Source organism: Denticeps clupeoides, chromosome 17 (assembly GCF_900700375.1).
Source record: "Denticeps clupeoides chromosome 17, fDenClu1.1, whole genome shotgun sequence".
Taxonomy (NCBI): domain Eukaryota; kingdom Metazoa; phylum Chordata; class Actinopteri; order Clupeiformes; family Denticipitidae; genus Denticeps; species Denticeps clupeoides.
In genome coordinates this window covers 16,488,369-16,776,726 of record NC_041723.1, presented here as the reverse complement: position 1 = coordinate 16,776,726, position 288,358 = coordinate 16,488,369, and the positions used below count along the sequence as shown (strand labels likewise).

General features: G+C 45.0%; 4 protein-coding genes and 3 long non-coding RNA genes across 9 annotated transcripts; 2 read left to right on the top strand and 5 right to left on the bottom strand.

The window, feature by feature from the left end:
- Positions 1–5,298: 5,298 nt before the first annotated feature.
- Positions 5,299–11,071, bottom strand: LOC114767275 (uncharacterized). 2 transcript variants are annotated; one of them, XR_003742913.1, is made up of 4 exons: positions 10,995–11,071; positions 7,927–8,076; positions 6,072–6,162; positions 5,299–5,501 (listed from the first exon to the last, which is right to left on the bottom strand). It is a non-coding gene; the product is annotated as an uncharacterized LOC114767275 (long non-coding RNA). The 2 variants fall into 2 exon arrangements; XR_003742912.1 differs by having other exon boundaries at positions 10,979–11,046.
- A 179-nt stretch (positions 11,072–11,250) lies between these two features.
- On the top strand, positions 11,251–12,401 carry foxb1a (forkhead box B1a). Its single transcript, XM_028958809.1, has one exon. The coding sequence runs from the start codon at positions 11,385–11,387 to the stop codon at positions 12,288–12,290; it is 906 nt and encodes a 301-aa protein (XP_028814642.1). The 5' UTR covers positions 11,251–11,384; the 3' UTR covers positions 12,291–12,401.
- Positions 12,402–48,142: 35,741 nt separating this feature from the next.
- Positions 48,143–50,573, bottom strand: LOC114767241 (uncharacterized). The gene is made up of 2 exons (XR_003742906.1): positions 48,945–50,573; positions 48,143–48,695 (listed from the first exon to the last, which is right to left on the bottom strand). It is a non-coding gene; the product is annotated as an uncharacterized LOC114767241 (long non-coding RNA).
- A 299-nt stretch (positions 50,574–50,872) lies between these two features.
- On the bottom strand, positions 50,873–56,506 carry anxa2a (annexin A2a). The gene is made up of 13 exons (XM_028958108.1): positions 56,405–56,506; positions 55,403–55,458; positions 55,182–55,275; positions 54,250–54,344; positions 53,918–54,031; positions 53,707–53,797; positions 53,554–53,633; positions 53,408–53,467; positions 53,193–53,286; positions 52,655–52,750; positions 52,025–52,083; positions 51,653–51,775; positions 50,873–51,420 (listed from the first exon to the last, which is right to left on the bottom strand). Exons 2-13 carry the CDS (start codon positions 55,448–55,450, stop codon positions 51,361–51,363), a joined length of 1,014 nt encoding a protein of 337 aa, XP_028813941.1. The 5' UTR covers positions 55,451–55,458; positions 56,405–56,506; the 3' UTR covers positions 50,873–51,360.
- A 201-nt stretch (positions 56,507–56,707) lies between these two features.
- On the bottom strand, positions 56,708–69,078 carry ice2 (interactor of little elongator complex ELL subunit 2). The gene is made up of 15 exons (XM_028958360.1): positions 68,975–69,078; positions 68,477–68,578; positions 68,106–68,403; positions 67,908–68,027; positions 67,025–67,159; positions 66,823–66,939; positions 66,463–66,619; positions 66,191–66,375; positions 65,101–66,034; positions 64,160–64,329; positions 63,611–63,740; positions 60,491–60,575; positions 60,107–60,157; positions 59,464–59,713; positions 56,708–57,034 (listed from the first exon to the last, which is right to left on the bottom strand). Exons 1-15 carry the CDS (start codon positions 68,980–68,982, stop codon positions 56,804–56,806), a joined length of 2,973 nt encoding a protein of 990 aa, XP_028814193.1. The 5' UTR covers positions 68,983–69,078; the 3' UTR covers positions 56,708–56,803.
- A 6,744-nt stretch (positions 69,079–75,822) lies between these two features.
- On the bottom strand, positions 75,823–259,702 carry roraa (RAR-related orphan receptor A, paralog a). 2 transcript variants are annotated; one of them, XM_028958158.1, is made up of 11 exons: positions 259,374–259,702; positions 133,314–133,343; positions 83,008–83,093; positions 81,410–81,551; positions 79,205–79,600; positions 78,629–78,750; positions 78,102–78,234; positions 77,456–77,563; positions 76,734–76,844; positions 76,353–76,465; positions 75,823–76,106 (listed from the first exon to the last, which is right to left on the bottom strand). In XM_028958158.1, exons 1-11 carry the CDS (start codon positions 259,525–259,527, stop codon positions 75,942–75,944), a joined length of 1,560 nt encoding a protein of 519 aa, XP_028813991.1. In that variant the 5' UTR covers positions 259,528–259,702; the 3' UTR covers positions 75,823–75,941. The 2 variants fall into 2 exon arrangements, with proteins under 2 accessions (XP_028813991.1, XP_028813992.1); XM_028958159.1 differs by lacking the exons at positions 133,314–133,343; positions 259,374–259,702 and adding an exon at positions 115,277–115,416.
- On the top strand, positions 139,238–141,925 carry LOC114766864 (uncharacterized). Its single transcript, XR_003742867.1, has 2 exons — positions 139,238–140,801; positions 141,781–141,925. It is a non-coding gene; the product is annotated as an uncharacterized LOC114766864 (long non-coding RNA).
- Positions 259,703–288,358: the final 28,656 nt, after the last annotated feature.

Genomic DNA, 288,358 nt, shown 5'->3' with positions numbered 1-288,358 from the left:
TCACTTTTACTTTTCACGTCAGAAGAGCAGCCCAAAAACATAATGTTTCCACTCCAATGCTTCACAGTTGGTATGGTGTTCTTATGATGCAACTCAGCATATTTTCCCCTTCAAATACGAGTTCTATTTTGGTCTCATCTGACCACATGACATTCTCCCAATCCTCCTCTGGATCATCCAGATCTTCTCTGGCAAACTTTAGGTGGGTCTGGACATGTGCTGTCTTAACAAAGGGGATGTTTTAAGTGCTGAAGGATTTTAATCCATGACGATGTAGTGTGTTACTAATGCCCTGTTCAGCATCACATTACATGTACCAATCAAATTCCCAATACTGGAAAAAATGTAAGGCACTATTTTCCACCTTGCATTAAACATATCAATCTACATTAAGCATGGAGCTTGTTCACTTGTGTAAGGCATCATCGCGATTTACATAAATACATACATAAAGCAAGAACAAACCTTTTTTTAACCTAAAGTTTTTGATGATGTGTCACAGTCTTTAAAGTTGCTGGAGTCAATTTCCTCATTCTGGATTATTTAATCCCATGACTGTCCTTATACACAGACTGTCATTATACATCTCAGGTTATTAAAATATTCTTTGTTTTTGTTTTACCTTGACTTTACATAGTAAAATTACAATCAACATAATTATCATTTAGGACCACAGAGGTGCAAGTCAAAATGATGGTTTTACTGTTGGCAAACACTGCCTCAGATATATCTTTCTTAATATTAAACTTTAAAGAATAAATTCAGAAAGATGTTGGTGTTTTCAAAAGAGAATGCTTTAAAAAAGAAATTATATTGTGATACAAAATGATGGTGTAATGTTAAACGAGTCATTTAGGCATGTGTTGAACATGCCTATATGCTCCTCTGATTTAGCATTCCATGCTCTCACCAGCTTTATCTCTTAAAAGTGCAGTCATATGCTTTCTGGTGTCATGACTTTTCCAGTCATCTTCCCATTATCTCACACTATTTCATGCCTTTAAGTGAATGTCCATGAAGTCCATTACTATAAAATCCAGGCTAAAGGTCTCATTAAGCCATAACTTTTTCCCCCCCACCAGCCTGCTATATGACAGGCTTTTAGGCAGTACTGCCAGTCGGTGTTTTTAAAACATTCTTTATCTGCCTCAGAATTTCACTGATGAATGTAGAATATGGGCATAAGCCTGTAATGATATGATACAGTGTTGTCTTGTCTCCATGAAGAGCAACACTGTTATACAAGTTCCTGTATATTCAGCCTTGATGAAGATTTATCTTCAACGACGCTTTCGCTTCGCTGCATTCAGGCAGGCCTTTTGGAGTTGATGCATGACGTGTGATTGACTCAACACTTATTTGTGTTCGCGAGCCAATTGCCTGGCACAATAGATCACTCTTTTTTTTTATGGCACTAACCTAGTAATGAATCTCCGCTGTAAGAGCTTGTGGATGATTCAATTTACCCACATTCAGAGTGCCTTGCATTATACTAATCATTTCAGTAATTGGCTCATTCTCGCTCCTTGAGAAACCCACCCTCTCATTTTGGTAATTAGTTCTCATTTGGTTAATAGCCAGTTTAATTGACTTAATTAGATCAATTAACCAAAGTTACTCAAGTGTTTTCAATTTCTTTTTTTTTTGTTGAACTGTACGCCAAATGTCTCGCTGTGGAACCATGCAGATTCACAGCAGTTTTTTGGCCGGCAACGTTTTGGCAGTTTCCTCTGCTGAATCGAGTTCTTTATTCCCCAGATGGCACGCACTAGTTGACTAAGGGTTAATTAGGTTGTATTGCTTGTCCACACGGATGACTGCGCAATTTTAAGCCAAACACTGATTACTGTGGACTCAGGTCTATTTATTTATATATCATCTGTAAATAATTTAAATTGACATTATTAGTTAATTGACATTTTTTTTACATTTGTGTGCATGTAAATACATTTATATGCATTTATGTGTTCATATGTAATTGCATAAATAAAGTACTTTTCACTAAATGTAAAAGGTTTTAATGTATAAATGATTGCAACACAATCATTTTGGTTTCATACGTCCAAGATATCAAATTCAAATCCCGGCACAGAGTTTGCATGCACTCCACGTCCAGGGGCTAATTTTTAAAAGAATATTTAATGTCCCAATCCTGGTGCCACTTTTCCTCAACCGTAAACACCACCATACAGGTAAACTGTTTCCTATGAGTATTCAGGAAATTATTACAATTTCTTTTGTGCCTTGCTCTGTTGCTAAGGCAACAGGTTTTTGAAAGTCAATTATTTGGGATTGTAATGGTTTCGGTTCAGATGAGGGAATTGGACATTTCCCTAACTATCAGAGTTAGGCTCTTAAATCTGTGACTGTGCCTGTTTCTGGCAGACAGGTTTTTTTTTCCTCTATCCAGTGGCACTTGACATTTCCCAGATCTGCTTGTTGGGTTTCTGGCTGATAACCTGAGCGGCACGCGTGTCTGCTGCATCACATATCTGGCACCTGTATGGATATACAATGCAAATGCTATTAACTTTCAATATCTTTTATGCATAACTACCTCTGATAGAAATTTGGTGCTTTAACATTTAGAATAAAATCACAGATGATATCTGAACTGCAATGATCATGTAATTTGTCTTCTTTTTTACTTCATTGAAAAAATACATAAAAAATATATTGCATAATCCTTCTGGTTACTTTAATAAAAAAAAGTATTAACTTGGCTAAATATTCTTGGAACTTGGATTTGGCATGTTTTTCATATCTTAATCAATAGTATAACCAGTCATTAATTCAAATATTCATAAAAGTGAAAAATAATTTTATTGCACATCCAAACATGCATATTATTTTTAGCACATACTTGTGTCATGTGCAGATAAAAAAAATCTATTGTTTCGGTTAAACCTGACATTGCAGTTACCAAAGTGAAGGCATGTATGCAATCTCATTTAAAGGCCATTCATGGAACCTCACAATTCAAATTCATTATACTGTTTGCAATTAGAGGAAGAGACTATATGTTATTATTATATTTAAAAGAAAGTAAATCCATTGAACCATAACCTGTAAATGTATTGCACATAAACCGTAAATAGAGGAGCTGTTGACCTTTAAAATTGTCTACTCTGAAATGGTAGCTCAATGTCTCAGCTATCTTAATTCTCTCTGCAATGCTGAGGATGGTTGGCATCACTAAACTGTTAAAATACTGCTCATCTTAATTCTGGTTCAGCAAATGAACACTGAAATATGCTGTGTTGAGAGTTAAAGCAACTCCGGAGCAGCTCCGGACCCTCTTCTCCACTCGGTGGATGCAGTGATGAATGGCTGCTGCTTCTATTATTCATCCCATCCGGGCTGAGAGCTTCGTCTCAGGTCCTAATCAAGTACCTTTCAAGTAGGTTTAATTCACACTATGAAAAATTGCTTGCCGGTGTGCAGGATAAGAGACCAGCCGGACTCTGCGGCTGTGAAATCGTGTTCATCCAAATGCATGTTTGTTGAGGAGTGAGTGACACTGATGTCCTCGAGTGCACTCATAATGACACTTATTTCTGTTTTGTTTTTTTTTATGTTTCTTATAATAAAACCGTTAATCTTAAAAAGTTCAGCATGCACTTAACCACAAAATGTTGTCATTTTAAATGATTCATTTTACATTTAAATCTCTTTCTAAAATCAATAACCAATGGAGACCACTTGATCAACACTTACCCTGTTTTCATATGGCAATACAATAGACAAATTTCCCCAACATTATACATGCATTAGAGGGTCCCTCTCTTCCAGTTAAGGAGCCCGCTCTCTTCGTTAAGGAAAAAGCACCACAGGATGCCACTGGAATAATTAAGTGCTTGTGCATGTGTTGGCTTCAATGCGCATTCAGTATTAGGATACTTTAACGCGAGCCCAAATATTCCGGATTGACAAATTCCTGTGCGAGGCGACTCCCACTGCCCTTTGATTATCCATGGATTAATAGGACCTTTATACCTTCCTGCCAGTGCCCCTGTTTCCAATCCAGGTTAGCCGTCTTATTATTAAACAAATGAATTAGTGCCTGGAAATGTGTCATGCATATTACCTTACACCAGGGGGCACGCCGGGCTGGTCAACTCCCGAGGAGCTCGGCGGCGGCGGCTGCCATGCTCAGCTGACTGTACGTGGTGGCGTGGCCCTATTAAAGGCCCCTTGATTTACTGCGGGCCTATCGGTGCTCAACAGTGGAAATGCTGCTAATTTAAAAACAATATAAATCAGGCTCAATTAAAGTATTTGAATATCCGTGACAGGGCATCGCTGCTTAAAGCGATAGGCCCTTGTAAACATACGATCATGAGCGCTGGCTGAGGCTGAGGTAGAGGCCGGGGAGTCTGCGATTTATAAAAGCGCTGTGGGTGCTGTGTTGAGTAGTGGCTTCAGCTGATGCACTCGCCTTTCCTGTTGTCACAGTTTCAGTCTGTTGAGTAGTATTTTAACCATCCAGGACATAGAGACCCCTCAGAAGTGCCTGGCTCATTATTGGCCACATTGCCCTGTGGTCACACTAAACAATGTCTCGCATTATAATTAATAAAATGCTCTTCTTGTTTATCAATGTGGTGGTAAATACTCATTTATGCTGTGATGTGGGCACATGGCTACTGGACCCCATCCTGAGAGACTAGTGGTGTCCCAGATGCATTAGATGAAATGATAGAGAGAATACCACCCCCAATCAGGTCCCAGTTGGCTAAGTGCCTTCTGCTCATTATCAAGGTCTAGATGAACGCAAGGCCTTATAAAAGCTGTGCCTCCCAACCACTTAGGATCATATTAAAAGGTTTTTCATCAGATGGATGTCTTACTATTTACTAAATTGCCCGGGAAGAATTACAGTGACACCATACATGGGCGCCTTTCTGCTCACCATCAAGGAAAACATGAAGGGATGACTCCGCTGACTTCAATTAAGGAATCGGGAGCGCCTTGTATAATGACCTGGTGTAATCCCTCATGATTAAAATAGCAAAGCATACATTATGTATGTAATCTCGACATGTTGTTTTCGCCTCCTGTTTCCTCTGGTTTAAGGGTTTAAAGGTTTGTAAAGGAGTGTAAAGGTTTGGAACAGCAGCAGGGCGTATTTTTGCATAATGTTTGTAAAATCAGTAATATCAGTTATTAATTTTTTTTATTTGTAAATCACAGCTCTTTATTAACACAGTTCACATTGAAGGACCAGCATATTGCAGAAACAACATTTATTAATACATAATACATTTGTTAAAACATTTGTTGCATTTGGTTGTAGAATAGTGTATTTAGCATAAAATTTGCATAACGTTGTGGACTGTCTATCAAGCATTTCCATGCATGGAGGCACTTAGCTAATCTCTTGGCAAATTTGCTTTAGTGTCGTATTGTGCGCTGACAGCCATGTTTGCAGCGCCGGGGAGGTAAGCTCTTCCGTGTGCTTACAGTGTCTTTTTTATGGGTGGTCACACATCATAGACAAGCTGAAAAAGCAAACACGGGGGCTAAAGGTCAAAAGTTAAGTACACACTTTTGACCCCGCTGTTTGTCGGGGTGTTACAGTTCATTTCATTTGACTAGACGTATTGATCCACGGTGATCACGGCTGGGCTTGCAGTAAGCCCAGGTACTTTGACATCTGTGTTTCCCATCTCATGTCATGATTTCTGTTTCCAAAGCCCCCCTTTGAACTCAATGAATGTTAGGGTCCGTGGATCAATTTAATCTCCTCCCCACCACATCCATTACAACCCAGTTCAAGGACCTCTGCATTATTTTTCATCTTAAAGAGGAATTCAGACTGCTAATTCATAACACTTCATACATTTACATGTTGGATTCGCGTCATGCAATAAACCTTTAGTATTTAATAGACACCATTGTAACTGAATTCAATATTTTTTTTTATACTGACCTATATATTTTACTGATAAAAGTGGATAATTAGTATTAATATCACTGATCACCTCTGAGCTCAATTAGAAGATCTTTTTCCTATATAAACACGTGACAGATGTCCCTTATGGTGCCACTGCATCCCACACGCATCTTACCCGAGGCTGAAGAGCAGGCACCGTGTTGTTCCAGGACCCAGATTTTGTCATCTGTCACCAAACCTAAGGAGAGCAAGCGCTGGTTCCATGCCTGTAATGAATTATACAAGGGGGTCAGAGATCCCCATTTCTAGTCACACTTGGCAGCACAAACATTGGCCCCAGGTATCACACTCATCAGTCCCACTGTTACTCCCCATATGGACCCAATGAACTGGTGAGAATGGAGGGAGCCCCCCCACACACCTCCCAAAATCCTTTTTTTTTTTGCATTAGGGGCGCTGTAATCCCCCCCATCCGACCCAACCGCCCAGTCCAAATTCTCTATTCTGTTGTACAATTTTTAACCAGAGGCGGATGCCATTCATCTTAGCCATGCCTGGCAGCCAGCTGCGAGTCGGTCTGTAGCTACAGTCCACCAAAACACCAGATGCGACTGTGGAGCACAGGTGGGATTTGAAGAGACTCTCCTGCTCCCTCAACCCTCACACACACATACGCACTCACAGATAGACACCCAGATATGTATAGCATCCGAAAGCAGGCGTCTGGACGCAGTGTGTGAAATGTCTTTTGTGCTCAGGAACTGTCCGCAGTGCTGAAATGGACCTTTGAATTTTATAGGAAACCCTTTGAGATTGTGGCCAATTTGTTTGGATAAATGGAGTGCCATTTGAATATGATGGTAAATTATTATAATTTCAAATGAAATAAAATGACCACTTCATGGAATACCAAAACAGACAAAAGTTTAAAGGCCCTTTATTTCTTTTGCTTAAAAGCGTTCATTTTTACATAATCAAGGCAACATACAGTAGATGCAAATTGGCAGTAATGAACAACATAATTTCCTCAATTTTTTTATTTGTGGTTAAATCATATTTGTGTTTAAATGTACATGTTCACATTCGTATGAAAGAAGATTACATTTTGAACCGTTCTAGAAACAGTGATCTTGTTTCACAATGGCTGTCCCCACCTCATGGCCAAGCAATGCAATTGCTTCACTTAATTAAAATGAGATTATCTCAGTATAAACCATGCTTAGGCATTAAGCACATCTGTGGCGTTCATCGCCCGAGTAAGTTTAAAGTCGCTGTGTAAGCCAATTCAACCAAAATTTATCATTTTTATTTTTGCTCTGTAAAACTGACAGATTAAATATTTTGCTCATTCTGGTGTCCTTTCCTCTGTGTGTCCTTTCATTTTTTCCGTGCACTACAATCAGACAATACAATCAGGACAAATGGATCTTGACCAGACTTTTTCCTCGCCGTCCCAACCTCGGCTGAATAGAGACATCGCTTACAGCTGATGTGCTGTATAATGAATGCCTAATTTATGTAATTAGTCCATTAACTATAATCCCAGCATATGTTGAGAATGCCCTGAAGGTGCTGTTCTCCCAGGTACTTATTTTCATGTCACAGAGATGCAGCTAATTAATTTTACATGCATATTAATCTGGGGCTCAGTTTAGCGGGCGCCCTTAATATTTATCTTTGGGTGACCTTTGTCTGAAATGAAATGATGGTGTTAACGGCGATATACCAATAACGTTCTATGCAGTTAAAGAAATTTAAAATATGAAGAAGCACATACATACACATAAATTCCATCATCTTATCTTATCCTATTTTACATACACGAGAGGTATTTTTTGTGTGCACTTATGTTATATTATGTTTTTTAAACGTTAATGATTAATGTTCTGATTAAAGAACTAAAATGAGAGACTCATGCTGGATAATGGTGTTAAACTAGACAATGAAAAAAGCGTCATAATGAGAGCCCTCTGTCTGCTAATTAATTGACGTTCTCTTGAATATTCATATGCTTTATCACAAATACATACCTAATTGTGCCGTAAAGCGTCTCAGGGGACAGGATGTCAGCACAGACATCACGTTGGCTGGATTCAGTAGGGGAACAGAAGTAGCCAACCTGCCTGCATCACCCCATTTAGTGAAGCAGCCCCATCCCCGGCATTCAGGTCCTCTGCCATCTGCACGATTAAAAGTTGCTGTCAAAAAGAATCATTCCACAATAATAACAACAGCAGCAATCAATAATAATAGTAATAATAATAATAGTTCCAACCTTTCCTATATTTAATTACATATGTATACAAATGTTTGCATTAACAATGTCAATTAGACCGCCAGCGATTGCAATTTGTTTATTCATTAGTTCTTTGGTAAACCTACATTGCCTGCAGACAGAGCGGCTAATAATGGTGCGAAATAGACGCGGAGTTTGCGGAGAGCTCAGCAGGGCTCAGGGCTCTACAGCGTGGTGACGTCAGCAGACACGCTCAGCGGCTGACCTCTGACCTGCGGCATTAAAGCGGACCGCTCGAGTGTTCGAATTATTACGGGTTTTTTTTTTTTTTTCTCGGAGCTGGAGTTGCGTGCGTCGTTCAGGTTCTCAAACGCGTCATCTCAAATACCGATACATTTGTTTTAATTTTTCCGAACATCGTGACTTACTGTACCGCGTTGTCATGGTTACGTGGTATCCTACGTCACAATAAACTATGATAACATTGTTAGCCATTTTAGTTTATATTAGTTTTTATTAATATTAGAACTCCGGTGTAAATGCTCATTACCCGTTCATGAATATAGATAAAATATTCTGGTAGCTGTACCATTAGATAGCTAAAAAAGTAGCTTCAACTTATTATTGCTTTTCAATAATAACAATAACAATTGTGCAAACATTTTATACATTCTACGTCACAATTTATCATACAAAAATACTGGAATGAATATTCCTTTGTTGCCAGATTTAGTTCCTATTTAAGTAATTAGTTATTAAGTTAGTTACCCTAAAGGAATTCGCCATATATGCTATATTAGCTTGTTCAATAAACATCTTATGTGAGTTTTTGCTATATAATGGTAATTCAAACGTTTATTAACCATTGATATACTTACCCATTTAAAAGGCCAAAAGTTTCTTTGAATAAAAAAAGCTTTATTTCCCACTGACCTTCACTTTTTCTTTTCTTTTTTGACATTTACATTTTTTTTATATTATTTGCGGTGGCCTGGGTGGCAGCACATCGCAGGTTGGACAATATTGTTTGGCCATCATTCGCCGCTTTGGCCTGAATGGAATCGATCCCCTTTTAACAACATTCGTTTCCCATTGTGCGGAGGTGGCGCGGCGGAGGGCAGACGTGTGAAAGTGGCTGTTTGATTCTCTTTTTCATCCCCATGACCTCAGCTTTTGTGCGCCATCGCCCTGGGAATGTCACGCCTCACTACTCGACTTTGAGATGCTTCAGAAAGTGCCTTTGTTTTTCACCCTCTTTTTTTCCTCCAAGACACACAAAATTGTCGTGGCTCTCCCCGCTGTAAAAGATACTTAAGACCGGGACCCGGTTCACAAGTGCAATGCAATTTGGCTTAGCCCAACCTTTGTTCTGCTTGTACAAATGACCGAACACACGCACACACACACACACACACATTATACAGTTCATCTACTGCCGCCTGAACTCGGGAGTTTATCCATTCAGGATCACGGTGGCATTTTCAGAGTGACACTGGGGCATTCAAACACACACACACACACACACACACACACACACACACACACACACAGACCCTAAAAAATGTATAAATAAATCTGCGTGGACAAACACGCATGCTCGCCCCCTCCGCGATTGGTTAAGCGCTCCGTCCTGCGTGACAGCCGGCCGGGGACAGGGGACCGGACCGCGGGGTGAGATGGGTGGTCCCCCGTCCCGGGTTGATACTGGGCCTTTTGTGGCCGTAATTAACTGTGAAAACAGCAGAGGAGTTCCAGGATCGCCCATTAACCAACTTCTCCATCCACGATCCACGCGTCACGTGACGGTAGCGGCGGCATCCCATTCGCGCACTTTTCCGTCGGTTATGACAAAAATGATTTAAAAACATGAAGATAATATAAAACCGGGTTCTTTGCGTGTTTTTCTCCCCCTTGTGCAGAGGAATCGACATTGTGCGTCGCTTCTTATCGGCCGTATTGTCGAATCCATTCTTAATCCGTCAGGGTGCCGAGGACCGCATTGTGGATTTATGGAGGGAAATTTGCATAAATTATGAGCAAATCCCCGAGTGTGTGTGGTCCCCCGTATTGCGAAGCCACCAAGCGGAAAGGTGGCCCTCAGTGAGCCTCGGAAAAAGAAGGAGAAGAAGAAGAAGAAGAAGAAGGAGAGAAAAAAGGCGTCTGAATGGCCTTTGCTTGAAATAGTCTTCCATTTGCTTTTCACATTCATATAATTGACTTATGGATATTTTATACAGTTTTCACAAGGTCACCCTAAAGGCTTTATTTGCATTTCTGAAGTACTCCTTCAATTTGCTTTACATAAACACAAAAGATCTTCGCTTTATGAAGTTTCATTTTAAGGCAACTTTTCTTGTTGTTGTTTGCTTTGGAATTTGCCAATTTGCGACTATACTCGTATATAAACATTAGATTAAAAAAAAAATTCCCGTTACTTGTGATGAATAGCAGGAGTCTGTAATAAAAATGCGCGCGGTGCGTGGGGAGCGGTCTCGAGTGGCCCGCTTCATTCTGAGAGATGTGCGCGCGCATAATTTGTCATCTCGGCCGATGTCCGGACGAATAAACACGTCGCCACGTACGTTTCAGAACAAGCTGCGTAACGCACGCCGGGTTCCGTTACGTCTAAAGCGATTAACGTCATTTTCAGAGTTGTACATTACACGCGCAACGTGTAAAATATGAGTGGGCAACTTTCACTCTGCAACCGTCGACGGCAATAAAAAATATGTTTTAATAGTAAGAATTCATAATAATTATATGTAAATAAATGTATATCGCACCCCCCCCCATCCACCCACGGTTTCGCGCGCCATTTCCACGCGTGACGCGGGCCCGGCGCATACCTCCACGCGCTCTTACCGGCGCTCCAGTTCCGGTCCCCGGCGCGCTCCTCCGCCCTTCAGATGGAAATGATTCCTATTGGCCCGAGGTGTCCCATGTAAAGTAGGTGGAAATGAAACCGGATTATGCCCCCACCCCGCCCACTCCACTCCCTCCTCCCCCCTCCCGGGGCAATTGTCATGTGATGGCAAAGAAGTGGCCCATTAATGAAGCGCCTCTGCGGGGGGGCTTTTCTGCCGCTGTCACCGCGGAGCGCCATCAGACATGGAGGAGGCGGACACTTAGCTCGCCGCGCACAGGACGGAGGAGACGAGACGAGACGCTCCACGAACTTCCGACCAGTAAGCCCGCCAACTCCGGCCCGACTCGTCCCCTTTTCCCTCCACCGGTCTTCCCCGCGGAAGGGAGATGCCTCGGCCGGGCAGAAACACGTACAGCGACCAGAAGCCGCCCTACTCCTACATCTCCCTCACCGCCATGGCCATCCAGAGCTGCCCGGAGAAGATGCTCCCGCTCAGCGAGATCTACAAGTTCATCATGGACCGCTTCCCCTACTACCGCGAGAACACGCAGCGCTGGCAGAACTCGCTGCGCCACAACCTCTCCTTCAACGACTGCTTCATCAAGATCCCGCGGCGGCCCGACCAGCCCGGCAAGGGCAGCTTCTGGGCGCTGCACCCCAACTGCGGCGACATGTTCGAGAACGGCAGCTTCCTGCGGCGCAGGAAGCGCTTCAAGGTGCTCGGCGCGGAGCACCTGGCGCCCAGCAAGCCGCCGGACGCGGCGCACTACCTGCAGCAGCACGCCAAGCTGCGCCTCAGCGCCCTGGCGGCCACGGGCGCCCACCTGCCCCAGGTGCCCGGATACAACCTGGGCGTGACGCAGCCGGCCACCTTCAAGCACCCGTTCGCCATCGAGAACATCATCGCCCGCGAGTACAAGGTGCCGGGCGGCCTGGCCTTCTCCGCCGTGCCGCCCATGGCGGCCGGGTACCCGCTGCACAACCAGCTGGCCGGCGCCTGGCCGCACGTCTACAACGGCGGCGTGATCGACGCCATGGGCGGCGCGGACTACGGCGCGTACGGCGTGCCCATCAAGTCGCTGTGCCACGGGCCGCAGACCCTGCCCGCCATCCCCGTGCCCATCAAGGCCACGCCGGCCGCGCTGGCCCCGCACCTGCCCGCCTTCCTGTCGAACTCGCCGCAGTCGCTGAGCCCCACGTCGCCGCAGACGGCGACCAGCCAGAGCAGCCCCGCCACGCCGAGCGACGCGCTGACGAACCCGGCGAGCCTGCAGTCGGTGGCGGTGCACTGACTTCCAGGCGACGCGCGGACGCACGCACGCACGCACGCATACACTCACACGCACGCACACGCACGCACACACTCTCTCTCTCTCTCACACACACACACACACACACACATATTATTCTGCTATATAATTTTCTTTTTTTTAAAATCATGTTCTAGAGTTATCTGTCAGCCCTTCTTTTTTTTTTTTTGCCGCGTCTGTTCGGACGAAGAGGCCGTTTTCGTGGCGCAGATGGCAGCGCGTGTCACTGATCAATTATTAGCAACCGGACAGATTTACGCATCGCATAAAAATTGAACAATGAACAAGCCGCTGTTTGTGGATCTCTGGTAGTTGGATCTCTGGTATTGCAATTTTCACATCATATAAAAAAAAAAAACACTGCGTCAGACCTGAAATATGGAAATATGGGGTTCTCGTTATGAACGCGAGGTAAATATTGTGAATATCTACAAATAAGTGATATTGAAATGTGTAAAAGAAAAAAAACGCACTTTTAAAAATTTAGACGGTTTAGATTCTCTCTATTTTGCAGGATGTTTTATTTCTTTTTCTTTAGTTTAAGTGTTTTTTATGTGGAGCATTTAATTTAAAGCTGTGGTGACCACGTGTATTACATGACGTAAATTTGTACAATTTCCATCGTTTTTACTGTGTGAAGCATGCTCTCTCGAAATTTGTGTTGTTTTGCTGCAAGCATGCGTGCTTTAAAAAAATGTGTGCAACAAAAAAAAAAGGTTAAATTATAAACTTGGTCATCAGAATATTTTTTCATTAAAATGATGTAAATCGTACATATTTGCCTTCTTATTTGCGGGTTTTTTTTTTTGTGCGTTGATCACTTCGAGCGCGCGCATATGTATACATATTTAGCGGGTTTTTTCTAGTAGTATTATGACTACTACGATCTCTTTAATTATTCATATGTCCTTTTATATGATCACAATTGGTTTATTGTTATATGTGTTTTTCTTTAAATAATATCAATTACGACATCGGAATTAAGTTTTTACCTTTTAAAAATGCATATAGTACTGTAGACACTTGTAACGTGAAAACCGGCCTTTTACTAAATAATGTAATGACCTGCGTGATCCAGGCACGAGATGATATCCCCGAAATTCAGAGTGGACAGCAACAGGGGGGTATCAGGGGGTATCCCCTAATTTTGTAATTTAATTCGGATTTAATCTGTGATTAGGATGCGCGGAGCTGCCGAACTGAAATTGCCGAACAATTTCGCTAAAAAATACATTTAATCAATTACACAAAACCGGTAAAAAAAAAAAAAAAAAAACACACAAAAAAAACAACGTTAAGTGAATTTTACTTTGAAAAATGTGAAAGGTACACTGTAATATAGAGCGAGAAAACAGATGAACCGAGGGAAAGAAATAAGGCGAATCGAATAAAGTAGGCGTAAGTAAAGTGTTTCCGCGTTTAATGGATTTTTATTGGATTGGATTTTGTGCAGGCGCAGCAGCGTCAGGTGCATTGTCCGCCTTTCCGTTCATCGCGGCCTTTTAAGCAAATACATTCCCGTTCCGTCAACTTTCTGCAGTTGAGTAGATCAAATAAAGGCTCTCCGGCCACTTCATTCAGCCTCATTCACCTCAATAGAAAGTGCAAAGAATTGCAAAGTGAGACTGGGCCACCGATGTAGATTTAGCCTTTTTTTCCACGAGACAAAAAGGCGGATTTTTCACAAACACATTGCTGACTGGGGGGCTAGGAAACGGCCTGTGAGACCCCCTTTTCCCATTTAAAGCCGACCCTCCCCCTTTCGACGCCTGTTTGCACAACACCGCAAGTTTTTTTTTTTTTTTTTTGACATTTTGTATATTTTGGGATCTTGTTTACTCGCCGGTATTAACTGCGTGCATAAGATATTTTAACGTTTTATCTCGACTCTTATACGTATACGAAGGATATTTAAAAATAAGACGGACTCAACTCCGAAAGTATTAAAATTCGTTCGAAATAACTTTTTTCTCGATCCGTAAAGTATATATGTATAACATATATTTGAAATATATACATATATACATCTATATATATATATATATATATATATATATATGTATATATATATATTTTAAAATTATATATATTTTATGTAGACATTTTGGAAATGTGCAACAGTTGTTTGCGTTTGGAAGAACGCCAGAACGCTGCTCTGTCTCGCTCTCTTTTTTGGGTTTATTTCTTTCTTTTTCAATCACACGTCGCAAATTTCAATATCATTTATTTTCAAACAGACTGAAAAAAAATGCATCTTTTGGCAAACGACTCACTAATGAAACGCTAATTAACGTTTTTTTTTGTTTGTTTTTTTTTTGTTTTTTTATAAGAGATGCATTTGCACTGTCATGAACCCTGTTGTGTAACCAAAAACAACAGGGACAACCTTCAAGTTCTTTCCTCCTCTTTTCCCTGTGAAGGTCATCTCAAACAGGGGTAAAATATAGAGCATGCCATTGCAAAACCACAATGTGCTATTTTAATTAAAAGAATTCATTAAAGTGGAAGCCCAAGGTAATTAGCATGCATAATATATGATTTGCTTAATGCATTTCTGCAGTGGCCCCAGTAATAAACCTGACTTAACCTGAAGTAGGGAGATGAAATGGACATATAGGCCTGTTATTTATAAGCTTGTTTATTGTGCAGTGATAATTCAGTGGGAGGCCGGGAAATGTTTGACAGAACTGCGCTTTGCTACTTGGCTTTTACTGAACTCGGATGACTACATTTGTTTTTCGGATTGCGTGAACTGACGGTGCCTCGTAGGCCTCGCACCGCAGCAATTCATATCATTTCCTTTTTGAAATGAAAAAGACTCTGTCCAGAAGCAACATCTGGTGCGTTAAATATCCAGACAGAATCCCACAGATGTTTCCAGCCCTATCAGTGGTGTGTGTGTGTGCGTGTGTGTGAGTGTGAGGAATGCAGAGTTCCAGGTCTTACCTTGGTTCTTATCAGTGCCCAGTTCCTCCTGCCACTCACTGACAGAATGGGGCCAGTAACTGACAAGGCCCACAGTCGGAACGTTTTTGCCGATATTATGAGCTGTCAACGTCCTGTTTGTAAAGGCATAAAAAAAAAAACATACGCTAAATAAAAGTTGCATCAGATTTATTTAGGAAATATGACAAAGTGCTGAGTTTGTGATGTTTTTAGGTTTTGCCGGTGGCTATTTTTCTCTGGTTTAATAAAACTACTATAAGAAAACAAATATTTTGATGCTGTCGTGTGTTGGTAAAATAAGGCAGGTTTGCTGTCTAGTCGGACAAAATGGATCTTTTCCGCATTGTCTTTAAAGAATTATTTCCAGTAAGTAAATCAGAAGCACCGTTCTCAGGAAGGGCTGACCCATCGCTGATGGACCCATCCGGCCCGGCCCGGCCGCCGCCGCCGCCGCCGCGTGTCAGGTAGTGGCCAGGCGAGGCCGCGGAGGCGCCGGGGTGGGAGGAAGCGCGGGCCGGACTCCGCCAAAACACCCACGTGTGCATGAAATTCGAATGTCAACATCCGATTCATGCCGGCGGTCAGTGGCTGTGAAACAAATTATGTCAGTGGGAGGCGGAGGGAGTATCCCTCCGGGGAGGGTCGGGAGCAGCAGCGTGGCTGATGGATGCTCCCGATGGACCAACTAGCTGTGACATTTTATAACAAAATTCCAACTCCAAATCCCAGAATTAAAGGCCGATATTGACATGCTGTGAATGACTTTTTGACTATAAATGGGTAAAAAGGCCTTTGGGTTCGCTGTTCAAATATTTGTCCGGCTTTGTTCACCCTCCATCTGCCTTTTCATACCCAAATACTTTGATGTGAAATTTCGAGCAAAGCCAAATGACTCTGTGTCATCTCAGATTATGTGTAGAAGAATGGCTCCCTTTTGTGTCCCTCATTGTCCGCCGGTTGTCCTGCTGTGACAGCTGTGTGTTGCATATTCCCCCTGCTTGTGTAAATTAGCTTTAACATAGCGGGGGCTGTAAAATAGGGGCTAATTGTTATTCGAGATTGGGATGCGTATTGTCACAGGGAAGTGATGACAGTAACTGTTAGCCGGGCTCTTGGTGTTAAAAGGCCTGCGCTTCCAGCCAGACGCGCCTTGCCGGGCGTAATCTGCGTGAGCGAGGTTTCTGGCGAAGTACTTTCATGCGTCACGCTCCACGCAGAGAGTATTTTTTGTTGTTGTTGTTGTCTCTATTTGCACTGGTCGGGGTTCAGCCGGCGCGCTCCTGCGCATTTCGCGACAGGCCCGGGCACGACCGACACTCGCCCGTCTATCTCGGCGCCGTGCCGGCACCAGTCCTGTCAGTCTCGAACCCTGTCTGAAGCCGCCACCAAACCAGCTGCCGCTTCACCGGCACAACACGCCAACGGCCCCGGACGGGTGGCTGCAACGTTCAATGCGACATTCTCCAAATTTCCCGGCCGATAAACAAGTTTTTTGTACCCGTCCAGGCGCCTCCCGCCCGCTCGTGGCTGGAAAGTAAATACCTGCAAGTCTTACGTGTTGAGTAACTGCCGAATTACGTGGGGCTGGTCTGCTAAGTGGACCACGTCAAGTGTCCGCCGCTGCTTACCCTATCTGAATGGGAGCTGCTTTAATGGCGACATAAACAACTCCCTTTAATGAAGGTACTTAGCAGATTTGACACCGGGGTGTTTGGGCGCTAAAGGATTTTTAGCTGTAAGGCGTTAAATATGTTAGAACAGTAACGGCCTCTGTGGATTTTAGTACCCGGCCGTTTCCCCTCGCAGAGGTGCCGCGACGAGCTGATTTATCGCCCGTCCCCGGCATCTTATCTCTCCCTCATCAGCCATAAACTAACACTTGCGCTGCACTTCAAAGACGGCCACGGCAGGCAAAGGTGAGAGAATGAGCCCGAGGTGGCGGCCGGTTAGCTGGTCCGACCGGTGGCGGACTGATAATGAAACTGGCTACAAAAAAGCGGGAAGGTCAGAGGTCACCGGTGCGAATGCGACAGGAACGCAGGTGGGAAACGTCCCATTTCGCCGCCATTCAAGTGATGATGGCATCCAGCTAAGCCGCCGAAACCACTGATCTCAGCGGACGCAGAAATACACAAAGCTTTATTTAAATGATACAGAGGAAGCTAACGGTTGTCCATTATGGGATGTTCTGACATGCAGATTGATGCTTTCCCTTGTCGAATAACAAGCCCCCAATTGTTCCGCTAATGTAATTTGATCTGTCTTTGATCCAATCGCATGTTGGCACAATCAGTGTGAAAATTCTCATCAGGCCCATGATCCAGTACTTTGTCTTTTGTTATTGTGATAATCTCTCGCATTTAAATTCGACTTTGTTCTTTTGTGGCGCATTGTCGGGCGGCACAATGCGAGGTTAATTAGCAGCTGCTGCTGCTCCCCGGATTCCTTCACTGCTAATCACATCTGAAGTGTCCTCTCCACTCGAGAAACATGGCGGCCGGCACTTGGCGGGGCTCTCTTCAAACGCGGCCGGGGTCCCGTCACCAAGCACCAAACAGCATAACAAACGTCCCGTGATTAAAGCCATCGGCACGCACACGCCTCTGGGAGCGCGATGGCCGTCACGTCACTCATCACGTCACCCGCCAAGTCACCCGCGTCACGTCGCGTCATGATTCCCAGTCAAATTGTGGTTTTAATATCATCTATTCATTTGTTTGATCCAGTTTAAGAGGACTTAGGAAGACTGTCACAGCTGCAACACACTTCTAATGCAGGACAAACAAGCCCATCAGTGTGTCTTACAATTATATTTACAATCAGTTAACATTTTTCTATGGATATTTAGACATATTTCAACAGTTGATATGTTGCTGTGACTGGAACACGCTGCACTTTTAATAACTTCATCTTGTGGGTTTGTACTTGTTAAAAAAGGGAACCTCAACAAGCTTAAACATGAACAGCTCAGCTGTCAGGCACTTTTATTTGACTGAGGAAGAAGAATCACAGATCAGATCGTAATGTTTTATGAAGTGTTTGTTTTAGAGGAATTAACCTTGACAGCCAATTTGAGGGTAGTTTCTAATTTCATATACTTACAACGGGATTGTTTTATAGTGTTTTGTTCAGCTTTAGACGTCTTTACATGCAGCCATGTGCAGGCGTCCTCTTTTATGAGATCAGTGAAAGTGAAGTGATTGTCATTGCGAAACACTGCAGCACAGCACACGGTCACACAGCGAAATGTGTCCCTTCGGGACTCGAACCGGCAACCTTCTGATTACAGGTCCATTTCCTGACCCACTAAGCCACCACTGCCCCTGATCTTCAATTCATTTTTATGCATATGTTCATGATTGTTATTATATCTGAAAAAGACATTTTGGTTAAAATAGAATTCAACAGTTCAAGCCACAAAGTGGTGAAAGCTCCTCTTAAACCCCACAGTACAAGTCACAACAGCAATAACAAACGTTTTAAAACAATAAGAGTGAAGTGAAAGTGACGTCATTGTGATACACTGCACACGTGCACACAAATGTGCCCCAATATGTGCCAAAATATCAAATGTCAGAGCCAAACATCACCAAGTTCAAGCATTGTTATTTAATTGCAGCTATTAACATGTTCAGTTAGTTGTGTAGCGAGGTTGAAACATGAATACATTCTTCCTATTGTTTAAAACGTTCATGCTAGTGGATTGGATTTTTTCCAGAGCAGAATATATTTGAATGCTATGAAGTTTTCAGTGTTGCTCTCTGTCTGAACAAAAATACATGAGAAGTTGAATGTAAACAAAGATATCCCACCCAGAGCACATGAAAAACATCCCAACATGCCTGAACAGAGCAGCGGGACTGGGGACAGTCAGATGCCATCACATGGTCTGGTTCCCTCGCTGCTCTTGTCCCATAAAAGTGAGGCGGGGAAAAAATATTGCAATATTGACCTCCTTTAGTTAAAGATTTTCAGATTCCCTGGTGATCTAATTTATGTTAAGTCACAAGCCCTTCCCCATGGCTGTTTTGATGCCAGTGAGTTGGTGCCAGTGACAGGGTCCCCAGTGTAATTATTCTCGGCGGGAAGTGCAGCTCGCTCAAACCATCTGTGAGCGCAAGGGCCAGTTCCAGAAGAAAAGAGACGCAGTCCCTTCAGTCCAGTCTCTGTTGTGAAGCCAGTTAATTAACTAAAAACGGGGAAGTCAACAGACAAGCAGATCAGTGCCAGGCCACAGATAGCTCATAACGTGAGATCTGCCATGACAAAATACTGTAAAAACAAGACATTCTGTTTTGAATGTTAATGTTCTTGGAGTTAAACATATGTGCAGATTTTCAAGTGGCAACTGAACAAGACCCTTGTCCTGTTAAGGGAATAATGGTGCCATGATGGAGTATTTTTTTTTTCCCTTGCTTGATGAAAGAACAAATATGTCTTTAAAAATGTAATATTGTAGCTAGATTTCAGAATTCTAATCCTAACTGGCAGGCATAGTTAAAAAAAAGTCTCATGATATTATATATATATGTGCATTTATATTTATGGAATTGATCAGGCACCATTATCCAGAGTGATAATCAGTAGTGAGAGGGACAGTCCCCTTGGAGACACTCAGGGTTAAGTGTCTTCCTCAGGGACACAATGGTAGTAAGTGGGGTTTGAACCTGAGACCTTCTGGATCACAGGTGAGTTTTAACTACAATATGCTACAATATGCAGCTCAATAATGGTCCAATGAGGCCAAATGAAGGCTCAGTTGGACTCAGTAACCAAGAAAAGATGCTCATGAACTGCAGAAATGTCTGGTTTTTACAACAGAAAGTCAATCAGATTATTTTGTATTTACATTCATGGCATTTATCAGACGCCCTTATCCAGAGCTACTAACAATCAATAGTTACAGGGACAGTCCCCCTGGAGCAACTATGGGTTGAGTGTCTTGCTCATGGACACTAAGCGAGGTTTGAACCTGGGTCTTCCGGTTCATATACTATAACACTACCATCTCTGCAAAACACACACACAAACACACACACACACACACACACACACACACACACACTTTCACACACTGTCATTCAATGTATCTAAAAGTAAACATCCAATCAGAAGTTCCTCCATGGGCTCCATTGCCCTATATGCAGATAGATGTTCTGATGTGTGTTCGGGCACCTTACTATAACAACTACATACTTCTTTTAACCTTGAGCACCCATGACCTTGTCCACCAGTTGTCCCTCCTTGGAACACCTTTGCTCGGTGCTAACCACTGCAAACAGGGAACACTCCATAAATCCTGCTGTTTAGGAGCCAGATCCTTACATTATCTCCAGTCTACAGCTGCCATTATTCACTGACTGAGTCAGAGTGGTGGTAGTTGCCTAGTGGGTAACACACTCGCCTATGAACCAGAAGACCCAGGTTCAAACCCCATTGTGTCCCTGAGCAAGAGACACAACCTTGAGTGTCTCCAGGGGGACTGTCCCTGTAACTACTGATTGTAGGTCAGCCTGGATAAGGGCGTCTGGTAAATGTCGTAAATGTCAGTGGTTTTAATGTTGTGGCGGTTTGGTTATTTTAAAGGGTGGGTTGTGACTCTCAGACTCCTAGTGAAGTGCATACAGCTCGGCTTTGTCGTTGTCGAGCGCTGTTGAGCCTGCCGTTGCAGATTTTTTCTTCTGCCACTCAGGGGACGTGTGTGTGTGTGTGTGTGTGTGTGTGTGTGTGTGTGTTAGTTACAGTGTGTGCGCCTCGGCTGAAAGGGGATGCTAATGAGCTGGTAAATAAACAAGCTGAGAAATGGCTGCGTTCTTGGTGAATCCTGCAGCGTGGAGTGTGCAGTTTCAGAAGTTGGGATTTTCTCAGAGGAGTCGTTTCCCCTCTAATTGTGAAATGTAGGTCATTTAATTAATTCAAGTGTGCACAGAGTGATGAAACGTGCTGAAATAAATAGCTCATGGTGGCTAATAAGCCTTTAAAAAGGATTCCACGCTTGCCGGTTTTTGTCAGCAGCAAACGAACCTGCAGCCGCTTGGCGTGATATTATACGAAGCGTTCTCTCCCGCGGCCTGCCTCCACCGCAGCTCCGCAGGGTCACTCTGATTCCATCTCACTCACCCGTCCAAACCATTAACACAAACAAAGGGTTTTGGAGTCTATTCAATTTAAACACGTCCCCAGGGCCGTGGCCCAGCCCCGCCCTTGATTTTTACGACTCTTAACCTGGACGTGCTTGTCCTCGCGGCCCTCGCCTTCAGTGGTCCGTCATTAAGAGGTAGTTAAGCAGCGTCCCCGGGTTCGGCGCTGCTAACAGGTGCACCGGGGCAGGGAGGGGCTGTTGTCACTGGCAGCCATTAGCCGGCAGGAGTGGGCGTGCGAGAAGAAAGCGGCTCTGATTCATCGGCGGCTCCCAGGACGGGCGGCGGAGTGAATGCCTCCACTGCAGCCGCTCCCCACGGTGAATTGTCATCCAACAGAGGGAGGAAATGGCTGCGGTGTCGCCAGCCAACTCCTGAAGACCACCAGAGTAAATAAGCATCTCAATGACAAACAGAGGAATGCGCAGGCCCCTGCGCGTCGGAGCGGGCGACCGTCCGCTAATTTCTTTTCTCAGGCTTCGTTAGGTCTCACCATGGCAGGGGGCTGGTCAGTCCCGGACCCACTGGAAGGTCAGCACGAAGCATCAGAAGGAATCCCGTATGGAATCCCACCAACATAATGCCAACTTCCCAAGAGTGTGTGTCACAGCTGATACAAGAAATGACAAACATGCTATTTCATTTTTTCAGTTTTAATCTGTTGTTGTTGTAAACTAACGTATAAATTTTAGTGAACTTGATTCTTAAGAAGCTTTAAGATATTATTCATGCGGTGAAGGTGAACACTCTCGTGTTGTACGTAATGTCCAGTTTTTACATACCAGGTTACATAGACGTTCTGGTTATTTTAGGCAGCTTTGGAATAAACTCAGATTCCTCGGCGGTGACGTATTTGTTCTTGTAAGTGAGAAGACGAGTTGCCACAGTAACTTTGTCTCGTCACCTCTCCCTGACTGTTAAAAGTCCCTCTTGTCGCAGGCGTGGAGAGGCCGCCATGTGGTTTGATGGAGGGCTCTTGAACACGCACCAGAGCGCTTGGCTGCCCCCCCTCCAGCACCTAGTCTGGGTTGGGGGGGGGGGGGGGGGGGGGGGGGGGGGTGGTTTGCTGGCCGGTCAGTGGGGGCTGTAAAGCGCTTGTCTTATTGGCCACAAATCACCCCTGAAAGCAGGCATGCATCTTCAAAGGGTGGGCTGCCCTCCATGATATACGGCCCCTGCCGAGAACAAGTTAGCCACGGCCACTGTCCCCTGCACCTGGGCCATTATCAGGCGGCCGGGATCATCCTGCCTACACAACACATTCAAATGTACAAGTAGCAGATTAGGCTGACTCAATCTTCTTTTGCACCGAGGGAGAGAGGGAGAGAAAGAAAGAAAGGGGAAGAAAACCCCTCCGACTTCAAAAAGAGCCCTCTCCCTCTGTCCTCTGAGAGAGTGAAAGGGGACAGGAGATGAAAACAGGGCCTTGTGTATTCAGAGTACCGGCCTAATTCAGAACTGATTCCTCTAATGCACTCATGAAACACTTTTAATTGTTTTAGTTTGCATTCAAAAGGCGTGTTTGCAGCTTTTAATTGGGAGGGTGCTTTGAAATAATTGAAATGTGTGACTTGTGGGGCCAACTTAAACAGTTTTAATGTGCTTTGCTGGTAGGCGCAAGCTCCCCTTTTATTTCCTGACTCTGACGGTGAGGCATTTTGAAGGAGGGCTGGCAATCTGTCTCTCTCACACAAAAACAGTAAAGGAAACCAGCCTTCGGACTTATTACGTTTTGGCAGTCCCGTGTCTTTGTTCTTTTCAAGACAATCTTGAGAGCCGCGAGGAGCGTAAAGTAAATACGAATTTTTTTAAAATCGTTTTCTTATAACTGTTTTTTAAAAAATATATATGTATATTTTATTGCAGACGGATTAGATTTAGGTACGTGTACCTAAATAGACTGTATTATTCTCCACCTCGCCACTAATGATGTTTAGCATACTTTAAAACAAGTTACGACTCATGCCATTGCATTTGGCTCATAATTCAAATAAATTGCAGCTCTGTTAAAGATACTCCTTCGCTCCACCCCACCCGCCTTACCCCAGCTCCGTCACGTTAGCTATTGTGCCACTCGCTTCGTTACGAATTCTTCCCTCCCGTTTCAAAATCTGGCTAAAAATAGGCAGACGGGAAATATGTACGCTTCCGCGCCGTGTTAACAATATAATCCCTCGCCGAGAGAGAGAGTTTTGTGTTTGAGAGTGAATGGAGGCCTTGAGAGGAAGAAAAAAAAAAAAAGTCTTGTGTCTCTCGTTTTTTTTCAACCCCCTTCCCCCTCCAAAGCCACTCTCTATCTTTTCCCACCCCTCGGAAAAAGATCCTTTGCTTGTCTGAACTTCAGTGTCGACATGTCTTCAGCCTCTGCGGCTTTGAGCGAGTGAGAATCGGGCCGGGCTGACGGAGGCACAGTGCTGCCGGTTGACAGGTTTTTTGTGCTGCGCTCCAACAGCCAGTCTGCTCCCATCACACGCCCTGTAGGCTGGAGATGTGACAGTGTGTGTGTGTGTGTGTGTGTGTGTGTGTGTGTGTGTGTGTGGACCGTCTGCAGGTATCTCAGGAACGCTGCCGTCTGCAGATGAGCGTGAAGAAAACATTCTGCTGTGTTATCTGAAAGAGATATTAAGGCTCGAATCCTTGGTCTCTCATTGGTTGCTGGAAACGTTTTTGATTTTCTCCTGACCTTTACTGTTCTCTTCTGAATGGCTTCTCTATTGAGAAAAGTCGGTCGGTTGCAAGCCCTTGTATTTTTAGTTCATGTTTTGAACTTAATCCTGAACCGTTCCTAGTGGTTCGCTCTCATTCTCTCTTGAATCATTTTAATCCCGAGGAGGCTCAAGATCTGGCTGTCATTTGATCTGCCAGCGCCAGCACTCGGGAGCTTTAAATAAAACCAGCGTAGCGTGAATATCATTCTCTAGATGTATGGGCCCGGGGCTGGTGAATGTTCAGTCTGGAGACGGGGGGCTTTAGAGGCGGCCTTCGAAATGCCTGGCGACGGCCCGGTTACCCCACAGTGAAAGGACCACCCACCCTGGGCTGAGAGGGGATTTGAAGGCTCTCGGTACGTTGCTTCAGTCTCCCTTTTTCAGACTTTTCTATTCTGCGGTTCATCCAATTGTACCTTCCTTATTGCTGCCACTGTGCATCATGCAGCTAAAGCAGGGACTGTCAGACTTTTTGGGCAGGCAGAAATCTGTGTATGCTCGCATGTGATGGAGGATTTGCAAACATTGGAGGCACAGGTTACGTAATGTCAAGTGGCAAGATGACCAAAGAAAAAAGAACTGGATCCATGTCATCTGGTCGTCATTATATTAATCCAGTGCAAGACATTAAAACTCTGGGGCAGAACTGCAACTACACACACACACACATACATACACACGAACACACACTCGTCATCTAATAGTAATAGCACTTTTTATTATCAATTGTAATGCATTTATATTAACAGACATATGCACACATATGTCATCTAATAGTAATTATTCTTAATAATTTTATAATAACATTTACTACATATATGTGTGCCTGTACAATATTATAAATATACATGAATGATACATCCTTTACATATATTTAGAAAGTAATTATATATTGTGACACATTCAAGGCAAAAATGACTGAATTTGTTTTTCTTTAAAAAAAAAATTAATTCATAAGATTCAATAAAATCATATTATTAGACTAATAATTATCCAAAGAAAGTGAAAGTGTTAGTCAAATAAAATATTGATGTTTAATTAAATATTTAAAATGTGTCAAACATTATAGCGCGTTTAGACATGCATTTGTGTTTAGCGTAATATAAACCGCCACCCATATATTTCATGCCTTGCTGTATAGCAGTCAGCCCCAGCTCTGTGTTCCAGGTTCCACAGGGCCTGGTGGTTTTCTGCACCTTCTTTGCTGTGTTCTCTTTGGTTGTTTATCTCTATGTGCTCCATGTTCTTCTCTGGGTCCTCTTCTCCTTGAGTCCTAGGCTCCTGTTCTCCGCAGGTTCCCTGTGAGGTCTTGTATGTTTGGATTTCCTGCTCTGGCGCTCCACCCCAACATGTTCATTCCCAACTCCCCGTCTTCATTTACAACCAGTTTTTATCAACTTTTCTCACAAAGCACAACAAAACAGGGGGAGGGGAGGACTCTTCCCCAATCGGGGGGGCCACCCTGTCACCAACATTGTCCTTGAACCTCTAGTGGTCTCTGTCCCCAGTGCAGTATACAAACAATCATTTCCATATGCAGGGGAAAGGGTCATGGCGCTAACAGAGGGAGGAATGCGTACGGGGGCAAATATTGTTCAGCAATGACACAGAAGTAATTTGGGGCTCAGTGAGTGATTCTATTGGGGCCTTTTGTCGCCTCAAAATGTTTGACCCAGAGGTCTCTGTCAGTCCTCTTACTAATGGCCGCCAGAGAAGAGTGACAGTCTCAGAAAGTACAACATCTCACGACTAATAGCAGGCCTCAAGAGGCTTAGGCATAAATATTTAAGCACCCCTTCCATGTCCAGAATACTAGGGGGTCTCCATGGTGCATTTATGCATAATGGCGGATGAAGGGCGAATATGAGAGGGGGTTTGGCCCTCGCCGTTTGCTGTTCATTGCCGAGTGCTGTACTTTTTATTGTCCTGCAATAGTGTTTTGCCATCTTTTAGTGTTTATGAGGTTTAGTGTTTTGTCAGATGTGTGTGCTGCTTTGTCAGGCTTACTTGTTTACCAGTAAAATACATCCCCCTCAATACCGTACACTATTGGATGAGCATCAGCACGGGACATTTCGATTTTAAAGTTAGCCTCCAAGGCCTATGATCTCATTTAACATGTCATTCGGCCAAGATTTTTTTTTTTTACACTCCGAAGAAAAGTGGACCCCATTTGGGACAGCCTCGTAGGTCCCCATTTCTCAAAGTAAACTTAATTAAATATGTGGGTTGTTGAGGTGGCTTGACGTGCCATGAATGATCGTCTTCGCGAACAAAGCCGTTACACAAGCCATCGAATTATCTCTGTCAAACTTTGGCGTAATCTGAACTGATCCTCTTAAAAATATTTAAATGAAGTCATTTGCACATCAATGGGGTCCATGGCAACCCAGTGTATATTCTTCTTCAGGGTGCCTCTTTAACATTCGCCTTTAGAAAAGCACATCTCTTCCGTCATGTTGACAAACAACAAAACAAACACTCTCCAGTGAAAGGGCTCAAGGATTTTTTTTTTTTTTGATCGAGAAATGCAAAATGCACATCATTTTATAAATTATAAGAAGAAACACAGACATATTTTTTTTATGGAGGAGGGGAACATTGATTTGGTTTTCAATATTGCGATATGGCTTATTATGGGGCCTGGTTGTGTAGTTGTTGTCGCCGCCTCCTTTGCAGAATAGGTCTGGGTGCTTCGGTGTGTGTTGGGGAGACAGCTTTCCTCGCCCCCTAGTGGCAGGAATACAGCACTGCACTTAATGACACACTTGGCACTTGGTGAAGGGGGTAGGAAAATCCATCTGTTTCATCCGAGGCAGACAAACCGGACGGTTTTCTGCTGGGGACGCCCCTCTCAGTCGAGCAGCTCAGACCCCGTAACTCGCGGTCAGTTGAGACATGCTGGAATAGCACAGCACTAGCAACCAAAAAAATAAATAAAAAATAGATACGGATGTGTTTGTGAAAATAATAGCATTTCCCCATTTACTTCATCTCCATACTGGGAAAACTGTTATGTATTAATATAGCTTGTGGCCTAATTGGGTTCTGGAGAGCGGATTAATTAATTTGTGGCTAATAGGCACAAACATGAAAAAACAAACTTCTTTACTTTTTAGCGCCGACCGAGCATCGAATTTTAAAGTAACTAATGTAAATTATGCAGATCGTGTTGATTATGCTGGCAAGAGAGAGTTGTGGAGGAGGCATATGAAAGGACTGCTTCTTCTGGCACATAATCAATTGAACATTTCCATAATTAAATCACGCTTTCTTAAATTATGCTCTGTTTGACTTGTTTCAGTGTAGTGATTTTCCCCTCTTTGTTTATGCAGATACTTTTACTTTCATCTGCTCCACCATGTTTTTCCTGAGTCGTTCTTTGCATTATTGACACAGTGGGTCTCTGTAATTGAATTGACAGTAATAAAAAAAAAAAAGTGGGTTGGGGTCCTGCCTCACCTTCCAGCCGGAGTACGGCCTGGTCTGGCCCGGTAACCGGGCATCAGTCGCAGAGCCTCAGCCGCCATCAGCAGAAAATGTGCTACAATCAGCAAAACAGCAATTAACAAATGGAAAGAGAATGTCACCTTGCCATTTCACACACAGCCGTCCTGCTTTTAAAAAAGAGCCTGGACTGAAGCACCTGAGCGGGACTTTCCGAGTTTACCGCCTGCAGGGCTGACGAGTCAAAGTCAGAAAGCGTCCGATCCTTTACCGTCTCCTTTCAAGACATACATGTTGCTTTTGGGTTTCCACGGTCCATGATGTGGAGCCCGAAACAGCATGTTTGTCCAGGGCACATGCCTTACCTTGCCTGGGCTGAGGGCGCGGGCGTGGTCGTAAATCAGCGGGGCGCCTCGCGAGCGATAATTCTCCAAAGTTAAACAGCCATAAAAGCCCGCGGAACTCTGACCTTCACAATCTAACTAAGCAAGAAAAGCCAATGATGTGTACCGGGGCCCAGTGGCGCCGTCCACATAATGATAAACTACACCGCTGAACGGCTAAAAAATAACTGTATGTCTTCGCTGACATATATAGGGCCGCCATTTCAATACGATGCCAATTTATTTTGCACTAAAATATTTTACTGTTGGCTATAAAGCATATGCCACCGGGAGCGGTAAGGACGAGCCGGTCTTGGCGGCGGGGGGCATTGTTCTCTCCGGATGGGGAGTCTGTGGAGCCCTTTGTAATAACCTGGCGCGGGGTGTGCTGTGAAGGTTGCCATCAAAACGCATAAGCCCCCTCTGACATTCAGAACGGCGCCATTCATTACCGCCGCTATACAGTGTCGACTAACACTACTTTTTCAGCGGCTAGGTGCAGACGGAGATTATGGATTTTAATTTTTTTATTTTTTATGGCTCCCCTGTTGCCAGCCCATTTAATCGAAGATGACACTGTAACTTAAAAGTAAAAAGACTGCAATCTGAACCCATCACATTCACTGAAATCCCTTACATGCTTTCAAAATAGCACAAATGTACTTTTGCATAGTTTTCCAATTTTACTGTGCCTCTCCGACCAGCATCCATAAAAATTTAATAAGTTGCATGATTTCATTATACATCCTGGCTGCTTAAAAAAAACGAAGAAAGAATATAAAGCTGGTTGAGCACCGAAAGTTTAGCGCCGATGCGCCTCCTTTTACGGACCTCGGCCCAGCCACGTTGGCAGGAGGTCGTTTACAATCCCATAACATATTCAAGCAGTGAGGGGAAGTAATCCAGCGCCGCATCTTCTGCCACGCTTGCCCTTCACACTTGTCATGGCAGCATCATAACAAGCATTTATAACAGCCCAGCCCGGGGAGCGGGAGGCCTGCAACATGCAGAGGAGGAGATTCCAGTTCGGTGGACCAGGCCTGGGGCTCCCTCCCTTACCCGGAACCTTAAACGGGCCGAGTCCCCCCTTCGTTTAAAAATCCCAGACAGTAGCCGCAGTAGATAAAGCAACGGCAGGAAGGAAAAAGCATGACGGTGAGTGTTTTTTTTTTTTTTTTTATTCCCTTCTTTGTCACTGTTATGGGGATTACTGATTTATGTGTAGATTCTCTCGCCCATTATTCATAGTGATTCTTATAAGAACAGCTCTGTCAGCACTGTTTGCTAAATTAATTAATGAGGAATGGCTTTAATCCTTTTAATGGCAATCTTTAATCTAACGGAACATTGCTGTTTGCTTAATGTGGTTGTATGTTTGTATTTGTTCACGCTTTTTTAGGTGGAAAAATGCTCAACAACAACACAGACACACGTGCAATACTGAGACTCCTTATGAAACTATGAGCATTGTCTCCAAGGGACACCCATCAACCCCCTAATTCTGCACATGTGGCCCGTAGAACAAGTCCCAGTTCTGAACCGCACTCCCCCGCCCCTCGACAGCATGAGCAGTGATAATATTTAGCGAACCACGTCTCCACTGTAAACTCAGAGGAGAGCTCTTCCCAGGTATGCAATTAATCATAATTAAGCGAGGTGTGACAGGAGCTTAGAGACCCCCTGCCATACCCGGGTATCCCCCACCCCACCCCGAAAACACCATCTCGTTCCTGTGTGATAAGCCGGATCATATCGTTAGCTGGGCCAAGTGTGAATATGTATTTAAATTCAATGAGAGCGCCCATTGCTCCATTTTTTTAGGGGAATGGGGGTCATGGAGTCATTTGACCTTAACAGCGAGGGGCCGAAAGGCCGTAGGGACAGGAACTTTTCTGCTTTCCTGTAAGCCCCCCATGTACCGATCCACTGCGGCGTGTTTCACGGGGCTAAATACCGTTTAATTTTACCCACCGTCCCTTATTCATCTTCTGGCCCGTGATTTATGGAGTTTGCGCTCACTGTCATCTGTACGCCGGTCCCCCGCCTTTCTGTAATATGGAAATTCTGCCCAACCCCCACCCACCTCATGGGAGCACAACTGTGTTTTCATGATGTCCCACCTGCCCAATATGGACCTTGCGTCCCTATTTATAAGTTAAGTGGACCAACAATTACTCTCTCGCAGGGTACAAGTGTGCTGTACATAGTAGGTCAATGACAAAATAACGACCCAATTTAACACCTCGTGTTTAGCCTGAGCATTTTGCTCATCGGTTACGTCACCACACTTTCTACACCTTATTAACGAGAACCCTTCAGCCCACACACACACGCAGCCAATTGCATCTTAGTGATAAAAAGTCATCTACAACAACGGAGAGAAACTAGATTGCAATGCATGCTGGGAAACAGTAGGCGGGTCCTGTAGTTCCTAACGGAAATGGATGCACTTTGTAGAGATGCTGTTGAATTTATTTGCGAGCGTGTGTGTGAAGTTCAGAAGCAAGATGAATTTGCCGGTGCATGGTTACCCGGTGCCGCTCTCTCTGGGGAGCGCCGGCACCGTAAACCATCCCCACGTTGCAGGTAGACACAGTAAACAGGGCTAAAATAAACACAGCAGATGATGTGTCTTTAAATCCTATTAATCTTCATTGTCAAAGTCTCACCAAACCACACACACTCCCAGTCTCTCAGCCACTTTGTTTACACTCTGTTCCGAACAGGAGAAAATGTCACAAACACAGAGTCACCATATTAGTTTGCTGCAGGTTGAATTGATGGCGTCTGGTGGGTTTCTTCGTTCTCCCCTGCACACGACACCAGAAATTAAAACCCGCCCGCATTAAAATGCTGTACGTACAGGCAGTTGACCCTCAGGAGCGATTGCACATTTAATAAATTGGGGCATGGGTGGTAATCAATTCTGCCTTGTATTTTCTTTGGAGCGGAGGCCGCGGGGAGGAGTGTACAAATAATGAAAGGTAAACACATTTTTCAGACGCGTCTGGAAATGACTTGCCTACACGACAGGATTTGGGGAGGCCGGTTGGCGGCGTGGAGCCCTCAAATGAAAATGTTCTGTTACTGTGCAGATCACGGTGGTGCTGGAGACCACAGACAGTTCATTAATGAAGAACGCATATTATTTCCATTCACAAAGCAAACTATAAAATGGCTCACAGCTTATAAATTGCTGCACTTTTTCCATAGAAGGAAAAATTCACAAAAAAAAAGAAGTTTATATTTACAGCATTTACCAGACGCCCTTATCCAGAGCGACTTACAATCAGTAGTTACAGGGACAGTCCCCCACTGGAGACACTCAGGGTTAAGTGTCTTGCTCAGGGACACAATGGTAGTAAGCGGGGTTTGAACCTGGGTCTTCTGGTTCATAGGCGAGTGTGTTACCCACTAGGCTACTACCACCAGTGACAAAAAGTTGTCACTTTATTTTGTTCACGGAAATCATTTTGTGCACCAAACAGTTAAATCGGTTTTATATGAAGGGCAGGAAATTGCTCTGGTACTAATAAGAACCTTTCATAAGCCTCCTCCACTACTCCCTCTTGCCGGCGTAATCAACACTGGCACTTTCAGGCTAAAAGCAAAAATGTATTGCATGTCTGTGCGCATTGGATTGAGTAGTCGTTACACATCGTGCTAGCAGTACAAAAGCCTTTCAGTCAGTTTAGATCTTCATTTTGCATTTGTGCTAAATGATTCTTTTTCACAGTGAACTGGCACGACACCGCATGTTCCGTGTTCTGTAGCAGAAGCTATAGAAGTCGTTTAATTTACATAAGAAACCATATTTTCTGAGTGGCAGAAAATGTCAAAAAAAGCTTCAGACCCTTGAATGGCCCAGACATCTGGAGCTTGTTAATGCCTGTACTGGTTAGTGTGATTTATATTTCACAGGGAAAACAGCTTATCACATTTTAGTGGGGGACGCAGCAGGTCTGGAGAGAGATGAAAACTGGTAAATCTGCATGTAAGGAACTTGTTCACACCTGTAGCGGTTGAGGGCAACCCGCCGATTGAACAGACCTGATGGATGGCTATGTTAGAGGTGACAGAAGGGTGAGGATCTTCTCGCTCGAAATCCTGAAGCAACAGCCAGAAAGAAAGGCCCAATGGTGATGGATGTCTCAGACGCTCCTTTCATTTACCTTCTCTGTCTTGGCGAGGTGATGAGCTTGGATGAGACGGGAAGCCATGCGCAGCAGCTGCTAACTGCAGCCTAAAGCGCAACACTGGGCTCCCCGCTTTGTGGCAAGGGGCACATGCAGTGGTCCCACGGGTTAAATTATTCAGTCAGTTTAACTTTTTAGCAGTCTGAGACCCGCAAGGCGCCGCCCAGGACTCCATTCAGACCCCTGGATATGACGACGCACACATGTTCCAATTACGGATGCTGCTGTTCGACAAAGTGGCCGACTTCCTGCTCTTGTGGCCAAGCCTCTTCACACTGTGATCTCTAACATTCCCTCTGCTGAATTAGAAGGTTCTAGATGATGCTGTTTTGCACCTAGCGTGCAGGAAAGTGATCGCAGGGATCTACAGCGACGTCCCACATGGCAAACAGCCCAATTCTGTTTAATTTCATAAATAATTTCAGTCATCAGGGACTGACATTGTTTTAGGCTTTAAAAATGTTGTTTACTGATGCCACATGTTACAGGGACAAACACTGCTGTTGGTACACAGTAGAGCCCTTCAGGACTTTTCTGAAAAGAGTCGCCCCGGGGCGCTGCCTGGCAAAGAAATGAAAGGCTTTTTAGGTGTGTGTGTGTGTGTGTGTGTATGTGTGTGTGTGTGTGTGTGTGTATATGAGAGAGAGTTAGTGTTCGTCCAGAATGGCTGGGAGTGTTTTGGGTCCCAGTTGAAAGATGAACATCTTCCCAGAATGCTTTCTTGCATACATAATGAGACATGCCTCATCAGACGATCAGGAAAATTAATCAATTCTGCAAATATGTCTTTCCCAGCTTAATCACACCTGTTCGGCCTCATGATAGTACTTATTAAGTTTTTTTTTTTAATACTGCATAATTCAACTTTTGTGATAAATTAAGGTTATAGTATTGTCAAAGAACACCATTTCGTATTTCATGTACTCTATAATATAATATAATAAACATTGCATACTAAACATTGCATAATTTATAAATCTCAAGACAACGAAGCACCTTTGTGTGGCTTTAGATTGTGGAAAATGTGTAACACTATTAAGACTTGTTTTAATTTCCATTCCAAATGCATAATTAATTTTTATTATTAACATTAATTATCTATTGATTTTAACTAAAGTGCTTCACAACATATGATATGATATAACCACCCTAAAAGCAATAATAAAGTTATAGTCAATATGTTTTAGTAGGATTCATGGGTCCTCATAATGATATTATAGGCAAAGTTGATTACAGTCCTTGACGGAATACTGGTTTTACTTCAGAAGATGTTTAATGCGTAAAAATGATGCTTAGAATGTGAAAACCCACAGCGGTTAATGGCCTCTTTACTCTGAAAGCAAGCAGGAAAACATCTGCAGCAGCACCATCAGCCGACCTGGAGTCCCCACATGGCAGGAGGGGTATGTGGGGGTTGCTGCCTCGTGTAATGGACACCTGGACGCCGTCCCATTTCTTTTAGTGCTTTAGAGGATTGAACATACCCCACGACATCACATTAGAGGCATGTTAGCCCGGTTAATGCCCTTCCTGTACACGCAACTGCTGTGCATCATCACACGCTTGTTAAGCAGGAGCCCCCTGGTGACTGATGCTTGCAACTGCACTTCCTAAAGTCCCCTCTGGAGCAAAGATGCACAAAACACAGAGGTACATTACAATCAGAACAACCCCAGAATGCCAGAGGAGGTGAAAAGTGGGCAAATTTAAAGGCTACATTCTCTACTGAACTCTACTGAGGGAAAAAAGTAAAAGTGGTATGTTTGTTTCTCTTGTGGGTAATTTTTGCAGAGAGGAATAAAGAAGGCTGCATACGCGAGAGGTTGCCGTCTCTTTGTGTTTCGCCCGGAGACGAGGCTGGCTGGCATAAGCGCTGGGTAGGCTGATGGGGAGGGGGCGTGCTGGGACTGTGGTCCAGGGCGCGTCGCCCACTCATAAATCTGACTTGCGGACGCGGGTACCACTTCCGTCCATCTCTGTCCTCACGTCTCTCCACACTAATAAACAAGTCCAGTGAATTGCACCCCCCCCCCCATTCATCCCAGCAAAACAGCATCCCTCCCAATCAGCATGGTGCCAATTAGCATGTTTCAAGCAAACACATGTCCCACCCCCTTTCGTCTCTGATTAAAGTGCATATTGATGGTATAAATTACAGAGGACAAAAGATTGTTGGGTGTTTGTATGTAAATGTTTAATTAACCCGTGGCAAGATCGCTGAGCTGCTTTCCAGGCGAGGTATTAATCTACGGGTAGCGCCACTAACCTGGCCACGCAACGCAAAGAAGTGTCTCCGTGTGCCGTGCTAATTGGAAATAGTGGCGTGCCTGTCCCTCTCCGTATTAGCACAGCCAGTAACTCAGTGGCTAATGGCGCCACTGCACACCGTTGTGTTCTCCATGGCCGTTCTGAGGACAATAACTCTGCCAGCGAGGTGGAAATTAAGTCAAGTTTTATTTTCCCGTCCCTTCTTTCAGGCCTTTAATGGATCATTTAATGAAGGCTAATTTGCCCCTGAAACGTTCCTCTTGGTGGAACGTTCCTGCTTTTTGTCATGTGCTGTGGTGTATTTGTTTTATTAATACATCTGACTGCTTTAATGATGTGGACAGGAGTTGCTTATTTTGGAGCAGAGTGCTTATGGACGATCGGAGAGCAGATTTTTAATTATGTTTGGCCTTTGCCTGTTCTAGTCTATTTAAACCATATTTTTAATCAAATAAGATAATTTTTTAGTGTGAGATTGTAAGAGTTGAAGACTGTCAGACTTGAAATTTGAAGGCTAACGATTCAGTTGCCCACGCCAGCGCGTGTCTGTGGGTCCTACAGTCCCCCCCAGATCACCGCGGACCCCTCCCTCCCCGGGGGAGCTGCTGCTGCTCTGCCTGCGAGGTACGGGCTCCTGGTTTAATCACCGGGCGCGGTGGCTGCGTGCAGAGAGACGGCAATTACAGCTCTCGCACCGGCCGTCCCCCCGCCACTGTCACATGCACCCTTGAGCGGTGGCACGGGGAGGCCACACCACACTCCCAGCAGCCCTGGCTTTGAATCGGGTGACAGAGACCCCCTCCAGATATAGCGGTGATGTACAGAGAACGCTGCATATATATGTTTAATTATTAACACACTGGAAAAACAGTATTGTTTTCATTCGAATTTTGAATATTAGCCTTCTGATGAAAACAAGGCCTTTCTTTTGAAAAGTCAGGCCTCCATTTTTAATTATATTAAAATGATTTTGGATATTTAAGTATATCTAATTATATATATTTTAGTTATATGTCTGTCTGTGATATATATGACGAGTATATTTGTATTGATTTCTGTCTGCATATTATCTGCGTATGAGGAATTAATCCCAAGTGCGAATACCGACCTACAGTCTGTCGCATGAAATATTTGCTGTCTCGTAGTTAACAGACAAACATTCTTTTCTTCGCTCATGCAGTTTTAATGGCGTTAAATACGAAGGAGTCGTCGCGGCTGCGCCTGCGCAGACGGCAACATTAAAACCACCTCTGCTGAACACGGATGGACAGACAATTAATAAATAATCAAACAAACAAACATGACTAGTGTTGAGTAAACACAAGCAAATTATTTTTATGCGTAAAATAATATATTTGTATTAGTCAAGGGGTTGTACTAACATATAGAAATATATCTAGAGAGAGATCTTTTTGTTGTTTTATTTTTTGTATTTGAATTCATCATCTGTAATCTAAGCGATAAATAAATGAATAAAAGGCGCGTTATCCGGGCCTGCTGGTGTCTGGAGGAGGGTGGCGGCGCCCCGGGGTGACATCCTCCCGACACCGTCCCGGAAGTGCGACATCACGCTGTCAAGACTTTCCTCTCCTCACGTCGCTTCAGACTTCTGTCTCTTTTTTTATTATTATTTTATTTTTCTCAAAAGTCCTCCCTCGAGCCCCGCGTCGCCGTCGCCGGGTGGGCGTGTCCCGGGTCGCGGGGGAAAGTGACAGGCTGTCTAATTGGGCCTAATCAAGAGAGTGACAGTCGCGATCAGAGGCGAGGCGACAGTGACCGCCAGAGATAGGTACCGCCGCGGGCCGCGTCTTCACTTCACTTTGGTCAAGAGCTGCCAAAAAAAAAAAAGAAAAGAAAAAGGGAAAAAAGAAGAGAGGAGGAATGAAAGAAGAGAGAGAGAGAGAGAGAGAGAGAGAGAGAGCGGCGCGCTACAATATTCTTTTTTATTAGATTTCACTCACAGCGGCGCCTTTGAATTACTGAGGAATCTTTGTTAAGCGCGGGAAGGGGAAAGAATGAAAAATGGATGAGAAAGCGCGGCAGACAGGGGCGAGGAGAATGGGGCTCCGCGCTGGAACCAACATTTGCGAAAGTTCCATCTCCTTAAGCAATTATTAGCGGTGATGGTTTGACATGCTCAGGAGTTGTCAACAACTGGCTTTAAACAAAGTACAAAGCGGGAATAAACAGAGCCCGCGGCGAAATTAACTCCATGAATTATATATGGCCGCCTATTACCGTGGCGAAGGGTGATACCAGGAGACCTCCTCCTCACACAACACTTCCGCGCGTGGAAGAGGAAGTAAAGTAAAGTAAAGTGAAGTGATTGTCACATGTGATACACAGCACACGGTGCACACAGTGAAATTTGTCCTCTGCATTTAACCCATCACCCTGAGTGAGCAGTGGGCAGCCATGACCGGCGCCCGGGGAGCAGTGTGTGGGGACGGTGCTTTTGCTCAGTGGCACCTCAGTGGCACCTTGGCGGATCGGGAATCGAACCGGCAACCTTCTGATTACAGGGCCGCTTCCTTAACCGCTAGGCCACCACTGCCCCTAGAGGAAGAGGAGGCGCCGACTTGATCCAGCAGCTCTGACCCCTGACCCCGCCATAATACAGGGGTTATAGGTGCAGCGCCTTGTGCACACAATACACTGTCCGTTAGATTATCGGTCCATTTATTTATTTAAATTCATTTAATATGACGATCAATTGTGTAAAATGAACCATGCAATTTGGCCTTGTTTTTTTTTTTGAAGTAGATAACTTGATTTTACCAATTCTGGGTTTCTGGGATTTTATTCTGCGCAAATGTTACAACTATGTTTTTAATTTAACAAGATAATGTAATTTAAGGGCAGTTATCAGTTATAATGTACACATATTATACACCATGTTTGCATGGTGCAAGTGTAGGTGTGTGTGTTTGCCCATTTCCATTCAGCTTTTCATTTATTCTCTCCAGTTCTGGCAACTTCTACCCGACTCGGTGTCCTTCTCACTGCAGTGTGACTGCAGCTCATAATTCATTATGCGCCCGGGATATTGTGGCTGTTCTTCTGGCCACTGCTCTTTTTTTCTGCTCCTCGCTGCGAACCTCGGCTCCGTCTCACGGCTCACTGAGGCAGAACAGGAGGACATAAAGGCGTTCTCCCACCTCGGCTTCGTCTCTTTTACATTCGCCAGTTGAGGTCTTAGGTGCCTTGTCGTCGGGGAACAAAGGCCTCGTCTCACTTGTTTCGAGCTGTATGCTCATCTGAATGGGGATTTCCTTCCAACCTGGCGCTTTGCTGATCGATCCTCAGAGGGTCCAGCTTTATTAGCAGGTTCCCCTCTCCCAGGGCCGAAGAAAAGAGAAAGTACACACCTTCAGAGTATTTTCCTTTGTGCGCTCTCCGAGGAGCACACTCGGTGACCCAAGTCAGCGCAGAACCGGGAGGAGGCCGGTTCCCACAAGCCACTCCAGCGGAACCGTGTAAAGACCTGCTGGTCAACATTGATTAAAGGCGAGTCGCCGTCCCGTCCCGCTGACAGGGGACCGGTGTCTGCGGGAGTTTGCATCACGGCAGGACGAGCGTGACGTGACTGGCTTCGGCCGAGCTGGAGCGCTTCCGGCCACGTGAGACCTGTGATACTTTCCTCGCTCGGTCTCCCCGTAGACCAACACCATGGGCGTCTTTGGACAGGCGGAGCGTGGATTCCTCAGACGTTCAATTAGAAGGAAGACAGGACCGGAAACCGAAGAACAGAGCGAGGAACGGATTGTCCCAGTCGGCATATGGCAGCAGGGGTTTTACATAATTCAAAAGTTAAAACTTCTACACGGCCTTGTTCCCCCTTCGTCGTCCTCTTCTTCTCCCGAACATGCTGGAGCAGACGTCTCACACTGGTAGTTCACGCCTATGTTCTGGGAGGCTTTTTTTCCTCTGCCAGACGTCGTAGTCTTTGTGCCGCGCATCTTTTCACATAAAAAAAAGGCAGTAAATACAGTGTCTCCCACCCTCCTTCACACACACAAAAAAAAACGCACACATTTACTCACAAGGTATTAAAGCGGCATCAGACGGGATCTGACGGGATCTGAGGCCCGAGCGCGTGATTGGCAGGAGTAAGTAATTACCGGAGCGGGTTCTGAAGCCCGCGCCCACGCCCGTCATTAAAGAACATTTAACCAATATATATTCAGCATCGCTCTTCTGTTTAGTTTCTCGTCTTTTGAGTCCCCCCCCCCCCCTTTCAAAAGTGGCGGCGCCTCGTCTGCGCGCGCCTCCACGCCGAGATTCAGGTGACTTGAAACGACACGTTTTTTTTATTATTATTATTTATTTCGGTGCACAACCCCCCAAAGCTGTTTTGGTAGCAAAACACACTAAAATATCTGCAGTTTGTTTTGAATTGAAAGTTCTCATAAATGAAAATAAACAGCGAAGGTTAAAAAGTGGGAACAATATGCAGCTGGATCTGAATAACTGAATAACTCAACGTGAATGTGTTTTATTATTTTATTTTTTTTGGGGGGGGGGTTCGCCTATAAATAATTCACTCCGCCGTGTGTCATATTGTGACAAAGTCCAGCATCTTTCATCACCACGCACGCCGCGCCTCTTTCTTCTTCCCTGACACTGGATTAGAGTGTAAAGGCGAGCTGTATAATGAGGTAAAGAAGGTGGCCGTGGATTAAAGGAATGCACTCGGCAGCATCACAATCCGGGCGTGGCATTAGCACCTTGTTCCGGGCCCTCGTAATTGTCCAACGTGCCTCCGAGACATGCAGGCGGCAGGGTTGAACTCCAGAGGGCCTGTCTGCCTCTTGCAGGCTTGCAGCGGGGGTACGGTAGTGTGGGGCCGGGGCGGGCGTTTACCATCAAACCCAACGCCTTGTTCCATAATCCATGAGGGAGCGACAGTAATGCGTTAACGGCCGGCCTGCCGGTGAGAGAGCAGGTGATCACCGCCACATCCTGTGCGCCGTAATTAGCCAAACATGTCTGGCAGCAGGCGGCCATGACGCTCTCTGCCAGCCTGACGTGGGGAAAACACACGACCCTCCCTCGTTTTTTTTTTTTTTTTTTTTTTTTATCTGCCTACAAAGTTTTTTTTTCATGCTGCTCCTCTATTTGATTGATTATTCAAAAACAAAATTCTAGAGCCGTGGAACAGAAGTCAAACAAGCCGGGGAGAGAGGGAGTGGAGAGGAGAGGAGTGGAGTGGAGTGGATGTTTTTTGAAGAGTAGCCACGGGCGAACACAGCCTCCCGCTTTAATATCCTGGTTTAATCTCGCTCCCCTGTTTTTTAATGATGAGCTTCCGATGCCGGAGTTAACTTCGCACCCCAGTCAGAGAGGGCCACTCGCAGCCCTTTGAAATAAGAAGTAAGCATATATTTATTTTTATAGTTTAAAGGACTGAAGGCCTTTTCAGAACTACAAATTCGGCTTGTGAATTAAATACCAGGCCGCCGGTGCAGAGTTATGGCTAATAATGCCCCAAAACAACTCGGGCTCGATTTATAAAACATCACATGTCTAAAGTTTGAACTAAAGTTACTTACATCATGCATGTTATAATTTAATACACATGTGTAGCAATATATTAGACTTAAATATATTAAATATTGTGGTTATAAAATCTTACACACACCCACTAAAAGAGAGTTTTTGTGACGAGATGAAAATGCAGACAAGTCATTTCAAAACTGTGACATAAGCTGTGCAACTGAGAAACAAACCAAACACACAAAAACATACAATGAGCTTGAACGCCCTCCTACTAATACGTTGTACTATTCTTTTGATCTAATTCCAGCCACCGATTAAATAAACCCCAGACGAGCTTCAGCCGTCCTGGTAGTATTTTCCTCCAAAAACCACGAGAAAGCTGACAGATCATCAAAGGGCTGTCATGGTTGAAAGGTGTCAGTCGGTAGAAGAGAGCAGCAATAAAGCTGGAATATATAGATTAGAGCAGTTAAGACAGTCTGAAGACCGTGGCCTTGGCAATTGGCGGACATCCTTCCCAGATGAAAACTGGTCAGGGAGGCTGGCCAGAGACCTGTAGCAACACTGAACGTTTGGCCACAATTCCAACAAATGCCAACACAGTGGTGGCAGGATCATGCGTTTGATAAAAGGCTGAAGCTGAAGAGGAATTTTACTCTTCGGCACAACAATACATAGAAATCAGCAAAAGAATGGCTTCACCAGACCCAAATCCAAGCTAGAAAGTGCAGGGTGACCTGAAGGTGACAGTGTGCACACAGGATGTGCACACAGCTTATTGCTCTTGATTTTTTTCCCTTAACAGATTTGCTTGCTTTACAGTAAGATGTATCGGGGTCTCATTTTAACCGGGGTGTGTACACTCCTCAAATCCACTGTATGCGTGGCCCTCACACCTCCATCTGCGCTGACGTCCTTGTGAAATTGTGAAGATGAAATATTTATATTAAATGTCTAAACTTTCCTCATCAGAAGGAGAGACGAAAATGAGGAGGAACTGTCACCACGGCTGTCGGTTTTATCATAATCACTGCCGATACCTGAATATCAAAGGCGGCCTTTTGATATCCCGTGTCCCGTTCCTGGCCGACGAGGCCTGCCCCGCCCCGAGAACATATCTATAATAAAGGAGGCTTTTGTGAGGAAAGCGTCTCTGTCAATTAGCAGGAGGAGCCTTCGCCTTCGCGACCCGTAGCCCCGGGCCCCGTCTAAAGGCACCTGAACCTCCTCCGTCTCCCGAAAACTCCGAGGCCGGCAGCACATGAAAGGGCGGCCGGTGGATTCCTGGAGAACCGGCGGTGATTAAACCTCGGGGAGGGGGCTAGGTAGGCAGGCGCCTATGAACATTTTTAAAGAGCCGCTCCTCTGACTCCGCCGGCATCATTTGCAATTGTTATGGAGGAGAAGAAAGTGAGAAGATGAGAGGAGGCGCGAGGCGAGAGAACCAGCGCCATCCAACGTAATGGGTGTCATTGTCCGAAATTACAATTCAGAAAAGATCACAGTCTTCGTTCATAAATGAATGTAATGCTGGTGGAACACACGGCGAACATAATTGGCCGTGCTTCATGTGAGTTCTCACATTTAAAACCGCGCTGAAGGATGTGAATCCAAGGTCAAGGCCTCAATGATGACTGACAAGCGCGTCGGCTCCACCCTGGAACCTCCAGACAGCCTTGCAGGAAGGATCCGCAGCGCGTCTTTTTAATGGCTTCCTGACTGTTTTAATAGATTCGTGTTAGAAGAAGCCCCTCCAGTCGTGCACAAACACAAACAGAATCAAGAGAACATGCAAATCAGCGAGCAGAAGTCAGGAACACAGGGGTTTGTTGGTGGTGTGTAAAAGTTGTGGGAACATAATGAGTGCGTGGTCCTATTTGAATGTGTGTGTGTGTGTGTGTGTGTGTGTGTTAAGGGTACATCCAGCTCAGAATGCTGTTATTTACAAAGGGTCTTAATTAACAGGCTTTTAAAATCCCCGCCGTGGTTGTATTTGGAATGCTGACAGATGAAGTAGTTTAGCTGTGCACACCGCTCAAGGACCATGTTCTCGCTCGCCCTGCTCCGGTTCCGCTGCAAATGTAGCATCTTCCTCCGGTTCCGGCAGCACGACAGCTCGTGCGCTGTTTGCACCATGTACGTGTGTGTGTGTGTGTGTGTGTGTGTGAGGAGGGATTTTATGTGTGTGTGTGAGGAGGGAGTTTATAACTGCTGCAGGTATTTAGAAACTTCATAATAAATTCATACCGATATAATATGGAGGGGTGAGTGACATTTAACTTTGACCTGAAAAACCTGATTTGACCTGTATAGATCTGTTTCAACAGATCTATACATTTACAGGCCTCTCTAGAACACAGCGGAAGACTCACAACTCGGAACCAAGACACGTGAGGTTGTGTAGTAACAAAAGAAACCGAAGAAGAAAAAAGGCCCTTCAAATGAGCAATGATGCCGAGCTGAACATTTCACACTATTGGTTTCTCTCAGCCACCTTAAGCCAGACAATGAGGAGGAACTCTTGTTGGTTGCTTGTCCTTCACTCACATTAAAGATCGTCCCATTAAGCTGTTTGTGGTGGTGTCAAGATAAAGGTAACTTTTATCAGCATTTAACAGACACCTTATATCCAGAGCGCCTTACAATCAATCAGTAGTGACAGCCACCACCCTATGTGATTAAACTCGTAATTTATTTGCTGTGTTAGATTCTCCAGAAGCTCCACAGAGTGGTTGTGTCCTAACTTTTGATTGGGAGTGCGTGTGTCGTATTTCAGTGGAAATCGTTTTCATTTTGTTCTCGTTCCTGAATGTGGAACTGGTCGGAAATTTGTTAAATAAGAATTCTGCTTTTTTTCACGCCGCTACGTCCTGCCTGTCAGACGCCAGTTGGTTGGTCTGTAATGAAAACATGTGTTTTGTTGCTGCTTCACACGCCTTGCTGAGAACCTGCCACGCCGGGCTTCCCGTCTCCCTGTCCACAAGCCTCGCTTTGATCCGTCTCACCTTCTGACTTCCTCCTGGAGCGAGCAGCTCTCTGCAGATCTCAGAGGCTAATCAGGCTTCCTGTCTTACTCTCTGTGTGTGTGTGTGTGTGTGTGTGTGTGTGTGTGTGTGTAGCTTGGACCTGGCTAGGCTGAGAGAACCAAGCAACCCTCCGGTCCTTTCAGAGACAGACATAAATATTTTTCCAATAAAGCAAAGTGTCAAGTTCCTCAGTTTGGTTTCTATATTCAGCTTTCCATACATGCATGTAGGTATATTTTATAGATTTAGAGATATTTTTTATAGATATATTATAGAATTTGTTGAATTTGTGGATATTGGTTATTTCGATAGGTCAGTGTGAGCAGTAACAGGTGAGCAGTACAAATTGAACCAGTTAGATATTAGTAGTGAACTGGTTCATAAAATAATTGCAGTGGAATGCAGTATTTCTTGGCTCCCAAGGGGGAAAGAAAAGAAAGAAAGCTTTGTGTTTGTCAGGCAAGAATAAAAGATCCCATATCCAACGGCAACAGGCCAGAAATAAAAAAAAAAAGACAAATCTTTCCTCTTGTTTCATGCGAGAGCTGTAGGCTACAAGTTCTTATTTCCATAGACAAGACCCCTGCAGGGAGGCCAGCCGGCTCAGACCCAACGTTACCCACAGGGAGAGTGACCCAGGGTGGGGAGAGAGACCCCCACTGTCCACCCCAACACCCCCACCAAACCCAAATACAGTAGGAAGAAGCAGCAGGAAAAAGAGAAAACATCACTGATTCCACCCCCCGCCCCCCCCATCTCTCCTCCGTACCTCGCTCTGATATTTCCTTCATCAAAGCCGGGAAGTTTCTCCAGTGCCCTAGGGTTAATTAACATGAACCAAACAGTGAGTGATCAGAGAGAATAGAAAATCTCCAAAGGTTAAGTGTCACATGGGAAACGTGTTGTCAGCAATGTCTCTCTCTCTCTCTCTCTCTCTCTCTTTATTTCTTTCCTTTTTTATCCTCTCTCTTTCTCTTTTGCTTTTCAAAGTCTAATGAAAGAGCAGACGCCGGCGCCGAGGGAGGAGAAAAGTGAGAGGATTTACAGATACCTTCTCAAAACTTTACGTTTTTCACTGTCAGAGAGAAAAGGCTTCACGTTTTTTTGGGGGCCTTGAAAAAACCTTTACATTTTCACAATGTGACACGTTGAGGGATTCTGATGGGAGGGGGGAGTCAGAACCAAGTTTTCTGATAGAAAACTTTTCACCTCACGATGGGGAAAAAAAAACAACAGAGCGGCGCTTTCTCGTCATTTCCACCACCAAACACCAGATCAACTTCATTTGTCCCCGTCACTGCGAGGTTCATTTCTTCAGCACTCTATTAGAACCGGAACATCCCTCTTAAAGACGCAGATCATCGCACGCCGTGTCACACAGGTACGACTGGGACGTGCTTCTCCTCTCCTCTAATTAATCCACGCCGCTCTTTTCCCTGCCAGTCTTCAGGCTGACATTTGGTTCATGCTTGAGTGCGTCCCTGGCCGATTTCCATCTCTTGCATGAAGGTGAGGCTGTGTGTGTGTGTGTGTTTACGCCTGAGAAGTCCAGCACACTGCCTGACAAGGACACCAGGCGTCAGGGCTGCCTCCCAGAGAATGGATTATGATGGTGTGACAATTGTGGATTAAAGCCACTTCCAGCCGACCCCAGTGCATTCACAGGTTAGGGGTTCAGTGCCAAACGTTGAAATTCACACACGCACAGACATGAGGGGACGCCGGGCCACCACCACAGTGGAAGGTGACACTGCTCCTGCCTTTTTCTCATTTCGTGGGGTCTGAGATTTGTACAGCAGTTTTGCTAACAGCGTGAATAAACTTGACCTGAACCCGTTGTTCAAATATAATTCAACAATCACGGTTTAGTTGTTAGTTTGCTAAAAAGACAGGGGAATTGCACCAAACTCTCGGTCCAAGTCCATCCACTTCATTCTATACAAGTTAACTTTCAAGCTACAGGCCCAACCAAGCACTAACTGTGTAAATTCATCAGCCATCAGGTAAATCATCACTTTAAAAAAAGGTTGATTCATTTTACATGCTTTGACTATGGCATATTTCAAGGTTTTATTCTTTTTTTCTCCTATTTCTGAATATTCAAATTAACCACAACCATTGTCCAGCACAACATGGATTGTGTTTCTTCTACATTGTTTAAATTCATGTTGTGATTTGTTCTTTTTCTTCTTTGTCTGTACTTTATGAATGAAAAATACTAATTAAACCTCAACTGTAACTTCAACTGTGTGATCAGGGCTGCTGGTCAGAATGGCGGCTCTGTGGCTCGGACTCCCGGTTCTTTCCATCAGCCTGCCGCTAAAAATCACTTACAGCCATGGGGAGAAGTGGGCCCAGCTCCAGCTGCCATGTTTAACAGAGCAGATGTAATGTTGTAATGCTGGTGCTAACCAGTACTCAGAACATGATGGTGTGTGTGTGTGTGTGTGTGTGTGTGTGTGTGTGTGCCCACCATGCACTGAGCTAGTGGATCGTACAAAACAAACCAGCAGACGGCTGCTGGCTGGAGTCGATGATTAGAGCCGCTTCACAACCACTCATGATTAGGCCAGCTGGCTGAGAGCCACGGAGCCCCGCCCACCAGCGGCGCAGACCACTGACTTCAGCAATAATGCATTAAGCCTTTACATTACACCCCATTACTTATATCAGCAGATTGGTCAGTTTTCTTTATTATTTGCATAATCATTTGCAGAACTTCTACTTATTTTTCCTGATAAATAATCTTTTATCTATATTGTTTTACTAAATAGTTCATTTAAATTATTATTAAACAATGTAAATACTTTTTTAGTCATTAAATAAAGTAATTATTATTGTTATTATAATACATACATTTTTAAAGCATCAGAAAATCTGATGAAATTGTAATATTTCACATGAACACACAGAATGTGTTGTGAATTGCTGGTAATTCTTGAAATTCATCAACTGGGTTCTCCAGCAGTGTGATCACTGCTGGGATTGTGTGTGTGTGTATGTGTGGATGTGATGGTGTGATTAAGGAGGTGCAGTGCATGCTGCTGGTTTTCTGGCTGTGGGCTGGATGGGGGTGGGTGGGGTTGATGCCATGGGCCACATCTTCACTAGCCTCAGTCTGCAGAGATGAAGGTGGTGCTTGCAGCAGAAATCAGCGTCCAGAGGAGGCCCAGGGCATGGAAAATTGCTGAAGAGACATATTCACGGGAATAAGTTGACAGTTGAAGTGCTCAGAGCTTCTAAACAAGCTTCTAAATCTGTAGAGAAAATTGCTGCTCGGGAAAAACAGGAATTTCCAGGAATGAGCCTATAAAATGAAATATAAAATGCATCCTTCTAATTCATTCGTGTTTGTATAATGCATTGACACAGTAATGTGCGTTTGTGCAGCAGGATTTGTATCTGAGGGCATCTTCAGAATGTCGGGGATTGGGTGGTGATGATGATGATGATAATGATGATGATGAGTGATGGTGAGCTGGTGTCTACAGACATGACAGGGCGGAGGAGCGCATGGTGGAGTGTTTCAGCCTCATGAAAGGAAGTGCTCCGTGGCAGCACCAAAAGCCTGGGGAGCCCGGCGGAGCGGCGGTCGTTAAGACGGGCCATCCTTCGCCACCGCGCCAGTGCTGCCTCCAGGGCGGAGTTGAGAGGCAGGGGGCCGTGTTTACCATACCCAGGATCCTCAGCGCTGCTAATGAGCCAGGATCTTTGGCAGCGAGCAGCCGGGGTTGGATAGAGAGGGACGCGTTTGGTGAGGGATCCTTCAGTAAAGATGAAATAATAATAATTAAGGAAAAATTAATCAAACTCTGGCGCTGTTTGCTGACTCTCTGTTCTTCAGCGGGGGGAACAGGTCTTCCAGTCTAGCCTGTAGGAGATTTCATTTTCCTGCACGCTGGCGAGCCACAGGGCTCCAGGATGGGGCACAAACACCAGTCACACACACACACACAGGACCTTCCTGGCCTAGTCCATAATTAAACAGCCTCTGGTACAGCGTGCATGCCATCAGGCTGCCCGCTGGCATTGGCAGAGTAAGCAGAATGAAAAGAAAGGGAAGCGAGAGGAAATCTGTCAATCCTTGCAGTCACATTTTATCAGTTTGTTCCATCCAACAGCTGCACATTTCAAATTTTAATCTTGTGAGGGTCTGTGGGAACTCAGCTCGGCCTCTGGAAACTGGTACAGATGACGGAACTTCTGTTCTGATCTTCAAATTCCTTTAGAACATAATAGATGAAAAATAAATACTTTGTAAAATGCTACCTCACTAAAAATATTGTGGTAGAATTAGTGTCTTGTCATTATTGATTCAGATGGCATTTTTTTAAATGAACCCTTCCAACATGTTCATATTTCCTTCCCTAGCCACACGTTTTACATAAATGAACTGCAGTCATTTGTTTTATTAGAAAAGTAGAGATTCCTTTTGACTTTCTTTTTTGTAACCCATTTTTGTCTGCCAAGAACTGCGATACCACTTCAGGCCACTAGATTATGGAATACACCGCCAGTGCCCCATACAAATATAAACCGGTATCACATAATGTTTGAGTCTCATTACTTAAATACAAATATATATTTTTAAAAATTGATAATATAATGAAAATAGGTAATATTTTCATAATATATATGATAATATTACCTATTATTTTTATACATCTATAGTTCTGAATATTTAGGTAAATAAATAAACAATATAAAAAACTTATTTTTTTCTTATCTATGTAGGAGAAAATGTAATGAAATTATTAAATTTTTGTCCAAATGGTAACTCAAGATCTGATTCTCTGATGACATTTCCGACCACGTTAAACAGTGTTCGTAAGGCTAATTGTATTCTTTTTGAATGAATCGCTTGTATTCCAATTAAACTCTGTATTTTGATTTGCCTCGTCCATTCTTCAGTTTATTGCGGAAGTCCTGCTCTGTCCCAGGGTGTGCTCTGGATGTGGCTTTCATGGGGCTGAAGACCAATCACAGTGATTAAGTGGCAGCGTTTGTGGCGCTGAATTATGTCATTTCAATCACAGGGAGTGAGGGACAGAGAGTTCCCCTTGGACTCGCTGGAGGTCCTCACATGCTGGCCTTGAACAGAACAGCATGTTGTACATCCACATAAAAAGGAGAAAAATATGGGAGGTGTTCTCCCTCTTTATGATGCAGAAATTAATCTGTCACTGCACCTAAACATAAATCTCCAATCTGCTTCGCAAAATACTGTTTTATCCTCCTTTACACTGTATTTTATATTTTATTGCCAATAAACATAAAACATCACAAAGGGGTAATGTTCTCATCAATATTATTACAAAATGATAATAAATTTGAAGGCTTATAAAGTTTTGAAGGAATTTCTCTGGCGCCATGTTGAGGAAGCACGCTGTGTAGCAGCTTTATGTGCCGTTGTAACGCATTTCCTTGAAATAAAATCATTTCAGCAGTCGCATGGTTGCCCGGAAATGGGAGTCAGGCCTCTTGGTTGAGGTGGAAGGGGGGCTGGGTTGCATCTTATATCCTGGTTTTTCTGCTGCTGCTATAATATTTTCCTTTGTTAAAACCTCTGGCACTGCAGAAATGAAGAGTGAGGACCAACACGTCTTCCTGATTCTTCTTGCAGCCTCTGTTCCGTCTGGGTTCCGGGGCCTTTTGGGGCTCCATTAGAACTGCACTGTCAACTCTTTGGCGGATCCCTCATCCTGAGAGACCACAGACTGCACAGCACATGTATACAGCATAGAAGCTTGTTTCTGGTATGCAAATCATCCTTGCTGGAGGTAAAATTAACATTTTTAATTAAAAAAAATTAGCACCAAACAAACACGGCAAAACACACTAATGATTAAAACAACCAAATAAAGCCTCTTCTCCAGTAATGGGAGGCGGGATTTGGGGTAGAAAAATATTTTTTTAAAGTTTCTTAGGTTCATCCATATTGGATCATTTATTCTGTATAATTTAAACAGCACTTCCATGCAGACAGTGCAACTTATACACGCTGGTTTTAATTAGATTCTTACTCCTTCCTTTAATTTGTATGTCATCCATGGATACACAAACTTCAGAGACTGCAATTATTTCCTTGGCCAAGCAGAGTTGACTTCAGCATGAACGCAAATAAGGTCTGAAATTAATCCGGGTTCCGAGGATACATGCCTAAAAAAGGGAAAGCAGTGTCATTTAATTTGCAAAGTATTAAACTTTTTTTCCTACTTTTAATTAGAGGATAAGGTGTGGTCAAACATTTAAAAACCATAAAGTAAAAAAAAATATATAAAAATATTAAAAGCCAGGTCTCAATTTAGATGTGGGTCTAACTGTGATCCAGTGGTGTTTTAGCGCCCTCTAGCGACATTTCTCTAGTGGACCATGTTCTCACATCAACATTACAAGTCACAAATAGGCAAACTCCTACTGTTCCCAAATAACTAAAGCATTGATATCCTATTGCTGAGTACTTTTATTTTCCTCTCACAGGTTTATGGTCGTTTTTGTTGCTATTTTTACTTTATTGGGTGAGTGTTCTTTTAAAGCAATGATTTTGGTTTAATTTTGATTGTCAAGGATTTTGCATGACAATGTATTTGTATGAATGTAGTTGGTGATATGGACCTCATATCTTGAACCGCTGATGGCCATTTAACTGACTGCCATATTATACAGTGCATCTGGAAAGTTTTCTCAGCGCATCACTTTTTTCCATTTTTTTTTTACGTTAACAGTCTTATTGCAAATGGACCAATTGCATTTTCCTTCAGAATTCTACACACAACACCCCATAATGACAATATGAAATGGTTACTTCAGGATTTGGCAAATGTATTAAAAAATAAAACTAGGAAATCAAATGTACATAAGTATTCACCTTTGGCAGCAATTACTGCCTGAACATTTAGAGATGTTCAATTGGATTCAAGTCTGCGGTCATCTGTCCCTCTATCCTGACTAGTCTCCCAGTTCCTGCAGCTGAAAAATATTCCCATCCCACCATCATGTGTCACTGTAGGGATGGTATTTGGCGATGAGTGGTGCCTGGTTTCCTTCAAATGTGACATCTTGGCATTCACACCAAAGACCACAGAAATGAGTTTGTCATGGGCTTAGAGTCCTTCAGGTGCCTTTTAGCAAACTCCAGGCATACTGCCATATGCCTTGTACTAAGGAGTGGCTTCCATCTGGCCTCTTTACCATAAAGGCCTGATCGGTGGATTGCTTCAGGGATGGCTCTACTTCTAGAAGGTTCTCCTCTCTCCACAGAGTACCTCTGGTGCTCTGACAGAGTGACCATCAGGTTCTTGGTCACTTGGTACTAAACCCTTCTCCCTCGATCACTCAGTTTAGGTGGCCGGCCAGCACTAAGAAGAGTTCTGGTGATTTAGAACTTCTCCCAATTATGGATGATGGAGGCCACTGTGCTCATTGGGACCTTCAAAGCAGCAGATATTTTTCTGTAACCTTCCCCAGATTTGTGCCTCAAGACAATCCTGTCTCGGAGGTCTATAGACAATTTCTTTGTTCAAGCTGACATGAACAGTCAGCTGTGGGACCTTATATAGACAGGTATGTGTCCTCACACACACGAGTCTTTCCAAATCACATCCAATCAACAGTTTTTCCACAGGTGGACTCCAACTAAGATGCAGAAACATCTCAAGGATGATCAGAGGAAATAGGCACCTGAGCTCAGGTTTGAGCTTCATGGCTGTGAATACTTATGAACATGTGATTTCTCAGTTTTTGTTTTTTTTTTTTTTTTTTTTGGACAAAACCTCAAATAAACTTTTTTTCACATTGTCATTGTGGGGTGTTGTGTGTAGAATTCTGACGAAAATGTATGTAATCCATTTTGGAATAAGTGATGCACTGTAAATACTTTCTGGATGCACTGTAAAAGATTATTATATGAGCCACTCAAAGTGAAGAAAACACGTTGGAGAAACCCCACAGAGCTGTTTGTCATAACTTTAATTCCATTAAAGTACGTTTAGAAAAGTAACTGACGACCCCACTGTCTTCGCCTGTTCATATAGAGTGGAAGGGGCGTAAAGAGGACTTAGTTGAAGCCAGGCTACTGAACTGCTAGAAAAGAATTCAAACATATGAGATATGTGCCAGCAGGCAATTCTTCAGCACTGCATCAGAGCGGGCTGAAGCAGGCAGAATTGACGTAAAAGCAGCAGGCTCATTGAACATCTCAGCTCGGTACGCCTACAGGCTTAAATGAAACAAAAGTTGAGAATTTAACAGAATTAGTGTATTGTTGCCCTCCGCATGGAGGACTTATCGAGTGTCCAGTTAATGGAGAACCTAAAGCTGCTTGTGTTTGGGATTCTGAAGATGATGTCTGCTTTATCTTCTCCTTCTTCATTGGTGCCTCTGGAGCATATTTGGAGCAGGGAGCTGAGGTCTGCTGGGATACGCCAGGTCTGGGTGGCTCTAGTCATCTCCTCCACACAGGCTCAGCAGCACCATCTGGTAGTCACCCTTTGAGTGTTCCTAGAGGAAGGCAATAGTTGGGCATGTTACTGGGGACACATTTTAATATTGTAGAGCATCATGAACACCATCCATGCGGTTATAACTGAATGCAGATGGTGATGTAAGAGCTGCTGGGTAGAGCCTGTTGTTCTTCTCGTTTGTATGAATTTCTGAAGACCCAGAAGACCTCGCTGTGACACTGGCTAACGTCCACCCACAGCCAGGCAGCGTCCATTACGCAGATACTCACAGCAATGGTCTGGTACAAGGACTTCCCGTGCTGCCTCTTAAACTCGGACCGGATCTTCTTGAGATCCACCTCACAGCGTGACACCATGATCCTCGTCACCACCTTCTCCTTGATTCCTTTGTTCTGATCACAGCCAAGGAGGGTGGAGGGGAGGGTAGAAATCGGGAGGGAAAGAAAGAACAAAGCCTTTTAACGACTTCTGCGCCACATGATGCAAGCGCAGTGTAAACTGTCTGCAATACAAGTATCTGTGCTGCTGAGCAAACTTTACTTTTGGTTACTTCTCACAAACTAAAAGAAATAACAATGAAAAAAAAACTAGAAAGGAACTGGAAAGTTTTGCTGGAGAACAGGGGAAGTTTTTCCACTAACCTTCATGGCGTCTTGGAGTCTGTTGGCGAAGTAAAGCTGTTTGTTTTCGAAACACTGAACTGAGGGAGAGATTGAGGGGGATTTAGGGTAAAACTGTGGGATTGTTCATGAAGCAGATCTCTGGGACGAGCTCCAGTCCTTTAAACACTACAGGGTGTCATTCCCTGTTTAAATGTACAGCATTTACCAGACGCCCTTATTCAGAGCAAATTACAATCAGTAGTTACAGGGACAGTCCCCCCTGGAGACACAAAGACACAATGGTAGTAAGTGGGGTTTGAACCTGGGACTTTGTGATATGGTAGTAGCGGTAGTAGCCTATAAACCAGAAGACCCAGGTTCAAATCCCACTTTCTACCATTGTGTCCCTGAGCAAGACACTTAATCCTAAGTTGCTCCAGGGGGGGACTGTCCCTATAACTACTGATTGTAAGTCGCTCTGGATAAGGGCGTCTGGTAAATGCTCTAAATGTAAATGTAAATATGATATTTTGATTTATAGGAAGGTATCTTTCCCACTAGGCTACAACCCTACGACCTCTGTGTTGTAATGGTTTTGGATTACATATACTGATTAGAGCTACATGTATCCCTGGGCGGATTCCTGCTGTAAACCCGGGGAAGTCTTACCCAGGGTGAGGAAGGATTTCTCCAGGTCTCCCTTCACCTCCTTCCGGATGCTCTCCTGCATGTCGTAGGGACTGTAGCTCTTGTATCGCTCGAACACTGGCAGGAATACAGCAAAATAGGCAGTCAGACTTGAGAATGCTAACAACCTCAAACCTTGAATGCAAATGCAGACCTTTCTTTTGTCCGTTCTCTCAGGCAATCTCTGATTCCGATTGGCCAAAGAGAACTTGGACCATGTGGTCAGTGGTTCTCAAACCTTTGGCCTACCAAAAGTTTGGCCTACCCAAGTATGTCCAGGTCCATTATTTAGCCTAGTTTATTAAACTAGTTGTACACCGGGGCTTATTTCATTCCTAATATGAACATGCTCAACTGAGAATTCTGCAAGGATGACACTGCTATAGATGGTGTAAGGGAAGTTAGAGTCGGTTCCAGTGACTTTTGACTTAAATTCGTCTGTTGATGTGCACACTCTAGTTCTGTCTGTTATGTCAGCACATTTTATGATCCTGACTATGGAGTTTCTACATCTCTGTACCCTTCTGAAGGTGAGGGACGCTCCTCTCAGACATGATGGAGATCCATGTCTTCACGTCAGTTCCTTTCCTCTTCACTCCAGCATCATAAAGGGCCTGGAAAAAAAGACAACCCAGAATACAGTGACGCTCAGTATGGTGTGTGGCTGTGGGTTTTATTTACGTCGTTGGAACTTTATTATCCCGGAGAGACAAAAAGTAACAGTTCTGTACTCACTCTGGCATCCTCATCGATCTTCTCATAATCCACCACACTGCTGGGCTCATCCCTCTTGGTCTGATCAGGGAGAAAAAGCAAACGGGGGTCAAGTTTGGTCAAAGGGAGTCCATCGTTCTTCATGGGGCCACATTACTGGACTTTACCTCCACCAGAGCCAGCAAGAGCTTGGCGAAGTCCCCTGAGGTGTCCCCAGACACGTCCTTCTCTAGATCCTTCTTGAACACTGCAATGGAGAAGATTTGGTGAATATTCGCCTCATTGGTTTGTGAGAGATGGGCGATTAGAACTGATCTTACGTTCTCTGTAGACTTTTTTAATCTCCTGCAGCTCTGTGCTGCTGCGAGAGCATAGGATTTCAATGAGCGTTTCTTCATCTGTTCCCAGGCCCTGTCACAAAATGGTGCTCATGCATGTCAGGGATCATCTGATACGCTACAAGTCTGGATATGAACTGATGAGGCTGTTTATTGCTGAAATTTAGAGGCTGGTGAAATGCACAATTCTTACCTTTATGGACCCCCGGATCTCTGAGGCGTCGTACTGTGATGTGCTCTTCATCAGACCCAAGATGACAGCCTCCAGAGAGCCAGACAGAGCTGCCTTCAGGGCTGAGATCATGTCCTGCACAGAAACAATTTAAAGTTCTCAAAGGTTCTATGCTACTGATATAGAGGTTCCATCTTACAATTACAGTATTCACTCATTTCATTAGAAGTGAAAATAAGGTCTAAATTTAATGAGGCCTGATGCTCATGAAAATTTCCATATAAATGTGTTCATAAATTCATCAGCCATGACAGTCTATCTATTATGGGACTTAATTTTCTGCATATGTGTACCTTTTTAGCCCTCCTCTCATAAGCAAATGCAATCTCCCGTCTTTGTTCGTAAGTGCGTTTGGTCAGGATGTCAATGATGGTTTGTTCATCCACCCCTGCAATGAAGAAAAAAAAATCTCATTTGAGTCTCAATCTCGATTTGAGACTCTTGATTTTGGTCAATCCTCTGTCGCCCTCTCCTGGTTGACTATGAAAATTTTAAGATAAATCTACAGCTATGAGAAAGCTGTGGTTTGCCTGCCAAGCGTTTCAGCGTATTATAATATTCTAATAAAAAATGACTCAGTCTGTCAGTCTCATAAATGCTGTAAAATGTGTGTGTGTATATATATATATATATATATATATATATATATATATATATATATATAAGCTACACACACACACACACACATATAATGATAATATAATAGTGATAATACACACACACACACACACACACATATATATATATTACATTTTACAGCATTCATGAGACGCCCTTCTCTCTCTCATATATATATATATATATTATATATATACACATACATACATACATACAAACACACACACACACACACACACTACTTCATTAGTCATCATGAATTCATTATGAAAAATGTCCATAATTCAACACTAAAAACTAAAACTTTGTCTGTGTGTCCACCGTTCCAGTGTGCAGGATGTCATGTGACTCCGCAACCACTGGACTATTACAGAGATGCAAAATGCAGCCATACAGCCAGTCATTAAGGCGTTGCCTGGGGAACATTGCCTCTGTGGTTTAAGGGTTCCCAGACAGGAAAATGACTCACTTGCACCAGTGCACTGAAACCAGTCCAATAATGGAAAAAAAAAAAAAAAAGTCCTGTTCCTGTCCAGGGGATGTTCCTGTCCTGGGGAACTCAACAAAAGAGCTTCCAGATCTATGTGCTGATGCTCCCTCCACTCACCCTTTGTTTTTATTGCGGTCTCAATTCTTGCAGCATCTTTATCGGGGTCGAAGTCAGGGTAGGGCAGCACCGTGGGGTAAGTGGATTCACCAGACTGAGGAGCCAAACAGTAACAATGCCGTTTTTATTTCCATTCCGCAATATCTGCCCTCTCCATAAATCTCTTTTTACTGCAACATAATGAGCAAAAAACATCACCAGCCTGAAGATACAGGGCTTACCCCGAAACTCAAGGTGAGCTGACCCAGGAATTCCGATACCAGTGCCATTTCAGAATCTTAAAAAAAGGAAAGAAAGAATGAAAGATTAATAAAAAAAATACCCAAATATATCTTGGTATGAATTAGAATATGATTATAAAATTGCTGTAAAACCCTCCTGACCAGCCAATCATAGCAGGCCGTTATGCAATCAGGTTAAAGGAGGCAAAGGTCACTGTGGGCACAACCACAAGGATCAGAGGAGCTTCTTCTGTTGATTGCGTTGCCAGAACAACAGTGATTCATCGCTGCTTAGCGACTGCTTGTGACTCGGCAAGTCATGAGTCAGGGCGCCACGGTCTCCCAAAGAGTCCACCAACTTCAACACGAGGCAAGGATTTTTATTTCTTTTGCCACCTTATAAAGTGTGGAAAATGACTCCCTGACCACAAAACATCCAGGCTTAATAAATAAGTAAAAATCCACGCTTAATAAATAAGAAGAAATAAAGACAGCAAAAAATAATAATAAAATGTTGGATGTGAAGTTTCACAGAAAGCATTGACCGCATGCTGCAGTCATCCAGCTGGACCTCAGCCGTCTATAACATTATCAGAAGAAAAGCAAAGACCAAAGACACGCCTTGAGGGGAAAAAAAAAAAAAGACCCGATATGGAACAGAATCTGAGGAATGCAGAGCAGAAGCCTTGTGCAACGTCCCCATGTTCAGCCTCACACCCACAGGGCAGGCATCTTAAAACACAGCGAGAACTTTCTGAGCACTTTTATAAAAGTTGATTTCAGAGACGCGCACCCCCACCTCCCCACCCAGAATGGCTACGTGGATCTTCAGAGGAATGTTAACACCCCACCAGCAGCACCGCTGTAAAAATCTCGCCTCGGGACGAGCAAGATGCAACATTTTGGACTCGTGTGCAATCCCGTGAAGTGAAACACGCACACGGCTGATCAGTTGGAAAGATGAAGAGTTGCAGGAGTGAGGAAGCAGGCGAGGTTTCTTACCTGAAGGAGCGTGGACTGTGAGGGTGAAGCACGTTGCAGCTTCTGCTACACCCAGACGAATGGGTGTGGTGTTTATATAGCAGCCCACTGCCAGTGGGGACAAGGTGCCGCCCCCACCAGCAAGCGTGCCCCACCCACTTCCACTGTGTGACACTCAAACTCAACTCTGCACCGGACCACAGACTCTCGCATCAGATTTTTGGAAAGTTCTGCTTGTGCCAAACCATCTTACACTTTCTTTCAGGCTTCAGTAATAGTTGCCATTAATCCACACAGAAGACAGTTTTTTTTCTTCTATTTATTAAATAAGTTATTTAGAAAATGTACAATAACTATGTTGAACAGTATTTATAACTTTTTAAATGTTAACAAAATAACTGAAACACTTTCAGTTTCATCTCATTGGTTCTTGCTGCTTCTGGTCCCCTGATTCTGATTGGCTGACTGCTCAGCCGCCTTCTCTTTTTTCTTAGCTTCCCATACTTCCTTCCGTTTCAGCCGTTTGCCTTTGTTTTTCTTCTTCTTCTTGCCTGGTTGGTTCTGGTTGTGCTGGGCCGGGCCTGGCCGCTGCGCGGCTCCTCTTCCACGGCCTCTTCCAGCACCGCGGCCGCCAGCCTTCACGCCTCCAGCCTGCAGGGGTGGGAGGGAGAATCACAGTAAGTCACAGTGTCTGCGTGGACTACAGGAAGTAATGGGGAAAAGAACCAACATTATTCCAAGCTTGCATCAGGATAAAAGCTAAGATGGCTGCCGGTTGTCTTATTCATCATATTCAGAAAGAGAGACCTCAAATTATGGCTGTAGAGGACTGTCCAATGGCACTTATATTCACTAATTAATGACAATATATCAACAATGTCCCCACCGCAAGATCAGTGTTGGCCATCCCTGACTGCTGCTCATGACGGCCCTCTGGCTGACACCAGGACAGAGTTAAAAGTGATTGTTATTGACATTGTGAAACACTGCAGCACAGCACACGGTGACAGAATGAAATCTGTCGTCTGTATTTAACCAATCACCCTTGGTGAGCAGTGGGCAGCCATGAAAGGCACCAAGAGAGCAGTGTGTGGGGGCGGAGTCCGTTTATTTTCCCCATAGGCCACCACTGCCACGGTTGGCAGCCCTCACCCAGCAGCCCTCTGGCTGACACCAGGACAGAGTTTCGAGTACAATGAAAACCGGGTGTGTCCGCAATCCTCTAGACGAGTATCAGCAGAGACCCAGAGAGGGGCTTGGGCCAAGTTAGCTGAAGAATGTTCCAGATTCAACACACCCAGCAGCTTTACAACGGGCAGTGGATGGCACTGCTTATCTCTGAGACAATGAGGCTGAACACACGGCTTAAAAAAAAAAAAAAAAAAAAAAAAAAAAAAAAAAATTATATTTATATATATATATATATATATATATTTATATATATATATATATATATATATATATAACCTATATATATACACCTTCTCATTCAATGTGTTTTCTTTATTTTTAGGACCATGTACATTGGTAGATTCTCAATTAAAGCATCAAAACTATGAATGAACACATGTGGAGTTATGTACTTAACAGAAAGTGGAGACCTGGCCTCCACAGTCACCGGACCTGAACCCAATCCAGATGGTTTTGGGGTGAGCTGGACCGCAGAGTGAAGGCAACAAGTGCTAAACACCTCTGGGAACTCCTTCAAGACTGTTGGAAAACAATTTCAGGCGAAGACCTCTTGAAGCTCATCGAGAGAATGCCAAGAGTGTGCAAAGCAGTAATCAGAGAAAAGGGCGGCTGTTTTAACACACTCGCCTATGAACCAAAAGACCCAGGTTCAAACCCCACTTATTACCATTGTGTCCCTGGGCAAGACACTTAACCCTAAGTTGCTCCAGGGGGACTGTCCCTGTAACTACTGATTGTAAGTCGCTCTGGATAAGGGCGTCTGATAAATGCTGAAAATGTAAATGTGAGAAGGTGTGTCCTAAATTTTGGCCTGTACTGTATATATTTTATTATATTACCGTGATTAATTCGTAAATGGTGACTCATGGGTAATGACACATGCCCCACCCTCCAGTCACCAAGAGAGTCTGAAATAAATGGAGCAGGGAGAGAATAGGTGACTCTCTCCTGCACTGTTTGCTCAGGACAGTGATGATTAAGGGTGTCTAATCTGGAGTGAGCGGCGGCGGTGGGGGGCTGTTTACCTTGGCTGGGAGTGACAAGACGGCTAGGAGCTGTGAAGAGGCGTGTCCTGCACAAAGCAACCTTTAGACAGTGGCTTTTTTTCTGGATATCGCTAGGACACCGGCGGAATGTTTGCGAAACATGATGAAGGGAATTTCACTTCTTAATCAAACAATCTTCTGTACACGTTTATTTTCCGTGTGTTTGCATAATGCGTAATAATGAACAAAACTAAGATCTAATGAACACCGGCTTAACTAAACAAACAATCTAAAGATTTAGGTGGTGGTAGCCTAGTAGGTAACACAGTCGCCTATGAACCAGAAGACCCAGGTTCAAATCCTGCTTAGGTTCAAGTCCCTGAGCAAGACACTTAACCCTAAGATGCTCCAGGCGGGGACTGTCCCTGTAACTACTGATTGTAAGTCTTCAGTACTGCCTCCAGTACTGCTCGCCTGGTCACTCAATCTTCCCCTCCATCTCTCCTCCATTCATCTAGACTCTTCTCTGTCTTGGCCCCTCGGTGGTGGAATGAACTTCCCCTCGAGGTCAGAACAGCTCAGTCACTGAGTATTTTCAAATGACAGCTAAAGACCTTCCTCTTTAGAGAATATTTAGATTAACTTGTAACTTTCTTATTGTCGAACTTGTGCACAGAATCTACAACAGAGTGAATAAAAAGATTGTATTCATAGTTGGGGTCCTAATGAACTAGAACTGATCACTTCATCGATGGTAACTTGAAAGCACGTTGTAAGTCGCTCTGGATAAGGGCGTCTGATAAATGCTGTAAACGTAAAGATGAAGTTTTCTCCTATTGGTCCATATTGACTTGGGGACTTTTGTGGACACAAGAAGTGAAGTTGATGCTGATGGGCCAGTACCTGCTTCCACTGTTGCTGATCTCGTGGTGGGAAAGTGCATGGCAGCCTGCAGAACTTGACATGGAAGGGCAGGACGTGGCCGGGGTCCACCGGCACCCAGGGGACGGTGTTTTGAGCTGTGGGTGGCTGGGCGTAGGCCAGCTGGAGGTCGTATGTACTCCTTCCCGCTGACTTGCCATCGCTGGCTTTAAGGATGCTCACATGACCATCTCTGGCTTTGTGGCTGAGCAGGTACCGTCCCTCCGGTAACCTACAGGCAGAAAACAGAACTGATCATCAGTACCGTACCATGTGACCATGCTTTCCCCTCCAGTCGTGGACATTCATGCCATTTATGGAAAGTAGGAGAGGCAGTGGCTTGTGAAACACCATGACAGATAACACCAGGAGATGCTTGTGAAACCCTGCCATATCTCATACAACTTATGTCTGCGTGTTCCAGCACAGACCCTCAACTGCCTGCCTTGCCTGAGCAGGATGACACACCCTCAGTACAGCAGCCAGTCGTCAAGCACCATTCCAGCCACGCTCACACAGGGAGCTCCCACACAAAATGTCTTTTCACACACTGCAAGTCGAGCGACGAACGTTTGGAAATCGCAGAATCGGCGTTTGTGAGAGGGGAAGGTTTGAATGAACTCACCCTGTGAGCTTCTTCAGAACATGCTGCAGGATATTAAGCAATCTGGTCGGCCTGTATGTTCAAAAGACACACGTTCAGTTCTTTCTTGGATGTTTGTAATCAAGACATCAAGACACCACTCAATAAGACTAGTACAAGTGTGCAGTCTACGTTTCAGTCAGCAGTCTGAATCAGGACTTGTGCATTAGTGGGACAGAGATACCTGCAAGTCTCAGCTATGACACTGGTGCTCTATTCCTCGTGTTTGAAATTGATTAGCCTAAACTCTTTTTAGGTTATGAACCTTTTGTTCAATGTAGAAGACACAAAAACTGTACTCAACATTAATGTTACTACAAATACCGGCGTGACTAGCTGGTCATTTGCTGGTCATCGGACACTTACTGGAAGTCACAGGAAAGGTTCTGCATCCAATCGCTTTGCAGCTCTTGTAGCTGAGCCAGTTTTGATGTGAGCGCATTGATGCGGGCTGAAACGAGAGAGCAGATGCATAATTAGGCAATGATTTAAAGGTCCCACAACATGATTTTTTATTTTTTTTTTTTTTTTGCTTTTATATAGTTTTTTTTTCCGTAATTCAGCCTTGGTTCAGAATTACACTTTGATCCAGTCCCACAATGGGATTTCCCCAGGACACGCCGTTTCGGTGTCTGTAGCTTTAAATGCTAAGGAGGAGGAGAGCGGCCAATAGAAGTGATGAGGCATTCGCAGAAATTACGTCATCAACACCATTCACCAACCACAATGTTGGGTGCAGTGTCAACATTTTCCCAGAAAAAATAAAATGAAGTCACTGGATCTTCAGAGTATGGTGTAACAGACCAACAAAAAAAAAATATATATATATATATTTTTTTTTAACATCAAATCATCTGGCAACTGCGATGCTTCGCATGTTTGGAAGCCATGACGGTCAGTGGAGATAATGTTTTATAGGCGGGGCGGGAAATTCTCTGGCTTGACTAAGCATGAGAAACAGGGGGTAACATTTCCCCTTATGATGTCATAAGGGGACAAATTACAGATCAGACCGTCTGAGCTGACGCTTCTTTGAATGGCGAAGCAGAATGGCCAAAGCACTCTTTACACCTATCACCATTTCAATCCACTGCAGGACTATAGACAGGATAGGGGAACTCGTATTAATGTTCTCACAATTAAACAGTATCACAAAGTGAAATTTTCATGATAGGGGACCTTTAACAACGATTAACATGACTTCATCAACCTGCATATTAAACAAATTAAAGTAGGTAGGGATCAGTTGCCATTAGACGCGTCAGCATCTGAGATGATGAGCAAACAGATACGCTGCACCTGTTGGGTCTTGTTCCATGAGCTCATCCACAGTGATAAATTATCGCTGTGCAATTACGCAGCGTCCACAGCAGCATCTGCATTAGAACCCAGCCTAACAACCCCAAACACTTGATTCACTGAACATATAATACAAATAAGGCTTCAGGCATGCATTAGGCAAGACCCCTGCTCAGTGTCGTTGTTCAGGAAACGTGGAGTGGAGATAAGGCCAGGTTCAGCAGACTTCCTGGAACACACTCTGCCCTGCAGGATCAGGTCCAGCTGCAACGCCCTGACGTCGCGGTGGGTGTTGGTGTGTGAACTGCAGCAGGCACATGTGATTAGGGGTCTGCCTGTATGTTTGGGTGCGGCAGCAGAGCAAGAAAAAGAGAAGGATTCAGTCACAAATCCTAAGTGGCTGATAGAAAGGAGAAGACATCCCTTGAACACACACACACACACACACACACACATTCTTCTGCTAATAATACAAGGCATGAGTGGTATTCACAAGTCAGAAAAAAAAAAAAACAGAAACACCCACAGAGTGCAAAGTCCTGGAAAAGTACCGAGAGTGATTTCTCGGCAGGGTGCATGCTCTGAATTTCTGATCACTCCCCGCAACACGCATGGCATGCTGGGTAACTGCCTTTAGCCAGTCTATCAGATGAATGCCCAGTAAAACAATACTTTGTCTTAAGACAGCAAGCACATAAACAAATTAAACTGAATTAACAAATTAAAGAAGTTACTGAGCATCAGAAACATCCATTATTAACTACTCAGTGTATATATTTACGCGCATGTTCAGGCATCAGTTCTGGAACTATACTAAATACAATTTGATAAAAGGAACTTATCAAATGAAAACAACAGTTAAAGTATTACAATAAACTTGCAATGACTACATCGGTAGCCACGGCAACCAAAACACAAAACAGGCAGATGGGAATTGGCGTCATGCTGGAGGCATTTAAAGGTTTGTGGGAGTTTTCCCAAATGGCCTTCGCGGTCCTCTCTGCAAAACAGAGGGAAACGGCTTCTGCTGAAACCTGAATACCGCATTAATAAAACGCTAAAATGCACATCACTCTGCTGCTATAAAACTGTGGAAGCCCCGGTGACGCAGACACTGATTAATTGTGTCACCGTGTCAGGGTGACTGCTGCGGATGTGGGCGTGGTTCAGCAATAGGAAGTGGAACCAATTCCATGTCTGTATAAACTGTATATACGGATGTATTACAGAGTGCAGTACATGATAGGATAGCAACGAATCGAGCAGAAGTATCAGCCCGTTCTGCAGTTTAGAGGTTATCCAGGGTGGAAGTTTGGTCCCACCCTCAGATTATAATATTTTTAATCTACAAATATATGCAATAAACACTTGAAGTACTCAAATGTAACTGACTTGTTTCTTTTGTCTTATCGCAGAAGCACATCTTTTCATTTTGTGTTCTATGTTTAAAGACACAATTTGAATTGACAGCATATGATTGCCTATACAACTGATGGTTTCATGTGTAATTGACTAAAAGCAAGTTTTCCTCAAAAAAATAAAAATCAAGGTTATGACCAAATCATTGCTCCCCAGCTATATGTCCAGTCTCTGGTCATCTCCAAACTGGATTACTGTGACTCTCGCTTCTGGCTGGTTTTCCTCTTGGCGCTACTCGACCTTTCCAACTGATCCAGAACGCTGCAACACGACTTGTTTTCAGCCTTCCCAAATTCTCCCACACCACACCACTGCTGCGTTCCCTCCACCGGCTTCCTGTAGCTTTAAAATACTACAAAGCCAAGGAAGGGTCACCAGCAGCCTCCTACCTCAGGTCTCTCATCACTCCTCGTTCTGCACCTCGATCTCTCTGATCCTCCAGCACTGCTCCACAGCCCCACCATCCCTCAAGGTACTAGGAAAGCATTCATCGAGACTCTTCTCTGTCTTTGCTTCTAGATGTTCTAATGGCTGAGTCACTAAAGATCTTCAAATTCAATCTTTTCTTTAGGAAATACGTAGGTTAAAAAGAGCTATTACGTAAATAAAATGGGTGTGTTTTGAGTTATTAAGCTGGTGGCATTTACAGATCCGGTCCTAATTAACCAAATGAGGGATTTCAAGGACACTTATGTAAGTCACTCGGGATCAGACCTCCTGCCAAAAGCTTTTCCAGAGCGCCAGAATGTACATAATGTGCTGACTTACCCAAATATAGCACCGTGTTGGAGTGGAGGAGTTTCTCAGCCCACAACTTGCACACCTCACTGGGGGTCAAACACTCGGCGCCGTAACACAGCTGGTACTCCAGCTTGGGCAAAACGTACACGGGCACCGCCTGAGGAAACAGATTTACACACAGTCATTCAGAGTGACATCACAAACACACAGACACACTCTGCGGTAGAGAAGAGGTGAATGGGACTGGGACATTTACGGCATTTATCCAGTGCCCTCATCCAGAGCGACTTATCAGTACTTATAGGGACAGTCCCCCCTGAGACACTCAGGGTTAAGTGTCTTGTTCAGGGACAGTAATTGGTAGTAATTGGAACTTGAACCTGGGTCTTCTTGTTCATAGGTGAGTGTGTTACCCACTAGGCTACTACCACCCCCTAATTAGAGCGCTGCTGTAACTAACAACTGGGTTAAACTAAACTAAAATATATATATATATATATGTGTGTGTCCATCCCTATATATATTTATAGATAAAATATGCCTTGATAACTGAGGTAAGCGGAAGGCTTCACTCACACAGTGAGAGCCGCTGCTGACACTGCTGCCGTGGGCCAACGGGATGGAGCTGCGCACCATGATGAGAAGGTCGTCCAGGCTGTAGAGTTTGTAGAAGGTGTTCCCTTCCTCTGGAGCATCATAATCCCCCTCATCTTCAGTGCTGCCCAGCAGATCCTCGGTTAGCAGCCCTGCAGGTGACAGACAACATTGGCGGTGCACCATTCAGATAAAACATCAGTCCTGTCACTGTTCACAACAACCTTTTATCAGTCCAATTTAGGTTCATAAAAATGTTCCCCTGAACAGGCATTTTTCTGGTGGCCTTTTGGCAAAATAATGTTGGAATATGAACAGGAAACACCACTACAAGGGCCAAAGAGGGGAGATAAGGGTGGAGGAGGGGAAATATAATTTTATTTGTACTTGGATTAACACCTGTAATGCACGGGATCTAAGCAAATTAGCAGAAAAAGTAAACTGGGGAAAATTAGCCGTGGGAATATAATTCAGCATTGAGCATATCACCAACAAGATCTTTTCTGATTCATATGAACATGAACATCCCTCCATTTCGAGGGTGAAAGGATTCAAACTATCCAGCTAACTTGAAATATAGCCAAATTACTGAAACTGACCCAACTCGACTGTTCATCATCGTGGTCGTTAGAAATGATGCAAATGTGACACAGCCACACCAGAGGTGGTAGTAGATACTTACTAGTTACTTACTACCATTGTCTCCCTGAGTGTAACTACTGATTGTAAGTCACGCTGGATAAGGATGTCTGATAAATGCTGTAAATGTAAATCCTTCAACCTCTTTTGCCTCGATAATTATCTCGATTAAAACTTGCATGGACTGGGTTCATCATCCTGAATTAAAGTCAGGCTTTAACCAGACCCAAAGGCTACTTTCATAGGAACGGGAGCAGAACATTTCTGAATGAGAAGGAACTGACTTTTCTTCTGTCCCCTCTGGGAGACTGATGTGAACCCAGTGAAGGTCACAGCAGCAGGGTTCTCCCCGTCCTCGTTCTGCCTGGTCTCCAGGTATGATGAAACGCAGGGTTTGACCAGGGACAGGGGGTTGCCATGACTTGTTGTCCCTTGTGGGGCAGTGGCTGGCTTGGGTTCTGGGGGTCTCAGTGGTTCCTGAATCTTTCGGGTATTCTGCTTCAGCATGGCGGACTGCATGCGGAGGATCTGGCCCAGCTGGTCACAGTGGCCCGGTTGCCGGGGTCTCCTCACCGTTTTTCTGATCCCTGGACTTGGCCCGGGCTGCTCTGCTGTGGTGTCTGGGACAGAAGTTTGGACATCGGGCAGGACTGATGGAGCTGCTGGTGGAGTTCTAACATGAGAAGGAACCTGTTCGCTTTCTGCCATGGGAGGGGACGGCATGTCAGCGATGAATAGCCTCATTTCATCAGAATCAGCAGAAACGTCGGAGTCCGAGTCCTGACCGCTGGCTTTTCTCCTGCGCTTAGCAGGGGGAGGGTCTGAGGCATGCTTGCTGTGGTCCTTCTGGTTCTCCTGTGGTTTTACGCTGGAGTTGATTGGTTCTTCCTCTATCTGCACACTACTATCAGCTTCTGAACTCCCCTCCACAGCGCTATCATCTACATCCGTCCAGGACGAGTCGGCCTCAGGTGCTTTGGAGAAACTGTTGTCCTTTGAGGAAGCTTCTTCATCATTCTCTGTTTTAGTGATGGGCTTTGGGGATGAAGGTTTAGGATGAGGCACTTTGGGTTTCACAGAGGCAGAACCAGAGCTTGATGCATCTACACTCGTCTTTTTCATGGAGGAACTTGACGACTCTCCGAAAGATTCCAGGTCAGTCAAATCAAATTCAGCGCCAGTGTCCTCAAACGATATAAGGCTCCTTGTTGCACCTCCCTAAAAGGATACAACAAAACTGAAGAATTAATGAAATGAATGTCAGTACACCCATTCCAGCATTCAGGATGGAATGCTGGGTGAAACAAAGCAAAACAAGAACAGTGAGGACAGAAGATAAAAACACAGGCCTATCAATGGAAGGGTCCATTTCACCTTGGGCGGAGACTCCACTTCTTCAATGTGTTTGTCTGCCATAACAAAAAACACCATTTTGGAGTCCCTCTTTTTGAATAACAGCTTCACACTTTCCTCATGAAAGAGGTGACTCTTCTGTCGCTGGGTGATCTCCTTCCTCGGCAGGGGAGAGTCTATGTAGACAGTCTTACTCTGTTCACTACCTAAAAAAAAAAAAGGAAATGTCCATTTGGAATATGTCCATACTCTAAAATATTTTTTTCATCTAATTAGGAGGAAAACCTCCATACCTGTACTGTGGTTGATCTTAACACACATCGGCAGCTCCCAGGCTTCTGTGAATTCCGGGCCATTGTCCAGGAGTTGGAGAAATGCCTCCTTACTCAGGCATACATGTGGTTGGTATCTCCCACTCAGCTTTTCTGCATTAGGGTCTGAACTAATGTCCTGTTGAAAGAGAGAACTCATAAGAATCAAAATGTTGCTTCACTGCCAGGCGCTATGTTCAATATTAATTATTTAAAAGTATTCTGCACATTGCCTATGAGAAAAAGAACGCGATCTGGCGCCCTCTGCTGGACATACAAGTATTTTACACTACACAGCAGATTCAGGACAGCAGTGAATAAAATGAAGGAACATACTATCACCTCATGCAACTTAGCGGCCTTTTTATCAGGAGGGATAATCAACGACACGCCTTCATAATCAACTGCTAACTGTGCATCTTCTGTCAGCATCTTGTGTCCCACCATGTCAACCTTTCCCTGGATTAAGGTCACAAAACAAAGTGTCAGATGGTGGTTGCGTCACATGAGTAGCACTCTTGGTCAGGATTCTTACAGGACACACCATTGCTAGAACCTGCTTCTCCGAAAACCATGACACCTCTGGTAAAAAATTTCCCCTGACTAGGCTGGTGCTTTCATGGATGGAGTAAACTTGTGGGTACTTCATGACGTGCTTCAAACAGCTCTTCTGGAAGTCCTGACAGTGGGAAGACAGGGTACAAATGAAAGTTCATTAAACAACAGCAAAAAGAAAAAAAAAAAAACGTAGATATGTTTTTCTATTTTTGTTCCTCCTGCTAACCGATTTGACTCCAATGACAGTGACATAAAAAAGGTATCGTGCAGTGTTATGTCCATTTTCATTTTCAATGAATTAAGAAAGAAATGGATGGACCACAATAGTATTTCAGTGGCTATGAATGAATGTACAAACATTTACTTAGTCTTTATTGAACTTAATCTATTTTTTTTGCTTTATATCGGTCTTAGTGGTCCCCTAAAAGTGTATCTGAAGTCTCTTTCCGAAATTCAGCCTTGGTGCAGAATTACAACCACTTTTAGCCAGTCCCACAATGAGATTTCCCAGGATGCACCATTTCGGTGTCCGTTGCTTTAATTGCTAATGAAATGCTAATAGTGACTTACAGAAGTACAGAAGCAACCAGGAAGTCATAACGGAGTATTTCCAGAAAATAATTAATCCCCCTGTGATGACATAAGGGGAAAAATTCCAGTTCCACCCATCTGAGCTGCCGCTCTCTGAACAGTGAAGCAGAATGACCAAACCAATGTTTACTCCTATCTCCATTTCTAGCCGGACTGCAGGACTGTAGACAGGCTGGGGGACCTCGTATTAATGTTACATGAACTCACAAAGTGCCATTTTCATGTCAGGGGACCTTTAAGCTTTGGTTAAATAAAGGAAGGGACCCATGGAATGTCACCTCAGAATACTGCACAGCACCAGGGGGTAGGTGGTTGTAATCCTCAGCACAGATTCTGGACACGTCCTGCAGGTACCACATGAACTCGGACACTTCTTTCCCCACCTGATCTAAAAGAAACTTTATATGCAACACAGAGGTCAGTGCACATTAGTCTGAGATGATGATGATGATGATGATGACAGATTAGGTCAGTACCCGGGAGGGAGGGTTTTTACTCCTGTCCTGTAGCCAGTGGAGGTAAAACTGCCTCTCCTTCATGTTAAGGGTGGAGAAGCATCGGTATGGCACCCTGGGCTCGGGGAACTGATCCACTGGATGCTTCTTTCTTTTCTTCATGCTGATGTTATCAGACTCATCGTTGAGTTGTTTGGTGGGGCTGCTTTCCTTTGACGCCGTCTTCTGTTGCGCGGTGTCCAGGCCGCCCGAGTTTTGTATGATGCTGGTTTCGATCACCTCAGACGTCTGCTCCTTCTGCTCAGCTTTCGCTCTACGACTGCATAAGATGCATAAACTGTGAAGCGGGTTTGGGAAGTGTTCACGGTCATGGAGGAACACATGGGTCTCACCTCTGAACTTTATTCCAGAGCTCTTTAACATTCAGTGCCAGAGAATATTTCTCATAAACTTCGCGGGAGAAGAAAGCACCATCAGGTACAGGGGGTTTTTTCCTTCACAATAAATAAAAAAAATATATATATATCAAGACACACGCTCACTCAGCAGCATCCAGCAGCAGTGACCGTCAGTGTGACGTCACAACGTGACACCAAAGCCCAGGAGCAGGCAGTGCTGGTGACAGAACACCGAATACATTAACATAAATCCATAAAAGTATGAAGTAATGTATCACTTTTGCTGTACTTCTATCTGGTGCATGTCCGCATTAACATTGTCTGTAAATTGTCTGGCAAAATAACACAGACTCTGTAGAAGTGTCAGTATTAATATATAGTTGCAAAAAAAGTTTACACGTACACAGACCGCGTCGCGTCAGGTCCAGATAATCTTAAGACTAAAACTAAAACGAATAAACCCGTAAGATGTGCACACGTGCAGACTCTTACCAGTCCATCTCCACGGCAGAGTTTGGAAACTGGTATCTTATGGCAGGCTACAACTCGCCTCGATCGGCGGACATTTCCATGCCGGTGCAGCGCTCAGATTCTTCCGGTGGAGAACAAGATCGCCGACGACGCGGTTCCGACTGTTTTCAGCGATTTCATTAATTCTCTCATAGAATTTTATATTTACGTGATAATGTCAAATATATTTGGATAATATGTTGTTATTTTTTTTTTATATATCATACTTTGCTGGGGGTATGCTGCCAAAATGTATTGTTAGGTGCTATCAACAACAAAAGGACATAAGGCATACATTTGTTCTGTTCACTTCATATGGAATTATGAAGTAAAATTGCAGAATTAGTAGTTGTAACGAGAATAATTTTTGAATTAGAGTGTAATTGCTTACTCTCAGCCGCTGCAGCCCACACAGAGGCATTCAATTCCACGTGCCACTGTGGAATATGTGACCCATTATATCCTCCATGTTAAAACAACACAGTAAATAAGAGCCCATTACAAGCGGTAAATTTTATTATGGGATAACAGCACATAAAGCACATCTAAAATCGATGTGTCCAATGCACTTTTAATAAAGGTAATATTAAAAGTACAGTTTCTAAGTACAATATAACAACATTCATATTAGAATGAAAAGTATTTAAAAGACAACATTAAATTTCTTATTTTTCTTTACAGCTGTATTTACAAAATGAATCAAAATACTTATTTCCATATTTAAGAATCAGACGAGGAGCAAAACTACAGTTGTGAAGATACTACCTCCTAAACAGTTCAAAAGAGTCGGGTAAAAAGGTATATGATCATCAGTCCCCATTTTAAGATCAGTAGCAAACTTGTGACGTAAAAATTTGTGACAACCACAAACTGGTCTCAGCTCTTCCACATTTTTTTATGCTGCTTTTGAACGTGGAGGGACCCACCCCTACCCTACACAACTCGTATCCCCAGCCCAAAAACCGCATGTTTAACAGACGACAGGAAAAGGAACCCAAATGTGTTGTATGCATAATTTACATACACGTATAAACACTCAAAATACAATGCATTAGTCTTTTTTTTTTTTGCGGCAATAAAGCCGAAGGTTCAAACACTGAAAAAATGGATGTGGGGTTGGGGAAGGGGGCACACAGAGTGGACTGTCTACCATCCATTGTTTTTTTACAGATATTCGTACTGGGCTCTGCAACAGACAACATTATTCCTATCAGACTGCACATGATTTTTTGTATTATTATGCATTCCTTTATTATTGTGATCAAGTCTGGTTTGTGTTGTTCAGAAAAAAAAAAAAGTCTGGAGAGTGAAATATACAGCACATTGCAACGGGAAACAATGGGAACTGGCTACTTCTATGGGTTCTTTCTTTATGTGGAAAAATATTCAATTACTCATAAAGACAGCATATGGAAAATGAAAGGCTGGACACAGGAGATAGATATAGTTCACCTACATGTGCAAATACATTGTCATTCGAGTACATGTTGGAGAAGAAAAAGAAAATAACAGCAACAGTGAAATATACTGTGACGTCTGCATCCTGCCCCGCTGAGAAAAATAGTTATTGCAAGTTTTATCAGACTGCTACAGAGAGAGAGGGAAAAAGAATTCTGGAACGGTGGTTGCTTTTTTATAAAACATGACCTTTCTGTGGTCTTTGTGACGGGCCAGTCTATAGAAGGTGTAAAAAAAAATTACGCTGGTCTCAGAAACATGGATCAAATCCCCACCCCCCCCAAAATAAAAAAACAGAGCTTAACTCCTAGGATCATTTAAAAGGACGTACGTCTCTTGCAAGCTGTACATACTGCGAGAAAAAAAATGAAAATGATCATTAAAAAAAAAAAACTGCACCGACAACATGGACCAGCAACATTTTCTACCCAGTGGATTTCACAATCAGAATAAGGAGAAACACAACACTTTTTATATTTTTTAAAACATGAACAAACTCATTCCTCTGTGTTATCAAAATGTAATCAGCAATGTAAAAATTTAATAGCCTTTTCATTAATCGATACTGCTTTTTGCTAATAATCTTAAAGTGAGAAATAAAAGAGTTGCATCCCAAGACTAGCACACTGATACAGGTACTTGCTGGGTATTAAAGGAATTTTACCACTATCATTATCTTTATTATTATTATCATCATCATAATTATTATTATCATCGTTATTATCATTATTATTAGCATTTACCAAGTCCTAATATTAATAACGCATTGGTACTCAGTGAAATGAATGGACTAAAAGGGTGGCCTAGTCTATGACTCAAGATTCTTTGTTCACAAAAGTAACTTACCTAGCACCACACATTAGATAACACAAAAATAAATGTCCACAGCCTACCGCTAATCAAACTAATTCTAAAAGAGAGAGAAGAAGACTACTAAAAACAGAGATATTTTTACAGCATGATGTTCTTGATAAAACAGATAAATATTTGCACTGAGTAGGCCTTAATAGCAGTATTTTCATCTTAACTATACAGACAGAAGTTTCAAAGTTAAAACTTTATACACGTGGATCAATAATAACATTAAATCGCATGAATTAAAAAGCAGGAAAGCATGAGGAGAGAGAAAGAGAAACAAAGAAGCTGTACAGCATACAGGCTATGTGACGTTCTTTTGTTCTCCACCCAGGAACATAGCTAGCGAGTTATACAGATGAGGCAAAAAAAAAAAAGGGGGATAGGGGCACATAAAAAATTTCAAACGTAACACGTGATAAATAAAATATGTATTTACATGCAGATGTCCAAAGCCTATGCACAAAATTAATAACAACAATAATAGTACACAATATATATTATTGCTTGACATTCGATTATGGCTAAACCTTTTTTTTTATTTTTAAAAACTATATTCTGAAACATATTTCACTTTCAAATACGGTATCAGCTGTGCTTTTGGAAAACAAAAACAGTTTGTTTGTTTTTAAATGCAATGATGACGTCTGTCGTGGCGGAACCTCCAATGGGACGCTGTGACAAGCATGACATGTCATGTCAGTAAAAAAACAACAACAACAACGGTGCCATGGCTCAGGCAGTGAGAACTCAACGCTAGTGCTGTTTTCGTTTTTTCCATTTTTTGTGCTAAATTCTGTGCACTCGTATCGTTTCTGTAAAATGTCGGCGCCTGCATAGATCATGAGGGTAGTAAAATAGTGGGTTTATTTGCATAACGCAATCGATGAGGATGCTGAGCTGCTTTCTGTCATGCTTGTACAGCTACATGAGAGAGTCGGAGCTCCTTGCTACCAAAATGTTTTTTTTAAATGATAATATTTTACACTTTACTCCACCTGACCCTGCTGCTCCTGAAACTATTAAAGCCTTGTCTGGGGTTTTAAAACTACACGTACAAACACACTTCTGAAATGGAACAGGTTTTCCTGATCTCAGATCAGTAAAATCGCTCAACTCCCATCAGCACCTACAAAACAAGCACACACGCACACACACACACACACACACACCCACAAGCAGATATTGCTTATTTTACAGAGATTATCTTGGCTAGACAGGAAACAAGCTGGTTTAAAACACAGCGGACAACCATGTGACCCGGTCTAAACTAAACACAAACGGCAACAACATTGACAGGACTTCATGTAACAGAGTGGCAGGGTTCAGTTCAGGGAAAAAGAGCGCCAATGATTCATTTCGAGGAACAGGAATGGAACCAAACCAAACAGAATGTGTTTCTGTGCACAAACGCTTATTATAAATTAAGGGCTCATACCCTGTTGACACCCGTATTAGAAAAAGTAGAAGGATTCCTGCATGGAGGGGCAGATTCTGCGAGTGGGGAAACACACAGAGGTATTTGGCACTAGAGATTTGAAGAAGTGACTTTTAGGACGACCCGCCCCCCCCAAAGACATTGGGTTACTGCTGCTGCCGGACACTTCAGTGGCTTTAGTTTTATTTCCGACAACAGTAAAGGTGTTTGTACTGTTGAGGAGTCTGTATTAGTCTGTATTGGTCATGGTTTAGAACAGAGGATTGAAGGGAACAATGTTCCAATGGCAACGTGTTGCCAACCTTACGGCGCTGCGCTTTATCAGTGCTGAACTGACAAAAATGTCCCTGAGTTTTTAACATCAAGTTCCTTTCACTTCTCACTGGACAAGACGGAAGGTGACTGGCGGGATCATCCTTCACAGTTTCATTTAGGACTGGAGTGATGCTGACCCTGCCTATACGCACCAACAATCGACATAAATCTAGAAAATCAATATTAAATTAGTCTGAAAAATGTGGATTCTTGAGATCTATGTTTGAACAGCTAAATGAAACTAAAGAAGGTTTCATCATCTCAAATGGCTTTCCATGCAACAGGAGGAATGTATCCTGTTCCTCTGGACCATATTTCATATTTTGCATGTATAAAAGTTTTGCATATTTGTGCTTGTGCTGCTTCATTGCTGAGCTATATGGTATTACTGTTAAATACTGTCAGACATGCAGGTGGCCAGCATGCGCTACTGTGCTCCCAGTTATATGATATTTTCCAGTGGAAGTCATACATAAACTGACGCAAGCATGGAAACACGCGGGCTTTTGTGCTCATAAAAAGGCTTGTTGTCTACACCGCTACTCAACTTTGAACTGTGGCTGCAGAATATATATATATCTCAGATGGTAGCAATATATATGTTGTTAAAGAGGGAATTTGCCCTATCAGAGATTGGATCTTTCGTCCAATCTGATTACATGCCAGAAAGAGACAAAAAATGTAAATAAATGAATGTACTGCAGCAGCCACTGTGTCAGACCAGAACCGGGATGGAAAGCTCTTCCCTGAGGGGCAGCGCAAAAAAAAAAAAAAAACAGATGTAGGCGAGTTGATCTACAGAGAGGTTGGGGTTTCCTAAAAGTCACCTCATACTTTTACTGGAATGTCACAACGGTCTGTCGAGGACAGAGGGAACGCAGAACTAGAACATTTATGGCACGTTCAGAGATTCAGGTTACAGAAAAGCTTCATCATGCTCGGAAAAATAGCACTCTGTTCCGATAATCGATCAATAGAAATGTCAGATGTAAATTATTGCAGGAATAAGTGCTTTTCTATGTCTCTCTCTCTCTCTCTTCATCTCTTTCATGAGCTTATGCACTGTACATGGTACAAAAATAGAAGTTTACTACCAGACAAGGCTTTGAATATTTGACTCTGTCCTTCTTTTCTGTGCAGTCCACGTAATAAACACTGCTGGGCTGAGGCAGACAGAAACAGACTCACACAAACACACACGCGGGGAAGGGGAAATTCTGATTTGGAAGTTGGAGGAGAGATCAGTGGACAGGGAGCTGCTGCAGTTCTGTTTCACCTCCACTAGAGGGAACCAGCAAAACAACACAGATCTGCAGCACAGACTCACTTACACTCTCTCTTGACAGATTAAAAGAATTAATAAGAGCAAATAAGAATTTTCTTTTTCAAAATTTTGTCTTGGATTCAGTGAATCTTTTGAATAGGGCACCATCACCAAGGGTGAGAGCAAGACGCATAAGGCTTGTTGAGAAAATGTAGGGGGCAGGTGGGGGGAGGTCAGGTCAACACGAACGCTCTGCCTCTCGCTCAGCCTCCCCAGCAGCCATCCTGCCAACAACAACAACAGCGTTGACAGAACAAAAAAAAAAAAAAAAAAAAACAACACGATCCCAACTGCAGCATCTTGAACGTTTCTGACTAGCCTTCCTGACTGTGGTTTCAGTTGTAATTCTTTTTGCACATGCAACACATCACTAGGTAATATACAACTCTTAAATTAAAGAAAGGTGCAAATAAAAGTGCCTTATCAATTCAACAATTAAGAAGAGTCTAACTACTAATATCATACATGTTATTTAAAATATAATCTATAAACATTACTTTTTCTGTATAGTAAGTACTTATGACCATATACCCTGTAGCACAATTAGAAAAACAGGTGGAATGGACCATTTTCATTGTGTTGCGTCCTCAGTCTCACTGGAGGACGCTTGTCCAGAGGAAAAGGATAAACAGCAGATGGCCTTACATGATATTACTATGCAACCATGGTGGATGGAGTCTTTAGACAGCTAAAAGTCATTGCGTTTATTTTTTTTTACTAGAATTACCAGAATTCTACCATTTTTTTTTCTTTAGACGATTGTCCATTGAAAGGTGCCATTTATGTCACCGTGCCGACAGTTCGACTTCACACTCCAGTGGTATCTTTCATAGAAAACAAACAAAACAAAAAAAATCACTGCTAGCTTAATTCTGAGCACCAAGGTCAGAGTCAAACAGAAGAGAGAAGAAAAATGGCTGAACTTGTGGTCATGTGCAAAACAGAAAAAAAAAATTACAATATTTTCCTCATTGAATTGCAATTTAAAAATCCTTATTCAATTTAATGCCTTATTCAATTTAATGTCAAATTCAAGGAGACAGAGGATAAATAATTACAATTCTTCAATCCAGGTAGTGGGGAGTAAACAGGGTCTTTTTTAATAATAATGAAATATTCTAAGGATTTTTTTTTTTCGTACCCCCGTGTAATAAGTCAAAACAATTGTGGCTAATCACTTTGAACCGCCAAGGGAGCGTCCTGAAATTATATGCACGAGTGGTTCAAGTTCAGCCAGAGTGAAAACGTTGTGTTTTCATCTTCTCCCTGTCTCCCCTGGGCTCAGAATCCCACCTGTGTCAAGACGACAAAAAAGGAGGAAAAAAAAAAGAAAGAAAACGAGGGCACAAACCTAAGAAATAAACCCACATAATCTGATAGACCCCACAAAACCCACCCACCCTCCCTTCTTCCATTCAATCCTTCCCCATCCTGGGAAGAAAAAAAAGGTGTGTGCAGCGTTATCGGCCATCCTGGTGTGTGCAGGGCACCGTTAAAGTGTCTCAGATTCATGCTCAACATTCCCAACTGCTGTTGCCCACCGGAGGCGTGACGGGCCACTACCCGTCCACAGGCATGGACTGCTCAAAGTCCGACCCGAACAGCTCCTTGTATAAGGGGGGAAAGTGGGCACGCACAATGTCTGGGTATATTGCTTTGAAGGCCGTCAGCTTCTCTGTATGCCTGCTGCACAGCGCCCGCAGCGTCGACACTTTGCATATCAACTGTGGATGGAGAGAGAGAGAGAGAGAAATGGAGAAAAGCCTGTTATTCACCCACCACATCGCTGCCGTAGTGCAAATACTGATCCCACTCATCTCTGTACATGGTGATGAGGGTAATATTGAAATATTAAGTGTTAAATAATTATGACAGCAGTCATTAAACACGTAGACGAAACAGTAAATGACTATTGGTCACAGTGTCCGAACTCCGAGCCAGCAGGGGGCAGCGGTCCTACGAAAGCGCACCTTTGTCAGAATGCCATCCTCTCTGTGGTTCTTCTGCAGTACATGCTGCAGGGCCAGCTGGATCTTCTGCTGCAGCTTCTCCACCTTCACCTTCTCCTGGAGCCAGGACCGGTCTGCAGACACACACACACAACTCACATGGTCAATCCACAGGATTTTCTAACTACAAAAATATATACATGTATTTATATTTGTAATAATAATAATAATAATAATTATTATTATAAATACCTAATATTGTCTTGGAATATGTGGTCAAAGGTGAATATGATGTCATCCTGTGCTGAATGTGTAGTGTGCCTTGTGTGGTAATAGGTGTGTTTGTGTGTGTGTGTGTGTGTGTATGTGTGTGTGTGTGTGTGTGTGTGAGAAACATCATACCTGCAGACATCAACACGAATGCAGAGAACAGGGCGATCTCATCCTCAGACAGGTGCATAGAACACAGGTTCTTCCCAAACTCAAAGATGGAGCTGATCAAGTCATCGCAGCCTGACAGAGAAACAGCGAGGGGGTGTTCAAAAGTGTCTGTCTAACACACACACACACACACACACACACACACACCGTAATAATGTTTTGGCAGGCTGGGGTCGTTACACAAGTCTGAATCAGACCACTGATGGGAATTTAGTAAGTTTGAGGACGGATGGCGCGATGGGGATGGAGCGAGGGTGGAGGGGGTATCTGTGCCCAGGCAGAAGCCCCCATCACCGGCCCCTTCTCACACCTCCCAAACACAGACGGTTCCCTGTTCAGCTGGCAGCACACACTATTCCAGCATTGTTTTCACACTTCAAACACACACGCGTCACAGTCAGACACACGCATAACCGGACCACTCTGAAACTTTGCTCTCAATCTTCCTTACGTTATTTCCAGACATGAGCCATGTCTGTAGGATCCTGCCTGTGTGAGATGCATGACATGAAGCGCACCACTGTGGAGGCCAGACATCAGTGTGGAGTGTCTGAGTGTGTGTGTATTGTTAATTATATACAAGTGCATACTTGTTCTTCACTGAGTTGTGTGGTCATCAACATGGATCAACATAATGGACCCACAACACACACACAGACACATGTGAACACCAGACAACTCACCTAATGACTTGAACACATCAGGGCTGGCATATTTTCCATCAAAATAGACGGTGTTGTTCTGGGAGTCAAAGGCACGGCACATTCTGACAAACACCACCTCCAACGAGCCTGCAGAGGACACACAAGCAGCACAATGACATCACACCACCTCCCTCTCCTCCCTGTCAGCCATTACTGTCAACCTAGACATGCCAGCCTTGACCCAACTGGAAAAGCCGGCATTTTATCGCCCCATCATGTGGAAAAAAAACCCCACTAGGGTGCCTTGAACAAACAGAAATGATTCCTGGCTGAAATCAGGGGCTTTGTGTGGAAGGTGGGTTATTTGTTGTTGTCGTTGTTGCTGAGTGGGAGATTGGTGCAGAGCTAAACAGTCAGACTGGATTACAGGATAAGAAGCGATGTAATAGAATCCATTAGAGTGCTTTACAAGATGGCGTGGGTTTAAAATGTCACATCAGATTGGTTGGGGCATGGGGGCGGCGGAATCGCTGCACATTCCATCATTAATGTTGGCACAACTTATAAACACGCAACCAAATGAATGTTGTGTTTGTTTGCTTGTTGGTTCGCATGTTCTGGATCTTCTTCAGAAACACGAGCCTGCACCAACAGACCATGTGAGCGTGTCTTTTGGTCCACACACCTGCTTTCAGCAGCACGATCTGGTCGTTCTGACACAGCTCCATGAAGCCGTCAATGCGCTTGGCGAACTCCACCACGTACTGGATGGCCTCAGTGATCTTGATGGCGCACAGCTGCCACATGACCTCTCGAGGCTGGATGGGACACAGGGGACAGAGGTGGTTAGACCAGGGAGGGATGCCACTGCACTGCCGGCTACTAAAACACCTGCATCCTGCTGCCCCAATGCCAGCTGAGAGCGTCCTGGTCTCACTGTTGTGCCCACAGCTCTTCATCAATATGTAGATTGGCACGCCACTTTACTATCTGAATAAAAACGTGTAAAACTGCTGGAAACAACCAGTAAATGTTAAACTAAACTAACTTTTTGACTATTGTGACTGTCTGTGAGGTTCTCTGTATTACATTTACACTACAGGAGCAATCTATTAAATAATAAAAATCATCAATTTACTTTAAAATTTACTGTTAAAGCGATTTAGTGGTTATACTGGTACTGGCATAGGTCGCCCTTGGCAGGAGCCCTACTTTGTTCTGGTAGTTCTCCATTTCCTCCTGCAGGAAGGCCTGCCAGGTCATCTGCTGAAGCTCCTCCCGCAGGTACTGACACGTCTCCATGTGGGACTTAGAGATGTTCTGGGCCAGATGTTCTGCAACACACCAAAACAGAACTGAATGGGGCAGAAAAAAGCAGAGCCAATCATCAACAAATGTGCATGATTTTTATATCAACCCAACTGCCTCCAAACGTAAAGAGCCACAGTCAGCTCCAGCGTTGACATTCTAAGTGTATGAAAGCTAGTGTATGGGTGTGGCAATATCACAAAAAAAAAAAATACATTCAAAAAAATTCAATCATTTTGAAAACACATCTGTTAAAAGGAATCCCAAAGCACAAGGCAAACCTAAAAAAAATGATTTCCCCCGACGCGTGCCCTGCTGGATCCTGATTGGCCCTAATTAATGGAAACTAATTAGAAAAAAAGTGGCTCTTTTAATGAGTCTCGCAGATGAGTCTCCAACCTACTGCTATTTTAAGCCACCTCTGTGTCATTTGCCCCACGGTTGAGTTACCCCCCTCTCTCTCCTCTGGCTCCGCCTCACCTAGCTCCGCCATGGAGACGGTGGGGGAGCTCTCCCCGTTGGTGAAGGAGCAGTAGGGGAAGAAGCCGGAGCCCGGGGTGAAGTCGCATATGGGCTCGGGCTTGATGCCGTTGATGTCGAGGCCGGACTGGTCCGGCGAGGGCTGGATGTCCAGGTAGAAGCTGCTGACGGCCGAGTCGGGCTTGGCGCCGTCGGGGGTGTGGCCGTCCATGTAGCCGCTGAGGTCGTCGTGCAGCTCGGTGAGGCCGTTGGCGGAGAGGCCGTAGGTGGGCGTGAGCGGCTCGGCCTCGCCCGGCTGCTGCTGGTGCTCGCGCTGCTGCTGCTGCAGCCGATGCTTCTGCACCTCGGCGTACAGGCTGTCGCGCTGCTTCTTCGACATGCGGCCGAACTTCACCGCTGAGGGGTGGAGAGGGAGAGAGAGAGAGAGAGAGCGGTAAAAAGCCCATCCTGAACCCAACAGAACACAACACCGGGGAGCTGTAATGTAGCAAATGCTGACAGCGACAAAAAAGCCTTTCAGACTCAGAGAATGTGTGCGAGCCTGACGACAGGCAAAGTCGTAACATTACACTGTCTGAATAGCACGACGAGAAAGAACAAATCATGGAGCATGACTGCAACGAGACGGGAGCTTCGTGATGTTGCGGCGCGAGGAGCCAAGCCTGGCTGCCTGGAGGGAGCAAGTTGGTTACGTGTCTCCCGAGACATTAGAGAAATAATGAGCGTAAAAACACCATTTCACTCCTGACATCTTTACAGCATTAAGACCCCCCCCCCGCTATACCTGCCAAACCGGAGCACAGCGAGCCGAGGCGGGATGAGTCAGAGCGAGTCCGACAGACAGGACTCCGCCGTTTACGCTCCACGTAGGAGCAGACTAAACAGCACACCGCTGTTTTTTCCACGCGGGTCGAGTGAAGGGTGAAGAAGGGCAGTAATGCATGCAGGGGCGGGGTTAAACAGCCTGAGGGCGGGGTCTGAGGAGCGAAGGTGATGCAGGAACGTGTTGTTTACAGTAGATATGAGGTAGGCCTATGACACTGAGCTATGACGGCTCCTGGGTCTCATTACTGCACCCGTCCCCTCACCTGGCCACTTCTGTTTTGCCTTAGAAACTGAACACTACTTTCATGAGTCTTTTCAGAGCATGGATGTCCCTTATCAGGAGGGTGGGCTTCTAGTGGGAATTTTTTAGCCTACCACATTCATGCAAATTTTAATGATTACATATACATTGATGTCCTCACTAAAACTAAGCACTGCATTTTAGTTATGAAATCTTTACAGAAGTTAAGATTAATGGTAGGGTCAGGTCTGGGAATGCATGTGACAATGCATTTCTTGGTGCCTTTATCAAGCCCAGGTAAATGGGCAGGGCTAGAAGAAGAAGACTCTCAGGGCATATGCATATGTTATTACCATTTATTATCAAGCATTATTGGTTCTTACAATACAACATGTGTGTGTATGTGTGAGCACCTATTATCTATCTCCAGACGTGGTTTTTCAGCATGAGTGTTTAAGAAGGTAGCTGTGACTGTGTGTGTGTGTGTGTGTGTGTGTGTGTGTGTGTGTGTGTGTGCGCCAGCAGGTGAGGACTGGTGTGGGGACCGCAGTCAGAAGTCACCTTGCCTGTCCTGGTTGTGTGAGAGGGGTGCTGAGCGGCTCGGAAGGGCTGGCCTGATTACTGCCTCCTGTCACGGGCCACAGATACACGGCCCTGCCAGGGGGCCCAGCAGGGGGGCCACAGAACACACACTCGTGCAGTTACATATATATATACACACACACACACACACACCTGTGCTTACCTGCTCTGTCTTTAATGAGACTGCCTAATGACCCTCATTTGATAAAAGCTCGTTGCTGTCGAATGCTGTGCCTTGAGTGTCTGCAGCCCATCCTGGGAGCTGAGAGCTGCCCACCGACTTTATAATTAGTTTAGATGTCTACCTGACGTCCGCTCCCAACACAAGCCGAGGAGCTGTCTTTCACCAGAGAGGTGGCTGATGGGTAGTAGGGGGAAAGCGTAATATTTCTGCACTAATAAGCATTCACCTTAAACCCTCATGGAAGTGTCCTCTTCGCTCTGCCTTATATAGACTCTCCTGTGTCTTAATTCCGCCCCCTCCCTTCCCCACCCCTGAACCGACACTGTCACCGCCCTCCCCTGGGGCAGGGCTGGCAGAGGCCGGGCACACGTACCATCCCGTGACATGCCCACCGCCAGACACTTCTGTAGCCGGCAGTGCTGGCAGCGGTTACGGCTGGTGCGGTCGATCAGGCAGTTCTTCTGACGGGGGCAGGAGTACGCCGCATTGCTCTGCTGACTCCTCCGGAAGAAACCCTGCAGAGAGCGAGATAGAGAGAGAGAGAGAGAGAGAGACAAAAGGGAGAATAAACTCCATTTAAATGCAATTCAGATCGTGAAGAGTTTCTCACCCAATCATGAAACTGGTGGTGATTAAACATTACATGGAGATTTAAGCTCTTCACAAAGGCTCTTCAAAACAGAGTACTTTTGCTGTGATGACATTAATTCACATTCTTTGTTTCCATCAACCACCTCAACTTAGTCAGTTGAGATGTTCGAAAAGAGTTTTGTATTCCTGCATTTGTTGGCAGAATTTTTCCACTGATGATGATGCCAATGCCAAAAGTGAGGAAATTAGTCCTTAAGGTAAAAGCATACTTTATTTACCATAAAAAACATAAATATACTAGATTCTTAAAAATACCTTTCATCATAGTTTCGTATGATATGATATAGCTGCCCAAAAAATTTTAAATTATACTTCTTTACATTCTTTACATCTGCCCAACATTTGCATTTGCAGACTCCGGGTCACGTGACCCCTCTGGAGTATCCCTCCCATAAAATGAGCTTTTAATTAAAATGGTGGCCATTGTCTCCCAGCTGTGAGGTGTTGCTGTTGTGACGCTGTCTGTGCTGAGTTATAAGTCCGTCCTCTTACTGCTGATGACGACGAAATTCACGCAGAAGCTTGTCCCGCCAAATAGCGCTGTGATCCACAGCCGGTACGCCGTGTTTATTCTTCATCTTTTGACTTAATGAATTGATTCCAGAACATCATTAACATACTCCACTCCACTGCTTGATACACATATGTCTTAATTAGTTGCTCATTGGCTGTTTAATTATAAGAAAACAGCTGACAGCTGCCAAGTTGCTTTCTAATGGCCACCATTATAAAAGCGGGGTGTAACTGCCGGTGACAAGCGGGCCTTTAATAATCGTATGATTTATGGTCCGAGTCAGCGTACTCGTACATATCATTAAACGCCTCTATGCCTGAAGTAATTAGCAATCATTAAAGGCACATTTCAGCAGTTAGTTCCCGCGTCTTGCTGGCTTACGAGCCGGGCCTGGATGTAGCGAGCAGTGTGCCTAAGATAAGAGAAATCTCTATTGTCATTGTCACTTCTCAAGGAACAACAACACGTAAGATGCTGTCGACTCGGTGTGAGGCATGTAGTTAAGACAGGAAACAAGAAAGACTTAAATAACACAAATAACTTAAATAACTTAAATAACACATAACATAGTAATAAACATAATATTTACAAATTACACAGGAAGGAAGTACAAAAAATATTCAAAAACAAACTGCACTGGATTTTTACAGTCTATTGCACAATGTGTGAAGATATTGCACATTTTATGGAGATATAGCTTATTCAGACAGGCATTTCTTATTCTCTATACCTTTGTCTTGTACTTTCTCAACTTTTTTGTTTATTATTTCGCACACCACACAACATGCACACACTTGGGAGCTTACCTTGCAGCCTTCACATGTTATCACACCATAATGGATGCCTGATGATTTGTCTCCACAGATCTTGCAGGGGATAATTTCAATTTGAGCTGCAAAAGAAGAAAACACAAAGAAAGAAAATCAGATTTCTTTTTCTCTTTATATATATATTTTTGGTTGCTGTCACCAGTCACAGAAGAGCACCTCCACCATGGCGGCACGCTGTACATGAAACAGACAAGGAGCTTCAAACGCCTCTCATACAACGGGCGTCGAGGCCTTTCTTTCCTCATGGAAAAAAAACAAGAAGACAAAAAAAAGAAAGATCAGACGACGCAGCCGAACAGATGGAGGGGGTCATTTTACCCTCCGACAAAGACCCAGTCAACCCACCGAACCTCGGCATCTGGTTTACTCTACAGACTCTGTACGTGTCACTACAAATCCCCGCTGCTCGCCGCAGACCTCAGCAGTAATAAAGACCGAGTGTTCCACCGAGCCCCCCAGGCCACACAATTCCACTTTTCTGACTTCCCATTTGAGGGAAAACACAACTCTGACTTCTAATTCACATCAACGCAACAGGAAGCAGGGCTTGGACCAGGAACGAGAACAGCAACAGGGAAAAGGCCTGATGGGATTATGAAGATGTGGAGACCATTCTTAATGAACATCCCCACAGAGATGGTCCTCTCCATCCGGGCCCAGCAGTGATGGAGCACCAGCGGGCCGGAGAGGAACGCAGCAGGGTCCCTCTGGACCACTGAGGATGCACCAGACATTCCCACATATATAGGCACTTACACATAACAAAGTCACACTACAGAGAAAATTCTGTTGTATAGAGTGTTGTGATTGGAGAGGTGCTGCCCTGCCTGTGGTGAACCCCTTAACCAATCACAATCCATCACTACTCATCACAAGCTTATTTCCTGATGAACCCAATAAAGTAGCATTAATAGCCACACAGACCCAAAGACCTCCAAGCCCAAAGAAAGTAAACAGGCCAGAAATTCTTGATAATCTTCTTGTTCTTGTTTTAAGAACAACAGACCAAAAACACAGAAGAGATACTAAAATTCTGCAAAATTATCTAGATGATAATCCATAATCTATAACTAGTCAATTCAGATGTTCTTCAAATAAGACAAAATAACATTTTATCTCAAGATTTTCTGGATTGTTAAGATTTCCTTTATTTGCAGCAAAATATCGTCACTGTTGTCCCAGATGAGACACACACAATAACAACACAGCCCCCACCCCTCTGTGTGTGTCCCTCATCTCAGGTCAGCAGACATCAGGCTGAGGAGATCAGAGAGGGCAGAAACACAGGCTGAACCTCAGTGCTCCAGAGGAAAACACACACACACACACACACACACACACACACACACACACAGTGTTATTTCCTCAGGGAGGGGCAGGTACAGCGGTGTGTGCTGGTATCAGCTATAATTAGTGTGATAAGGCTCTATTAGGCATCTGAATAGAGCAGATCCGGTGATCTCTCTGGAGAGAATATTTAATGGAATTTTTTTTCTTGATTATCCAAAAAAAAAAAAAAGAGAAGCTGTTTTTTGGTAAATTCGATCTGTCTGTCGAGACGGCCAGTGCTCCCTCTCCTTTGTTTGTTTTCTGTTCGCTCGGCATGAGTATTAGTGGTGCGCCGTGTTTCCTCCGCTTTAGCATTTTCAGCCTCATTACTTGCATAATTTGTTCTGACATGCACTCACAACAACTGAAGCATGCTGTAATTAAGGTTGGCTGCGGTTGTGGTCCAGGATCGGCGCGGGACCGCGCTGCAGCCACCCGGTCAGCAGGTGGCAGTGCAGGGCCGTGACTGGCCCGGAGGCTCGGGCTGCAGCCAGCACTCCCTGCCCCGTCTTCATTTCTTTCTTCTCAGTTAGCGCTAAGGGATGCCTGGCCAGGGATGGAGCCCATGGGAGGCAGAGGCAGAGAGGGAGCAGTCAGCCAGTGCAGCGTGATTGGGTGGAGCACGGGTCACATGACTTACAGCCCCTGAGAGGAGAGAGCCAGGCGGTGGACTCACACCAACTCTACATCCAGCCCAGCCATCTCCTAGGGCATAAGGAAGTGGACCTGTAATCGGATGGTTGCCGGTTCGAATCCCGATCACTGTGGACCCCTTGATGAAGGTACTGTCCCCACACACTGCCATGGTCCAACAGCTCTTCGTCGCGGTCAGAGCAGATCAACGTGCTACGGTTGGCTTTGTGGTTTTTTTATGTAAGACTAAAGCTCTCGGTGGAAAAAAAACAAAAAAAACATCACACCCGATTCGAGGAGCCATTGAAATATTCCGAAATATTCTTTACTGTAAATTTGCACGGGGGCTCAAACAGGTAGAAGAAATCCCAGAATCTTAAGCACTCAGGACGAGCGAGTCAATATCTATCGACGCGCGCGGTTAACCGACTGCCATCAACCTTCCAGTTTTGACTCCTGGCGCCACGTCTGCACCCCGAAACTGCAGAAAAAGGGGCACGGCCCGCGTTTATGACATCAAAGCCTGCCAGGACTGAGTCGGGCGGCCGTGTTAAGGCCCACTTGGTGCTGCCCTCCGGCGATGGAAGAGAGAGAGACGCTCATGCTCGCGGGCCACATCAAAGGTCCGACGCCCCAGCCACCAAAAAGCCCAGATAGGGGCAATGCGGATCATAGCTCAGCTTCACAAGCGTGTTTTCACTGGCGGGGAGGGCAGAGGTCAACGTTAGAAGTTTGGAAATGTAAAGGGTGGGAGGCTGTGCTGAGTGCTGTGTTTGTGTGTGTGTTGTGAAGAGTACAGACTGTTAACAGATCATTAGAGGAGGCCTGAATACGTCCCCTGAGTAGTCAAAGAGAGAGTTGGGTGGTAGTAGCCTAGTGGGTAACACACTCGCCTATGAACCAGAAGACCCAGGTTCAAGTCCCACTTACTTCCATTGTGTCCCTGAGCAAGACACACTGTCTCCAGGGGGGACTGTCCCTGTAACTACTGATTGTAAGTCGCTCTGGATAAGGGCGTCTGGTAAATGCTGTAAATGTAAATGTATGTATTTAAGGTGCTTGAGTTCAGTTCAGCTGATGTCATTTTCATGAGGACAATTCAATAAGAACATTTCAGTATAGTAACAAACTAAGATAAGTACTTTAACCCCTGAAAAACATATACCGTATAACGTAATTTAAGTTTATAACGTAATATATAGGGTATATACGTAATATTGTCACCAAGAAACAGTTTCAAGTTTCCGTTTCCAGTTCACTTAATCTTTTCAAGAACCCTAAATGGCTATTTCAGCCCTTCACAGTGCTTCACAGTGCTGTTCCCCGTCCTTCCATCCATTCTCTAAAAGCTTTCATCCAGGTCAGGGTGGTGCTTATCCCACCAAGATTTCAAGATTTCATAGAAATACATGAAGAAACACAAGACAGGGTGCCTGTATCTTAAACTTAAATGTTTAACCTGTCCAGAAGAAAAAGCCCAAATAAGCAGGAAGAGGACCTGCAAGTCAGGTTACTCACATTGCGGATATGGAATTACACTCAAGCTCCAGGACTATGGGACATATACAGATGCATGGAGAATGCAGTTTAAAAGAGGTCCTTCAACTCCAGTTTTAAGGGTAGTTGCTTCACACCTCTGTGGTCTCAGACGGAAGAAGGTTAGAAAACCATTAGAACCTGGACCTTGAGAGCAGTGAACTGAAGAACCCTGGTGCGATCAGGCAAGTTGAGGAGTTAGGAGGAGCTCTCACCCCCCCCCCCCCCCCCCCCCCCCCCCCCGCCAAAAGGAAAACGGATACGGCATTGTCCCGTGAAAACACAAACAAGCGGGTAAATAAGTAAAAGCGCGGCGCGTTTTATAGCAGGCAGGAGCGCTGACTACAGCAGCCCCGTAGCGCAGCCGCCTTCATTTGTACCCGAACGGGTGTCATTCAGGAACCGGGGGGGCTCGGCGTGTGATGTTGACACGGTACACTTCACGAGTGTGAAATATTAAACCGCTCCTCGCTGTCGAGGTGAATTCTCGATGACGGCGGATAGCGGCGGCAGCGCCGACTGCTAACTACGCCGATTTAGGCCGCGGCTAAATTCCTACCACAGCACCTCTTCAGAAAGCGCCGCTTTGCCGCTGATTGACACCTTCTTTTTTTTGCCTGAGTCCAGCAGTTTTGTGCGAGCAAAGCGGGGAAACAAGCTGCCGACGTCGCTATCGGCTCGGGCCCGGCTGCTGAACACAAATCTCTCGCTAACCCCGGCAAAAAAAAAACAAAGCAGCAGATTATTGGCACAACCCTTCAGAATTTAGATTATATTCAGTGTTACAGGGCACACAGTGTGGTCATGATTCTGAAAGCTTAACCCACTGCAGCTAGAGTGACAAACGGTGATGTCACAGGTCACCGATGGGTGTGGCTGCACTTTCATTTATGCAAAGACACATGACTGGGCCAACCAGGCAAGATCTTCAAACAGGCCCAAAATAACGTCCTTCTGCTGAAGGACATCGGACAGAGCCGCTCTGTCCCCTCTCTGTCCTTCTGCGCGGTGGTGGCCAGCCTGGTATGTGGGTGTGTGTTGACAGCTGTCAGTGACCAAGTGACGCAAGCCAGTGGGCTCATGTCAGGGGATTATATAAGCGATTGGACAAAAAGGGGCTGGGACAGCGTACAGGCCAGCTTTACACAGTCAGATTAAGGGTGGCACAGGGTCCAAAGGAGCCAGGGACGAATGGCCGTTTATACAAAACGTTGGGTAATAATAAGGAGTGTGGGCGAGCGAGGGAGAGCGCGTGAGGTCAGTGGAAGTGTGGGTTACTGGGCCCCCATTACCACCAGACAAGTAGAGTCATTTTCCACTACGGCGATGAGAATCATCTGTGAACCTCACAGACGCGGGGCATGAAGTGACACTCCGGCAAGCGGGGAGATGTAATAGAAAAACAGACGGCCTAACGAGACGGCCAGACCGCGCTCGCGCTCGTCTGCTTTCGTTCACGCTCGGCAGCGTATGGAAGGTTGTTTGAATGTCAGTGGCAGGACGGCGGTGCGTCACACAGGCGGAGGAGCGCCACTGTGTGATTTGTTTGGGGACGAGGGCAGCGCAGGTCTGCTGTATTACCATGATGGCTGCCGATCGTAGAATAGACCGCTGGGAGAGAGCAGACGCTGCTGGGAGAGCATTTCATCACTGTCTTCACACACACACACACACACACACACTGTACAACTATAACCAACACTTAACTACATACATGTGACAACAACCAAACACTAATTTATTCCCACAACAACCAAAAAACATATTTTTGGTGTTATCAATATCTAAAAGTTGTAATTGACGTTTCACCCACTGAATAAACAATTAGTACCAGAACAACATACACTTAGTGTGGTGTTAGTGTGCACTGACCCCCCTTTTTGAGTTATTAGGGTGTATTGACAGGAGGGGGAGTTAAATCACCCAGAATGTGGAAGTAGGGTGTCAGAAATTACTGGTGGCTAGTTATTTCCCTTCGAGATGCATTCATCTGGATTTATTCATTTATTTATATTTCTGTAAGTCCTGAACACATACTTAATGTGACACTAGTGACAAAAACAGAGCTCCACCACAGCCCCATCAACATCACCCACCAGTCCTGCATAGCTGGGAGAAGAAGATGCCCTCCCTAGACCCCGCCCCCTCCAGCTTCCATGGGAGGAAGTGTCATTTGGCCACTAATTTATGTGTTATTGTGGCAAAGATTGACGAGCTTCCTGGCTGCAGGTCTGAGTGCGCTCACTCTGGGGAAAAGAACAAAAGGGCAGGTTTAGCAAGCCGACGAGCCGTGTGAAGGGGAGCATGTGCACGCTGTCCCACTTCACCCCACTCCGCCCCACCATCGCTCTCTCGCACTGGTCACCTTCTTTTCCTCCTCCCCTCTCACCCGCCCTGCTCTCTCATCGCTCTTCATCTAATGCTCTCCTCCGTTCGTCTCTGTCTTCCATTCCTCCTCTCCCGCTCTCTCGCTGATAGATGAAGTTGGACTCTCTGAAGCTTAAGTGCAGATCCTTTCTACATCTCCCTCCCTCGCTCCTCCCCTCCCTCAGGAATACCATCACAATACTCTGCACTTCCACGGGAAATGTGTCACTGATGAATAGACAGATGGGAAGGTGTACAGGCCGCTCTTAACATGTAAACAGGGCCTTTATAATCTACCCGATCTACTGATCCCCACATTCCCTTCTGTCCTGAACCTGACTTTGTGGGAGATTTGTGTTTGTCTGACATGTCGCCCTGATCACCTGATTGTCTGTGTCTGTGTTTAAGTGTATAAATGCATCCTGCTCTGTCATGTCTGTGTTTTTATCACCGCACTGTTCCTGTTCCACTGTTTCTGTGTCTTGGTCTGTTCTAAGTAGATCCCGCCCTGCACCCTTCCCTGACACCTTCCAATTTTGTAATATGTAATAAATGTTGTTACTAATGCGGTGAAAACCTTTTTACGTACTGTAGTGCTGGAGCATCCCTGCGTCCTGCAGCAGGTTTCAAATGCACCTCCAGTGAAGGCCGAAGCAGATGTTGAACCAGTGAAGTTATGCAGGGAAATCACGGGTCACCGACAGCACCTACTGCACAAGCCTGGGATTCGGCGCCGGCCCGCCGCCACGGGACGAGGTGGGAGCAGAACTCTGCGCCTCTGTTTGTTTACGGATGGCAGCCCTGTCTTCGCGGCTGCGTGGAACTGCACTTGACTGAGACTAAAAAGTCAGTGGAGCTGAAACAAACCGGAGTGATGCTGGCTGACTGACTGCTGAGAGAGGGAGGGAGGGAGAGAGAGAGGGAGAGATGCAATCCTGCATCCTTCTCTTCGTCTTTGCTGTCCGTCACAGCTGGTCCAGGCTGAATGTGGTTAAAACCTTGATTGAGACCCCGTGTTTGGCCAACGCTTTAGTTAAGCACCAATCTGCCCCCACAGTCCTCTCAGGGGAAGCCAATCCAGCAGCAACACACACACACACACACACACTCGCAGAAAATACAGCAGAAAATATATATTTATAATGAAAGCATCTAGTGCAATTACACCGAGAAACCTTTACATAACAACAAAGAGGCTTGTTCCATCGCACGAGGGAATTGGCCCCCGCCACGCACTGCGCCGGCTTTACCCCGGTAATTGGTGCATTAGTATGCAATTCTGAGAGAGACCCGACTGCTGCTGCGCTTTATTGAATATGATCTTCCCTATAGGACTCTCCACCGCACGGAGGGACGTGGGACTGCGTGTGATACCACCTGACAGCACAACATGGTGATGGATGCTTGTGGAACAAGCTGCCATTTGGAGAGAAAGGGGAGGATTCAAGTGGGAGGCTTGGGACCATAACTTCTACTCAACACACACAAATACTTGAAGGAATAATACACATGTGAATATATACCTATTCTATACCTCTCCCTATCCCTATAATATATTGTCAAAAATAGGAACAGACCAGCAAAATATCCCTGCATTTACTTAAATTATATTTATATTTTGAGGACTTTGGTTCCCAACCAACCATATCAAGAGGAGCTTGTGTTAAGAAACCCCAAGAAGAGCCCAGCGGCAAATTCCACAGCGATCCCACTGCCACCCCACCCCACCCCAACCCAAAGGACAGTAATGCAGTCATCATCATGCTCAAGCGGATTAACCCGATCAATGGAAAAGCAACAAATGCACATCCCAAGATTCAACGTGGACTAATCTGAGACTCATCCTCACCATGCCTGAGATGGAGGAGGGCGGGGTCAGCGCTGCGGCCTCTGCCCCAGCTCGCTCGGCCTGTCAGACACAATAACGGCTCCGGCCCTCACAGAACGTGTCACCCTGTTAAGCGTGATATCGGTTTGCATAACATGCTCTGTACGCCGCACCTCAAGGTCAGGCGAGTGGCCGCTGCCACGGAGAAAAAGATTAAAGGAATCAGGGGGTACAGGTCTGGGGACAAGATTTCTTTTTTTTTGGAACATAGTAGCAGGATCCGCAACAAGGCAGATAGAAGACGAAGGTCGGGAACCGCTAGTCCGATAATAAGAGCTTACAGAGAACCACGGGCGCTTGAAGAAATGCAGAACGAAGACACCCTGAACTCCAGGGTTCTTTCAGCAACGTTCCAGGGGCTGTTTACACCGCTGAGCCTCCATTACGCTTGGAGTAATTCTAGATCCGTGCCGAGAGAGAGCACATAATGGCGAGCCTGAAAACCCCTCAGCGCTCTCGGCTTCCACAGAAAAAGAGCCGGCCAGGACAGGGGAGCCGGGTGACATCGACGGCTACACAACGCTGGCATGGAGATGTGTGGCCCAGACAAATGGACATGGTTACATTAGAAGGGAGGAGAGGAAGGGAGGGTGGAGGCCAGGGGGACACCGAATCCTTGCAGCCCTCTGATATGGGGGAGATAGGCCTGTAAGGAGAGGAACGCAACCTTTACTACTACTACCAACAACAAAAAAGACATACTGTAATGGGACCTCCAAAAAAGCTCTTTCTCATGCTTTCAGGGCTGGCTCCTCCCACTATGGGCTTCTGTTGGACATGGCTTACTCGGTTACCCCTGACCTTTAGGGTCTGGACGTCTCTGGCAAGCGTAAACTAGCTGGAGGAACAGTGAACCATGTTTCTGCCGCTCGGATTTTACAGCATAAAGAACGGGTATTCATTTCTATTCTCAGAGTTGATAGCTCTAATGATCACTCGTCCTCTCTGATATAAAACATATAAGCCACCCTTCCCGGAACAGACAAACGTCTAATATTGGATATACCGCCAATATTGTCTTTTTACCTTTAATCTGTGTCCTACACTTTTGCTAGCAGTAAATCAAAAAATATATTGGATTTAAACATGCTGCGAGTCTGCTTGTAAAATCCTTCCTGCTGACAGACTATTACTGTGTGTTAGGTGCTATAAAAACAAGATTCCAATACATTCCCTCCCTCACTAAATTATTCCACAAATTGTACAAATCGCTGGTACATTGGCTTAGTAATAAACTGACAGAGCCAAAATGAATGAATGAAAGAATTCCCGAACACCGACATCCACCACAAGCAGTTCATAAAAAATTCCGCCACTGGTGAGCATGTGTATTAAGAGGTTTTAATTGACGTGACTTGGTGTAAACATGCCGCGGTGAAACGGTGAAAGTGCTGCGTCAGTCTCCCGATCCCGAGTTAATGCGGAGCAGCCACCGAAACCCACATTCCTGTAGTCCCCCCCGCCCGATGCTGTCAGACCAAGTTCACAGACGGCTCCCGGTGAACCTCTGTTTTCACAGCCCTACAATAACGCTGGCCTGGTTTCGTTTAGCATGGCGGGATTAAGGCGGAGCGCTTGCTGAAGACTGTTGGGCGGAGGTGTGTGTGTGTGCGTGTGTGTGTGTCAGCATTTGCGGCTACCTTTGGGTGAACCTGCTTTTGGAGCCTGAGCAGTGAATGGGCCATGGAGCGCTAATCCCGGGTAAATAAAGAAGTGCCAAGATTAATGGTTGCATAAACGCATCCCAGAAGCCCTGCAATAATAATCTGCTCTGCTGGTAGGCGACGGCTCTTCTGAGTCAGCCCACGGCTGGAAAACACAAACCCCAGCGCCATTACTCCATAACCAGGAAACGGACATCGTTTTGTTGCCTCATTAGTGGCGGGATTCAGAGTTTCCAGCAGGGATGGCGGATGCGAACCTGGAAAAATGGAGGCACCAGACTCTGAACCCGTTTTCCACACAAACACGGCAATGGAGGAGTCTGTGTAACGCTTCCAGTGCTGTCGGCTAGGTGGAGGTGCGGCACGCCTATGCAGATGTCAAGAGAGACAATAGAATTCTCCGGGCAGATCAGTGACCGGCCATAAATCATCATTATGACCTCAAGCGGACCATTAACGTGCCATGTGCCGTGCACCGGCATCCCGGCCTCTAACTCATTACTTCTGAGGGCCATTTGGCAACCCGGCCAGTCACGAAGCCTCCCTCTGTGATCGAGAAAAGGAGTGTGAAGAGAAGGGTTGTGATTGGCCAATCTAAGCAGATACTGTGTTGGGGGGGGGTCGGAGGCGGAGCTCAGACTCACGATCCGTGGGGGGGGGGGCCGAGGTGAAGGGGAGCTGTGCAGAAACGCCGTCCACCCCCCTTCCCCAACGGAGGGGCTGTTCTTTGGCATGAGAGTGTAAGTGGACCCCCTGTCTAATGAGGGGTGAAGCAAAGCGCCTCCTTGGGACCCCCCCCAGGCACATTCATTAGGAGATGAAACGGTGTTTCCAGCGGCGGGGCGGCCGTCCGACGAGACCTGCACATTTTTAATTTAGGCCCATGTGAAGAGAGGCCAGATTGGCTACAGACGTTTCTGGTGGACCACGGGGAGCCAATGAAGGACAGGGCAGGGGGACGCGATGAAGGAGGCGGAGCTCGGCGCAGAGGTGAACGGGTGAAGCCCACATGTTATTCATGCCGAATAAACCCCCTCCCTGTCAGTTGTACTGTATGTACGTTTTCCTCCAGCGTGCTTTTACTACACACACACACACACACACACACACACACACTCTTTATGGTTACTGCACTGTGTTCACAATCATTTAGCAGACTATGTAATATTCAGCCCCCCTTTGCTCCTAAAGGCTGAATAATGGATTATTCTGTTTGAGGAGATAGTGGTGGGTGGAAAACGTGGAAGTGTGCATAAAACTCGATACCATTAGCAAAAAGGCAAATTGATAATAAGACGCTTAGACCGCACTTCTCAGAAGCATGTTGTCTGAACGACTCCCTGTGTTCGTGTGCAGCAGCCACAATAATAGATACGTCTCCATTCACTCATGCAGCTACATGCGAGGGAATCATGGGATATCATCTCACAAGGAGACAACCCCCAACCCCCTGTTATCACAGCTCATCCGCAGCCTTTATGAATCCTCTTATTTATTACGACTGTCTCTTTTCCTTGTTAGATATGTATATCCAATCTCCCGTAATTAGCAACTCCTAACCTTTGGGGTGCTAATCCCCTCTGAATTGTGGATTTGTACATCAAAGCGCACACTCCCGTATAGCCGGTGCTGGAAATTACAGTCGATCTGAAACCTGCAATTATTTGTATAGCGGGGATGCAGCCTCCCTCTTTTATGTCTGCCAGAATCCCGTGGGTTTGTGGTACAGAGTGCTTAATCCACTCCAGTGGAATCCAAATATAGAGTTAACACCGAATTCCAAAATTCGCACTCGGAGCCAAGAGCTCGCTGTGCACGTCCAGGCGGGGGAGAAGAGGAGGAAAAGGCTTTCCTTTTTTCCACTGCAAAGATGAGATTTTCCCCCCATCTCTCTCTCTCTCTCTCTCTCTCTGCCTCTCATTATTTTGGGGGCGATTTAGGACACATTGTGTTTGGAGCAGGCGGTGGCCACGGGGCGGAAACCCAACACGAGGGGGGCGTGGCGGCACTTCCAGCTGTCGGCCCGCGTGTAGCAACGCTCCCTACGCCCCCCGTGTTAATTGAACGCTAATTAAACAATCAATGCCCTCGCCCCTGTGTCTGATCTAATGGCTAGTCTGACGTCTGTGCTAATGGACCGCGCGCCCTGACGTTGCCGCCCCTCGCCGCGCACCGAGCCCGGCTAAGTGCATTGTGTAAGCGCGGCAGGGATTAAACAGAGAGGAACGGGGAGGGTTGGGGTGGGCGGCGGCTTCCCACACTCTCTGGCCTCGAGCATTAATTGGCTCTAACGAGAGACTAACATATGCGGCCTTGATGCTCGCCATGGGAGACGCTTCAGTCGGGCCACCATTAGATCCCGCCTTGTCTCGCACGTTCACACAGACCCCCGCGCCACGCTAGCGCGCTACAGCGTGGACATGTGGTTACCCCAGGTTCCCGGTCTCGTCCTCCCATTGGTCGGGGATTTGGCTGAGCTAGATTAACGGTGATGTCGCCCGATATTTGATGCAGGCACTAATGGAAATCTCTTCTCTTCACGATAACAGTAACGGAATCGGAATCGGCATCACAGACCCGTGTGTTATGGCCCTAAATGGAGACCCGACCCACGTGTAACGTAGAACAGTCGTGCACCGCCGTTTCAGACGCTGCCCAACGCCGTGAAGAAAAGAAAAAAAACCCCACACACATCTGCATGACAGCAGAGATGGAGATTCATAGGCCTGCCAGGTCCGTCTGTGGAAGAAGAGAGATAGTGGGTGGGGAGTGGGGCGGACGGGGGGGTGGCGCGGCGTTTCGATTCTTCTACGCGTACACGGCACGATGCCAGATTTATTGTTCGATAGAAACATAAGACGCGAAGAAGAAGGTGGCTTTGAGCGATAGCAATAACCTTGTGCGTAGCAGTGATTAATGGACTCTGGTCTGGGAGTTACTTGTGAGGAGCGAGGACCGTGTGTGTGTGTGTGTGTGTGTGTGTGTGTGCTCTGGCGAATGAGGCGCGGGAGTCGCAGAAAATATTCCGCCTGGTAAAAAATGACTGTGTCTGTTTACTATTCCTGTTAGTGGGGGGGGTTCGTGAAACAGACTGACAAACGGGGGCTGATATATTGCCCTCGTGTCAGGCTGTGGCAGCAGCATTCACTCGTATTCATCTCTCACTTTAGAAGCCAAATGATACATCTAATTTGCTGCGAGCAGAGTTATTTTTAACTCCTCCAGCTGTCAGATAATGGAGCCGCGCTGTCAGCGCCGGTGTGTGTGTGTGTGTGTGTGTGTGTTTGTGTTAAAAGGTTGCACGCGCTTTTCAATTTGCCGTTCGCTTTGAGCAAATTAGAAATTGCACGTTCCATTACTTTGCCTGATTGACGGTTCTTCTTCCCCCTAATCAAAACCAAAAGAAAGATTACAGCAAAAAATAAAAAAGACAACAAGAAGAGGGAGAAGAATGAGAGGAGTTGACTGAAATGGAGTCTTCCCAAAGCTCTCTGAACCCTGTTTTGACATCCCTTCCCAATAATTGCAACACCATGGTAACGACTGCAGACTCTACAGACTTCTTAGAACTCACGCGGAAGAGCTGACTGTTTCTTAAAATGGAAAGGAAGAAGTATTCTGGAAAAAAAGGCCTTTCTAGGAGGCTATAAAAGACATTTTCTTCATGTTTTCATGACATCCGAACAATTCGCCACATGACCCGTGCACGGCGGAGTTCTCCGTTTACAGGTTTTCCACCAAATCGCGGTCATCGTATGGAAGCGCCGCATCGGTTCGAGGCTCCAGGGGGTTTATGGGAAGTTAATTCTCTAGCACACACACACTCGGTGAAAAACACAGTTACATAATCCACAGAGCGAGTGGCTTTACCAGGACAGCAGAATGGCAGGGAAAACGAATCGGAGCTTGCGTGGCATAATCTTTCTCTCGACTGATTTTAATTGAGCCCACTACAGCCAAGACACGTCATCTGGTGGCGGTGCAAATTAAAGTGCCCTTGTGGGTGCATGGTGATGAAAGCATTGGCACTGCCTTGATTGTGGTATTTGTTTTGCAGCAAGAGGGGTTAAAGAAAAGCCCTTGGTGTAACTAAGGTGGCCATCGTTGGACCAGAAATTCCCCTGGAATCAATTCAGACAGAAGAAACACTTTAACAGACTAATTAAAATAAATTACAGTGCACTACGTGGAGGGTAAGGTATGGTGATAGGTATTTTCATTACATTACATAACATGTAATTAGACCAGGGTTACGGAGGCAAAAGAAGTCGGTAAAGGGACGTTTCACCCGAAAACACTGTTGTCTAAGATGGCCAATAGCCATTTTCTAATGTCAGAGGTTTAAAACACTAAATATCGCAAATCAAAACCCGCAGACCATGTTGTCATGAATTTTACCAAACTACAGCTGAGAGGAGGGGAAGCTGCTGTCAACTGTGTTGCCAGATCTAACAAGAGCAGCAACCGGACTAAAAAATAAAGCATAAAGATATTTAAAGCAACTTTATATATAAAGATTTTGCAAAACGCAAAATAGTAAGACAAATTTACATTACAAAAATAAATAATACAAAATAGAATTTAAACAGAAATCAATGTTGTGCATCTTCTGATCTTTTTCGTGTTTTTGAATGGAAGCCCTGGTTTGTAATTCACATAACCTTGTGTGAGCCAGTGAAACCAGACTTATTACTGTTCAATGAATCTATTTATCAGCTTTGAGAAAATCACAACGTGGGAACTATTTCGCTGTTACACTGTTGTGGTTTTCAGCGTGACTCTGGTGGCCAGTCAGGATGGAGTCTGGTCTGGGCCGCTGCCAGGACAGCACTCCGGTGCCCTCATAAGCTATTGGTGGCTCCTGTTTGACACTAAAGATAACCACACATTACACAACGGGAGCCGAGCCTGACGGAGCTGCATCCAGGGCCCTGAGCAGCAACCTCTCACTGTTAGCTGCCCCAGAGTCTTCTAGAAATAAGCTCAAGGTGGCCAGGCCCTCAAAATACCATGAGAGGGATTTGGACTAAGCCAGTCTTTCAGGTAAGGGGAGATAAATGCAAGACCCAGCTGCCTCACACTGTAGGGCTCAGGTTCTTTCTGAACTCCAGAGACCCTCTAACCTCCCTGACAGAAGATCGTGAAGAAAAAAAACTATGCCTGGAGGGTAATATTTCGACCTTTTCAAACACGTCCCACTGTATCTCCTCTCAAACATTGCAAGTTTTGCATCATGTCCTGCCCACCAACCGATGTGTCCAAATGCACCTTTCATGGCTTCTTTACCCGCTAGGCTACCACTGCCACCTCCGTACATTAACCTCTCTTTTAAACCAAATAAACTGAACCAGTGTAATTTTACTCCAGGGCACATGGTGTGGTATATGTGGGGTTTATTTTACTATAAAAGTAGTACTAATAAATTAATACTGTATTGTATGGCTTTCTATCGTTTCAGGATCTTTCATGTATGTGTGTATTTTTTTCAGAAACTATTTCTCCCAGAACGCAATCGGTAATGATGTTTGAGGGTCAGTGGTGGCCTAGCGGTTAAGGAAGCAACCCCGTAATCAGAAGGTTGCCGGTTCCAATCCCGGTCCGCCAAGGTGTCACTGAGCAAAGCACCGTCCCCACACACTGCTCCCCGGGTGCCTGTCATGGCTGCCCACTGCTCACCAGGGGTGATGGTTAAAAGCAGAGGACACAGGTTCTGGAAACCTGTTCCCACTAATAGGTCACATGTGCAAAAATGATTATTGTTGATTCTTTTTTTTATGAATTTATTTATGTAAACTCTGAGGATGCTTTTGACCTTACACGACTGAACAAGTGCCATGTTTAGGGGACATAATGCTGCACTTAGTGCCCCTGGGGTCATATATGTGAACTTGAAATAACACATCCATCCATCCGAAAAAAGAATCTGCTTTGTTCTTCGTGCTTCAATAAAGTTTGGTAGGAAACTTTTTCACCAGACAGAGCGAGAGAAGAATAAAAACGAGAGAAATATCTCAACGTCATTGCGCTCTCTGTCTTCTTCTACGTTCAATCCCACAGAGGAAAGAAACTCTTTGATACCAGAGAGTTTATCGTGTTTTGATAGCAGTTAGCCACATGAAGAGAAAAAAAAAGAGCTTTACCCCGAACGTTCAAAGTTCCCCTCTATTCTCTGCCGGTTATTTCAAGTCTATTGGAGGACTGTGATGTTTGAAGGCGGCGCCTTCGTTTTGTCAGATTTCCACGCCGAGTATTGAGCTGCTGCGTTGTTTACAGGCCTGTTTATGGTCTGGATCCCCTGTCACATCTCACATGGCAAGATGTCAACACGTCCGGGTGCCAAAACCTCATTATTCCTTAAGGGTTACGTGATACGGGGCCTAATGCCGGCGCCGCCTTATTTTTAGGGTTCCGTTCGGAACTTGATCCCCCCAGCTACAACTTTCTACATGTTCTCCTTGCCCAGTGAGGCTCGGGGTTCTGGCAACGGTAACGTAACAGACCATAGAAACGTGATTCTGGCGGATGGGTGTCATGTTGTTTAAGGAGGAGGGTGAAAGGAACACATGGCTCGGGGAGTTCTCTCGAAAACCCACTGCGATTCCTCTCCGCGCCAGTTAAATTACGGTGGAGGTCACGGCAGGGGAACTCCTGTGTCGCTCGGCGCCGCCGGTTCCAGTTCTCCCGGCGTGTTTGTCGACATCGGTGTAATTGGCGTAATTGTCAGGTCGGGGCGCGGGAAGGGGAGCGGGTCTCCTCTCGGCGAACGGGGGGCCGCTCCCGGGGCATGGCGGAGACGGTGGGTAAAGACCGACTGCGCTGCTGATAAAATGGCTCCCTCTTATCTCCGCTATGCATATGAAAGGCTTATGCCGTCACTGCGACAGATTCTACGCCCCGTCACCGTGGGATTCGCGGAGGTGGAGGAGAACAGAGGCGAAAGCGCGTGTGTGATGGGTTAGAAAAATAGATATCGCAATATAATGAATGCAAACATTCATCCCACCACCGTCACACGTGCACGTTTACGCGTCTACATGTTTGGGAGTGACACACAGAATCCTTCGCCTCGTCAACCAAGGTTTTTTTTTCACTGACTGCACTTCAGGCCTTTAAGCCCTGCTGTCGGAACGGTGAACTGTACAGCCCGTCCCTTATCCTGTAAAGAACACTTAATAATAAAGCCCTGATAATCGCAAAAATGACGAGACGCTAAACGTGACCATGACTGGGCAACAAGGAGATTCATCTTGGCGCATTAAACAGTCTCGCGGTCCCTTTTTCTTTCTTTTATTCCTTCGCCTCCCTCATCTGACAGCGGCCTCGTCGCTCCTGTGGCCGGCCGGCGCAATGAAAGCGAAAATCAAGGTCGCGGAGTAGATTATTTTAATTGCGCTGCGAAACTCGTCATCTGGCCGACTGCGGCAGCGCTACAGGGCTAATCATCTCAGTTCCATCGGAGCTCCTCTCCTGCTATGGTGTAGCGAGGTCCAGCCCAGAAGAGGAGACCAGCACCGCCACCAAGGGGCCCGATCAAATGGTGAAGGCTCTAACACACGAGCGTGTAAGTTGTGACCTCTGGTGACCTCTGCATGCCGGAGCGATTCACGTAGCGGTCTCTAGGCCGCTTATGGTGCGCAGGAACTCACAAAAAGGAGGAAATAAACAAACATCATCCAAGAACCGACTGCAGAAGGTCCAAAATGATCAAATGAAGCTTCTCGAGGAGCTTGTCTGGTCTGTCATTACACACGAATGAAACAATTTCATTTCTGCAGTGCGACTAATGAGAAGAAATATTCCCGCGAGAAAACAGAGCCCACCCCCCCAAGCGGAGTCCTTCCCCATTGATTTTCTGTCCGTCCGTATGTGCAGCTCTCTAAGCACGAGGCACATGCTGTAACAGCGCATGCTGTCATGGTGTCGTGATTAGAGTCAAATTGGATAAAGCTCCACCCCCCCCGGAACTCTCACCGGCGGATCCCGGGATATCCTGGGAGCGCTTGTGTAAGGGCTGCTTGAATGAGGTCTTTTTTCGGCGGTGACCAGCTGACAGGTTTATAAAGGAAACAGTTGAGTAAGAGCCGGCTGAATGCGGCGTGATGTAGGCCAGCGCCGGAGCCGTAACCGGGTCGGGGGCGCGGTTATTCGAAGGGAGTGACGGACTGGGACGGCGAGGAGGGCTTCTGTTCAATCTCAGCCGCTGATGAATGTTTCATGAGTGTGGTGGCTGAGCTTCTTCCCCCACTTCACCCTCTGATTCGAAGGATCTAATGACAGCTTGTGGGTGTCTTGGGGTTTTGTTCAGGCGTTTGCGTAGTCGACCCGATCCCCCAACCGCGGGGCTTCGCAGGGCTGCTGAGGCGTGGGCCACAGGTCTGGGGCTGGTTAGAGATTAAAGTGGCCGTCACTTTCTGCCCTCACTCGCTCATCACTTATTCCTTTATTCCACCGAGACCCCGCTGGTCGCAAGGGCATTAATGTGCACCAACGGTTAATGCAACTCTCTCTTTTTTTCGTATTTTTGCTTTTCGTTTACTCCTTGACACCTAGACCAATGGATCAAAATGTTGACTAGAGGAAGTTGCCATTTAGATGAATCCTCTCCTTCATTGTCATTTTTTGATTTGACTGAGTTCATTTACCAAGTCGTGAATGCAGGATTACGGAGTATTTGGCCAAATGAGGGGGAAGCTGGGACGCCTGCTGTGCCGCAGCAGCCAGTGTGATAAGCGAGCGGCGTGATGTCGGCGTGCACTTTAGCCCACTCCTGCAGACCCCAGCTCAGGAGTTGTGGCGCCCTGCTGTGATCGGCTGGCTCTGAGCTTTCAGGAAAATCCACGCCATGTGTGATGGCTGCTCTGGAGAAAGATACGGTTCTAGTAGCAGAGCAGCGCTTACAGGCGGCCAGCTACGGTTTGGGGAAGCAAGTGTTTGCAAATGAACAAAAATGAACAAATAGTGGGTTTAATAATTGGAGTATCAACCCATGCAGTGGTGCAAGTTTATTACATTTTGGATTGGTCACCTACAAATTCATGTGATTAATATTTATTTCCTCAAAACATTTAAATTCCAGCTCATGGGATCAATTTTTATCTGGATTGAGGGGTGTGGTCAAGCATGATTTGAAGTAAATCAATCAATTAATAATTACGATGAATCATAATGTTACATTCAGTCATTGATTAAATTGTTTGCTGAATACTAGTGCACACGTGTCATCTTTTCTCGTCTGTGCTCCACAGGCCCAGCTCTGGGAACTGTCCCAGTCTTCTCCCCGTCACATGGTCACCTGTGTCCTTCTTTCCAGTCCTTGTAATCGTTCAGTGTAACTCAGTTTTTCGTGTAAGTTTTATCTGCTTGCATTTTTTGGTTTGGTTTTTTGGTTTTGTGGTTTGCAAATAAAGAAAAATAAAGTGCCACACTTGTACCTCATTGCCTTTGCTTATGACTACTGGGAATATTATCAGTGCAATCAGTTATTCTTCCAGGTAGTAAAAGTTCATTGGCAGTTTTTGGTTGCTAAGCAACATAAAGGAAAAAGCACCTCTTGGCAAGTTCATGCAAAATTCAAGTGGAAGGTATTGTATTGAAAAGAATTCAAGTGAAAGGGCTCTGGATGCGGCTCAATCGTGGCTAACCTTTCCAGAAATGATGCCCAACATTATTATAACGTTCTAAGAACATAGTCCAGAGAATAGCATCGAGAATATTATTCAGCGTTCTGATTATTATACATCTTCATGCATTGTACCCACAGCATACACAGCTACACCTTTCCTCTCGAAGTTTAACAGAACTATCCCATAAAAAAAAAAAAAAAAAAAACACTCTCACCCCCACAGCTATTGTAGAGACGGGTGAAGTCAGCCAGCAGGCCAGCTTTTCAGACAGAACAGCAGCGGCGAGGTTACATTCGCGCAACCTTCCTGTTCTCACACACCTACACACAGGTGGTCCACTGCAAAACAATACATAATGCTGCCCAGGAACCGGCTGGTGAGAGAAGAGCGCAGTTCCGGGCGCTGGCTAAACTTCCCCTGCATGGCAGAGCGGCGCAGCGGAGGCGCACTGAGGGAGAGGTGGACGCGTGGCAGCTGTCAGTCACCGGCTGGCCGCTGCTGGCGGGACGGGGAAATGTGCAGGATTCAGATAAATATTTCATACAAATGAATGCGGCGCGGCACACTTCCCCGCTGACCAGAGCGCAGGTAATTACCGGGCCGCCCGAGGACGAGGCACGATGGAGATATCTAGCCCTCTTAATGAAGGGACGAGTCCAGGCAGAGCTCTGTATATGTTAGTGTCTGTATGTGTGTGTGTGTGTGTGTGATGGAGGGATGTGGGAACTTCTCAGCAGGCGGTAGCGCCTGATAAGGGTTGGTTACATAATGCAGTAACTACTATTAGTCTCTGAAGCTCACTGGCCCATAGTCACTCAGTCACTTATTGGCTGGGCTGTCTGGACTGACATGGTCACACAAATATACACACTCAAGTCTAACAGTGATGAAGTCATCCCTGCCTGCCATTATCATATCATATGTGCCTATTTGCATTTGACTATTTATATGACAATATTAACCAAGAGTTAAAAACTAATTGTTCAGCCCGCTGGACAACACACAGTCAAATTCAAATTTTATTTGTCACATACACAGTCATACACGGTATGATATGCAGTGAAATGCTTTAGCGACTGCTACAGACCACAGTATTGCAAATATTGCAAGTATACAATGAAGACCGATATGCAAATATTGCAAACGTGTGTGTAACAGACATAAAATATGTGTAAATATGTTGCCAATAGACATCATTTTAGCATTTGAAATAATGTGAAAGGCATTTACTATGATCATCAAATTAGGTTGAAGGCGTCGAACTCAACACATTCAGAAAGTAAAAACTGCCAATGCAGCAGGCACAGAAACGGTCGCAATAACCACATGCTATTAGCATGTCGTTTTCTGGGAAGCCAGTTTTCACTGTGACATCAATATTACGTGCTCAGGCACGGCAGAGCAACATGTCCTCCCCCCGGCCTACGCCGTTTAACCCCAATCGAAAGGTCTCCCATCGTCGCATCTCCGCGGCGCTGCGTCGGCGCAGCGTGGAAATTGAAAGCGAGCGCTTCGCACGGGCATGCGGCTCTTCCCTCCGACACGTATGAAAATTTAAGCACATCATTAGGATGCGCCCGCGCTTTTCCACGCCGGGGCCTGCCGCGCGCGCATCAGCATTGCTAATTTTATTTTCCGACGGGCCGCCGCCTTCGCCGAGGAAATGAGTGGGAACAGGAGTCCGACACGTTCAGATAACCTCCGACCTCCCGACTCCCGCTTCCCGTGCGCCACGTCCAATCAGGTCCCTCCTCTATCGCGTTAATCTGAGCCCCGGTCCCAGCATTAGCCGTCTCTGTTTCTGCCGACGCCAGACGGCGGGGGATCGGACGCCGCTATCTCCAGTTCGCTGAATTAACTTGATTAATAGGGCTTTACCATAATAAAGAATTTCAAGGATAATTTGCAGGTTAACTACGCCGCAGATTTAGCTAATGATTGGTATTCTGAAGTGGCGGTGCGCTCGGAGAGAGAGAGAGACTGAGAGAGAGAGAGAGAGAGAGAGAGAGAGAGAGAGATGTTCTGTGGGTTTATGAGTTCAGGCTTCCTGCTATTAAAGGAATTGCACTGCAGATCTATCATTGGGCGGGCGCGCGGCGGCGGGGGTTCGGCCCTCGCTGCTTCCTGTCACTGTCTCCGGCGTGCACGGCACCTCGCCATCTCTCGACACACACACACACACACACACTTGCTCGCAGTGCCTCCTCGCCCGCTGAGCAAACACATTCATCCATCCACCGGTCCACCCCACACCGCCCACCCGGCCAGTCGGCAAGGGTCGACTCGGGCACCCGCGTACAAACACTCGCGCCGCGGGCCTGTATGCAAACGAGGCTCCGAGGTAATTAGATGCATCGTCTAAAGTCGGCCTTTGATGATTCCGCTAGTAACACCTTGTCATGCGGCGCTAACAGGCTTCTGGGGGAGCAGGACCTGCTTCCCACGGATCCACTGCTGGGCTGGGAGGGGACGTGGACCACTGGAGACTGCAGGATTGCACCGAGACACACTTTCACCTTGTATCTTCACGAAGGAGCACGAGCTTCACGTGGCAAGGCGCTCTCACCAAAATGCATCTGCGGCACCTCCGACAAGCATATGGCTGAAGACGCGAGGCTCCTCTCTGAGGCCAAGATGAACAGTCGGACGCGCAAGACAGATGGAGACGCTGGATTTGGGGAAATTAATAATGCCGCGTTGTCATCCCAAATGACCTTGTGCCAACGGTGAGAGGCTGCGGGAAGAGCCCCGCCCCCTTCACCTTCGTGCTGTATTTAGACAGCAAGCGCGGCCTGCTGTCGATACCACACCTCAGGATCTAATCTCGTCTCCTTCGTTGAGTCTGTTTTTCACTGGACGCACAAACATGCACACACACGCACACACACGCACACACACAAGCAATCATGTTAAACACAATAATACATGGAGGGGGGTCTGGGAGCAGATTAGCAAAGCAATACCACTAATTCCATAAAGCCCAATTTATTTACTTCTCCCTAAGAAATGCGCTCCAAAATTAATCTGCAGGAACGCATTTCTTGTAGATTCGTTTAAAATAAACCTTCTGAAGCTGATCGGCGGGCAAGATCCACCGTAAAAATGCATCTATACGCATAACATTCATAAAAAAAACCCTGCTGAGTCTGGATAACACGCAAGGTAAACACTAATGTATGCTCTATATTACCACATAATACCCGGCGCTAAATATAGACATCACACACACACACACACACACACAACCATACACCGTGGCTGTGTGTCAACGGCATTCCCAGGTAATGGAAACCCCGGCGCTGTAACTGTAGCGCTGCTACGGTGAGGGCTTCCTTCCTCTCTTCTTCCATGAAGGTTATCGGGGTCCCCGTTATCTTTGACCCCGGTGTCGCGTGCCTCGTGGAGGAGGAGGCGAGGACTTTTCCTCCGCTGCCGGCCTGCCATTTAGAAGCTGGCCTCGGGCGGAGAATAAGGAGACGTGGTGGCATTTCGGTCTTTTGAAGCCACGAAGAGGCGTGCTTGTACCGGCGTTCTTAAACAATTCCAAGACGCTGCACTTTTTTTCTCCTTCGCGCTCCTCTGAAATAAAGGAGGGGGAAGAAATCACCGAGACGCTGATCAAATATTTTGTCTCCCTCTCCGAGGGTGCATCAGAGAGGCGATGAACTCAGTGTTGTGCATCTGGCCCTGCGCAGAACCCGCCGCCTAATTACCGCAGGGAGCCCTAATGAGGGGAATAATGTAAACCAACACAATAGGAGCCGGTGTTTACTTAAGACTCCTCAAAGTTGGGTATAAAAAATAAATAAAGAAAAATGAAATATCATCATAATACATACACACACACGCGCGCGCGCACGCAAAAACAAATCCCTCTTGTATAAATTATAACAATCCCCAAACCGCAGAAACAAGTAGCAACATTTCCCCTCTCAGATCAAAGACTGCAGGCACAATTTAATCAATGCCGAGCACCAAAAAGAAAAAAGGAACGTGTCAGAGATCAAAACAGCCTCCTCGGCCTCGCCCATTACCTTCCTAACTCTCCCCCGTCTTCTGTTTACCGCGGCCGGGGCAGCGGCGAGGCCGGCAGCTGCGTGCGGGAACCGCCCCGATACCGAGGTGAACCTCTTTCATTTCAGCAGTAAATATTGCTTTTTTTTCCTGATGCTGTGATAATAACTAACAACAGACCCTCAAAGCAGCTCCACAACATGCAACAATGGAAATATCTAAATAAAACGAGACCACGTTACTATATTTATGTATATATCATATAAAAAGTAAGAGTTGAAAGTGTATGGCTGCACTCAGGAAAGACACACACACACACATCTCTCCTCCCACCCATCTCAGACAAAAACACACGGCCTCCACCGCAAGCTCATAAACACATCCTCCCGTCAATCTCTCTCACGCACTCGGTGACAAAAAAGGAGGCCGGGAGGCCTGGGCCATTTGACACGCTGCGGTTACACACCCTTGCAGAGAGCCTTTGCACTGACCACACATGCAGACAGACGCATAACCTCTCTTGCACACGCACTCATATGTACAAACTGGCTTTATACGCATAGCTCTCCACTGTGTGTGGATTTATGCATGATGCATTGCTTGTGTGTTAAGCTCATGTGCATATGTTTACCTGTGCAGGCATCATATTCATGCACTACAGGATCACCTTTTAAATAGTAAGCAATTTCTACAAAAAGTTGTATTAAAACAGAACAAACAACATAACTGATGATTGGTTGTTGAAGGTTAATGTAACAACATATATTATTGGAAAGAACTTCTGCCCAAACCCTCCCAGGATGGTTACTAAAAACTCAAACACAATCAGTAGGTTCAGCCTTTGTGACAGCATATTATCATTGCAGACTAATAAATGTTGAAATCCGTTATATTTCTGATGTTTTGAGCTATAAAATGTTGTAAATTGTTTCTGGCCTGGCCTGTAGTGTTAACAGTCATGTATACTGCTTCTCATACATACTACACAGAGTGTCTGAATGAATGTGCTGTTCTCTTTTAAATGGTGTTAAAAAAACAGTGTGACGCCACGATGGCCCTGGCCAACCAGGTGCCACCACGTCACTGTGTGTTTTGGGTCCTAATCACCCACAGCTGCTTCGACTTGGAACCATTCAAGTATTGGAGTGTTTCTACTGTCTTTTTGTGTTCTTGTAGCTTTGAGTTGTTTTATGTTCATTAAAATCCCTTCACCATGTCGTGCGCCTGTGCCTCAATTACCCAACGTGGCATGACAGTCGGGAAATTTGTGGACTATAACAGAAAACACTTGGCCTTTCTCAACAGCCGTCCGCAAAAAGCGGTTCCTACAACAGTCATCTGTACGCCGGCCGCACAAAACTGCTGACAAAAAAAACAACGGCAAGACAGCTGCTGATCTGCAACTTGCCGGCCAACAAATGATGCGGTCCCGCCAGCTGTTTTCTCTCCAGATGCACCGCCGACGCAGAAAGATCAATTAAACATTCGGCCAGAAGGAACCATGGCCTTCAATTTGTGTGATGTGTCCGTGTCTTTTACTCCGGGGCTGCGGCTCATTCAGACTTCTTAGCCTAAATCCAGGGAAAACTGATCACAGGAAGACACTGCGACCATGAACCGCCACTGCCGCCGCTGCTGATGCGGCCATTGTTCAGCCTGGGACGCTTTATTCTTTACCGAGCCAGAGAAAGAGAGATAGAGAGAGAGAGAGCAGACAAGGACCTGTGCTCAGCACCGGGAGAGCTCTCATCCAGAAACAAGAAGCCCAAGGGAACGAGAGCAAAAAAAAAACTTCAAAACAACAACAAAACAAGCGCCGCACTCCACCGGAGCCAAGCTGGTCGGCTGCCAGCGCCTCTCCACTCTCCACATTATCTGGAGAAGAGAGACTTCTCACATCCGCCATCTCTGCCTCCTTCTTAATCAGTTCGGATCGGGCGGGAGGCGGGCGGGGCGGGCCACATGCAAACATTTCGGCGCAACGGGTGGGGGGGAAACAAACTCATCATCTGTAATCAGACTTTGTGTTTCGATGGCGGGGGCCGGGCTCCTCTCTCCCGAAGGTCAAGGGCCTCGCCGCGGTCGACCTCCCCCGCTGACAAACAGCCACGCTGGGTTACCGGCAGACGCGACAACCCCCCCCCCCCCCACACACACACACACACACACACACCAACAACAACCTGACTTAATGCATCAGATATATCGCAGGAATATCAAATTCAACACACTGAAGTTCTGAATAAAAACACTATTTGCGTGTTTGGTTTGGTGGCGGTCGTGGTCCCAGTGAACAAGTTTTATTATGAGGATACATACTTATCAGTATGGGTGTGTGTTGCTTTTTTGGACTGAAATTGGTAGAAATCAGGCAACATGGCTGGCACTACTTTGTGCATGTGTCATATTGACATTAGTATAAAAAGTGGCACAGACAAGTTCCTTCTGGTTCAATTCATTATTTATGTAACTCCAGAGGACTGGTGAACAGGCCCCATGCACAATGTCCGCACATTCCACCGTCACTGTACGTTCCACGCATCTTGTTCCCTATATATCATGGAGACCCCAACCTGCACAGCACATATGCTAAAACAGCATATTCTCTTTTAGAACAGAGCTCTAGCGGCTTCACTGCGCCCTACAGCCAATTTAAATTCCTTTCATCTTCAACATTAATAAGCAGGCAGCACTTAATTTCTGATAAATATATGTGCATATAAAGCACAGTTTTGCAGGAAAGTAACCATAACCGCGCCTGGCTTTGTTGTTCAAGAAGCAACTGAATTGCATTGCCAAGTTAGGTCAGGAGCGCGGGATGCTTAATCATAGTAACCTTGAGGTATGTTCTCACATCAGCTCTGCATCTGTGAAGCTCTTTGTTTGTTGTACTCCTCACCAGCCACACTACAAGCCACCACAAGTGTTGGAAGAAACACTGCTACCACTCGGTAGTGAATCTTGGTAAACAGCGACCACAGACAGTCGGCAGGCATAGAAAACACATTCGCTTACAGCGCAACCTAGTGCAGTGGAGGACAAACTTTTACATGCATTTACATTTACGGCATTTATCAGACGCCCTTATCCAGAGCGAGTGTAGTTACAGGGACAGTCTCCCCGGAGCAACTCAGGGTTAAGTGTCTTGCTCAGGGACACAATGGTAGTAAGTGGGATTTGAACCTGGGTCTTTTGGTTCATAGGCGAGTGTGTTACCCACTAGCCTAAACCACGGAAAGGAGACCAACTTTCGTGGCCTCGCGGGAGTTCTGGTGCCTGATCAGCAAACTTTTAAAAAGATGGAATTACACAAGTAGCACCCCTGATGGCCTCCGCAGGGACACCCAATCAAACAAATCAATGCATCCTTCCTCTTTTGTAATCAAGCTACTTCCTGGTGAGCGACTTGTCCTGACACTCACACTTTGTTCTCTCCTTCTCTATCTCTCTTTCTCTCTCACCACACTCACTCCTCCTAATCTCATAAAAATTCGACAGATGCCTCCCAGTCCTTCAGTTGTTTATCGCGTGTGGGTGCTGCATGTGCTGCAATGATCTGGGGTGATAACACCGAGGCCACCACTGGCCTTGAACCCTCTTACGTGACTACACCTCTGGCACACACATAAGCATTTCATTTGCAAAAAAAAAAGTGGTGAAAATACCTCCCTAGACCTTATTCGAAAGAGCCAAAAACAATAGCTTTGGTCCTTTTTTATTAATATGTTCTGTAATTTTTCCCAACCGTTAATGGCTTATCTGACTGTGTGTTTGAGGAAGACACAACCATCCCTGGCATGAACTCCCACCTCCTGCATTGCTGGAGTGCCAGGAGGGGACCCGCTTATGTCACCACCAGGGGAGAGGAAAAGCGCGGCAGCCTGATCCCCTTTCATCCGTCTCTCTCTCTCCCTCGCTTTCTCTCTCTCTCCCGGGCCGCATGTAACACAAACACAGCAACAAACATGCGACTCTGCGCATGCCCGGCACGCCGATTACGAAGAAAACCACGAGAAAAGGGAAAAAGTAAACAGGTCAATTTACAATCCGGTACGGAAAGATGACACTGGACAGATCGAGAAGGGGATAAGAGATCTGACATCGAGAGAGAGAGAGAGAGAGAGAGAGAGAGGGGGAAAAAAAAAAGACAGAGAGGCTTGTATCTTAACATCTCCTAATGGGCTTTATTTACTATGGGATTAAAGCACAAAGAAGACAGAGGACAAGAGCTTGGGACTCCGGGTTAAGTAAAGGGGGGGGGGGGGGGGGGGTAGCAGCCGTCTCAGGGCCTTGTGAGGCCCGCTCCCTCCCCAACCTCGCCAAGCGAAACCCAACAAAGTGTCTCCGCTCCACCGTATATGAGTCAGACAAAACGCAAAATCGATAACGCTTTTTCTCCCCCATTTCCTCTTTGATGCAACTTCAAAAAGCCGGTGGACGGCCCTCCCGAGGACTCCGCAGAAGAAAAAAAAAAGTTCGACCAGGAACGGTGTAAACATGCCTTGAATAAAAGCACTACAAAAGATATATTTTAAAAAAAAGTGGTGAGGGGTATGACCCTTTTCTCTTTTTTTTTTTCTGTTTTTGCCGTTAAGTTCTCGCCGGCCGGAGAGTCGGGGCGGAGAGTCGGGCGGAGAGTTGGGGGTGGCGTTCTCATATTTCACCCGGCGCACCTGCTGTGCTTTCTGCACTGTGGGCACCGCTTCAGCAGCCGCAAGAAAAATGACTCGACTTACCACTATAGATAAACAAGACAATAGCGGCGCTGGCGGACCGCGCATCTCTTTGTTAGCCGCCGCCGTCCTTTTAGGGCGCCACAGCTCGCTGTGCTTTGGGGAAGCCGGCTCGGGCGGTAAGCACTGGAGGTGGAGGGGATGGATGTCAACCGAGAAGTGGCGCTGAACATCGAAGCGGTGAAATAAAGAGCTGCGGGCGTTTCTTTGAAGACCAACAGGAAGTGTGATCAGTAATCCTGTCACTGCTCTTAGGCCAAGATCTGCTGGCTACTGTCTTATGAAGTCCTAATCGGTCTCTCTCACCCACGCACACACACTCTCTCTCTCTATCTCACTATATCACTCCCTCTCAGTCTCTCTCCAAATGAAAAATGAAAATAATCCCCTCCACCCCTCTCTCTTCTAAATTCCAGACTGAAATAATCTCTTTTTTTTTTTCCTTTCCTGAGAGGACAGTGGGTGTAGGTGCAACCAGACCTGTGGTGAATGTATGATCAGAGCAGAGCTGAGAGAGGGGGAATTTTGGCAGGCACGAAATGCCGTCTGACAGCCAGGCACTTCAAAGGGTCCATATGAATATGTCTTTAAATACGCAGTGAAAAGTTGAAAGAGGAAATTACTGCAAAGTGAAAAGGTGCCCGCCCATGGCCTGAGATTCTGAATAATGTAAATAATACAGTTCAGAAAATGCAAAAAAACAAAAAAAAAAACCTGGTGCTTTAATTATGTTGCTTAAGACTAATCAGCCAAGAGTGACTCTGGTGCAGGGAATGTTTACGGGGGTTTATAAGAGGAAAGGTAATTCTATCAGGCAGGAATTAGAGCAAGCGGCGATTTAAGCAGGAGAGTCTGATGTAACAGTAACGAGTAAGTGGGTTCACCAGGGCTGCCAAAGCAGTGAGCTAAAATGGCCAACCAGGACGCGTGCCAAGATGCCAGCGGAGCCTGGGTGTGTCCGCACAGGGCATCACCATGGTAGCGGTGCCAGGCAGGATCACAGCGCTCTTTAGTTTTCCACCTTCTGTTGCTCTCTCCTTCTCGCTGCACGGCTAAATAGAAAATCCATGAATTCAATGGCTAGTCAATATCTCATAAGGCAGTCCCTCTGTGCACACTGACAGGCAATACATTTCATTGTGAAGATGCATGTGTGGGCACACACACACACACACACACACACACACACACACACACCACTGTCTCCTACGACACTGGTGCTGAGCACTATCTCCATAGGTTATTAGTGTGTGTAATGCACGTGAATAATTAACTGCTATGTGAGCGTGTGTCTGTATTGTTATAAATGAAGAGACAATTTGCAGGCCTCATGATTTTTTGCCAATGGGTTTTAAATAAGCAACACAAGCAAAGATTTTTTTTTTTATATATATAGCTTTTACTTTTATGACATTAAGATCATGGTTAAAAAGAGAAATTTGAAGTATGTCTCAGACCCAACTGCCATTCTGTACAGTTGGGGAAGTTCTGACATTCCTCTTCACCTCTGTTTAGGCGCCAGAGCATTTAACACCGACAACTTATCAAAAAGGACATATTAATCTATTCTGCCAAGATACAAAGTAACTTCAGTTTTTTGCTAATAAATTACTAACTAACTATTCAAAACACTTTTATGCCCATTCACGCATCTTGTTGGCGTGTTCCCTTGGGTAACTGGGCTCTTTATTTTTAACCCTGACAACCAGGCTATATTTTGCGTTCACCTTAACCTATGGAGACTTAGCCTCTCTTGGTCTCTCTGTTCTCGCTGGTTAACTGGATAAAGGCCAATCTTGTTAACCTCTGCTGTGATGTGGCAGCGGCGTGCTCCTTTGCTGGGCCGCTAATGAAACCAGAGGAGAAATTCGACAGACGATTTCTGGCCGGCGTTAGCATGCTATTGCTAAAACAAACGATGTTTCGCTTACTGCAGCTAACGCTATGACCAACGATGCTTAGTTTAGTTTAGATTTTGTTTGGGTCCTCACGATTTTACAGAAAAAATTTACCATTTTAAAACATACTGAGTAAACTTATATGTAAATGCAGGCCTCACTATGGCCCTTTTTCTGCCCTGCATTAAAACCTGTTGAAAGGAGTTAACTTTAGCGTAGCGTAGGTTATTTTCCTCTGTCTTTCTTTAATGATGTAATGAATATTTGAAGATTTTTTTGGTAATTGTGCTGAGTAGGCAGGCTAATTTGCATGGAGTAATGAGTGGGATGTTTCCATTACAGGTAATTAGTTGCTTGAAAGGTGGTGGCGTGGCTGTGAGAGGTTCTTGTAGTTTTGAACAGGCCGACTACACCTATGTTAAAATACTACACAGGAAATCACTCTCACCTCTATATTTACACATGTGCACAATGACTGGGTCATTAAACTGGCATGAGCTGCCGAAATCAATTTCCTTATCAACAAGGACTGGAAGGGAGAGATATGAAAAAAAAAAAAAACAGAACTGCCGGCAGTTAGACATGCGGTGGAAAAGCACCAAGGTAACATTTGACTTAGGGTGATGTGAAATATGCTGAAGTCTGGCTGGCTTCTGCATGTCGGTCTATTTTCAGCAAAGCAATCTTTTCCAGTCCAGCCCACACAAAAGAGCTGGGGGGTCAAGGGTTATCTTTTACACCTGCTCCAACTCCAGAACATGCCACTCCATCAAATACAATGTTCTCCCTTTCATTTGAATTTACTCACAACAAAGAACATCATAATAATGAAATGTTTAGTATTTCACTGTAAGGTGCAAAATTTCACATTAGTAGGAAACTGCAAAAGTCATTTCTAGTTCTGCACACATTCAAAGATGTATTGAGAGATCACACAATAAATAATTCACACCGTGCCCTCTCATATCAGTATTAACACATCATTTACAGCCTTAGAGGGGGTGTCTTGTGAAAATTTATATTAAAACCTTGCCTCCTGCCTAGCTTCCACCACACGCAGGGCAATAAGCACCTCAACGATGCCACTCAATTTAGAGGGGATTCAGTCATGGCGCCTCCAGGGGTCAAAAGGCACAGGTTGAATAAGCAAATTAAAATAAAATATTGCATGCAAAAATATTGCAAACACACACACATGCAATGAGGCATGGAAAACAAGCAGCAGGCACACAAACCCTACTGTGTCTCTGGGACACTGGGCATCGAGACGGCCTGCTGTTCTTTGTTATTGTGGGGGGTTAAATGCACTGTGGTGCAGTTAACTGCTGGGGGGTGAGACGGGGTCTGAGTCACCCAGGGAAGGGGCCGCAACCCCTCCGCCGATGTTACGTTTGCATCCCCGTGCAGCGTCTGCTCCCAACACTTCTCAGCTAATGCATGCTGACAGCTGCCCTGGCCCTTCTACCAGGAGTGTGTGTGTGTGTGTGTGTGTGTGTGTGTGTGTGTGTGTGTAGGGATCTATGTTTGAATATATACATGTATGCATGTGTGCATGGATTTCGCTGTAATTTTTCTGCATATATAAGCAAATGTGCTTGCACAGTTGAGTGTGTGCAGAAGCCCAGAGGGAGTTTAGATGTGGATGTGGTGGGGGCAGCTGGATTAGAGATGGACAGCATCGGTGTGATGGGGTGAACACACTCCTCTCCATGGATGTGCATGGTAGCGGGGGCAAAAAAAAATATAATAGTACAAAGCACAAAAAAACAGGTCAGTGGAACACAAGACACTCTGCACATCAACCAAAAGACCATCGCAGACATCCAGTCAGTCAGCCAGCCGATCCCCCTCTCCCTGAACCCTCACAGGCGACTACCAGCTCCTTCTGACTGAGAGCTCACACGCGCTCACACACGCATCTTCAGATACCGGCTCTTCCTCTCAACGTTCGGTAAACAGAATAAAATTAGAAAATGTAAAATTACGGTAAAGCACTGTGTTATGCACAGAAAAAAATAAAAACAACAAAAATCTGCTTAATTTATTCTCTAACTTGCTTTCCATGCATCAAATACAGACGTCTCCAGCATCATTACCCCCTCTCCTCAGCCTCCCTCAGCACTGATCCCCTCTCAGCGCTCAGCACACTCTGGGTTATCAGCCACCGCCATCCACATGGAATAAGAATAACTTGATTTGCACACAGAATTTAACAAGAAAGAAGAGCGCGAGTCATGCAGAGAAAGTGAGATTGCAACCATTACATTGCCTGCTGAAAAACACATTCACATTTAGCCTCAGTTTTCCCTCTCTCTCTCTTTCAATCCCTCAATTTCTCGCTTCCTCTCACTCTTTCTCTCTCCCACTCTTCTTTTCTTTTCTTGTTTTATGCATGCTGCTTGAAACGGAGAGTTGGCAGTGTGTGAATACCAAAGCCTCCCAAAGCCTACTTGTTACTCAGACAGCCGTGCTCCTCTCATCACACAGCCATGCATTCTCTCTCTCTCTCTCTCTCTCTCTACACACATATACACACACACACACACACACACACGCTTACCTTTCATAGCTGAAATCACAAAATACATCATTAAACTCCGAGTCCATAAGAGAGCACTACCATCAGAGCAAAGCGCCCTCCACTGCTGTTTCAGCAGCAGCTGGCCAGCGCAGCTCTGCCTGGCCGCCTCCGAGCATGACCACACCACCATCCATGTGACGGTGACGTCACGGCCCGGAGCGCCGCCCCCCGCTCTCGCGCTCCCCCCGCCCACTTCTAGCCTCTTTGATTGGCACAGCAGGCAGCCAGTAGGGAGGGGGGGCTGGCCGGCTTCCCGGCGACTGCAGTGCAGTGTCTGTTGTCTGAGGGCTCGGCAGGCGCAGCACGCCGCCGCTATCGGCCCGCTCTCATCTCCCCTCTTATCGGGGGGGACCGAGTCAAAACACGCGCCGGGCAATATTTCCTCCTCTTTACGTCAGCGCGTTAGCGAAACGCTGGAATGCGAAGGAACGAGAAGAGCAAAAAGAACAAAGTCTAAGTGCAGGAAATAGTGCAGGGGAAGGGGAAGAAAGAAAGTGAGTTTACAGAAGGAGGAGGTGGGGTGAGGAAGAGGATGACGAATGAAATGGAGAGTGAAACTGCTGACTGCGAGAGCAGGAGGGAGAATTTAAAAAAAGAAGCCCATTTTTTTCTTTCCCTCTTCTCGCACTGTTTTTCAGTGTGACAGTAGACCTCCTCCCTCCCGCTTCAGATATTAATGATGAGGTCCATGTCAATGAAGGGTAAAGTATGTCCAGATGTTAGGGACCGGCACGAGGAGAGAGAGCGAGAGAGAGAGGGGTGGGGGAGCATCTGACCTCCCTCCAGGCTCCTCATCCCCTCCTCTCCCACCGGCCCTCCTCACACTCATCCGCCCAGCCTCACACTGCCTGTCTGATGAGTTTCTATATCTATCTGTCCTCCTCCCGCTCCCGTATGATAATCTGCTCAGACCCCTAACCAGCTGGCTCGCCGTGATTCCGCTCTTACAGAAAGCTGCTCTGGCCAACAACCGAGCTCCATTTTGAATTTCCATAAATAAGCTCGGGTTCATACCTACCACGTTTTATATTTACCTCTTTATTTATTTCAGCCTCATCTTTTTTTTTTTCAGCGCTCTGTGGAACTGTGTTTCTTAAATCTTTTTCTTTGTCTGCCTCCTGAAATAGATTCGGCAAAACATAACAACCAACACCGGCAACAGAACTAATGAATAAAGCACGACTCCTTTGAATGGAGATTACAGAATCAACAAATTAGCCCGAAATAGCGTCCACGGGGACACTTCTAGTAATCATTTAGCCCCAAACCGGCAGGTAGCAGAGGACCGCACCCCACCACATCAACTATGCAAATGTGCATCCCGCGCCTGATGCCGCAGATCCCTCAAATTACTGTTTCATCACGACTTCTCGCACCATCCATTAGAGGTGCTGGAAGTAAATGAACTCATGTTATCTCAACAGTAATCTGTCAGTGCGCGCTGTAATAAACAAAGTACCGCTTTTCGCTGTGCTGATAATGAAATGAAGCTTGCGATGGCTGGCGAACCGTGGTACCATTGGGTCTCCTGCTTCTTGCTGGTGTTTAGCAGGGGGCGGCTGGACCTACACACACCTATACACTACACAGATACGGTCCTTCCTTTATCTCTGCCCAAATTCCATTCTCTGCCATTACTGTAAATGGAATAAAAAACTCTGTATTTAAGCCACTCCAACTTGATGTTTCCTGGCAGAAAGAGGCATGGCAGAAATCAAGAAATCAAGAGAATGAACAGTTTCTAATTTATTAACACCAGTAGATTATTATTGCAGTTACATGTGAATATTGTACGTAAAAAAGGTACCAATGTTACAGAGAAAACCAAAATGAAAAGAAGGAGAAAAGATAGAGAAAGAGAGAGAAAAGCCATGACAAAATAGGTCAATAGACAAGACTCAGGTATTGATGGGAAAATTCTCCTCAGCTCCAGATGGAAAAGAAGATGGCCTTCCCAGAACACAAGAGAAATTCCTTTTATACATTTGACACCCAGGAAGTTGTCACAGACCAATCAGAATTAGTTGTTTCTGTCTATCCCGAAGCAAATGGCTGACGCTTCACACCTTTTGGTCGGGGGAAGGCTGCTAAATGCTGTAATGCCGTATGACAAAGACATGGAGAACAGAGAGGTGTTGGCCTCTCCACATGACAACAGCTGCAGAAGTATTGTGGTCCTGCAGAATGTCCCATCTTACATTACAATAATAATAATAATTATTGTCTATTTAAGCATATTAAATAATGTCATCATGACTACAGACAAAAGGGCGAACAATAATTTATTAAGCCTGAAAACTTATAAAAAGTGGAATTAGCCACAAAGTTGTCAGCATTTCATGTATTTAAATGTTTTTTTTTGTCAGTCTCATTGGCAAAAACCTAAAAACTGAGCATTGGCAACGTATGCGCAAATTCTCCATTACAAACACACACACACACACACAGACATGAGTGACTTCAGGTCACTCTACACTCTACACTGACTGACATCATTGTTTGATATTCTGAGTCGTAGGTTGGTTTATCTAGAACGTGGGTAAAAAAAATCAGCCTGTGCTTATGTGCGTCTCAGACAAGGACAGACAGAGTGGTCAAGAAAGTGGAAAGTGCAAGCCATGCACCGGAAAGTGCAGCTAGCCGGCCTCTTTGTGTGTGGACGTGTGAAAAGGCCCGACCATAAACTGATCGACAGAGACTGATTGTCAGGGACGTCTAACATTCTGAGAACACTTCAGGGTGACGTGATGGACTTTATCCTACTATCTACAAACAGCAATATGCTTGCGAGAACATGGCTGGTGTTAATAAGAGCAGCTGCTGCAGGGGGGGACTCTGTTACTGCCGCTCCTATAAAGGTGGCTCGATTGACCAGGCGTTCAGAAAACAAGAAAAGGACATTTGTCAGGGCTTATCAAGGTTATTAAAAAAGGCCAGGAGATTCCGCTGTTATTTGCCGCCTGCGTTTGCAGGGTGGCGGCTGAGTGTGAAAATGAATAAACTTTTATTGTGGCCATTGTGGTTTAAGTGTGATCGAACATGGAATAGAAGCACTGGGCTCTGTTTGTGCTTGTGCCCGCTTTTGTCTGTTGAGCCCGCTTTGAATCATGGTGCTAGGCATTCTTCTTAATTTTGTCTTCCCACAAAGGGAAGGCGGGACGTGGGAGTGAAGTGGGAGGTTCATGCAAATTAGCTTACAAAAGGGGGAGCGGACATTTAAATTAAAACATTCATTTCAGTCCCTTAGCACTTACCATCTCAGACATGTGAAACCCACAGACTGTGTCTTAGTTTATCTTCTGTCAGTGTCTCACATGTGCTCATTATAAGGGTTAACTGGTTGTCTTTATTAGTATAAATATAATGGAATACATCTTTACGAGAAGGCAGATGCGGTGGTGAAACAAGGCAAGTGTCGGCACGGTGCATTGTTATCCTGAATGAGGAAGAGGATGATGATACACGTTGCTCAGCAGGTCATGGTCCAGCTCTACCAGCTCCTGGCTCTGTATCTGTCTGTATCTACCCCTTTTCCACTGCTCTGGAAAAGCATCGAACTGACCCCTAAACTTTGCTGGTCTCATAGCGAGAACCCTTGATGTCAGGAGTGGTGGACGGAATAATTGGCAGTTTTACAAATTCCAGCTCTTCTAGCTATATGTAGGGCCCTATGAAATCCATTAAATTTTTCCTGTTATAAACATATTTATTCACCTAAAAATTATGTGATTATGGAGTGGGAGGGGAAAAATAATATGCTATAACATTAAATCCTTTAACATTTAATAACATTTTAATACAATTCACATTTAATCACTGTACAATAAAGTGCTTGGGCACTTTATGCTTCAGGTTTGACCTCAACATAAAAACGTAGCAAATAAATAAAGACTGAGGAGACAGTTACAATTCTGTCATTTTTTTAAGGACATTGGTGTTATAGCAAACCAAACCTAAACACTGTGCATGCACGTAACCTGTCGGGCAAGTGGTCCAGATTTGGCACTGACAGCCTCTTCGCCATCGCTGACCATGTGTTTACGTTGCGTTGGTGTGAAAAAGTCCTGAATCTACCTGTAGTGTACTGCAGCAGCCAGAAACGCAAATTATACACGAATATCGGATAAAGCGGATTCAGTTTTATTTGTTGGGTTCCGCTATGATTTCCAGAACTCATAGGGCCCTATATATGGACTCCCACTGTAATCCAAAAAGGGTTAATCCATAATAAGTGCACTAGAAGAAAGTGTATGAAGAAATAAGGGAAGAACTTAAAGTCACAGGCTTCACTGAAACAACTGACCAAGTAGTCAATAAACTTGAAGAAAGTATAAAGGGACAAAAAGAACGGGCTTTGTAAATGTGGCAGTTTTCTATTACAATGTAATGGATTCGGTGCTGGGATTTCTGTTTAGTGGGTGTGGTTTGTGACGTATTACCATTGTTCCCAGTTCAGCACTAGCCGAGCACCAATGCAGTGCAATTGAGGTAATTGTGCACATTACGGGACAGGAAAGTATGGACTAAATGCTCAACAGTGACTGAGATTGAGACAGAGAACAAAGATGTAAAGAACATTATTGTTCTTTTTGGCAGTGAAAAATCATTACAGCATTTGAAGTCAATGTGGAACTTTTTCTATAGCAGTCAGTGCGTGAACCTAGAAAAAAAAAAAAACATCAGTCAGCTGCACTAGTATGTCCTTTACATGTTCCCGCCTTGAATTATGAGCTTCATTTCCAGTTTTTGGTTCAGGATGCGTTGAGGCATTGTGTCATCCTATGATGTGTTTATCTTACAATGAAGCACTTCTACTCATATCATGTCCTCCCCAGCAAGTCAATGCTCCACTACAAAACAGAGGTGTCCCTGACTAGTGAGTATACAAGTGAGGTATGGGCACCATTCTTGGAGGAATAGTGTCTATCCCTTCAGAAAGAGACTGGAGAGCTTTCGATAAGGAGGTCTGAAGTGTAAGAAGGCAGCACTTCTGAGACACTTTATGCTGTTCTTGAGAATATCCACTTGATTTCCACCTACGAGGAAAAGCGACTCAGAAGCCCAGTGCACCTCCATTGAAGTACATGTGAATCCTCGGATGCCCACCAAAGTCATCTCCACTGGGCGTGAGGAGCCGGCAGTACCCTTGGCATCTTCCTGGACCGTGGGCTCCTCTTCCTCCACCTCCTCTGGGGCTAAACATCGAGGCCGGAGTCAAGTGTCTCACGCTCCTCTCCGATTAATTCAAGCCAATGTATTTATTGTAAACAAGCCCTGTGGGACCGAATTCAATTGAGAGGAGACGGTGAGCATCCACTGGTGCCCCGGAGGACGGGAGACGGGGCCGCAGCCGATAATGGCCTCATTAGCAGTCTGTCAGTAAGCATCCCACGCGCTGGAGCTGAGGACGCAGATGATCCACTTTAACTCCTGTGTCTCTCGCTGTTCCTCTCCCTCTTTTCCCCCGGATCACGCCGGGGCTGTTCCCACTTCGCTAGACTCCTCCCATGAGCCCCCGCTCCGACGGACATGTGACTCGTTGACTGCTGACTTTTCCCGGACGGCCTTTCTCTCCCTCTTCTCGCTCCTTCCCCCCCCTCCTCTCCCTCGATGCATCAGGCAAGCTGCCGACCACAACCCAGCTGAGACACGCTTCGCACTCCGTGCCACAGCCTCGCCGGAGGAAACGGGCAGCTACAGCATGACAGGCCAAACATGGGGGTGGTGCCACGGCCCTCAAAACTCCCTGCAGAATGTCACGCATCTTTTACTCGAATGCTCCTTTAAAGACGAACAACGGCCTTCTAGAAGGTGACATATCGCCTCACCTCATGAGTATCTCGTACAATACTTGGCATGGACCTTATTCTGCAGGCTGACAGAATCAGCTTCTCCCTGCATCAGATAGTTAAGAAGGTCTTAATTCGCTCAGAGAAAACCACAGCAAGGAGTTTAATTTGAACGTACTACAAGTTCAATGCCCAGGATCAAACCAGAACAGCACAATGTCACATGAGACAATCATAAACCAATTTCCAGTCATTCCAGGCAATTTCCTGGGGCTTCCACCTGTGTGGAGGACTTCAATAAATCACAGAGGCAACATGGGGGATATCTATTTTCAGGAGAAAAGACTGTTTTTTGTCGAGGAAAAGTGAGCCGTTTAAGACTTCGCATCAGAGCTACGTGAAGAATGCGTGCATAAACATACACACTATAGCCTTTGCTATAACTATGAAGTGAATCAATGTGAAAATATGAAGAAAATATGAAAACAAGAAAATAATTTTGAGTTTAGGGTAAAAGCATGGTATAAACACTTAGTTACATATTCCTAATACATTACATATGGCAATAATATTAATATTTATACTGTGGTCCTGAGTCAAGCCCCGCCCTGTGCCCAGTGTCTTAGGATGGTCTTCATAACTATACTATAATACTATTTATAATAGATAAACAAATGATATATTATCAATGATTATGGGGGCAGTGGTGGTCTAGCGGTTAAGGAAGTGGCCCCGTAATCAGAAGGTTGCCGGATCGAATCCCGACCCGCCAAGGTGCCATTGAGGTGCCACGGAGCAAAGTACCGTCCCCACACACTGCTCCCCGGGCGGCTGTCATGGCTGCCCACTGCTCACTCAGGGTGATGCATTAAATGCAGAGGACAAATTTCACTGTGTGCACCGTGTGTTGTGCTGCAGTGTTTCACAAGTGACAATCACTTCACTTTATCACTTTATTTATGTACAGTCACAATCCAACTTGTAATATTTATTACATATATATTACCGTGGATTCGGAACTGAATGAGACGCGGGGCTGTGTGTTTATTAGGATGATGTTAAGAGTGGGCGTCTGAGTAAGTGAATGTGTGTGTTTGTGTCTGTGTGTGTGGGAGTGTGCAGGGTTGGCACGGATGCGCTCGGCTTCATTAGAGACCGTGCGCTGGTCTCCATCTGTGGTCCCCCTCATAACGCCAGACATATTTATAGATTTATAGCGCAATAGGAGCAAAAACAAAAGGGGGACTGAAGATAAATCCGCTGCCAGCACACAAAGGAGGGCCAACCTGACATCAACAAAAATCATTACCACGGCAACCGCTGACATTTGGCTCACTGGCACCTCCATGCAATGGTTAAAGAGTGAACCGGCACGGCAGTTTCCACAGATAATTACGTTCTTACCGTGACCTAGTGCACCACATACAAGTTTTACTACATTTTATCTGAAAATATTACAGTCCACCAAACAGTTTTTAATGCAGCAGCAACACCCTTCAAACTGCAGAGCGAATAAACTTTTCCGGGCCTCTGCGTCAGCCGGGTTCAGCCAGCGTGCGCCTCGGCACTGCACACAAAATCCAATCGTCTACAGCTGATTAGTTTTAATGAAATATCAAATTAACAAAGACACTGTTGTGAAGGCATGGAAACCGAATCGTCCAAACAGAGCGCAAAGTGATAAAGTCTAGCAGGGTCACCGGGGTTGCAGTGAGGAGGCAGACGGGTCTGTTTAACCGCTGCTCAACACAAAGAGCGTGTTTACCCAAAAAGGAACACTCGGGCCCTTCCAGGTATTAATAAATGGCGACGTTTGGCAGGAAAAGCAATATGACAAGAATGAAACTCTTCTTGTGTTGACTAATTGAAAACACTCGATGCCCTGAAGCAGATATTTGGTGGCTGATGTCGCTGTTGTCATCGCTCCGTTAGTTTTAATAGAGAAGTGATGTCAAGTCGATTCCATTGTCTTCTGGGACTTTGTAAATGTGATATGAAAAACGCTTAAAAAACACGTTTTCCAACGGCCTTTTAATTTGTACGATATACAAATATCTACATGTAATATAAAAACAGCATTGAAACAGACTGTTAGTACTTGATGTATGAGTTTTCAGAAGGTGAACGGACAGGCCGTGATTTCCCAGTGACATGTAATCTACCGCTGGTTAATTTATATCACATCACATGTCTTCTGGGTGCATAGAAATAAACAGACTTTCATGAAAAAGGACTTTGCTCGACTCTATCATGTACAGGAGGAACTAACTCCCCACATAGCCCTTTATGGAGTCTAATTATTTTTAAAGTGGGCGGAGTCAGTGATGATGATTGACTGCTTTCATGCGCCCTACTGCCTCATTCTGGATGATTTAAACCCCCCTCCTGTGCATCATCCGTCTCCTATATTTATATATAAATGTGTGTTGGACAGAGTGAGAAATGTTAAGAGTGAAAGTGTGAAAGAGGGAAGGAGAGGAAAGAAGAGCAGGGGAGGGGCACAAACTGACTCCACCCCTCCTCACCCACTGCAGCGGCCGTGGCGGTGATTAGGGGAGAAGCCGTGCATCCACTCCAAAAGTGAAGTAGGGCAGGTCATTTTTGGTGTGATAATTATGGTCATAACCAGGCATGAGGGATTGGTAATGGCCCTGCTTATCCTTCATGCGTTGCTGCAGCGCTAGCCGGGCCTGTCGCCGGGAAAAGCATGATTATGTTGTTTTTCCTCGACACTGCGACTCTGGTAAGAGTCATGCTGGCTGCTGAAAAGGGCAGCAGGGGGGACGTGGCCTTTTGGGGGGAGGAAGTTAACGAATGAACTTCATTATTGAGGAACATGCCACAGAGACCCCCTGGAGCTGGTGATGTATTACCTGGCTCCCGCACCCTCACCGCTACCTTGTAATATCAACATGGAGAAATGGTGGAAGGAAGGGGGGGGGGCTGCTTGTAAACTAAAATAGTTAACCTTCTGGCTCACGCAAGAAAGAAAGATAGCAGAGATGTTCTTCACACGCGCGTAAAAAAAAAAAAAAAGTAAAAAATTCAGTGTGCTCAATGTGCCCTTCGGTCAAGCTGAGTGCGAGTTTTGTCTGTACGGCAGGGGCGGCGCAAACATGCTGATTATGGGGCTGCGCGCTGGAGGGAATGCCGGTCCTAGCTGCTTATGGTGCCGCGCCTTTTAACTCACAGGTCTAATGTCCTCTTTTCTTAAGTGAACTCGGCGAGGAGGTCCAGAGAGGCCTGGCATATCCCACAGCAGATATTACGCTCGTTTATTAAAATGAGCATTGCCTCCGACACCAAATAATGCTTCCCGGGGTTTCATGGCGGGCGGCGATATAAAACAAGTAGTGCGCCGGAGGGAGAGGGGCTTTCGTGCAGATTGAGAGGGATCTCGGGGCGATGTGTGCAGCGTTTCTGGCCGGTCTGCATGGGCTCATTTGCCTGGTCCAGGCCCTTTTTTTTTTTTTTTTTCCAGAGCACCGGTGCCGGCCGGTCGTAGCCTTTCTCAGCAATGGCGCAACATCCACTTTTTACTCTTGACTTATGAGGATGCCAGGGCTGTGCGGGAGTGATTCATCACTAGGCCCGCTACTCCTGCACCCTCACACATTAGTAATGTGGTCCGCAGAGGAGGAGGCCTGTCAGAGCTCGCTTCCCCGACCCTTCCAACAAGGTAGGTCACTGGCAGGCCCCGGCGCCTGGCCCACTTTTAGTCTTTCACAGCACCTTTAAGTTCTCCGCACGCAGCCCTGAGCTCAGTCTGGGACGGGTGCACCGGTGACACCCTCTCAGTGCTGCATGGACTTCTGGATACACGGATCCATGACTGAAGCTTTATAAAGTGTCGTTGGGACTGAAGCCCATTGTGGCTTCATTCTACTACACTGTTCTACCACCCTTAATTAGAAACCATGATTTGTTAAAGGAACAGGACTGAAAGATAGAACTGGCAAGAAGCCTGATATGTACAAAGCATTGTGCCAGCATCGTTACATTCAATTTAGCTCTTATAATCAGTAATTACAGGGTCAGTCCCCCCGGAGGAAGTCAGGGTTAAGTGTCTTGCTCAGGGGTGCTGTGGTAGTAAACGGGCTTTGAACTGGTGACCTCTGTGACTTGTCATTTGGCTCTTGGGTGATTTCGCTGCCTACTAGGCCACTAGTCCAGATATAAGAACATTTACCTAAAAGTGACATCACAAGTGGACTCAACATGCTGTGACCATTAGTAACCTCATGTCATTTTACATGAAGTGCAAACTTTTCCATAAGAAGAGGACAAGGGCACAGAATGTACAATATTTCAAACCGTTGTTTGGTTCCCTGTATTATAATTTAGTAGAAAAGCAGCTGTTGAATCCAAAAAAAGAGCAGAATGTTTCAAAACTCTCTTAAGTAACAATCCTTTTGGAATAGAATGTAGAACAAATAAATTTTTTTTTGTCCAATATTATTCAGCCCTACAAACAGGCTTGTGCCTGTGATGCCAAGGTGCTCCTGGCACCAAATCACACACATGCATGGGTTCTAATCACCCCCAGCTACCGCTCGTTCGTTTCTCCCTCACCCCGGTCCTGCATTATTGATGCGTTCACTCTGTACGCTGCATGATTTCTGTTCTTTTGTTTTCTTTGTATTTTGACCATCACACCTCCTTTGTTTCATTTATTAAAACCACGTTATCATTTAAAACAGAAATCGTTTGTGCTTCCTTTACACCCCATGGTATGACATAACCCCCCCCCCAGTTAAAACTTTACACCGCTGATGGAGCCTTATTTCTGGAGTTAAAAAGCTCTTCAAAATGGTGAGGAATAAATGAATCACAAATGAAACCACCCCCTTAAAAAATCTAAGAAAATCTTTTAAAATCTTTTTTAACAAAAAAAAAAAAAAGGAACTGGAAGTCCTATTCTACACCTTCTTTCAACACCTTTCTCAGCATTCATTTTTTGTCAATGTATTTGCATAGATTATTATAATTATTTAAGAAACACTATTTGAAACCAAATTAAGGTGTCAAGCGTTTCTACCTTAAGTCATGCCATGGGGTGTAAAAGAAGCACAGATGCTTGACATTTTAAATGAAAATGTGGTTTTAACAAATGAAACAAAGAGGTGTGATGGCCAAAATATAAAGAAAACACATTCTTCTCCCAAAGTTAGCAGCTGTGAAAGACCAAACTCCCTCAGCCACACATCCTTAATAAATAAATACCCAAAAACTGGATGATGGGGAGAATTTTCAACAACAATAACCAAATAAAAGTAAAATCTAATAACGAGGCCTATTGGTGTGTTATTTTACAGGAGAGTCCAAGATACAGAAAATACAGTTGGTAAATATTGAGGTTTGGTTTTAATTTTTAATAGTGAGTGTTACTTAAACTTAGTTTCAGATTCTCTTTTTAAATAATTAAATGCATGTTCCTGGGCTGCCTTTGAAAACTCCATGCTGGAGAGTTTAAATTACAGGAACACGCTCTAATGACTCTCGTGTGAGAAATGAAGTTGATCTTTAAGGCGAGCCAGCCACATCATTAAGGCCAGTGGCACTTAATCAGAAAGGATGCCAACTACGCAGGTGCGGCCCTCGGTGACAACAGCCGATGTATTAAAAAAAAGTCCCGTGGCACAAGGGGGAGGGGATTTCCCCTCTCTTTCAGCTCTGCAGATGAGGTAAAAGGTGAAAACTACCACCGATGCAAAGATGTCTTAAAACTCACTGGAGAACACACACATTGGAATAAACATGACATAACCCACACATATCGTGTACTCAACATTCAAACTCAAAAATCAGCATGCCAACATAATTCAGGATTCAATTACATTCAACTTCAACTGCAGATGTACTTTTTTATATTTAAGTATTTCTTACTTATTTTTCAGTTTTATTAAGCTGCTTTGAGAAGCATTGCAAAGACGTTATAGTGATAAGTTCTCTGGGTAGGGTACTTATTTCACTCAGAATCTCTCTGTTCTTCAAAAGTACAGTATATGTTGAGACCACAGATGACAAACTCTCTCGCACACACATACTTTGGCATCAGCTCCAGTCACACTCAGATGCAGAGGAGCTCCATGACCTCCTGTTTCTGTCTGGCCTCATGATTCAGAGCCTGCTGACAATGGAATCTTGTCCACAAAGTGATGAGGCACAGAGTTAAAGAGAAAAGTCCAAGAGAACAGCAGAGACTGGCAGACAAGCTGTTTGAATACAGGTGTATGTGGTTCTGGCAGCACATGTGTGATGTGACTAGTTCTGGCTGCTGATGTGCCCATTCTGTGCCCACTCAGCACAGACTTCACTTACTTAAAACAGGCAACAGATCTGAGCTCCAGCAAAGCTGATTGGTAAAATAGTCTCCATTCAAGTGCTAACCCAACCAAGTCCAACTGTAATCTAATCAAGCCCATCCTAATCTCGATTTGCCCATTTCAGCACTAAACCAAATCAGCACATACAACTCCCAACCCATGCCAAGCCTAATCCAGTCCAACCCAACTCATTCCATCCCATCCCAATTCTAATTTAGACCCAACCAATTCCAGCAGCCATACAAACCTGCCCACCACAAGACTAACTGACCAAAACCTCAGCAAATCCCATCCTTGCTTAAATTACCCAACCAAACCCAATTTCAGATCAGATCATCCTAGAAAAGCTAAACAAACACACAGCACAAGTGTAACCAACACCATTTGTACACAATCCACTCCAACCTAAGAAGATACCAGTCTAAACCTTCCTGACCCATCCTCAGTCATCATCCATGCTAAAACAATTCTAAAGATAAAAAAAATTAGATCAGCCTAGTCTAAGACTAAATGTGTTTTTGAATGGAGAACTTAACTGAAAATTAATCCATGACCCTATAAACCCCAATCCAAAACTTAATCCTATACCACAACCCGCTCTATCGCAGGACCAGGCCAGTTCTGCTGAGGCAGCCCTCCATATGCTTGACACGTGCCAGGGCAAGTATACGTCGCTCTCTGACAGGGCTTCACAACACAAGCCTTCAGGATTGGGGACGACACAAAGGGAAGGGTCCTGGAGAAGAGCTGACGAAGCGGAGAGGTACACAAAAAAGCCCTCGCGCCGACTCTGATTAGGAACCAACAAAGAGACGCCTCCATCACCGCAGCCGCCAACTCCTTACTTTTCACCAGTACCCATAGTATAACCCCCCACCACCACCACAAAAGATGCCGTCCACCCCACTGCCACTCCGTACCAACCGGCAGCTGTTGGAAGAAAACGGGCACAAAATTAATTAAGTAAATAAATGAAATAAATGTATGCAATGAAAGAGCATTTTTTTACAGAAAAAAAGCATAATGCATTCTACAGAAAAGCTGTCACATTGTGTGGAAGAGGCAGAAAAAATTGAGAAAAATCACGCTGTCCTGGTTTACGACAAATAGATGGCTTTATTGATTTCCTTTTTACCGCGGCTGCCCATCCTTTTCTGTTCATACTGACCTATTTCACATAAAAAATGTCTGCCTATTATGGATTAAAGCAAACTGTCCAAATAAAAAAAAATACTCCTTTCATGAAACAAACAAATAGGCTGCGATGAAACATAACCTATTGTTGAAACTGGAGAGTGTCAATTTGGGCAGAGTGCTTTTACAGTTGCCGTGTGCTAGATGGCTCCCGGTACAATTTACAGCCTGTGTTGAATAAAGACATGGCCCTTTAAGATGTTACGTCCATGAAAAAACAGTTTCCTGGAAACTTTTATCTCCTCAATTATCTATATGTTCCCTACAGTTTTAAAACGGAACAGTCTGAATATTTATGAGTGAAGGCAATTACATATGATATTGGGCAATTAAACAAAAAAATACGTATATATGCCAAGACAATGTTATTAGATACATGATTAATCGCTGGGAGATATTAAAGGCCTTCTGCAAAAAGCCAATCTTTGTGAGGTTATTATACCATTAATAGTCATGTTTGCTCTGAATATGATGAGAGGGTCCCTCAGGGCCATCCCATCATGCACTGGCAGAACTCAATCTGCTTAAACTTCATTACCAACCTCACTAAACAATGCCAGCAATGCACTTCCTGCTTGAGCCCAAATGGTCCCTGTTGGGTTAAAGCGCCAGGCAACGATGTGATGAAACACCTTCAAAACGGCGAAACGAGGGGCCGTACGGAGCGACTCATCCTTGCCCTAGGCGATTTTGCTAGAGCAATGCCTGCTGCCAGCCTAAATGAAGACAGAATCAGTGACACATCATCAAGCTGGCAGTGTGCACAGTGATTAGGGGTGCTAAGTTCATACCATGGTAGACGAGTGTCAGCTCTGATCTGAAAAGGATGACTTTTATCATGAAATCAAAAATGAGACTTTTATTCACTACACAGTGTGTATTTCGGTTAAACTAATATAGATTTCCTCCTGTTCACAAATTTGACATGCTATTTCCTGCAATTCACTTATCAATATTTAACGCAAATAATGAGGCTGCAATTTGTTGACATCCTCTGTGGGAATGCAAATTTGTATTCGTATGCACATTATTGCTATGTAGACATGTTTGAACGCTTGACAGTGGGAGCACCACCCTTGTGCATGTGTCTTGATGTGTCTTTTTTTCAGGCGGGAAAAGAGAATCAGGCGTGACCAGGTAAAAAGGAAATTTTATTCCATATTTTTACTGCCAGAGACTGCAGGGTCTTTTATTTTAAAATGTGACCAGATTATCTCCACATCACCTCTTGTCTGAGCCTCTTTCCCACAGTTGTCTTTGTCTTAATTCTCAATATGCAAGTAAGTAATCAGAAGTGTGTGGAATAAAACAGTATTAATATTTGCATTAGTATCAAAAATTCTACAGTAAGAAAAATTCTTTCTTGCCGTGTTCTATAAATATTCTATATGAAATTTGTAGTTAAATTTTTGACTTTTTTGGATTGACCTATATTTCTACAAACCTATTGATTAGGAATCAGCACAATATGTATAGAAAAATTGTGTCTGGGGTGGCACTACCATACATAGTTTTTCGGGTGACCTATTATCATGAAACCGAATTTTCATACTAGTGTTTAAATATCTGAGAACTGGATGAAATGAATCAGAAATAGAGCACAAAAGTCATGCAGCCTCTGATAATCTTTGTCATTGTTAATACTGCAAAAAGATTAGCTCTGATGTCTTAATCATCTTAATCATCTTAGAGCCAAGGTGCATCTTGCTAGCGGTGTCAGGGAAGTCAGTGCAGAAGTAAACAAATGAAGCGTCTGGGACGATGCAACGGTGTGGAATAAGCCTACATTCTGCCTGTCTGCGTGGCGGAGACCGATAAGCCCCTCCCAGCCCCTCTGGATCGATGACTCCACTACCCCATTGACGCACACAAGCCTTCATCCCTTGCTGCAGCTGCCAGTCCATGCAGGGCATTTCCACAAATTCGACAGTTGTCTTTCATGAGTAACTACACGTGCGAGCAGATCGATGCTGGAGGGAACGCTGGACAGAAAAGGCAAACCGAGCCACATGACGGGGCCTTCGGTTAGTAATTACTGCACAATTGATTCCTCACTAAATACTGATGGGGAGATTAACTGGCCACTGTGAGGTTTTAGTGGGAATTAGAGGTGGGCAACAGGGCAACCATATTTGTGACATAATAGTGGACTGTGACAATTCACCTTTTTGTGAAATATTATAAACTATTTCTAAAAATAAGCAGCCAATGAGAATATTTTTGCTCTGGTGCGAAGTAATGAAACCCAAGCTGATACTGCAGATGTCTGGTCTCAGACATGGGAGTGTAATCATAGCTAATCACTCTATGGATCTGTTGTTTGCAAGACTTTTCTTTCTTTCTTTCTTTCTTTCTTTCTTTCTTTCTTTCTTTGGATGAGGTTAGCTGATTAGAACAACCCTGTTGTTATGAACATTCTTCTTGTCATGTTATATGTGATATATTTCATATTGTGCATAATTTGTCATAATTTGAGAGTGTAGAAGCTGAAAATATGTGGCAGCCAGTGAGACATCATATCAGTTAATAAATATTTTTTTAAATATTTTTTAAATGATTGTATTCAGTGATATTACAGTCTGTATAAAGTGGATGTACCTGCAGTATGATGTTCGTTAGATGCCGTTAGCTGTTAGTGCCGAAGCCTCCTGTTTTAACATGCACACATGAAGAGGCTCTCTGAGCAGAAAATTGAACAGACACTGTGAAATTAAAATCCAGAATGGCCGTAATGCTGTTTACATGGGAGGCTCTTGAACAGCCTGATTCTCCCTCCAACAACACTTGTGTCTTCACTTTACCTCTTGTATTAAAAACACTACCCCTCTAAAGGGCATTTCATTCAATTCAACTTGGCTCTCGTATTTAATAGCTTTTAAATTGCCCAGTTTGTCTTTAGAAGAGAGACAACAACAAGAGAAAAAAAAAAGAAGTAAAATACCGCACGTAGGCCTGGAAGTACCAATAAATTGGTAAAACATAAAAACATAAAGGCCGTAAACCTGTCAGGGCGCATGTAAAGCAGAAACCTCATACACGATCTCGGGTTGTAAATTACAGTGGCGAGCTGCCGCTCAACCACTCCCCTCTGCTACAGGCGCACACCCATCATCTGGTGCGTCGTCCGGATCATGGGAGACCCGTTAGAGAAGTATCACCGGTACGGGCGGTCATCAAGCGCGGGGTGAAGTGTCCATTATCTTCCAGAGGCGGGAAAAAATAAAAAAGCCCTCCATCTTATTAAGACGGGGAAAGAGGGGAAGAGCGGAGCGTCTGGCAGCTGTAATTTATATTGATGAAGGGACCGGCGGGCCGCTTCCAGGGGTCTGATCACTGAGGCAGGAATAACAAAAATGAGCCTGGGGTGTGTGTCTGTGTATATTTATATTTGTGTACTTTTTGTTTATGTCTAAATTGCAGCATATCGGGTTCTTTCGTGCATGTGTGTATAAGTGCTCCAGCATGGCCCACAATGGCACATAGACTTCATCGTGGAGCGAATGAAATAAGTCCAAGAGCTGAGTACACAGTACCACATCAGTAACATCGCGTCTCTCGTTGGCACTAAATTACAGTTGGCGGACGTGTCCTCCTAGTGAATGACACAACCTTCTTCCTTTGACCATCGAGACATCCTTTGAACCCTCTTCGTCCTGAACAGGCCCCCTTTGACCTGAGATGACAGGCCCAGCTTGACTCCACACGGCTTCACAGCTTCGATCAGTCACTGGTTGAGGCTTTTTTTTTTAAATGTCATTTGCATTTTCCTCATTGAGATAAAACATTGAGGTCCGGCCTGCGCCCGCCGCTTTGAACCCGGGCTCCTACACCATGCTCTTTGATTCTCCACCCGGCCCCATAAAGAAGTGGTTACTGCTGCACTAATTAAGACAGCAGCGGGGCCAAGGATGAAACGCATACAGACAAGTGCAGCTACTGAAAAAAAATAAAATAATAAATCCATAAGTCAGAGACAGAGTGAGAGGCACGGGGGGAAACCAGTGTAAATATTACTTCATTTGGTTATTTACCTTCTACTCAGTAATACACTGCCCTACCACACACACACACACAGCTCACAGTGTGTGGAGCCTACAACTGGCAGTCGCCAGCGAAGAAAGTGCGAGATTAGAGAAAGTTGTGGGTCCGATGCAATCTCTGCTGCTGGGCGGCTCCAGAGCTCGCACACAAACCACATCCTTGTTTTTCTGTTACACGGAGGACTGAACTGCCTCTCATTGTGAAACATACTCGTGTCCGTCGCCAAAGTAACTAATCGCTGTGGATGATAAAATTGAGTTTTTTTATTTTCTGCTCTCTTCTGAGATCAATTTACACCAGTAAAGAGGGCTGTCGGGAGGAGAGCTTTACAGACATGTAATGCAGTGCCAAAGGTCACGAGTTTTGCATTTGAGCAGGAAAATATGAGCACATAAACTTTTTTCTACACTCTACTGGATGAACTGGACAATTAAATAAATAGCACAAATAAGCCACTAGTACTGATTGAACTTGGTGATTGAAGGTCACAGTGCATGATTTACACACTTTAAATGACAAGACCAATCACATAAGGAAAGAATGATTCATCAATGGATCATGTTGGTGTAAATTCTGGCGGTAACATCTGGATTATCCGACTGTATATCTTTCTGTTGTGCGGATGTTCTAGTAATAAAAAATAACAATAATAAAAAGTCTACTTACAGGTATGTGTCTTCTTTGTTACTGAAATACCTGCAAAAGAAAGACAGAAAAACCATGTAAATACACTCACATGAAAACAGCGCGCTTTATTTCAAATGCCACTCGGCCGTAGGATCTGCTCTCAGAACAAACCCATTAAATGCAGCGCGAGGAAAGTAAAATAGGCAGCGAGGTGTGCAACGTGCCCTGCTGCTGACATCGGGGGCAGAGGTCAAACCAGCCGGTGCCCGTGCCGCCTGGAGATGCCACCGGCCGTGGCCCAGCAAGATCACCCGGGTCAGTGTGCCAGGGCAAAATCAAGCAGGCAGCGGCACGGGCAGCGCGGCCGACCTTCCACAGGAGGCAAATTAACACAAGGGCACGTCCGGAAAGGCTAATATGTTTGGTGAATTCTAATCAGTGGAATAGCTTTGTGTGTGTGTGTGTGTGTGTGTGTGTTTGGGGATGCTTAGAAAGCCCATGAGCACCTTTATGTTTGACCTCAGACAGAAGAGTGGCGTAATAAAGTGTGACATTGTATGTAGACTTTGTGAGAAAAGGTTTGGATGTTCGAGACGGGATCGTGTGTGTGTGTGTGTGTGTGTGTGTGTGTGTGTGTGCATTTAAGCTTAAAATTACAGTGAATGTGTGACCATGTGTGTTTTAATTCGGCTCTGCTATGTTATACATGTGTGCATGCTGTGCGCGTCTCGCATGTCCCCCTGGATGGGCTCAGACTCAGTGTGTCTTCAGGGCTGGTCTGCCGCTGTGGTGGGGGTGGTGGGACTGGGGGGGGGCTTCACCACACCACAGAGTATAGGAGGACAGTAGACACACTTACACATCTACCCGCCATAATACACACAGCAAGAGCCTCCGGAAAGCCCCGGCCCCTTCTGTCACACCGCAAACCCCTCACTCCTGGCATTAGGCCCCATTAGCAAGGACAATGACATCACATTTCGCCAACGGATCTCTGAGCAGGATGACCCCATCCCAGACTCCCCAGCCCCACGGATGGAACATTTTCTGGTGTAACGGAGTGGAATTATAAGAAGAGGCGTCCAGGAGAATTAGTCATTCGGCCAGTGGAGAACCCGGGCTCCCCCTCTCCTTTTTCCTGGCGCGCCCTCGGATTTTTACAGACGTATAAAACAGAAGTCGGCCACCTCCATTTCAGCGCATCTGCCGATTATCATTTTATTTCTGTTTATTTTAGAATTCATCTTTTGTCTTTCATGGGACAGCTCTCCAGTTATACCCTAAATTGGCAACATTAACCAAGTCCTGTTCTTAATTCAAAACAGCAAAAGTTTGGACTTAAATAAGTGAAACGTCTCTAAAAGCAACTCATTTGTCCAGGTAAATCCAATGTATTCAATGAATTACAAATTAAAGTTTCATCAGAGCAGATTCTGGAGCTACTGGAATTTTTTACATTGTTGTACACACACACACACACACACACACACACAACCACCTATCAGTCAAAATGTTGCACAAAAACTGGAGTGCACATGTGCTGTCACCACATCAATCACAAAGTAGCTCAGAGAGGCATCTGTCTGTCCAACTTGAGGTCTGTCTCGGCTGGGCTTTGTCCTTCTCCAATCAGCCATCTGATTTTTACCCAAACCACTACAGTGTCCACTTCTCAGTGTCACCGAGAGATCTGAAAAGTATTTTAAACACACGGGACACAGGACAACAAAAAAAGGCGCCTTTGAATGGACAGCATTCCTGTCAGAAGAAGACCTCTGCTCACTCACAGAAGAGGCCTGTTGCTAGGAGAGGCGGGGAGGGGTGGGGAGCAGACCCACAATCTCCTCTACATGTCATTCAGAGGTCTCTTATTGGAGAAGGAAGGGGTGAAGGGGCCAGGGAGCCAATGGGTGAGCAGGGCTCAGCGCGGGAGGGGGCTGGGCTTGGGCACTGACATCGGTGAAGCCTGCCAGGTTATGTTCGCTCTACTGGATGGGGTGTTGAGGGGTCACTTTGGAGGTGAGTTCATCCTTGACAGATGGGAGACATCTCACCAAAACAGCTCCACTTGGTATGCATGTGGACCCCCGTTTTTATTATTATCGGCATGTCTATATTGTTAGAGCTACACCTCCTTTCGCTTGGTCAAGAAAGAAGGGAAAAAGACATTTCTGGTCTAAAAGGACCAGACATTTTAAGAAAATGGAATTATAACTGTGGTGGAAATGACCCCAAAACCTATTTGGATTGTACAATGTAACACTTTAGCAAAGAAGAACTATTGCACACACCAAGGCAAATTTTGATATGATATCAATGTTTCACCAAATTTATGATGATAGGTCTCCTGATTCCTGTCAAGTGTCAACCCAACCCAACATTTACATCTATTAAATTTGAAATCTACATTATGCACATTTGTCATGGATGCCACCTGTCTACCTGGCCAGCAGGGGGCGCCCAACCTGGAAGGGCTTCAGCCAGAGGTCAAGTGCACACATAAAAGGATGACGCAACCAGGCTACAACGTGAACTCATTCGTCCATCCCGTATCTCTTGTTTGGACTTTATTTCATGCCCTCGCTACGCCCTCCGGATTGCCCTCTGGACCTCGATGTTGCCGACTGCCCGGTCGGTTCCTGTTTCCGATTACATCACGTATTCTAACAACGTCTCCACTCCTGGCCCAATCCACGCCCGTCTGACACAATAACGTCCTGCTGCCTTCTCCTACCAGGACTCCACAGTATGTCCTGTTCGTCCCAGTCTGTGTCCCGATTGTGAGTGACCTCTTCCACTCCACTCCACTCCAGCACCAGCCGCACTTGCTCCGGTGATAACATTTTATTAAGAAGTTGTGCACAGACTGACTAGCGGCCATGTCAGTCATGTGAGGCAAGTTTTGAAACTAAATTATTATGTAGAGAAGATCTTTGGCACCAAGTTACACGTGACTCACGTGTGAGACTTTCTTCTATTTATTTCCTGGTGACACAATCTCAGCCGGAAACTAACCCTCTCCTTATTCAGTAGATTTACCAGTTTTGTATTGGACCCAATTAAATAGTCAGAGAAGGTTTGGAAAAGCGTCTGCTGGAGGTAACAGAAAGTATTCATTCACCCCCCCTCCCCCTGGCAGCAAAAGAAAAAGTTGTGATGACTGCTGCAAGTTAACCTTTTACCACGGTGAACGACGGGGGGCAGGCGGCGGGGGCCGGAGTTACAGACGTGACAGCGGTGAAGGCAGGGCTGTACGTCATCATTCCAGGTTCCTTAAAGCCTGACAGGGAATGATTATCATGGATGGTTATTGTCACCCTCCCCGGCTCCTGGGGGACACGGGGCCTTGCTCAGGGGCCCGGCGCTCCGTGACATTCAAAGTTACAGTCTCCTTCATGTAATGGAGCTGTCCTCTCAGGCTGCTAATGGGAGCGATCCATTTAACCTGTGGCAGAAACACACAGACAAGGAAGTTCCTAATGTGAGGCCGATCCCGTGGGGGAGATCTGCCTCTCTCCCCCCTGGCTGCTCCCCTTTTCCTGCCTCTTGATTCATTGACTGCTGCTCCTCACTTATCCTCATTCACTGCTCAGGGTGTGCAGACGGGGAGGCCGACCACCACACAAGGACACGGCCGCTGCCGACGCCCCGCCGGGAGACCTCCTCCTGAGTGACACTTACCGCCACGTTCAATATTACCACAGACTCTCAGGGTTTTTATTCCTATTTACACATGATAGGAATACAATCATGCTAAATAGCTTTATACCCACTATTAAATGAAGTAAAAAGGAGGGTTAAGTCCACAGCAGCGGTTCTCAAACTTTTCCTTATTTGATGAGATTTAGCTGATATTCAGAGTACTAAATTCATATATAATGGACAGAAACTTCTACAGAAATAAAAATGGTCTCATTTTTACACAGCATCTTTAAAAAGCATGCTTTTAAAAATAAAATTGATAAAAGCATATTAAGTAAGAATCAGGATGGAGGAAAAAAATCCATGAACTGCTCTACTCCTCTGTCAGACTGGAGACGTGAGGATACTGATCTCACCTATAACACTTTCTGGCATCTGCCGTCAAAACACAGTAGATGTTTATCAGATGAAACCCTTAAGTGCATTTATTAGAGAACATGTGCATGTACACATAATAAAAAATACGGTGAGATAATCTAATGCAGCAGACATGACTAAGTGTTTTAACACCTACACTAATTCAGTTGCAAACACCTCGCTTGCCTGAAAGACAAGCGTAAGGAGCTCAAACAACATAAATTACAACCTGGGAAAGGAGAGGATTTTCTCAGAACCGCTCCGGTGCTGTCAGTCGCCCACTGGTGCCAGCCCGATACTGTACGTGTTAACCCTCCCTGCTCTCGCTCTTACTCATGCACTTTCTTCAGAATGAATCAGGGTGGACCGAGCCCTCACACGAGGCCGCAGTCCTAACTCCCAAAATCATTTACTGTAAACCAGAAACAGACAAACGTAACGGGAGGAGGACGGATAAGACTCTCAGCAAAGTTTTTATATATATATATATATAAAAATTTCCCCTCACGAAAGTCATTACAATAATCTTCACCCAATCTACAGTGACACACTTAGCCTTATAATACTTTCATAAACTAGAAATGCAAAAATGCAATGATTAAAAGAGCACAATGATTCTAATCTGCTGCCCCCTAATATACTAAAACACTTAAGTAATCCGTGGAGGGGCCATCTCTCCGGGGAGCTTAAAGAGAAAAATGACTTCTCCATCTCCAGGCGCTGTTATTTCTGGTCATTTCTAATTGGTTTTAACTAAAAGACACCCACCCACCGGATCCACAGGTTTCTCAGACGCATCGCCGCGGAATAATCCACAAATAGCAAATTTACATCCAAATTAGTTTTAGAGGACACAGAAATTACGCCACCTTAATGTCAAGAGAAAGAACGAAGGGGAGAGAAGATTCTTCTTCAAGCAGAACCGAGTCAGACAAATAAACACAACAGGGTGAAAGGTCAAAAGAGTTTCAGGTCGCCGGCCCTGGTCCTGTTGCTGGAGACCCTCCCCTGGAGTACCTGCCGGTTTAACTCGGCCCAGGAGTCTCTGGGTGAGTCAGGAACGCCACTTTGCGCCTTTTGAATTATATATCACAGCCCAGGGACCGGTTTGGCCCTGGTAGGGCATGGCAACAGCAGGCATGGCTCGCAGGCAGAGCAGAGACTCCAGCGGAATTTTAATTGCACCGCAGGGAGACGGTCCGGTAAGCGGCACCGTTGCGGAGCGCAACGCCGTAGCGAAAACCTGCTCAGTCGAGCTCTTAAACAAATGGCGATTAGCGATAAACAGTCCCACAACGGCGCTGCAACGTTCCGCAACTCGGCACAGCCGTCGCAACAACTGTAATAATGCGCGGGACTTCAGAAAAACTCCCAGCGCCAACAGGGGACGTGCCGAGATGACACCGGGTATTTCAGATAATATCACTGTGGTTGTGAAACGGAACTGTGAGAATGGTTTCGGCGTGGGAGCAGAGGCCAGGTAGAACATGCCGCTGGTTCACCTTCCTTCGCTTCATGAAGGTGGAGACGTGAGCACACAGATCAAAACCGACCGTAAGACCATACATTTTCATGTAAAATACATTTAAATTGCAACATTATAAAACATTATTATTCATGTCACATACTTATTGTCATGGTTGAAATGTGAAATATTATGTGTGTGTTGCGCCACTCGACCCGATTCCCAGCCTGTAATAATCTCCCTGATCTAGGCATGAACTTCACATGAAACCCAATCCTTTCACGGGCCTCACTAAAAATAAAGTGGCGATGCTTTCATCAGACCACCCTGAAAACCCCGTCTAGCACACACACACACACACACACACATATACACACACACGAAAAACAAGAACACACCCCAACATATAACTAGCTCATTTACTCCGTCCATATTTGGAGAAGAAGTCTAGCATTGCATAATATTCTGTGTCGAGTGTCTGTTGTGCTGTGGGAAGCTGCGAGCCGAGGCCCAGCCGCCCTGGCGAGGGAGAATCCCCAGTAACTCGGTCTATTTATTTATCTGTTTATTTAGCAAACGCTGTTACGCTTCCCCCGGGATTTTCTCCACGCCGCGCTGATGGCTGAAACACGGCAGAGGAACGGGCCAGCGGCCTGCAGTCGGAGAGGCGAGTTTCAGCGCTCGGTTCCCTTCCGTTTGCTCAACCATGCAACATCTCAGAAGAGGAGAAACCCAGCGAACGGCAGGATACACGTAGTTCCAAAATGGTTCTTCCTAGAAAGATGCAGCTGATGGAGGTAAAAGCTGCCTGGGGTCATACGACATTATCTCGCCTCGGTTCCATCTCTTAGGTCTCAGTATTTCAACACTATTCTTAAATGAATGTGTACTGTCTGATAACGTGGTGGAAAATGGCAAAAGGCGTAAAGCAGAACGGCAGCAATATGCTTGCCTAATCAGCGCTGGGTATTAAAGATACATGACTTTATATTGCCGTTTTATTACACCGGGTACTTGTAAAAGAATCAATATTGCACTGTATTGTAGACAGTATTTATTGTTATGCTTCACAGTAATATATATATATATATATATACACACACACACACACACACACACATATATACACATATATATATATATATATGTATATATACACACACACACACACACATATATACACACACACACACACACACACACACACACACACACACATACATACATATATATATATATATATATAAAGCATTTTTGAAGTAATTTAGAAGTAGAAGTGCTCGACCCCCAAACTCCTAATGATGACTGGCCAGAAACCAGCCATTAATGAGTGGGGTAGAGGGTATAACCGTACACTGTAGTAATGCAGGTATGTGTATAAGTCAACATAACAACACCGTTTTCTGAACTATGGCCCTGTTTGCAGCCTGAGATGGCAGACAGTGTTCCTCTCATGCTGCTAGTCTCGTCCGCGCTCCACGGTCTCTGCCGGGGAGGCGTGGGGAGAGCACAGCCAGGTGCTTCCCCTCGGATGAGTGTTTGTGAATTAAAAATGCAGCAAATTCAAATGAGAGCCCCATGAGGAGGGATGTAAAGCAGAATATGATTATCTACACAGATGCCTCCCGCTGCATCTAATCATTCTTAATGGCAGTGAACTGGGAGTGCGGATGCTGAAGACACTACCCATTGTGTCTCTGTGGTTCTGCGCAACTTGTGGAACCGCGTTGAATCCGGCAGAGAAAGGCCAGGTAACACACACACACACACACATTTTCCGTTCTTTTGTTCTCTTTCTCAGCTCTTTTTTAGGTGTTGAACAGTGGGCGCCACTTGTGTCTTCTGTGTGCAAGGAGGAATGATGCTTGTTGGAGGAAATAGAGCCACAGCAGGAAACCACATGAAAATGTCACATGGCATTCGGTGACTGTCTCTGCAAATGCAGCGTCGGGCCACTGGCTGTACAGTATTTCATCTCGGCGAGAAATTTGTCAATAACCTTTGTGAGTCATTACAGAGAACAACAAAAAAGTCCACTCGCGAAGTTCCCAGCGCTTGATCTTTAGTAGTTATGACAAAAAGAAAACCCGTCCCAGATAAAAGAATACCTTTTTTTAAAAGTAATAAAAAATTGATGAAAAAGATGAACAATGAAACCAAGTTGGAATATGCACTCTAACACAGCCAACACAGACGCAAAAAAATCCAGGGCCACACGGACACAGTACACCAGGGCTCATCTGTCACCTCATTTGAACTCGTGACATTTCATCTTTCATCTATTTCCTCCTTTCATTTCACTTAGTTCCCCCTCGCATCCCTTCCCTTCTCTGTCTCACACACACACACACACGTTCACACACATCTTCAGACTCTGGCAGGACAGACAGACAGCGAGCCGAGGGGGCCGGGCCCCGGGGAACATTTCCTCCGGACCGCCCGGCCCTCTCTGCCGGTGGAGGGACGGGAGCAGGCTGCAGATGGGCGGGATGGGAGCGCGGGCGCCACTCTGCAAGCTCCGCACTTAGCGTTGGCCAATAAAGCAAACTGCCCCCGCAGGCCCCTCAGGTAATAAAGGCCCTTCTCCGAGATGAATTACGCGTCACTCACCACTCTAATTAATACTGTGGCGCTGCGCCCGCTGCTCTCACGTTGCGCCGGGGAAGGGATGCGTCGGGCTGCGGTCGCCAGCGCGCCATCCATTTTTTATGCTGTTCATAATTAAAACCTGCGAGCTCTGGAATCACTGGTTGCGCTGCCGAGATCAAAGGTGTCACCGCAAGAGAAGAGTTCATCAGGCAAACTGCCTTAACGCATAGCATACGTGCAAAGTTTCTTTCCTTTTCCTATATAAACACTTAAAATACTTTTTACTTTACTACATTATGCAAAAATCTGTCATTTATTTTTATTATAAGTTCTGCTGTTTTAAATATCATCAGTTAAATTTTTTTTTTTTTTTGTGTGTGTGTGTGTGTACAGTGCAGTGGACCAAGATTCAGCGGATCTGAATTCTCCCTCTAACATCACATCTTTGTTCTAGTTCCTATTATAAATCGGACTTGTTCATGTTCATGTTTCTGTTCATGAGACAATAAAGGAAACTTGTACCTAAGTTATAATTACATTTTAAACTGAAATGTTATTTCATCGTAAGCATATATCACCTAAAAGAACATTTTGTGCTTTTACCAATTTTAATGGTCATCAAACTTTCTTTTAAAGGATTTGTGGTTTCAGGAGTTCAATTCCAGACGGGCTTTAACTTTTTTGGAGAAAAAATGTTTCCTTGGCTATCTACTTTCATATACTTTGTCCACCACTGTCAGTCTGTAACTAGGCTGCTTTTCTGTAATTTAGATGTACCGACTCTGCTCTCTTTCAGCGCTTTTAAACCTGATTTCCATCCACACAGTTGAAGTTGAGCTTTGTTGTCATTTCAGCTATATACATGTTAGAAGGTACGTAGTGAAACGAATAAACGTTTCTCCAGAACCTGGTGCTACATGTAACATTTGAACAAACAAGGTTACATACCGACATAAAGTGCACGTGTGCGAAACAGACAAACTGGGCTCCATGAAGTGCAAACAGGGGACTCAGGCAGTGAAAGAATAACATTTAACAAAAAAAAACATGTAGACAACAATGAGACAGACGGCACTAAACAGGTGAAATGAATAATAAATGTGCAAAGTGAAATAGTGCAAAAATTGCTGTGCAAAGTCGAACGGTGCATTAATAGAATTGATAACAGACGGGCTGCCTGCATTAGTCCTGCACATAAGGAGAGTTGTAATCAATGGAATGTTGACATAATTATTTATTTGCAGATTGTCTTCTATGTGACTCAAGCCCATGGGGCCTTTTACAATTCAACGTCTTTTTAGCTAAAATAACATTAATATTAACAAAATTACATTACCATTAACCCAGAAAAGGGCGCAGTTCGCATAATTGGTGGGGGCGGGTAAATTGCTTGTCAACGTGACATTTCTACAGCTGTGGAGCAGCCGGAGTCCAAATCAATGTTTTTAAACTGCACCATGCCATCAAATACCAAACTGTGCACTTACAGCCAGCCGGAGCTATCTTCACCACTGAGCTGTATCACATCTAAATCTGGGGAAAGGGAGCAAACCCCGAGTCATATGAGCGCAGCTATCGCCGCGCCTAACACTCCGTTCATTCACGCCAATTAGACAGCGCTTCCTGGATGAAGCAAGACTATTGTGGGGGGATATGAACTGTAGGTGACAAGTCTGCTGGTTCGCCCAGGGCTGGCTGGGGTCAACTGGAGTTCACTGGAAAACAACAAGAAGGCTACAAGGAAACAGGAAGGAGCTGCCTGCTTGTTGAGCACGGCGACAGACCCAGTACACACTCAGAGGCGTCTCTGTAGGCTGGGAACGCTGGAAGCAAGGACAGGTTACGGTGGGGACATGCAACCCGCAATTACCTCTGGTCCACAGTGATCTACAGTGACTAGTTACAGCGACAGTCCCCCTGCACTTAAGTGTCTTGCTGAGGGACAAAATGATAGTAAGTTGGGTTTGAACCTGTGATTTTTGAGGCCTTATGGTTCATAGGCAAGTTGTCTTACCCACTAGACTACTACCAGCCATAATCTTTAAAGGATGTGCAATGGTTAGTGCAATGGTTAGTCATGTCAAAAACATTTTATTTCAAATGTGGATGACAATAATAAATAATATTCATACATATGTCACTAAATAGAAGTTGATACTGATACACAAAGAGTAAGCAACTACTTGAAATTGACAATCATCAAATGAAATTGACTAACATCAAATGCATCAAATGTATTTTGTATGTATTATATATGTATTCTGAATACATTACTTTTTATGAAATTTATTTTTATTCTATTTTTTTATTTATTGTATTATTTTTATTCTATTTATGTACCACAATAGAATACACTTCTAGATTTGTTTATGGCAATTTATACAGGATTCAGCCGTCAATACTTTTAATAAAACAGTAGTCATGACAGAAAGGTCAAGCCTCTGACCTAGTTATAGTAATGGTTTGTAATGCATTTCTCAAGAAAAGTCTGTTAGTTTGAAAAAACTTTTGAACCACCATTATGTCCTCCAATAACCATAATTCCTGCATCCCAATTTCCACCTCAGCAGTGGCTCTGGATGCCCTCCTGCCGTTATTAAACTTCAGTAGGTGTGATTAAAAATATAGATCACTGAAGACAGGGCTGTACAGGCTCGGCATGTTCTTAGTTTATTGTCCTCCCCCATCTGAGGGCTGCTTTTTGGTCACTGGTTGCCATGTGACCGATTTAACATTATAGGTAATCAGCAAAGATTTTACATTAGCCAGCGACTCAGGGGACAGTAGACTTTTTTTTTTCTGCTGCTGTTTGAAACGTTACATGGCAACATACTGTTGGGGGGTTAGAGTTGGTGGTGTACAAACAAACAAACCTGACCACGCCGCAAAAAATGTGCCAACGCTCTGATGGAAGCATATACAGTTACAGTGAAATCAGAACGCCCACTCTCTCTCTCTGTCACACACACACACACACACACACATAGACACTGCATTACCACAGACAGTGCTGCTTCTGTATATGCCTGAAAGAGTGCAACCTAGTCACATCTGAGGGATGTACATGCATATACAAACTGAACACACACAATATGCACACACATGTATACACAGATATTGACACACACTGCCACAGTGAGGTACTCTATACACTCTCTATACATACATTACCTACATTTACACAGACACACTCGCTAAAGTGCTCACACATCGGCTGTACGGCACACACATGCACGGAGAAATATGTGCCCCACCCCCAGCCACTTTCGATCGAGTGAGTCCAGCGCGGGGCTCGACTGCGGACCCTCACCACACCTATGCGGAAGCCCATAAGAGTAGTGGCCCTGCGGAGCAGTAATAATTAATGACAGAGTCTATAAGCATTCCATTAGGTGCAAGTAGCTGTCATAAACATCTTAATTAATTTACAAAGCAAGCAACTGGGGAATTACGGCGACGTAAAAATCTGCTTCCCTCTGCCGCTCCACAGCGCTGGAACAGATCGGGCTTTTAAATTTTTAAACAGGCCTTTCATGTTCTCCAGTGCACGAAAAAGGCTTTGAACAGTCAGCTTGTTAGGAGATGCACCTAGCAGCCCAGTACCTTCCGGTCGTCCCGGCGTTCCTTTCAGTCTGTGACGGAAGCTTTGGCCCAGGATTTAAAAGCTCGGGATCAATGGCTCCGTAGTTCTCTGTCTCCCCGCCTTCTTTGCTCCTCTTCCTTTTGTTATTATCGTGCTGGATGTTCCTTTTCTCCTTTTGCCCCGTTGCCACTGCTGTTTATTCCCTATTTTGAATGTTCCCCTTGTCTCTTTCTCTTGACCATGACCTTTACAGACGAGGTCTTAACCTCAATGGTTTTTTATCGTGTTTTCAGCAATATGGATGATCCCTCATTAATAGCGAAAGGGTAACGTGGCAGGCAAATCATTAAAGAATCTGATTCGGGAGAAATACGTCACTGCAAAAACAACACCTGTTTCCTGTTCTCGTTGCATAACAAGGAGCTTTTCCCAGGAGCCTCTGCACTGCTTGCCTTGGAAAGGTGAGTTTTAGCATGGCACTAAAGTGACTCTGGACCTGACCGCTACATGGGGGTGTGGCACATTATTCAGTGACACTAGTCGATGCCCCGATTATAACATGCACCAGTTCTATTTTTGCCGCTGGGTGGCATTGTGACAATTCTGACGGTGTTTAGCTGAAAAAACAAGATGCACATTTATTCGCATAATTAAGCATCCACTCGGCATTGGCATTTTAAGAGAACCAGAATAGTTATTTTCTAAAATGAATTTCTCTTTATCCGAGTCTGTGGACGGCAAAGTGGCTTTGTTTGTGGACGGGGCCTTCATTTTCAATGTCAAATTAATCTAGTTAATGTTTTAATTTAAATAAAACAGCTCTTTTGAAAAAAACAACAAAGTCATTTGTTTATTATGCTATTTAACCATATATACAAGTCTATAGGAGAATGTGCAATCAAGACTATCACAGCAATAAGCCCTTTTCAGTCCTAAAGCTTGTTCTGAGATAATCATTGGTTGACGCTTGTTCAGGGACATGAGCTCTAAAGCTGCAGTTAAATACGAGATGGGCGGGGCAGGCCAGTGTGCTGGTCCGATCTGCCTGCAGCACCTCGGGGGTTTGATTTCTCGTATGGCTGAACTACTCCACTAATGGCGTCCAAGCAGCTGCCCGGCGGTGCTGATGTTGAGGGCCCTCTTTGCAAACTTGATGCATTCTTCTACAACTTCACCACTCAGTCTCAGCAACATTATCTTTCAAATACTTCTAATGCACAGATGGACGTTCTACCTGCATCCGTGTGAATCTCCAGTGATTTTACACCAGTTTGTACCACATGATGAAAAAAAACCAACCAGTCCCCCCAATTGTATGGATCTCATGCTCGTGGGTCTTTATTTAATACTCGGAGGACCTACCGCAGCCCAGGATCGCGAGGGTGCTTATGTAGTGGCTTAAGGTGCACGCTAGCCATATCAAACTGTCTTTCCTACACCGGACATTCAGCTGAGAATGAATACAATCACCGGTACTGGAGTTGGGTTGGGTGGGTCATTACGAAGGTACTTTACACTGTGAAGACATGAGGAAGGGAAATTTCCAACCTTCAACCACAGCTTGGCACCAGAAAGACAATGATGGAAGAGCCACAAACAGAAAAAGAGAGGCATTGGAGAGGATGATGATGATAAAGACACTTATGGCCTTTTACCAAATGTGAGTTTTTTCCAGGGTGTTTGCTTCATTTAAAATTAGGGCACTGACACTGAGCACAGCTCTCTGAGCTACATGTACAGCTTGTTGGCAAGTCAAAGGTTTTCTCATGATTGATGTAAATAGAATAAACAAGAATGAAGCGATTGGTAGTTTATATGTATATTGAAGAAGATAATATAACTGCCCTTTTTTGTGGTTGTGAAATTATTTCTGTCACCAAGAATATGAGCTTTATCAAAGTTTGAAATGGGAGGAGCCCAATGATTGACACTTCTCATACGCACTCCTCATTCTGGATGATTTAAACCCAGTCCACGTGTCGGCTCTTTTTATCTGTTTATCAATTTGATTTAAAGACTGTGAACTAAGACCCTTGGTGCCCTTAGACTCGCCTGGTGGTCCTTCATCTAGTTGTTTTCTCAGTCTGCCATGGGAGGCACGGAGGGTGCATTTCTGGGCATGAATTCGCTCATCATTAATACTTTAGTCCGTGCCTCACACGCAACCTCCCTGCACCCCCCCCATCTGACGCGGTAGTGGTACGTTCTAGAGAGGAGGAGGATGGCGGAAAGGGAATTTTAGGCAGGGAGGAGGCGCGAGGCTCCTGTCAAAATGCATCAGCTCCCCGTCAACGACACACTGACACACTGACCTACAACGGCGAGGCGAGAGCAGCGTGGTTTGGAGCGCATGGGTGGACCGTGTGAGAGTGCCAAACTAATAAATACACGAGCAAACACAACACCCTTGATTTATGTAAGAGAGGCGTTCCTCAAAACTGCATTAGTCATCCTGGCCTCCTTCTTCTAATTATTCCTCCAGAAGAAAGCGTATCGATTTCCCCTCAGCGTGTCACCGACGTGAAAGAGACACAGCGGAGGATGTTATCTTCGAGCTACAGGGCCGGCAGACACACGCACGCATGCACGCGTCAATGTCCGGTGCAGCACTGATGCTAATTCTAATGTCGTGATAACGAACATGACAGCCGGGATCGGAAAGCACGAGAGAATGCCTGTTATCAGAGGCGGGAGATAAGAGCGCGCGGTGCGTGGTCCGTGTGTCTGTCTGGGCCAAGCGAGAGTGTTGTAGCACCAAAGGTGCGAGGGGACAGCACCCGCGTGTTAGGTGTATTTACAGGCACACTGGTGAAATAGTGGCAGATAGCGCCGCCACAGAGGTGTGGGTGATGCCATGAGAGGTTGCGGCTCTAAGACATACTAATATAACACCCGCACACCCATAAACACACACACATATATATATATATATATATAGACACATACATATGTTCAATAGTCTTTGAGATTTCAAGTTTGGCAATGAAATGCAAACAGAAAGAATTATGACTGGAGTTGTACATACACACAAATGCAGACACACATGGCTGTCTATTAATAAACGTCCTCTTTCCCGTGGGTTAACATTTGGTCCCCGCTGATATAGGAATACAAGAACACTCGCACACAGGGATACAAAGACGTGAAAAACCAAAGGAAGGTTCACAAAAACAGAAACGCAGGCCTTGTACACAAACTCAGACAAGCAAAAAATGTGCACATCAATACAGACATACAGGGAAAAAAATGGTTTCAGAAACTCCCATGCACACAAATACATGCACACACACACACACATCTCAAATCTGCTGTTGCTCGTCCTCTGTGGCAGACAGAGCTACATTCTTTTTTTCATCAAATGCTACAAATAGCATCACAAAATTAATTTCCTGACCACATTTAAAAAAAAAAAAAGAAGCACGTAAATAGAACCGTTCTCTGCTATGTTAGGCTTATAAACCCCGACTCCCCCCTTCATCTCCTCGCCTGGAGATGGAGCAACACTGGGCTCGGCTCATCTCTCGTGGCACGGTGACACACAGCGCCCCTCTCGCCCCGGCGAACCCGCTCACCTCCGCCAGCCAGCGCGCCGGGCATGTTTCTGCTCTCTGTCTGTCAGTCTCGCCAGGCTGCCGGGGAGCGCCCGCTTTAAAAAATGCATCGGCCGGATCAGACTCTGAGGAGGGTTGACTAATGCAGAGGCATGGTGTGGCACGGCCTCGCCGCTTGCTTCTACACTTACATAATTTACAGAGCTGAGAGCTGAAAGTGTGTGTGTATGTGTGTGTGTGGTGTGGTAACGATAGACTGAATTGGCCTTCTGTCCAATAGGAAGGGACGATACTAACCCCGAGTCACCACACGCTCCCAGATCCCTGGGTGCTTCCACCATTTGACTGGCAATGTGCTGCTACGCTCCTCCCCGTCCGCCGATAGATCAGAAGAGCGGCGGCGAAGACCCCCATCTCTCCCCACTCCTCGCGTTTAGCAAGCCAAGCAGAAGGGAGATGCGACGCAGGGAGAGCGGCGGAAGCATATTAGAGCGTCGGCGAAGTGAGACCCGGGGCCTGTTATTTATTCATTAGCTGAGCTTAGCCAGCGGCCTGCTGGGATGGGCGTCTCAGCCCAGTCACATTTTACCTGCGCAACACATCAATGGCGCTTTCAGAAGATGAAAGTCTTGCATTAAAAAAAGTGCACCTTCTATACAATGAGCTGGCTGGTGGTGTTGATGCAGGGAAAGGCAATTTGTATGAAGTGGACGTGTCTGTACACGGTACACCAGAACTCAGTGAATTCTGTAGAGACTTGCTGATGGCTTGTCGTGCAGTTCGGCTAGCAAATGCTTCACTTACGGACATGAATGATGTACAATTTTGACACCTTCTAGAATGCAGAGATATGCACCCACCGCAAGAACAGATAACAGTCAAGTGTGGAGCAGAAGGAAAAAGTGACTGAATTTTAAGAAGAATACTGCATTACTGTATTATGTTTTTTGATGAATGCCAGGGGCTGGAAGTGTAATGTGTGTGTGTGTGTGTGTGTGTGTCGACAAATTTGTCGATTAACCGTTTAATCCTACTCAGAGTCGCGGCTGGTGGAGCTCATCTCAGGACACTGGGTGTAGAGCAGGGAGTCTCCTAGGGCAGGGCACCAACCCACAGCAGGGTGCACATACACACACACACACACACACACACACCATTCACTCACACACTCACTCCTATGACCAATTCACCTACTGAACCTGCCTCTGGACCACGGGAGGAAACCGGAGAACTCATAAGAGCATGAACACTGTACATACACAAGGTCCAAGCCGGAATTTGAATGCACAACCTTGATAAAAACACGTCGGTCTGCAGTTTAAGGTTTTGTAAGAAGAACAACCCCTTCATTGACACTGCTGTAAGAGTTCATATGATATTTAGCTAAAATTGCACATTAATTCTGCACATGCACTGATTTTGTATCATGCACAGAAACCCAGCATGGCTGATGCTAACTGCTACGCATCTGCTGAAGCCATATAAAAATAAAATAAAACATAAATGAATATAAAATAGCCAATTTTTTTATGCTGTTTTAAATTTTAAAAAGATCTATTTTCATTTGTGTGAACTAGTTCTATTTTGGTATAAACTGGCAAACCACTGGCAGTTTAGCTTTAAGTACTTCTAATGTTCCCTCATGGAATTTAAAGGTCCCCTGACATGAGAATTTCGCTTTGTGAGATTATTTAACATTAAGTTCCCCTATCCTGTTTGTGGTCCTGCAGTGGCTGCTTTGGTCATTCTGCTTCACTGTTCAAAGAGCAGCAGCTCAGACAGTCGGATCAGGATTTTGTCTTAAGGGAAAAGGTTACCTCCAGTTTCTCATTCTTTTTCCACCCAAAATTTCCCACCTCTCCCCTAAAAAAGTATCTCCACTGACCATCATGCTTGAAGACGTGTGAAGCACTGCAGTTGCTCGATGATTAGATGTAAAAATGAGCACAAATGTTCCGTTCTGTCACGTGAGATTCTGAAGATTTTTTCTGAAAAAACGCAGATACGACTTCCTGTCCACGCCAAACATTGTGGTTGGTGAATACGTCCAGGGGAAATCTCATTGTGGGACTGGATGTAATTCTGCACCAAGGATGAATTTTGGAACGAGACTTCAGATACAGTATTGGGGTACCAATAAGACCGACATAAAAGCAAAAAAAAATTATGTCAATTAATGTCCATTTATAAAGCATTGTTTTATCTCACTACGTCTGCCCGTTTTAACTTCCCCCCTTTCTTTTTGACACAAACAGATATTTGAATTTAATGATGTTATTCATGTAATATGTTTCATGTGTGAATCACTTCACATGGAGAGAGAGACTACTTAATAGGCTATGTAGTTATTTTACTGTGTTGCTGTATGATAAAAAACATTAATAAATAAATTGCCTTTTTTAAAACCCTGTCGTTTTGTGTGTCTTGTCGATGGACAATATCCCTGGACAGATATACCATCTATGCTTTGGGGATGTAAAAGGATTTTTCTTTCCTTCTGCATTACAGGGCATTTAGGTTCACATGGCACAATGCCTGAGGTCACAAGTCAGAATAAATGCAGCATAACCGCAGCTGTTCTCTAGACCAAAGTGATATGTGAATCGAAATCATGATAAAAGCCTTCAATTCAGGTTCTTAATTCACAATTTTGTCATTTTTGCTATATGAATACTTCACAAGAACCAACAATGCTCTTAGAACACCTTTAAACATTAAAACGGAGCCAGCGTACGGAAATGGGTATGGTTCAACAATCGCCAGCGCGCACACCAAAATGCACCTTGCACACAGCGCATCTCCATCCTGACTGGCGCCGAAATAAGCCGCATTTTTTTCTTTTTTTTGGCCAATTGTGACATCTTGCAGTTGGGGTGTCACAGCAGAGGAACGGCGTATTGAAACATTTCCTTTTAACAGAGAAGAAACAAGTTCCGTGAAATTCTCCCGAGCTCGTCCCCGTCACATCTGCTGCTGTCTGCGCCTGCCAGAGAGGGTAATCCACAAGAAAGCTCTGGCACACGGCACTTTCCGTACCTGCGCACAAAGGCGTCCGGCCCCCATAACACATCTTAGCCTGCAGTTTCGGGCCTTTAAAAGGCCCCCCCAACCCCCCTACCCCCATTTCCTTTTCACCACGGCAGGAGAAGAAAGAGGGCCATTCTTACTCCGTTTGTTTGTTTTGTGGGTGTAAGCTTTTTTTTTTTTTTGTAGTTTGGAATTTGTTTCAGAACTTCAAAAGCTATTCGGAGAAGTTGCCACGGAAAAGCGGCGGAAGCTTCTGGAAGCGCTTAGGCGGCGTGAGGCCGGCAAGCAGGGAGGTGGAGGAATGTCGAAGTGGTCATTACCAGACAGCTCCTTTAATCATTGCCGAGGCTACCTCAGACGTATGCTAATTCCCAGTGTCTTCACCCAGGCAGAGCCGAGAGTGCCGTAGACACTTGGACAGTTCATCGGGGAGGATACAAAAAGGAGGAGAAAGGGATGAGAGAATGTGTGTACAGCGAATCATGTCTGATTAATCTCTCCGTTCCGAAGCGCTGCCTCTGACTCAAAAGCTATTTTCCAGTTAAGATGCAAAAAATGTCAAAACAGACAAAATGTATTCTTTTCTCAGTGCCCCGAAAAAACATAAAATAGCAATCAGGAATTTAATTATTTCATGAATTAGACGGAAAAACACCGAGAGGAAATTTCAGAGAAGAAGCAGAAAAAAAAAAGATGGAGGCCAAATTATCTGGAGGCTTTTCTTTCATTTCTTTCTTTCTTTTCCTCAGTCTTCGGAAAAGAGAAATTTATTTCTGCCTTCATCTCTAAATTGGATGCAATTTATTGCCTCTCCAAAGCTCGTTTTTCACACAGGCTATGGCAGCCAATGCGTAACTGCCTCCTTTCCATGGCCTTGGGTGCTAATATGTGGAAACTGGCCGGGGGATATGGAAGCCAACGAAGGAGAGAGGAAGGTGCGGGGACAGAGGAAAGAATCAATCCCTTATCATAGACATGAGAGAGGGAGGAGGAGAGGAAGACAGAGGGGAAAAAAGTGGGAGGGAAAAAAAGATGAGACTGTTTACTCGAAGAAAATATGTGAGCCGTCAGCCCAGGGTGAGAGATCTTGGCTGGCAGGAGGAGGGTTTCGGTTATATAACCACAGTGTTGAATCGGCGCTCGGCGCACTGGGAATGGAGAGGTGTCTAGTGTGAAAGGTTAAATATGCATGGGGTGCAGTGGTGTGAGTACCGAGGTCAGAGGTCAGATATCCATGATGCATGCACTCTGGTGGCACACAATGGCCCACAGCACTTCCACAGGATTTGTGTGGCGACCAAGTCATTTCCGACAGGTTTTCTGACAAAACTTACCAAAAATCAGCACTATTGTTTTTGCAAATATTCCTCAAAGAAATGCTAATGCTAAAGAAATGCTAATGCTAATACTAGGACTAAAATGACAAGTTTTTCTATTATTTATGGATTTTTAATTACTACAATTAATGCAATTTCTAACACTTACACAATTTTTTTCACATTGTTTTCTTTGCTGCTATCTGTGAAATCTATGCGAGTTATGTTAATGCTAATGCTAATACATTTGTTTGTTTGTTTAATCTGAGATGTCTATGAAATGAAAGATTATGTTAAGGCTAACATGTACATCATTTAGCAGACTATCCAGAGCTAACATTATTTTTTACCACAATGTTAGCTAACAGTCCATCAGTATGAAAGTCCAGGGTTTTTGGGATAATGGAATAGGAGTGTGAGAAAAAAAAAAAAAGCTGAATCCATTTGGAAGGTGAGCACACACACACACACACACACACACACAACACACACACACGACACATACTCTTACACACACTTTGACACTTTAAGCACAGTTAGCTCAAGGCTGCATTCTGTCCTGTGACCTTGCTGTTACACACCTACAGAGCAATGAATAACTATCACATTTCCTTAGCTGACAGCTGACACCAAGAGGCACAGGTGATATACGAGACATGACAAGTGATTCTAATTAAATGTAGAGGCCGAGGATGTAAAATGGCAGGAAGGGCACCGCCGACCAGCATGCACCGCTCCGAACCTGATGAGCCAGGGCTGCCATGGCCGCCTCAGCTGCGCCCGCGAACCTCGGCCCGTCTCCCAGGAGACAGTGACAGGTTTCCGCCTGAGGGGAGCAGGCAGAGCCCGAACCCCATGCCCATCGCAAATAATAAACACATGACAGAGAATAAGCAAGCCTAATGCGAATCTAAAGTGGATGCCTGTTCCTTCTGCATCTGTCACATTGTTGCTTTAACGAGGTACAAAGCACCGCAGCCCTGCCTCCCAAGCCCGGATGAAACCTGTCATGAATGCATCTGTTTCGGCAGTGACTCAGGGACGACGCACTCGCCGACAAACACACATGCACACGGCCCGGCAGCCTCTTACGGAGCAAAGAGAATGGCAGAAATGTAGAAATAAATAAACAAATAAATTCTCCTTCCATCGCGTCACATTTTACCCATCACTTTATTTTCCCACTTCTCCATATTGACAAAAGAAGGAGACGCAGAAAGTGTCTTACGGCTTTACAGAGGAAGATGGCCTGGATTTGTCGGGCTGCTCTAAGGAACCCTGCGGTACTCAAGACAAATGCAAGCCATTTACCATTGGCTGACATGAGTCTGCACTTCAGCAGCTCTCTGAAGGCAAGCCGAGCAGGCGAGGGTCGTAGTTAGCCCTCCTCCTGACTGGAACGAGTCTGGGGTGACCATCTGACAGCTCGACGACACCGCGGCTGTCTCTGTCACCGCGCAGCGGGATGCCAGTTGGCGTCCCCGAACAAGTCTGCAGAGCCAGCGAGGAAATCTGTATTCGATAAAACAACTTCACGCTCCGCCGGAGCTTTTGGGCTCTCTCCTGGTAAGTATGAGCTAACTCGATACGTCTCACGGCTCCGGGCCCCGTCACTTTTTCCACTATGGCAGTTGGAGTAGGAGCCCAGCTCACAAAAGCCAACAAATAAAACTTAGTATCTAAAAAACACATTTGAGTATGGCCACGCTATTAAGAACACCAACCTTACAGCTATACGACAAAAAAAGGACCATATGGATTTTTGCCCAATTCCTTTTATCATTATGCAGAAACGTGATAATCAGTGTCACAGCCAAATCATTCAAAAGTGTTCACTGTGTGTATGACATCAAAGATGAAAAGTCATTTAATTATTTCAAATGTAATTTTTTTTTCAAATGTTATTTGTCACATACACAGTCATACACTGCAGTGAAATGCTTTTAGCGACTGCTACAAACCACAGTACTGCAAATATTGCAAGTAAACAATATATATATAAAGGCCCAAGATCAACACTGATTTGCCCAGAAAGTGACAAACTGGGTACTAAATGTCACATACGTATGCAAATGTGCCAAACTTACACCTAACCGTGGGTTCTGCAACAAAAAAGAAATGTTTTTACTACTGTGGTTCGGAAACAACGCTCCTGCTATGAAAAAAGCCCACAAGGCAGGTGTTTACTTGCAGTGCTAACCTTGTGAGGACTTTCAGCCCCCGCGAGCACACAAACAAACACACACCCACACTACAGAGCTGCGAGTGCATGGCTGCGGAGACCTTTCCACCAGCAGCGAGTCTCACACGTTTGAGGTCTATCTGCAGAAACGCTGATGAAGACAAACAAGCAGCTGAACAAACCGGCCCAGACTGTTTACCGCGTGGCTGCCACAGCCAGCACTTCTGACTGCGGTCTCAGGGATCAGAGGAGGCGGGGCCAGCGCGGAAATGTTACTGGGATAGATGGAGAGGCTTCGCAACACCCTCGCTCCGGTCTGAGTGCGCGGATGATGTAGGATGGGATGGGTGGGGTGGGGTGGAGGGGTGGATAAAGGGGCGAGATGAGCCAACGTGTCAGATGGTTATCGGACGTACGCGAGCACAAGTTTTTTTTTTTCGAGATGTTATCACTCTCTCATCACTTTTCCGTCACTCTCCATCCTCCCATGTAGTTACACTCACTCCGCCCCGAGTGCGACCGGCAATCCCTCTATTTCGGGTCGCCTCTAAAGCCACTGATGTGATTAGAGTGGATGACGATTGCGTTTGTATAACAGCATCAAATGAATTTACGGGCCTGGGCTCAGCGAGAGCAGGAAATCTCTCTATCCTCCCGCGCTCTCGTCTTTCACCTTGTCCCCCGGTCCGAGGCTCCTTCCGTTCCCCCCACTCCCTCCTTTTCCTTCCCCCTTCCTCCCCCGGTGTCTGACTCCTTCCATCCCGACGCCCCTTCCCACTGCACACAGACACGCCCCCTCCCCCCCTCAGTCTATTAAAGTCACATCAAGGGATTAAGCGGAAGTAGGTCAGTGGAGCACTGCTGGGGAGAAAAAACACACACACACACACACACACTACATACACACATGAAGCGGACCATGGACCACGTCATCGCCGACCTTGTAAACTGCACAGGGGAGACACTGCAGCTGAACGTGCGTGTGTGTGTGGGTTTGTGTGAACATGTTTATGTCTGTGTGTTGTGGGGGTGGATAAATGCCATTTAAAGGGCACAGAAGTCACAGCCTACAGCCACCCCTACCCGTACAGGCCACGAGCACCTCAGCGTTCCCCTCCACCAAACGCCACCAGAGGGAGAGCTGCCGCAACGCTCTCGCTCCCTTTCATTCCTCTCGTTCCACCTTCTCCCTGCTCTGCTCCCGACGTCCCCGTCGGAGACGAGTGCCACCGCGGATGGGCTTTTCCCCGTCGGCTCGGAGAGGCCGGGCACCGACGTCCAGGCGCCGCGCTGTGCCAGCTGTGTGTGTGTGTGAGTGATACCGAAACAAACCATCACACACAAACGCGCTCCGGAGGGCTGTATTAGTCAGAGGCATTTCACGCTGCGGCCCCCGTGTGTTCAACTCTGAAGTTCTAAATCATCAGATTTGCTCATTGGCCATGCGGTGCTGTCCTAAAGAGCGCTGCGAATGGCACACCGGGGACTTTTCGGTGCCAGCGCCACATAAAAATATATGAGCTCTGAAGGCAGCTCATAAGCGGCAGGTTGAAGCAGCACTTTAGGCTCAATAAATAAGATTCATGAAGCTGCACAAAGAGGGTCATTATCAAATGTTGCCTTATGACCACAACTGAGCTGAGCATGGCCCACTGTTGCTCAAGGCATTTGTGTGTGTGTTTGCGAGAGAGAAAGAGAGAGAGATAGAGAGTGTACATAGGGTGATATTTCTGGCTTGTCTGGCCAGAAAGACATTGTGTGAGTACAAGCAATTAAATAAAATGAATTCTGAATGTGTGTGTGTGTGTGTGTGTGTGTGTGTGTGTGTGTGTCAGAGAAAGAGAGGGAAAGAGAGGACAAATGCGATTCACCATCAGGATATTTGGAATGAGTGCATATGGGTGGGCATGAATGACAAATGGTGAAGTTAAGATTGTAGATATTATATTTATGATATTAATATTATTTAAACACAGATTTCATAAAAAATATAATCAAAGACGGCAAAAAGATTATTGTTACAGCTCTGTAAATATGTATGGATTTATGTTTATATATTTATGAATACAGACACATGTGAAAAATGTCTGTGTACATAAGTGTACATTTAAAAAGCTGCTGCCTGTGTGTGTGTGTGTGTGCATGAGCGTGTGTGTGTTTTAGGCTCACTGTGTGCAGCGTGTGTTAATGGAAGCAGTGTTTTAGTTCTTTAAGAGGGAATTCTGCAACTCCTCCTAATCCCTCCTGATAGCCCTGCCATGCCCATGAGCGCGATATGATCTAATGCGCCCTGACATCAGATAGTCCACGCGCCGCCCCAAAGTCAATCCCATAATGCAACAGTTGCAGCCAACTCATCATCCTACATCTCAGCCAGCTACAAACACCAGTGCTGGCAATTAAAATCCACCCACTGTGCATAAGTAGTCCCCCCGTTTTCCATCTCAGTTCCATACCTAGGCCAAACGTGCATATTGTATGACGTGTTTGTTTATTTCCAAAGGGGAAAAAAAAAAATATATATATATAAAAAAAACAACCCCGCAAAGATTTATGGTAGGGTGAGAAAAATAATGATGACGAAGTGTTTTCCTTTAAAAGAACCATCAGCAGATTCTGACAACCTAATGAGTCTGAAACAAACAGACACTTAACTGCAACGCAAGAAGGAAACACTTTTCTGAAAATTACATCATCTCTCGTAAAACAATTCACAGAAACATCCCAGGCAGTAGTGGAACACATTTTCTATTCAAGTTCTTCAGAAAACCCCTCGGTTTAAAGCCGTGCTTCGGCTCAGTAAATCTGGCCGCGTTGGGCTGAAAAGAGCGAGGTGGTTATCAGCAGAAAAGAACCAAGCGAACCACATCCAAATAAAGGAATAAATAAATAACACGCCACATGTGCGACCGAGAATGAAAATAGGCTCTGTGAAAAGGCAGATGCTTCATAAAAATCACAGCCATTAACTAATCAACTCCAGTTTATGTAATTGTTGACTATCTTTCAAAGCAAATTGCGTACATGGGTTATTAACGGAATAAAAGCAAACATTCTCTCCCAAGCACTGGAGTGCGCAGCGGATAAAGCTGCCAGATGATGATATAATGAGCGTTAGATGAGCAGGGGAGGCTCAATCAGCAGACGATCCATCAGGCCTGACGCTGCACACAAGTACAGACTTTCAGAGTACTGAGTATATTGCCATGAGTGCATCGAGTAATACATTATTTAACAGTTCATGAAAAGGGATGTATTCAGAATACATTTAAAATACATGGTGTGAGGAAATGCACATGCACATGTTATTCGTTTATTTTTCTTCTGGGTGGCGAATCTGCAAATTACAATTATTTAATGTAAAAATGTGTTATGGAGGTAGATATATGACACCAGAATGTGACACCAGGGCAGAATGTCAAATCCTAGTGCCACTTCTAGGTGCACAAGATGTCTGAAATGAGATTTCCAGACTATGAAGATATTTTCAAACTAGCATATCAGTATCATGAATAAAATATAAACATGATAAACATGACCATGACCCATATGTGAACTCAAAGCTGAGTTTATTTTTAGATCGGCATTGTAGCATGGACTGAATACAGATACTTTTTTTTGTATTCTGAATACATATCACCATTACATGTATTCTGTTACATCCCAGCCCTGACTACACATTTACAATAGATGGTATAGTGCAATTACTGTTAGTAAGCAATAAGTTATCTATTACATTAATGAGTAAACCCAACATTATGGACAGAGTAGGTAAAAAGTATGTCGCAGTAATGAAGTACAGTAATGTTTTATAATACACTGATTTATTTTTTCACTTACTGAAAAAATTGTAGTCCACAAATGTTAATGATCTTAAGTTGTTATTTACAGTTAATGAATAATAGCAACTACATGAATACGTTCATTGTATGACAGATTCATTATTTATTTTTTCAAGAGCAGAAATTTCAGTTTTTGTCTATTTTTTAGTGCAGCTAGGAAACTAATCTTTATTTAATCAAAGAGAGCAATCAAAAAGCTGTCCTAATAGAGTTGGCACCTCAGGATTACCGAAAAAGAAAAGATGAAGCGATCGCTGCTCATGTACTCATGTCATCTGTTCCCCCGGCTTTAAGCATGGATGGGCAGAATCATTCATGTAGGATATGCTCACCGATTTTTCAGATGAGATGAAATCAGTGGAGGTTCTTGATGGATCAGAGCGAGGTCTGAGTTAAACACAATGCCACAGTTAAAGGTCAGACACGGTCGGATGTAAACCAGGCCCAAAAATAGCAGCCGTGTGGCTGATGCAGTGAGACAGAATGCTGATTGCTGAGATGTGACCAGTCAGCAGAGGTAATAAAAGGGAAATAAATAAATAAAAATCAAGCAAACGAGGGCTGATTTAAACATCTTTAATTAGTCAAACAAAGCATGCTTATCTGAGCAAGGTAATCTGTTAGCCTTTCACTAAGATTCTGGATGTTCAACAATAGCACCGCTTTCCAGCTGACAATAACAGAGCAACCAATGGGAGTGCTAGAGCACCAAATCCACTCACTGCCTGCCCACAGCTTCTCCATAAAATGGTTTAAAATGCACCTCTAAACTGCATCTTTTAAGCAATTTTACTTCTGTGTGGTCTGTATTGGATGTTATTCAGTGCTTTGTTTTTGTTTTATGAATAATTATGTGATCCTAGGTGCTAGGTCTTCACCCACCTCACTCTCCTTAACCACCGTTTTACTCAGGGTCGGTCAATTCAGAGTTGCCAGTCCACCTGCCTTTGGGAAGGAACTGGAGAACCTGGAAGAAATCTGGACCAACACGGGGAGAGAATGCAAAGTCCAAGCTGGAATACGAACTCATGACCTTGGAGGTGTGAGGCCCCATCAATAACCGCCATGCCACCGTGTGGCCCAGTTTCAAGCATTACAATTCGTAATTACTGACGGAACTCGAATTTCCTTAAACGTGTGAAGATTTCCAGGCAGTTAACATCACAAGGATTTGAGGAAGTGTGTACTGGCACTGAATGAAAGTGAAAGTGAAAGTGAAGTGATTGCCACACGTGATACACAGCAGCACAGCACACAGTGCACACAGTGAAATTTGTCCTCTGCATTTAACCCATCGCCCTGAGTGAGCAGTGGGCAGCCATGACAGGCGCCCGGGGAGCAGTGTGTGGGGACGGTGCTTTGCTCAGTGGCACCTCAGTGGCACCTTGGCGGATCGGGATTCGAACCGGCAACCTTCTGATTACGGGGCCGCTTCCTTAACCACTAGGGCATCAGGGTGTCTTTTTAATAAATGCATCAGTCTGAGTGTAAGTGTAATAATAGTTGTAAATAATAATTTATTGAAAGATGTATTAGAAATGCAAGCATGGGAAAGTAGGGAATTCTGACCCACCCTGGATCAGAATTCCAAGACCAGGAAAAGCATGGGATGAGATCTGCCTTCCCCCAAAAGCACACGCAGCTCTAATCTTCCCTTTGTGGAGGCAAAGACGGGTGAGTCACATCTGCGTCACCGGTTCTTTTGGCTTCTTTCTCCCTTGTTGTGGTTTATTTCTTTCGCTTTTTTGTCTCTTCGTGCTTCCTCTTCCAGACGCGCGTGTAGGAAACGGACCGGTTGCGAAAGGCGGTCTTATTCAAATGATGTGGGTGTGAGGCGGCAGGCCGTTTTAATCACTTCTATACATATTTGCATTCATGTAGCTTGACCCTTTGAACAGCCTATTACTTCATCTTCACCGCCAAGGCAGAGACACGCTTATTTACCTCCTCCAGTCATCCATTCACTAAGCGCTCCAGCCCGGGCCCAGACATTAGCATAGTCGCGGTCAGACGCGACCCAGTCCCTGGTGGGCGCAGCTTTTGTTCCCGGCCGCCGCGAGCGACCCAGAGAGAGGGTCGGCGAGGGTGCCGGAAGGGCCAGAGAGACCGGCGTCCCGAGGCCCTGGCGGGGGTGATGAATCGATCATAGCGCCGGGTGCGACGTCGACCTTGAAATTTCCTGCTTAAGTGCCTGCTGGGCAGCGCGGAGGAGAGGAAGAGGAGCCGCGTCTCCTCCCCTCTTCGGCGCAGGCGGGAGTCGGCCGGGCTCTCGGTAGAGCCCCTGCATCTTTAATTGTTCAGAGGTGCGGAGCCTCATCACAATTATAGAGCATACAGGCAGCCTCCAAACTCATTTAGCGCTTCCCATCAGGGAGCTGGAACCCTCCACACACAAATTCCACTTCTGCCGCCCGCGGCAAAAAACTGCTTTTTTTAAGATTAATAAGATAAGAGATTAAAGAATATCCAAAAGAAGGAATTAAATTATGACACATTGTTGAAAGTGAGTTACCTCTCGGCATGTCAGGGTGGAAATGGGAGAGACAGGCAGCCGTAACAGCTTCTTAGAGGAGGTCAAACACTTTTTCTTAATAAAACCCTTCATAACCCGTCCATGGTCATTACTGCTGGGCCATTTATTATGTATTTACTGTTCTGATTTGCCTTTCCCTTCATTATCATCCATAATCATTCAGTTCTACTCTTTTGGCAACAAAACAGCAATTTAGACCCAATTTCTGGGCAACTAATCAGAGTGTACACAGTGTGGGCCAAAAAAAAGAAAAAAGCAAAGAAACCAGTTTGGATGCTTCATGCAAGCACATTAGAAGCCGTTTTGCAACCTACTCTTCAAGGGCCTAATGGAGAAATGCATAATTGTGAATATATGAGCTCAAAATACATCGGTTCCATGATGAGATGGTACTGTGGTATAAAGTGTGAGCTGGGTTGATTAAAAATTAAGGCATATCTATAGCTTAACAAAAAAAGGCAATTGCAAATTAATTCTGTTAACTACGCCTTCTCTCTAAAGAAAAAATGGGGGAAATTATAATACTCAACAAAAATAGGAATTCAGCGAAACAGAGTCGGGTGTCAAAAGGAACCGAGCAACGCTTCGGAACAAAGCTAAAACAGAACCATTCTGCAGAACTGTGCTTTGGTTAAAGTGGCCAACGTGCGGTGTCAATTTAAAGGTCCCCTATCATGAAAATTTTCACTTTGTGAGATTATTTAACATTAATACGAGACCCCCTAGCCTGTCTATTGTCCTGCAGTGGCTAGAAAGGTGTAAAGTGGCGATAGGTGTAAAGCGCGCTTTGGTCGTTCTACTTCACCGTTCAGGTAACTCAGATGGTCCAATCTGGAATTTGTCCCCTTATGTCATCATAAGGTGAAAGGTTACCTCACGTTTCTCATGCTTTGTCCACCCCTCCCCTAAAAAGGTCATCCGTCGTGGCTTCCAAACGTGTGAAGCTCGGTGATTGGATGTGAGAATTAACACAAATGTTTTTTTTTAGTTCCTGCACATAATCGAAAGGCTGCTGGTTCGAATCCTGAGTTGCCAAGGTGTCACTAAGGTCCACTGAGCAAAACACTGTCCCCACACTCTGCTCCCCAGGTGCTTTTCATGACTTTGCTTCAAACACTTCACAATGACAATCACTTCTCTTTCACTTTAACATTATGGTTGGTTAATGGTGTTGATGATGTTATTTCCACGAATGCCCCCTCAACTTCTATAGGCCGCTCTCCTCCGTTCATGTCATGTGACCTTTTTCCAAAATAAGGTAACTGCAGAAAATGAAAAAATACATCTGCAGTTGCTCATAATGTTTGTGAACTTGAAATATTTGTCTCCCCAAGCATCATGCTAAAATTATAGTATTTACCTAGTTTCCTAATATGAATATAATTAATAACGGGGAGCACCATAGTATGTGAACCAAAGAACTAGAAAAATGCTGTAATTTTTTTTTCTTTCACAGTCCTAGAAATAAAATAATCAGTAAATAATAATAAATAATAGATTAAAAAAAAGGTTAAAAGATTATTTCACCAGAACTTCCTGGACTATTGTGGTTAGCCTTTTGTTGATCATACTCTCTGTATTCCAGTGCAAAGCGCAATCGCCGGCTCAGCAAACCAATAGAAAGGCATGAACAGTAGTTATTAGATGCTGATTTGGTGATTTAGTTTTAGATGCTGATTTTAGATCTTCATAAATTGAAAAGACAGCCAGTGAGGAGAAGTCAGTGACAAAGCTTTGCTGCTAGTTTGCATCATTCGAGGTGGGTTAGCAACCATGATGTGTGTGTGTGTGTGTGTGTGTGTGTGTGTTTATGATGGGCTGGTGCCCTGTCTAGAGGTTGTTCCAGCCTTGTGCCTGAAGACTGCCAGGACTTTCTCTATTTGAGGCCTGATGCTGAATCGTACAAAGAATTCAGCTTCTTCACTGTCAGCCCTCATCTCTGAGACCTGCACAACATGGCTCCTTTGCACTCCTGTATTCATTTCCCCATGTTTAATTCAGCATAAAAGTCCCTTTGGACAATTTTTAAATGCACTCAAATCAGTGCTACACAGACAATGCTGCACTTAACTGAACAGAACAGTTAAGAAGTTGGGTGGATGGTTTTTTGGAATTATGAAATTAAATGAAATAATTATAATTTGAAAATAGTATGTCTATATAGAGAACCGCGAGTCTTTGCACGCTTCACATCGGCGTCCTCCAGTGTCGGCTCCTGTGGGAAGTGACTGATGGCATCCGGCTGCTCTAAACCATCCGTAACACTCACACTGACCCCGGCCGGGAAGTGGCTGAGAGTGAGAGCAGCGTGAGGCCAGTGCGACGGACAGGTGTGATCGCATCAGCGGTCCTGTAACGCAGATCAGCAGTACGCCATCTCCACCCTCTCTCCTTCAGGAGCATTCTGATCCATGCTTACCTTTACCTACGGGCAAGGCGGTGTATTTTTACACTTGACACATTACATATAAATGATGGTTCTGATTAGTTAATGTTTGCACTGATTGCCCACAGTTAATAAGAGGAGAAGGGCGCCAGGATTTATGAACTGGTAATTCAAGCGGGAATACTCATAGAAACACACCTTCAGATCATGATTATACTCTTCTTCTTCTCATTCTCATCCACAGTGAGCATAACAAACACCCTCCCTGTCCAGAAAACAGATTGATGTGTAGAATATGTATTATTTGCAATTACGGAAAAAATTAACGTTATACATTATATCAAAATGTATAAAAATACGTTTTTAAAATAACGTAATTTAAAAAACTGTGGTGTGGTGCTATGATGGCTTCCCAGTGGGATAAACACGGAAACAGACGTATGACCAACGTGTACACAGAACATTCCTACTCATATCTCTAGCCAGCGTAATGACTGACCTGTGACACAATGAGCTTGAATCTATTTTGACAAAATGTGGATATTACAATAAGAGAAACTCGTCAAGAGAATAAGCAATTGTGATTTGCGGCGACTGTTTGGTACCCATGGCAACAGTTAATATACTGTCAGTGACAGGCGTCAAGCTTCCTGAGCAGCACCACACCAAAAAAAATAAATAAATAAAAAAAAGAACAGGAGCTGTGGCATGAGGTCACCTGTCTCCACACTGCTAAACATGTAGATTTCACTCAGTTCACAGCTTCTATATTTAGACGTTAAATCCAGAGTGACAGCTGCTGCATCACCCTGAGTGAGCAGTGGGCAGCCATGACAGGCGCCCGGGGAGCAGTGTGTGGGGACGGTGCTTTGCTCAGTGGCACCTCAGTGGCACCTTGGCAGATCTGGATTCGAACCGGCAACCTTCTGATTACAGGGCCGCTTCCTTAACCGCTAGGCCACCACTGCCATACAAGCTTTTGCCGAAACCCGGGACAGGGCATTTATACAGAGAAGTGTGCACACAATCACAGGGAAGTGATGTAGTTGCTTTTTTTTATCATGATACTGACATTTACATCTTTAAATCTTGGGACCAGTGCATAGTATACAATGATTTCACGCATTGATAATCCGATTGTCAACAGATTTCAACATTTCAGACACGTCTACATTTTCCGCCAAAATGTTTCAACACTGGACCAGACACTTCCTGGTAATGGCTGATTGGTTGATTCACTATCCTTAACTCACAGCATAAACTGTCATTTGATGTTCGGCCGTTTAAAATGTAGAATCCATTCTAACATGGATTCTATGGCTACCTTAACCCTTCAGAAGGACCTGGTGAAAAAAAAGAGGTGAAAGAAGCAACTGTCTTTTTATAGTCCGCCATGCGATTTCAGATGGGTGGGGGCATTATGTCTTGACCCCAGTGAACCCTTTGGGATAATGTTCTTATTGTACAGCCGCCACAAACTGCAGACGTCATGCCGCTTTCCCTCAGAAAATCGAGAGAGAGAGAGCAAAGAAGCGACATGGAGTTAATCCCTCCGATCTCACAGCTTCTCCATCACACACTCCAGTAGGGCTGCATGTAGCTGCAGAGCAGCTGACTGCAAACAACAAAAAAACTCGGGAGGGCCGAAGGGGTCCCGAATGTGGCCCATTACGACGCTTGTTTGATAAATGTGCCCAATAAAAGAGAAATGCAGCGTCCAAAACATTATTTAGATAATAATTCCAGCAAAGGCGGGTTAAAGAACTGAATTTATGGAACACGTCCTGATATGCTGCAGTAGGGATAGCATAACCTAGTGAGAGGGAGGAGTATTTCAAAGCAGAGATAATGAAAAAGAGAGAGGCTTCAGCGTGCACTGGGAATAGGACTCTGTTCTGCCTTCAAGAAAAGCCCATCCTCTGCATCTGCGCTCTTAAGATAACTGAACAGAGAAGAGGAAGATCTGCCTGTCGAACGCACGCCGCTTCTGGGCATCACACAGACCTCCGAGTCCCTCGGCGCAGCGTTGAGAGAGACGGTGAACTGGCAGCGGTACGATCGTTCGGCGTGAGGACAGACTTTGGCTCTGTTGATGGCTGCTGTTTCACTGACTGAGCTGTCCAAAAGAGGTTCAAGATCGGTTTTTAGCCTATTTAACCCCAGATTACTTGAAATAATTGTTTAAAGCCTGTAGCATGGTCTAATATCACTACAATCTGTTGTGTGGTACATTGTGTACGATCATTTTATAGAAATAACTACTTGGTAAAATTCTAACCATAATGAAATATGCATTATAATGACTATTCTAATCTATTAATCAAGTTCCTTTTTATCAGTTTTAATAGAAGTTATTTATTTAAATTTCATTTATTTTGAATCAAATTTCATTGTTATGTCATCCTACATTGTTATTAACTGTCGTTTTTTCTCAGTGTGCTCTATAAATAAACTTGCATTGCCTTGCCTTTCATTGCTGCACACTGGGTGAGTGGTTAAATGCAGAGGACACATTTCGATATGTGCACCATGTGCTGTGCTTGCTGTGTATCAGTGTTTCACTGAAGATTGTTGGTTTCTGAGTTGATTTGTGTAAAGATTTCATTTCTCTATCCATCTACTCTATTCAGCATGGATTGATGAGAGCTTTTTAATAACTTAATAATCCCCATTCTAGACTAATATGGGTTTTTATGTTCAGTTTGCCAGAAAGGTGTTCCAGGAAATGGTGTAGAGATGTTCCTTGTTACTTCTTGTATTTATGCTACAGTGCGATACTCTGAGTATTCAGATATAGCACAACACTCCACTTCTTTAGGGCCATTTTTATTAGCTGTTCACTTTTTTACAACTTAATGATGATTGACTTTATGAAAACATTCTTGCTGGCTATTTAGTATTTTATTACACTGTAAGCACACGTGAGTGTACAGAGCCACTCTCCAACGCGGAACGCTCCCAGCTCCGAACGCTTTAGGCGGTCGTAACACTAATCTGTGTCAATATTCGAAGCCTGGCCGCGCGGGGCCAGATGTGCCCCCCCCCCGACATAGAGTTTATAAAGGAAACAGCGGAATAAAGAACAGGTGGGCTGTCTATAGGAATCACCAGATTCCGTCCACCGCGGGTATCGCCGGCCATTTGTCATCCACACAATGTGCTGATCGATACCTAATTTGAAGTGAGACTAATTCTAATGGCCGCATTGGGCGTCTGGAATGGATCTGGGCCTGAGAGGAAAAATGTGCGAACCCGTGTGTGCGCTGCGCGGTGGCTGAGAAAAAGCGATTAGTGACAATTAGGGAGGATCGGCGTTTCTGTCCCCGGCGCGTCTGACATTGCAAGATGCATCAGCTTTATTTCCGTTTTTACGGCCGGTTCCCAGTGAAGCCGTCGTGATTAAAAAACACACACGCTCACACACTGGTTGGCCATTTCAATAACAAATGTCCACAATTATTATTGACCTGCCACGCCAGGCCATCCCGGTTGGTTCCCTTAGCTCCTCACTGCCCCCCCCCCCCCCCAACTCTCTAATTGTCTCCATTACTGCGTATGGGGTCTGATGAAATGCAAATTTCACAGCACATTAATTTCTCCAGACTGAACAATAAGTAACCGAAAGTGCAGGCAAGGGAAGAGGGGACGGGTGGAGAGAGGCGGGACAGAGACGGAGAGCGGGAGGGGCGGAGAGGGAAAGCCATTATGCACAGGTCAATGAAATGAAGTAGCGAACCCATCGATTCCACATCTGAGAAGAAGAACCGAGAGGCGCTGGGAGAGGAGCGCAGTGATTTATCAGCCAGGGGTCGCCGCTGGCAGGCCGGGGCACGGGAGCCCAGAGAGAGAGCGACGCCCCTCCGCCCCCACCACGTCCCCGCGGGAGCCACCGGCGCCGCGGTAACCGTAAGTGTCCCAGCAGCTACATCATTAAAGCATCCCGGGCCCAGACCGGTGACAGAGGCCGCCTCTCGCGCCCGTTGTGGTCGTGGGGCGGAGTATTTACAGGTCTCTGCCGCTGACTCTCTGTCAATTATCCACCTAATGCCCGCACCTCTGCTTTCTATGGATTAAGCAGCCTGCAGCCACCTTCACAAAATCAAAACCTTCGACATTAATGGCTTTCGCCTTTTTAATAACTACATAACACAGTTCATTTAGTCTTTGCCACTTGCTAGTGTGTAATTACCAAAAAAAGCCTCCTTAATTTCAGTGTGCCTGCCAGGGCCGCTGAGCAACGCGCGGTGTGTGGAGGGCACTGGGTGCGGAGCTGAAGCCTCACTGCAGGACATGCTTTCCCCTTAAAAAGGCAGATTTTACCCCCAGAGGAGAGCTGGCCTGCTCTCTGTGGATAAGCTGAGCGGCACGTATTGCACATGCAGCATATTCACTCACACATACACACACACACACACACACATACATATTGTATACAGGTCCTACTGTAATAACTGTGTAGTACAGTTATAAATGTGTAACTACTGCTTTGTAAGAAGACCTAAAACCAAACTCACCAATAAACTTTCTACTTTGTTCTAGTAAATACAATTAAAATATAAATACATTAAATCAATACAAAAATAACAGAATAATTCACACACACACACACAAACAAACACACACCTGTGCATTAATCAAAACTCACACACATGATTCACAAACTTAATGTTTCAAATTTGCTGTGCATACACACACACACACTCACACACACACACACACACACACACACTGTACATACTGTATGTACAGGTAGGTATTAAAGGATGAGAATCACACACACTTCAGAGAATAACCTTGGACGAGCTTAAACGTGAGTGATGGACATCACAGCACAGAGAACGTCTCCAATGAGCGCCATATGTTCCCCCAGAGGGGAGTGGCTCTTCTTTGAAGTGAAAGTCGGCAGTTTGTCATCCTCCAAAGGCACTAGGAGTGCATCATGGGAAATGCGAGCAGCGTCTGAAAGCTAGTGTGCTGAGCAAAAAAAACGTGTATATATAAAACAAAAAAAGGTGGAACGGGCAGAAAACTTCACTGAATTCAACTTTAGTTAAAGCACATGGAACCCCGAGTCAGGGCACAGGACAATGCGGGTATTTTGTCGTTCTGGGAAGTGGGGGGGTAGCTTTTATTTGGCGGGATAAACGAGGTTACATCATCTCTGTTGCGTTAACCCTCGTGCTGTGCCAAGGCCGCTTCCTACTCTGCTTCCTCCAGACACACCACGTCCCAAGGAAATGATGCGGAGGAAGAGGAAGGGCGGACCTCCGAACTCCACAATGCCGAAAGTGGCTCAACCGGAGGATCGCTCGTCCCTCAGTGAGCGAGTGTGGTGACAACATTCTGAGCAACACGACGTCTGCTTAGCCTGTCCTAACCAAACCATTACTGCAGGCTGCGGAGCGCTGGGCCTGGATTACATAACACCCACAAATTTACTTCAGCTGGGTGCCCCAAAGGGCTAAGGCAGAGAGAGAGAGAGAGAGAGAGAGAGAGAGAACAGACATCTTAAAGACACTTTCATCTTTAACCAGGCCCATATCTACTGAGTAGTGCAAAATGAAGAAGAGCTGCAAGCCTTCACCCCACCCCTGAACACACTCTCTCTCTCTCTCTCTCTCTCAACATCAGGGCCCGATCCTTTTTGACTGTAGGGGTAGGGAGATCACGAGATCTGCATTTAAATGCCCACCCGAGCTTCCAGGCCCCCATAATTTCTGCAGTGCTAAACGCAGGAGTTTCCAAGAACTGCAGTTCAAACAGGAAGTGCTCAGCTATCTCCTCCACCGCTTCCCAAGGATCTCCCCGGGCAACGGCTCGGTGCCGCAGCACGCGCCCGGTCGGTTCAGCAAGCTGCTAACTGCACACCTCTCCTGCATTCAAATGCACACACACACACACACACACACACACACAGATACCTACATATACACACATACGCATTACAATGTGAAATATTACAGTCTTACACAGAATTGCCACATATATTTAAGAGCAATGACCTTTGCCCTCTATCAAAACCCTGGCCAACCACAAACCATTCAGCACGATGCATGTGTTGACATGGTATACAACACGCCACAGTTCCCTGCAGCTTCTTAGCAGAACATTCCAGCAAAATTGTTAACATAGCGCACGCACTGCCACACGTTTCAGTTAACGAAAAAACTCCTAGAAAAGATTTTCTTTGTTTCCATCTGCAGTCAAGGAGGCGAGCTGAGGCTCTACAGGCTCCACCGCAGTGGCACATTATGAAGATGATCGCGCATTACGGCCCAACTGACAAGAGGAGACGTGATATCAGATTTGGGGAAGTGATCACTCAAACTCGGAGAGAGAGCGAGAGAGAGAGAGAGAGAGAGAGAGAGAGACGTCGCACACCAGCCCACTCCAGCCACCCGCTCCCCTGAAAGAAAGAGAGGAACCACCGCGTCTCCCTGCTTCTTCTGCACTCCTGCAATCAGTGGCAGGCCTCGTGTGATCACGACAATATAGCAATCAAGCGAGCTGTGTGTGTGTGTGTGTGTGTGTGTGTGTGTTAGAGCCCCATCAGGGCCGGCCGCTCCTCACACTGCAGCGGTGATCGCTGAAATAAATCCTTCTTCTTCAGTTGTGCCAGACACCAGGCGCTGTCCTTGCCAGATGTCTGCCTTCATCGAGCCGCGGTGGCTGCTGTCGGACGCGCCGCGCTCCGCTCCTTGTATTCCCGGAAAAAAAAAAAAAAAGAAAAGAAAAGAAAAGGGAGCAGCGCAGCGTCCGTCTGGCACAGCTGTTCTCCCAGGTCCCCACGGCCTCTTAAAAAAAGGCAATAAATCAATCCAGGCACTCAATACAAGCGGGAAATTGACCAATTAAAGTGGCCCAAGATGCTTATGTTCAGGCGGACGATTTTACAAATTGGCCATCTATTTATACCGGGGCCGGCTCCCGACAAGAAAATTCACCGGCTGGATTCAGTCCATTAGTGCTTTTATTTTATTTTGGGTTTTTTTTTTTAATCTTGTCCCTAACATTCACCTGCAAACAAGTCGTCTTCCCTTCGACCGCCAACACGTGAAAAAAGCTCATGATCGCAGGGCCAAGGCCCGGACCCCGAGATCCCGTCCATCATCAAAGGAGTCGCCAGATGCCCACGGGCAGGGAAGACTACTCAGAACAGTAAAATGTACACATTATATATATATATATATATTTATGGTAAAGTCACACTATGAACATCACTTTTTTTATTTCATGACTTGGAACACAGACAGAAAACGCAGAACTGTGGTTCTGTCTAATGCGCTGTTTCATTTGTTTGGGGTGTGGGGTGGCAATTAGCACCCAAGAAATCCGGCGTCGAGGAAAAAAAGAAAAAAAATTGAGACTTGCTACAGGTGTACCGGCATCTGTCAGCAATCTGCTTTCTTACTCCGTATAATTTTTTTAAAAATCATTTATTGCAGCTTTTTGGGGGGCTAGGCACCAACACGGCCTGCCTCATCCCACTCTGCAGCGATTATCAATCTCTCGCTAACAATCGGACTACGGCGCGCGGGCGCCTGCCAGGATGCCGCTCCATCTGCGCCGCTGCACAGATCTCGTCTCTGTGATGCTCCTGGTGAAGAGAGGAACCACCGCGTGTACAGAAGAAGCAGAAGATGCTCCTCTTCACCAGGAGCATCACAGAGGAGCGAGTCGGCCACAGACAGATTTCGATTGTTTGTGGGCGTGTCCAAGTGCATTTTTGTCGCATGTAATAAACCGACCAGGGAGGCTCGACGCCTCACCTTTGTAGATGCTTATGTCCAACATGAGAGTTTCATTTTGATTATATCATGCACGGCTTATTTGTCAACACCTATAATGTCATTTTGCTATAAAACGTGCAACGTCCTTGTGGTGATGTGAAGGTTCCATGACAGCAGTGCGTTTAGATCCTTGGAAGTGTTTTTCCAGCACAGTGGTCAGGGACCCAAGTATACATCTCAACTGAATGGCTGAGAAGGTTCTTGGAAGATACTAAAGTGAAAGTGAAGTGATTGTCATTGTGATACACTGCAGCACAGCACACGGTGCACAAGACGAAATGTATCCTCTGTTTTTAACCCACCCACCAGGGAGCAGTGTGTGGGGACGATGCTTTGCTCAGTGGCACCTTGGTGGATCGGGAATCGAACCGGCAACCTTCTGATTATGGAGCCGCTTCCTTAACCGCCAGGCCACCACTGCCGCAGATGATATTACAATATTATCCGATACTACGTCACTCCAGAACACCTCCACTGCCAGCAAAGCAGCATGGTGGATAGTGTTGCGGCCTCCAGCATCTGTATGTGTGTGAGCCCTGTGGTGGGCTGGATGAGTCGATTGCCCTCATTTGAATTAAGAGGCTATGCATTGTGGGTAAGTGCTTTGACATATAATGTGTAGTTCTAATAAAGTGGCCCATCTGAGCTGGAACTTCTGATGTGTCGCTGTCTGAATCAATTTACCACATACAACAAAAAGAGGGGGGCTTCACTCATACTAATGACGAATGACTAAGTATTAAAGATTCTGCACCCCCATCGCCTCGGTCTGAGCAGATGAGTCACTGCAGCAAAAAAGAAGAAGAAAAGAAGCACGAGCACAACAGCAGAATCTAGGCTCCTGATTGGACACCAACATTTCAGCAAAGGCCTCGGCTCGGATGCATTTAAACACTTAATTGTGCAACTAGTTCAAATATTTAATTAATACAATAGGGTTCAAGCACTTCCATTTTGACGCCATCAATTACCTCGTTTTTCCCTCAATTTCAGCCTGTTAAATATTAATGCGGTTCTGTAATGAGGCTGAGCGGTCCGAATAATTCACTGTCCCTCAAGGCGTCGTTCTGCAGTGGACCACAAGTCCAGGGAATGGGGCTGATGAATAAACGGGCGCATTAGAGCGCGGCCGCTTCGGACTGCGCTCCGGACCAGTCTGTCTTCCGAGAGCGAGCGGGCGGGCGGGCGGGAGAGAGAGAGAGGAGAGCGAGACTCCAGCCTCCAGGTGCTCGGCTTAATAACTGCACACTTCTCGTGTAATACACACCCCTGCCAGGCCCGGTTAACTTGTCCCGACACGTAGCGTTCCGTGTTCGCGGAGGTGTGTGTGTGTGTGTGTGTGTGTGTGTGTGTGTGTGTGCTAGCAGGCTACCTCACAATACTTTTGCACTTTGCGCCTATCATGTTGTCCTACAGTGACACTTTTCACCAAAGCCTCTCATGTACAGCCTGACGGAGGCTAAACTGCTGACTGCGGTGAAGCCGGAAATAGTAATGCATTTTTTAAAAAGCATTTCTCTTAATTTGCTGAACAAGTTGCTAAAATCAGACAAGCAATTAAGAATCAGCGTTTTTTTTCAACTCGGAATTAAACCGAGTCGCCTCCATGCCAACGGCGCCAGTCTGGGGTGCGAAAGGCGAGGCTTCCATGTCACCATAGCCTTCCAATCTAATTAGCTCCTCACACAGGACACGACACTTGTCACTGCCAACAGCCGCTAAGTTGCACAGCTGACAGCCAATAAGTTGCTCATTTGATTATTGTCTTATTTATGAGTGTCATGTGATCTTTTATAAAAGAAGAAACGCGAAATGCTCGTAATTGTAGGGGAGAGAAGAGGGTAAACACAAGTGTGAACCGCCAGCGCGCCGGCGTTCTTTTTTTAACCAGGCGGCCCGGCGGCTCTGGGGCGCTGACCTTCTCACGCGGGGCCCTAACATGCCGAGAGAAAAGCAATAATCTGAGGGCTGAGGTTGTGAACTCATCCCTGCTGTCTGAGATTCTATGAGGCCTACAGCAAGTGGAAGTGTCGGGCAGATCAGATCCCTGCCGTCAGACTCTTTTTAATTGTTACTAGCAATTTTTTTCCCCATTGATTTGGTTGTTATTTTCGCTATACACAGTTGTAACTACATCGGACATTTTGACCAAATTCTTTACCGCATTGTCTCCGCTCAGCATGAGTGATTTTGTATGTATTTGATGAACACTGATAATAACTACATTACTGTACATTTGTGAAATATGGGTTTTATAGACATAAATAGCAAACAAGGCAGAAAGTTGAAGACCTGCGTCTCTCTAAATCAGGGAGCTTTTGCTGTGACGGCAGCATTTGTCTTCTTACGTTGGACGTCGGGGACGGATTCAAACAGTCCTGAAGGTTACTACTGAACTCTCTCTTATCATTCACTCATGTTAATGAGCATCTCATGACAAAAGTGAACAAAGCCGCCATGAAGGTAAAAAGAAGCGACTCTGAAAAAAACAGATTCATTTCTCTTGATAAAAACCAATAGTAAATAATATATCATGTATACAGTGTTAGTGTGTGTGTATGTCCACTTAATTACCCGTGAACTTCCTGAAATCCATATAGCACAAACGTCTAGCAGTCCTGCAGCAGGGACAGGGGTGAGGGGGTGGGCACAGTGAACTTTTCATCCCCGAACTGCCTCGTGGTGCCAGGACCACCAGCTGGCCCCAGAAACATCTCAATCGTGAGACGGGGCCGTGCGCCAGCTCCCGACTGCATTCCAGCGACTGCAGTGACTGATTATTCTTTAGTGCAATATTCATAACCTGCTTGGAGAAGATATAAAAAAAAAAAAAAAAAAACGGCAAAGACTGCAGAGCTCAACTACAGCGTCGACCAAAACAAGACTCCCATCCTTTCGCGGCGATGAAAACGATCAAACGTGCCGCCGCTAGATGATACTGTCTTAGCACTACATCACTCGGAGGGTGGGCCGCCGCAGCCACCGCCGCCGCCCGAGGCCACTGGAGCCCGCAGGCGTACGGGGCAGGCCAGTTCCTCTTCTCCTCCCACTTCCCTCCATCTCTCTCTCTCTCTCTCGCCCCCATCACTCTTATCCCCGTTCCTCTCTCTCTCTCTCTCTCTCTCTCTCTCTCTCTCTGTGGCCGGGTGCCAGTGGGCTGAAACCCCATTGTGTGCCGGCGCGACTCCTCCGCGGCACATACATCACGGGCGGACAGAACACTGCGGTGGAAATAAAAGGGACAAGCGGGCGGCTGTATTAAGTACAACAGCAGCCCATCTATAAACGTCAGCATTAATAGCCGGCCCGGCCATTTAATTTTTCATCTACAATGAGGCCAATTAGAAGAGTTGAAATGAGCCTTTGGAAGGATGCCCATTTTTTACGCCCGTGTCAGAAGACATAGGCTGCATTATTTACCCCCCGCCCCCCCCACCACCACCACAACCACCGCCATATCCTGCCCCCCCCCAACACACACACACACACAAACATACAACCCCCCCGCCTGCCAGAATTAATGGCCCTCGACAACATAATTATCCTGGTTAATCTGCGTTATTATGTACGTCCTCGCAAGGAGCGGCAACAGTTTTGCCGAGCATATGCGGCGAGTCTCCGGTCCCCGGCTGACCCCGGCGTCGGGCGTCACGCGAGAGGAATGACACGCCGCGGCGGGAGCGAGAGGCCGCGCTTCTCGGTGGCCCTGCCACGTCGGAGCTCAGGAATGCCGGAGAACGCGTCACGCCGAAAACATCCTGCTTTACGGCTCCCCCTCTCCGCCTTTCCACTGGCGATGCGGTCTGATTTATTCCGGCAGAACTATGCGAAGGCGCGGAAATAAACGAGAGACTCAAAATTTCCCTCATCCTTCCTCCAAGCTTTCATCCAAACACCTAAACGCCTTTCTTTTTTGTGCACAGGTATCGGCCTCCAGACAGAACGTCCTCACTGATTAAAAAAGTGTCTTCACGCCAGAATCTGACATCATACAACAGTAAAATCCACACACACACGGTCAGAACCTGACTTGTGTGTTCTGGAACGGAGCTTCATGTTGTCTCTGGCGTCTCCCTGATTTCCTGATTGTGTGCATATGCGTGTATAAACGTATGCCTGCCGTGTCGTGTCCCCGTCCAATCATTGGTCTTTAGTTTCTGTACCGTGTCTCTGTCAGGGTCCCCGTGCCAGGTTTTGAGTTTGTTAGTTGTGCGTTTGCGTCCTCTTTTGCCTGCCTGCCACACTCACACAAACACAACTCTGTACAACTTTACATTTTCTTAACTGGTGTAAAACAAATAGTTTAGAACATACAAATAATGATTAATAAGACATTATTATGTCAACATAGATACACATAATATCATTTTTTGATGAGGAATCGAAGTCTCTCTACATAATATGATATAAGCAGTTTTTAGCTTTCACTGTATTGCTCTACACAGGTCTCCCCTCAATGCGAACATATGTACACACACACACACACACACACATACAGACGTCGTGATTAAGGTCAGAGGCGTTGGGAAGCAGTAACTCTCGACTCTTGTTGGGCCGGACTGTGATTTAGCGCCGGGCCGGGGGGCGCGGCTCCTTCCTTACTGCATAACTCAGGCGTCCAGGTGCGGCTCCCTCAGCACGCCCTGCACCTGCTCCCGCGACAGATCTGAGCCACCTCCAGCACCTGTTGCAGCCGCGATCTGCAGTCCCCCAGCGCCGCGCCTCCAGCACCCCGATCGCCGGGTCACTCCGCGCCACAGATGCCAGCGAACCGGCCCGCAGCTTCCCGTCCCGCGACAGGGGCGAGTCCCCGGTTACATGACACCGGCACCTGCTGGGAGACAGGAGAGCCAGAGCCAAAAACCTCCGCATGGCCACCAAACCCGCTCGCGAGACGAGAAGCCTGGCAGAGGTCGCTAACAAGCCAGCATGTCCACGGCACGGCGACGCCCAGATGCGCAGAGCGCATGTCCCAGCCGGGGCCCAGAGCACCACGACCACCACCACCTCCCCACCGAAGATTAGCTGGTCCTGGGGACAGGAGATAGCACGCCCAGGGATGTTTCATTTGGCACTCACGGCCCCCATGAGGGGAACAACTGTAAAGTAATCAAAAATAAAAGTGGATGGGGTGGGCGGACGCCCCATTTCGAGCAGCGTGGCTCCTAATGTAAAAGTGGCAGGTGGCACATTTGGAGGAGGGCTTTGATTGATCCCCAGCCGTTCGGGAAATTGTCCGTCGTTGCCGAAATTCAGGTCAGGGTGATAAGCATTCTGCGAGAACCTGGAGCGGGAGTGGTCCTCGCATGCTCTCCTGTAGGCGCCCCGCGTGGTGCCCGAGCGAGCGTACCGGTCGCGTCACGCCCCGCACCATGACATGCCGATCTCTGCTGTGCCACCCACACACACACACACACACACACACACACACAACGGCATGATGCAACACAAACACGGCAGCAGTGTCGCCTGCCTCCTCCCAGACTCGCTGTCAGTATCAGCAGAGAAACAACATGCAAATAAACCACAAAAGAACTGATATAAATACACGTATCATCGTAGGTTGGAGTAACGGTTTCATGTTCAAGCAAAATTGTTCAGTTTTGATGGTTAACTTTGCAATAAATCATGAACCCCAAACATTTCACTTAAGGGGTGCGTATCTCAAAAGCATCTTCATCCTACATAGTTTCTAAAATCTTAGAGTTTCCCACTGAGTAGTTTAAGTATTTAGTTGCTTCTAAATGAACATCTTCTTAATGTGAATATGTCAATAACCAGATGCAAGTAGAATGTCGAGTGATGATCTGGGATAACACAAATGTCTCCTTAATGAGAAGCCTAATTGTTTCGAGTACACAGGCCCATTCCAGTAATTCAATGTATCATGCTTAATTATCACTCCTTTAATATCATGCACAGTATTTTTTTCCCCCATGTTTTCGGAAATAGGACCCTGGACCAAGTCAAACTTTTTATGCAATTAAACGTAAAAAATAAGCAGGCGCTGCAAAGCTTCAACCCACAATAGGTTACAAATGTCGAAAGCCATTTTGATCATTTCTCCTTTTTTTTCAATATTTAAAGCGGAGTTGAGGCATTTTTTACAGAGTTCCCGTACGTCGGGAGCCTGCCTCAACTCTATAAAAGTGCACATTTCTTTCTCTGATTCATGGATTATCATGGATCCTGCAAATAGTGAGATTTTATGACTCAGTTAATCAGTGAACAAATGCAGAAGCATTGAGGGAAACAACAAGCACCTACTGTATACACCAGGTGACAATGGCAGTGCCATTTTCCCTCTCTCCTGCTTTTTTTGCTTGATTTTCTTCTCCAACCTGGAGGATAATCAAAGCCTCGCACAAAAGGAGGGAGCAATGACAGAAAATGAAATAAAAACTACATGAGCAGTCATACATTTCTAATGGGGCTCTTTTAATCTTGAAATGGGGACTTTCAATAGTGCATTAGTCTTTTTTTTGTATTCCTTTAATGCCTCCCACTGAAATATATGCAAATCTGGAGCTAATGCTAACAGCGCTGACAAAAGGAGCCAGCTCCAGTCATTTCAGACGTGCCAGGCAGTGGCCAGGGTGGTGACGGCAGCATCGCCTTCTGCTATCTGTCATTAATAAAGACGTCCTTATGCCCAGCGTGTCACACGTCCATAAACTGGCCTGCTCTTCTGTGCATTTCATCTGGAATGTAGCAGCGCTGCACTCTAATGCTGGAGGGAAGATTTAAGATGCAATTTAATGCAATTTATATATATATATATATATATATGTGTGTGTGTGTGTGTGTGTGTGTGTGTGTGTGTGTGGCCATGCAATATACTGATGAAATGCCAAAATGTGCAAAATCCTTCTTATCACACCAATCCTAGTAGAAACCAGTAAAGGATAAAATTGCACAGGAGCTGGATATGGACATGAAAAGAAAAAAAAATCAATAAACGCACTTTCACCGTTCTAAGTGTCGGAATTAACAAACAATCAGCTTCAAATAAATTGTGCAAAAAAAGGAACGGAAATTATAGAAACTGCAATATTCTGTTTCATATGTGGGCATAATGAAAAAAAAAAAAAAAAAAACGAAACAGGCATCGCAAATCCATCCATTTTCATTTTTTGGCTGCCTGGCAGAGTCTAAATGTCGTTAACTAGTCGAGGCTGAGTTAATCCTTTTATCTAGATCCCCGCTGCAGGGTATCCCGAACACTCCCTGATTAAAAAGGAAAACGTGGGCAACGAACAGTTTAAGAACCATGGGCTCTAAACAGATAAAGGCAGAATGTTGCGTTGCTATGGCACTGCCTATGGAATGACTTATGACTGCGTCTCCCTGTCTAATATATTCACATTATTTATGAAATATTTCATAAGACGCATAACAAATGCTAAATATAAAAATCCTGGGGAGATGCCTCCATGCCCCCCAACCTCCCCCACCCCCCATCCAGCCTGAGAGTGAGGATGGCGGCGATGGCGATGGCGGCGCCGCCGTCACTGGGAGATCTGGTGTTCACTAACTCCCTCTGATTCCTCCACCCTCTAGTTGTCCCGCTTTGAGAATTCTCGTCTCCGTAGGGCTGGGAATGGAAAAGAATAAAAGGGCCCAGAACCCTCCATTGTGGTGGGGAATCGGATCCCAGCCGGAGATATCCCTCTTGCTCCAGGATGGCGGGCAGAAGCAGCAGACATCAATGAAAGGAAACGATCAGATCATAAAAGAGCATCAAGGACGGGATTACGGCAGCGGCAGAGAAAGGTGCATTGTTTATGGGATGAATCAGACCTGCCAACCCAGTGGAGAAGTGGAGAAGGCGAAATATGGACAAATTGGCATAAACAACCAGAAAACATGGTTGTTGGTCGTGCTGCTGGTCATCGGTAGAGGACACGCCAATTTCCCGCCCTTTGCAATCCCCCCCTCCTCCTCATTTTTTTGTTTTTTGCTCTTCTCTGGTGTGACGGCGCAGGACAACGGCGCGGCCATTTCTCCTGTCAATACTCCCAACATCCATTTTCACCTGCCTGACACCTTTTACTGGGCAGGGGATGAATAAATCACACTTAGTGTACTCCCTGGGCACTTTGACTAAAAAAAGGAGATCAACATGAAGGAAGACTGCAGTGTTTCCCTGTCATCGCCGCCCCTGAGGTGCGGTGAAAAATTGCGGCCGATAAAATAACATTTTTCAAAGGGCCTTATTGCTCTTTTAATCTATCCAGCACAATAGATGGCTTCTGGGATGTGTTTCATTTCATCTGAACACAAACAATCCTTCAAAAGGCTTAATATATGTAATAACAGTTGCACAAATGAGCTTCATTAATTACCTGCTAATGGAATAATGACTGTGCCACCTTGTACAGCCCTGCTACTACAAAAGGGGTGGAGGGGGAGCGTTTCAGCTTCATTAGTGATTTTACCGAAGGCACAAAACCGGGACCGTACTCAGTACGCCCACCTATTTGTTGCCAGGTTGTTTTTTTTTTTTTAATAAAAAATACAGTTAATAGATGTGGTCAAACGATACAGATGGCATTAAATGGATTTTGACGGCAAAAAATGATGAAAGAGGTTGTTTTTTTTTATATATATATATCGGGAACGGACTGTACGATCCTGAATCGTTCGCCACCTCTTTTTCTGTCGCCGTCCCATTGTCCCCAATAAACCCAACGTAATCCAGACTGGGTCGGCCACAGGTGTCTGGAATTGATTTCTTTGTGTGGAGAAAGTTGCTCCCCGATGCAATCTGAAAAGTTTCCGAAGTCGGCCATTGTAAAACCAAACAAAGCCTTCCTGTCCGCTTCCTAAACGCCTCTCGGGGTCCACGCTTCGGTCTTATTCCTAATGACCAACAGGCATTGCACGCCGGACATCAACCTTCACCGACTCGAAACCGCAAGCAACAGTTCAACAAACTGTAGGCTGCTGGATGACGCGAGATTGGATTTCAAAGGTCTGGATCTATTGTTCAAATAGTATTTTTGCATATACATCACATAGAACAAACATACGTTACATTTCAAATAAATAAGGTGAAAGAAAAAGGAAGGTTGGTGCGTTGGCCACGGATAGGAAGGCAAGTGAAGAACTGATGAATTAAAGAGCGGGGCGAGCCGTCATAAATTTGGACACCGCGGTGTTGTCTGCTACATGATAAACAGCGCTCCCGGACAGAAGCTGCCGCTCCGTGTATCTTTCAGCCGTTTGCCACTTTATCTTCCCCATCCGGCTAGATTATATCTCCAGGGTTCAGGTGGGAATCCATCATGGCTATTATTACCTGAAGTCACAAGCTGCATCTATCACCGCTAAGGTTACCATAACCTCAATATTAAGAGAGAAAAACCCTCTAATAAACACCAGGAAGGATGGGCCGGGCGGTCGAGATTTCATCTTCTTTTCAGTTTTAATAAGCTACTCGGAGGAATAAAGATTACAGGCCATATTTAGCATGCAGAACAAATCAGGGCGGTGCGGCGGCGCACTTCATTCTCGTTAGTCATTAGCATCCGTCGGTCGGAGCTCGCCGGTTCAGCAGGCGCGCGGGCCGGCTATGCTCTCCCGATATCGCCTTCAGCTGCCGCTAATAAGACGTTGGCTGCTGAGTGGAGAGAAAATCTGTTGTGTGGCTGCTTTTGCCCAGCTGGACCGGCGGTGTTCTCCGTACCGCTTGAGGCCGAACGCGGGGGGAAAAAAATGAACCGCTGGTCTGAGATCTGAAGACCCCGCTGTGTTAATAAGGGGGCTCTACAATAATCCCCCATTACGGAATAAAGGCCTTGTTAAAAAATATACATATAAAAACGTGAAAGCAGTCTAGTCTAACATGCTTAAGCTCCTTTGAGGATTACAGGCACTCGGTCACACGTAGGCCATCAGGTCTCGGGACAACTTTGGGCCGCTGCCCCCCCATGTAGCCCAGGACCCGGCATGAATCATTCATCATCTCTCAAATGAATAATATCAAGTGTGCACAAGAACACCGCCGTGGCCAAGGAGTCGCCGCATTATACTTCCAATTACATTTAGATCAGAGCAAAGAGCTTCATAATGAATTCGAGGCAATTAAGTTCAAATATATTCAAAGGATTATTTACTTTGAAACCGGTCTTGTTATTCCGCTGAATATCCAACAACAACACTCATTACGGTGTCTTGGCACCAGAAGGAGAGAGAGAGAGAGAGACCATGTAAATATTTAAAGCCCTCGCAAATATATAAATATTCATTCCAGAATGATTTGATGCGCTAAATAAATAATCCCTTATTAAATAAATGACACCCTAAATAAAACTTTAAAAACAGGATCTGGGGAAATGAAGATGAGATGAATCAGAGAAGGGGAAGGATTCTATATCGTGGTGGTGGAGAGAGAGAGAGAGAGAGAGAGAGAGAGAGAGAGAAATGTCATCTATCACTCTACCCAAATTCAATTCCTCGTGGCAGAGATGCAAAGAAGCCAAGCTAATTAAAGCGCGGCAGCCAATTAGACAAGCTTTAGCTGCACCTTTTGAGGGAGGGGCCAGGGGAGGGAGTCAGGAGGGAAATCTCAAGCTCCGGAGGTGGACCCGAGCGGACACCGAGACACACACATACACACCCCGACACAAAACAGTGTCCTCCACACGATTCCTCATCCTGCACCCAGAAGCCCCTGCAGGACCCCCGGCCGTCCCCACACAGACACCCCCTCTCTCATTCATCCCCATTGTCTCGCCTGCCTGCCTCTCACAGCCACGAGGACCGGGCCTTTATGTGGGCCGCGCGGTTGCAGGGGCTTTTGTGATGCCGGTGATTAGTCTTTTGTATTCGCAGGTAGAATTAGAGATGGTGTTCTACAGGCAGTCTTTGTGTTGCTATCTTCAGACCACTCCAAAAAAAATGGCCACCCCCCCTTTTTTTTTGTTAAAGGTTGGAGGGGTGGAGGAGTGAGACGAAGCCTCCAGGGCTGGGTGAGATAGAGGAAACACAATGAGGGTAATCTCCTCCTTCGCCGTCTACATGGTACCCCCAATGAACTTTATACAGACATACACGTGTACACGTACGGTTTGCCATCAATGTTTAAGCAACGTTCGCAGAATAGAACCACCCCCACCAGAAACGTAAAAAAAAAACGACTTTTTTTTGGCTCAATCTTTAACGAAGCCTGACCCTACGGGCTTTATCACACCCGGCTTTCAAAGTAAGCGTATATGCAAATACCGCTCGCGATTGGATGCCTGCGGAAGTGATAATTACGGGTTTATTTGTAAGCTGTCACTTCCCTCATTGCTCGGGGAAATCAAAATAAGTTGAAGGGAGACCCATCAGAGGGGGGATCACATTTGCCGGAGTGCCACTGATTCAAAGGAGCCACAGCAGCCATGCTGCGGAAGGCCTGTCAATAACCTGTCATGGTGACAGCCCCGTTCTTAGGAGACCCGCGACGTGTGCAGCCTGGCTGCAGATGTGTCACTCAGAATATGCAGATCACTTCCTGCCATTAAATAAAAAAATACTTTTTGTACCTGAAATCAGCGATATGGCTTCGAGGGAGAATTTCTAACAACAGTCTGCCTCAAACTATATCGATTGATAAATTATAAGACGCTATTTATATAATATTATATCAAATGTATTATATATAATCCATATAATTTATTATATGTATATATTTAAAATCCACAATAAGGACATGAAATTGATCCTATGCTCCTCCTTGGCCTCCACAAAATGTCCTTTTCTTGTGACCTTCCCTTTCACCTCAGCCATGAGAGCTTATCTAAATAAAAGTGTTCACTCATACTTAAATGTATTAAATACATTTGGGACAGGAACTGTCACAAATAAGGATATCAGGTAATGTGTGAGGATCATGGAAAGACAACCTTCAGAGGGACTGAGACGGTGGGTGAGGAGGGCGGGGAATTGCTCACCTTGACCAAAGCATGGGACAGCCTACATTCCCAAAGAGCCCCTCTCAGCTCTCAGCTCATGACGGTAAGGTGTGACAAAAGTGGCCTGTGCATTTAAGAAACATGAAATGTGTCATCTGTCTGTGTCGGAAGGTGGCCTGCTTCAGCATAGAGTCCCTGCCACTTAGTGGAGGAACACGGGAACTGTCGCCGCGAGCGACTGCAACAGTGTGACCGGCAGGCGTGGAGTGCAGACACGTTCATTAACCAAATTCTCAGCATCTATTATTGCCACTTGATAATCAATGGCATCTTTATTAGAATCTGTCCCCATGATATTAGCTACAGTTAAACCCAAACTAAATGGAATTCAGCATTATGAAAACACTGTAGATATTGGGAATTAAAGACTTGGAGACAGAAAACACAACTTTATTGTCTGTACTAAAATATTTCAAATCTCCAGACCCATCTTTTGGACCTTCCCTATAGTATTTATGTATATTCTACTACAGTAGAGTCGATGTAACACAGGACCATTATTACGCTGTGAACTCGAAACTTGGATTTCACGTGGAGAAGCGAGGCCGGAGATGAAACCGTAGGAGCGTGCGTCTGAGGACTGAAGATGAAGTCCTCTGCTTTACACGATAAGGATAAGTAATGAAGCAGGATGGGTATTTAACATTCAGCGGACTGCTGTTTACTGCCCGCTGAGACCTTCCTGCAGTGCCTCCTCTCTCGCTCCCCCTCGCTCTCTTCTTTAAAGCGTCTCCTGTGTGCCACCGTCTTTGCTGAATAAGCCATACGAATGTTCCGGCAGCCCCCTTTTCAGGAGAAAGCGGTGAAACGGTTCTTCTTTTTGACGGCCTGTGTAGGTGCGTATGTGACTGGTTACACGCTTCTGAGGCGCGTTAACGCCGGGAAATCTATCGCTCGTGACTTATCGAGGTGAACTTTGCGTGAACTTGTGCGAAAAGGCCACGTGTTGTCCTCGCGAGGTCGACGCGGGAGCGTCTGGAGACGTCCTCAACAGGTGAGAGAGGGACAAAAGGAGGGAGGTCAGGGGAGAGACTGTAAAAACACCCTTACCTTGACGATGAATATTGCCCAACCGAGCCGGTGACAGCGCCATAAAAAAGGGAGAGAGAGAGAGAGAGAGAGAGAGAGAGAGAGAGAGAGAGAGAGAGATGAGAAATGCAGACAGAGCAAGCATTAAGCACGACCATCAGACTACCGGCGGTAAACACGAAGCCGTGGCGTATTCAAGGGCGCCGCTTTTCGGTGAGTAATAGGGCTGACCCCTCGCTTGCCATTTCACATTCGTATTTTCCAAATCTCTTGACCTCCACGGGAACACGGCGAGCCGCGCCGCGCAGGTATTTGTCCGCGCCCGCCGCGCCTTTTCCACGACTAAGATGTAGTGCGGCTGGAAGGACAGAGCATCCCCATTAAAGAGGACAAGACGTCCCGCGAGGTCACGGCGGGGGTGTTCGAAGGGCCCTCTGCCGGATGCTGCGGGAAAATGGAGATCAATGATTCGCGCCGGGGGGGTTCGGCTACAGGCCCACAGGGGGGGGACAAGGTGACGAGGGAGCCATTTTGAAACTCTGGATCTGGTGTCACATATAGGTCACATCAAGTAGCAAAACACACACTCCCGGGACAGTGGCGATCGTCACGGCGATGTCCGTGTCACCGCGCAGATAACATATCTGATGACACGTGCAGCGGAACTGATCATCATCGCGCCTTCTCGAGATGAGGAGAAATAAATAAACACGGCGGCGTGCGCCCGTCGGATCCGGGGACGGGCCAGGCGGACAGGGAGGGGACGCGGGGCTCGGAAGCCCTCATTACCGCGCCGTGCCGCGCCACGCCGCACTCCAATCACCCTTTGAAGAGCTTTGAGGTGCTTCATTCCGTCAGGCGAGCATCGTTAATCCACTTGTTAATTAACGGTGTCTGAAGTGGCCCTTTCTCCTTGGACGGCTCGAAGACTCTGGGAAAAAAAGGGGGGACGGATACGGGAAAAAGAAAAGAAAAGTTGTGACGCGTCGAAGCGATAAGGCAAAGGCCCGGGGCAACGTAACCAAACCCCGGATGCGGGTTCGGCCGCTTTTAGATTTTTTTATTACTACGGAGCAACGTCCCGATGGTTCTAGCGTCCCTGCGAGAGCTGCACGGTCCCTGCTACGGCGAGATTACGGCGAGATTACAGCGAGTACGCGGCGAGGAAAGGCCTTTTTTTCCCGCAGGTTGGGTGGCGGTGGGTGGCGGGCGGGCGGGGGCGGCCGCCTCCCGGCTTGTCTTCCTGGTTTCTGTCCCCTCCGCTGATGAATGTGTTCCCTCCGTCTTGAGCAAACAGGAAGCGGACCTGGAGAATTGGAGGCAGGTTCTCTCTCCTCGCAGCCCTGAGGGCCTCCGCCAGGCAGAAGCACGGCGGCCCGGCGCCGCCTCCTCCCCCGCCGCGCCGACAACTCTCCTTTTCACTTCAATTAATGAGCCATAAATAAACCAATGAAGGTGTCAACAAAGAGCGCAATTTATCATGGCTGAAGTTCACGCCAGAAGAATGCTCGCGCGCTGCCACCGTTCCACAAAAGAGAGATACGAGGAAGGAAAAAAGATTTATTCCCGGCCAGCCACACCAACCCAAAAATTCATCTTAAGCCGGAACCCTCACAGGTGTGGCGATTTGACAAATACGCAGGGAACCGCGGGCCCGCACCTCTGTTGGGGCATCAGAGATGGAATGGCAATAAATTTGGTTAACAGCGAAAGACAAGACACTCTCCCGGCTCCCACGGGGCTGCCAAGAAGCCGGCGCTAAAGACACATCCTTCCTCAGTCTGTGAGCGGTCTGGGTTGTATATCACCGTGGCAGCTTTTGGACTTCAAAAAAAAAAAAATATATATATATATATATATACACACACACACACACACACACACACACACACACACACACACACCTCAAATATTACATATATGTAGTATAAAAACAAGACATGGTCCGTCTACGAGATAATGGTGCTTGGGCATAAAAAGCAGGTAGGAGTTGCTTTATCAGTGTGTCCCACAAACGTCACTTTCAGTCACCGGTGACTCAAGACGGTGGCTCGGTAAGACAGAGAGAAATAAATAAGTATCTCCCACCCAGCGCAGTGGTCGCTGCGAGGCAGCTGGAACCCGAGGTACGGTGGTGGAGAACGCTCCGGAGGAAAAGAGGCGCGCTCATTGAATAATATATGACAGCTCGGGTTTTTTTTTTTTTTTTTTTTTTTTCTCGAATCCGACGTTAAAAGTGATGACATGAGTACAAACTCGGCTCGGCTTCATGCGAGGCCCTCAAATCAAAACCCAAGGCTTAAAAGCGAATGTTAAACCGCCTCTCCCCTGCGCCGAGATCATTTGCGGAGAGAGGGGGAAAAAATAAGCAGCCGCGGCTGAATACATCTGAATATAACTGTTTTCAGCCTTGAAGCTAAGCCGGAACTGGAGTCCCTCGGAATCCTGCTAAACCAATTAATGGTTCCTGTTAACCCACTCATCTTTGGAGAGGATTATCTTTCTCAAATAATGCAGCGACTGCCTCCCCTCTTGTGCAGAAAACAGCTCCCACACACACACAGGCGCCGACAAAGACGGGCGGAATGGCACTTGAATCTGAGGGTTCGACTCTCGTCACCAGCGGGCCGCTGTCTTTGACTGAGATCTGCTGTTCACCTAAATTTGAAGATCAATTCCAATGATGGAAGATGCATTTGTTGACTAAATATCCCTTTAATGGGATATTCAGCAATTTATCAATTTGTAAAATCGAAACAGTAAAAAAAAAAATGCTGTAGCAGAAAGGGAGTACGCGGCCATTGTCCCGCTGAAACGTATAAACGCCCGCAAACATCCGTAATAAGACTGGGCTACAGACACAGCAAGGGAGTGCAGATAAATGACATTTCCCAAAATCGGCCTGACATTTTCCCTTATCGAGCGAGAGGCAGTGGCATGGCGCGAGCAGGCTTGTCAGTCAGCAGCAGACAAGCCTCACACCTTATCGCAAGACGAAGGGGCTCAGAAGCTGGGCTGGGGCGAAGGGGTTGGGGTCTGAGCGAAAATGAGGATGAAGATGTTGCTGGACTCCGACTGGGCTGGTGCTCTGGAGCCAGCATTAAAACTGGCCAGTGTGCTTGGAGACCGAGGGACTTCTGTCCAAAAAACTGAAAAGACATTGGGCTGTGCAGTGTAGGTTACAATTATCCTCATGCTCCAGCTATGGTCAGATGATTCAAACAAGACTAACCAATTATGGATGGATCAATGAATTAAAAAAATTGTTTCCACCACACTTCTGCACTGTCACAATCTGTCTCACACCTAATTATCAGAAGACCTCAAAGTCCCAGGTTCAAGCCACACTTACTACCATTGTGTCCCTGAGCAGGACACTTAACCCTGAGTGTCTCCGGGGGGGTGGGGGGGGTGGGGGTCCCTGTCAGTACTAGTTCTAAATTTAACAATGTTGAGACATGCGTATATAAGACAAGTAGAATGTTTTAAAGCATTTTCTGAAGTGAATGAAAGTTGAATGTGAATGAAACACAGAAAATGACATTAGTGAACATGCTGCTAATCTATCTGTGCTATTTTATAAAAAGGTTTACTATCCATGAATAGGAATATTTATCCATGTGATTCCTCAGCAGAGCTAAATTAACCAAATTAACGGAATTTCACTTTTTTCAAATTTGATGTCTGCTTTTTTGCATGTAATACACATTACTGTCTAATTTTGCACCTCTATAACTTAGAACAATTTTGTTTTTGAAGGATCATTATAAATTCTCATATTCAGAATGTAACTATTACACAATATTACACATGAAATTATTTTTTTTAATCTATTTTGAAGAAATAACCTTAAAAGAACCCTTAAACCCTTAGACAATATATAGACAAAATAGTCATGCAAATGGTCTAATGTCTCTTGTTCCATCTCTGTTAAAGACAGGCATTAAAAATCAAGCTTTGTGAAGCGGCCCCATGCTTCTTGTAAGTGTGGTCTGAATCAAAGCAAGTGGGGAGCAAATAAGGCTGGAAGCTAAAGCATGGTACTGAAACCTGAGTGCAATCCACAGAGAGATGGGGTGCAGTGGGCGGGGGACCAAAGAGATCCTCCATCCCTGCCTGCTGACAGCTCACCCAGCATTCCTCAGGATCCGACGCAGAGCGGGGAGATTAAAAATTTACGGCCCGTAATGACAGAGTTCATTAGATTGGGATTTTGAATAAAAATGTGGTGTACATAAATAAGGAAATCATTTTTTTTTAAAAGCCTCAGTTTTTGAGGTTTGCAGCTGGTCGGGAGGCAGAGGACATGCATGTGGTTTAAGAATTACCAATGGAAAACACAACATCAATCTTCTTTACTTCTCGAAGCTGGTGAAGTATAGATCTGAGAAGACACATGACCAGTCCAGACTTCCCGTTGATGCAGAATTGTGTCATTGTTGCCTCCTAACTTAAGGAAAAGCTTGTGCCTTAGCTACCATTGAGGTTTCATCAAGTTTTGCTTCATTAATTATTAAAAAAGATAATTATCTGTGAATCAAAGCTTCTGGTTGATCATTACTGACCTCTGTGATTGAAAAATTCCTGACTACAGCCTTATTTTCGCTTCAGTGCTACATGCATTAAGCAAATCTAAATTCTGCAACAATGTATATATTATCTTTTATTCTTTAAGATATAAAGGCCAGTAAAAAAATGCAACAAAATGCTCAAGAAAGTCCAATGGCAGCACAACACAGAACAGAAAGAAATAATAATAACAAAATAAAGTTGATGTCCCTGCATAAAATGTAGTTTTGGGAGGATCATACAAATACACGGGGCAAAGTGGAAACTCACTGAGCTGCAAAAATTTAAGACAGATATGATGGCCCTTCATGAAGCGCAGTCATAAATATGGGCTGCAGAAGCGTGAAGTTGTGGAAAAGGAGTTGGCAAATGGTAACAAATGAACAACAAAGAAAAGAACAAAGCACGTGTGTGTCTGTTCCACGGAGAGCATTAACTTCACGCCTCACCAGTATATGCTGCTGATGTATTTCGTGCCTGCATACTATACTGCACGAATGCATTGAATAATAAATGTCTTTTTTCAGGTACTTTTATGTTCATTTCAGATTTTGTTGGTTTGGTAGTTTTGATAAATCACATGATAATCACTGAGTGGTTCTACAGAAAACTTTTTACATTGAGACAATATTTTGGCATTGTCTCAAGAGGCCAAAAATCATCCAATGCCACGCCTTTTAGATAATTCTCATAATCATGAAAATATCTGGTAACACACCATTGATCCACAAAGGTACTAAAAACTATTGGATTTTAAGACACATCAGGACACATCAGGTGTGTCTGATGACATTCGCTTTGCAAAATTGAAAAGATCCCAGGAGGGTCTGGATACAAGTTATTTACCCATTTAAAAAATACTGGGAATGACGCAGTGAATTTTTACAGTAAATCGCACTTACAACCATTCACTGTTATTAAAAAAATGTACAAATGTCCCTTGTCACACATTCCATACCGTGCTCATTGCAGTATTCCATGGTGGTGGAAAATGATATGTCACCATGTTAAGGGTGTTAATGATGCCTGTCCCTCAGATTCTCATGCCACACTCGCTTCAGTCATCAGTTCTCAAACAAAACCCGTTTCTGTTTCCCTGAACTGCCAACTGTCAACCACGAAATGGCCTTAAACAAAATCCCAACATTCTCGAAGATTCTCACCGTAGCCACGATAATGGCCGCAGGATTTCGAGAAGGTGACCTCAGCATTTATACTTTTTTGTTTCTTAATTCTCATTTGAAATACAAATCTTTAATGATGTTTTTAATGTGTTTAAAATGAGAGGAGTCAGATGATTGACTGATTGTGGATGATTTAAACTTGCACCGGGCAATATGTCAAAAGAAGCAAAAATATTAAAGATTGTGTTCCTTTCTTGTTTCACCTATTTATCTTGAGAACACCTTTAACCTTATGCTTGCAAAGTCCAGTTCAAAAAGTGTCCATGGAACAATAGCCTAAATGAAACAATCACTCTGTCCATATTTAGAGAGTTGCTAGATTTAAACACTTTCAATAAACAAAAGTCTGCAAATGGAAAAAAATATTTTAATAGTTTCAAGATTAAAGCCATGTGATAGATTTGTCTTTCTTTCTTTGGAGGTCACTCAGAATGGCTGGAAAACTTGGTGAAAATTGCTCCCTGCTCAGCCGGATTACACTGTGTTGGCTTAAGGTGCCGAGACTGTATACTCATGAGTGATTCCATTCATTTAAGAGACCATTTATCGCTGAAAGCGGCTTTCCAGTTAAACAGCTTGTGAACATTTTCAATCACATAGCAACAAATGACGTCTTGCCACATATAAACATGGATTTAACCACGTTCCAGATCTGCATCGCTTCACGCTGTTGCTGTTGTTGTTCATCGTGCCATCGGGATGCTGGGGGAAATCAGCCTGCTTATGTAAGAGACAACGCGCTAGATGTTCCTTTGCCTTGCGTAAGCCTATGGACGTGCTCACACCCACCCATCCATCCAGATGGTCTGTTCTCACTGCTAACTCGGCTCAGGATGCATGGGCCCGGTCTCCGGCACAGCAGCTGGCTACGTTTCCAATCATTAACAACTGTCCATCAAACGGCACTCATGAGCCCCGTGCATTCAAGTCAAATGCGTCTCTCGCAGCTCCCAGTCCTGCACGTACTTCCATTGAGATGTTTAGTCAGATCACTGTCATGGAGAAACTGGGAGAGGTCTGTGGGGTAATGTCCTCAGAATTGGGACGGGAGATGTGTGAGATGCCGATTTCAGATTGTGAGGAATCGTCAGCTCAGGCATTGTGGGGGTGATACAGTATGTGGGTGAGCAGAGAGGCAGCAGTGTCGTCGCTATGAGTAAGAGATCCTAAGCCTCTCTGAGTCACAACACAACACACACACACACACACACACACACACACACACACAACACACACAGGGCTTCAATTCCAGCCGCCATGTGCTGTCAGCGAGCCCACGTCCTGAACCCATCTACCAATCACACGTTTACAGCAGCGTTATGGCGGAGGACGGGTCTGGCTGGAGAAAACAACGCAGCCGACTGGTCTATTTATTAAGGTGCTAAATTACGTACACGTCAAGTCGTCCCTGTCGAAAGCGCTTTCATGTGCGTGTGAGATTTTGCATTTTGTCCGCCTCATTATGAAGCGCACAGCGCCTGCATCGGAGCGTGTTCCCACTTGTGGCTCCGCAAAGGTGATGGATGACTTAACAAGGCATATAAATTATATAACAGCAGGTAAACCCACTCCACTCATTAGTATCCCGGGCTTTGTGTTCCTCCTCGGGAGGAGAAACTAACTGATGCTCCGCTCTTCCGTTTGCTTTCTTCCACGACTGCCGACAGACAGAAAGATAATTCACCCCTCAGCTCCACGGCGCCACACAGCTCAGGATAACAACACGTACCGTACAAACAACAAAGGATAAAGAGAGGAAGATCAAGAGGCACAGATGATCTTATTTCAAGAGAAAATACTGTGTATCAATAACTGATAATCAATAACAAACTCAATAATACTGATAACATTGTTTGAATGAAAGCCATTGTATATAATCAATATATACTGCATTATTAACATGTTATACAGTTACACAATAATTACACAATGGTTTATAATGTATCAAAAATTTGTATGTATTAGATAGCAAGATATCAAAATAATTCCACAACTGTCCCTGCATGACAACTGACAACTGTCCCTGCATGACAACTGACAACTGTCCCTGCATGAGCTCATTCCACTGACACGTTCAGTTATCCCCTGCACTGACCTCTCCAAATCATTTTACACAGTCACTTAAACTGTCCACAGTAAAATGCCGAGGAGCAAGGTGAATATTTAATAAAGTCAGGAATCTATCAGGTCACAAGTGCATGACTTACAAATTAAGGAATTGAAAAATCAGAAATACAAAGTCATTTAACAGAGTGGTGCAGTTGCACAGAAAAGTGTTAAAACAACAATGAATGGGATACGACACATCAGGACACATTTATACACATGAACACGGATGAAAAAAACCAGGTAATCAGGGCGACGTCAGACAAACACTCAACTTCCGGTCTGGAGCGCGGACCTGGACCAAGAAAGCCAGGTTCATGACAAAGTTATTAGTCGATTTTATTAGCCCGTGGCCGGTCAGCCCATTCCATGTGAAGACCTCAGGAGGACGTGCAGCAAACACAGACTGATGGAACATTCCTTTCATTCTGTTCTGATTGCCATAAAAGGTGGAGGTGTTAAGAGAAATTCTATCAGGGAAACACCACACCCGTGGTCCAAAAGCTGCAATGCAAAAAGTGAACACCTAATATTTTAGCATTGCCGTAATCTAAATAAACAGGATACAGCAGGTTTGATTGGTTTATTTACATTGTGTCAATGCAAAAATATTAGGTGTGGCAGATTACTTTTAATTTATCAAGTTTAGCCAGTGTGGAGGTATCATCTTCATCTTCGGAATTATTGTGCAACGCCGTATAAATAAAAATGCCAGCTCTGCCACTGACATCTACCCATCAAAATGTCCTGCCATGATGACGTGTGAAAGTTCTCCTCTGCACCTCAGAGCTGATTAGATGGAACTATTTTCATGTCGACATTGAGCAGCTTCAGGCTCTCCCCCTTCTCTTCTCTCCTCTCCTCTCGATGCAGCCCCAAACAAGAGCCGCCAACAGAGCTTTTAATATTCTCCCCTTTTTTACTAACATGGAGACAGGGATACAGGGGAGGCCAGGCCAGGAGAAGGGCCGTTCATTTTTCACCCACAAATCAGCTGCATTATGTCTGAGGGAAGATGGAGTCGGATGATTCTGCTCTGTCTCTCGCCGACCACTGAGGGCCATTTCCCAGCCTCCGCCGCTTCCTGTTATTTAATGAGCTGAGGCTCAGAACGTTCGGCCTTTTCTGCATGAACCCCCTGACAATGGCGTACGCTTTTGTCCAATGAGGGTCCCCCCAGTCGGGTGGTCATTAACGCCTGTTCAGTAAAACGTGCACGTCGTATTGATTGAGCATCCTTACGAACATTATTACTTTATACAACCGCCGAGATCTATTTATATTAAAAAGGCCACACAGGACAGAAAAAATACTCAGAACAATGCAGCAGAACAACAACAACAAAAAAATAAACAGACATTCTATTTGTATGGTTGCCATTCCACGTCCATTATTTATTCATCTTTATTTCTTGAATTTATTGAAATACACCATGGTGGGCTGCCCATTAGAAGCAAAAGGGAACCACTGCTGTGGACTTAACCCTCCAAATTCATCCCGTTTTGAGCACTTAAGTACTTTATAAGTTGAAGCATTATTGTTATATTATTTAATAGTCGGTATAAATACGTTTAACCTTACTGTAACTTTTCTTTATTGTAACAACATTTCAGAAAAAAAAAAACAGACATTTCTTACTTGAATGGATTAGTTTTTTTTTTTTTTTTCATATTTCATGCTGAGATGCGTCTCCTGTCAACATTTGTCAAGATCTGAATCAGAATGCGGCGTAGCACAAAAGGACAAGGGGACAGGTCCCCATAAAACTCCTCGCTTGAAGCTTCTGCCATTTGACATTCATTTCTCAGACCAGACACCTGACAATACCCCCCGCTGATCAATATTTAATCTGGGGAAATAAATAGCCGCTGTTTGTCTTAGGGAAGGACCATATAAGTACCGTGACACGGGCACGGTCACATTAATCAAGTAACGAAATAATCATTCAGGGAGAAACAGAAATAAGAAGCGCAACCTCATTTTTATTGTCACGGTGACCTAGCGCTGTTGACATGATGCATCTTGTACCCCATCTTGTTACCAATGCTCAGTTGGGCTACCTTCGGCAGCGAGCGGCTCCCCCCTGTCACTACAGACGCCGCTGAATTGGATACCTAAGAAAAGAGTTGGATCCCATGTGTGCGTTGTGAATAATATGCTGTAACATGTGCGGATGTCATATGCTTGTACTTTTGACCTTCCCCTATCTGACAGTAAAGAACTATTTTTCCATTTATTCTCAGCCCTTGTCTTTGCAATTACCGTGTTCCAATCTCGCCTTGTCCCTGCAGTCACCCACAATACCCAGTAGGATTGGCAGCCTTTCTTCTGGTGGAGCAATTACCGTCTCTATCGTTTTTTTTTTTTTTTTTTTTTTGAAACAAAAAGTTTGGTGTAGGATATTAGGAAATGTCAAATTCAGGTTACATTTCTTTTTACTCCAAAGGTGATGCGGTGCTCTGTGGAAATGCTATCTTTACTGCTGCTGCATAATGCATGAGGGATATGCTCCACAATCACCAATAACACAAAGGGAGATGGACTTTAACACGGCACTTCTGGGGATCTCTGACGTCGCCATGCAGAAGTAAAATAACACACATAATCTAACATGATATTATTACTGTTTCAGGTAAAATTGTGTTGCCATTTGTTGACTCTTTGCACTACCTTTCAAAAATTCATATTCATCATAAATCATATTCATCAAATTTCCTGTGGCAACATTGTTTCTGTTGTAGATGACAGTAATAGCTGGAAATGGATGTTAATGAATGGAATCTCTGCATAAATGTGTAAGACGGCCGTTATGCTGTGCTCACTAATGCAAATCTTAAAAGGTTAATTAATTACTAGAAAACCCTTTTACAATCATTTCAGTAGAGATGAAAAGGTTGCATTGATTAAAGCAGTAAAAGTGGCTGAATTCACACTAGTTGATGTGGGCAGATATTCATTTTGTAACATTTTGTTTCTTTATTTATTTCTAACTTTTGAACGGCACTGTACACACATTTCTATAACACATTTTCGGTGTTATGCTTTGCAATTTTATTTTCCAGTTATTTTTGGGCGCCTGGCGAATATATCTACACGGGGTCCCTCTCAATCATATGCATGAAATCAGCACTCTTATCACCCTCTTCCAGGGCAGACTAATCTCATTCCCAACATTCACCTGCATGACTTGCATACTTCGCAGCCGCCACCAACAAACGCCGCTGCTTTTGATGAACAACGGCATTCATCTGCTTTCCATTCAGTGTTTTTCTGTGCACGACATCCCTTTTTTACCGTGTAATGTAGTTCGGGCGAGGTGCCATGTGTAATATGATGCAAGATACGTTATGTTTTAGCAAAGACGCGAGTTATATTACCAGGCAGAAATGGAGAGCATGCAGATATTTCGAGAAAACATCAGACTAGGAAAATATTGTCTGAATTCCCTGCTGCCGGTAAATGGCCCAATTCAAAAGCCCAGATTTTCCCTCCTGTTTAATTGGATGTTGCTTGTATCCAAGACCGGAAAAGTCAGATGATGTAATGGCTTCTAAATCTGAACATTCCACATCCCGTTTCCCCACTACTCTGCTTTTCCCTTTCTTACCGCTGCCGCGATTACAAACACTGACTAGGCAAAGCGTCAAAGAGGACTTTTGTTCGCCGTCGTGGGCGCTATAAATAGCCATTTTCCAAGATGAACGCGTCTATGCAATGTCTCGTTTCAAATTAAAAGCTGGCCTGATGAGGTCATATCCCCCCATAAAATCCCTACCAGGTTGCTCAGCTCGGTGACCCCAGACTTAACTACGGTCCACCATGTTGTCCGTCTGCTCATACAGAGAGTGTAGTTAGTGTTGCTATAGAAACAAAACAGGATGGACATTACAGTCAATATAGGAGAGTCTGAGATGAATATACATTTCCTGTATTCTTCTCCTTCTGCAAACCGCCCGAGACCCAATATCCTGTTATGGCTGCTGCAGAGTTGTTTTAACCTTTGACCTCCCCCCTCCTCGCAATTTGTCAGGAAGAAAATGAACAATATCCCAGCGGCCGAAATCCTAATCCGGGACAATCTGGATGAACTTGAAAAAGGAATGTCAGGGGGAGAAGGTCCTATCCCAGATAACTTTTGTCTCAAAGTCAAGGTGGACAGATGGTGGTGGCAGGGAGAGAATTCGCCTCTCCTTTTCTCAAGTGAAATCATCCAAACGAAACAACTGTCCTTATTTTTCTCCCTCTAAGGAGCGGATGTGAGAGCTGACTGCTGAAGCACAGATGCATGCTGGTTGTCTAAATCGCCGAAGACAGCAGCTGCGCTGACGGTCCATCACGTCATTGAACATCCCGATCTCGGGGCGACCTGGCTGATCGAAACTGTGAGCAGGAGCGACACTCCGGATCCCGAATTCATTTAAACAGGACAGCCGACGTGAGACAATTCAAGCCAGTTAAGAGGCGAATCTCAACTTCGCTTAATTCACCTGCACGTTACCACTCCCTTTCAACCCCCCAACTGCAACCCCCCCAACCCTCCCCACCACCACCTCCAACACGGCCAGGGAGGATTTGCATACTTCAGGTAAACTGGGGAATAAGAGAATGCAAATCCAACTAATCCTCCTGGGAGCTAATTAGTTACAATTAAATTTTTGCTTCACTTGTTGTGCAGGAAATGTGCAGTAAACACGTAAAGAATATATAAAACTTGGCACTTAAAAAAAAGGCTATTCATCCCACCCAAGCCTATAATACTCAGGATTCCCATTGTCATTTCATCACAATACCAAATAGGAATGGATTTAATTGGGTCTTCCCACCGAAGATGAACATAAAGCGATGTCAAAATCTGCAAAACTTTATCACAAATAGACAGCAGAACAACACAGCCTCTCTCCGTGCACATCTCAGAGGGTTCTGCACATTCAGACCGGTTAGAAAAATTAACTCAATATTCAGTCTTCTAAATGCTCTATATTTTTCATTTCTAGGGTACAGTTGAAGTGAAGTGAAGTAAAAATGTACAATGTTATGAAGGCAACAGCACAGGTACATACAGAGCTGAGTAAGATATGTCTTAACTGTGTAACTGTGTAAATTAAAACTCATTGGTTGAAGGTCATGGTTACACAAGCCGAGACACATTAGCTGATTTAAGGATCAGAAGTCTTCAATCATAGATCCACATCTCCATCAAACCATGGTGAGCTCTGCTCCAAACCTTCTCTTCATGTTATTCTTGCCATTTGACTCTCTATTCCAATTCCCTGTTCTCCAGTCCCTGAAGTGCAGAGGAACCTTGATGCCATTATGCTGCTGCTGCTGCTTCCCAGCAGGAACATGGTTCTCCAGATGATGCATGGGGTTGGGCTTGGGCCTACAATGCATTCTTCCTGACCTGTCAGAATCTTCTTTCACGTCATATCTCTGCCATGTCTCCTGGCAAATTGCAGCCTCACGAACACACTTTCCACTACATTACTTGCAAAATGCAGAATTTCTATAGATTTTGTGTAAATTGTATTGCTGCCATATCCTCTCTCACTAATCACATTTCAAATTACATTAGATTTGTTCTGAATTTAAATTTCATAGATTCCTTTATTGACATTAATATCATTCTGCTCCACAAAATGGTGACACATGATAAAACATTCACATAACAAATATGTATCAAAATCATGAAAATACTTTTTCTCTCACTGTAGACTATATGAAACAAAAAACGAACTGAATGAACGGAAAATTGTTTCGATTAATAATCTCGATGGATTATTTTATATTCATGGCACACATGTATTGCTTTTGTATCTTAGTGGAGGCTGTAAAATGGCCACCGTGATTTTCCCTATAACTGAATAACATGAGTCGATTTGAAATAATGCAGTGCGATCTGCAATAATACTAGTAAAAAACTTGTATCACATTGTGGGTATTATTTGGCCAAGGCTGCTAGTTGTATTAATGGTATGATGAGCCGGGTAACCTTGGTGCTAAAAGTAAACCCCGGCGCACCTCACCTCATTATTCCTTTGTCTAGTGCTTGAATGGATCGAAGTAAACAAGTCTGACGGTCAACAAACAGCAGCAGACGGCCTGTGAGCGGCAGCCTGCACTCTTCACGCCGTGTCAGCAGCGAGTAAAGGCAAAAGAAGCGAGACGTCTTCCCATGATGCTCTGTGGCGAGTCCCAAACACAGGTGCATCGCGTGGCTGTCTTGTCATCGCCCATCAGCTGTGATTTGTGCGCATCACGGCGCCCCACACAAAGTGTCGCTTCCTGTACCGGCGGCAGAAGAGTGACATGGAGAGCTTCGGCTGCCGTGTCACTGAAGCACCTCACCAACAAACAAGCAAACAAACACGCACGAGCCGACGTTCATAAAAAAATAACAGTTGGACAAGGACGCCCCAAAAATCCCAACTGGTCCCAGACCGCCGCACGAATAAATATTAGAAACCCCAACCTCATGTGCACGTGTCTAGCAGCATGTCACTGATTCCAGAACAGGTAGGAACTCATCAAAGCGTGATCTCCGAGGCGGGGAACGGGAGATCATGACTCCTTTCACACCCTGTCAGACTGACTAGCCCGGCTGTACTCTACACCAATCGCTGGGCGAATAGGTTTTTCTTTTTTTTCTTTGCTCCCCCTCACGGCAAAGCGATAGCAGTTTTGAGCTCTTCACTTGCCGGCTGCATAGCTGACAGAGCGCTTGTTAAGAAAACTGTCATCTTAAATCAATATGAATTCACTCCAGAGGGTGGCAATATGAAAAGAGACGCCGTGGTGATTCAGTGGGGTTTTTGGAGTTAATGGAAGCGTCTCAAAAAGACTCCTGTGGCTTCCTGAGTGGCTGAGTTCAAGTGTTCCTCAAACGCTGTATTTGTATGTTTCCTGCATGAGCATCAACAGTAATTTCGATACTGTGTTCACCGAACCTTCAAAGCATCAAAGGGTCTTTAACTCCAGTTTTTGCCATGCACACGCAGACTTTGAACAACTCAAACAAATAAACTTGCAGAGAAAACAGATTAAGTGTGTGGGAAATAAGTAACATAAAAAACGGATCAGCAAGATATAAACAGCCAGCTATGGCAGCAAATACACATACCAATCAATACATGATTACAGTAGCAAAAGAAATAGTAGAAGTAATAAGATTAATAATATAAGTTTTAGATGTCCAGTATTATAGAGTTTCATGTGGCCTCAAATGGAAGCACTGTTATATTCATGTTCATATGTAGAATGCCACAATAATTGCATTAAAATAGTGTGGTTTTATTACTATTATTAGCTACTCATTTTTTCCAGCAGGGCTAAAGTTCTGTATTATGTGTAATGAATATTAACAGGGGCAACGGCGACAAGAAGGTCCTGAGGGATCATCATTTACATGGTGACAGCAGTCGGCCCAACTTCCTTAGCATGTAACAACAACAACAACAACAAAAAAAACGTTAAAACAACGCAGGAGGACATTTTTTATGTAATGTTATATATAATAAATTATAAATGTAATAACATAACATATATAACATATATAACATTCCTATATATTCCTATATAACGTCCTCCTGCGTTGTTTTAACGTTTTTATATATATAAAGTAGAGCAGCAGTTACTATTTGCTGAAGTAGCCCTTTTGACTGTCATCTGACAGCATGAGAGCATGAATTATGATGTAACAATAAGCAGCGGGTCTACCACGCCTCGCAAATGAAAGTCAACCTCAAGCACACAGATTTTTTTCAATGATTTCAAAGAAATCCAAACGCGGAGCATAACAGGACACATGAAAGGAGCATGTGTCGGCTGAGGGCCGATTGCAAAAAGGTTTCATCATCCAAACAATCGCAGACGAGCAGAATACAGTGAGACAATTTGCTGCTACATCAGTAATGCGCCAAGACAGCGTCCCATCCACCGCCAAACGCCCGTTTCAGCATTATTACACCAGATCGGTGTTTTAGGACCTGTTAAATTCACTGTGGTCCACAACACAGACATGCACACACCCACACATATGTTTAAAGAAGATGAAAATTTCATTCAACCATGTTTAAAACATCCGTTCAGGATGCTGATATTTAAATATGCTCTGCATGTGGTATGGTGGCGTTGGTAGAGGAGGAGGTGGCCCTGTAGCTCTGGATATTTGATTTAATCAGGCCTGCGAGAAGCCCTTCTTCCTGCTCAGGTATGGGACTCAGAGTCTTGACCACAACATCTGCTGCTGCGGTCAGGCTGGAAGGAGCAAGGGATGCATATCCAACCCAATTAAGTGTTAGGGGCACCTTTCGAAAAATTAATGATGTGCTTCGTGAAGCAGTGCAGCTTTGTAAATTTGTCAATGAAGCAGCAGCTATGGCAGTACGAATAATTACTTTTCAAGGAAAAAATACGTGTTTTTAGAGGATCCCACATAGAAAATAAATTAAAATCCCTCGAACCTCACACATAGACAAAAGCCTTCAAGAGAAATTAGAGCATGAAAACTAGATGTCAGGGATATATATGTACTTAACATCTCAACACTTACCAAAAATAAGGTAAAACATGACAGAAATCATACTGTTTGCTGCATTGCAATATTGGCCTGAGTAAAAGTGTTTGTACGTGATCTAAACAAAAAGCCCAATACCGGTAGATGGTGTCAAATATGATATTTTGTAATGAAAATGGGGGTTGTCCTATCCTCAGGTATATGAGTTCCTTTAGTCAACTGTCAACATGATCATAAACAAAGTCTCTTTATTTTATTCTATTTTATCATTTTTACGCAAAATATCAATTGCAATCATCAAACCAAATTCCTAAAAGTGCAGACTTACTAATCTGTTTTCAGAATCACAAAACAGTTACGTACATAAAAAGAGTTAAATATCACTTTATTGGTTAACTTCGGAAGACAATCAAACAAAATTATTGTAACATAAAATCGCCAGCCTGGTCAGTGCAGTGTCAGGTGGTGTCACAGTTCACAGGCTTGTAAGTGAGACGTCACATGTGTCACCACGGTGAACCGCACACATAGTTGCCCAGATTATAAGTTATGGAGGAGAAAAGAACTCTGCCAGATGCCAAAAGGCATCCGTACCCTGCAAGACTGCGTGAGGGGAGACCTACAGATAGACAACATAGGAATGGGGGGGAAAAAATAAAAATGTCAACAGCAACAACGATTTTATTTCTTTTTTTTGCCACGAATGGCAGCCGAAACGAAAGAAGACGGAAGAGAGGCACCCGAGTGAGTGAGAAAAATGAGCGGCAAACTTTCTTTGTCCCCGCACCTTCCCTCCGCGCAGATGCGCAGCTGAGCCGGTGCAGCTGGCCGCCTGACAAATGGGAAAAAATAGTCCAATTTGAGCTGGTCGTTAGCAGTCGGCGCGCGGCATTCCAGATAAATGAGCGGCTGCCTCAGGTATGGCAGCAGATCTTCCTGAAGCATTCCTGAGAGACCGGGCCATGTTACGGCAGCCCCTTCGCCAAGCCTTCGATCTGCTGGCCCCCGACACTACAGCAGAGGTGACCTTGCAGCTCGGCTCCTGCCGGGCTCCTTATTTTTACACCCCCCCGCCCCGTACCCCGCTCTCAATTTCGCTCTTTTTTTAATCCCCCCCTATTTAAAGAGATAGTCTGCAGGTTCTTATATCATTAGCTCCTCTGTTTTTTTTTTTTTATAGGGTTGGAGGGAGAGGGAGGGTGGAGGGGGCGACCAAACTCCATCTGGTCCCGTTCTTGGGTGAAGGGTAGAGAGTGCACTCCATTAAAAGTGTCTGAGGGTTCGAGCGGAGTCAAACACTTACTCTGGCATTTTGACTCAGGCACTCCCTTTGTTGATGCTATAAAAAAAGTGTGTGTGTGTGTGTGTGTGTGTGTGTGCACGCCAGTTTCTAGAACAGGGACACCTCCCACTCTAGTCCACCAATAAAGACACAGCGAGCTGGGGCCAGCACACCACTTCAGGCAGTGGGACAGCCATGTATGTCAACAGGACAAACAAACAGCTGACATGCAGCAACTTTCACACAACTTGGCCAACTCACACTCGCAGGGTACCAGCGCACTTTTATAAAAAAAAAAACAAAAAAAAAAACTCCACTGACCTTCAGTCTCCATGGCGTACCTGGCTGGCCCAAAAACGACTCATGAGCATTTTTAAATCTAACTATCGCTAAATGTAACTAAATGAGCAGTTTTTTTGTTTTGTTTTCATTGCAACTAATGCACTTCTGTGGCTAATAAAACTAAATCTGGTTATGAACATGGCATACTGCAATGTGCTTGATGATTTAATCTATTTATAATTATATTTGGCTAAATGTGCCCGAGATAGGACAGTATGGAATAAAATACATGGCCATGACATGCATTGTAAGAATAGGACAAAATTGAATAATTTTGTCTCACACCTACCAGGACTGTTTGAGCAGGGGACATTATTTAATGCCTAATTAAATAAAGTCACTGTTTTGTTAATAAAGTCACTGGGCCTGCATAAATCACATGACTGCAGAGCCCACCTGAGACCCAGCAAGGTGGAAAAGGTGGTTGGTGGGATGGTATAAAATCGCACTTTAGATTTCCATGTTCCTGCCCAATGCTGTACAGATGGTGTGAGTGTGTGTGTGTTTGAAGGGTTAACTCTGAGCCGGGCTGCTCGGCATGCATTCAGGATATTTTGTTCAGCCGCCCTGCCAATAAATCAACTGCACCCCCAACCCCCAAACGCCGCTCCACCCCGGCGCTGCCTCAGTGTTATCTGGTGGACACACACTCTGCATTGTGGAAGATGAGTCTGAACACACAGCCACAGTCCCACAAGGGCCGTCTGTCTGCTTGTGTGTGTGTGTGTGTGTGTGTGTGTGTGTGTGTTTCACACTGTCACAGTGACATAAGCCTGTGATCCACTGCCCTGCTGCGTGTCCTACTCACAGCCACACTGATCCGCTCTCCCGTCACCTGCTCCAGCCGCAGCGGCCACTGCATCTGCCGGGCCGCGGCCGCACCGCCGGCGTGCGGGCGGGACGGTGAGGTGTGGGGCTGCGCGTGTGTTTGGCCGCGGCGATACCGCTCGCTAACAGCCGTGCTCCGCCGCCGGCTCTGCAGCCAGACCGAGGAGAATGGGGCTGTGAGACCCGGAGCACGAGGCTTTCTCAAGCCCGGCCAAAGCCCGGTCCCTCTGATCTCCAGCATCCTCTCTACTCTCTCTCTCTCTCACACACACAAACTAATGTCACATGCAGGGCAACTAACCCCAGACATCGTAAATGCCGAATAAATGCGGTGGCGTGGCACTATAGAACCAAACAGAACCAAAAGCAGAACCGGCGGTAGAATAAAATAATGGGAAAAAGTGATACAGAGTGTGTCGATAACAGAATCAAACCGAGTCCGCTACCAGATATAACAACGGAGAACCGGCGAATCATGCCACCGTCAACATCATGCCGCAGTAATGCAGAATCCGAATAGAATAGAATAGAATAGAATAGAATAGAATAGAATAGAATAGAATAGACGCCCTGCACCCGATAATCCTGGACTGGCTCGAGCAAAACAAAATTGAAAAGAATGAAATAAAGCTGTTTCCATTTCCCTTTCTATATTACTCAGATTTCATCCATATGTAATATTAAGCCTTTTTTTGGTATGATATTTCTCTAATTTAACTCAAGACAACAAGTGTTCATTGAGTAATGATGACAGTGAAGTTCCTCATTTAACAGCAAGACGGGAAATCTCTCAATCTCTGATTCAGACAATTTTTTTAGACAACAAATTCAGACCACTGTCTGTGTGTATGTGTGTGTGTGTGTGTGTGTGTGTGTGTGTGTGTGCATGAGAGAGAAAGAGAGAGAGAGAAACCCAACCAGCGTTTACAGCTGTCTGTAAAAACTCATTTACGACTGGGCCTTTTATGTAAGTAATTGTGTTTTCGTGCATCAAGGTAGAATGGCTGTCTCACCCCCACTCTGTGCATATAAAAAGGGGACAAATAAATTATGGCGCGAACGGAATCTCTCACTGCTTTAAAGTCAGAACCTATTAAAACCATTTCCCCCAGTCATCATCGATTATATTTCCCCAGCACGTGATCTCATTCTGTTACAGAAAAGAAAACCACATTTAAATACTGCACATAAATATATATAAATAAATCTGTCCGAATACTGATTGCATTAGTATTCCATCTTGCTGGGAGTTGCTCTGCCCTGCTGCAGGCAGGAAGATATGGCTGAAACCGCGGAGACAACGTTGTACGGGGTGCAGTAAAACAACGGGATGGGGTTCCAGAAAGTCAGAGAAGATAGAACGTAGTCCTGACATCACCTGGCGCCCTCCTTCTCTAATAAAACATCAGCGCTCCCCTTCTCTCAAGGCCATTTCCTGTCCTGTCCTGGCACTCATCTGTCCCGCCCAGCTGCGGAGACGTGTGTGTGTGTTTGTGAGGAAAGGTGTCAGGAGGGGTGTGTTCCACCTGTCAGGGAGTAGGTGTGTGTGTTTGGGGCACGTGGGGCTTTGAGAGGAGTCTGGAGACAGACGCCCCGCTGGGACATGCTCAGCCACCTTAACGTCACACTAGGCATGCAGATCCTGTCAGCTATTGATTGCCGGTGACAAACCCCAACCCCAAAACTACAAATGAGCCGCTCGCTCTCCTCTGAACCGCCCAGCGCCTCATGAAGGAGCGCACCCAGTCGCCAAGGAAATATGAGGGCGCGCTTGAAGAAACATTCCAATGCGTCCCCACCTTCTCCATTTCTCCCCTTCCTTTTCCTCCATCCCTACGTTTTTTCCCCTCGTCGCTCCCCTGGGTCCTGTGCTTTACAGCAGAGGGGGAAAAATCATCTTGGCGACAACCTTTCCTGAGGCGCGGAGAGCCAAATTAAAGGCAGGGATCTGCAGAGGCCGAACAGCTGCCTGAGCCCGCCCCCCTCGGACCCCTGACCCCGCCCACCACGGCGCACGCACCCGTCAACTGAGTTCACGGTGCTGATCACAGTCGCGCCGACTGCGCTGGGTAAACAGCTCTCTTCACATTCCTTCTGAACTGGAGGCAGTCTGTCAACTCCATTTTAAATAATTGACTTATTCTCCCCTCCAGTAATACCTACACATCAAAATCATAGACCCAGCTACACACAAGTCAAAAGAATACGTTAAAACGTTAATTACAATTAAAAGCTACATTTTTTACATTTATTTTTATTGGTTTATTTTTCAAAATGGTAGTTAGAAGAGATTTTTCTGTTTAGCGTTTGACAGAATGTAGTAAGGCCGCTGAACACGATGTATCGGGTGTGTCCTTACGTATGGGCGCAGGAAGGATGCAGTGAATCCGTGCTGCTGCGGTGGTTATCATTTGGTTATTGTGATGAAAGTAAGAACTTATTCAGTCTGCGTATTTTTTTCATTTATGACTACAACCATAGTTGGGCTCTGTCATGTTTTGAGGGAGTAAAATGTCATTAGACTGCAGTGTTTTCCCTCGGACACAATATCTACGCAGAGGGGTGATAATCGCTTCCATTTCAAAGCCAATTAAACATTTCAGAAAGAAACTACTCTGAAACTAAGAGGGAAAAGAGAACAAGTGATTCCGCTTGGAACAGGAACGTCATTTCCATTCCCGTCCGCGTCTGCGTGAGACGCTGGTTCACTCTAATCTGGAACATCACACGGCCCATCTCCTTCATTACCAGGACGCCGGAGCGTTCCTTCTCTCTCGTTTAACAGCGAGCGGAGCGCTTTTAACTGGGGTTACACTCTTGTTAATAACCCCTCGTACCCCAAATCCAGCTGTTGGGAGATCCAGGACGGCCCGGCTCAGCCATCATTAGCTCAGATTTTCGAGCAACATCTTTAGTTGGTAATTGAGCATGCAGATTTCCATTTTGCATGCGCACTCCAATTAAATGAAACCGGAGTCACATGGAAACGCTGGAATCCACGACACATAAATAGTCAGCAGCGGTCGGAATACTGTTATTCCAGATGCTTTCCCTGGACTTAAGCTGGTAGGTACGCAATAGCATGGACCTAAAGAATTATTTTGCAAATTATGTTTGACACAGACTGAATAAAAAAAAAAAAAGTACATACCTGATTCCCAGATGAGTTCAGATGAGGAGGAGCAACAGGGAGCAGAAAAAGAGAAGAAAAAAAAGTCCTTTAGTTACACAGTTTGACACTGGAGAGGTTTTAAAAAACACTCGACATATCGACATTCATCTGAGGAGTGAACAATTGTGCTGAGGAAAGAAACTACTTTTTTAAAAATGAATTAATAAGAAATCTACAAATATATAAGAAGAAAAAGACAAGACCGAGATCATTCAATACTGCTTATAAGAAGTCGTAAATTAGTTTACAGATGATTTTTTACATTTACATTTAATTTCAAACTTGACAGGCAGTCAGTGTGACAAAAAAGCGAAAGTGACACAGCACATGGTCACACAGCGCAACGTGTCCTCTGCTTTTAACCATCAGTGGGCACCTTGGCGGTTCGGGATTCGACCGTCAACCTTCCGATTATGGGTACCCGCTTCCTTACCCGCTAGGCCCCCACGGCCCCTGATATTGGGCAACAATGTGTTAATAAAATGCAGCGCAAGGTTTTACGGTATCGAATCAGTCATAGCGCATCAGCAGGATGTGGTAGATCAGGGCAGAACTACCTAAAAAGCACAACAATGACAGACATTATATATTATTAGAGATAATGTAATTACTGGCATTGTAATTTTTATGATTGTTCATCTTCGGCTCAGTTTTGTTGACTTTGACCCGGCAGAAAAATACTGTCACACTTCCACGAACCCTAAAACTGTGCAAACTGAAACAGCAATTAGGAAATATGCTTAATGAGGAAAAATATATACATATTGATAGAAAGATATAGCAATATCGCCTTACATACTTTTTTTTTAACAGAAGTGAACAAGAAATCTTGACTGTAATCCAGTGGAACAATTTCAGACTCCCCGTGCCACAACCTATAAAAGCTTCGCTCATAAACAGTGTTCTAGACTTCAGATATGATGCTCAGGCCTAATGGGGGTTCCGTTCAGAGCTCGTGCGGTTATCAGGCTAAAGACGAGTGAAATAAAATGCAGGACAAAACACAACAGAAGCCTTCGCCTCCGTGCCGAAGCGCCCCCATCTGATCGGGGCGCAGTCACGCGTGCAGTCGTGCGGTGGGAACAGTTGTTACGGGGTGTCTCGGGGGACATGCGAGGGCCCTCCGTAACGGAGCGAGCGAGAGGGGGGAGACGCGGGAAGACAGAGAGGTGGCACAGCCGAGCGCACCCCCGCCTCCCTGCGCCGGGGCCCTGAATACTGATGCGTCTGACTGATTGCCGCGTCTCCCAGATATAATTTGAAAGGTGGACAGTGATGAATGTCCCCCCTCCGCTCGCCGGCCGTCTGATGTATTATGCATCCGGGCCTGATCAGAAGGGCGCTGATGAGGTGCTCTGTGGCGGAGGCCGCCCATGTCCGGCGCACCCCGACACGGGCCATATAAATGACTGCGCCTCCGCGCGGGTCACGCCAGGCGCTAATAGGGCCCCCCCGTTAACTGGGTACGGCTGGCTTCGGCTGGGGACGCCCCTGCATTTTGATGAAATTTGACAGCGTCTCTCTCTCTCCCATGTCAGTCTGGAGGTCTAATTGTCACCGATGTTTCGTCCCCACCTTAAAGGAGAGGGGATGTCCGTCCCTCCTTCCTTCCCTGCTGACCCGAGTACTACGACCCGCGTGCGTGTGCGTGTGTGTGCGGTGTTTGGCAGCCATAAAGCCGGCTATTAGTCGGCGGGAGCGGGCCTGACCGCTGTGCCGAGTTGTGCTCCTCTCTCCGGGAAAGCAGCGCGGGTAATTGTGCTTCTGCCGAGGGAGCGGCGCCGGCACATTCTTTGTTTAAGTGTCCACCAGGAGAGCACTTTTCCCTGACACGCCGCCGGCTTTCCACAGCAGCCATCAGCCGGGCTGAAGCGATATCGACTCCTGCGCGGAAAAACAAAAAAGCCGCGCCAGCCCCCCGGTGGGCCGAACGTGGGCCCTAACAAGTTTACGGCTCCTCTAATTGAGCCATTTTCGCATCAGCGGCTGTTTTTGTCAGTCTGGAGGAGCTGCCCTCTCGCCGTTACTCTTTTCCTCCTTCTCTCGCCGTGTCCCAGTCGTGCGATTGGCCCCTCTCCCGCCGCCATCGACCCGAGAAAGGAGAAGGTCTGCTGCGAGGTCACAGCAGAGTACCGGCGCTGCACCTTTCTTCAAAATAACCAACTAAACTCTGTATCTCGGAACGAATAATGCTCGCTCAGGACCACAAAAAATTCCAATTGTCATAAAATAAGTGATGAAATATTAGATAGATCTGTTAATCATCCGATTAATCGAACTGGTTTTCTGTTTAATGTTGTCTGGAATCAGTAGCTTTCAGAACACAAGAGGTCAATACAAAAACCTATTAGCCACCATAAGTTACCTTGTTCCCCTTTGCATGTTCACAGTCAGAGAGCGCCATCTAGTGGTGCTTCCTTACATGACGCGGAGGAAATCAGGAGGAAGTTCTGTCTGTTTATTTTTTTCAGACAACGGCGGAAAAAAAGCTGTGACGGCTAAACCGAAAGGAAAAGTGGCCACGCAATTTCACCAATTCGTTTTACAATTATGTAAATTAAATTGTTCTTAGAACTCACGGGGAGTAGAAAAAATATTTTGTGCAATAAGATCCACAATGGGACTCTGACTTTTATTATCTGAAGCCTGCTTGCCTCTCGTTTGTAGAAATCTGATGTGTAAATGATGAAGGAGCTCGTGCGTACCAGGCCAGGAGAAGGGCAGCCATCTTTAATTGATTAGGGAAAAGCACGGCCTTTGGGGTTTTTGCGAGGCCACGTTCCACAGTTGCTCGTATACAGAGGTCGCGGCCATTAAAAGCTTCTGTCGAGACCCAGCCCTTCTCCGACGCGTCGTTCATTAGGGCTGAAGGAGGTGAACGTCCCGCTTCACGCAACTATCTCCCCCAAATAAGCGCTGCTGCCTACGGAGAATCCAGGCCGGAGAGGAAGGACCGGGGCTGCAGGTCACACCGCTGCCTGGTTCCATATCCCAGTTGTGAGCGTTATAATCACCCCGCGTGGATGGATTTCACAAGTAGACGCCGCATGTGATCTAATTAGCATCGTATCAAAGCCACCCATCAACGTTGTTAAGATCACGCTTTTGTTTCATGCTCCTTTTATCTTCAGCCGGGGTTTGTTGTAGGACTCGCTCGGCGTCCAACACCTGACGATAATGAGAAAAACAGGCCGTAGTCGACGGCGTAATGAACAAAGTCATTTAATTCTACACGACGCCCCCCCCCCCCCCCCCCCCCCCCCCGCCCCGTCCCTCACTACGGGGGTAATTGCGAACGGGGCCCCATGTCAGGGGTAAAGTGTGCGCTTTAGTTCACAATTTAAAATGGATTACTGGCGGGAGCTCGGGGTGGGGTCCCGCTCTCCGGCTGAAAGACCAACACGGAGCAGCGGGAGTGGCAGCCGAGGGCCACCGAGAGACAAGACGGGGCGGTGAGGACAAACACGTCTTTCTGACAACCCCTCCAAATGATATTTTATATATACATACATATGTGTGTGTGTGTGTGTGTGTGTGTGTGTGTGTGTGTATATATATATATATATATATACATTTTGTGCTGTTATTACATTCTTAAAAAAAAAGAGTGGTATTCAGCAAAAAAAAAAAAGAGGTAAAATATTAGGTGAATCATGTTAATGGGGGTTGTTGGTGTGTCTCTGACAGGAGTGGCGAAGGGAGGGAAGGAGAGGAGTCAGGAGACAGTAAAGAAGAAAAGAGGGAGCGCTGATAGGAAAGCGACAGCAGATCTGACTAGCGTCTTTCATTTCATATGCACACACACACACACACACACACTCCAGACGCCACCGTTAGCCCCTCATCCTCTTATTTATTTATTTCCCCTCCTGTCGTAACACACTGATAAGTGGGAATGAGACTAAAAGGAGGGGAGGAAGAAGAAAAAAAACAGAGGAAAACAAGAGAGATATAGTCATTTACAGGGGTTCTATTTTCAGTCAGGGACAGCGCCTCTCCCCGTTACTGAATTAATCAAATCCAAAGGACATCATCTTCAAACTCGACATCCCCCTAAAGGCGAGCGCCTCATTCCGTATGCAGCCGAGGAAACTTCACAACAGCCTAAAAATACTGCCGCTCCTGCCAGCGAGGTGCTCCGGCAGTCTAAAGGGAAACATGAGTAACTAGCATGCTCATGGGAATAGACATTGTGATTAGATGCAAAAAAAACTCGGCTTTCATAAACAGCTTTAGTTCTTGTAAGACATCCGTCACCCTCCCCTCCCCACACTGACGCAGCCCCCTGCTCCACCATTTTTCCCTCGCTTTCTCTATCAGCATTGTGGAAACTTCTCTTTTTTTCTTCCTCCTTCCCTTTAAGGCCCTGCGTTGTCAGGTCCGTGTCAAGCCGGTCACGCCGCGCTCCGTCTCAGGTGGGTGCCGGAGCTTCGCGCTGCACGCTCACGGCTGTCGACTGCAGCCCCATGCTCGGAAGCATCAAAGTGTTGGTTGGATATTTCGATTTTTTTAATAATCATCATACAGACACATTATGTATATATATATATATATATATATATATCCTCAGCACATAGCTGAGATTCAGTTGTCTTTCTGCGGCCTGATGCATCATTTCTCTCATTCCTCCGTTCATTCATGTTGCCACAGAGTCAGTGATGTACGCTGAATACACACGGAAGCACGCCAATTAAACTAATGCTAAACGTGCCAGCGCGTTTTGGGGGCTCTTTACAGTACATCAACCCAAAGGCTGGCCGTGGCTGGAGTTGCCATGGCTACGCCGCGATATGACACAACCTGTATTTCAATTTCAAAAGGTAATGAGAGCAGACAATTTTGCACTCCATCACTCACTGTCAGCAGCAGTTATCAACAAATTTGTCTTACTGTCAGTTAGTCACACTCCGGACTCTGGATTATTATGCAGTCGCATTTCAACCAATTTCCACTTATCCGAGGCATAAAGGACGCCACTTTGCATTTTCATGAGCCCAGCCATGAGACAGCACAAAAAAAGACACTTTCGGCAGGTGCCGGGTCATGTTCAAACCACATAAGCTATAAAGTATATTACCGGAAATAATTCAATTAAGTATCAATCTATTCCACCGACGATTAATCACGAACTGAAATTGTACACTTAAACAATTCAATATTGTTCTCGTTGTTTAACAGTTATGTCCTTTGAGTATAATATTATATTATAACAGGAGGTATCCAGTGTTCTCGCTTAATTACAGACAGGAGAGCCATTAGAGCACGTCGCTTTCATGCATGCTGTTGCAGAGTACCGCTCGAGGACTCGCAGCCGGACTCATCACGTACACGCAGTCAAGCACCTAAAGGCCACCGACGGTTCCCCGTGAATAATGAGACCAACAACAGGAGTTTCAGATTAAAATAAGCCCTGTTCCTTCGCCGCCGCGATGCTGATATACATCGGACAGCCATGAAACCTGTGAGATGATCCACTGAAGGGGTCAAATGAGTCAATTGTTCCAATTGGGCGGCGCGACTCAAAGGGAGGATTTGGGACGGCCCATCACGTATCTCACATATCACTTGCTTTTCATCAGCGTCGGAAATGAACGTCATTTTCCTGCTTAGTCCCTGTAACAAAAAAAATGTACATATATAACAAAATCTAAACGCTGGGGCTCCTCTCTGCGCCATGAATGAGTCGGCGCTGCCGTGGGGGAGCCGGTGACATGATTGTGATTGGACGAGACACCAAGAATCCAGATCAAAGCAATCTCTAGTGTTTTGGCCCCCAGCACAGTGTAGAGCAGGCCCACACACACACACACACACACACACACACACACACACACACACACACACACACACACTGCAGCATGCAGCAGAGAACAGGATCAGAATGTGTCAGCTGAATGAGAGCACAAGGTCCTTGTAGTGTCTTTTATCTGACCTTGCTGGTGATATCAGCCTGGTTTGATATGTAGTGGGCAGGGCACAGTGCACACACACACACCTACGGCCCTCCTGACCGTCTCACACACACACACACACACACACACACTAAAAAAAGTAGGGAGGGCCAAGAGGATTCTAGTCACGATTTCAGACTTTCCAGAGAACCTCAATGATTCGATTGCATGTGGCTATTTCAAATTAAGAGTGTCCACGATATCTCAGTCCCTTTCATTTCACATGTTTGGTCACTTTTACCAAAGCTCTAGTTCCAGGGGTCTCGTCTTATACTGATAACACGGACAACTGCAGGTGAAACATCTTGCAAAACGTCCTTCTGGCTGATGTATTAATGCATTTTGTCATACGGAAGCGATTTTGGGACGTTTTATTTCCCTGGTTGTATAGGGTGGTTGGCATGATGGTAGTAGCCTAGTGGGTAAGACGCTAACCTATGAACCAGAAGAACACAAAGAGACACTTAACCCTGAGTGTCTCGTGGGGGACAGTCCCTGTAATTACTGATGTTGTTTTTTCATTAAATGTTACTCTTTTTGCAGTTTATGTTGCCAGTTTGTCTGTCACACACATGCACTTTATGTCAGTATGTTACATGTAGCAGCGTTGTTTCGTTTCACTATGTACCGTCTAACATGTATATAGCTGAAATGACAATAAAACTCAACTTGAACTTGAACTTGAGTAATTACAAGAACAGATGAGGTAGAAGGGGGCCGTACTGAAACACCCATTTTTAATTTGTACATACAAACAACATTCCTCCTCTCCGAGGCCCAGGTAAATAGCAAGAAGTATTTTCTGCTTTCTAGGCATGTATTTCTGATATAGAACATATATGTTTTATGTGGCTGCATCATTCTGTCGTGAATGATGCAGTGTTGTGTAGCTCACAAAGCCGAGGCTGCCGGGTGAAAAAAACGAATCCATACACTAATTTACAAGAACGGCGGCGCGTACGTCATGTCTGTGGGTGGGTCTTTGTCTCTGGTGACTTTTCTCTGCAGACGGTTGGGGTGTTATTACTGTGCAATGAGGGAGAAATTGTTCATTGTTGTTGTTTGTTCAGTTTTTTTGTTCCCACGCTCCCATCCCTCCCCAGCCCCTGCGCGCTATTTCTCCGAGTCTAATTTCAAATCCCACTCAGAGAGATTGAAAGAAGATTTGGGGGGAGCCTTAATTGTTCACAATGTGAGGGAAGACTGTGCAGCTCGGACCTGGGAACAAAATAAAAGGCAACCAAACAAACAAACAGGAAACGCCTCGCGGCCGTATCCGTTCCTGACACGCAAGAGAGGCAAGGTGAGAGTCATCACTTCCTGCTTTCAGAGCGTGGCTAGTGCCGGGTTCCAGGCAGCAGCCGTTCAGCGTTCACCGTCAGGCGCCGGCGACAGCCCAACGACAAGCTGCGTGGCAGAGGAGCTCCCTTCCTGTCACAGCGGGGCCGACGTTGTCACCGAGGGGCCTCGGAAAGTGGAAGGGACGCACTTTTCACCATTTTTTTTTTTTTACTTAAACCTCTTATCTTGGGGAGATTTTTTTTCCCAGGATTCCCACAGGCAGCCTATTGATTTATGTGCTGGAGAGCGTCACCTCGCCACACTCGAGCCCTCTTTACAGCACAGACGACCTGGACGGTTTCACATTTCCTCCCCAAATATAAAGAAAAGTAACAAAAACACACATTTCAACTGTGTTTCTGGCATATAATTTATTTAAGGTGTAAATATGTTTGACATATTGTTTAGTGTTCATTGGCAAGAAATTTAACTGAATTGGAAATCAAATCAATATTGTTAATCATCCCCTCACTCGACCAAAAAAAGACTTTCTTATGAGAGGAACAGAGCTGATGTGAAGTGAAGTGATTGTCACTTGTGATACACAGCAGCACAGCACACAGTGAACACAGTGAAATATGTCCTCTGCATTTAACCCATCACCCTTGGTGAGCAGTGGGCGGCCATGACAGGCGCCCGGGGAGCAGTGCGTGGGGACGGTGCTTTGCTCAGCGGCACCTCAATGGCACCTTGGCAGATCGGGATTCGAACCGGCAACCTTATGGGGCCGCTTCCTTAACCTCTAGGCCACCACTGCCCATGTCCTTGTCGGAGAACGTTAGCACGGCAGGTGAGCGGAACAGTCCGGGATCAGTCTCTGGCCCCCCTCTGCGCCGACCCCAGGGCTTCAGCATCCGCCCGTGGCTTACGGATAAGACCACGCTCCCTGTGGGAGCCAGAAAGCGCCGGCGCGCCACCATCACCTTCAGCGCTCAACAGGCAGGGGAGACCACAAAAGTTAAATTGTGTGTTTGTGTGTGTGTGTGTGTGTGTGTGAACCCAGCCACCCAATTCTCACGGTTATGGAGGGTGAGGTGCAGGAGAGAGATGAAAATGCTTTATTTATCGTTTTTTCCGGAAAGATGAAGGATGTAGCTTTGATCTGTGAATATGCCACGTTTCTGAGTAAAAGCGTATAAAGAAGCCACTTTTTTTTTTTTTGCTCTTTAAGAGGAAAACATTTTCACAGCTTGCAGGAGGAAATGCCTTGTGAAAAAAAGGAGTGCAGGATTCATCTCCAGCTGGGGAGGCAGGCAGGTTCGCCCAAAAACGCGACTGGTTACAGGCATTAACAGAGCCGGCAAACGCGGCCGTTTCAGACACCACTGCTCAGCTTGCGGTTTAACATCGGAAATAAAGCCACAAAAAGACTCCCTAAAAAAAAAAAAAACGTAATATACTAATCACATTACTGTCACACATACATGGGGCCATTTAAAAAAAAATGTCACACACAAACACCCCACTTCATAGTAGTTACAGTAGTGCAGAGCTGGGCTGAGGTTTCCTGGCTGTAATCCAATGCACACACACACACACACACACACACACTTTACTTAAAGATTCCAATATACATAATCTGCAATATTATATACCATATGAAAAACTGTATTTATGAGGCTCCACATTACATAAAAAAAAAACAACAGTTGGTTTTTGTGGCCTTGAGCTGTTTATCTTTTGCTCATAAATCAGCAATTCAGAAGTTAAATCCATTTTAGAAGAGTTTTTACGACTGATGAAAATGATAATGCAGCCCAAATATGATGCAATGAAAATAAACATGCTATATATGTATTAGGATGCACATGTGACCAATGTCGCCCTAAAAGAAAAATTTCACAAACACATACACAGATGTGCACAAAACAGGGTCGCTGCAGCTTCATTTAGAATCTGAATAATTTAGCTTGTGCGAGTGCATTTGGCGAGGAAAGAAAGACAGTGAGCACATGACAGAGACAGACGAGAAGTGTGACATTTATTTCATTTCTTTTTTTTAGCAATTTAACAAAGAACAGAAAAGGATCATCTGAGGACGTTGGGAGGAAAGGTGATGGTACTACGGTCCATGTTGTGTGTCAGACATCTGCTGAGCCTACGTCTGAATTGTGACACGATGTGGTAAGACAGAGAGAGCGAGGGAGAGAGAGAGTCACATGAGGACTGGCAGACACTAATGCATGGGCTGGCACATCCTAATAGGAACGTCTGCTGTGAGGAGGAATGCCGGTGTTGAGTTATGAAACATGCAGAATGAGGAATCCCATTGTCTGGCGCACGCATGGTAGGAATGTGGGCCGATGGCCTGTGATTAAATTGGGGTGATACGAGGTGTTCAGACCTGCAGCTGCAGACGTCACGTGGAGCAGAGTGAATATTCTTCAAGAGCGATATGCTTCAAATGCAATGTTTGGTCTGCTCCTTTACAACTGCCCTCAGCTACACAGCATCACAGTTTTATAGACGATGCCAAACACATCTGGAAACATAGTATTTTAACAGATTTTTCTCATTACCTCAATATATTACCAAAACTGTTTTCTCGAGATCAGTTCAAATGTTATTTTCTAGAGAGACTCAAAAAAAAAGGTAAAAACTACATTGTAATATTGAGAAAACAGCAAACAAAAAAAATGGGGAAAAAGAGTTCCATAATGTTAAATGTAAAAAAATTCCATTTTAATATGCAGCACAATGCAATAAAGGGCAGCACTTTTCTAGCCAGGGTCGAAAAGGTCAGAAAGCAGCCTAAATCACAACAGCCCCAGCCCCACATAAAAGCACTTTGCACACATTATGTAACATGACGAAAATGGCTGTGTGGTCATATGTGCAAATAATGTGCAGAGCAGAGGATGCACTTTAAGCCGAGAAGAGAAAAGAAAAAGAAGAAGATGGGGGGACTGATGCTGCCTTTTTTTTTTTCCTCGAGCAAAATGATGTTAAGTGTAAGTGTAACATCACTTTAGGAGCAGCGTGCCTGGCGAGAAGGATCCGCAGGAGCGATGGCAACGATGGCAACACAAGTCCTGATGTGGTTACACACCGGCTCGCTTGCAGACGTGGCTACAAACACAAACACAGGGCAGTGAGGCGCATTCAAACACACATAAAGAGCCCAGACGGGACGTTACGGCTAAAATGAGCGAGACAAGGAACTGGTCAGGGGCCGAGGGCCAGACAGACTGAGGTCTCGCTCTCTCTCACTCTCTCGCTCTCTCTGAAGCAGTCAGCACAGCAGCCAGGTTCATGTCAGGACACACTCAACAGCTGGCTCTGCAGGAGCCCTTATGCAATAACAGTGGGGGAGAAGAAAAGGAAGAGAGAGACAGAAGAAAAAAAAGAAGAAAAGGCCCACAGAGGTGGAGAAGGAAATGGGTGCGACAGATAGAAAGACAGAAATCCTAATGGATTATGAAAGAGAATTAGTAGGTGAAACAGACAGAGCGGTAGAGTAAATATGAGGGATCATCGGCTTTCAGGTTCACCGTGTCTGAAGTTCATGCTGCACAAAACCTAATAGAACATCTTGCAGAGGCCAAAGAGCAGGACCCATATCAATGTAAATCCCACACTGTTTTTTTTTTTATTATATACTTCGACCTTGTGAACAGAAAAAAAAGAGTAAAAAAATATGGCTTTTACATGTAAATAATAGGGCTATCAAAATGAAAATGTGTTCAAATAAATTCATTCAGCTGTGTGGAGTTTGACCTATGACACGGATGCAAAATTCATCAGCATCAGACGCAATGTCTCCATGAAAATGGAGACAGAAAGTGAACTAGTTGTAGATGATGCATCTTTTTTAGTGGGCATTTACATTATTTTTAAATGGAGACCCGCAGCTGCTACTGAAAGAAGGGAGCGCCTTGCGTTGTGTTCATGATGAGCCTGTGAAATCAGACACAACCAGATGAAAATATTTAAATGTACCATGTGGAACATGGTTTTTGGGCGCATCATCTCAATCAGCCCTTAGATGAAATTTAGAAATAAATAATCCCCATCCAAGCCTCTTTCCCACACTTGTCTCTTTCTCTGTTTTAAATATGCATTACAGCAAGTTTAATCACATTAACTAAATCCCAATTGTGCAAATAATTGTGCATATAAACTATACGCAGCAGGTGGGAACATAAGAAGAGCATTTCTCTGATTATTTTTGGTGAAACAACAGCGTAAGAATGACGGCGTTGTAGAAAACCGTCTTGCACCATCACGTCGCCTTGATTAAAACAACACACTTTTTTTTCCCGCCATATCGCCCCTCCCGCATGCTACAATAAATAAATAAATACATTCCGAGATGGCCGGCAGCCATTCTTGTCAGTCGACTTGACGCGGATTTGGTGAAGTAATCGCCGTTCTCCCAGTGACGTATGACAGTCTTCTTCAGCGCGGCTTATCTGGCAAGCAAAAGTATTAAAGTGAAAGCAGCTGAAAGCCATCTGCTGTAGCGGAGGGAAACCGGCCGCCTTAACAAGTAGGCAAACTGTCAGGCAGGATTAATGCTCTACCTTAAACCTGAGTTAATAATAAATGTGCTGTTTACCCGTTCGAGGGGGAGGCCATAGATAACAGCACTCAAAACCCCTTCTTTAAGTGCCAAAAAGATAAATTCTGGTTAAGTGGGGACCGGCTTGCCTTGTAGCCTCTCTTTCCAACATCATTACCAGCAAAATAAGTTTTATTCTGTCTTTTTTTTTTTTGTTTGTTTGTTTTCAAGGGAAAGGTCAAATTACGTGCACTTTCCTCGTGCCGTAATGGGTAGAAGGCATTATTCCTCAACTGGGGAGTATTCGCAGCTGAAGCCGAGGCCACAAGACACAAACTGACAAACTACCTCGATCTAATTAGCTTGTTTACGGCGTGCACCAATTATTCAGGAGGCACCTTCATTATGCAGATGAGGAGGCACCTTGGATGTGGCCGTGGTTCTAAGGTATTCCTCATTCAGGTGACAATCCAGCCCAAGAGATCTCAGGTGCTTTTAGCAGGAACGCCAAGCGGGATTCACCATCCCAGCAGAATGCCTTTTGTTTCCTGCCTGAGCGCCGATGCAACATCAAACAGGCGGTGTGGTCACCGCTTGGGCTCATCTACTGCTGATGCATGCAAAAACCAAAGAAGAAAAAAGAGGTTCCGGAGAAAGAGGGGTGTAACGTCTCACTTGCGCTCCCTCTCGCCGCATCAGTCCCTCGGTGGGGATTTAACTAATGAGCCCAGCCATACTCCACTGGGGCAATCCCAGGACAGTATTTCTCCAACAATTGGTTCCAGAGGGTTTAAAGGAAGTGGTGGCTACAAATCTCCTATCTGTCCAGGAGATTAGAAAGTAATAAAATAGACAGAAAATTTGACCGTGGATTAATGCCCTGCATTATTTGCCACAATAGAAATATGGTGTATGTTGGGAGCATAACAAAAGTGAAACCAGCTGAACCTGTGTTCAATGCTTGTAATGATCGTCCCAGAATGCCTTTCCGATGATACGTTTGGCTTTATTCTGTCTCCAAACAATAAGTCAATATGGGATCCTTTATGGTTAATGTCTATACAAACTCAATGGTCTGAGCATCACAAGCCTTTCCTTCCTAGACCAGTCATAAAGAGGTACGTTATTCAAGGCAAGTCACAGTAGCAGCTTGACTCCACCAATACAGTGGCAAACTGAAGCATAAAGCCACTGCGCTCTTGGAAAACGTCCCACGTGCATATCGGCAATTTGAAAATGGTGCCCCAACTCGAACAGGCTCAGTCTGGCGATTCTTTTAAGGAGATTTTTTGTTCTTTGGGTCCTGAGAGTATTAATTACCATCCAGGGGGTATTATTCTTTTTTAAAAATTCTATTTTCCAACAACCTCCATTGGATAGTTTTAATAATTGATCAAAAATGGTTAAATTGCTTGCTGCATTTAATGGTTAACACCAACCCCCAAACAAGCAAGAGTGTGAAATATGAAGACCTGCATGGAGAACCCTATGATTTATATTTTATTACCTGATGCAATAGGGGCAATCCACTGAATTCTGTTATCAAGGTGTAGCTACTATTTGCATGAGAAATACATGTTTGGTGCATCCATCTAATTTCTCACACGCAATCAGCTCACTGATGGAAAACGCAATTCAGAAAAGCAATCAGCGCTGCGGGAGGAAAAGTGTTAGTCATTGCTGAACAATTACAAGTCAGCTGAGACCCAAAAGCAACACGGGTGTGTACCCTAGCAAAAGCTGACCAGTTCGATAGCAACTGCCTTGTTTACATGGCAACCATTCACAAATAAAGGCTTTTAATGTTGAATTCCACTATGAAGAATAACACAGCAGCCACTTGCTTCGGCAGTTCCCTCACCTCTTCCCAAATGCTGGATACGAGGTCAGCACAGGGAAGTTTGCCATATGAAAATCACGCCTAAACTAAGCACATTCACACATGTGAGGACAAATTACACTCCTTTTCAGTGAGATCAAAACCTGAACATGCACTTTCATATTTAAAGTGATTGTATGCCATATAGTATTATATTTTAGATTTCTATCTTTTTCCCAGCCCCTACAATTACCAAAAGAAAGGCAGTAAGTGTACCTTGCCCTACAGAGGTAATGCTCCAAGGTCTACCTGGTGGTATAAATCATTAAAAGAGATTCCCCTGTGGGGGAATAGGGTGGCCACATAAATCTTGCAGCAGAAAGCCATTTAACTCACTTGTTTTCCAGTTGTATGCAAAATTATCTCAGGCTGACTAAATTTAAAAGAAGCTGTGTGCAATTCGTTCCGATCCGATCTGGATTGTCACTCCTAATGTAATCATTATTTCCACCTGTATCAGTCCACCCGCAATGCCACGCCCTCTTTGTTTCCACCCTTTTATTTTTGTCATGGTGGCCAAAAGAACATTTTTGTTGCGATTGTAGATAGTAAAAATGTGATTGTGCAGAGACACAAAAGTGATGAGCTAACCTAGAAAAAAACTTTACCTGCAACTTATGATATTGTTAGCCAGGGCTTCCTTAGAAAAAAACTATTTTAAATGTGATTCATATAAAATTCAGGTAGACCATATGTAAGCAAATTTAGCATTCAGCCAAATCAAATCGAAATTTACCTTTTAGATAACACAAATGTACATACAGGAATAGTAATTTTTTACTATGTTCCTCTTTAATCTTGCTACATTAATTCATGTCAGTTTAAACATGGAAGCTGCAATAAAGTAGGACACTAACGTCAATGTGACATAACGTCAAGGTTTCACAATACTGCAATAATAAAGAACTGGTAAATAGGGAAATAAGGAAACAGTGAGGTAAATTCAACAAAGGTGATAACCAAGCCAAAAGCAAGGCAAAAACAGTCAGTAAACCCCATGCATGACAAAAGGGTTCTACTCTGTGATTAATATCTAAAAGAATATCCAAATATTAATAGGCATACATGCTCAAGCCTCAGGGTAAAAAAAAAAAAGTACTTGAAAATATTTAGCACAGGGATCTAGTTGTCCTGTGCCTGTTTCACAAGGGAGGTTTCAAAAGGCAGTAAGCCTGCAATGACCTCTGGTGCTCCCACTCATTAGTGCCATTAAATTTCCTGCTTGATTAATCTGCCCTGTAATGATTAACGGACCAGCGTGTTTGACATGAATGCAAATTCATAAGCAAAAGCGATTCCATTCTCATTACATGGTAGCGATCTTTTTTTTTAATTACAGAATTCCTCGTTTTAAGAAGGGATGAGAGTTATGCAACCCATGCATCCTTTTTTTTAAACAGGATCCTGTTTGCTACGTACAATTTTTTATGTTGATGCAGGTTCAAAACGTCACAACAAGTTCCGTTTTCATGTAACATAACATACCTGCTCAGAGTCATGGGACTGCAATTTTAGAAAGTTACACCAGACCAACAGGAACTTGAGCCAACGACACTTCAGGTTCCAAATCTGTCTCTGGAGTAACACTGGTATTGGAAGTCCTGCTCCTTTCTGAGCTGTGAAGTCTGTGTTGTTACGTCCCTATGTTCTGCTCTGTTGTAATGTGTGTGTGTGTGTGTGTGTGTGTGTGTGTATGAGGGCTCTCTGATTGCTGGTGGTCTTGTGCTTGATGAGGAGGAGAGAGTGGAGATTGTGAGGAGAGAGAGAGATAGAGAAGCTTCTGTTTGATATTCTGTTCAATGTTGTGTTAGTTGTGTGTTGTGTTGCTCCTGTCGGTATTGCTGTTCTGCTGTAATTAGCAGTATTTGGGTTTGGCTGTTTCATTCACCTTTCTGGGGCAGGACCCGTCCGTCTGAAACGAACCCGTACGTTACGTAAACAGAAGGTTGCCGGTTCGAATCCAGAGCTGCCCACTGCTCACTAAGTGTGATGGATTAAAAGCAGAGGACACATTTAGTTGTGTCACAGTGTGCTGTGCTGCAGTGTATAACTTCACTTTCACTTTTTCACCTTCCTACACTGCAAATAAACGCACTGTTATTGCACTTCAGTTCGTTGTGTGTGAATCCCAGCCACCTATGGCCTTTCCTTCATTGTCCACATCCTCAGCACCTTTATACATGCAGTTGCTACATCCATGTTGTTGACAGTAATCCCAACTCAACAGAACTGAGCAACTCCATTTCACAGCTCTCCAATGTTCCGGCAACTTTGAAGAGCGGAAAATGATGTAACGAAAAAAAAACTCTGCACCGCTTTGCCACAAGCCACTCGGCGACTGGTGCAGGGGAACGCTTCAAAGACGCAGGCCTGAGAGGGGCCGTCTCGGGCTTTGAAGGTGGAACAGGATTGGATGGGATGCAGCACGCTCCGCAGGTGAGTAGGGGCGAGATCAGAGGAATCTGCCACGAAAACATGAACGGGTCTCAAAGTGTCGAGCATCACCCCGACCCTGTTGGTAGTGTACACAGATCCTCCCTCTCGCTCCAATCCTGTTCCACCTTCACCGGGTGCACTGCAGCCCACAAGAAGAAAGGCTTTTGACGTGTTTTATGTTGCCGATTCCTTACGACGCGCAACGAAAGCCGCCCTCGTCACACGGCACCATAGACGCAAGGACACAACAACAACCACAGCGATCAGGCCTTCGAAGGCTGTGCGATATGACAGAGGGGGAGCAAACTGGAGCAAATACGTGAACTACTAACACAGTCTTGAAAAATATAACCACCGTCGGCCATTAGAGCCTCAGTAAGCATACAGCCGCCCATGTGAAGATTGACTCCTGGAGCATGCATGGATGGACGGATGTAAATGCTGTTAGCCACAGGCTACCGTTTCATTCGTACGTTATGTTAAATCAGTAGCTTGATATCTGATTGGTCAAAGGGTTTCTCGGCATACGATGGCAAAGCATTCATGTGTTTTTTTGATAACTCTCCAATACAGTTCATCATTAAAGATTTGAATCAAGGTTTAAGCATTTCAGACTATGTTAACAAAGCAAGAATTATAGATCAATTCAGTATTTATTCTCAAATTAGTTTTTTGTTCACAATACCTGTTCAAAACAGGCTGTTCGGAACTGACCACCATGCGGTTCGGAAGATTGGTACATGTTCAAGTTGATGTGGAGTTGGATGCATCACATAGACACACACATTATTAACAAATTAAATGCAACATAGTCCAGCAGCGGTGATGGTCGGGCCGCATCTGACTGATGAAAAGTGAGCAGCGGTGTGGGGCTGCAGGTCGAGAGTCTGAGCTCTAATGCGGATCTACTGGCACTGAACTGTAAAGCCCAGATGGGACCTCCTAAAACACACAAAAACAGGGTCGGACTCAACATCCACATGTGCCGTGGCGCACCCTGTTGTACCTGGCATCATGAGGAATAGAGATCATAAAAAAAATGACGCCACCCCCTGTTCAGAAAGTAGCAACATTTTTAAACGATTTCCACTAAATCAGAACTATCTAAAAAAAAAAAAAAGACTTCCTTTCTTGGACAAAAATCAAACCATCTCTGCAGAAACCAATCTTTTTAATCATCTCATAAACGTAGGCAGGGTGGGGTAAAAAGTGACAGTTTATTAGAGACGTGAGCTGGCAGATTGCTGCCACACACACTGCCCACTGCCCGCCGCCATGTCTTCGTAGCAGGAGCAGCCTCACAATAGAGGAGGCTGTTCTGACTCAGGCGCACCAATTAAACAGATAATTATGCAAATGTAGCATTTACTGAGTCAGCGAGTGAGCGGGTGGGAGGGCGCGGCAGCAGGCGGGGAAGGGCGGTACGGGGGGCCAACAGCGCGGCAGCTTCAGTCGAGGGCCTGACTGGCAACAGTTCCCGCCTACTCCCCGTTCCACCACCTCTCATTAACGGCTACCGACAGGAAACAAGACACCACGATTGAAACTATCTACCAAAAGTTACCATTTCCTTGTTTTCCATAAAAAAAACCCATAAAAAAATGAAAAAATGTACAAAAAAAAAAGCAAAATGGCTGTTTAATAAGAACAGACTTGTATTAGTGAACACCAGTGCACAAATAAAAAGACTATTAACTTTTGAACACAGATGTATAAAGGTCGACAGCGACACAGCCAGCCTGTTTTACAGCCGGGTATGAAAACGTGGAAAAGTGGGAGAGGCTCCTCCATATCTGCACCTCCCAGCCCCGCCCGTTGCACACATTTAGGATTACAAGAGCTGCGTTTTATAACTGATACGGCCTTCCTAAAGGGACTGGCCTTCCTAACTTAACGTGCTTAATAATTTTTTTTTACTTTCCCATCATTGGCACCCTCCAAAAACAGGCTGTCAACTACGCAACCATCTTTAATTTATCCTAGATGAAAAGGGCTCATTAGTGGTGACTGGAAGGAGAGAATAAAAAAACAGAAATAAAATTTGTCCGTTCCCACTAAAAAAGAAATTAAATAAAAATAAGAATAAATGGGCCACCACTCTGCAGAGACCTCGCACCAATTGAAAATGCAAACGCAGGGGACAATGTGGTGGTCTGACAGGATGGACGGGGATGCTCAAGTGCCTAAATCCCGACTACGCCTTTCCCCAGAAAGCAATAGCACAGGTCTGACGGATGAAATAGTGAAGATGTAACGCTATATACTTGAGGTCGGCCATTTACTAGCAGCTCCGGCGTTGGCTGGTAATCTAGGAGGATTAGGGGCTGGCACCGCAGAGCCGGATTCGCACTCCTCCAAATGAAACATTCATCCGGCCCGCAGCGCGGAGGCAGGACGGAGCCTCTGATCCGCGTGGAACCGAGCCCGAGGCCGGCCGGCGAGAAGCGGAAAAAAAAAAAACCCACAGTCCCCCACACAGCGGTCACTTCAGTGGGGAGGCGACCGTGCCGGGGCTCTCACCGCCGTTCCTCCCCTTGCCGTGTGTTGTTTGTCCCTCGGAGAGCGGCAGAGAGAGCTGTAGTGGAGTTGACATGTTTGGATTGGAGAGCAGTAGGCCCTGTCAACACCGCGGCGCTGCACCATAGGGCCGCGGTGACTGGAGGAGGAGAGGCTTTTAACCAAAAATACAGACTTTCCCTTAAAGCTACACAAGAGCCCCTTCTTCAAACTACCCCCGGACGATGTTTCAATCGTCCAAAGTCAACCAATTACGCGTTACTGTAATAAATACTTTTTTTTTTATATGTAACGTCAAATAAAACCAGAAGCCGGTGCTGTGATCTCCCTCCATCATCTCCCTTCTCACCGGCTCTAATTAGCACACTTTACCTGCAGTGGTGTGAACAGGGGTGCGAGGGTGTGTGTGTGTGTGTGTATTAAAAAGATGAGTCATGGGGGGAACGCGCCAGCGTGTTTTATTGCCGCCGCCTTTCCCGGGTTCTCCGCATCATCGCCACCTCGTATTTCTGCCCTTCCAACAGCCCCCTCGCCGAATGAGCTGCTGTTTCTCCCAGATCCGCGGCTCAGGGAGGGAGTGGGGTGTCATGTGTCCGTCTCACCATGCGAGACTGATGCGAAAAGATCGGCTGAATGGTTGAGCATCTACTACAGCGGGCTAGTTTACGTATATTAATAACTGAATGTAGCTGCATGAACGTTTTATTGTCAGCCAACATTACAGAGTACTGCGAGGGGTGAATTAAGAGTTCCCTGGAGCTAATGGTGCAACAATTTACAACGCAAGACAAGACACAAACGGCACACAAAGTGCAGATTTGCCATGAGCTTTTTTTGGTCAGGTGGTATATAGGCCTAAAATGTTTTAACCACTGAAATGTCACTGAACTGCATCATGTAATCTGACGGATTATGGCTGTGCATTTCATATATATATATATATATATATATAAAAAAGACTTCTTTGTATTGTCAATGTGTATTAGCCCATGTGCTCGCATGCACCGTTGCCCATATGCAGTTGGTGTGCACAAATTTGCATGTTGCACGTGTGGGTGTGCATTCATGTGTGCCGCAATACTTTTACATATGCAGCGGCTGACCCCGCTGCCAGAAAAGGTGAGGCTTTACTAAACGTGCAAAAGCAAAACTGAAGTGATAGTCATTGTGATACACTGCAGCGCAGCACACGGTGTGTCCTCTGCATTTAACCATCACCCTTGGTGAGCAGTGTGGTGGGGACGGTACCGTGATCAAGAGCACCTTGGCGGTGTGGGATTCGAACGCACAACCTTCCTTTCCTTACTGGCCAGTACTCCATCCTGTACTGGCGCCCGCTTTCAACGCAGCCCTACCTGTCACCATCCGACTCACCAATTACACGAAACGTGCCGCTCCTGCTCCTTTTTTCCGTGTTAAATAACAGTGTGATGCATTCTCGAGCAGGGATTGCAGGTATTAATAGCAGCTGTCGATGCTCAGGCGCTGCTTTTCAGGCCTCTTTAGTGAAGCAGCCCCTCCTGGAGCGATAATCCCTATTTTGTTGCAGCGGATGATTACAAAGCCAACAGCGCCGTGTGCTCTGTGTCGAGAACAAGCCCCGACGCGAGCAAAAACACACACACACACACACACACACATTTGAGCCGATGTCAAAACACAGAACTACCGGCAGTTAAAAATACAGCTGGAACGGAGAGATGCCACAGATACACAGACCGCGTTTAATTCAATCCGGGCGACTTGGCGCCATTAAGAGGCTGTATGCACACACAGTATGTAATTAGCAAACACAGCAGCCTCAATATAAATAAGTGCAACACCTAACACATGCACAAATCAGGACGTCCAACACGGCGCGGGCTTTAATTAAACTGCATTTATGAAGCGCGATCAACCCGACTCGCTAATTGCAAGATTACAGCCCAACCCGTGGCCGCTTATTTTTGAAGGCGCGCCTTGCCGGGGTTCGGTGGTTGAGGGGTGCATGGAGGAGGAAGTGGGAGTAGAGGGAGACAGAGGGAGGGAGGAGTCCATGTCCTGGTGCTTCAGAGCGGGCTCCATCGGAGACTTCCACAAGTGAGAGTCCAAAAACAGTCACCAGACTCTCTCATTAGGCACCCTATGCTGAAGATCATGAATAATGCAGCACTCAGAGCAGTGGCCAGCGTCTGAACATCCACCAAGAGTGTTTGATCTTGTCAAGTTTGCGGCACTTTTTTTTTTTTTTTCTCTCTCTCTCCACCCCCCGCATCTATTTTGTGGCGTTTAACTAAGCAAGCCCCCCCCTCCCGGATGCACACAAGGGCATCTCGAGAAGCCCAGTTGATGGGTATAAATATGGGAGCGTTTGAAGACGAACCCAAAAGAGTAATGCGGCGAGAACTCGGGTAACTCCGCAACTGGTTTATCAGCTAATGAGTACCCAACCCTGCTCTTTGGCACCATAAACATTTGACTAAATATATTCCAAAGCCCAGCTGAAAGCGTCTGGAGGCTCTTCACTTCTGAGCACGCTCCTCTTCATCTCATTACTAGAAGGACCGGAAAACAGCAAAAAGCCGCTGTAAGTGGCATCTCTGAAATGTATGGAGGTCTCGACCCGGCCCAGATCTTTGCAGATTTCTTTTTCGTGTCACACAGAAATGTAGACTCTAACAGCACACTGCAAATAAATGTGAGTTCAAGGGTCAAGGTTAAACCTTGCACCTACATTATGGTGTAGATTCTGTGTGAATATATGTCATCGATATTTTTATGCAAGTTGCATCTGTGTCTGCAGATTGTGAATGTGCAGCATGTACATCCTTAAAAACTGATGTTAATATCTTACATACCATATATGTGACATACATTTTTCATTTTAATTGATTCCGAATTTGTTGCATAAAGTTTCAAAAAATTAAATAATTGAGAGATGATAACAATTCATAACATTCATCTTGTTAGAATATTAGATAGCAACTGAACAGTGGGTTCTGCCAAAAAATAACTGGGGCCAAACTGAACGTTACATTTTTTAAAGCCATGCTTTTTACTAGAACAAATGAGTGTAGAAGCTGATGGTGAAATCGACAAGGCTGAAAACATTTGGGGAAAAGAGGAGATCTGGTCACCCTAACTTAGTGACAGTAAGATTTTGAAATGCTATTCTAATGGAACAAACTGATTAACAGCTCTAGTGGCGGTGGCCAGGCAAAGTGGCGGCATACGTCGCATTAAGGACATCGTTTTTTTTTTTAATGGAGGACCACAACAAAATAAAAATTAAGGTTGGTCAACCTCAAGATATTAAATCAGAATCAGGAAATGTGGATCTACCATTCCAAACACCCAAACTTTGCATGTTGCAGGTCAGTGTGTGCAGATATAAGACGTACTAGGAGATTTTCTTTTTTTTGAAAGCAGGATGAGTTTCTTGAATGGCCACTTCCACTGTATTGCACAAATCGTTACATAACTTCTTACTATCTTTTGCTTGCTGTCTGTCTCTCTCTCTCTCGCTTTTTTCTATACATGTTGCATAATCAGCAGAGATGAACAAGTTCACTCAGAGGGATCTTTGAAATTCTTACATGCATAGTCAATCTAATCCAACCCATCTGTAAACCGTGCAGGAGGCTCTGACTTTAATTGTCAGAAAATCTCACTCACAATGTCTTATCACAATGTCTTAGAGGAGAATGACAGCACATTGCGTGTCCTGCATAGGTGGGGGCAAATAGCAACACCTCGGTACTTTCCAGGGTGTTTTGTTAGAAGGTTTTTCAGTGTTTTGACCTTTGTGAAGGCTGCCCTTTAAAACGCTCAGAGCCATTGATCAGCGTATCTCGCCATCACTCAGGAAACACTCAAGTCAGGCTTGTAAATGCACTCAGCCTGTGGTCAGAGCGTTGTCCCCAGATCAGAACCCTTCCCCTAAGGAACAGAGATGCTGTGGTAGCCGTACACAACCCTCAGAAAGAACCCATAGCAGTAGAACCAACTTCCAGTGATAAAGTTTTATACTAACAGCTTAAAATGTTAACACACAGTGTAGAGGCTTGTGCATTTTATATCCAGAATAAAGAGGCAATGATGGTGTAGTGTTCAATATACTCCTGTGTGATTAAATGACTTTTAATGGATACAATCCTTTACAATTCTTTGAGCTAACTGAATGACATTAATTCTGCGGCATTTGCCAAAAAGCTGGAAAATAAAAATGGCCTGTAACACATTGTTACAAACCAATGACCTAACTATGACCTGAGGTGCCACTGAGCAAAGCACCGTCCCCACACACTCCTCCCCGGGTGCCCGTCATGGCTGCCCACTGCTCACCAAGGGTGACAGTTAAATGCAAAGGACACATTTCATTGTGTCGCCATGTGCTGTGCTGTGCTGTGTTTCACTTCACTTTTAACCAAAATAGTCCAGGCATTGTTTATTCTCTATACCAGTGAATATTAAACTTTTCATGATGAGCACAACCTCCAAAAATATGCATTTAATAGGGCTATTAAACTCGTTTATACAATAACAAGCTGTATCATATAATGTGAATATCATTTGTCATTGAGATAAAAAAAAGTCTCAGTCTCCCGGCATACGACTAGAGCAAGCCTGAGTGGAACCAGCAAGGTTTAGAACCAAGGTTCTATCCAAAACTGATGCATGGACAATATGTACATGAGATTTGTGATATCCAGCCAATGCTAATTAGAGCTAGTATAGGATAGACCAGGAGTCTATAGGAACTACGAACAGGCCACGGTTCAGGTGGTGTTGCATATTACCTCTATCGATTTTGAAATGAAAAAGACTAGGGCAAGATGTAAAAATAAAACATAATACAAAGATGTCAAGTTCGGCTTTATTGAAGGGCAGGGTAGCCTACTTGCAGTCTGGGCAATCTTCCCCTTAAGTCATTTAGCTTTAATTTTCCCATCTGATATAACAAAGAATGGTCCCTGTAAGAGGGATAAGAGGCCTGTAAGAGCCTTTCGATGTTAAGAGACCTGGGATTGTTCTCCCAAGTCATTAGCTGAGATCCCCATTACTGACTGCTATTCGGCAGAACGTTGACGGGCTGGACGAGCGCCGCTTTGGGTGTTCCTCTTCTCAAAGTCACTCTCAAGAGCTGCTACTCTGACCGAACTGGGTTGCTTCGAAGGAAAGCAACTTTTTCTTTTCATTCAGACTGGCTGTCTCAAAGTCAGGGTGTTTGGTGTAATGCGGTGATGGTGCAACACGAGGGAAAGACTAACGAGAACAGGCGCTAATTACAAGTAATGAGAAAAAAAACAACAAGAAACGATGCCTTTGTTGGTTTTTAAATAATGTATTCAGCATAATTCATGAATTATGCTGAAAACGTATTTCAGACCAATTAGGGATAATTCAGGGAAAAGAGTGTTTCGTCCCACTGGCTGCAGGTCTATACAGGCAGGTGATGAGAGGAGAAGATAATATCAGGACCTCTGCCGATTCTATCACTGCCCGTACGTTAAAGATCTGTGGCTTGTATTAAGCAACATTCAGACATGACAGGCCCATTACGCCAGACGGGAATGAAGCTTTGCTGCGAGACTGAAAAACAGGCCATCGCTGCAACTGTCAACTTGCCTGGTGCACAGAAATCCTGAATAAACAAGCCCGATTGATGACGATGAAGTGAAAAAAAAAATGGTTATTGGGCTTTAAAATGATGAGCGTGACAGCACCATTTCATCATCAGCAGCGCCCAGAAACCCAGTGTTACCCAGGGGCCCAGAGGAGTTCCCGTATCTCCATGATAAACTCATCTGACATGATTTATTAACTAGTGAACCACACAGCTCTGGGTAGGCGCTGCACTTCAGAAAAAAAAAGCCTCTGCTACGCTGGGAACTTTATTGGAAGGGCAACTTAAGTCTTTCAGCACTCCAGAAATCACTGCCAGTGTAAACTTTTAACACTAGAACACAAGTGGGTTTTAATGTTTTGCACCACTGCGGAGGATACAACAATGAACACACTGACGTTCAGGCTAGTACTTTAATCTTTATGAACAGATTTGGTTATACTGTGTGGACAACGCAGTCAGCGTCCACAAGAGGACTGAGTGTAAGTTAAAGGCCAGACTTTTAAAATACATGTAAAAGTCCAACCAAACAACAAAACTTCTAAAACTACATAGTGAAAGTGAAGATTGTGAAACACTGCAGCACAGCACACAGTGCACACAGTGAAACGTGTCCTCTGCTTCTAACCCATCACCCTTGGTGAGCAGTGGGCAGCCATGAAAGGCTGACTAACACGCATAGTTAATGTGACCGATGACTGATAGCAACTATACGGAGTCCGTATGCATGTCAGTTGCTGCATGCACAACTTCCTCTATGGGTTTTGGCTCGGAAAAAGGTACACATATGAAATAAATAAGGTGCACATCACGTATTCCCCACTCTACATGTATTTGCCATCAAGTTCAACTGTATGTCCATTAGTTTGGTCTGTGCCATAATAAGTAAACCTGAAAAAGCAGAACTGGACATACATCAGTCAATAAATCAATTTCCCTCCCATACATGACAAGGTCAGCAGTCCAATTAAATGGCCAGGCCAAGCAATATATACGCATAGCTCAACTACACTGTGGTAAGAAAGTCTGTGTTTCCACTGTTGGGTTTTTCTCTTCACATTATCATGGATTTTCATTTAAATTACTAGCTAAATGGTACCTTGGTTTCACAGTCCATGGACATGGCCAGTAAAGTGTCCTGACCACCAAAAAGTGACCATGGAGTTACATACAGTTACGATTTTTTGGCTTAAGTTGAGTAGCTGTCTCCGAAAAATTGCCAGGAGCCGGGTGCTCCTCATTTCTTGCTTTCTTGTAAAGCAAGAAATGAGGAGCACATTACTGCATTCAACATTAGTTACTCCACCTACTTTTACGGCATCACATGGCTCCGGATGGAAAGAAATGGAAAGAGCTACAAGTGAACGATGCACTGGCCGGACGCCGTGCTGTGGGACGATAATGAATCGATCATATTTGGTATGGTGTTGTTCATTTGCACTGATGAGGCAATGGATCAGTACAAACTGTGACTTCGATCAGTCTAAGGACTGGTTATCTCGTTAGATGCCATTGCCGGCCAAAGTGACCTTGCTGAGCTGGAGGTGTACCGCAACGCAGCTGTCTCCTCACATCAGCCCCGCGGTCTCCAGTGGTCTTCAGAGTGCAGCGTTGGCATCATTTCATTCTCTGAACCTCCATCTGCCACAACTCCGACCAAGGGGTGACTTCTTATTTTAGCCCCACTATACGCATCCTCCTGTGTGTTAGTGTGTGTGTGTGTGTGTGTGCTTGATCCCTCACAAAGACCTATTTCCCCCTCCTGACACACACTCATCAAGATCAAAAGTTGTGCCGCCCATGTGCAGCTTCAGAGCACACCCGGCGACGCCAACAGTGGGCGACTGTCCTCCGCTGTGCCGAATTCGGTGGCGCAGTAAACAGCGAGGCTACTTTTCTGTTCGGGAACATTCTCCCACACAGCAATTTCCGCCAAATCCCTGGCAGCTCATAAAAGAGAAACATTCAATCACAAACATCATATTACAGAGTGCCACGGGGCAAAATCAATTATGTAATAACCTTAATGGTCCAAACAGTCCAGCAGTTCCACTGTCTCAATCATGACTTGCTTGTTTGAGCGCAGTCAGACTCAAATGGATAATTAATCTTGAGCTGCGCAGCATAGGTGCTGACAGGAAGAAAATCCTGAATAATAAAGGACGTGGAGGGATAAATAATGAAGGATCAGATTTTTTGGGGTGTCCTTTATTGCTTTACCTGTATTTGGAATTGCAACAACTTGCAGCAATTAAATGTTTTTGCTTTCTATGTACTTTGCATTTGATCATTTCACTTTAGAAATGTGAGTTAACAGCTACTTAACATCAATAGCACAGGGGGAAAAAGACGTTTTCTTTCTTTCTTTGCTTCAGAGCCCCAGAAATGTCACTGAAACCACTAATCAGTATATTAAGCAATAGTATATCATACTAAAGATATCCACAAAATGATTTGAGTCTGTGAGACATGGTGTGTACCACGACTATCTAGAAACCATCTACCCTGCAGATGATACAGGTACCTTCATCTATGCTCCAGACACAAAGCAATGTCTAAGTGCACGTCCAGGAGGAATTGTGCGAGGCACTTTTCTGTCGTTCAGTGCTTGGTGCACTAAGTTCTGAATATTGTAATATCCCTGTATCTTGATCACTGATATCAGGTGCGAGAGGCAGTCCCTCTGAAAATGTGTAATAATGTGATTTTTTGGTGGGAAACATCTCAACTAAGATTTAATAAAATGGTTTTTATTTGTGTGGTCAAAGTTTCATTCTAGTGTTGCTTAATAGACATAACCACGGAGGAACGTTATTCAGTGCAACATGTACAGCAATGTTAAATTGTGAAGGGAACTGTGAAGGGAACAACACCACAGCAATTTCAATCCCTGTAAGCATGTGACGTATTTGCCACAATGCTCTTTTTCATTAGGAGTGTGTTGAAGTGGTCGTACATTTTCTAGATACAGTGACATAAATACATGACCGCATCTAATTTAGTTCATCCCACCAAATGTCATTAACACATTCCCTCCCGGAAAGATGAAACACATTATGCTTAAGAAAATTTAAAATTATGGCCTGAGAGCTTAAAGTGGTCCATGCATTGGAATGAATTTGGCTTTAAGGTTATAAATGTCAAAAAGAATCGATACGCCAAACACACTATGCCAAAGGCTGGATCCTAATTTAAACATTCTTCCTAGCCACAAATAACGATCCTGATAGTTAAATTGCTTAATGTTCCCACTTTTTGTCAGACATCTATAAGAATTAGCCTCAGAAACATGCCGCTGGGCATTGCATCATAGTAGTTTTGCTTGGGCGCCAAGCCCTCTAATAATTTTCCATGGTAACAGCGCCAAAAGGTAAAGGCTGTAATGACAGGCTCACAGCTTTTTTGGAGTTGTTGCTTTTTTAGCCCCCTTGTTGACTGTGACGGTGCGTGTGTGTGTGTGTGTGTGTGCAGAGCATTGCCAAGGAGATGTCTGGCAGAAGAGAGAGGCCTTTCCTGCTGGATTATATATGCACTGTGGAGGAGGATACCTGGGGCCATTTTTGTACCCTAAGACATGAGTTTTTGCTGTATCCTTTTCCCGCTTGCCGGGAGCGATACTCACGTCACCATCGCTGCCCCTGCACAAAGTACAATGGCTTATTTTATGTATTACGGTAGGAAGCATATTGCTTTGAGTGTTGCGTTATTTACGCCCATGAGACCTCGTGTTAATCAAGACAAAATGTAATGAAACATGACAAAGGCTGTAAAATATGTGGATGGGAACACCTGGAACAAGAATTAACAAGATGGGTATTTTGCCAAAGCCTCATTTTGTGCCAAAACTGGTCTTCAATCAAAAAATGATAATGAAAAGCAGAGCCCCAGTTGCTGGGGAGAAGAAGAAAAAAAAAAGAGAGAAGACGGGGAAAAAAAATTCATGGGCTGGAACTCTAATCTTTCTAATTCGGAACATCGGCAAGCCTCCTGTCCCACTCCTGGTGCTAAAGCGCATCTCCTCCGGAGCAACTCCCCAGCTGCGGGGAGAATAACACAGCGAGCACTTTCCACCGGTTAAAGATGACAAAAAAATGCAGCCTTCCTCAATTGTTCTCTGCAGCAAGATTACTCCCTGGGGTGAGCGGAGTAACCTCAGACGGTTTTGTTCGAATTTAAAGGAGTGCAGATTAATAAATCATAATCCCCAAGTTACCACGACAACCCAGGACTCCTCCGTCACCTTTTTTGTGTTGAGTCTCCCACCCTCCCCCCCGCGGGTCCCTGGAGGACGGGCCCTGGCGAGGCATTTAAAGGCTGCGCCGCGCGGCAGAGAGGGAAAAAACAAACAGGTGGCGTAAAACTGCGGCGGGGCCCCTCGCGCAGCTCCGCGTCCAGGCCCAAGCAGCTCCATCACGACGGAGGCCTTCCCCGCCGCGCCCCCACACCGAAACGTGCTGCGCTCGGCTGCTTCGGGAACCGCCGCTCCAGGTGCTCATTGACTTGCATGAAGCTCTGAGTTAAGTTCTCACGCTTCAGTATGCAAAAAAAAAAAAAAAAAAGACAGACAGACAGACAAGACAGAAAACTTCTGATGAGCTAAGTATTGATTTGTTGTTACTTAAAACGCTTGCCGTGGCTCAATAGAAGAAAAAAAACTGTAACGGCATTCGTGTTCGTTCTTGCACCCTGTGATTTACCTTAAAGGGCAGGTGGAAATGCAGCTAAAAGACGGCCTGAGAGAAGGGAAGAACGCGGTCGGCCTTTACCCAGGAGCCCCGTGCAGCGAGCCTTCGAGGTGCAGGGAGGTGCTGTCGTTTTTCAAGGACACTCGCGATCCCTGGGTACTTGTTGAAGAGGAGGAATATTATTAACCCCAGTGGCACGGCCGTCCAGCTCCTCAAATTTCAGAAGCCAGACCGTCAAACCATTATATTACAGCATTTTTTTGAATGGGCAAAAGCTAATTTGACTTGGGGAAAAAAATTCACTGTGTAAGGTCAAAACAATGGCCCGACAATGGCGGAAATGGGACATTTTAAAAATAACTGGACGAGAGGAAGAAAACTTTCTTTTGAATCGCAAAGTGTTCCCTTTTTTTCTGGGGCAGCACATACCAGCATGACTAGACAGTGTTAGCCCCCGCGTATAAGAAAAGCAACTTATTAGACCGGCCAGAACAGTGAAATAAATAGCTGAACTTGGCAAGCAAAAAAAAAAAAAAAAAAAAAAAAGCACATCAAGAAAATTTTTATGCTGTCACATCTCTGCTATATGGGTGACTTTGAGAAGCCTTCTGCATAAATTTCATCTTATTATCCAGCACACTGGAGATAGAGAGTGATATTACTCCCCTCGACAAAAAAAAAAAAAGTAACAAGCTGAAGTTCAAGGACGAGACGCGTGTAATCTTTGTCGGCGCAAAAGATCGAAGTAAAGATAGCGGTGGCGGCGGTGGCGGCGGCAGAGAACACGCTGGAACTCGGAGGTCGGAGAAGTGTGCCTTTCCTCTTGTCTTTGCCGTATAGGACATGGCAGCATGACAATATCCCGGCAGCCTCCCACGTAGCACGGTGACACTACACTCGGGTGCTCCACTATAATTAACCCTGGCCGGGCTCCAGCCCTAGGTAGCGGCGGTGAGAGCAGCAGCTCCTGCCAGCGTGTCTGGCAGACGGCGTCCGCTCCCCGAAGCCGGCAGTCAATTCGGCACGGGAGACGGTTTGACACTCTCCGCTCGCCGCCACATGCCTGCGCACGTCGATTCGGCAGCTTGCTCCTTCCAACGGACCCATCTGCACGACTCATTATTAGATCATCACCGAAATGACTGGAGCAGGCATCTCGACACCGCCGTACCTGGTGCTGAAGCCTGGACGTCTCGTATACAAATGTACTGGAGCACATGGGGACCAGCGGAATTGATCCCATATTCGGCACACATGTTGTTAGGTTTCCCTGAGCGCCAGTTCAAAACAAAAGACGAGTTAATCTGGGACGGCAAGAAAAACTGACTGCGGCAGATTAGTGGCAGCACGGAAGATCCCGCTCGGTGCCTGGCTTTCCGTAAATCTGTCCTCTGTGTCGAAATGCTGACTTTTATTCCATTCCCTTCAGAAGTCGACCACTGGAGATTCGATCACGAGTGTTTACGTCCAGAAGACAGAACCCATAAGCCCTTCATTGTCTTCGGTTTGACCAGGTGCTTGGCACGCAAACCTGAAGCTGCACTGCCAAGAGCAGCTGGCAACAAATCAAGGCAGTAAATGTATCACTTTCCTCACATGGCTCGGAAAGGGGGGATATGAAAAGTAGGAATGCAGAACTCTGGAAGGGTAACCAGAGATGTTACGGTGATCTTAATCAATGCCCAGGTTGCATCTTTAAACCTGAAAAGTCCATTTTTGATATTTGTCCTCTAACCTTGTTGGTTGCACAGCTGTGCAACGTTTCAATACATTTCGAAAATGGGATGTGGACAATTTTTCCTTGTCCATAGGGCACGTTAACTAATAGCAAGAATGGATTCTGTATTTGACGTGAATCCTAACCCTACTTTCCCAATCTGGACAATCTAAAAAACATTAACTGAACATCAAAAAAAGTGACATGAGTGTCATTGTGAAACACTGCAGCACAGCACATGGTGAAACAACAAAATGTGTCCCCTGCTTTGAATCATCACCCTAAGTGAGCAGTGTTCAGCCATGACAGGTGGGATTTGAACCAGCAACCTTCTGATTAGGGGTCCATTTCTTCACCCGCTAGGCCACCACTGCCCCATTTCAGTGCCATTTCAGTTCCCAACCTGGACTGAAATAAAATAACCAAAATGGTGCCAGTGATGCAATCTTGCTGGTCACAAGGCAACCTTTCAAAATGGCGAATGTGTTAAAAGAAAGATGTCCTTTCACCATGTTTGCTTTGTGTGGTGGTTTGTGGCATGCCGTTTGTGAAGCTGGCGCCCTCTGGGCTCGCAAATCAGTGAAAATGTGGGCAGTTTCTTACCAACGTGGCATCAGTGGAGAGTAAAAAGTGTGTCCCTCTAAAGCTACTGGTCTGAAGCTATCTCTGATAAATCAGAGATTTTGTCACTGTGTCTTAATAAAAATGTTTGCCATCATTACTTCCATAGCGCCTCTAATCCACCCACAATTTAGTCAGAACTGCTTTGTAAACTGCCGGGCCACCGCCGACCTGAGATATAAAACAGTCCATTTCTTAAACAGGCCCAGCGTTATCGCGCCGTTTTTTTGTTCAAGCCATTCTTCTGCTAATGAAAATACACACAAAACACCAGATAACAGCTCCGAAATTCAATTATGAGCTGCTCAAAAAGATAATAAGACCAAATCTAACAAAAGCCACCAGCGGCGCGCTTTGGAAGTCAGTCTTGCTCTTCAGCAACACTCTCTTATTAGCACTACAAGTGCGGAATATAAATGCGGCGGCGAGCTGACCTGCCTGCTTTAAAACGAACACCAAACCGCAGCCGTGGATTGCGTGTAAACAACCGAAAACGATGAAGCCGTCATATCGGCCATGGGCCCAACTCTGACAAAGTTGTGCGCTGGTCTCATCGGTCAAATTTCACCTGCTATGCAGCTTGGCTTGGTGTCTTAATAATAATTAAGAGACTAATTATGATATTTAGATATCTGAAGATCTGCTGTTTTTTCCAGAATATCCAATCGTTCGATCCAATTGAGGTTGGGGGCTTCTGGAGGTCAAGATTCCTCAAACCTTTCATGAGCATTTTTTTTCAGTGTTGCATGGTTTCCCACCAGGGCTTTGGTTTTTTTCTAGCTGCCAGAGGGCACTGCTATCAGGAAATATTGTCTCCATGAAGGGGTGTACATTGTCTCGCCTTCTGTCCACAGTGCATCCTCCTATCGAAACAAGGCGCACGTGGCCTTCATCATCCAGGAAGTCTTCATTCATTCTTCCATGGTTCTGATGCCCCCATTGTAGTGTCCAATGGAGTCACTTTCAGTAGTGGTCAGGACACATATTTAGTCCTTATTCATTTTGTGAAATAAAAGCTGAAGGCTATGAACTGCAAGAACCTCAGTATTATACACATTTGTGAAAACTTTAAAAGATTGAGCCAAAGAAGATAAAAAAAAAAAAAGACAGACTAATTAGTCAAAATGTAACCCCCTCAGCCCTCTGGAGAATTTTCTAGTCCTCCCCTCATCGCTTCATTTGAATTTCGAAGTCGCTTATACAGAAATAAATAAAAAACCCTTCACCACAACACCGGAACCGTCAGAGGATTTTAATTACCGTCCAGAAAAATGTTCAGCTAATCTATGCTAACCTTTCACCTTAATGACAATTTAAAGTTCAGTTTTAAATTCCTCACCCTTAAGCCCCTATTAGGTTCCTGTTCCGAGCCGTATGGCTTCTGGGGAAGTTCATGCGGTGTATTAATATGCTTGGCGTGGGGTGAGTGGGGTCTGCTGGAGGGACGGGTGAAGACGGCGTAGAGCTTAAAAATTCCGGCACTTCATATTCCCCTCGCCGCCTGACGTGTCGATTTGAACTCTTTAATCAGCGATATCGTTGCACACACCCAGCCAAGGCTTGTACCTGGAGCAGGTACTACTAAAGTCCTATAAACTGCAAAAATACGAGGGGAGGTTTAAAAATACACGTTGTTCTCAGAGTCAGCTGGGCACAAAATACCCTTCTGTTCCTCCTGTCACCTCCTGGTACCTTCACGCTATTGTGGACAGATCTGGAAGGGGAAAGAAGGAGAAGAGGTTGGGGGAGGTGGGGTGGGCTTCCAGGGGGTGAGGGTGAGTGGGAGGAGGAGGAGGAGGAGGAGGGGATAAATTAGCCAAACCACTTAGGTGATTTCAACTAAAATTAGCTGCACTGCCTGTGGGCTCCATCAATTTTCAACTTGCTGAAAACTCTGACAAGTGCGGGGGCAACTTTCTCCCTCTGCCCCGGGTGCACGAGAGACCCCCACCACCACTGCCATCCACCTCCCATCTCATCCCTTCCTCCTTCCCCGTCCGTAGCCATTCCCTGGTACTGACTGCTCGGAAATATTCCCTGAAATGTCGAGGCGCCAGCGGAACGACTCTGGTTCACGTTTACTAATTGTACCGGACGGGCACTTTCTGCTCCTCGCCAGCCTTGCTCGGAGATTTCTCATATTATGCCATGTCGGGAAAGAGACGAATGGCTGAAAGCAGCTTTTCTCTCATTCCTTGATTCAATGAGACAGTTGAGTGAAGTCATTCAGGAAGACCCCCCTCCAACATACAGCTCAAATTTCCCCATCTCTCTCAGTCCCTCTCTCTCATACTCTCTCTCATGTTGCCTTCTGTTGAACCTTCATGCTTGTAACATACATCACTATATACGTTACTGTGTATATACACTCCACCAACTGGAATGTACAGTTGCTGTGCATGCAAACTCACACAAGAACACAGAAAAGAGGCCATATCACACCAATACGTGCCATTGATTAGTGGGTCTTTTCGGGCACAGACTCCAGCACATGCATGCCTCCTAAACCCACTGGCATATGGGGTGACATTTATGTCCACCTGGCTTTCACTGGCAGCCTTTCTCTTCTACAGACAGGTGGCCGACCTGCCCTGAAAAATTAATTTCACATTTATAGTTAGTGAGTGTCAGCTCTCTCTCTGGACGGTGTGCACTAAGGGTCTGCATCCCATATGGTGCTTTGGGTACAAGGGAGAACGGAAAGGACTTAATGTTTCAGCAAAACAGTGGAAGTTACATTTAATCCACAATTTGAAATTCAGCCTAAATACAACATTTCAGGCATAAATTACAATATTTTACATATGTATCCCATGTTTTTTAATTTACACCCTTAAAAAAACGTATATATACATTTTATAACATATCATTGTGTTTTTTTATGTGAAGAAATTGTGATTCTTTTAAGGGTGCACCATCTTGGCTATTTTAATTCATTTTTAATAGCTTTTTCTTTTAATTAAAGTACAGGTCAAGGGACCAATATGATCTGAACTGACATTTATACTAATATATTGAGTGCAAGGGTCATGCCAAGCAAGTGGAGGGATGAAGCACAGAAGCCTGACATCGAACAAAATTTGAATATTTAATAAGAAACAGAATAAGGCACAATGGCCAAAAACACATACAAAGTAAACACAAATGCTCAATATAACAAAAAGCCAATTCAGCGCAAAGGGTCCTAATCATTCCAACCTAATAGGCATCATCTATGGGTGTGAATGGCCACCTGGCTAACCCAATACCACTTAGGCTTCAAAAACGTATATTTATATATTTAGTATACGCATATTGTATCAAATGTAGCGCATCTGTTTCGGGGCAGAGCCAGTTGCAGCCATGCAAACGAAGATGACCTATTCATCACTGGTTTTTAATGAAGACGCGCATGGATCCGGTTTCCATGCAGCCGGAATTCTCGTTCTGAGCGGTGATTTCCAAATCACCTCGCTCCCAGACCACCTTCCCCCCAAAGACATCCACTCATTTGTCCAATTAATGGGAACCGTGTTCCAATTAAAATATTTCACAAATTTAATGTGGGATGAATTTCTGAGGCTGAGCTAATCGTCAAAAAGGTTAGCACATGCATTTTAACGATGATTCAATTATTGGAATTCTTGCAACTTAACAATGAAAAAAAAAAATTATTTAATTATTATTTAAAATTATTTAAAAATTATTTAATCGTATAATTTATACAAAACGCTTTTAAATCAACATTATTTTTTTCAAGGTATAGTCTCCAGTCTGTTCATGTGAACTGAAGTCATCTGCGACTTTGTAAACTGATCCTCAAAGCCCTGGCTGTGCGTCAAATTTCCTGATTCAAATGTTTCCATATCGAATGTCCCTATCCCGTAATGTTACTGGAGCTCCACCAAACCTCTGCGTTATATGTGATGGAGATAAGCAGACTAAGGTGGGGATGACTGGGGAGGGACTAAATGATCACACCGCTGTTTAACATTAACAAGGTCGCCACCTTTTTCCTCTTTCTTTTTTTCCTTTGGCCTCTTATGCAACCGTCAACATCTGTTACTTCTTTGCCATCTTCAGTTGCATCCCTGCAAGCTGCAACATTATGCAACATATCTAGAAACAAGGGCTGCACAACTAAATACACCCATCTCACCACAACTCCGACACGCAACGCAAAAGAAAAGGAGCCACATCTGGGAAAAGGAGCAGCTTCCCATATTTGTATTGCAACTTTTGCTTCCTCCTTCTTCTTCTCCTTCTTTGTGTGAACTCTGCTCGCTGTTAGACTGAAAGCCGGTCATAAATTTGCAGATATATAAGCTCCGTGCCTCTTTGGGGAACGTCCTCTTGGAGCAGTAGAAGGTTCCCCAGCCTGCACTGTACTCCCAGCTTATCCATTGTTTGTGTCTGACAAGCTGCTCCCACGAATCAGACGGCCTGTTATATCAAATTCACTGTAATAACCTCCGCCCTACTTTCAAGGAGGGAAAAATGAGGGGGGGTGAGAGAGAGAGAGAGAGAGAGAGAGGGTTGAGGTGGGAAGATGGGAGAAGTTGGAGGGAGAGAAAGAGCGAGAGGAGACTTCCAAGGACGCGAGCAACTTCCTAATGGAGTCTCTGGGAGAGGAGTCGGGAAGGACAAACGCTCCGGACGCATGGCCCCTCAATTCTCCTGAGGTCAAAGGTCAAGAACGACTTTACACTTTTGTTTTTTGCATTGCCTTAAATTCTTTCTGGGGCAATAATGATATAACTGCCAGCTTGATAGAAATCCCGTCATAAATTATAATTCCCAGCTGAAATATTTTGCTTGCCCTGACTCCGTCTAGCATGGGGGATTTATTGCAAAGGCTATGAAGTGAAAGCTTTTTGTGACAATCGTTCACTAAAACAATTAAAAACCTCTTGCTTCTGTCTAGTCTCAAAACTGCTCAGCCACGGCCCCATTCCTGTTTAAACCCTGATGGTGCACGACTGGGGGTCCGTTACGGCTCACAAAACCCCACAGGGCCCATAAAGCCGCACGATTCTGAGGGTTCAGTGTGCACACAAGACACCTTGAGAGTCTGTGGTCATTGTTGATTGGTTCAGGGTAGGGGTGTGACGGTCTTCTGAATGTACATTTCAGTTCAGGCCAGGATTTTCGGTCATGGTTCAGATTATCTCCTCTTTACTGCTGAACACAAGTGACCAAGTCACCAGCAGCTCTATCCACATATTCGAAAGTCATTCTGGCATAGACCTGTCTTGTGAAATCAGAACGATGTCCTGTGACTCCTTTACTGTGAGTCCTTTACTCCCCTCAGGCCATGGAGCTTCTGTCCCCTGGGTCTGTCCCCTTCTCTCTTCTTTCCTTGTATATCTTTAGTAGAATTGAAGCACGTCTACAGTAGTCTACAGGCATGTGATTAATTCTGATGTTAACAGCATGTAACGTATATATATGCCTCATTCTCTCATGTTCACTCTTATTAATTCCATGTTTGCAGAAATAACTGTTCAGAAATAGCAATGTTTTCATAAAATAACCAGTTGCCACTGTTTTATACATTTACTGATGTAATGATGGTGCAAATGTAAGGTCGCTACAAGAAAAATAGACAGAGCGGCTTCAGATGTCAAGGTTTCAGTGAATACTGGTAAACATTAATGGTTGGTTTATGCAAGGGCCAGCTCAAATTGTAGTTAGTGCAGGTTAATAAATACATTTTAATACAATGTAGCCTACGTTTTATGTGTAATGTGGACTAATCCAGCTTGAAATTAACATAGAAATGCTGAAATGGTTGCATTTCAGCACCCTAACCATCATACGAATCATGCAGTACATTAATATAAAGTAATTAATTACGGCAGGTTCCAATTACATATGCGAACACCTGTACTGGCATGTTATGAAAGGCCCCCTATTTGAAAATTTCACTTTCTGAGATTATTTAACATTAAGGACTCTGAAGGACCAGTGGGCTCGTTTTATTTTTTCCGGAAAAAAATGCAGACACGACTTCCTGTGTGCACCCAACATTGTTGTTGGTGAATGGTGTTGATGACACCATTTCCACAAATGCCCGCTTACTTCTATAGGCCACTCTCCTCCTCGTCCCGCCTCTCTCCTCCTCAACTAATGCTAATATAAAAGCAAAAAAAAAAAAAAACACTTCAAGTCAGGGGACCTTTAAGAGTAACTCTGGTAGTTTCAACAGATAGTGTTTGGAGTGGTTCATATGGAACTGTCTGGATAATATAATGTATTTATATATTATTTAAAACACTACATAAATAATATGAATAACAATATGAATGTTGCTTATTCTAACCAGAATGCAGCACCTTATTTACCTCAGAGATAAGCGATGTCTGTTTTGCGGTTGCGGTCTCTGGCTTTGACAATGCCTTCTCCATATGCTTACAGGCTACATCAAGCAAGTGTCCTCAGGCTTGATTGGTAAACCATCAAGTTTTAGTTGATAGTGAAACAAATGACAGACGCTTGGGCCCCTTGGCGAGCCGCAGAGCGGGCAGGACAGCAAAGACGGAGCGGCCTGACGAAAGCTCGGCCAAGTCGAGCTGGAGGGTGGTAAAAAGGCCCGTCCTCCTCAAACAACCGCAGCCTCCTTTTCAAAGGGCCCCTGCCACCACCAGCGGCTCCTCATCAAGCCACACCGGGGGCCAGTTTGGGCCCAACGGGGGCAATAGACGGGGGGGGGGGGGGGTGGCAGGCTGGCTGGCCGGCCCTGTGTCCGCGATGGCGAGTGGGTTGGGGGGGGGGGGGGGTGACGTAGACCCCAGCGGGGCCCTCCAAGCGGAGACAAGGCCGCACGGCTGAGGCCGTTTCAATTCCCAGCCCAACTGTCACTGCTGGCACGGGCCGCGGTCCCTTCAAGCACATAATCTGTGCTCGCGTGGCCGTTAACCACTTCCACAGAGCCCGCCCTCCCCTCCAGCCTCCTGCCGTACACACGCCGCATTTCAGCGCTTCCATCCTATAAGAGAGCAGACAAAAGGAACCCCAAGTTGTGTTTATTCCTTGCAAAAATACCCCCGCGCCGCCTTGTCTCTCCTCGGTCCCGTCCTGCCTCCAACCGCGCTGCTCAGATCGTGGCTATAAATAAGCTAATTACACACGAATAAGAAAAAAATCGATATACAACTTGTTTAACACACAAAATAAGACATTTGCGACAAAACAAGCTGTTAAGAACAAGCTCACCAGCACTGAAACGTAATCGTAATCTGGGAGCGGGCTGCAAGGCATCTCAGTAGTGCCATCTTCGCAAAGTCATTCATTTCAGCCCAACTGCAGAGGTTCTGACCCCCAATGACGGAGCGATAATGTCCCTCGGCTGCAGGTGAGGAGGGGACCGTGTGGAAAGAAGATGGGGGGGGGGGGGGGAATGGCCGCCACACCAGGCTCAGCCATCTCCTTTAATTGGGTAAAACAAAGTAATTTGAGAGCGGCGCAGGGGGCAGGGGGGGCTAAATGACAGGACAGAAGGTCAGCGCTTCCCGAGCGCGCCGACGGAACGCCGTCCGCCGGCATGCCCAGCATGCTTTTGAGTTGATATTGAGATCTATTATGCCGCAGCCTTTCGCCATCTGCCTCAGTGAGACGCGCCCGACCGTAGCCCCGCTACCGCGCTGCGTCTGCCACGGAGCCACAAAAGGTGTGTGATTCTACGCTCCATGCTAACGTAGCCCCGGTTCAGGCCGCGGGCTCGTTCCGTATTCACGAGTGCTGGACACGTATCGTACCGATCCTACGTGGTGGTCTCCATTGCATCGTTTCTCAAGTTGCACTTACATTTAAGACAAAGATATGAAAACATGTGTTTTTGGGATGGTTGGGAGTCACAGTACAAAAGGGGTCTGTGGTACAACAACACCCTCAAGGGTGTAACACACTCGCCTATGAACCAGAAGACCAGGTTCAAGTCCCACTTACTACCATTGTGTCCCTGAGCAAGACACTTAACCCCGAGTGTCCCTGGTCGACCGCTGGTCACATGACTGCAGTCGGAGCAGCTTGTAGTTACTTTTATGTCTGAACATACTTCTCAAACCTGCCATTCACACTCCTGCCCACTCGCACAAACGCCTTTCCTTCTCCCTCTTTCAGACATGTGATTAATCGTGAATGTGACTCTTCTCCCGCGGGAATCCCATGAGAATCCTGTGGCCCATGGGATTCCCCCAAAAATTGTCAGCCTCTAACCATCATTATAGACTGACATGCTGCTTTCACTCCCAGACACGCCTGGGCTTGTGGCACTGTTGTCCATTCTATGACAAAACGACACTTTTCATCAAATTATAAAAATTTATAGTTGTGTTTTTTTTCCATATTGTGATTTGGCCCAGACCTAACCACAAGGTTCACCCCACTCCACTTCTCCAACAACAGTGATACTTTTGAAATGATTTTTGAAAGCCCACCAGTGTATAAACTGATCAAGAAAATGTGCTGCTAGATGTTGGCAGGAATGTCACAATAAAATATTTGTAATCGTGTATAATGCAGCTCCTTCCTATTATTACTTCTGTCACACAATATACCCTAATATAACAGCACATGTATATAATAATATTTAATAGTCATGAGACTGTCTACCATTGCTAGGACGAATATGTGTGTTTATGTCTACTATATGTAATTGTAATTATATTATAATTAGTAGAATTATAATTATGTAAATATGTAATATGTAGTTATTATTAGATGTAATGTTACCTTTATTAACCTTTATCTCTTAGTAAGTTGTATGGGCTTTGCGATTTCAGATATTGTATAGCTGATAGATGTTTTGTTGTATTGAAGATTAGTTTTTTATAATGTAGTCAAATGTACTTGACTACAGATGACAGTAATTATCACTTGTCAGCACTGAGACAAGCTCCTCGCAGTGGGAGTGGAATATTTTTTCAATACCACCATGTTTTGATGACATGTTAGACGCGGGTTTTCTGTTCCTTCTAAAGATGCCCCTATAAAAGTGTGTTTCGGGTCATGTGGCACAATGTCTTAGGTCATTAGTCACAGGGCTGCAGAATCAGCACTTCTTGCAAATAACAGTTGCAATTTGACGTTTCAGCATGAAAAATGACATCTTAGATGATCAAGACTGTCTCCATAATGATCATACCAATAAATGCTAAATGCACAACACTTAGGGTCTCAACACACGGCATCATGGGAGCAGATGTCCCAGCTTACAATTTTCTGCACATTCTTGGAGTGACTGAGCCTCTAAGTGCTTTCAACAAAAAAAAAATATGAAGGAAAATGCCATAATATACCTTTAATTTTACATATTTATGTGTGCTAAATCAGCTAAAGTCTATAACTCTAAAGCTATGTCCTTTTTTCAAAAAAACTGAAAGGGAATTAAGACTCTGGGTTTATATGAAGGTAAAGGACTGAAGTCCTCAGTGTGTGTGTGTGTGTGAGTGTGTGTGCCATTACGCTGGCTATCTTGTCTGTGTAGGTTTTATTCCCAGGTGCTGCGGATGCACGGATCAGGAGACGGGAGTGGCTCTGGGCTGTGTTGGCACAACTCTCCAGCGGATAATCTTTTAATGTGTCCCTGCATTTGCATTGACTGGTGGAATCGCTCACCTATCAGAGGGTCCGCTTCAAAGGGACCACTGGTGTGCCACACTAGGCCAGTGCCACTGGGCACAGTCGGGTGTTATCAGTCTGATTTGGGACACGGCCATCAATCTTCCCCGTCCGCCGTCCTGTGTGGAATCGCACCACCTTGCAGAAACTCGCACTAATGACCGGCCGCGGTTTTCATGGAGTGTCTCTTATATGCCACTTGGCTGAACTGAACAGTCTGCAGAAGCAAGGGAAATAAATATGTCGAGTTTGGGCACCGCTGACATTTTCAATTTTCCGTCCCAGGGGACTTTTTGCATACATATCAGCATATCGTACCGTAACACAGGCCCACTGGAATACACTTCCTTGTTATTTGATCTGCTTCACGGTGCGAAAGTGATAGCAAACCATATATACGTAGCAGCGCGCAACTGTCAAAGCGGAGCTTCCTGCATGACAACGTCAGTGACGCGTCCACGTCAGTAGGGCCTGCATATTAGCATAATCATCGCGATTATTAATTTAGTGATTGCGGTTTTCAATTACGGCCCTGTTGCAGAGGATTGATCCTGAACGCAGCCTCCCACTCCACCTCCGTGTCGAGGGACGGAGCCGCACAGACCATCTGCCGTCAGTCCATGGAATAAATAAAAAAAAGCCCGCCGCTTTTTATTTATCTCCCTTTTCCCGCCGCGGACTGATATGCCACGCTGCGCAGTGAACGCCGGGTCCCCGGGCCACTAGGAGGCAGAGAGCGGGGGTCCGAGCCCCAGCGCTGACACCTCTCCAGCATGTTCATCCAATCCGGGACACTGAAAGGCACTTTGTCCAATTAGAACTGTGCGCCGAATCTCCACCTGTCCCTGACAGAGATGAAGTGGGTCTTCGCGAAGACGCTGTGGCACCCAGCCAGGTACGAGCGTCCAAAACAACGGAGCCGCAGTGGCCGGCAATTAATGAGCCGCCCGAGCTAAATGCACATTGACAGATAACGAACATTCGCTCCATCAATTTAAATGGTTGCTGGTGGCGGCAACAAGCCCAGGATGTTTCGGGGGGGACGATGTTTCGGGGACATGAGTGACGACACAGATGACAGGTCTGCACAAAAAAAAGCGTCCAGGCCACATCATCGCCACACCGGACCACTTCACTCAACTTCACTTAATTCTTGTACGATGGCACCATGTGCTGTGGACAACAAGACCAAAAGAGACAGAGAGAGAGAGAGAGAGGGAGCGAGAGAGAGAGGGGGACATGTGATTCAGACTGGACTGTAGGACAGCTGGAGAAGAGTTTTTTTTTTTTCTCTTTTACAGGCCTTACCTCATCTTCCTGCCTCATTAAGCCTTGTTACTCTCTCTCTCTCTCTCTCTCTCTCTCTCTCTCATTCTGTTTACCCCACCAGTGTTTCTTAACAGACGTCTCCACAATGGAGTAGGTGTTGAAAATGCAGCGCGGAACATTCAGTCGGAAAAGCTGCAGAGTTAATATTCAGTGAAGTCTCAGGAATCGGCGCGAGACAAAATCACAGGAGCGCGGGATTTCGAGCCAGATTGCATAACGCCCGGCTTTTCAGCCAAACCCCTTCTGCCTGTACCCGCCTCTGCCGGATAATCACTTCAGAGAGCCGAATAAAAAAAAAAAACGAAAATAAATAATATTAATGAGCGTTACAGTGCAGCGTTCAAGTTCGTCTGAAAAGCAAATTCAGGGCTCCTCCGCGACTACATCCAGATTAGTCACGTTACATGCACCCCGGTTCTGATCCGAGCCCCACCAACCCCCCCCATGCACACCCCGATCTGGCTCAGAGCGAGATCTCTGGTGGCGCTTCACCAAACGCTCCCTCCGGTGCGCCCGTACACTCCGCCGCTGTTTAGTGCTTGATTAAAGGTGTTTAAAATCTAAAATTGAATTAATGCTCAGACTGGGAGTCGATTTATCGAAACAACAATGCGGTCGGAGCCGCAGGCGCCGCTGGAAGATTCTCCCACTGCCAACCAGCCAGTCAGAAGAGAGCCAGAGATCCCCATTTTCTTATTTATGCATGTCTATTTCAGTCTGGCATTAAAAAATTGCCTTTTAATAACCTGACATAGGGTTAATTATAGCCTCTCGACTAGTGCATTAGGCCAAAATAAAGTGGAAAATATTGATAGATCAGCCTGATAAACATGTGCCAGGCGATGTGGGAATAATTGGTGCCTAAAACATGGGTTTGGGGGGGTATAGGCAGCTTTTTCATCAATGCCACCGATTGTAGATGTTCTGACTTGGGGGCTCAATACAATAAATTCGCATCATGTATGATCCCAATTGGACTTTATGGGAAATCTGTTTGTTCCTAATTAGAAAAGAAATGTGAACATGAAATGACAAATACACCAGATAACAAAAGCCTTGCCTGGAATAATCTGCCCACTTCATTAATACAGAGCAGTTCTCGAGTATCGTGCCGTAGTGCTATAGAGATTAAACAGTGGCCAGAAAGACAAGTAGTGCAACATTCACACAATGCGGCGTCACGGCTCCCAACAATGTGCCGTATTTTTCAGTACACTGAATTTAGTCATTTTGACATCGTCTGAGGTTCTAGTGTTAGAAATCACATAACAGCGAACCAAAGCCACACTTTTACAAAGCCTGTTCTAAAATTCTGTTTTATTCATTTTAATTGAAAAATGTTTAGGAACTGAAAACCAGAACAAATTTGATCAGGCCAGTAAGCACGTGTCAGCCAACACCCAACAGTGTCACTCGCCCGGTGACAAATTCAGACAGACGCAATGATCAACTCGCAGTCCTCTGTATAACGCACTCCCTTAGTGGCATCCCACGCCTATCGTGGCCTTTAATGAAAAATACAGTTCCGTGTTTCTCAAAGTTAACGTGAAGGTCAGCAAGGACCTTCGCTCAGTCCTGGGACAATGGCTGCGCGTCTCCCTCCAACTACAGCAAGATATTTAAATAAGGGTGAGCTAATAGATTCACATCCGAAGTGATTCGACATGATTAATACATATGGGTATTGTTTAACCACTCTGGTCCACTGGTCTGTAGTAATTGGTCGGGTGTAAAAAAAGCTGGAGAAAAAGGTCCCAATATTAATAATTAGTCGCATGGATCACTGCTGGAGACGAAAAAAAAAAAAATCCGTCCAAGCTCGCAAGATTTTAATCAAAGACTGAAAATAGTCGCTGATTGTAATCTGCACTTGGAAGTCACCGGGGGTGTTGAAGGAATCCAACTAGGCAGAGCGTGGAGCTAATTTGATTAAGCACACACCATACCTGAAGGGAAAGGATCGCTATCTTTTAAAAAAAAACTTTTCATAATTCATGAGATTAAGTTTCGCTTGTTGGCCAAATATAAATAATCAAATAAATTTGGATCATGCTAATTATTAAACACGGCTTATCTCTGCATCGCCAAAACTTCTTGCCTGTATCGAGCATCAAAATAAAATTAGAGGACTAGAGTGGCTTCTTTTCTTATCAAAGTCACTCAAAGACAAAGTGAGGCGCTCGGAACCACTGACTTGGTGGGAATAATGCGTGTGATGTGCACCGTGTCCCGTGAAACCCAGAAAATTCTAATTTGACACGTAGAGCAGGTTGCAGGTTTGCTCCGGGATAAATAAATTTGCTTCTTACTTTGCTTCTTACTTTATACTTACTTTATAAATGCAACAAATGTGCCATCATATACATACATTTGTTTAATTTGTTTCACATTTGTGATGTGATGTTGCACATATTAAAAACCATATATATATGTGCAACATCACATGACCACCTTGATCAATGTAAAGGAACAGGAATGCTAAGGACCAGAACGATCGTATCTGGAACTGTATGAATCAAATATTGAAATTGATTTTTAAAAACTGCCAAACCATCAAAAATATAACTTGGTCTTGGTGTCCATAATAAACATTTTAAAATTGTACTTGGTAATGTGGCTTTCGGCCGAGTCAAGCAATGGACTAATACAAATTCTCTTATTCATAAGACACACATAAACACAAAACACATGTTGCTGGGGCCTAAACAAGAATTCCAAGTGGTCTCTGAGGACAACGAAAACATCAAGTCAAGTTCAGGAAATAGCCTTCTTTTTCATGTCCCTCCTCTGTTGCCATACTGGCTTTTTACGAGTGTGGTGAACAAGGCTCGTAAAGGGCATTTTAAGATGAAAAGCAGACACTGCAGAACACACTCGCCATGCAGTTGGGGACAAACTAAATTACTAATACTGGGTCTCAAGATGGACACACTGCAAGGCAGGTCCAAGCTCAGATCAGACCAAGCTCATCTTTTACGGTCATATAACAGTAAACGAACAATAGAAGTTGAACAGTTGTAGTTTCAAATTGTATTGCATTGCCATACAAACAAAGTCACCACTGTGCTGTTTTAGCAGATACATTAAATTGACAGCCCTGCATTAGAGAACTCAAGACTAACTGCTGGTGGGTGATAAAAAGTTGCTCTCTACATTTATGCAGATGTTCCATCCTCAACAGACATTTCCAGCTACCAGAGTCGTTTAAAACATGAACAACATCTGGACAGAATTTTTGATAAAGTTTATGTTGTTTTAATGGACAAAGCTATTGCCTGCTATCAAAGACGTGATCCCCACATTTTTGAAAGGAAGTGTATGTTTCTTATGACAGCATGGACAATCCAACATGACATGATATGCAGCCCTTACTTAGTTTGCAGTGTGGAGTATAGGAATATGATGGTGGCCTCTTTGGATTTTCGGGGAGTTTGTGAAATTAGCCATTTTAACTGGATTTCTATGTTCTCTCCTCCTTCTGTGTTCAGTTGCCACCACGGAGAAGAAAAAACAAACCATGACGCCACTGTAATGCTTTGCTGGTGTGCCATGTGAAGGTCACACCTTGCTGTATTGTGCACAAAGCCAAGAATGTAAAACTCTGACCCTGGAATCTCTCTCAAAACTGATAAATCCTCCCAAAAAGGGTAATGCCTACTCTCGCTACCATAGCAGAGCAAAGTTCATCATCAGGGACACTTCTCATCCTGGTTGGTAATATATATTTTTTAAACTTCTGCCTTCATGTCACTCAAAACCCATACTGCTGAAGAGTTTCTTTCCAAAAGCCAATCAGTATATGAACAACAATTCAAAAAGATTAAATCATGATATTAATACATATTTTTTCCTAGGAAAATTACTTGAACTACAATTTTTTATTTTATTCATTATGTGATGAGAAAGCTGTTTACCACAGAAATGTATGTGTTCTTGATATTTTTTAATGTTAATGTTTGCACACAAAACAGCCAATGTTGTAGCATTAAAAAGGAAAGATATTTGGGTGAGCATATCAGCATTCATCCATCTAACCAAAAGTTTCCCCATGTGCTCAATTACCCAACCTGTGCCTGACTATACGAAGTGTAAAAAAGTCCAAGGCTGGTTATTCCTTTTTATAGCTGCCGCTGTGCTGATCACATGTTAAACTTTTTCACAGAAGGCAAGCACGAGTTCAAATTGTAAAAGAAACCCTAAATGATCCACTGTAATGCATGAGGTGTGATGTCACAGCTTGCAGTTTAAAAAAAGTGTATTAGGCCATAAATGTCTCTTAACACAGCATGGCCTGTTGGTGGCCACTTCCCCAGCTGCTGAGGACCCATTCCTGCCTCTGGAAGTTCCTCAGAAATGTTCCCCAAGAACCAAAGTCATGGCACCATTGTATCTCCCATGATGCAGTTCATCAGAGGCCCATTTTGCATGCAAGCAGCAGACCGTCAGGCCTCCCAGTACACCATACAGACCTAGTTGGGTCACTGTGTGCTACATTAAATTTAGAGTCCTTTAAAGGCCTCCAATAATGCATCTGGAGTATTTCCGTTCATTACTATTTAAAATGCCCATCTCAGATATTAACTTCTGTAAATGGGACATAGATCTAAGCTGTACCCCCCCCCCACCGGAGATTTCGAATCAGATCTGCTGCCTGTCACCAGCTGAGGCCCTGTCTGCCAGCCCCAGTTGAACCGCTGGTGAGCTGCTCTCCAAAATAAACCGTCCCAGATGAATAAAACTTTTCGAGGAAAGGAGTCAAAGCATCGCTTCGGCTCGGTTTTACGGTGACAGAGACGGTATAGCTATACCACGTCTAATCTAAAGTAGACGTCACTTCTCCAACCAGGCTTTATATATGGGACGCCGCAGACAAATGCAGTGCCACTTTCAACATTTACAAATGTCACCTCATCATAAGGCTCACACTCGTTCAGCATCTTAATTGAGTCTCTCAAGTAGCATTTTGATTTTGGACAGACCTTTGCTTGTGACCTGTAAACTGGAAGCAAATGATTGAACCTCAGAAAAAGGAAAAAGAATCAACCGATGGCGGCTTTACTGAAGCCTCGCGACAGTGCGGGAGGTGGGTGAAAAACGCCTCTCCAGAGCAGAGCGATTACCACGTACGTGAAGACTCATCGTCCGTTTCTGTACAGAGCTGCGACTGACAGGCTACTCCACACGGAGAAAAGCATGTTACAGATCCATATGATAAAACTCCACGCGTCCCTGGGAAAGAGACGTCATTTATTTAGGCCGAGGCCGTGGTGCATTAGGGGGCACTGACAGAAAGCAGGCGGGATCTAGATCCATACGTGCAAGCTGCAGCTCCAGCCTGGCGGCAGTGATCCATTAACAGGCGGGGTGGAAGGCGAGTCTGCACGAGAGCGGCCGCGGTGAGCACAGTGGGGGACGCCGGTTGGAGTCCTAATAAAGGCAAATGAAAACGCATTTTTGATGTCTGCATGGAGGGAAGCGAGAGACCTGCATTAAACAATTACAGCTCAGGTCCTGAGGCTGGAGGCTACAACACTCACACCAATGCACCTGAGATCCACGCTTTCAAAAGTTTAGGGTCATCTAGAAATGTGCTCATTTTTGGTAGAAAACAATATTAACTATTTAATATCCATTAAAACAATATTAACTTAAATTCATCCTGAAATACTGTTTTCACTAACGCAAGTCTATTGCAAGGTCCTTTCCTCATTATAAGGCCACTTTGCTATGATCTTGGTACATTTTTTAAAAAACGTTGCCCCGAAACTTCAACCTACACATTTTTTTGTCTAACTTTCTCAATGAGTATTCCCCATTCATTTCTTTTCATATGGGAAGTGCACATGTATTATTTATTATGCATTTATAAATGCATTTTTTATATATATATATATATATATATATATATATATATATATAGAGAGAGAGAGAGAGAGAGAGAGAGAGAGAGAGAGAGAGAGAGAGAGAGAGAGCAAATAAAAGTGGCTTTTCAAATAAAGTGTATGCTGTCATATCTTGGGCAAAGCCATTCTGATGATAAGGAAGCATTTGCATAAGGCATTGGACGTTTGCATTGGACGTATAGCCGCACTATCAATGGTGGTTGTGTAACGTGTACCTCACAGTGGACTTTGAATTAAGGTCATCCAAGACGGGGAAAAAGTGTTTAACGTATTGATTGTTCCTACAGGACTTGCCTAAATGGTTACATCGACATACAAGTAATTGAGGCTCCGGGGGAAGATTAAGAAAACAGCTCTGTCAGTGTTTGTCTTGGCGAAAACCTGTTGGATTTGGTCAACACGTCTATTTGTGTTACCGATAAACACGGCTGAGGACACACCTTAATCCAGCACATTAAAGATGCGACATGGTGTGTTCTGAGACAAAGATGCTGTATCAACAGCAGAAGCATGTGACACACACACACAAATCCCAGGATGTGCATCCTATAGCAGCGGTGTTACTCTCTGTCTGACTCCATGAAGTTCACAGACTAAAAAAAAAGAAGAAAAATCTCTAGAATTTGAACATGCCACATGTTCCTTACACACTTCTGCATCACCCAGCTCATCCGTCTTCTGTCGGCGAAGGGTCGGCGGTCACATGCCTCCACTCCGGCCCCCCAGCACCCCATACAAAACAGCGCTGGATGCGGTGATTGAAAAGTCTACAACAAGGTGTACAAAAGGCCACCTACAAACCATCCCCCTGTACTCCGTACCGACACTGACTGGACGCTGACGAACTTCAACGTTTAATGTGGTATAATTAGGAATACAGGGCAAAGACGGTTAAACAAACTGACTTCACATCCTATGAACATGAAGGTCAATGTCATCGCCATTCATCTACATTCAGACTTTTTCTAGATGTGCCCTTTTAAACCTTATTTAAAAGTAAGTCTTCTCAACGTGAAAGCGTAAGCCCATCTCCTCTCTCACTGCCTCCTTAACTCAGTAGTGTTGTCCAGGTCGTTCTCCATCGATCAATCTATCAATCAATCAATCCTTCACAACCGTTCTCAACGGAGCAGCGGCGCGGGAATTGTAGTATCACAACGCAGGGGTTACGATTCAATACATCCGGTAATCTAGTTTTAAGATGAGTATAGTGGTACGAATAAACCATCACCACGCGCATACAGAAGCTCAGCAGCATGTTCAAGTCCAGGTAAACGTGTTCACTACATGCAAATGTCAAACCTGTCACGGCGCCGCGGTGCAGGAATGGACGCATTCGCACAAACAGGGACATTTAAACAGGGACATACAGATTAAGGAGCCGACAGGGAAGAAACGACATTTAAATCGGCTCACACAATCAGGATGAACAAAACGCAGCGAAGCTCCGGCCCGAGTCGCGGAGCCGGAATGCCCCTCCGGAGACAGTCCATGACAAAGCTGGCTTTAATAAATGCAATCCTGCCAGGCCTAAGCACCATGTCATGGTTCCTGTTAATCGAGTAAAGTGTTTTTTTATTCAAAAAGAGTTATTGTGGTTTTAAAAGTTGATACAATCTCGCAAAACAAAATGTAGAGACGTTTTAATCAATGGCCCTACATGGTAGCTGTAGTACACTTTGTGTGGCGTTGTAGAACCCGTCTGGCCTTCACTGAAGAAGGGAAAACTGAACTGACTGTCATTGCGAAACACGGCACACGGTGACGCAACGAAACGTGACCTCTGCTATTTAACCATCCCCCTTGGTGAGCAGCGGGCAGCCATGACAGGGAGCAGTGTGCTTTTCCTCAGTGGCACCGTGGCGGTTGGGGATTCGAACCGGCAACCTTCTGGTCACCTCCGTTTCCCTACCCGCCAGGCCACCACCGCCCCACTACGTTGTAGAGGTGTCAGCAGCTATAAAACCAGCAAATAATGAATGCCAAATGGCTCGGTTTGGTGTCTCTAATATAGTGGCCAGTGAGTGCATTCAACGCCACTCCATCAAAAAGCAAACATGGTTGTGGTTAACAGATAGGCGGGACCATCTGGTCGTGATGGCCGTAATGAGGGAATGATCCCCCGCCCCCTAAATAAAGTCACCCGCACTAACGAGAGTCAATCACCCCAGCGTCATGTGACACATTTCGCCCCGCCGCACTGACAGACCAAAAATATTGTCGCCTGCCGAGCCAACGCACATGTAATTGCAGCGTAGCGCCCCGCAGATGGCTGGCCAGACGTCTTTCCGCCCGTCTCCCGTGCGGTGGGGAAATTCAATTAGGCCGGGAGTTTGAACGAGCCCGTCGCCAGCCTCCGAGACGGGCGGTCATTACGCCGAGCCGACCACGGGGCGAGGAACACAAACGAGGTGTAATTACGAGGCTACGGCTACGCGGCCCTAAATCTCCCAGCTTTCGGCACCATAAGCGCCATCGCTTTCCAGAACCTTCCCCACGATCTCGGAAGCTGCTTTCTGACCATACGGGGCTCTCGGATGGAGTAAGCCTTTAATACTTCTGCGGTGTTACTGTCCAAACGGTGAAACAAACTAAAGTCGTTACGGGGAGACCCCAAGATAACAATAAAAGTGGAATTTTTTTTTTCACAGAGCGACTTAACACCGCAATTCTGCAAACGATCCACACGTCGGGAACGAGACCCGAAAATGCCAGCACACCGCCCATGCAACACGACCATATTCTCCCCATGTTACAGCGCAATAATGCGAACGTTATTAGAACGTTGAACAGGAAGTGTAGCTGAGTATGATATGGACCTCGGATCAGTAATCACTACTGGTACCATTAGTGCCAGTTCTTATGTAAAATGGGTCCGCGCCAGGCCTTGTTACGAGTAGAAGCCGCACACTCACACACACACACACACACACACACATATAACAAGTGTATTATCAAAACCAGCTTTGAGGCTCTAGATTTAGCTAATCTGCTAAACAAGCGGGGTTGTGAAACTGTGTTTGGGGCGAAGGGGTCCCAAGGATTGCGTAGTTTTTATAACTTTTTTGTTGAATGCAAAACAGGAGTCAACAAAACAATTTTAATAACAATTATGATCGATAACTATTATATAAAACAGTGTGGAATTCGGGAATACATTCACTTGTACTGAGTGAGTGGATAAGTGCAGAGGGTCGGCGGACTGGTTTTCAGGCCTGTCCCACTGAACACGTCCTTTCTTTATCGGCCCCTGGCGCATTACATAACAGGAGCGGGGCGTTCTTTTTTCCTGCCTTTTCCCTTCCAGATGCATTTTAATCCTATGCAGAAATGGGTGGGGGTGAATATGGGTCAGCAGGTTAGGAGTGTCTGGGAGCCAGACTTCTTCTTTTTTTTTCTCTCTCTCTCTCTCACTCTCTCTTTAAGGAGCAGACGGAGATCAACTTAAGAAAGGAAAAAAAAAAGAGAGAGAGAAATGCCTGCATAGTTGCCTGCACACTATTACATAACCGGGAAGAAAGGCTAACAAAACACTTGCTCACGGATCTCAACTCTGCTCACATTTGTTCCCAGGCGAGGAATATTGTGGGGTGGGGTGGGGGGGGTGGTGGTCTCTGTGAGGTCCTGCACAGGCTGAAAAGGATATCCAGCGACCCCCCCCCCCCCCACCACCACCACCTCTCTCTCTCTCTCTCTCTCAGAGCTCCACTGTTTATGGCTAAAGTTGTTACATAACCAGCTTACATTCCACATTCACCATATCAGGCTCTAAATATACCCTCCCGCCATCAGCCGCGCGCTCGCGACGCCCTTATAATAAAAAAAAGACATTTCTTTTTACATTTTTTTTATTATTATTTTAACACTGTTGTGTCAAGCAGAGCTGTGTGTGTGTGTGTGTGTGTGCGTCTGAACTTGCACGAGCTGAGTCTGGAGGGGGGTGTGGCTTAATACTGTCTGTACTGTAAAACACCGACTACGCGCAATCAGCGCCTTTTTATTCCTTCGCGTGGCCATTAAAGCGCGTTTATATGTTTTTTTTTTTTTTTTTTAGCGTGACAGCGTGTCCAGTGTGGCAGATATCGGCGTGAAATCCCCCTCCTTTCCCCCCCGTTAACCGGCTGTCAGCGGCAACGTGTGAGCAGTCGAGCCTGCCTTATTATTTTAGCATAAAAAAAATCATAAAATAATAACGGGGGGTTGGGGGGGTTAAGTGGTCGCGCAGCGAAGGCGCAACTCGCGTTCCCACTTTTCCCCGAACTTCCATTAAAGAACCCTGAGAAATGAACCCGAACCGACGGCCACGTATTTCTAGATATAAATAAATATACATTTTTACAATGATTTCCCGCATTAAAAAACGCCGAGCGGCGCGGCGACGCGGGCCGCTTCTCTGCAGTTTATGTAATGCCTGATTTGGGATCTTTTGATTCATTCGCGGCGCGCAGCCGATCGCACCGCATCGGTCGGGATCCGCCGGTCGCGCGTTCGAGACGCGCCGCCGGCGCGAAAAACGGACCCACGCGCGTCGCCCGCGGGAATAAAACGCGCCGCGCGTGTGCGTGTGCGTGCGTGCGTGCGCGCGTCTCCGATTATCGATCGGCGCGTCAAGTTGTCCCGCGCTCCGGGTTTCACTTTGAAGTTTGACACCTCGCCTGCGCGCCTGCATCGCGACCCCCGGGTCGGAACGAACTCGCCCCTTCTTACCTCGGTTGGTGCTGGAGCAGCTCTGCCTTCGAACGGGCGCTTGGTGCTCGGCTTTCCGGAGCGTCTCCAGGTTGACCGGGGTTTCCCTGACCGGGGTAGCCGGCTCCGAGGCGCTGTTGCCCGGGTCGCTCGCTGGATCTGGGGGGGACTCCATGTTGTATGTCGGGTATTTTTTTTTTTTCTTGAAGAGACCGCTGCTGTCGCACGACGGCTGTCTGTCACCCCGGCGGCTACGAGACGTCGCCCAGGCTGCGGATTTTTTTTAGGCAGAACTCAGAAATGTGAAAAGGCGAGTGTTGGGTGCTGGAAGTGGGTGTGTGGGTCTGATTGTCCACTGGCAGCGCTAGAGAGGAGCTCCGCTCGCACACACACACACACACACACACACACACGCGGAGAAGGGAGAGCTTGTCAATAGCCGAGGAATGGATGTGGAGAACTGAGCTGCACACAGGAGGGAGAGATGGGCTTCTCACGTCTCACCACGACGACGAATTGATCATTATTCCAACACCATGCAAATCATGCCGCATATATTCACTTCTGCGTATGTCACGTAACCAATGATAAATCATAAGGTCATAAAAAAAACAGATAAATAGATTTATACAGAATGGCTCATGACCTATAACAATCATCTCTATTTTCCTTTGCTCTCCATAGAACATGGCCAAATCCAATTATACCAGTTATCATCGTCGTTATGAACAGCAAAGTAATTTTAAAAAGCACAATTATCAAGATCACGGTGAGTTTTCATATCGGTCACTGAAAAAATCCCAATTTCCAGAATCACCTCCAGTAATATGAACAACAAAACGTTTCGCATTCCTCAAAAGGAACTTTTTGTAAAAAGAACCAAAACGGCATCAATATTCCACTTTGTTTTCTAATAAATTGTGATTTGTAGGCCTATAGGCACATGTAGGATTAGGATTGGGATTAGGATTAGGATTAGGGCGCATTGGATGGCGCTTTATCGGGTTAAATCTTTGCTGTTGCTGTGACCAGTGTTGGTTGAAGGGGCTTCATCAGATCGGGGATCTTCATCCCGGACACCATCAGGTTCCTCCCTGACGAGCCACGTGATTTGACCCGCGAGCTCGAGCTCTCCCGTAGATTAAGTTGGTCTGAACCGTGACCGACTCCAGCAGCTGATCGCGGCTCCCGGGGCCTGCGCGCCGCTCTCTCCCCAACTTTCGGCGCTTTTTATTATTTTAATTCTCTCTTTTTTACTTCATAAAGCTTTTTTTTTTTTTTTTTTTTTTGCCCGTTCCGGACGCCACGCCTCCCGCACGTGACCGGCCGCGTGGCGCGGCGCCAGAGCCCCGCCCCTCCGGAGCGGCGCACGTGGACTTCGGCGTGGCGGCGCGCGCGCCCCTTCAGCGAAGACGCGTAACGTCCGTTTACGATCGTTACGTAACCGACCAACGTGAAAGCGGCCGGGGACTCGAGTTCAGTCGGTAGTATTTAGAGGCGCGTTTTCATCAAGTTATCTGAAATGTCGTAAAAAAAAAAATCCTATACAGAATAGAATATTCGGTGTCTTTTCCATTGCCACACCAGATCTAGGGACTTTACTTATGAAGAAACAGCAACATTCATAATCCGCAGTATCCATAAGCAATGGGCATTTTTCACAGTTACTAACCTTCTGCTGCAGGCGTCAGGAAGGCCACTGTGTAAAGTAAAACGTAAAAAAATACTCTGTCACATTTTAGCATTGACGTAATGTACATTAACAGGTTACAGCGGGTTTACATTACAGCAGTGCTAAAATATTAGGTGTGAAGTTTAGCCAGTGTTCTCTTTTTACAGTGTACACCTGAGACACCCAACCAGCCACAATACTGTACAGGCGCCTATAGCTCATCCAGACCAAATAAAAATTAATAAAACCAAGGCAAACGTTGCCAACAGTAGGATAAACCGTGAAGTCAGATGTACACTGCTGACCACCTTTCTATATTTCTTTACATGTGTGCTGTGACCTCACAGACAGTGAAGTGAAGTTTTAGAGCGCAGGTTGAGGATAACTGCAAGTAAACTTTACACATCTAAAAAAATGTTCCTGGGGTACCTGGTACGGTAACCTAAATGAAAAACGAATATATGAAATTAATATGAGTGTATGAAACATTTAACATTTTCATAACACAAAGACAAATTATGCCAGTTTATTTAGAATAGCTTCAAGAGTTATTGAAGGAATCTGATTCCAACAACATCAAAAACGGAAACACATTTTAACTGAGGTTGTTACATATTCAGATATTAAACAAGTTAGTTATATAAATAACCATAAATGAAAGTATAAAAGTAAAATCTTTCACCCTATAAATGGAACTGCTGGGATTTTCAGGCCAGCATTGCTGAATTGATGACTGTAAAAGTTGCATTGCCTTCATGCATATTACAATAATTTCACATATTTCTCCACTCTTCTGAGGAATGGAAACCGTTGAATGCAAAAAGCTGAATGCAAAAGCTATTTGTCACAAATAGGAATAAACGATCAAATTAAATTATGCACCAAGAAAATGATGAATGGCCTGATGATGCTGCGGTCAAACACCCATTCCTTAAATCGTCAAAGGTTGTGACCCAAAGAACACATTACCTGCTTTGAATCATGGACATGGCAGAAGTCTGTTTTACATGCTCGGCCGAAGACAGACGACATTACCAACTGCCCCAAATACCACCATTTTTGCTACTTTTGTGCTCTATCCCAAAACGGTAATATTTTCATGATTCACATTTCAAGACAGTAACAGCCTTGAGCGCTCGGCAAGCTCAGCCAAGGCAGTGCTTGGAAGATCAATGTCGGGGTGTGAACCAGCCAGAACCTTGAACTCATTCGTGGAGGCTGAATAAAAAGGGTCAGTTTGACTGAGCTTGACCTCTGTGTCAAACAATGCTGGCCATAGCATGGAGTATTGAGCTGGTAAAGACCTGTTTATACCTCTTTTCTTACAGGATACAACCAATGGCCTGCATTTTATAACCTCTGTTCACTATTATACTTTTTTATTTTTTATCCAAAGCTAATTATTAAAAGATTATAAAAGGGAGTGGCATAATTTTGTCTTGCGAGCCCTCTTCAAATTCTGGTGTGGACGTTTTGATGCCCTCTGCAGATGCACAAATTGCAAACCAACCGCTTGGTCATCAGTCAGCTGTTCCTGGCTCGCCGTTCAGAAGTCTTTCACACCGTGTTTACACTCAAAATGGCCCCCAGCCAAAAGAGATCTCAAATCAAACTTCAAACCACAGCCAGACTTCAAGGGCTTTCGCTTTCATACCATAAAATGCAGCCACCTCATTTGAACAATGAGAAATCGAGCTTGACATGCAGAGCAACGTTTCTTTTATTCTGTTTATTTCAAGGAGAAAATAAAAAACTACTGTTCATTGTGCACGTCCTTGCAAGATGACAGTGGATGTTATGCCAGTTAGTGAATGAACAGAATCAGAATGGCCCCTAATCATGTAAAAAAATTACTCACATTTTATATACATAAACTTATATATGTATGTTAAGATTTGTAATCAATAACCAAGATGAAGTTTGCTCTGTTTAAATCTGAAACCAAAGTAACTGCATGTCCACCAGAAACAAGTCGGCATTTTAATCAACCAATCACTTTGATTCCGCCGAGCCACAGGCTCTTTGCGCATGTCCTCCAAAAATACGGCAAACACTGACCATGGTTCCACCCGGGTCCACCAATCCAATGATTAGAAAAACAACACTCTGTTAACACTGCAGCTAGAGCAGAGTGACACTGAAACCACTCATGTAGGACAAGCCCCTCAAAGACTCTGAGCGAATAAACCTTAATTTCTTTGTATATAATTTGTGTAAAATTTGGATCAATTGCTTATTTTCATATGTTTCACCAGCAAACAGGATTAACAATGTCAAACGAATTAAACCATGTGCAAATATGACATTGAAAGTGACACACTTTAAGTGTTGGGACAGTTTAAAAAATGGTTCTACATAAATAAATGGAATTTGTAAAGTCAAGGTAGTACTATTTTATTTAAGCTTGCCCATGCTTACAGCTTCAATATGTGTTCATCACGAAACCTCTAGAAACAAACTTTCTTTTTTGTACACAGTGTACTCTCACAGCCCTTTATATAATGAGCATTAGCTCACAGCACTGATCAAACAGAAAAATCCTATCATCTAAAATTAGGGCCAGCGGAAAAAGGCACGTTGTCGTGAACTTGACTTTCCTGGCTGCTCCTTGTCCCTGTTCCAGACCGGAGTTTTGATGTTGCCCTGATTGCCTGATTGTGGACATTTGTCTTCACGTGTTTAAATGTATCCTGATGTGTCATGTCCGTGTCCCGGTCACTGATGTTTCAACACTGTTCTGTACCACTGCGTCACTGTGTTCACATCTGTGTATTTCGGATTTTGTAATCACTTTGTCAAGTTTGATCATCGTACTGAATTCAATCTGCTCTCCATATGTTAGCGCTTACAGAGCTAATGCTGTAGAGTAGCTTTTCAAAACAAATCAATAAAAAAAACAATCATATGAGTGTCCTATTTTATGATATTGTATGAATAACATGTTATCTTCTCGGTGTCATAACGCACTGTCCCACTGTGAAAATGAAGTCAAGGCCCTCTCTGCCAGACGTGTCCACGGGTGAGACAGTTTTCAACAGGGACCACAGCGTGGTCATTATCAGCCATGTAAAAAGTGCTTTTTGTCCATGACATTGAGAAGGTTGCCAATTTTAAAATTCCAACTACTTTGGCTGCAGCGTAAAAATAGGTTTGTTATGTAGGGTATGTACTTTATAAAGCCGCTTCAGACTGTGTACATTGTCATCTGTGACAAATTTCCTATTTCTGCGCTGCTACCCAGCTGAGATATGAAAGACAAGGTTGTAGGCCTGTAATGAGGGCAGTTTCTCAAATTCATCATAGGATAACATCTTCAGATGATGAGCAAAAATAACTAAATGCCACTGACGTGAAAAGATCCTTTAATTGTAAGGAAATTGGGGCTATAGAAAAGGTTGTTTCAGAAGCCGCTAGTTACACTGTTACACTGAACAATGTGGCAATAATCTTTTTTTACAACATACTCCTGTGAGTAGGTCCCATTAAGTCAGTTCTCAAGCATGATGGATGGAAAATAACACACAGTTAGTGAAACTGAAGTGATTGTCAGTGTGATACATAGCAGCACAGCACACCATGACACAACAAAATGTGTCCTCTGCCTTTAACCATCACCCTTTGGTGAGAAGAGGGCAGCCATGAAAGGCGCCCAGGGAGCAGTGTGTGGGGACGAGACTTTGCTCGGTGGCACCAGCAACCGCCAACCTTCCGTTTACAGGGTGCTAGGCTACCACTGCCCCAGTTAGTTTAGTTAGTTCTCGTTCACCTGTCGAATTTGAGTAATTCCATGAACAAGTCTGAAAAATTCAAATGTAAAAAATCGAGCTCCATTCCCTTGGCTGGTATCGCTGGTTGGTCTCTGTACGAAGCCTGTGCTGCTTCCATGCATCACTTGAACATGTCCAGGTGCCGCTGCTGCTGGATGTGGGGCAGGAAGGTGCGTGAAGGGTGCACAGGTGTGTCTCATTGTCTGGGTCCAGCTGGCCCACAACCTCAAGGGAGGTAGGTGAACAATGCGTGGAACACTTGTGCACACATCCATCCAGGCCCTCAGCCATGTTGACTGATTAATACTATACAGGTTTTAATAAGTATATAACATGGCTACAGTGCATTGACCAGAATATAACTAACTGAAATGATTATTACATGTATGACTATGAGCCTGAATCAGATGAACCTGTGTTCACTGCAGATACATTAAAATACATATTATACAACTTTGTGTTTTAGATTATCCTATCAATGGTTCTATTAGCTGATCATCCACATCAATCAGTGCGTTGATCAGAATGAAATCACTGCAGTCAATAAAATTGATAAAAATGTTTCCTTCTTAGGAATAGCAAACTTGACCCTTAATGAATAACTTAATGCCCTTAATGCACTATACTTAACCCTGAGTGTCTCCAGGGGGACTCTCCCTGTAACTACTGATTGTTAGTAGTTCTGGATAAGGGCGTCTGATAAATGCCATGAATGTAAATACAAAATAATCAGATTGACTTTCTGTTGTAAAAACCAGACGTTTCTGCAGTTCATGAGCATCCCTTCTTGGTTACTGAGTCCAACTGAGCCTTCATTTGGACCACTATTGAGCTACATATTGTAGTCTAGTGGGTAAGACAATTAACCTACTGATTGTAAGTTCCTCTGGATAAGGGTGTCTGATAAATGTTGCAAATATAAATTAAAATACACCTTTCCCACAGCAAGCGCATATGAGCATAATTCCCTCGACCCACAAAGACTGAAAACTTTGGGGCAGTGGTAGCCTAGCGGTTAAGGAAGCGGACCCATAATCAGAACCGCCAAGGCGCCAGTGAGCAAAGCTCCATCCCCACACTGCTCCCCAGTTGCCTGTCATGGCTGCCCACTGCTCACCAAAGGTGATGGTTAAATACAGATGACACATTTTGTTGTGAACCTTGTGCTGTGCTGCAATGTTTCACAATCATTTAACTTTCACTTTGATCTCTTAATCACTTTATCATTATTACTCAAGAATGGGGTCCATGAATTTGAGCAATTCAGACATTCGGTTCATAACTTGGAAACAATTCTCTTTCAAAGGCATCAGTAACCCTAGACTTTTTCCCAGTTCGTAAAATGCATTATTAATTGCAATCCCTCTCCTGTCTGTTTTTAAGCAGATGAATTTAAATTTACAGCAATAAAAATTCAGCTTGAGCGCTTGTTTATGGGTTCTTTGCTGCGAGCAAGCTGACGCCATTGGGAGGAACACAAGCTGAAGAGCTTTGATAGAAACGTGCTGAAACTGTTGTGACTGCAGGTAAGTGTTTAGACACAGAGGTTCATCATTAATGTAAGAGACGCCGGGAAGTGTGTTGTTTTAAATGATTCACACCGCACGCTTGCCTTGCTCCTGAGAGACGCCCTTTTGCCCAGAAACAGACTCATTTCCGTAACTCACCGTACCTCGGAACGTTTTCGACGGCACACAGAACAACGTTGCTAATTGCAGCAATAATTACAGGTACAGCAGAGGAGCAACTTGATGAGCAGAGACTCTGTGGCCTCCTTTTGTGCGGCGAAATTAAGCCCAATTTAAAATTACCAGGCAAGACGCTGGATTTAACTGGGAAAGGGGCAGCGGCGGACGCTGGCGGTCGCTCTGCCATGTTTGTGCATTTGCGAGTGGATAATTACCTCCCTGCATGACATTTTGCTGCACAAAAGCTGAGCGGGAATGGAACAGTGGGAGCATCGTGGGCAGCCACATTCTCACAGCGGGTTTAAATGTCACCAGGCGCGATAAAACATGGGTACAAGCCACTCCGACTCCTGTGTACCGTTGACACGAGCAGGTGTGATCACGGTTCTACAGTCAGACTGTGCTATTAGACTCTGACCAATAGGAGTTTACCAGAACCAGAAAAGGTTTAAGACAGGGGGCAGTGGTGGCCTAGCAGGATAGTAAGTGGTCAGAAGGTTGACGGTCCCCACACACTGCTCCCAGGCCACTTTCACGGCTGCCCACTGCTCAGGGATATGGTTAAATGCAGAGGACACATTTCGTTGTGTCACTGTGTGCTGTGCTGCAGTGCTTTAACTTTTTAACATGTGAGGTGCTTTTTTTCAGTCTGGCGCTAGTCTGAGGCTTGTTCACTAGTGTAAGGTCAAAGGCGTCCTCAGGATTTACATAAATAAATAGATAAAACAGGAAAGAAGCACCATCTTCATTATGTGATCTGTTGGGGGGTGAGGGTTTAAATCATCTTCCAATTTTAGCCTCTGCTTACAGAGACTTCTTGGAGACATTTAGTTTCTCTTCTTCAAGATGGACATAACTACCAAGCGATTCTTTTTTGTATAATCCAGAGGAAAATTTTCAACTTACACAAGCAGACAAACCATGCGCTGCACTTGACGTCCTTTACGGTGCTGGCACACGTGTGTCCCATTCGGTGGGAGTCAGTGATTCAACCTCACGATCATGAAAGGGCCAAGTTGCTGTGGGACAACAATAAGGGACATCTGAGATCAGAAGTGTGGCCTTAAGAGGTTGAGGTGTCACCTTAGTACTCATGGAGGAAAGGTGTTTCCACTAAAAGAGCCACTAAGATGAGGCCGTGTGCCCCTCTTTTTCTCAATCTCCAGAAATACACTGACCCTCTGACCCACTGCGTTTCTAACCCCACCGACCTCAACTCGGACCAAAATCCCTTCGTCAAGTTCAAACGCTGCATGAGGGAGGGGAAAACTGGAGCACTGAGCAGAACCAAGGCTCCTTTCCCCTCCCCTTTCTGCTCCTCCACCTTCCCGCCCATCCATCCGTCCAGCCGTCTCCGTGTTTAAACCTGAGAGGCGACGGCAAGGACAAGTCTGATGCCGGCGCTTTAATTCCTGAGTTATGATGAATTGCGGCCGCCGCGGTGGACCGGAGCATGGTCAGGATGCAGCGGATGAGAGGCGGCTGGCGCTACGCGCCTGGCCCTGCGTTTAAAGATGATTGATTAAGCTGACACCGGCTCGGGAGTGCACCACCGCTCTACTTTTCTCCCTCATTATGTAAGACAATATTTCAAATCAAAGGAGCACAGGAACCTGACAGGACACCCTTCAGATAAACTTTAGCACATAAACACCCTCTGAGACGTATTGATTTCTGCCCCTTTTTTCTTGGAAGCCCAGCTTCTGGTTGGATCTTTGTAGGCTACATACATGAATGGGGAATCTGTGAAAGGCATGTCCTACCTTTAAAGGTTAATACATTTTGTAGACATAAACTTAATTGCTGCTTTCTTTACCATTGATTTACATGCCAGCACTTCAGCAAAGTGGATGCTAAAAGGCATTTAAACTACATTGACTTTTTCTGATATGAGGAATGTTGAACTAATGGGAAGTTGTCACTTGCAAAAAAAAAAAAAGCGTTGTCAAGGTGGAACTTTATTTTCCCTTAAATAAGTTGCTAGAAGAATAAAAATACTGTAAGAGGGGAAGGAAAACGATTAATTCTCTAAGTATTCCCCACCGTTCATATGTTTGGGGTCATTGTCAAGCTGAACGATGAATCTTCGCTGAAGTCCCATGCCTCTTTGCAGACTACAGCAGGTTTTTCCTAAAAGATGTCCGTGTTCTTTTCTCGGGCGGGTTTGACCTCTATTCGTCTGAATTTTCAACTCAATAAGGCGAAGCATCACCCCCCCCACCCCTCCAACAGCGGACTTGTGCCCCCATACTTCATGGTGGGGATGCTGCTTTCAGGATGATGTGTGGTGCCCTAGGCACCAGCATTGCACCCTTGTGGAAGGGAAAGGAGGTCTTCTTTACAGCAGGCTCGCACCAAACACACCACTTGAGGACGTCGCGGTCTCTTCTCAAACTTTCTCCAAAACTAAAGCAGTATTAAAACAAAAAAAAAAAAAAAAAACTCTGCCCTAAATTCAATCATGTGCTGTTTCTTTTGCAACTTGATAAAACACAGTTATTTTCAAAAATCTTGTGCTAAGTGGAGCTGGCTGTAACTGGGAGTGCTCCTAGTAAATGAGCCTGTGGCAGCCCCAATCTGCAATTCCTGCCCCATCTGTATATATATATATATATATATATATTCTTTTCTGTTTAACAAATGTGCATTGTATTAAGATCCCTGCCCTATTTGTGGCCACAGGCACAAACCAATTTTTTCCTCGCAGCAGTTAGCTGACTGAAACACTCCTCTTTTTTAGATATGCAGGAATTGAAGTATTGCTGAAATCGTTTTTACCAAAGCAAACAAAGTCCAAAGTAATGAGTCCGTTTAAGGCTGTTTGTAATTGTCACCACTGCTATTTCCATATCCGTCCCGTGTCTTTAAATGTACGCATTCAGTCGGACATTGGCTGGTGCCACTGGAAACCCCTGTACACTGATCTACGCCACATGTACGGCCATGCACGCCGGTGTCTCAGATCAGGCAGCCACACAGGAGAGATATCACAACCACTGCCCAACCACCAGGGTGCACATGCCAGTGCGTTTTTAATGCCGGTCCCAATACCATGTTACGTCGGACGTAAAAAAAATTTATCTTATCAACATACGGACAACCAGAGAATTTCCCATATCAGATCGATTGAGGTCTGGTTTAACTATGTCCGTAAGACTTCTGTACAAAGTCAGTCCCCAAATCTTCATTAGAAGACACGAGTCCTTAATGAAAGTTCATAAAGTTGGTTACATAACACGTGATTTCAGACACATAGGGCCACACTTTGGGCAACGGATATTTTTAAGAGTTGTCCAGTCTGCACGACGTGAAAAGGGATGTGTTCCGTGTAAATGAGAACATGTGGGTGGGAGGAACATTTAAATGAAACTGCTCCAAGGCGTTCATCTACATACAACATGTGCCTACTGCCTAGTACTGGATCCCATTAACGAAGAAGATACAAACAGTGCACTTCCTTGTTTAGATCCTTCCTTTCACAAAACTCATACCACATCTGATTGCACATTGCATATGATTCAGGGCAATAACCCTAAACCGAACCCATATCGCTCTAGGATCAACTGCGACAGCTGTGTATTAAACCCTCTTTCTGTCTTCTGTGTTTTCATAGCTGTTGTGCTTTGTGCCATCATAATGATGGTCCTTTCCAAATTACTCGCAATTAATGAAGAAATAAAAATGTGTCTGTCGAAACCCATTTTGGTTAAAATAGACTTTCATCCTTGTTAGGTCCCAGGCATTTTTTTTCCATGACTGAAGTAAACTTAATGAAATCCAAGTCTTTTCATTTAACCCCAATTACTTCAGACATTTCTTTCATTGATACGCGACTATTCTTGACAAGGGTGAATCTAATTCGAAATGAATAATTCAGACACGTTGGACGGCTTTCTGGCAAGTGCTCTAAAAAGAATCAGCCGTGAATGAATTTTAAACTGCAGCTCGCAAACACCATGAAATCTCACTTTTCTCCTTCGTTTGTCAATTTCAAAAAGCTCTGAGATCTTGAGTGATTTTTTTTTACTGCCTAATCAGGGTAAAATCTGAAGCAGATGAGGAAGTGTCTGCTTCCCTTGAAGGCCCAGAGATTTCAGGGGAAAGCTGGCTGGGAGGGGGGGAGCGTCCCACTGGGCCTGGAGAAGCCCTCAGTTTTGGCTCACACTCACAGGCCCTTAATTTCACAAAAGGAGCCTTCACGGGGCATTTGTGTCACTGATGCTTTATTCCGATTGTAGCAGAAAACAAACCGCTCTCTTAGGCTGATCATGAAATGACTTTTTATCCCATAAAATACAATGAGGGATATTTCTGCTAATGTTCCTGTCCTTTCCATGTTTTGGAGGCTGTGCAGATCAGGATTTAATCCTCAAAAATGCCATTTCTGTGTGATTATATAACTGATTTATGAAAAAAAAAGGGTTGATGAGAGATGGAGGCGCGGAAAATGTGTTCATTCTTCATTCACACAATAAAAGGAAATGAACGGGAGCGACCTCCGACATTTAAGTCGGCTGTAATCAATGCTGTGGGGAGGGACTGACTTTAAGATCTCCATCTGACAGAGGCATCAAACTGGGATTTGGAGTGACACATTTGTGGCAGTTCAAAGTGGTGACTGATGTGTCATGTGGCAGGGGGAGGACTGGCACAGGGCAAACACACACACACACACACACACACACAAAGAGACCCTCCTGACCCTTGTTTTTAGAATCCTACTGGCCTATTGCTCATTACAATTTTTTGCAGCAAAATATATGTAATTTGGTTGATATTTGAGCAAATTCTCAACAATGCATATGCTGTAGTAATGTGTTTCTTTTAACACACAAAGGTAACACTACAAAACAGCACCACCTAGCAGCAGTGAAACCCTTTTCAACGTGACAAATTCATATAAATCGAAATGCACAGGTTCTGTGAAGCATCTTACAATATTTTAAAAGTTAAATGTGTCCTCATACAAGTAACTGAACTAACATTTTTTTTTAATTGACACTGAATCTTTCACGATTTGAAATAAGATGAAGCACACTGACAAAGTGCCATTTTGTGCTATTCGTTTAGTGATCTTTGTCTTTTTTTCCACTCTCTCTACATTATTTCACTCTCTCCTTTCAAAGTGTCCAGAGTAAAAATTGAATCATGGCGCGTGTATAGAGTTCAAATGACTGGGGACTTGAGAGATTTTCTCCGTTCAAAATCAGGGGGTGAAAAATGGCGTGGTTATTTGTGCCTGACAGAAGTTAAGAGCCTCTCCCAAAGGCCCCTGCTCTCCCCGCTGGCCGCAAGGCTGGCTTCTCCTCCAGCTCCGGCTCACCTTGCGAGAGCACACACTTTCCCAAAAGGTACCTGGGATGGCCTACTATCTGCCAACTTTCTGTGGTGCGCACGTGCGAGCAGTGTGTGTGTGTGTGTGTGTGTGTGTGTGTGTAAAACTCTTTGGGAAGGACGGGCAGACTGGTACATTAGTGCTACACTTACAAGGAGGAGGAGCCTAGTAATCACAATGGGCCATTTTCCAACCATGAAGGACTTCTGATATTAATCCACGGCACAATGTGGTTCCAATATGGGACCTAGAATATAAACTCAATTTAGACGTAAATACAGATTTTATCAGTGGTTATCTAATGGCAGGAATAACGCAGAAAATCATTTTTTCGTGCGACCCTGATTAGACAATTTATCTATTTGATGCCTTGTAAGTAAACAAAGTAACTGAGGTCTCCAGGTTTATTAGGTCTGTCCTGTGTGTTTCAGAAAAGTGTCCCATTATGTTCACGACCTCGTCCATCTGCATGAAGAACTCCGGAGACACACAAGCAACTCGCGACAACCAGATGAATGTCGTATTAGGGGCAATAATTAGGAAAGAAACGACGGCGTGAACATATCAAAATAATAAATGCCCAGGATGCTCTCTGATGGTCACTTTTTTAAGAAGAAGATAAGGAGAAGGTGCTGGAGTGTAGTAGCTAATCCGCAGCGGCAGACAAGCGTCCTGCCACCTCCTACTTCCTGCTCGCCGATTCCTGACAAATTCAAGCCACCACAAATTACTGAACGGCCTCAGAAGCCGGCGAGGGGGGCGTGGGGGGGGCGGCTAATTTAGCCTTTAGCTCCGCGGCACTGTAAATCACAACACTCAGGAAGACAAATGTCAGAACACATGTTGCCAGCCTGGGTCTTTGAGCAGAAGATTCCTTTAATTGGGTGAGCAGGGACCGGGTCCAATCCCCAACACCCCCCGTCCTTCCTCCTTCCACTCCCCTCCTCTCTCTTTCTACATGTTAACAAAAGGCAGGGAGATGAAAAAGACAGCATCTTCCCGTCCCTGCTTTGTGCCATTATAGAACAGACACACTGGGGGTAAAGAGGTACGATGCCGAGCTTCAAGGAGAGCTTTATATAACTCCCTTTCTAGTCTCTGCATTTCATGTTTATTTCACTCCCCCCTTCCGCCCCTGATGTCTGATTGACACTGCTTCCCGCCGTAATAACTATTATTTATTATTGCGACTTATCCCGATTCCACTGATAGCTTCTGGATATATTTGTCTGAGTTTAGGAAGACGTGATTAAGAGCGAGAGGAAAAGAGGATGGAGAGGAGGAGGGGGAGAGAGAGAAAAAAAAAAAAACCTACACGAGGCTCGCATTTGGCTGAGCAACGGCATCTCATCAGCACCGAGCTTTCCACCCTCTCCTCCATCTCGCTGCTCGCCTCCTGTCTCTGAACTTTTGCAGAGGGAATAGAGATCACATAGGATCACGAGTCAAAGAGCATGCAAATGAGCGCGGGCCAGGATAACAGCCCCAAACACGGGGGCCCGTGACACCCAGCCGCTCGGCACGCCGCACAGCGAGCGTTTACACTGCCGGTGTGGAAATGAAACTCGCCATCCTGCATGTCAGAGTCAGATGAAGCGTTGCAGATATTCCTCCCTGCTGTCATCAGGCAAATAATATATATATTACACACCCATACCGCAACATTTCAATAACCACACTTAAGACTCCACCACTTTAGCGTAAATTTAGAAAAAAGTGGCAGATTTTTTTCCCCCTTAAACAAAGCTAATATACTTTTAATTCCAGTTCTGTAGCTGAATTATGCACACAAGTAGCACCAGTCTTGACTTATTTAATCTACATTGTATGCTTTCAGTGAAGTACCAGGGAAATATGCCATTTTCCACTAGGGATTTTATGTCTAATATACTATACTAATACTTTTACTACATTAAAATGTAGTTTCTATGTTCTACAGGTGAGTTGCTGGTACCTTTCAACTGAATTCACGAATAAAAATGAAGGTTTAATTGGTTTCGTGTCCATGATAGTGACTGTAGCATTTATGCTGATGCTCAAAGTCCAAAATGTACCCACGATTACTTCAATAACCGTGTCTCCAGTAGGAGAGCAGCGTGGATCAAGACCTCCTGCTTCCCCCGCCATCCGCTTCTGCTCGGGGCCTTGAGCGGCGGCGGAGCGGACAGTGTTCGCGGCGGCACTAATGAGTGCAGCAGGACACGCCGAGAAACAAAGAGGCCTCAGACAAACACGGGCAGGGATTCAATATCTGGGAGCTTCGTAACTGGCCCCTGTCCAGCTCCCAGAAATTAATTCGCGTTCCCTCCAGTAATTACATAAGAGCGCTCCGTCCGCGCGGGGCTTTCGCAATGCACATTTTAATTAACGCAATAAGTCAGATCAATATTGCGAGACCGCCGCTCGCAAGCCCTCTTACGCTAACCTCTAACGCCAAATAATAATAGTTCCTCTATTTGCATAACCTTGGTGCAACTCTGGATTAGGCTAATAGTCTGAAAAAAAAAAGAAACTCTTAAAGGTCATTATTTCCTGTTGAACAGAGTGGCGAACAGTGCGGCAATCGGGGGGGGGGGGACTGAAACCCGAAAGGCCCTCCGGTCGTTTATTTAGCGGTGGCGGCATTGACGCGCCACGTCGGACGGAGTAAAATTTGCCTTTTTTTATTTTCTCGAGAGGCAGGAGCTTGAAAAGCCGGCCTGAGCTGTAACCAAACTGGGCTCAGCTGGGATAATGGCGGGGAGAGACATTGCCGTTGAGGCCCGTGGCGCTTCCCCATTGTTCTCCCGCCGCGCGAGTTTTCCCTGCCCTCGTGTTTACTTACGAGACACAACATGCCTCTTCTCTCTCCCTCCTCATTTCTCCTCGCCTCCGCTCCCGCCCATCTCGCGGCCGGGCCCCATAGCGAGCGGCGGGCACCTTTTATTGATCAGCACAAACTTCCAAATAAATGAGCAGAAAATGAGAGCTATGCTCCAGGGAACCGCGCCGGGCCCGGGCTCCTCGGGCTGCCATCAATTTTAATCACCGTCCTAATGAAGAGGCTCCTCTCTGCTGGGTGTCCATAACTCACCGCGCCACGGCTACCTTCAGCCCGGCGAAATCAAATCATTTTTAACTCCCCTCTCCTTCAATACAGCCTAATGCCCCTTTGCCAGAGTAAACTATGCATTAGCTAATGGAGCACGGGAATTATAACAGATAATGGTGCTGGTGGCTTTTTCCGACAAGATAAAAACACTGAGCCGGACAAAAGTTTTTCTTCCTGGGTTACGTGACTTGACATCAGTGATGGACCGCAAACCACAAACCCAGGATAAAACATGACTCCAATCAAAGAAGACGACCATTTCGGAAAAAGGACAAAAATATTTGACTTCAAATGTACTTAGGTATCAAAAGTAAATTTAAATATGGCTCTAATGTCCTGTTATCATGATTGTCTTAATCAACTCACTAATTGACACTAATATTTATTCAAATGAGCACAACAAAAAAACATTATTAAATTGGAGTGCCTTCTGCACACCTCTTATGCGACTCGGTTACATTTTTATCCACTCATAAGTAAAAGAAAAATCGAAAAAAAAAAAAAACAATCGACTTTGCATAATGTAGTCAAATATATTTGACTTTGAAATGTAGTGCAATTAAAGTAAAAAGTCTCCCATAATGGAAATACTTTATTAAAGTAGGACACTATTTTAAAACTGCCGTGGGGCTTGTTCACTAGTGTAAGGTCAAAGGCGTTGTCAGGATTTACATACACAGATAAAGCAAGAAACAACAGCCTGCTAGCTATCTGCATCTTGAAGAAGAAAAACGAACCGTCCTTTTTGTTGGTGTGTAATTGTTTCTGTCACGCAGAATACTTCGACATGGGAGGAGCCTGATGATTGACAGCTCTCGTGCAAGCTACTTCCTTATTCTGAATGGCTTCATGCTGCACTAGTTAATATGTATTTCTATTGTGTTTCTATTTAAATGCTTTGATCTTATATGTGAACAAGCCACATGCTTGGTGTTATAAGCAAATAGTGCCCCAAAAGCTCATTAACTAGTTACTTTATTACTGTCCGCCACTGCTTGAGGAAATCTGGTTTTATAGTTTTTATTTTAAATTTAATATAAGTGACCCACCCCTCCCAAGCAATGTTTTGGTTTCATGGAGATTTTTGTCTCAAGATCATAAAACTAGCAAAGCTCACGTCTTCATGTTTGCTTTAAATATCATTCAACTTTATTTATGAATCACTGATCATTTACATCAAAGTCGCTGGATCTGTGCTCAAAGGAACATCAAGTGTAGCTCAGGCCTGGAAGACACGCCATGCGTCATGCTCTCCATCCCTGCCCTTCTTTCATCCTTTATTCCCCATCTTCAAGTGCGTCAAGAGCTCTTCACACTCCACAAGTCTGTGAGCCGCCGCTCCAAACCCTCATATTTTACCTCTAGTGACGCCCAGAATCTTCCTCCAGCATCTGCTCCTCTCACCACAGGTAAGGGCAAAAATCCATCACCTGCCCCCAGGGTTTGCATAATCTCCTGACGGAGGTGAGGCGCCACTCTTGGGCTATTTGCTGCCCTGTCCTGGGGCTGACTCCATCAAGCCTTATTCGATATCTGAGCTCAGCAGACTGCTTTCAGTCTTGGGCAGCGCCGCACACTCACCAGGGTTTGAGATGATCTTTGGGAGGTGTCCTTATATAAGGCCAGGTGTAAGAAATACAAAAGAGAGCGTATTTATCTAAAAAAAAAAAAGAAATGTGTCATTCAATGAGCCTGAGACAACCTTCAAGGAACTGTGGAGGTGTTTCGGGAATATAGGGTACGGGTGCAAAAGTGTAGGAAACGTTCATTAACTTGACTGGCTATGAACCTGTTAATCCATCAAAAGTCATAAAAACATGGAGGCCATGTCTCTACTGCATTCTATAAAAATGAATCCCTCTGCCATGTTGTCAACTTTTTGTTCAGTAGAGACAAGAATTGGAATGCAGGTGCTTCCAGTCTTCCAGCCAACATTGTCACTCAATCCATTCCCAAGTGTAACCATGCCTTCTTCGTGTATAGTACAATGATATAAACAGAAAGTACAATTAGAAAATCTAACTTGACCTCATATGACACCAACTGTATGAATAAGACACTGTAGGTGGAAAGACAGTTTAAATTTGACGTTAATTAATCTGGAATTAAAGCACTAGGAATGGGCGAGGCCAAAAAGTGTACCACGCCTCTGGTGGTGTAATTTATTTATGGTGGATGAGTTAATCCAGTGCTTTTACCTTACGTAACATCCTGATCATTTGGCAGACACTTTTATCCTAAGTGACTTACAAATGAGGGCTAAAAAGTAAGCGTAATTTGATGAGGAGAGAAGATGATCCTGAAAATAGTCATTGAAAAATGCTCCTTATGTACAGTAACCAATTACTGACTGGTGACCACCACAGTTTTCTGGACGCTTAATTTTAACTTAATACAAGTAACCCACCTCTGTCAGGCTACATTCAGTTTTATGGAGATTTCGTCTTCAAATTATAAAACCAGTCTTCGTGGAATTTCATTCAAATAGTTTTGATGGGTTCCAACATATGGACAAAACAAGTCCACACTGGGATTGCCTTGCGTGTAGGGGCAGCAATGCAGGAACGGCTGCTACCATTGTCTTCGTAACAAGCTCGGACCTTTAGTGAGTGTCTAATGGGACCCTATTAATGTTAAACGTATAAATAAAAGGTTGATGAATGATATGTCTTTTATTGCATTAAAATGATCCTCTGATGTGTGTATGTTTGTCAGTGGAGCTAACATATATATTTTCTTAATTTGCGCAGCTACAAAAGCAGCTCTTGGCTGTAAAGCTCTGGAGAGCTCCTTTCAACTGGAACATATTGAGTTGAGTTGTGATTATGAATCGGCTCAAAGGCTGTGAGTGCGAACATGGATGTTTGATCTGTCATTTGTAGCCTCGCACATGGGGCGCTCGTCTGTGTGCCGGGCTGTTTCGTGGCCCATGGGCAGCGTCTGAACCGAGGTTTTGTGTGTGTGTGTGTGTGTGTGTTTTAGACGAGGCATGGCACGGCCCCAGCAAAGTCAACGTCGCCCTGGAGAACCGGGGTCACCTGGAAAGCGCGAGAAAAGCACCCCAGCTCCTCAGATTGATGAAGAAAGACGTGGCTGTGTGTCTTCCTACACCAGAGCATCTGTGCTCACTGTACCATGAATGGCCTTTCTCTCTCTCTCTCTCTCTCTCTCTCTCTCTGAGTCGCGGCCATAGGAAATCTATCTTGAACTGATTATTTCATCAGTGGGGTCAGGTCCCCTATGAGGCCCAGCTGCGTATCCCTGGCATTCCAGAGGAAGTCTTTCATTGCCGGGGCAGGCGTGGATGTCCTGCCCCTCCGCCGGCTCTCCGGCGAACCCTGCAGCTGACAGGCGTCCCTCTGGGCTCGGCCATTATGATGCACAAATAAACAGGAGAAAAAGCGAGAGAAAAAAAAAAGCACCTGGCTGATGCGGCCGCGGCCGGGCCCCGCTCGATGCCTCAGCACGCGCCGCAATTAATTAAGATCTATATTATATGTTATAGATAATTAAAGCAGTGCTTGATTACTTCCCGACACTTTACTTTAAAACAATATGTCTTCTGTTGTTCTCAATGGATACCGCATGCTAATATGCAAACTCTCTTTAACATGCAGCGGATCTTCTAAAAGAAATCTGAAATATTCCATGTCTGACAGCAGAATAATGTAGTCTAATGTATAGTCATACAAATACACTCCAGTATCATTAGCGCTGTTTGATTACTGGTGATCAATTGACGCACCAGTTCAATATATTTCCACGGTTTCCCATATCTTTTATCATCCCGAATATTTGCTGTCCCAAAAGCAGAAAAAGCTGATGATGATGATAACCGAGTTTGTTTTTTAAACTCAGGAACCCTCAGAGCTCCCCCTTATTAAATGTGTTTCTTATTATCGATCAAAACTAAAGAGGCTGATGGAGCTGAGAGGAAGTCACCTTGATCTAATTCTGGCAATCAATCATGGCAGAAACACCGCTAGCCCGCGTTGGCAGTGCCATTAGCATTGCGGTGGCATTGTTGGGTGGAGAGAAATGCGTGAGGTCTGCAGTGATTAACTTGATGAAGGGCTCCGCCGTATTCCTATGGTACTTTCTTCCCATTTTCTCGCCTTTTCTCATGGTTGGTTGATCGTATTGGAATAAAAGTGATCACAATGCCGCTTCCTCGCACCACACCTGTTTTTTGTGTGTGCTCTTGTGCGGGCCCAGTGTTCCCAGGTTTTCTGAAAATTCTGAAAAGTGTGTTTGTTCTTAACCTTTAAATATACTGAATAATATCTGTCTGTGTGATTACTGAGATTAGGGATTGCTATGGGTTGAGAAGTGGGGTTTGGGTTATGCCCCAATTACAGAAAAAAGTGAGGTTGTGCTGCACCGTGAGATATTGGCACTGGTGAGTGTCACAAGCTGCAAGGTCACTAGATAAGGTCACATGAACCAATATGTCACAAGTTTCTGCATCCATATTTATAGTTTGTGGCAGTATGATTTATCATAATCTTTTATATAATCTTTAGGTTTATCTGTCTGTGCGCTTATTGTTTTTCATTGCAGACATAACCCTGTGTCTGTCTGTTTTTTTTTTTCCAAAACTTGCCCTTTTCCTAGACAGCATTAGCAGAATAGAGAAATCTACCATGGAAAATTTGTCACGAATGAAAGTGTAAGAAGCTCAGGCGAGGCTTAAATCAGAGTCCTGCTGCTAACAATAGCCTCAAGTTCAAGAAGCGGACATAACTTATTCCGCAAAGGTCGTTTTTTCCCACTCCCTTTTTCAAATCCCATGTGCAAATCCTAGACACTTGGGAGAGCGCACAACACATTTCTGACTTGTCAGCAAAACTCAGCTTCTGCAGAGTTTTTTTTTTTATTTCCTCTGTCCGACGCTTAATTGCTTTAGCTTTATGTCATTTAAGGAGAAATTAGCCAATGCTGACATAAAGATATAAAGTGATGCCAGTACTTTGTTTGACACAGTCTGAACATCAAAGTGCCTACTCATACCTAAATTAAGATAAAAAAAATGCTGATGTGTCACAAAAGGGGAAAACGTTTCGAGAAAAATTCATTCAATCCCACCATCATCACTCCTTTTGATAATGTGTTTGATTATTACTCTATGTACATTACTGTAGAGTTACTATTACTATTACTCTACTCTATGTACTTTATTGTTTGTTTATTACTCTCAGCATTTTAGACAGACCAACTGAATGTACTTAACAACACTGTTCCGAGACCCCTACTGCTGTTGTTTATCAGTTACATGAAATAGTATTATTAAAAATGATGTTAACCCTAATAGAACAGTTCTTTTTAAGATGTGTACTTACATTATACTATACTTTATTGAAATAAATAATTTTCAGAATGCACTCTTGATGTCAAAACGAAAATTATGTTTCCATGTTTTCTGTTAGTTCTTTCACATTGTTCCTATTCTCTTTTTAGTTTCAAAACCATACTAGGGGTTTATATATCACATCAAAAATAGACAAGTTGACAGGTTACAAAAATAAAGTTATTGCCAGTGTACAGTACTGCACAGAACAAATAAATAATGAAGCATAAGGCACAACATCAGAAATCATTCTACAGGACTTCGTGTAAGAGTCACTGACTCCTCCGAGCATCCTCACACGGCTATTGAATGGTCTCTGGCCACCGCACACTACAAAGGGCTCAAGAAAACAATTTACGAAACACATGGTGAGGGACGAAGGTTGGACCCAGTTGGCCTGAGGGCTCACTTTTGGGTCGCGGAGGTTTACAGGGACCCAGCGTGTCGCAGAAGTTTCTGTGCTGGTGAGAGACATATGGCTTTGGGTGGTGTTGCGTAACCCTCGGCCCCTCACCATCTGCCTGAAGGCCCAGGTGTGGTGGAGCCTGCCAGCTTCCTTCCAGCACCACACCACTGGAGCTTTGTCATTCATAGTCCTGCGCTTCACAAAGCAACTCCTGTTCTTTATTCTGTCCTCCCCCCAAGTTAAAAAATGGAAGAGTGGATTAGAGCAGACGTGAGCTGGTCTACACCCTTCTGGACTCAATGTTATGACATTGAACGGACTCAGGACCATTTGGGCTAATTGGCCCGTAGCTTTTGGATGGAAAGGGGCGAGACAAATCTTTCAGCCCACCTACCAAAAAATGAAGCACCTTTGTAGGAGTACAAATGACCCCAAAAGGAGACTCTAAATAGTTAATCTCAGAGGAAAACAATGGTGGTGGAACGGGTTAACATGACTGAACAAGGAGCCTCCGGACCCACCGCTGGTTTGGCAGCAGCTCAAGCCAGCGCTGGCTTTTTTATTGGGAAATAAATCATAAATCACCCCACCCTGGTGACAGAGGGCGGCCACCCTGCAAGGCGACGGACCTGTAGCGTGCCTGTGACTGGTCCCGACTTTCACCAATGCTAACATTTCGTTAACACCCCCCCACCGCATTTTTGTGCACCACCTTGGGTGCATTATTATGCCGCTGGTTCTGGAGACGGATTAGGAGAAATATGAGCTCCTGTGGTATGAATAAAAGCCTGACCCCACTGACTGCGAACACCGCTGGGAGCCCGGCGCAGAAGCCTTCCCCAATGCCCAGGAGACATCTTGACTTATAAGGCAGTCAGTACCCGCAGAGAGGTGATTTAGCCTACAACTGTACTTCTCCCTTTGGGTGACTGCAAATCAGCTAAAAGGGCTCAATGACGTACCGGGGGCACATTGAGCAGAAAAACCAAAACCAAAAAAAGCAGATAGCCTTTGGAATGGAGTGAGTAAAAAAAAAAAAACACTAGACGCCCCCGTTTCCCCCCCAAAAAAAACATATGATGGGGAAAAAACACATGATTATGGTCTCCCTTTGCACAAGAAATGCAGAGACAGTGGTTGTGATAGAGGCTTTTGTAAATATTGAGTGAAGGGGTGTTCCAGTAACATGGTTGGCCGCTTCATCTGCGGAGAGACGAGTACAAAGATGAGCACACGCGAGGATTCGGGGAAGAGAGGGGGCTGTCGTTTGATCACCCGTCAGGTGTCACCAGTGTTTTGGCTTGGAGAAACACAGGAAAGGGGCTGCTGCTCCCTGTTTGTGCCGAGCACATTGCTTCAAAGAGGCCTCTGCAGCTACTGCAGCGCCTCATTTAAATTGGAAACTTTCCTTCAATGTGGAGAGGATCTTGTTGACATAAAAAAAAATGAACAGCTATTTTATTTCTTTCCTCTACACATGTGATTAATGACCAAAAGTGGTAAATTCTGGGATTTTGCGTGTTCACCGCACCTGACGCATGTAAAATGCAAAGAATACACTGCTTAAAAAAATTATTGACAATCATTTTCACATGCTTTTGTGAAACTGTTCCTATGCTTTCTGGCTGATGTTTTGGTCACTTTTGAATGCTGGCGGTGCTTTCACTCTGGTGGTAGCATGAGACGGAGTCTACAACCCACACAAGTGGCTCAGGTAGTGCAGCTCATCCAGGATGGCACATCAATGCAAGCTGTGGCAAGAAGGTTTGCTGTGTCTGTCAGCGTAGCGTCCAGAGCGTGGAGGCGCTACCAGGAGTCAGGAGACGTGGAGGAGGACGTAGGAGGGCATCATCCATGCAGCAGGACCACTTCCCTCCACCTCTGTACATGAAGGAGCAGGAGGAGCACTGGCAGAGCCCTGCAAAATGTCCTGAAGCAGGCCACAAATGTGCATGACTCTGCAACACCATGCAGCACGTTCTGCATTTGCCAGAGAATACCAAGATTGGCAAATTTGCCACTGGCACCCTGTGTTCTTCACAAATGAAAGCTGGTTCATACTGAACACATGTGACAGATATGACAGAGTCTGGAGGTGCCATAGAGAATGTTCTGCTACCTACAACATCCTGCAGCATAACCAGTTTGGCAGTGGGTCAGTAATGGTGTGGGGTCTCATTTCTTTTGGGTGGGTCGCACAGCCCTCCATGTGCTTGCCAGCTGATTTTGTGAGACCATATGCTGGTGGGGTTGGTCCTGGGTTCCTCCTAATGCAAGACAATGCTAGACCTCATGTGGCTGGAGTGTGTCAGCAGTCCCAGCAAGACGAAGGCATTGATGCTGTGGACTGGCCCACCTGTTCCCCAGACCTCCAATTGAGCACATGTCTCGCTCCATACACCAACAACACGTTGCACCACAGACTGTCCAGGAGTTGGCGGATCCCTCAGGAGACCATCCGCTTTATTGTAAAGAACAAATGATTTAATAAGAATACTTAATTCATTCAGTGAATTTCCCACCACAACCTTTAAATATGCTGCGTATACATGCCAATATGTGCAGGGTGACCCCTTTTTGACCCCGCTCATTGTCCCCCCCTGGGTCTCGCACCAAAACGGAAGACGCTGCCGTGTGCAGCGCACCGCCGCAGCTTGGCACCCCTTAAGTAGGAAAGTAAACTTTTAACAAAAAAGGAAGGAGAGAGAATGAATCCCCCGCATACACCAAGATGGTAAATGTTAGGCCGCCTGCTGCATCGCACTCCATATCACTTCGGCCCGTTATGAAAAATAGTTTGCTATTTTGGAACTACCTGGCAGCCATGCTGGATCACCACAGACCCCGAGCTCATTTATCTTTTGTCAGAGATGAAGCCAAACTAACACCATCTCCCGAAGCGGCTAAAGAATGAGGGGGACGTAGCAGGGTAAAAATAAACCGCCGGCTCTCAGGTAACTGCGCAGAGAAGTCACTTTACAAGTAATGTGTGGCTTTTTAAAGTGGAACTCTGTCGCTCCATTAGGACATTAAACACACACACACACTCTCTCGTTCTTTTCTCTCCCTTCTTCTTCTATCTTTTTTTTTTCTCTCTAAGCAACCTGATTAGGGGTGTCTTCTCTTCCCTCAACGAAAACGGTAATGAAACCTCAGCAGAATGTGGCGCTTGGAGAACGGTGGTTTAAATATGTTTGGCATGTAGAGTTTGGCAGTTTCGTAACATGTATTCTGCAGAGTGGATCTCATTGGTAATGATTTAATTAACAACAAAATAAGTATTTAGAATAAAAAAAGTGAATGTAGGTTCAAGGGGTTTGTGATGTATTGATTACCATTGTCACGTTATTTAAATCTTTTGCAGCATTGATTGGTTACATTACCATACCAACTACATTCGATCCCCCATTTCTTCACTTGGCCTTCCATCTAGTAGTCTACAATTTTTAAAAAAAATGCCTTTGGAGTGCAACAAGAGAGTGATCGACCAACTAAAATCCCCGACCACACATCTATCGGTGCCTGATCCGAAATGTGCACATTTCGTCCCGTTGCGTACCGTGCACATGTAGAAGGTAGAGCTCCTGGTGGTGTGGTAGCGCCCGGGACACGTTCCCATGGTAAACCTGTGTTGATAAAACAGGTGCAGGTGTACCTTTATTATTAGCTCTCAGATTTACCATTTACGCACCAGTCTTGTTTTTCATTTGTTCTCGCAGTAGCAGCAGGTTTGGAGGACTGTGTGGTGAGGCATTTGCTTTGGGGTTTAGATTTTTTTTTTTCCCCCCATTTCTGCATTTCCTTGTCTCTCATGACAGCTTTCTGGTGAAATACTGTCCCCTGTTGGATGGGGCTAAAATTGTCAAGGTCACACATCACATGGGTCTTACACATTGTACCTTTAAAGAGTCAACAATCGCATCAGTCGTTCATAAAGAAAAATACATTTGTACCTTTGCTATAATTTTTTTAAAAACATACAAACATCAATTCCTGCACCAGACTACCCACCGTGCCCCTGAAACGGCGGCTATTGTTGATGAAGGTGAATGCAGGGTTCAGAGGCAGAGTAAAACATCACTGTCGGCTGGAATGCCTCAATCTCCCTGTCTCCTGCTCCGCCCGGGGCCATGTGATTGCCCATCACTTCAAGGTCTGTGCTTCTCAACACGACTGAGTGAGCCTGCTGGGCGATAAGCGGCGCCCATTGAATAACACATCTCTCTGACAGGGCAATGATTGGCTCCGACTTGCATCTCCTCCGAAATGATTGGCCTCGGAATCTGTCTCCACAAGCTGCTGCGTTCAGGTATCAATGTTTGTGCTTTTTTTTTTTTTTTTTGTGTGCGAGACCTGAGACACGGCGCTGCCGGACGCACGTTCTCATTCTCACGTTGCAGTCTCCAGACAGCCGACACCAGCCCCTGGTGGCTGGCTCTCTGTCTCGGTACCCCACGCGCCCCCCAGGGGAGCCTCATCCCAACTTCAGCTGAGGGAGATAAACGCTCAAGCCCCGTGCTCTGCCGGCGCCAACTGTCAGCGAGGAGACAAACAGAGGTGGGGTCGCGGGTAAATAAATAAATAAGTAAATACAAAGGGAAAAAAGCTGCGGCCTCTGCCGTGATTGCCTCTCCATGCCTGATGTCACCCAGTGATGGCTCATCCTGAAGACGGAGATGAGGACCTGATGAAACGTCTGGAGTCAAATAGCATCAAATGAGAAATCGACAAAACAAGGCCTGCATATAGGCAAGTCATGATGACTGGGCCTTCGGACACCTCTTCACCGGTGGTAATATGCTGTCACATTTGAGTGTGTGAATGTGTGTGTGTGTGTGTGTGTTATCCTTTCATTGTGCGCCAGTGATTGAGTCTGGAATAACTTCCCAGGCTGTTTTTAGGCTAATCTGACCACTTTTATTACTGTACTAATATTGTGCATTCAAATGAAAAGTAATTTTAATAAATTATAAATACTTCTTATTTATTTATTCCCCCAGCACCAAAAGTTAATGACTAATCAAAAAATATATAAGATGTTTGGTAGGTCACTGTCTACTTTCTGTTACATCTCCACAACTTAAGAACATAATTTCTAGTATGTTAGGACCCAGTTTTAAATATTGCAAAAAATTAAAGAATAAAATCTGGTTTTATTACAGAAACGGTCAAACAATGCATTCGCTGAATATTAAATTATAGCATCTAAAACATGTTGATCCAATTCATAACGGGCAACTTCTTCTGAGTGAGCACTAGCCAGCTGAGAGACGTGCCAAGTTTATCTCCTGTGAAAAGTTTCATGTGCTTCGCACTCCCTGGGCCCGTTTTCACTTATTTGCTGCCGGGCACAGCAACTTAATAGATTTTGAATTCCAATTTGCCTCTCCTGCTTAACACTCTTAATTTAAAGCCGCGGTGTCCTCAGCCTCGAAGAGTCGATCCAGGTTCATTTCGGGGGGCGGCTCTCTTGCAGCGAACTTCGAAGGGAAGAAGCGGGGCTTGACCTGCTCCTCCCTCTGGGATGTCCAGGAGTAGCCTCCTGTCTGCCTTGGCCTGTTTTCCATTGTTTTATTTTGTTTAGGTCTTTTTTTCTGCCGTACTGACTTGGTTTAGGATGTGAGATGGCCATTGTTCTCTTGACAGCTGGAGCTGTGGTGGTGCAGGGCAGGTTGTGCTCTCAGAACCTTTGACTTTAACCTTGGAGACAGCGCATGATGAGTTTTGCTGGAGAGCCTTTGTAAGGGTTATGGCTAACAGCGCCTCTGGCCATTGTATACTAATTCCCTGTCACAGAATAACCTCGTTTTGGCTACCATTGTGCTCCATATACTCTTTATAAACTGTACAGAGCAAGAAAATGAAAATTATACATTTAATCATTCATTTCCAAGTGCAGTAATATTGACTAATAGTAAATACACCAATGCAAGTGAATCTTCTTTGAAGTAAGGCATTATATTCCTGAGGAAAAAAAGAAAAAAGAAAGGAGCTAAGAAAATTTGTAAGCGGGAAGTAAAACGGCCTGAAATGATGAAACATTAGCTTTCAGGCATGAGGCAGACAGAGGGGTCTAATTGAGTTCTTAATTAGCAGAGCTTGTGGGTTGGCAAAGTGGCTTATCAGGCCACTAACAAGTACATGACCAGTGGGTCCTTGAAAAAGCCCTTTGAAAAATAATTCTGAAATCCTCAATATCACAAGCGCACAAAATAATGGGCTTCTCGACTAGAGACCATATTAGAATGGATATTGACGCCAAAAAAATCATTTGAACTATTATAAAATAAAAACAACCCTTAATATAATTAGAATGAATGGGATTTAATAGGGAAAATCAGTCACATAGGATTTTATTTTAAAAAGCAGAATTTAAGGATGGTAGTGGTGAGGAAGAATTAATGGGGGGTGTTGTTATGAATCTACTAAGTGGTTCATTGTGGTTCAACCTCATTCATGGTTTGATATGTGGGTCCTGATTATTTCAAAAAATTATTTCATTACCATAATTTTCTTTAGTTGTGGTTGGAAATGAAACATTTACAAATGGCAGCTTTATGTGTATTAAACCAAAATAGGTTAATCATTTTTTAAAAAATTACATTATAGATTATCTATGAACAACCCCAAGGTGTCCAAAAAATGATGGTTGATGGCCTACAAATGATCAAAGGCCAAACCACCATATTCCTAAATTAGGAATCCTTGAAATGTTTGCTTGCGCATGTCATAGAAACGATACTATGTACAGTACAGTAGGTGTACTGTTACTTAAAACAGTGTCTGGCTAATGGGCAGTAAATCATCCATTAAATGGATTACATGTTAAGAGAGTGACTCTTCTGGGAGGGCAGTCTGAGACGGAATGCGAGAGACCCCCCGAGTCCCATTAGTTAGAGCTGCTGAGAGGAATATATGTCAGTTTGTCTGCATGTTTGTCTGTGGTTTTTGCTGGGGGATGGGCTGAAAGATATGTGCGCTCGTAAACATTCGCATTTTCAGATGGAAAAAACACGGGTCCATGTGTGATGGGAGGATGAGAGTTGGGGCTGAGGGAAAAAGAGGGAGAGAATGATGGCTGCCCAGTCAACTGGCACTCAGATCCAGCTGGGTTATGGGATGGGTCTGCCTGCCTAATGAGCGTCTCCGCTCCCCTGGAGAGATCACCCAGTTCACCCCCACCCCAGTGCCCCTCACGGGGGGAGGGGTAAGGCACTCGGCATGCTTATCACATGCCCAGCCTCGCTAACAAACAGCAGGGAGCAGACACGCCCTCGTCAGATCGCTGTGCATGGGAACGCTTGGTCATGTTATGGAACGTGACGATATCGACTGTCTTCACGACCGTCACTGACAGCCATTAAAACTTCCATAAAACACAAAAAAAATGTTAAAAATATATATGATAATGTTACAACTGATTGAATGTTTCTGAGCAAGTATTGTTTTGGCCTGAATATAAGAAGTTTTTATTTTCTTAAAATAAGGTATGCAGTCTAGACCAAAAAAGTCAACTATGCATTGATTATGGCAATTGCGAGTGTTTCTTGTGGTCTCGCAAGAAAGGGCAGGGCGTCTTTTATCATCTTTATCAGACGCTAAGGTCTTTGGTAATTTGTCACAAAACCATTTCCACTTACATTCCGTTAAAGAGGCGGTAATATACCCTGAACACTGTCTACGCCCCGACACATTAAATT

Coding starts and splice junctions, on each gene's coding strand:
- ice2 (XM_028958360.1), bottom strand. Junction 66,376..66,462: donor TAAGATCAACCACAGTACAG/GTATGGAGGTTT, acceptor TTTTTTTTTTAG/GTAGTGAACAGAGTAAGACT. Junction 64,330..65,100: donor CCAGAGGGGACAGAAGAAAA/GTCAGTTCCTTC, acceptor TGTCACCTGCAG/GGCTGCTAACCGAGGATCTG.
- foxb1a (XM_028958809.1), top strand. CDS start 11,385: ATGCCTCGGCCGGGCAGAAACACGTACAGCGACCAGAAGCCGCCCTAC.
- anxa2a (XM_028958108.1), bottom strand. CDS start 55,450: ATGGCACTGGTATCGGAATTCCTGGGTCAGCTCACCTTGAGTTTCGGG. Junction 53,798..53,917: donor AGATCCGGGGGTCCATAAAG/GTAAGAATTGTG, acceptor ATTTTGTGACAG/GGCCTGGGAACAGATGAAGA. Junction 51,776..52,024: donor GACTCCAAGACGCCATGAAG/GTTAGTGGAAAA, acceptor GGCTGTGATCAG/AACAAAGGAATCAAGGAGAA.
- roraa (XM_028958158.1), bottom strand. CDS start 259,527: ATGGAGTCCCCCCCAGATCCAGCGAGCGACCCGGGCAACAGCGCCTCG. Junction 83,094..133,313: donor AACAAAGAAGACACATACCT/GTAAGTAGACTT, acceptor CTTCTTTTGCAG/CTCAAATTGAAATTATCCCC. Junction 77,564..78,101: donor GATCGTGCTGCTGAAAGCAG/GTGTGTGGACCA, acceptor TGTCCTCTGCAG/GCTCGTTGGAGGTGGTGTTT.